Source organism: Acomys russatus, chromosome 7, assembly GCF_903995435.1.
Source record: "Acomys russatus chromosome 7, mAcoRus1.1, whole genome shotgun sequence".
Classification (NCBI taxonomy): domain Eukaryota; kingdom Metazoa; phylum Chordata; class Mammalia; order Rodentia; family Muridae; genus Acomys; species Acomys russatus.
This window is the reverse complement of record NC_067143.1, coordinates 57,760,149-58,048,506: the sequence shown is the minus strand read 5'-3', so window position 1 is coordinate 58,048,506 and position 288,358 is coordinate 57,760,149. Positions and strand designations below refer to the sequence as shown.

At 44.3% G+C, this 288,358-nt stretch overlaps 10 protein-coding genes across 12 annotated transcripts in view; 5 read left to right on the top strand and 5 right to left on the bottom strand.

The window, feature by feature from the left end:
* The first annotated feature begins 3,475 nt into the window (after window positions 1-3,475).
* LOC127192291 (olfactory receptor 478) lies at window positions 3,476-4,421 on the top strand. The gene has a single exon (XM_051149615.1). It carries the CDS (start codon window positions 3,477-3,479, stop codon window positions 4,419-4,421), a length of 945 nt encoding a protein of 314 aa, XP_051005572.1. The 5' UTR covers window position 3,476.
* Window positions 4,422-16,765: 12,344 nt separating this feature from the next.
* On the bottom strand, window positions 16,766-17,707 carry LOC127192289 (olfactory receptor 476). Its single transcript, XM_051149614.1, has one exon. The coding sequence runs from the start codon at window positions 17,705-17,707 to the stop codon at window positions 16,766-16,768; it is 942 nt and encodes a 313-aa protein (XP_051005571.1).
* A 6,894-nt stretch (window positions 17,708-24,601) lies between these two features.
* On the bottom strand, window positions 24,602-25,534 carry LOC127192288 (olfactory receptor 473). Its single transcript, XM_051149613.1, has one exon. It carries the CDS (start codon window positions 25,532-25,534, stop codon window positions 24,602-24,604), a length of 933 nt encoding a protein of 310 aa, XP_051005570.1.
* Window positions 25,535-42,583: 17,049 nt separating this feature from the next.
* On the top strand, window positions 42,584-43,522 carry LOC127192021 (olfactory receptor 481-like). The gene has a single exon (XM_051149366.1). It carries the CDS (start codon window positions 42,584-42,586, stop codon window positions 43,520-43,522), a length of 939 nt encoding a protein of 312 aa, XP_051005323.1.
* A 14,060-nt stretch (window positions 43,523-57,582) lies between these two features.
* On the top strand, window positions 57,583-58,527 carry LOC127192287 (olfactory receptor 469). Its single transcript, XM_051149612.1, has one exon. It carries the CDS (start codon window positions 57,583-57,585, stop codon window positions 58,525-58,527), a length of 945 nt encoding a protein of 314 aa, XP_051005569.1.
* An 8,957-nt stretch (window positions 58,528-67,484) lies between these two features.
* Window positions 67,485-68,423, bottom strand: LOC127192286 (olfactory receptor 481-like). Its single transcript, XM_051149611.1, has one exon. It carries the CDS (start codon window positions 68,421-68,423, stop codon window positions 67,485-67,487), a length of 939 nt encoding a protein of 312 aa, XP_051005568.1.
* Window positions 68,424-76,849: 8,426 nt separating this feature from the next.
* On the top strand, window positions 76,850-96,709 carry Ovch2 (ovochymase 2). The gene is given in 18 exon segments (XM_051149610.1): window positions 76,850-76,937; window positions 79,535-79,644; window positions 81,066-81,157; window positions 83,134-83,306; window positions 83,646-83,741; window positions 84,166-84,317; window positions 84,806-84,995; window positions 86,189-86,212; window positions 87,693-87,783; window positions 87,892-88,016; window positions 88,902-89,042; window positions 89,372-89,502; window positions 92,733-92,826; window positions 93,588-93,719; window positions 96,284-96,339; window positions 96,341-96,365; window positions 96,593-96,642; window positions 96,644-96,709. Coding segments are annotated over 18 exon segments (1,836 nt in total).
* Window positions 96,710-110,030: 13,321 nt separating this feature from the next.
* LOC127191846 (NADH-cytochrome b5 reductase 2) lies at window positions 110,031-117,733 on the top strand. 2 transcript variants are annotated; one of them, XM_051149176.1, is made up of 9 exons: window positions 110,031-110,124; window positions 110,319-110,588; window positions 110,790-110,862; window positions 113,054-113,160; window positions 113,846-113,975; window positions 114,548-114,631; window positions 115,344-115,429; window positions 116,530-116,629; window positions 117,452-117,733. In XM_051149176.1, exons 2-9 carry the CDS (start codon window positions 110,508-110,510, stop codon window positions 117,622-117,624), a joined length of 834 nt encoding a protein of 277 aa, XP_051005133.1. In that variant the 5' UTR covers window positions 110,031-110,124; window positions 110,319-110,507; the 3' UTR covers window positions 117,625-117,733. The 2 variants fall into 2 exon arrangements, with proteins under 2 accessions (XP_051005133.1, XP_051005132.1); XM_051149175.1 differs by lacking the exons at window positions 110,790-110,862; window positions 113,054-113,160.
* Window positions 117,734-120,131: 2,398 nt separating this feature from the next.
* Window positions 120,132-267,347, bottom strand: Ppfibp2 (PPFIA binding protein 2). 2 transcript variants are annotated; one of them, XM_051149173.1, is made up of 26 exons: window positions 267,038-267,347; window positions 224,671-224,770; window positions 211,500-211,714; window positions 184,625-184,717; window positions 179,961-180,074; window positions 167,907-168,038; window positions 154,968-155,060; window positions 149,757-149,868; window positions 147,125-147,186; window positions 146,064-146,139; window positions 144,586-144,689; window positions 142,731-142,798; window positions 142,164-142,221; window positions 141,443-141,484; window positions 137,258-137,399; window positions 135,827-135,968; window positions 135,097-135,225; window positions 128,464-128,614; window positions 128,081-128,192; window positions 127,779-127,867; window positions 127,344-127,466; window positions 125,897-126,022; window positions 124,583-124,771; window positions 123,354-123,530; window positions 121,333-121,398; window positions 120,132-120,235 (listed from the first exon to the last, which is right to left on the bottom strand). In XM_051149173.1, the coding sequence occupies exons 2-26, from the start codon at window positions 224,732-224,734 to the stop codon at window positions 120,185-120,187; spliced, it is 2,730 nt and encodes a 909-aa protein (XP_051005130.1). In that variant the 5' UTR covers window positions 224,735-224,770; window positions 267,038-267,347; the 3' UTR covers window positions 120,132-120,184. The 2 variants fall into 2 exon arrangements, with proteins under 2 accessions (XP_051005130.1, XP_051005131.1); XM_051149174.1 differs by lacking the exons at window positions 120,132-120,235; window positions 121,333-121,398; window positions 179,961-180,074; ... (2 more) ...; window positions 224,671-224,770; window positions 267,038-267,347 and adding an exon at window positions 172,434-173,017 and having other exon boundaries at window positions 122,877-123,530.
* A 4,093-nt stretch (window positions 267,348-271,440) lies between these two features.
* The window catches only part of Olfml1 (olfactomedin like 1), a 21,659-nt gene continuing 4,741 nt past the window's right edge, over window positions 271,441-288,358 (bottom strand). Inside the window, exons 2-3 of the mRNA XM_051149172.1 lie at window positions 288,202-288,358; window positions 271,441-272,267 (exon numbers count right to left, since the gene is read on the bottom strand). The exon at window positions 288,202-288,358 is cut by the window's right edge and continues 132 nt beyond it. Coding sequence (XP_051005129.1) covers window positions 271,477-272,267; window positions 288,202-288,358 — 948 coding nt within the window. The 3' untranslated portion in view covers window positions 271,441-271,476. The remainder of the gene's footprint in view (window positions 272,268-288,201) is intronic.

The following is a 288,358-nucleotide window of genomic DNA, read 5'->3' as shown; positions in this document are numbered from 1 at the left end:
TCAGCGTCTTCTAACAAAAACAATAATAAAAGAGAGCTTGGAGCTGTATAATCTCAATAACCTGGATTTCTGTCTGCAGTCTGGACTGATTCTGATTTTATGAGGTAAGATTTAGGCTTCTGAGAATTAATCTAGTTTATTGATTTCTCTTTACTGTTTGTAAATATGTAAATGTACTCTTCAAAAATGTGCCCACAAGCTCTCACTTAGAAATAGAGTGGATACAATCAAGTATTCACTTAGCATCTTTGACTGAATTAAATTAAATTTTTATTTAAATTAAATGGAATTAAACTAAATTATTGTGGCTAGATAGGCATAATTCAGTTTATCAATAGTCTTCATCTATACAAGTATAATACTAGAATTCTACACAGATTTGACAGCATATAAACTTTATCACTCAAATATAATGTTTTAAAAAGTACTGCCTTTGAAATTATTTGACAATTTTATATCAAATATCTTTTGGAAACCCTACTTTGTGTATTATTGAATACCCCCACCAGCATTGCAGACACTACACACTTTGGATAATGGCCAGGATATAAAGGCCAGAATCTCGGGAGGTGAGTCAGCCTGACCCCTAGCTCTGTGAACCTAAGTTGACTGTTTTAACTGTCTAGTATCCAAGTATATTCACTAGTAAACTATTCTGAAAGTCACATTATTTTATTCTACTATGCAGCAGTTAGATACCATTACTGTGCTAACAAAAATTTTTCTGCAGATAAACAGTATGACAATACTTTTTGAATGCTCATGTAATATTTTGCATAATGATAAGATTGATATTTCAAGTGGATGAACAAAGTAATGATTTCATTGGTATTATTTAGATTGGTAGCTTTATACAAAGATTTAGTTTCCATTTTCTTCTTATTTCTTCCTTGTCCTTTCAATAACATTGTATAACATTGTTGATTTTTTAAAATGTCTTGCTTAATGAAAAGACACTGTAAACTGTGTAAATAACTAGAGATCCTTTTATACATTGTCCATCAAAACTGAATTTCTAAGCTATTTTCTTTCCATTTACAAGATATTTAACTCCTATGTAACTACTAAGTAATTTCACTTGAGGAATAGCTACAAGAAGGATAACTTAAATCCAACCTGGAAATTCACATTCTTATTTTATTAACATAGACAATCTTAGGTAAATTACTGGACGTTTTTCAACTTAGTGTCCTCAACAATAAGTTGGGAATAATAAAAATACGTAATAATTTCATGAATGTTTGTGTAGCATTATATGTAAAGTGGTAATTCTGTGTCCATCATTTAATAAGCATGACATCAGTGCTAGCTCCTACTCGGGGCCCAGTGTCCCATTCTAGACACACATAGTTTGGGTTTTCTGGTTTTGTTTGTTTATTTGTCCATATACATACATGTATATATGTACACCAAGACAATTTTAAATATTCTCAATGGTTTTCCTTTTTAATTCTTGCATTTAAAGAGTATTGTGAAAACACATATTGTTTGAAACATGTTTCCTGTAGTTCCATCTGAAAAATTAAACTATATCCATTGCACATAAACCTATAAACACTGGAAAACAATTCGTAGTATAAAATAAAACAAATTTAAGTTCAATTTTTCCACTTGCCCATTTTTATATTGGTTAAATTGTTTACTTGCCTTACATCTAGATCATAGCTTCCCATCCCCTCTCCTCCCAGTACCTCCCTCTCATGTCCCCTCTCCCCACCACATACTCCTCCTCTCCTTCTCCTCAGAAAAGGGGAGGTCTCCCATGGATACCAAAGAACCCTGGCATATCAAGTTGCCACGAGACTAGCAACATTTCTTCTATTGAGGCTAGACAAGGCAACCCAGTTAGGGGAAAAGGGATCCAAGGGCAGACAGTGTAGTCAGAGACAGTCCTTGCCCCTGCTTTAGGAGCCCAACATGAAGACGTATGTACAGAGTGCCTAGGTCTGTCCCATGCATGCTGTCTGGATGGCAGTTCAGTATCTGTCAGTCTCTATGGGCCCAGGTTAGTTGATATCATAGGTTTTCTTGTGGAGTCCCTGACCCCTCTGGCTCCTTCAATCCTCTCTCCTCCTCTTCCACAGGATTCCCCAAACTCCACTTAACCTTTGGCTGTAGGTCGCTGCACCAGTTTCCAACCATTGCTGGTGAAGCCTCTCTATGCCTCTCTGTAAGTAGAGCAGAACATCATTGATAGTGTCAGGGGTGGGCTCCCTATCACAGCATGGATCTCAAGCTAGGCCACTCATTTACTGGCCATTCCCTTAATTACACTCAGCCTTTTACCCCTGCACATCCAGTAGGCAGGGAAAATTGTGGGGCAAAGGTTTTGTGGCTGGGTTGGTGTCCCAATCCCTCCATCTTGCCTGGTTACATGAGATAGCCAGATCAGGCTTCATATCCCCCACTGCTCGGAGTCTTGGCTAAGACTACACTCATAGATTCCTTGGAGTTTCCATTGTTCTAGGTTTCTAGCTCATCCCAGAGATGCCTCCTCAATCCCCAGAAATCCAGTTGTTTTTCCCAGTACTTTCTCCGTCTTTCCTCCCCAACTTCATCCCTCGTGTTGTCATGTCTACCCTCTTGCCTAGCCAGTCCCTTCCTTCCATCCATCCCCAAATCTGAATCCATTTCCTCTTCTCCGTGAAATCCCAGCATCTCCCCTTGAGCCCTCCTTGTTGTCTACCTTCTGTGGGTCTGTGGATTGTGGCATGGATTTCCTGTACTCTACGACTAACATCCAGTGATGAGTGAGTACATACCTTGTTTGTCTTTCTGGGCCTGGGTTGCCTCACTCAGAATAATATCTTCTAGTTTCATCCACTGGCCTCAAATTTTCATGATTTCATTGTTTTTAACGGCTGAGTAATACTCCATTGTGTAACTATACCATGTTTTCTTTATCCATTCTTCATTGAGGGACACTTAGGGTTTTTTTTTTTCCAGTTTCTGACTATTATGAACAAAGCTGCTATAAACATAGTTGTTGTATCATGGAGTTTCTTTGGAGTATATGGCCAGAAGTGGTAGCACTGGTTCTTAAGGTAGAACTATTCCCAATTTTCTGAGAAACCACTAAATTGACTGGCAAAGTGGCCGTACAAATTTGAACTCCTTCCAAAAATGGAGGAATGATCTCCATGCAATACATCCTAGCCAGTATGAGTTATCCCTCGAGTTTTTTTTTATTTTATTCATTCTGATGGATATAATATAAAATCTCCTAGTCATTTTAATTTGCATTTCCCTGATCACTAAGGATGTTGAACACTTCTTTAAGTGCTCCTCAGTCATTAGAGATTCCTCTGTCAAGAATTCTCTGTTTAGATCTGTACCTTATTATTAATTGAGTTATTTACAAATTCAATTTTTAACAATGTATTTGCTTACGTTAACCTCCATCTACAAACTAGTGAGAATGGTATATTTATAATGTAACCATTACAGCCTTGATCTGGCAGCAACCACACTGTCCCATGGCTTTCCTGGAGAATGGGAACCACACTGCAGTGACAGAGTTCATTTTATTGGGCTTAACAGATGACCCACTCCTTAGAGCTGTCCTCTTCATCATCATCCTGTGCATCTACCTGGTGACTGTGTCTGGGAACCTCAGCACCATCCTTCTCATCAGAGTCTCTTCCCAACTCCATCACCCTATGTACTTTTTTCTCAGCCACTTGGCTTTTGCAGACATAGGCTACTCATCTTCTGTCACACCAAATATGCTTGTCAACTTCCTGGTAGAGAGAAACACAATCTCCTACATTGGTTGTGCCATCCAGCTTGGTTCAGTTGTCTTCTTTGGATCAACTGAGTGCTTCCTTCTGGCAGCCATGGCTTATGATCGCTTCGTGGCAATCTGCAACCCACTGCTTTATTCCACCAAAATGTCCACACAAGTCTGTGTCCAATTGCTCCTAATTGCTTACATAGGTGGTTTTCTTAACACATGGTCTTTTACTGTGTGTTTCTATTCATTAGTCTTCTGTGGACCCAATGAAGTCAATCACTTTTTCTGTGATTTTGCTCCATTAATAGAGCTGTCCTGTTCTGATGTCAGTGTCTCTGCAATTGTTCCCTCGTTCACAGCTGGAGCCATCATTGTGGTGACAGTGTTTGTCATAGCTGTTTCCTACATCTACATCCTCGTCACCATCCTGAAGATGCGCTCCACCGAGGGTCGACAGAAGGCCTTCTCCACCTGCACCTCCCACCTCACTGCAGTCACTCTATTCTATGGAACCATCACATTTATCTATGTGATGCCCAAGTCCAGCTACTCCACGGACCAGAACAAGGTGGTGTCTGTGTTCTACATGGTGGTGATCCCCATGTTGAACCCCCTCATCTACAGCCTCAGGAATAATGAGATTAAAGGTGCTCTGAAGAGACAGATAGGCAGGAAAATATTTTCTTAGAGATATCTGTCAGTCATTCTGTTGGATGTGTTATTGTATAATACACTAAACTCCAAGATTAAATGTTTTTTCCTTTGAACCCTTTAATACACCAACATTCTTCATGGCTTCAAGACTGCTTTCATGAGGTAGCTTTGCTGCAGTGTGCTTTTCTCTGCACTTGAGAAATATCAAGTCGTAGAAATTAACACATCTATTAAATAAATTAAAAACACCTTTTGTGTTAGAGATATTCACAATATTCTCCTCAAGCAAATTTGTAGCATATAATAAAATATGATTAACTATCTCTTGCTGTTCAGTAGACATTCACGAGACATTCGTTCTATATAATTATAGTTTTGTCCTCTTTGGTTTGTGTATCCATTGTCTGCACCTCCTGACTGATAACAGTGCACCCTCTCTGTGAGTTTAAACTTTAAATAATTCCACATTTAACTGTGATTCTGAAATGTTTATCTTTCTGCACTTAGATGATTCTCAATAGTACAATGAACTCAAATTCCATCCATATTTCTATAGGAGAAAGAAACTCTATTGAGGCTGAATAAGCCTGTGTGTGGGTGTGTGTGTGTGTGTGTGTGTGTGTGTGTGTGTGTGTGTGTGTGTGTGTGTGTGTGTTCTAAAATCTTTGCACATTCATTACTGACCAACACTTAAGTTGCTTCTATATCTTAAGTATCCTAAACTAAACTGATTTTATGAATGAGAGATCCTCAGAAATTGCTGACTTAGTTTCATTTAGGTGTGTACCCATAAGAGGAATTGCTATGTGACATTGTTAGGTCACATGAAGTTTCTACTTTTTGCTTCTTCAAAACTGCTATACTTTTCACATAATGGTAATGCCAATTATGTCCATAGCAACACTGTACAAGGGCTTTGTTTTCCCTACCTACTCTCATCAACATTTGTCATTTGTCCTTTTTTGTTGTTGGTGGTGGTGGTGTGTCAAAAAACAATTTCTACTTTTACACATATAAAGAGCTACACAATAGCATCATTAACCTAAATCCAGCTCCTATTTGCAAAGGGTGTTTGAACAGGAGAAGAAAGTATGAGAAAGTGAAAAACAAGAGAATGATCTTGCTGACTGCTGCAGTCTGGGGCAGCTCCTGGGAGTGAGGAAATTCTCAGGCAGGGGGGCACTGTAGGCTGGTGATAATGAGTCCCAGAGAGCCTCAGATGTTCCTCTTGCCTTCAGGAATATCACGGCAGGCTTTGATAAGAGCTTTTGGTTGGCTACACTGTTTCTGAGGGCTACGGGCATTAACAGTTAATTCTCGTTGCCATTTGTATGTCTGCTATAGAGAAATGTCTATCCAGCTCTCTTCCAACTGTAAAAGCAAATTTTTCTTGTTATTTATTTAATTATGTTATTTCCTTATCTAGTCAGATGTTAAGTTTAATCACTAATTGTGTTACAAAATGTTTTCTCCAAATCTGTTCACTGCCTTTCCTTTTTCTGTGTTGTTCTCTTTGATATATAAAAGACTTTTATTGAATGAAGTATCACTTTTTTGTATTTGATTTTGTTATTTGAGCTTTTGGTATCAAATGGAAAAGCAATATTATTTCTATAGACAATATCAAAGTTATATTCCATAGGTTTTATTCTGTTTTAACTAACTCGGTTTTTTTTCTTCAAATTCACTTATTTTCCTGCAAATGTTTTACTTTTTAATTTTTTAACCTAAATTATGGTTAATGTAATGTATTCTGATCATATTTTCCCATATATATAATTTTCATTATCCATTTATCTATTGATGGATATTTAAGTCTATTCTATTTCCTATGTGTAGTGAATAAAACAGGAATGAACAAAGATGTGTATGTATTTCTGTCATAGATCACAGAGTTTTTGAAGTATATTCCAGGAGTTGGTACAGTTTTGTGACTCTAGTTTTAGGTTTTTGAGAAGTTTTTGTGCTGATTTCTGTAGTGGCTACACCAGTTACACTCCCATCGATGGTAAATAAATGTTCACCTTTCTTCATAATTGAGCTAATATTTGTTTTCATTTGTCTTCTAGATAGCACCCCAGTGTACTGGGGTTAGATGAACTCTCAAAGTAGATGTAATCTGCATTCTCCTGGCTAATGTTGTTGAATTGTTTTTAAATATTTATTAACCACTTATAGAGCTAGGGGATGTCACTGTGTATCTGAGAAAGTCATAGTGCATTACTGTGATATCATAATTGAGATTTATCATATAATAATAGAGTATTTTCATATCACATTGATAACTGTGATGTCTCATGCAGCCTTATGGTGACATGGCATAATGTTACAATGACACAGTGGGGAAGTAAATATGAAGTGTATCTTTACAATGGTACAAGAGAGGACTTTGGTATGAAAACAGCATTGTCATAGCACAGTAAAGGATTGTGATGCCTCATGAAGAATTACAATAGCAACATTGTGATGCCAGAATGGAGCATTTTATTCCACAAGGGACTTGTGAAACCACAATATACCACCATTGATCACTCCCATGTAAAATCAAGCATTTTTTTTTTCACTTTTGGTCACTTTTTATTTTTCTAAAAAAGAAGCTAATCAGCATCACAACCCAAGACTAACCTAAATGTGCACCTGGCAGTGAGGCACACCTGTGTGGAGTGGAAAAGATAAAAACAAAACAAAACAAAACCCAGCCCATCACATGTGTCTGGAGATATCCAAATAAACAGCCACTCTTCGTAAGCTTTTTGTTAAGTGACTCACAGGGATCTGAGAAGCTATTGCTGTGAAAACAAATCTGTAGCACAGTAGCATGAATCTTGGTATTAAGCATAATCAGTTCAATTGAGTTAAGTTGAAAACATGGTAAGAAACTGTGTGGAGGTGGGAGGGCAGGGTGAGACAGTCTGTAAGCCAGCTGACCCAATGATAACTGAAATAACTTTTCAAACAGACCAAGCATACTAAACCTCCATGTTTTTTAAAAAGAAGGCAATTAAAACTTACAATTCCAACAGCCCATTAACCAAATAAAAATATTGTAAAAAGGAATTCGAACTATGTCCAGAGAGCTCCACACCACCTTCCATCTCATTTTTCATCACCCCAAGGAAAATAGAAGCATCCATGACTATCACAGATGAAAATAAAACAAATGTCACTGGAATCAATTTTTCCCCACTGAGGTATAAATTCTATATAGAAATCTGATATTATACTATTACAAATTGTACTTCTCATAATTCTGTTTTAATTTCCTTTAAACCTTGTTTGACATGATTTTTATTGTTGTAAAAATGTTTTCATGATTCTGAACCTGGGTTTCAGTTCTTTTCCACTTACTTTTCTATCAATATTTAATATTCTGGCTGCTGATTGCAATTAGAGATCTCTTCTTCACGAGGCACAGTCAGCAGAACGGCTGATGTGCGCTCAGCGGTGGAAGGTCATCCATCCAGAGCACTCCTGTGCCTGCTTGGGATCTGAAGGCTACTCGCCACTGTTCTTGATGAAGGCTCTTCCAGCCTTGTAAACATCAGTGTGCAGTCTCGCTACTTTGCAGTCTCATGTCCTAGGACAGGAAGGCTGGTTCACAGCAAGTGAAAAGCTAGAGGAGTCTGAGTTTTAGTGGCTGATAAACCTTACATCTCACAGAAGAGGAAAACACTTTTCCTTTTTTGCTACTTAAGAATGTGGCAGACATGTATGCTGAGGTAGCAAGTCAAATCTTTCTTTCTTTCTTTCTTTTGGTTTGTTTGTTTGTTTTTGTTTTTCGAGACAGGGTTTCTCCGGGTAGCCTTGGCTGTCCTGGACTTGCTTTGTAGACCAGACTGGGCTCAAACTCACAGCAATCCACCTGCCTCCACTTCCTGAGTGCTGGGACTAAAGGCATGTACCACCATACCCAGCTTAATTTTATGACTTTTAAGGATATATATATATATATATATATATATATATATATATATATATATATATATATGCCTTTTACCAATCTCACATCTAAGATGATGGATATCTTCTTTTTTCACCTATCTGTTTTCAGCCAGTAACTAGAGTCTCATACATTCTATTATAAAGGTATCTCAGAAACAGAGAGATGGGTAACAACAACAACAAAAAAAAAAAAAAAAAAAAAAAAAAAACAGAGTCCATGGTCATCCGTTTGAGGTGCTGAAATGCTGCCCATTGATCTTAATTCCAATCTCCACCACAGGCTTTTCTTCTCTACAGTTATAAATGGAAGAATTAAGGTTGCCAAACACAAATACCAAAACACTATGAATGTAACATTAATATAATTCCAGATTCTTTCATGGTTCTTCTTGCTCTATGTAGTGTATTTTATATATGTATACTATCTTGATCTAAAAACATCTTAACTCCTAACCTACTAAACTTAACTGAAAGACTAAACTATCTGATCTTCAAACCCATTAGACTTGAGAAGGGATAAAAATTAAATACCTGAGTGAATCCGGAGTGTAGGTTAGCAGCTTCCAAAAAAAAAAAAAAAATGACTGAGAAAGTTTACTGCCTGAACCATCACCCAGCACTCTCTATAATGTTGGAGCATTATCTTCCCCTTCTGGCCCAATATATCTGACAGACATATTTATGAGGCAGGAACTATTGAGGACTTGCTTACCCTGTCTTGGCAGAGTTTGGCTGTTGACTCTGCCTGCATCCAAACTTGCCTATTTCTCTCTGTGGCAGAAACAAGGATGTAGGCTCATCTTTTTAACCAATATATTTTATTAACAACTTAGTGACTGAGCGTTTGTCACTTATAACCCAACTAACCAAAACAATAGGAAATGAGGATTAATGGACACAATAACAAAACCGTAAGGATATCAGTTCTGAGGAACGATTCTCCTGGCACAATCAGCAAGATTTCTTCTGCTGGAACCTAGAGTAACCAGAACCCAGAACCTCAGCAGGAACTGGAACCCCGATGCCTTCCCCCAAGCGGTTCTCTCTAGGAGTGTCTAGAAGTGCAGCAATGAACAGCCAAAACTATCCCAAGTCTCCAAAAAGTCCCGCCTCCAGTTCTGGGCTCATTTATATATCTCCTCCCAGAGTCTGTTCACAGGATCTTTTCAGCTGGCAACAATTAAGCTCCTACATGAGGTTGTTGCTCTTCTAGTGGATTAACCTCACTTGTTCTCTCACGAGACCATTCCAATCCTGCACTTGGGATCCTAAAAAACAAGTTTACCTCTCCTTCACAAGGACATTTAAAATTTTTATTATACTTTATTAACAGTACATCCTGATCATAATCCCCTGGATCTTATTTTCCTATTCCCTCCCTTCCTCTTCCACCCTATTCCCCTTCCCTAGACCTCTGACAGGTGGGGCCTTCCTCCCCACCTTCTCACCACAGCCTATCAGGTCTCATCTGAATAGCTTGCTTCCCCTTCCTCTGTGTTCCCACAGGGCTCCTCTGCCAAGAGGAAGTGATCAAATCGCAGGCATCAGAGTTCCTATCAGAGGCAGTAGAGTTAGTATACTAGCATAGTACTTCCTGATAAACTTTCAATCAAGATGAAAAGGAACACTGGACTTGATGGACAGAATAGAAAGTAATGAAATGATTAGTTTCATTTGTTCTTCATTTTAGTGAAGAGGAATAAAATGATTCTGGAATTCAATATACATACGAGATGAACTGAGAAATCTTTAAGCGTCTTAGGCCTCTTTCTTCCCACACCATAGTAGAGCAACTTAAGAATCTACGCCGACAGTAACAGCTCTAAAGCTGCACACTCTGGTTGATTGATCTAAGAACAAGGAGGAAGGGTGCGCCCTTGAGAGTGTCTGGACCAGTTCCTTCCAGTAATAGTCAGGAGCTTGGTCTCTGAGACTGAACTATGGGCAGTGTAACTCCAGTCTGGAGCTGCTGGCCCAGAAAAAAACACAGGAAAATGGGTGGTTCTGACCTCAGACCAACCCACAAGTCCTGAGAAAACCCCAGTGGCAAGTGACCACACGGGCACAAAACCAAAGCCCAGCACCGAGCATGCTTGTTTGCCTCCCCTGCTCCCACTGTCTCCCATTCTGACATATCTGTGGGCCCACTGACCCAAGGGTGATGGAGAGCATGGGTCAGGGCCTGCCAGTCCACAAAAAGACCACGGGCCCACACAGGGGCCCAGGCAGCTATGGACACACCCTTCAGCCACAGCACTAAAGCTGCACACTCCAATTGACTGATCTAAGAACATGGAGGAAGGGTACACACTTACTAGTGTCTGGACCAGATCCCACCAGTGATAATTGAGAACTTGGTCTCTGAGAGTGAACTGTGGGTGGTATAACTCCAGTCTAGAGCTGCTGGCCCAGCATAAAAGCAGAAAAATGGGTAGTTGTGACCTCAGACCAACCAATAAGTCCTGAGAAAGCCCCAGTAGTGGGCGACCACACAGGCACAAAACCAAAGCCCAGCACCAAGCGAGCTTGCCTCACTTGTGACCTCTGTATCTCTCTATGACAGATCTGTGGGCCCACTGGCCCAGGGGAAATGGAGACCATGGATCGGGGTCTCAACATCAGAGAAAGCAAGATGATTAGAGGTCAGCATAAAAAAACATCAACAACAAGAACCAAAACAATATGGCATCTCCAGATCCCAAATATCCCAAAGAAATCAACCCTGAGTGCTCAATACAATTGAAACACAAGAAAATGACCTCAAATCCATAGAAATGAAGATGATAATGGAGGAAATTAATAAAATCTGTAAACAAATGCAGGAAGATGCAGCCGAACAGATTGAAGACATTAAAGAGGCCTACACAGAGGCACTGGAAGAAATTCAGGAAAAGACAAACAATCAGATGAAGGAAATCAATAAAACAGTTCAAGATCTGAAGATGAAAATGGAAACAATGATAAAAACATAGACAGAAGGAAGCTGGAAACAAGAGCACTCAGAGAAGCAAGCAAGCAATGCAGAATTCTCTAACAGAATTCAAGATATAGCGGAACAAATCTCAGCAGTAGAAGATACTATTGTAGAACTGGAACAACCATCAGAAACAACCATCAAAGAAAATGCTAAATCTGAAATTTCCCTGACACAAAACATCCAAGAAATCAAGGACATCATGAAAATAAGAAATCTGAGGATAATAGGAATTGAGGAAAGAGAAGATGCCCAACTCCAAGGCCCAGAAAATATCTTCAACAAAATCATAGAAGAAAATTTCCCCAACTTAAAGAAAGAGATGCATATAAACATACAAGAGGCCTACAGAACACCAAATAGAATACAGCAGAAAATAAAACCATTCCACCACATAATAATCAAAACACCAAATATACATAATAAAGAAAAAATATTAAAAGTGGCAAGGAAAAAGGGCCAAATAATATATAATAGAAAACTTATCAGAATTATGGTCTCAGCAAAGACCATAAAAGTCAAGAGGGCCAAGACAGAGGTCCTGCAAATCCTAAGGGACCACAGATGCCAGGCAAGACTACTATATCCAGTGAAACTCTCAATAACAATTGATGGAGAAAACAAGGTATTCCATGATAAAAAAAAAAAAACAGTACCTAAGCACAAATCCAGCCTTAAAGAAGTTACTTGAAGGAAAGACTCAACCCAAAGTGACGAATTACAACCAAAAATACACAGGAAACAGATAACTACACCATCACAAAAACATAACCACACAAACACTCTACTGCAACCAACATCAAAATCAAGGGACTTAACAGTCACTGATCATTAATATCTCTCAACATCAATGGTCTCAATTCTCCAATAAAAAGACACAGAATAACTGAATGAATGCATAAACAAGACCCAACATTCGTCTGCATCCAAGAAACACATCTCAGTCACAATGATAAACATTACCTCAGAGTAAAAGGCTGGAAAAAGGTATTCCAAGAAAATGGACACAGGAAGCAAGCTGTTGTAGCCATTTTAATATCTAATAAAATAGACTTTAAACTCAAATTAATCAAAAGAGATGAGGAAAGACACTTCATACTCATCAAAGGTAAAGTCAACCAAGATGACATCATAAATCTGAACATTTAGAGTCCTGGAGGGGGAGACCTGGTGGCACTCAGAGGAAGGACAGCAAGTAGCCAAGAAGAGACTTGATACCCTATGAGAATATATAGGGGGACATAATCCCCCTCAGGAACAGTCATAGGGGAGGGGAACAATGGGAAAATGGGGGGGGGGAATGGGAGGATACAAGGGATGGGATAAACATTGAGATGTAACAAGAATAAATTAATTAAAAAAATCTGAACATTTACACTCTCAATACAAGGGCACCAACATTTGTAAAAGAAATATTAACAAAGCTTACTTCACACATCGACCCAAACACATTGATAGTGGGAGAATTCAACACCCCACTTTCATCAAATGATAGGTCAGTGAAACAGAAACTAAATTGAGAAACAATGACATTAACTTACATCATGAATCAAATGGATCTAACAGGTATCTACAGAACTTTCACCCAAACACAAAAGATTGTACAAACTTCTCAGCACCCCATGGAACATTATCCAAAAATGATCATATAATAGGTCACAAAGCAAGCCTCAAGAGATACAAAAAGATTGAAATAATACCTTGTATCCTATCAGATCACCATGGACTAAAGCTGTACTTCAACAACAACAGAAATAACAAAAGGCCTAGGCACGTGGAAAGGCAAAATTAAATAGAGAATTCTCAACAGAGGAATATCAAATGGTAGAGAAATACTTAAAGAAATGCTCAACATGCTTAGTCATCAGAGAAATGCAAATCAAAATGACTCTGAGAGTCCATCAACACCCATAGGAATGGCTAAGATCAAAAACTCAAATGACAGCACATGCTGGAGAGGATGTAGAGAAAGAGGAATAGTCCTTCATTGCAGGTGGGAGTGCAAACTTGTACAACCACTTTGGAAATCAATCTGGTGCTTTCGCAGAAAACTGGGAATAGGGCTTCCTCAAGACCCAGCTATTCCACTCCTTGGGGTATACCCAGAAGATGCTCCACCACACAACAAGGACATATGCTCAACCATGTTCATAGCATCCTTATTCTTAATAGCCAGAACCTAGAAACAACCTAAATGTCCCTCAGCTGAACAATGGATAAAGAAACTGTGGTACATCTACACTATGAAATATTACTCAGCTATTAAAAACAAGTAAATCCTGAAATTTATGGGCAAATGGATGGAACTAGAAATGATCTTTTTGAGTGAGTTAACCTAGACCCAGAAAGAATCAAATGGTATATACTCACTTACAATTGGACACTAGCCTAAAAGGGATGCCTCCTGAAAGTCTTCACTTACAAGATCAAAATAGATGTGGGGACTTCCTATTGTGAGTTTAGGTGAGGGAAATATGGAGAATAGAGAAATAGAAGGATCTAGAGGGTCCTAGAAACCAACAAGAAGAACATCATGACAGGTGGATCTGAGAATGGGGAAATAGAAGGATCCAGAGGGTCCTAGAAACCTACAAGAAGAACATCATGATGGGTGGATCTAGACCCAGGGGGAGTCTGCTCAACCTACTGCACCAACCAAGGACAATACATGCAGTAATATTGAACCCCTATTTAGATCTAGCCAATGAACAGGACATTTCCAAAGTTGAATAGAGAGTGGGGACTGACTCTGACATGAACTCTGGTGCTCCATATTGGAACACTTCCCCTTGGTGGGGAGGCCTGGTGGCACTCAGAGGAAGGGTAAGCAAGCTACCAGGATGAGACCTGATAGGCTGTGACCGTATCGTGGGAGAGGAGATCCCTTCCTGTCACAGACCTAGAGGAGGGGAATAGGGTGAAAGAGGGAGGGAGGGAGGAACAGGAGAATACAAGTGAGGGGATAACAATTGAGATGTAATTTAAATTTTAAAAGGAAAGAATCTATGCTGAGGCATCTAAGCACCAGCATTCCATTGAGACAGTAAGTGGGAACCAAGTACATGAGGTACTTGAATCATGTGCTCTAGATGCCACCTGCCTGAAATGCCTTGAGGGTTCACATTATTAATCATCCTTTCTACTGATTTTGGAATAGTTCCAAAGGGCCAATCATCTGAAGATGCTTTATTTTGTTGCACACAATAATTTTCTCGCCACACAATTGATTATGTTCTTTAATATAATTTCATCAGCATGCTTTTCTTCACTTACAGGCTGGTGCACTGAATTAGACTTTGCTGTGGATCTTGATGTGGTTCTTTAAATCAGATCATGCCTACCTCAGCTGTATTAAAAACAATATTTAGGGATACACATATTTTGACCATAGAGACCTTGGCATTATTTCTTCAATATTTTGAGTCTTATTTCTACATTCTGATTAAGAAAGGTGTCCCAGCCAGGCCGTGGTAGCACACACCTTTAATCTCCAACTCAGGAGGCAGAATCAGGTGGATATCCATGAGTCTGAATCTATCCTGGACTACAGACCAAGTTCCAGGACATCAAGAATTACATGGAGAAACCCTGTATTGAAAAGCTGAAGAAAGAAAGATGAGAGGAAGGAAGGAAGAAGGAAGGAAAGTGTCCTCTATTCTGATCTGTTCTTATTTGTATTGTATGTGTAAATGACTAAGCAAATCTGGAAAAATAATCACATGACTTCTACATAGTATATTAATTATTGTAGGTGAGACAATGGGTTAATTGCCACACCAGCATGATCCCTGGCATTTAATAAATGTGGAGATTGTGATGATCAGTTGTATCACCAAGAACACTGGCAAAATAGCCCTTGGGGGTCTGCATCCCTCTTCTGTGCAAGATTAGCTTCAAAACTTGACTTGCTCACAGAGATTTTCTTAGTGACTGGAGCTTTGCTCTCCATAATGGGAGAAAGAATGCCCTCTTGATATCAGAGAATAGCTACATTTTTAGATTCACTGTGTGACAAGTCCTTCCCATAAATCATTTAACTGTCTTAAGTTTTACTATCCACTTAAATTCAATAAATATTAAGATATGGTACTGAAATAACATTAGCATATTTTTTGTATTTATATGTTAGTTTTCATTTGTTCTGTATTCTCTTCTGACAAATACTGTACTCTACAGTTTTACTTAGTAAATCACATGTTTTCCTTTCTGTTAGTTTTCAAAATAGCGTCTCCAAACCCTGACGTCTCTAGCCCTACTGTTCTGAGGAATCAGATTCTAAATCTTGCTTTAAAAGGTAATAAACACAACCTGTCTGTGCTCTGGGGTTCCCATGTGAACCTCTACCAGACTCCCAGTGATGTGATAACTGTGTCAGTCAAAATAGGTGCTTTCTGCAAGGAAACTCTGCAGTGCAACCTGTCATGTCATCTTTGGGTTTTCTGGGTGTTAGGGGTGGTTAAATCCTAATCTCTTCATAGACCCAAACCATGATTGTTTTGGAAACATTAATCAAACTACTTCGATTGTAAAATGGTCTTCTGCATTCTTACATATAGCATTATGTTAGAGGTCTGAAGTGTGTATTTAAACATAGCTAGAATGCTAGCCAAACTTATATATGTGTGATAGTAAGACTCTCTTCCCCCAATGTAAGTATCAAGCCAGTTTTCCCAGGTCTAACCTGCTTATGATGTGCACAAACTAGACATTCTTTACAAAACCAGTTGTCCCCAAAGACTGATGTGAAGTGCTAAGTAAGACGTGATTACCTTGCACAAATCTTGTGTATCATAGCAGTAATCACAACATTAGATTTATCATGGCATAATATAGGTCACATGTGTGGAAAACAGACCAGCCAAATTGATCCAACACCTCTGTGGAATGAGTATAGAGTAGGAGGGAATGTCTCTACACCTCTCTGGAGAAACTGATTTCTCTAAGGTTTGATCTCATCTGCAAATAGAGTGCAATTTGAAATGCCAGTCTAATACATTTGTTATACAAAGTAAATGGAAAGTCAAAGACTATTGGTTTCAAAGTCTCTCAATTTTACTATTAATCTCACACCTCTGTTTCTTCATGATTTCATTATTATGTGGTTGTTCAAAGTTTATTTCTTGGTATCCAGACAGTCTTTTGGGGAAATAAATGACACCACTTCATTTGGTTCTGTAAGATTAAAGGGTTCCATATATAAATGATTTATAACATATGCTTAAAATGGTAAGCATAAATTATCGTTTGCTGTATAAGCTGAATAAATAAAAACATCCTGACACATACAGGAGCTCCATAATATTAATAACTATTGCTGTGTTGTTAAATTTGACAGATTTCAAGGTGTATTCTTACTATAAAGTTGACAGTTGGTGCAAAGGAATAGGAATTTAACTTACACAGTCAGCTGAGTAGCACTCATTAGGTACTAATAGTAGCATGCATGTAGAAATCCTCACAGTCTATGGAAATATTCTGCTGGTGAATTTCCTCAGAGCCTCTTTTACGTCTCTGTTCCTCAGACTATAGATGAGTGGGTTAAGCATGGGGATAATCACTGTGTAGAACACAGACACTATCTTGTTCTGTTCAGTGGAGTAGCTGGACTTGGGCATCACATAGATGAATGTGATGGTTCCATAGTAGAGAGTGACCGCAGTGAGGTGGGAGGTGCAGGTGGAGAAGGCCTTGCGGCGGCCCTCAGTGGAGCGCATCTTCAGGATGGTGACGAGGATGTAGATGTAGGAGACGGCTATGACAAACACTGTCACCACAATGATGGATCCTGCAGAGAAAGAAGGAATAATTCCAAGAATGGAGGTATCTGAGCAGGAAAGTTTCAACACAGCAGGGAAGTCACAAAAAAAGTGATCTATCTGATTTGATCCACAGAAGGACACACTCAACAGACAACTAGTAAATGTCCATGAATTCACACAGCCACCCATATAGGAAGTTCCAAGTAATAAGAAGCAGATCTTGGGGGATATCTGTGTGGAGTACAGCAGGGGTGAGCAGATGGCCACATAGCGGTCATAGGCCATGGCAGCCAGCAGGAAGCACTCAACTGTCCCAAACGTCACTGCGATGCAGAATTGGGCTTCACAGGCAGCCACAGAAAGCACCATTCTGTCTCCAATGAATCCAGTAAGCATTATAGGTGTGATAGTTGTGGAAAACCCAATGTCCACAAAAGCCAGATGGCTAAGGAACAGGTACATGGGAGTGTGGAGCTGGGGGCAGCTTCTTATTAAAGTGATGATGCTGATATTTCCCACTAAGGTAACAACATATATTCCTAGAAATATCATAAAAAGGATGACACTCAGCGACGGACTTTCTGTTAAACCCAAAAGAATGAACTCTGTCACGGTGGTGTGGTTTTCAGCCTCCATCTCAGGCATGGAATGTCCCTGTTAGGGAAAAGAGGAATTCTTTTGTTTAGAATTTTTTTCAATGCCTCCTACATTTGTCTTTTTTTTTCCACAGATTATATAGTAATCCCTTACTTTGACTAAATTTACAAACTCCTGTCTTTTGAAAATCTGGGGATTTTGTTCATTCCTCTTTGAATACACTGAAATCATTGTCTCACTCTTCTGTTTCCATTGCTGTCTTCTCTTTATGTAATACTTACACAAAGCACCCTCAAACCTTGACTTCAAAGATCTCTCCTTCAAGGCCAAGGTCCATAATTTTAATGCTCTCTTGAGATTTTCCTCATGCTCAAATCCTTTAGAAATCTCATAAATACCTCAAACTCTGTCATTCCATAGTTCTTCAATCCCTCCAACAATATTTTAAATGTCCTATGTATTTTTATGTGTAACGTTGTTTTTCTTACATGCATGTCTACACACCAGATGCATGCCATGGGGATGAGAGGAGAGCATTGGATGTCCTAGAAATGGAGTTATCAGTGTTCCTAACTACTGAGCCATCTCTCCAAGCCCCCCTCTCCAGTCAGCTCATTCATTCACAATCTCGTGTGGCAGAGGTTGCAACTTGGCAGCCTTTCTAGACATCTTCCTCACATTGTATTCCATCTAATAAATTGCTGCTGCTTTTGTCTAATTTATTTCCAGCTTTTCTTTTTCTCACCTTCTTTTTCTATTCTCTGTGTTCCCACTTGGCTTAAGTCCTTGGTCATCTTCATTCCATATTCTGTCTGATTATTTACCTTCTAGCTCACACTTAGTGTCTTCTTATAGTTTATAGTACTGTCACATAATGACTTGTTTTTAATAAAAGTCAGGTGCTTCCACAATCTAATTCTTTTGTTATTGTTCATGTATTCACGATGAACTATAACTTCATTGACACAACATTCTGTATCCTTTCTGATTTCTTCTAATACAGAATATATAGACTATTTTTTCATTTTTTTTATTCTCCACTGAACACTTAATATCTAGAAGTCTGCACTGGCTTTCATACTTATCAGCCTAGGTAAGAGATGCTGACCACTCAAATATCCTTTTCAAATATCCTTTTCAAACATTCTTTTCAGTGATTGTGGTGGGAAATAGAGGAGGTGGGACAGTGACCCTTACCTAGTTGAAACCAGGCTGCTTCTTCTGATTTCCTCCCATCTTGGCTTCTGAAGTGCAGCAACAGTACCAGTTACCACGGGCCATCCACACAGTACCCATATGTCTTCTGTATACTGGTCTACATGTCCTTGGAAATCACTGCACAGTGCTTCTTGCTGAAGGCATGGTTTCCACGGAGGTCAAAAGCTCAAACTGTTCAGAGTACTTTTCTAGTTTCCAATTTCTACCTGATTTATTTAAAAAACCATCCTAATAAGGTCCATAAATCTTTCATGTACCATTTAGAGTCAACACTGACACTGAAATCCAAAAGCAACTTAATGAAGTGGATGCACTTTATTTACATAGAGTCGGGGTCTGGAAGCCTTCAATGTGAATCATTAGCGCACTCGTTGGTCAAGGAGCTCAGCCACACACGTGCAGAAAAATGAGAGGTTGGGTGTCTTTATGTGCATGTTAAGAGAGAGGGAGAAAGACTTAATCACACAAGGCAAGCCTTCAGGGATTGCTGTTACTTGCCTCTTAAAAGAAAGGTCCATGGGTTTCTTGTACTGAAATGGCTTATGGGACCAGGTGATTCATTAAGTCCTGGCTTGCCCTCCCCAGGTGACACCCACATGCCATAGCACACAGTGCAATTCTTTTGTACTTGTTTACTGAAAGTGAAGGAGACAACAAAAATATATTTAACACTGAAAATACAATTTATCTTAGTATTTTGAGTAATGGGATGATACTACTTTTCAATAAAAATAACCTTTGGATCAAATTTAAGCAGAGGCTTAAGATAGAATGCTGGAATACCAGTAAATGAACTTGGTGCTTGGACTCATTGCCCATTTTGCTAAGTATAGAAAAAAAAATGATGCTAGAGTTTTGTAGATGTAGGGCTGGCTTTTTAAAAGGGTTTTTTGACCTTTTTCCTCCCTTCTGCTCAGTAGAACGACTTGAAAATCTCCTCTGAGACATCTGAGCCTGCACCATTCATGGATCAATGTGGCCAAAAGCCAGAAAGGATGGGGCCTGCAGTTTTGTCTCTCAGGATTTTTCACCTTCCTGGTGTCTTTCCTGATTCTGTAAGAGTCTTGGGATTCTTTTCACTGTTTCTGTAGATAAACATTTGCATTTTGATAGGGGTTATGCTGAATCTGAAGGCAGGTTTTCAGAGTGCAGCTATTTTAACAGTTTGAATTCTTCCAGCTCAAGTACAGCCATGTCTACCTCAGGATCAGTTTTTACCTCACTTTCTTTCATTAATGTCTGACACTTTTTCAGTATGGAGGTTGTTGTCATCTGGCTCTAGGTTTCTGATTATCTTTAGGTAAAGAAATGTGGATTCACACAAGTAAATCTCCATGACACCAAGGAGTCAAAATGCACCTTTAATGTTCCCACAGGAGGCATTTATTTAAAAATAAGTGACATTGGGCAGGAATTTGGCTCTGCAGCTTAAACCATTTGTTTCCCTTCCAGAGAACCAAGTTTGGATCCTGGCACTCATTTCTGGCACATCACAACCATGAATAACTCCAGATCCAGAAAATCTAATATCCTCTTCTGTCCTCTACTGGCAACTTCACACATGTAGCATACAGACTCTCAGGCAGATGCATATGCATAGATAAAAATAAAAATAAATGTTTTAAAACTGTGTAAGACTCAGAGCCACACTTGGTGGCTCACAGCTCTTGTCCTAGAACTTGAAAGACCAACAGAAGAGAATTTTTGTGAATTCACGACCATCTTGAGCTACATAGTGAATCTGAGACCAACATCAAAAACCAACAGAAAATTATGTCTAAAAAACAAAACAGAAACTTTTGGAGTGTAGAAATAGTCTCCTCCAGGGAAAAGCATTCCTACTGGTTATCCAGTACCAAATTGTCAGGCCTGAAAAAAAACATACCAATAAGACTCTATATACTTAACAGGTTATACTTAGAAAGATATGTGTGTATTCATATAAATAAAATAAAGAGAAGAGGCTATAATTTTTTAAATTTTTTTACATGTACATTTATATTATTGCACATATATAAAACTAAATACAGCAAGAAGAACCACAAAACAATTAGGAATTATGTAAATGTTTCACTCATAGTGTGTTGGCTATTTGTATTTGGCAATCTTGAAGAAAACATCTTTCCTATCTTGGTGAGTCTAAAATTCTGAATGTAATAATAAAGGCTATATACAGCAAGCCAATAGCCAAAATCAAAGTAAATGGTGAGATACTCAAAGAAATTCCTCTAAAATCGGGAACAAGGCAAGGCTGCCGACTCTCTTTATACCTCTTCATACTCACCAAAGGAAAATTCAACCAAGATGACATCATAATTCTCAATATCTCTTCAACCGTGTTCATGGCAGCCTTATTCATAATAGCCAGAACATGGAAACAGCCTAAGTGTCCAGCAGTAGAAGAATGGATAAAGAAACTGTGGTACATATACACTATGGAATACTACTCAGCTATTAAAAACAAGGAATTCCCGAAATTTGTGGGTAAATGGATTGAGCTAGAAATGATCATAATGAGTGAGTTAACCCAGAAGCAGAAAGAATCAAATGGTATATACTCACTTATATCTGCATACTAGACCAAGGGGCATGTCCCACGAAAGCCTTCACTTACCAGGAAGCTGGGACAGAGGGGAGGACATCCTATTGGGACTCTAAATGAGAGAAGCATGGGAGAATAGCAAAGTAGAAGGATCCAGAGGGTCCTAGAAACCTACAAGTAGAACATTATGATAGGCAGATTTGGGCCCAGGGGTCCCGCTCAAACTAAGGCACCAGCCAAGGACAATACAGGCGGTAAACTTTAAACCCCTACCCAGATCTAGCCAATGGTCAGAACATTCTCCACAGTTGAGTGGAGAGTGTGATATAACTTTCTCACGTACTCTGGTGCCTCACATTTGACCATGTCCCCTGGAGGGGGAGACCTGGTGGCACTCAGAGGAAGGACAGCAGGTTACCAAGAAGAGACTTGATACCCTATGAGCATATACAGGGGGAGGTAATCCCCCTCAGGAACAGTCATAGGGGAGGGGAATAAGGGGAAAAGGGGAGGGAGGGAAGAATGGGAGGATACAAGGGATGGGATAAACATTGAGATGTAACAAGAATAAATTAATTTTTAAAAATTAAAAAGAAAAAGAAAACAACAACAACAACAAAAAATGTAGAAATTTGTTTCCCAGAAAAGAAAGGTAAAGAGTTCCTATGTTATGGGCTACCACAGTGAAAAAGCACGGTGGGTACATGACAGAGGCGAGGTTAAGTAGGGTGGGTAAAGAGAAAAGGGAGAAAGTGCATGTGTACAATGAGGATGAGGTTTCTAGGCACTTTACTTGAGCCTTGAACTTCATACTCTACGACACCCTCCCAAAGAAAAGTGTATAGTCAAAGTACTCAACAATTTTGTCAATATGTTGTCTGGCTTTTTTTTAAATCAGCTATACAAAGGTCCATCCACAGGAGACTAGGGTCAGTAGCGCATCCACTCACAGAAGCCAAGCTATGGATGACTTCCTTACTCTTCATTCTCTCTCCTTGTGGCCCATCCGCTAAGCAACATCTACTCCTTTTTATCTATATTTTTTGTAAAGTTGTTCAAATATGTATTCAATTTTATTAGTGGTATTTCTTCATAGTAAATAAAGTATTAATATAAAGTTTAAAATGCTAAATAATAAAATCTCATTTCCATTTAGCTTATCCTTCTTAGCTTTCATTTTTTAACGTTAATATATTATAATTTCTTCATATTACATCCCAATTGTTGTCCCCTCACTTGTATCTCCCTGTCTCCACCCTCCCTCCCTCTTCTGCCCTATTTCCCTCCCCTAGATGTCTGACAGAAGAGGCCTTCCTCCCCCACCATATGACCACAGACTATCTCATCGAAATAGCCTGTGTCCCCTTCCTCTGTGTGTCTTCCAGGCTTCCCCTCCAAAAGGAAGTGATCAATTTGGGAGCATCAGAGTTCATTACAGAGGCAGTCCCTCTTCTCTTGGCAGCTGTGGAGAAGGGGCTGTCCGTTGGCTGTATCTGAACAGGGTGTCTAGGCATATCATATACATTGTCCTTGGTTGGTGCAAAAGTTTGTGCAGACCCCCCTGGATCCAGATCCACCAGCCTTGATGGTCTCCCTTTGGGGCTCCTGAACCCTCTAGACCCTTCCTTCCTCCCATTCTTCCATACCACTCTCAGCGTTCCTCCCAGAACTTAGCAGCTAGTCCTAGCACCTGTACTGATCCCCCATAGGGTGGAGTCTTTCAGAAGGCATCTGTGTTGGACTTATATCCACTTATAAATGAGCATGTACCATGAGTGTCTTTCTGAGTCTAGGTTACCTCACTCAGGATTATCTTTTGTAGTTCCATCCATTTACCTGAAAATTTCAAGATTTCCTTATTTTTAATAGCTAAGTGGTATTCCATTGTATAAATGCACCATAGTTTCTTTATCCATTCTTCAGTGGAGGGACATCTAGGTTGTTTCCATATTCTGGTTGTAAGAATAAAGGTGCTATGAACATAACTGAACAAATGTCCTTGTTGTATGGTAGAGCATCTCTAGGGTAAATGCCCAGGAGTCATAGGTACAGCTGGGCCTTGAGGTAGCACTATTCACAAATTTCTGAGAAGGCACCAGATTGATTTCTAAACTGTTTGTACAAGTTTTCACTCCCATCAGCATGTACACTTGATTTTTGACAAAGAAGCCAAATCCATACAATGGAAAAAAGATAGCATCTTCAACAAATGGTGCTGGTCTAACTGGAAATCCACATGTAGAAAAATGCAAATAGATCAATATTTTTCATCCTGCACAAGCTAAAGTTTAAGTGGATTTTTAATATCCCCAATAACTACTAACATTTACATCATGGCAACTATTCTGTTTTTAAATGTGTGTGTAAATGTGGCTATAACTCAAGCCAGATCTTGTAACTATGTTATCAAAATCCAATTTCCTAAAACTGAAGATTTATCTGGCTTTTGAGATTTATACTTACTCTTAGGTATGTACAACCTAGGTAATATTTGCATGACATTTGTTGAAAATGGTGACTCAATATACAAATTTAATGTTGGTGACTCTGAAAAGATCTTCTAGTTGATAACAGTGCTGACATCATTAGTCAGGGTGTGCTGGAGTGTACACTAAGTGCATGGTGCAAAGAAACAGTACTGAACACACACTCTCTGTAAAGACAACTATATTTCTCCAGGGATCTTTCCTTGTCTGTAAACAGTTATTCCGCAATGGCTAACATCATATGTTTGCTGTAAAATTGAAATTAAAAGCCTCAAGATTTTGGAGACAAACTCTTTACATACAAAATACCTACTTTCTGTCTTTGCCAGGGCCATTTATTGACAAAATAAAACAATGGTGCTACTTACTTAGGTTGTTTTGAGAAATAAATGAATTCATATATAATGGGACTAACACTTAGCGTGACTCATAAAAGGCACAAATCATTGTTTTCTATATACATTCAATAAAGACAAAGATATTGACAGCTGTAAGAAGTTCTATAGTAATGATGATTATTTTGATCACTTAACAAACTTCAAGTGGTACCACAAGTGATATACAAGTGTATAAAAGTAAGAGCTAGTGGAAAGAAACAGGATTTAGTATCAAGAAATCAGTTAAGCATCCTGTGATAGATACTAAGTGTGCCATGGGTAAAGGAAATCACCACAATTTTCTGAATTCAAAAAGGGTCTATGAATATACTCTGACAGTTGCCCTCCTCAGAGCATCCTTTACATCTCTGTTCCTCAGACTATAGATGAGAGGGTTCAGCATAGGGATAACCACAGTGTAGAATACAGACAGCACCTTGTTCTGGTCAGTGGAGTAGTTGGACTTGGGCATCACATAAATGAAGGTGATGGTCCCATAGTAGAGAGTGACCGCAGTGAGGTGGGAGGTGCAGGTGGAGAAGGCCTTGTGGCGACCCTCGGTGGAGCGCATCTTCAGGATGGTGACGAGGATGTAGGTGTAGGAGACGGCTATGACAAGCACTGTCACCAAAATAATGGAGCCAGAAGAGAAAGAGGGGATGATTCCAATAATGGAGACGTCTGAGCAAGACAGTTTCAGCAAAGGGGAGAAGTCACAGAAAAAGTGATCTATCTGATTTGGTCCACAGAAGGACAAATTTAACAAACAACCAGTAAATGTCCAACCATTCATGCAGCCACCAACATAGGAAGCTCCCAACAACAGGAAACAGACTCTAGGGGACATGAGTGTTGAGTAGAGGAGAGGAGAACAGATTGCTACATAGCGATCATAGGCCATGGCAGCCAGTAGAAAGCATTCAGTTGACCCAAAGGACACTGTAATACAGAGCTGGGCCTCACAGGCAGCCACAGGTAGGGCCAGCCCATGTCCAAGGAGTTCCATAAGCATTATAATAGAGACTGAGGTTGAATATAAAATGTCTACAAAGGCCAGGTGGCTGAGGAATAGGTACATGGGTGTGTGCAGCTGGGAAGAGATTCTTATCAATGTGATGATGCTGATATTGCCTACTAAAGTGGCAATGTATATGGCTAGAAATATCACAAAAAAGACTATACACAGTGTGGGGTCCTCTGTTAGTCCCAAAATGATTAGCTCTGTCACAGTGGTGTGGTTATCAGCCGCCATCTCTGGTGTGAGTTGTCCCTGTTGAAGAAGATGAAAATATTCGTTTTTATGCTGTTCTCATTTTGCCCATTGCTGGTTTCACTGATTGTCCTCACATTTATTCATGGTTTTCTCCTCTGCCCAACACATAAATACTGTGTTCTTGGAATGATAGCTTTTGTCTTTTTATCCTTGAACAAAATAAGAAGATAAGCTTCACTCTCTGGCATTTATTTTTGTATGTACTATTTCTTAAATGTGATTTCTCAATACTTTACCATCAATACCTCTCTACAGTGGTCCAAGTTTATATTTCAGTGATCTATTTATTCTCACATATTCATTGTTTATTGAAAATCCCACAAATATTTCTCACACTGTCTTTTCCTACAAAGCTAACTCTTCTTTAACCATTCCACCTATATTTTGTATCTGAGTGATACTATCCAGCTTATTCTGTATTTAACTGGGAGCCTTGCCAAGCACTTTTTAATTGTACTGCATATAATAAAATACACTTACATACCATTTATTTCCCAATTTCACAGCTTTTTAATACAAAAACATAGCTATCATCCCAAAACTCATGGAATTAGTTTATTCTAGAGTCAAATTATGAGTGACAATGGCCCAGATGGAGTCAGGTTGCCCCAACTACCATTATCCTATGTGACAACAGTTTTATAAGGAGTTTTGTAGATACAGAACAAATGAAAGCCGTAACTCATCACTTTACAAATATATTTGTGGAAACATCAAGTAGATATGGTTTAGAAATAGTGAGGAAATATCTGTTACAGGTCTCAGATGTTGTCTGATTACAACCTCAACTTATGGCTTGTAGTGGTTAATAGTCTAAGAAGACATTCTGAAAGATTTTTATGCTAGCACAAGGATGGTAAAAAAATAAAATTAAGCTAAATTTTTTATTTTTTATTTTTTGTTTGTTTGTTTTGTTTTTTTATATTTTTATTCTTTTTTTATTAATTTATTCTTGTTACATCTCATTGTTTATCCCATCCCTTGTATCCTCCCATTCCCCCCCCCCCCCATTTTCCCATTATTCCCCTCCCCTATGACTGTTCCTGAGGGGGATTACCTCCCCCTGTATATGTTCATAGGGTATCAAGTCTCTTCTTGGCAACCTGCTGTCCTTCCTCTGAGTGCCACCAAGTCTCCTCAGCTCAGCGGCAGCTCCCCTGCGGTGACACAGTCTGGGCAGAGCACTTGGTTCCACCACTGGCGCTAACTCAGAGCAGCCGCAGTTCTCCTGCTGTGGCGCAGGCTGGACAGAGCGCTCGGTTCCACCAGCTCTAAGACTCTGGTTGGACACAGTGTGCAGTTTGAATCCAGAATTCCTGGCTGAGATTGGTGGTCAGTTCGGGCCCTGAGTCAGTAACTGACCACAGCACGCACTTTGGGCCAAAAGGCCCTAGCGGAGCTTGGTGCGTAGTCCCAGCCCAAAAATTCTGGCTGGACCTTGTGTGCATTTTGGGCCCAGAATCCCTAGCTGAGCTCGGCAGACGGTTCAGGCCCTGAGAATCTAGCTGAGTTCAGCCCTTGGTTCGGGCCCAGTGTTCCTGGCTGGACTTGGCAGGGAGCACAGAAGGCTGTGGATACCTTGGCCTGACCCAACGCTCATTCAGAGACCCAGAACAATTGCAGGATCCACAGCACAGGGGGGCTGAAGATCACTGACTGTGAGAGACCAGAACAACAAGCTAATTTTTTTTTAATGGATGTTATAAAAGTCACAGAAATGGGCTGTTTGGACAGTGGGTAACTATTGAAGAGTATATGATAGCCCAAGAATATTTAATGTAACTTTGGCTGGTTTTGGTCAAGACTCTAGTCATTCTACTTTTGTATTTTGTTTACATTGTTTTTCTTTTATATTTTACAATAATATAAAATGGTGACCTCTTTGTTTATTAAATGCTTTCAGTACTTTCTGAAATCTTTATGATGTAACATAACTTCATTAAAGCAATGTACGTCATGCATATCTGTGAGTATGATCTTGTCTCTTGGGGTGGTTTTGCCCACTACTCACACCAAACAAGCTGTTCTCCATTCTGGGGTAACTAACTCATCCTCATCTTTCAACATTATTTTCTCTATAAAACCTTCTCTGACTCTTAAGGTTAGATCAGATTATCTTTCTTTGTGTTATAGACGTCTCAAATTCCATTTAGAACACTAGACTTTTCTTAATGGCGTTTTGATCAGTCATTCTTCTCAAACAGCAATATAGTCCTATCAATATGGATTTTATCCTTGTCTTTAAAATATCCAGTACGTGGGCATAAAATTGAATTTAAAAGTGGTGAACATATGAAATTAATTGGCTCTGAGGATCAAGATTTGATTATAATTTGTATCTCTTGCCAAGAAAACCAGGCTTCAGAGAGCTAAAGAGCCAAAGAACTTTTACTTCAGGGAAAGTGCTACCAAAGCACTGCACATGATGATTCCTTATTCTGATTTTTAAATTATTTATAACAACATTGGGGGGGACTTGAAAATTGCAAATAAACATTAAATGTATCAACAATAAGAAATTAGTATTTATTAATTAGCCTTTAAATACATATTATATATGTAAATGCCTATATATGTATACACATGCATGTACACACATATACACACAGCACAATATCCTACTGTGACTCCCAGGCTAGCTTCAAACCTCAATCCTCCTGCTTCAGTCTAGTGAAAGATATGTTTACAATTATAGGAATGTGCCACTCTGCCCAATTTAAATATAATTTAGAAGTGCTTACTTAGTTAAAGCTGAAATAAAAGAATTTAGTTTACATTATGAATCTTTACCTACATAATTTTTGAGATATGCATGATATGCCATGAGTGAGTAGAACATAACTTAAATAATCACCATCCTTTTCAGATATTCATCTTTTACAACTGTTAATTGTCACATTCATGAATCCCAGAAATATCCCAACCACCGTGATACCAATATGAAAATATAATAAATAATTATACTATTGCAATTCTTACTTTTTTAGGGCATTTATTCAAAACACTTATCTTTTGGGTTTATCTACATAATTCTCAGTAATGAAAACCATTAAGACAAAAAAAGAAAAGAAAAGAAAAAGAAAGAAAAGAAAAACACTAAGACAAATTGCTCCCTAAAGCTCATTGATTTCTGACATTCTTCTGGAAAGCTGTGGTGAGAAGGCAATGGGGCTTCCCAGAATATCATCCCTGCATCCACTGGTGCTGCCAAAACAGTGGGCAAGGTCAGCCAAGAGCTGAACAGGAAGCTCACTGACATGGCTTTCTGTGTTCCTACCCCCAATGTGTCCATCATGGATATTGCATGCTGACTGGAGAAAACCACAATGTATGATGATATCAAAAAGGTAGTAAAGCAGGCATCTGAAATCCCACTAAAGGGCATCCTGGGCTACACTGAGGAGCAGGCTGTCTCCTGCGACTCTAACAGTGACTCCCACTCTTCTACTTTTGATGCTTGGGCTGGCATTGCTCTCAATGACAACTTTGTAAAGCTCATTTCCTAGTATGACAAAAGAATATGAATACAGCAATAGGGTGGTGGACCTCATTGCTTACATGGACTCCAAGGAATAGAAGCCCTGGATCACCAACCCCATCAAGGACACAAGAGCAAGAGAGAGACCCTCAGCTGCAGAGGAGTCCCTGTTCCAACTCAACCACTCACAGTGAGCATCCCACTCACAGTTTCCATCCTAGACTCCCAGAATAACGGGAAGTGCCCAGGAAGCCCTGCTCATTTGAATATCATCAATAAAATTCACTGCACCTAAAAAAACAAAAACAAAAACAAAGTCTGTGGCATTGCAATGGAAGCCCCATTGCCCTAAATTTCCTGAGATATGAAATTCTTCACGGCACCTTTATCATTCTCCTGGCTTGATGTCCAAAAGATTGTAATCCACAGTCAATCATTTCTCTAAAGGAATCTCCCTATAACATATAATCCCTTCCATTACAGACTTTTCAAGAGTCAAGATAGAGGATGCCATGTGTGTCTCCTCATGCTTATTATATTTAATATGCATATAATACAATGTTCTGCTGACAATGTGTTTCTGCTGACAATGGCTCCTAAGAATATTTAAACTTTACTGCAACCAATAATATCAGTATTAAATATCTTTCAAATATATCAACTCCTCAAATGTTTCAATTGTTTCTGTTTTAGTAAAAATAAGCATTTAGTTCTTCCAATAAATTAACTGTGAAGAACAAGTAATCAATAATTAAATATATGTAGCCCGTTCAAGGGTGTCATCTATCTTATCTCCTATGGATCCTGATTGTGTTCAAATAACACTAGCAACAGGTACCTTACTGCCTCCATGTTAACTTTATCATTAAAGCTGCTTTTCCTTGTGTTAATTGTCAGCATGCAATGGCACAAACTATCTTATGCATACAATCATTGAAACACTTGAATAAAGCTATCATCCCTTCACTGCTTTCTCTATTCTAAAATGAAATAGTCACAATTTCTTAGAAAAATACATCTAACTATCAAGCTTGCTGGGTCCACTGAACTCTTCTCCCTTCGGACTGTGAAATCACTTTGGTCTGAAGAACAAGTGTATGCACAACATACCATCTGTGCTCTTGGTGTCCAGCTTTGGTGTTCAATGCTGGCAACCCCACTTTCATTACACCAGCATTAGGAGTCATTCTGGGCTGACTGCAAAGTCCTAGGGAACGGAGTCAGACAAGGCAGCTCATTGGCTGAGTTAACTCGCACACGGCAAGCTCTTTGCCTCCCAAATTTGTGTTTATTCAAGGTTGTTATTTATCCATATACTGCAGCTTTGTTTTAAGATTAAAATAAATGGTGTCTACAAACCAACAGAGGCATTTTGTCATAGAGATGTGCTAAATAACTTTTTTCCTTTTATTGAAAATTATTTTTTTTCTCATATAATATGTCCTGATCATTGGTTCCCCTTCCTCCCAGTTCTTCCCCATCTCTCCTTCCATCTGGATCTACACTGTGTCTGACTTTCATTCGAAAACAACCATTTCAGGAAATAATAATATAATATAATATAATATTAGCATAGAATAGTAGGTAAGATATAGCAAAAACTAACATGTTGGAATTGAATAAAAACAAAACAGAAGGAAAGAGACCAAGAGAAGAACCAGAGTCCAACTCATTCAAACACTCAGGAATCCCATAAAAACACTAAACTGGAGCCAGAGTGTGTATGCAGAGGACCTGGTGCAGACCCATGCCACCTATGCAGGTCCTGTGCATGCTGCCTTGGTCTCTGAGTTTATAGAAACCTTGATCATGTTCACTTAGAGGGCCTCGTTTTCTTGGTGTCCTCCATCCACTCTGGCTCTTACATCTTTCTGCCTCCTCTTCAACAGAATTCTCTGGGACCTAAAGGGAGGGATTTGTTCAAATTAAATAAACAAATAATAATGTTGGCGGTTTCAACTGTTCGATGTTTTTAAAAGAATAATTTTCCTTTCTACATGTCAGGGCTTCCTACCGCACATCTCCACGTAAGCACAGTCTCTGCTGCTGCCCAGGCCTGGACTGAGACATTCTTATGTGTGCTTGCTGACTCCTGTTTGCCCTTATCTTTCTCCCTACTACACACTTAAGTTCCTGATCTGTAGACTGGCGTGTATGCTCGTCACCAAGGGTCGGGAACAGTGACCATTCTAATATCCTCCCTCCTTACTGCATCAGTCACTTATGATGGTAAAAGAGGACAGACCACTAGACACCTAATCCAATCTAAGTATCAGGATTTTTCTCCAGATTTCTTTTTTTCATACTCTCAGCTCTCAGACTTAGCAGTGGTTTTGGCTGACATGGACCCATAGACTCATATTTTCTTGGGTTCCAAGGTCCAGCTAGTTCAGGTGTCTGAAGAAACCAAAAGGCTATCTTGCTCACCTTCTTCAAACAATAAAAATCCATCTCAGGGAGCTGAAGAGAATGGCTCAGTGGTTAAAAGCACTGACTGCTCTTCCAGAGGTCCTGAGTTCAATTCCCAGCAACCACATGGTGGCTCACAACCATCTATAATGTGATCTGATGCACACTGTATACATAATAAATAAATCTTTTTTTAAATCCATCTCAATAAAACCCACTGCTCTGGCACTTACCTTTTAGAAGCAGAGTTGTGACACTGAATTCCACAAGAGGTTTTATGAAGGTCCTTTCCATTTGCTTTTATGAAAAAGTCAAAGGCTGAATATACTTTGAACTACTGGATACTTTTGCTGGCCAAGGATGCACATGCACTGGGAATGGTGGTGGATGTCTTTGAGCATGAAAGGAGAGAAAAGAATCTCTCAGCAAACATGGGAAACCCTTGGGGCTATGGCTGCCTGCCCCTTTGAGAAATGGGTCTTTCCTTGGATTTTTTTTTTTTTTTTGTACAGAAATAATATCTGGAACAAGGTGACTCATTAAGGACTGGCTGACCCTCCCTAAAGGGCATCTACAAGCTAAAGTGTACTTTGGAATTCTTTTTCATTGTTTACCAAAGGCAAGTTAAATGGCTTTTGGTTTCCCAGAAGAATATAGGACACTCATAAAAAAAAAATAAATTATTTTAACAATTGATGCTAGGTAGTGTGGGGATGTAAGAGGACTTTCAAATTAAATTTTAAATCAAATTGAAAAGCCATGTCAAAATGAAAAATAAATTAGAAAAATAATAAAAATACTAACTCCAACTACTGTTCAATTTCCTGAAGAAACATTAAGATGATGCTAGAATTCTGTATATGAGATTCACTCTTTTTAATTAATTTTTTATTTATTCACTTTGCATCCCAATCATAGGCCCCCTCCTCTCCCTCTTGTCCTACCCTCCCTCGTCTTTGTGTCCCTCTTTCCCTACCCCTCAGAAAAGGAGAGCTCCCCCTACCTGCCCATCCCAGCATGTCAACTCACATCAGGACTGAGCTTCTCCTCTACCACCTTGACCTGGCAAGCAAGCTCTGCCAGAAGGAAGTGATCAAAGAGCATTCAAGAAAGTCCATGTCAGTCCATGTCAAGATAGCCCCCATTCTCCTTACTAGGGTACCCACATGAACACCAAGATGCTCACCTTGTACATATGTATAGGGGGCCTAGGTCCAGTCTATACGTAGAGATTCATTCTTTTTCAGGTATCTTGAACCTATTTCTTCATACGCCTCAACACAGGAATTTTGCAGACACTAAGCCAACTGCTTTAAACACTTGACTCAAAACACCAAAATACTCCACCTTTCTCTCTATGTCTTAAAGGTTTGATGCAGGCATCCATCATTTCTACAAGTCTTTGATGAATACCAGAATGCAGAGCATCTGGAAGTGATTTATTATGCTATACATAACTGTCATAACTGCCCTCTTAAAACTACACCATATATTTATTTTCATGCCCCCTCTACAATCATTTGCCCACTTGTACATTCTTCAACACAAAGCCATCAGAGTAATTTTCTTCTGCTGCAGGTGGAAGTAAGGCCTTACTGTGGATCCTGAAATGGCCCTGTAAGGCAGCTCCAACTCCTGTCACGTACATTCTAAGACCCACAACTTGTATGAGTAAAGGTACCCCTGACCATAGATGCAGATATAAAGAACTTAGCTTCATTCCAATCATTAACAAAAGTTATTCTATATTTTCAGCACCTCCCAAACACATACTGACAATTCTGACTGCACAGACACTTCACAGTCTTCCTTTTAGATAGACTCCCATGGACCCTAAGGAAATATAAGGAATTCATGACATCTGCAGACTCTCTCTCCCCCCAAGTCTCTGTCTCTGCCTCTGCCTCTCTCTGTGTGTGTCTCTGTGTGTGTGTGTGTGTGTGTTACATTTTTTTGTTCCTTCTTATGTTGATCAACACCTAGATTGATATAATAGCATAGCTATGTGAATTGTGATATGGGAAAGATGGATGTGTAAGTATCTTCTTGGCATATTGACTTATATTGCTCTGATATATACACGGTCCTGTATAGATGGGTCATATTATATCTCAACTCTTAAGTTTATAAGAAACCTCAACATTGACTCCATAGGTATTAACCCAGTCTACTTCCTTCCAGGGATAAGAGTTCCTCAGTCTCCATACCCCATTAGCTTTCATTGTCATTCGCTTTCTTTATGACAGCCATTCAAACCAGCTTGAGATGGATGTTCAAAGCAGTTGTAGTTTGCATTTCCCATATACTTGTTGGCCATGTGTATTTATTCTTTTATGAACTCTAACTTGAGTTCATTGGATTTTCTATTGGTTGGATGGCTTGGGTTGTTTTTCCAGTGGTTAATTTTTTACAAGTCCTTACAAAGTCTGAATATCAATCCTCTATCCTATGTGTATTTGGCAAATGTTTCCCATTCTGCATCGTGTCTCTTCACTCTGATAATCATTTCCTATGCTGTACAGCAGTTTTAGTTCATGCAATCCCTTTGGTACTTCTGGTGACTAACTACTGTGATACCACTGTATTTTTTATAGATTCCTTCATATGTCTGTATCTTGAAGTGTTTTACTAATTTATCCAGAAGTTGCAGGTTCCAGTCATATGTTTGTGTCCTTGATCCATTTTGAATCAATTTTAGTGCAGAGTAGAAGTATGGTTTCATTCTTCCTCATGTGGAAATCCAATTGCTCCATCATGATTTGTTAAAGAAACGTGCTTTTGTAAGTCTATTTTTTTGAGGCTTTTGTCAAAATTAGATGGCAGTAGCTGTGTTTGTTTCTGTATTTTCCATTTCATCATACTGGTGTATATGTCTGTGTCTGTTCAGTACAATACTGCTACTATGATTCTGTCATATGATTTGAAGTCATTACAATGATATCTCCCAGACTGCCCTTTCTGCCAAGGATTATGTTGGCTTTCGTGCTTCCTCTTAATCTTTAGAATTGTTTTTTCTACATATGTGAAAATTATCTTTGGGAATTATATTGCTCATTTTTAGCAACATGAGCCAATTTTACAATATTAATTCTGTGGCTCTTCAAGCATCTCCTTTAATTTCTTCAATGTTTTAAAGTTTCATTGTGCAGGTCTTTCAATCTTCTAATTAGGTTTGTTTGGGGTGATTTTTCCTCCATAAGCTCATGACTGGTATATAGAAAAGCCATTGGAGTTCTGTGTTGATTTTGCATCTTGCTACATTTATAAGGCTATTTATTTAAAGTGTACATATATTTATAAGGCTATTTATTTAAAGTGTATATATATATATTGTAGTAGATGTATACAGTTTCTAATGTTTGAATCAAGTTAATTATATATCTTTTTAACTATTTTCTCATTTCTTAATGGTGAACATATTTAAATCCTTTCCTTTAGTGGGTTTTCTTTTCCTAAACTGAAGGATTAACATGTAGTTATTGGTAGAGTTGCAAGAATAATTACTATAAGACCCATAACTTCTAAAAGTATATCATTTGTTTGGATAATATATCCTTAATACCCTCACTAGTTAATAGATATAGTTCAGCAGATTATTCAAGAAATTTCCCCCAAAGTGCAAGATAATAGATATCAATCCTGGGAGGTAGCTCAGTTGGTAAAGTCCTTGTGGTGGAAATATTTGGACCTGAAATTTGAAGTCCCAGAACTTATGTAAGGTCAGGATCAGCTGTGCACTGGGCAGCAGGTTCGTGAAGCTGAGATAAGAGGATCCCAGGATCGCACTGATCAGACAGCTCAGCTAAAGCAATGAGCTCCAGGTGCCACCCTACCACCAGCAGGATCCAGTATATCTTATGATCTCACTGGGCTGTCAGCCTATTCAAAACTGCAAGCTTTTCATTCAACTAGCAACTGTCTCAGGAAAATAAAGTTATAGAGAAAGACACCTGTTGGTATAATGTTCTCATGGACTGTGTACAGCTTACCCTTGTTCATTCAAATGCTGGTTTCTCCACCCCACTATCTGGTTTCAATCAGACATTACATTGTGATCTTTATTCTAAGTATCTCCTGCCTCAAGTTGTGTAAACATGTCACCATTTGTTGTTTGTATTGCCAATAAAATCCAACTAGCCAATGCTGAACAATAACAGAGAATAGGGTGGGACACCCTGGTCTAGTGAGGGGAGGAGAAAGAACAGGAAGGAAAAGGAGGGATTCACATGGAAAGGACTGGGAAACATCAGGAGAAATAAACCAGACCTAGGAGATGAGTAAAAAGCAAGTATAATGTGGGAAGTCTGAATGGGAGGAAACTATACTAGTTTGGAGGTCTAGCATACAGTAATTATTGCACAGCATTGTGTGTGAGGCTAGTTAAATGGATCCTAGTCTCTCTGTGTGGTTATTCGGGTATAAATCCTGTTAAAGAGTAACACTGATTTATTAAAAATTATAACTCAATATTAAATATTAATAACCTTTTCAACAGACACCCAATATCCTGCTCTGGCATCTGCATACACATATACAAGCATAGGTACCCACACACTCATGAGTGTGCAATACGTTCAGATACACGGACAGTACAAACCACCAGTACACATGAGCATGTGTGCATGCTTTTGTGTGCGCACACACACACACACACACACACACTCACATACACATGATTAATATGTTGTACCCATTTCACGAGACCCTCAAAAGACCAACAGGAGATTAAACCAATGCAAGCACAAGAGGATCGTTATTTTCTGCTCAAGGAGGGCTCTGACTACCCCCCAAGGCAGTGGTATATGGAGAAGAGCTTGGAACCCTGAGCTGAGGGTAATTTATAGGTTTCTTTCCCTCTCAGCCTCCCAAAGCAGAGGAGTTCCAGCCTGGCAAGAACCTATTGGTTGAGATCCGAAAGGGGATATTGTGCTTTAAAATGACTGGTTGTGAGAGGGCACCAAAATCACAAAAGGTTCTGGTTTCTTCTCTCTCTCTCTCTCTCTCTCTCTCTCTCTCTCTCTCTCTCTCTCTCTCTCTCTCTCTCTCTCTCTCTCTGGGCCAGTGTCCTAGCAACCTTATCTCCTTTGGGAAGAAAGGAATGTAACAAGACTGGTTGCTGCTTCTTCCCTGCAGCTGGCCAGAAATGCCTTTTCATGCTTGGTCTCTCCTGTAGGCCTATTTCTTAACCTTTTCCCAGGTGACGCTGAACTCCAACTTTAGTCTTCTGTTCTTTCAAATAAGTAAATAAAAACCAGAATGAAACAGGTACAAAAACAGACATGCAGAACCATGGATTAGAAGAGGGGGCTTATATATATAAACAATCTATACAGCTACAACCTAACTTTTGATAAAGATATCAAAATCATACATTAGAGAAAAGATAGGCTCTTGAACGAATGATTCTGGCTTAATTGAACTTCCACATACTGAAGAATGAAACTAGATCCATATCTTTCACTCCCACAAAAATCAATTCAAAATAGATCAAAACTTAATATAACAACTGAAACTTTAAAAAAAAAAAAAAAAAAAACAACAACTGAAACTTTGAATGGGAAAGACCAAACATAAAGAAAATATTTCAAGATATAGACATAGCTGCAAGGACAATTTGGTCTGTAGCATCTGTCACCAAGGATGATTCCACTGATCTCTCTGGCTAACAGGTGTTGCCTTTCTCCATCACTGATTCATGCTCATTTGTCCAAAGCTGTGCATTCATTCAAAGAGGAAGGCCATCACCTATAGATCGATTCTCCAGCCAAGAACGCATGTGGGGCTGCACTCCTCTGATAGAACCTTCAAAAGCAAGTCCTGAAGATAAAGTCATAAGAATCTCAATAATTAACCAGTATAATTATATGAAATCTAAAGCTTCTGCATAGCAGAGAAGTTGACATCAGAGCAAAGAGATAGCACACATAATGCAAAAAATTCAATAGTGTACCCAACTGCACATTAGAAAGTGGATTACTGTCCAGAATATATAAAAACTGTAAAATTTAAATACTAAAAATAATGATTAGGTCAACAAAGGGACCAGTGAGATAAATAAACTGATATCAAAAGAATTGTAAATAGCCAGTAAGCATTTGAAATTTTAAATTTCCTTAGTTTTTAAGGAAATGCAAATCAAAACTGCTCTGAAACTCAATCTCACCCAAGTCAGATAGCCATTACTAAAGAAAGCAAAGACAGCAAATGCTGGTTAGGATGTGGAAAAAGATGAACTCTTGACCTGTTGGTGGGGGTTTTATTTTGTGCTATCACCATGTAAATGAATAAAGACTTTACTAACAACTACTACTATCATATGGCCTACCCATACCACCCTTGGGTATACAGTGAAAGCCTTTATATCAACATACTGGAAAGACACTGGCACCTCCATGTTAACGCTACATTAATCTCAATAAAGAGGAAACAGAGCTAACCTAGATGTCCATCAGCAGTTGAACACAACACAGAAAAATGGTGTATAAACAATGGAACTTTATTCAGCCATTAAGAAATCTTGGCGTACACAGGAAGGAGATGGAACTGGAATTCATTAAGGATAGCAAAAGTATATTCATACAGACAAATATTCCATATTTTCTCTCATGTATAAGACCTACATTTAAAATTTCTTCCCTCCCTTTCATTCTCCCTCCTTCCCTCTCTCCTTCTTCTCCTTTGCATGTGTGTCCTAGTTGGGGTTTTCATTGCTGTGAAGAGACACCATGACCAAGGCAGCTCTTATAAAGGACAACACTTATTTCAGAGGTTTAGTCCATTATCATCATGCTGGGAAGCATGGCAACATGCAGGCAGACTGGTGCTGGAGAAGGAGCTGAGAGTTCTACATCTTGATCCACAGGCAGCCAGGAGGAGACTGGATCCCACATTTGGAGGATCTTGAATATAGAATACTTTAAAGCTTGCTCCCACAGTGACATCCTTCCTCCAACAAGGTTGCACCTACTCCAACAAGGCCACACCTACTAATAGTACCACTCTCCACAGGTCAAGCACTCAAACACATGAGTCTTCTGTGGGCGCCATACCTATTCAAACCGCCTCTCTCTCTCTCTCTCTCTCTCTCTCTCTCTCTCTCTCTCTCTCTCTCTCTCTCTCTCTCTCTCTCTCTCTCTCTCTCTCTCTCTCTCTCTGTGTGTGTGTGTGTGTGTGTGTGTGTGTGTGTGGTGGGGGAGGGAGTGATAAATATAGAAAGAGGATAATGGAAGAAGAAAATATCTTAAGATGTCTTAAGATGAAAAGGTTAAGGTAATGGAATACATATGACATAAAAGCAGAAGAAGGAGTTATTTCCAGGAGGGAGGGAAGGAGAAACCACCAAAGAAGGAGGTGAAAGGATGTTGGAAAGGATAGCAGAAGTGGAGGATAAATTTGAGCAAAATATAATGATACATATGTACAAAATGCATAATGGAACCCTTTACTCTGTATGTTAAAGATAAAGGGTAAAGTGGGGGAGGGATAAAACAAGAAGTTGTATCTAATGACTTAATATGCATTCTCTATCAAATAATGTTGGCTTTGTTTTAAGAGATATTCATTTAGAATTTATGCTGGGCAAACATTTTTTACCATATTTCTATTTTTTTTTCTACATTTAAAAGAAACAGTGACCCAATGAAGCATTGGGAGTAATATAGTTGAACAAATAGGTATAAAAAAAAAACTTCATATGAGTCACCTCAAAGCATGAAGAAGATTAAAACATTCATGGTATTACCTCAAAAACATTTATATTTAAAAGTGTTCAGAACAATGCAAAAATAACATATTGGATATCACATGAAAATTAGGAACAAGAAGAGATTTTTGGCTCATCCTAAAAGGGAGCGTTAGTTTAGACATAATATTGGCTTTGGAAGGAAATGTCTTTAATAACTGCAGTGCTGCATAAGTTAGGAGTCCAGCATTTAGAGTGAAAACACATATATGTGAAAACGTCAATACTGAGCTAAAATGTAGATCACTTTCACATAGAAACAAATGTCACATCTCTTCCTGTAGCATCTTAAGGTGTAACTACAAAACACACAGTGATGCTCAGAACAGTAGTAGTTCCAAGCACCTGCTTCTTGGAGATGCCACAGATGAGCATGGCCTAGCCCACGCTAATTACAATTATCCAAATTAAGTTACAAAACCAACTAGATCTTTGCAGTTGTAATACTGTCTGTTAATAATGAAGAGAATCCCTTGGGATTTTAAGGAATATCTCAGCTAGCAAAGTGTATATGAAAACAGATACACGCAATTTTCTTGTCTCATTGGATTTTCTCCCACTGGAGTTTGAATAGTACGCTAATAAAGATGAGTGTGTCTAGTGGTGTGGTATTTATGACCTAACATCACAAACGGTCCCAAGTCTTGCATAAGAAAGCCTGCTATAAGAATATGATTCCTGAAGCCTGTTCTTGCTGTGATATTTGACCAGCAGGTAACATTCACTCTTTCTATATATATTAATACGTAAATGTCCAAAGTGGAGCATGAAGGCTCCCTCTGAACTAGTCCATCTCAGGTCAGAACATCACCTCCACTTCTTTTACTAAATAATGCCATGTTTATTCCTTGATAATTTCAGAAAATGTATTTTATCATGCTCATTCCCCTCCACCTTTTCCCATATCCTCCCATGCCTCTCTACTCATCCACTCAACCAACCAATTCATAGTCAGTCTCTCCGCCCCCTCTCTCTGTCTCTCTCTCTCTCTCTCTCTCTCTCTCTCTCTCTCTCTCTCTCTCTCTCTCTCTCTCTCTCTCCTCTGTCTCTCTCTCTCTCTCTCTGTCTCTATCTCTCTGTCTCTGTCTCTCTGTCTCTGTCTCTCTGTCTCTGTCTCTCTCTGTCTCTCTGTCTCTCTGTCTCTGTGTCTCTCTCTGTCTCTGTGTCTCTCTCTGTGTCTCTCTCTGTCTCTGTCTCTCTGTCTCTCTCTCCTCTTGTCTCTTACTCTCTTCTCTCTCTTCCTTCTCTCTCTCTCTCTCTCCCTCCCTCCCTCCCTCCCTCTGTGTGTGTGTATGCATGTGCATGAGGGCATGCACACATGTGTCCATCCGTCTGTTTGTCTGTCTGTTTCTTTCTCTATGTGTCTGTCCCTCTGTCTATGCCTCCTGTCTCTTCTTTTTCCTAAGCCTACCCTCTCCATTTAGTGTTGGCATCTACTCCTGGGTGTGGTGTCTGTTCTGAAGTGTGGTCAATATACTAGGTATCACTCCATTGAAGAAAACTGACTTCTGCTCTCACAAAAGTAATCAAATGCCAATAGCTGCTCAGACAGGAGTGGTACTTTGTCCCCACCTGCCCTCCTCCATGCTGGGTTCTTTGCCAGTCTTGAGCTCATGACAGGTCTTGTGCATGCTGTCACAATCACTGTAAGTTCATATGTGCATCTATTGTGTCTGAAAAACACTGCATCCTTGAAGGCATCCACTGCTTCTAGCTCATAATCTTTCTGTCACCTCTGCATAGAGCCCTGAGCCTTGAGGTAAGGGGTGTGATGTAGATGTCCCATTTATAGATGAGAACTCTGAAGTCTCTTATTCTCTGCACATTGTCCAGTTGGGAGTGGTCTAATTACCATCTACTGCAAGAAGCTTCTCTGATAAGGGTGAGTGATGTGCTGGCCTATGTAGAGCAATGTCACTAGGTGTCATTTTATTTTTTTCTCCTTTTAGCTAACTCACTAAGACCTGCTTAAGTCTAATTGGTAGTGACTCAAACTCCTAAACATGCATGCATCCACGAATGGACTCTTAAATTACTTTCATATCTTGCCTACAGTTGGTAATGTTAAGAGAAACACAGATATAGCTCCAAATGTAACAATTTCTGTGAACATATACACATAAGTATAGTTGCTGCATCTTATGGAAATTCCACATTTAGTGCATTGGAAATCTCATTTTTCAAAATGACTATGCTAATTTAAAATTCAAAGTGAACTGTGCACAAATATCATCCTGGTGATTTAATTTACAGTTACCTAATGATTACTGAATGTATCTATTTTTTTATTACCTAAGTTGGTAATCCAAATTTTCATAGGAAATATATTAGGATATTTCTTGTTAACACTATTTCCTTAATAATAGTCTACCTTCATTTTATTGTTCTGTTCATTCTCCTGATTAAACTACTCATTTAGTTTTTATTAACTGATTTCTTGATGTTCCTTTCATATGAAACAATCTGATGCCCTCATGTGGCTAACATAAGCATCTGATATTTTCCTAATATATTTCATAAAATACCATAATATTATAGAATACATTACTTTACTCATTCTTCACAGTTCTTGAAGTTCAAATAATGACCTCATATAGAATTATCTGTCATACTTTTCTCAGGATTAATCTCCATGTAAAACTTCTATTTATACTAATTTGTAAGTATATTAACAAGCTGGTATTAAGCTTCCCCAATAAATTAACATTGGAAAGTTAGTGTGAGCTAACACAACAGCCCTATGTCTTACTTCCAGTGCATGTACAGTATATTCCCTGTCCTCACACTTGAAGCTCAGACTGATGGGAGGTACAGCTGGGTTGTAGCTGTGTCATGGCAAAGGTTTCACTGTGGGAAGGAAGTGAGTTGCCCACTGGTACTGCCATGTGATTCTGAGAAAACACCATTCCCTTTCACAACAGATTGGCATGCACTGCCCTCAGTGGCACACAGCTACAAGAGGATTAGGAAGGGTGGGCTCCCACGGGACTAAGAAGTACAGGGGAATTAGATACTGTAAACACTAGCATGCATGTGTCACATCAGCCACTGGGCTCCCAGAACATCAGGACTCTATGCATTCATTACAGCTCCTGACTTGATCAAATGTCACACCTGTAGTGAGTCCTGTGTTCTGGTCTGAGTCACTGTTCAGCTTGTACCCATGGCTTAAGATAAAGGATGCTTAATATTCTGAAATCATGCATGATGCATTTTTGGTTTGGAAACACTTCAAGGATAATAAACACATGACCAAAGTGAGATCTACGTTTGTTTTTAATGGGATAAATATGGACTGGCGTGTAACAGCCATGAGATCATTTAATGTATTCTGATAGCCACTGTTTTTATTTCAGTAGGAACTGTCTCAAAAAAAAAAAAAAAAAAAAAAAAAAAAAAGATGGAGCCTGGAAACCATACAATGGTAACAGAGTTCATTATTTTGGGCCTAACTGAGGACCCCACTCTTCGTCGTATCTTCTTTGTCTTGTTCTTGGGCGTCTACCTCACCACTGTATTGGGCAATGCCAGCATCATCATGTTGATCCGAAGAAGCCCTCAACTTCACACCCCAATGTACCTCTTCCTCAGCCATCTGGCCTTTGTGGACATTGGGTACTCCAGCTCAGTCACACCTGTCATGATCGTGAGTTTCCTGAGAGAGAGAACTGCCATCCCTGTGGCCGGCTGCATAGTCCAGCTTGGCTCTGATGTGGTCTTTGGGACCGCTGAGTGCTTCCTGCTGGCTGCCATGGCCTATGACCGCTATGTGGCCATCTGCTCACCGCTGCTCTACTCCACTCTCATGTCTCCCAGGGTCTGCCTCATCTTACTAGTTATTTCCTATGTGGGTGGCTGTGTGAATGCTTCATCATGTACCAGCTGTTTGCTGAGCCTGACTTTTTGTGGATCCAATAAAGTCAACCATTTCTTCTGTGACCTCCCACCGCTGGTGGAGCTTTCTTGTACCCATGTTTACGTTGCTGAGATGTCGCCTGCCCTCTCGGCAGGTTCCATTATTGTTATCACCCTGTTCACCATCATTGTTTCCTACCTCTATATCCTTCACTCCATCCTCAGGATGCGCTCTCCTGAGGGCAGGCGCAAGGCCTTCTCCACCTGCACCTCCCACCTCACTGCAGTCACCTTGTTTTATGGGACAGTTACGTTTGTTTATGTCATACCAAAGTCAAACCACTCACCCAACCAGATGAAAGTGGTGTCTGTGTTCTACACAGTGGTGATTCCCATGCTGAATCCCTTGATCTACAGTTTGAGGAACAAGGAGGTGAAAGAGGCCATGAGGAAATTGATGGCCAGAACACACTCCTCGTTTTGAATGAAATTCAGTATGAATCCACAAATCACTAAGCAATCATTTTGGGGAACATATGTGATCAATAAATTAAATTATATTATTTATTATATAATGGCTACTAACTCGATTTGTGTGTTGTGTTTATGTATACAAAGGCATATGTATGTGCAGATGTACATACATATGTGTGCACATATATCTAGAGGTCAGAGAACAATCTCAACTGTCATTTCTCAGAACATCATCCATCTTGATTTTTTTTTTTGAAGCATTGTTTCTTAGTGGCCTAAAATTTGCCAAGTAGACTGGGCAGGTTGACCACTGATTCTGTCTCTATCTCCCACTGTAATTACAAACATTCACTATCCTGTCTAACCTTTATATGGGCCCTGGTGAGCAAACTCATATGCTTGTAAGGCAAGCACAGTACTGACTGAGATATCAGGTTGGTTTTATATCCATATACATTCTATTTGTTATTAATATTATGTAACTTATCACTGTCTAAAGTCATACAATAAAATATTTAATTTTTTCACCTGTCTGCTGGGGTTCAAATTAAATGTATACATTTGGAGATTAGGGTATTTTTCTTCCTTCCACAAATAATTATGAGAATCTATGGCTTTAGGATTTTTTTCTGTCAATTAATAAATATATCTAGATGTTATCTTATAACTTACCATCTTAGAAGTACCACATGCTCCATGGCCAGGCAACTGATGGCAGTGTTTCCCATGCTCCTTTATCTGAGAATTCTGCTATCTCTTCTTTAGCAATAGCATAATAGTTCAAAATAATGAAGGTTTGCAGTACATACATATCAAGGGGAATGAAGTAAACTGATTTTTAAATTTTCTATATCTTTTCTTATATTTTTTTCCTTTCTTGATAAGTTACTGAGATGTGTTTTAAAATACTTTTCATGGAACCTTAATGCAGTTCTGTATTTTGAAGCCTCATTACTTTTGTGAGATTGAGCTGTTAACTGAAGCAATGTTTGCACTGTCTTCTGGCTGCCATAACCTCTCGTCATTGTGTGGATTCTGTTTGTACCTGATCTTCTCAACCCACATGTGTCCTAAAGTCTTCATCATCTCATTTAAGCTTCCTTATCTCTCTGTGTGGTGAATATTTGAGCGTTTGAAAAAAAAAATATTTTTGAGACAGGGTTTCTCTGTGTAGCCTCAGCTGTCCTGGCCTCAAATTCGCAGAGATGTGTCTGCCTCTGCCTCCCCAAGTGCTGGGATTACAAGCATGTGCCACCGTGCCCGGGGAGAATTTGAAATTTTACCAGTTGAATTTTGTGTCTGCCCTCTACAAACCAAAGGAGGTAGATCACTTCTTCTGTGATGTTTCCCCTTTGCTGAAACATCCCTGGTCAGATGATTTTCATTGGGATTATCCCCTGTATGTCTTCTGGCTCCATCGTGTTTGCCATGGCTCTCTCCTCATCGATATCCTCATCATCATCCTGAATATGTGACCCATCAAAGGCTTTCTCCATCTGCACCTTCCATCTCACTATGTTCACTCTGCTCTGTAGCACATCACATTCATTTAGTTGAAGTTGTTCATCTATAGTCTGAAGAAGGCAACTGTCAGAATATATCCTTAGAATCCACCCTTCATTTCAAGATAAACTATAAAGTTTCCATTTCACAGTATCACATTTCAATCCCATCATATGTTTGGCTGATTGTTTAAGCTTTAAAAAAAATCCTGTACATTGTATTTTGCAACCTGGGGCTTCATAAATGCTAAACAAGCACTCTACCACTGAGCTACATCCCCAGTCTTTCATGTCATTGTTCTAATTTTCTCTTTTTTAAAAGATGTATTTACTATGTATACAATGTTTTGCCTGCATGTGTGCCTGCCTACCAGAAGAGGGCACCAGATCTCATTATACACGGTTGTGAGCCACCACGTGGTTGTTGGGATTGAACTCAGGACCTTTGGAAGAATAGCCAGTGCTCTTAACCTCTGAGCCATCTCTCCAGGCCCTAATTCTCACTTTTAAGCACTTCTACACCAATTAGGTAGAAACGTGAGAACCATTATAGCAATGGCCAAGTTCCTTTCTTACCAACTGTGACATTTATTTGTCTGTTTATTTACTTATACTCCTAAAGATTCTATTCTTTACAAATTCAGACTGTGACTATTGTTAACAAATTAATTACAGTGACATAAAATGGAACGAAATGACACCATGCTGGACTCCTACTGTATTGGTTATTTTCCCCCTTTTGGACACAGATTATTTATTCACTTGAAAGTTAAAAATATTAGGAATAAAATACTTTGTAGTATTGTAACAAGGAGATGAGTTCATAAAAGTAACCTGCTCAGAATAAAACCTGACACACTGTAATTGTAAATTATTATTTGATGAATAAACAAAGTGATTGACACCTACAGTTAAATAATAGTGATCATTTCTGCTACCATTCCTTACGGTATCTCAAAGAAAGCGCAGATAATCCAGACCTCAAGACAAAGTCACTACCTTTACCACCCTCAGATCCAAATAGGAGACTTGTTAAGACAGTGATTCCTCCATTAGAAAGGTTAACAAATAGAGAAATCCCATCTTATCACCCTATGTGACTCAGCAGTTAGACAAAGTACCATCTTGAGGGTGGGCCAGTTGTTGAAACTATGCTGCCCTAAGGGCCTGATAACAGGGAATGGCCACAGATCTGAGAGTCTCGATTTAGAATTCCATAGCCCCAAGGTGAGGGAAGGCCAGGGAGGTAGCTGTGAGAAAGCAGAAGAGGCTAGGTGTCAACAAGCCCAAAAGTACAGGAGGCTCAGACCAGAGACCATGCATAGAGACACCATGACCCTCAAAAGCCCACAGCAAACCTCAACTGGGGATCACCTTAGAGCTCAGTAACTCTGAGCCTGCACCCAGAAGGCAGATAAACATCTGCTCCTCAGCTTCATAAAAGCTTTGGGACTCCGATGTTTCAGCAGTGTGTTGGAACACCCTGTTGCTGCATCAGGGTAATTAATGCATAGGAGGTCTTGAAAGCATAAAAAAATGGCCTCCGTGTATTCAGATCACAGTGCTGTGATGGTTTATAAATCCCCAAAACATATTGGGAGACACTCCTAGCTGTGATATTAGCCAACTCAGGGCTTACGACCTGGGACCTGGGAGTGTAGGAGAACCTGTCCAATTCATACACTTCAAACCTCAGACATCTGTTCAAGGCAGCCTCAGGAGCTCATAAACAGAAGAAAGGACAAGAGCCCAGATCCAGGCACCGGGCATTGCGTGAGCACTCTCCAACATTTGAGAACCCAGAAAGAAATTGCAGCAACACTTCGTATTTTTACAACATTTCCCTCTCTTAAGGTGTGTGTGTGTGTGTGTGTGTGTGTGTGTGTGTGTGTGTGTCCACGCACCCATGCATGCACATACGCCCATACATATGAGAGTGGCTGTGGAGGCCTGAAATTGACATATGGATCCTATGGAGCCAAAGCTCCTGGCAACTGTAGTGTGCCCTCTGGATGCAGGAAACCAAACTTAGGTTATTTGCAAGAGCAGTGTGAGCATTTTACATTTATGACTTCCTTTTGTTTTTTACCAGACTTTTAGCAGCACTTTTATTTTTGAAATTTATATTTTTTGCTATTTCCCTTCATAGTCATTTCAATGCAGTTTTTAACGTTATTGGGCAATATATTTTATTTTTCTTAGTTTTAAGCTTTGTTTTCTGTTTTAGCTACTGTTTCCTCTCTTTCCCCCACCACAGCGTTTAGTAGTATTTTGACATTTTTCTCTTAAATGCATCTTTTTGTTTCTTACATTTCTCTACTCCAAATTCTGCTTATTTTTTCATTATTGGGATTTTTTTCCTTTTCTTTTCACTAATATCTTGCTCTTTTCCACTCTGTCAACATCTCCATTCTTCTTTTTCTTTGCTTAAATCTGTTTCCCCATTCTTCCTTCTCCCTTCACTTACCTCTATCATTTATGATTTCCCCACTTACCATAAGTAAGTTTTAACTCCATAGCATACTCTACAGTGAGTTTTAGTTTTACGCCATTGGTGCTGACTTACCAGGCTTAACTCCATTTTAGGTGTATGTCTGTGTCTTGAAAGGTGCGGTGCTACTGTTGCAATGGTTTATTTTCTTCTAAGTGCTAGTGAGCGTCAAAACTTAAGCAGCAAACCGCTCAGTGAGATCCTCTCAGAAATGTCCACACCAGGAGATGGACAGGTTGTAACACGAGAGGCATGGACCAGCAAGGCGCAGTGACCCTGTCAGGAGCCGTAGGACCTTGCCTGACCTGCCCCAGTGGCTGAGAGGCCCTGCTGGCTGAAAGCCACAGCTGTCTGCATACTTGAGATAAGTATTCTGCCTGGCTACCACAAAGATCCAGCCTGACCTTGAGAAAGAGAACATTCGGTGTATTGAGACTTCTGTATAGTTGCCCCACTCCACACCTGCTGTCCTTGGGCCTGGCCCAGAAGATTTTGTAACTTTCCACTGCATTCCTTCCCACCCCCCGCCCTTTCAGAAGCTTATTATAAATTTGGATACCCCCTTACAATAAACGGCCCTCGATAAGCAAAGTTTTTCCTGGGCTCGTGTCTCTCTTTCGCCTAATTCTTTATTTACAGGTCGCGACCCTCCTCGCCACTCCACGAATAACTGAGCCCGCGGGTCGAGAACAGTGACTCCTCTAGACGATTCCATCTCCTCAACCACTAAACTCAAAGATACTTAAGTACATGAACTGTCAACCATGGTTGCTATATCCAGGAAAACTTTATTATAATGTCTGTGGAAGAGTACAAACATTCAAGACAAGCATAAACTAAGGGAGTTTGTATTTACACATAATAGCATACATTTCTAAATTATACCATCTTGCACTAATGGAAAACATTTTCTAGGTTTTCCACTCCCTTTAAATAATGAAATGCAAATATTTTTCCATGCTCTGTGTCTCTGCATAGCTTACCTTGGCCTCATTTTTTTTTTATTTGTTGAAGTTCCTGAGAGCTTTGCATTTTCTGCTTATGTGTGACCATCTTTTCTTCCCTGCTTGTGTCAATGGGCCCCTTGCTATTTTTACTCAGATACCATCTACTGTGTTTGCATTTTTTCCTTCTAGGCAACATGTAAATCCATTGGTTTGTTTCTGCCACACTGTGTCTGCCATGCACTGAGTTTATTGGTAGGTAAAAGAATTTTAATACAGCAACCCAGCTGCTCTGGCAAGGGATCTCATCCAAAGACCTGTGATCCGCTGACATACAGACATACACTTAGTACACATCTTTAATTTTTATGGCTGGCATCCACATCCCTAATCCCTCTGACTAGAATACCAATGTGACAAACCTTTAATCCCTCTGATTAGAATTTAGTACACACCTTTAACTCCACACAATGAAGTCTAATTGAAGGGCAAAGAAAGTGATGAATTAGAAAAGGATTTGACAGAATAAGTTAGAGATAGGATACATCCAACTCTCACTAGAACAGACAAGAAAGATAAACAAAGAGCAAAGCAGAAAAGAATAGAAGAGTTTTCAAAGACAGTACAGTATAGTTTTGGTAGTAGAGCATAGTTCAATGCAATTTAGTTGAGTACAGTCCAGTTCATGGAGTTCAGAGGCAGTTTTTCCAAGCAGAACAATTCAAGGAGAAGTGGAGGGTAGTCAGTTTGAATCAATCAGCTTAGAGAGGGTTTTTTGAGCCAGAACAGCTGAGTTGAACCAGCTATCCAGAGTTCAGAAAGAACTAGAAAGGGTCAGCTTCTTCAGCAGTTAAGTGTCAGAAGCTAAAAATATTCTAGGCCTAGGTTAGCAGACAGAGACTGGAAGCTGAAGCCTCAAAGTCCAGGCTTGCAGATTAGATTGTACAGAAGCTAGAAGCTTCCAGGCCTATGCCTAAGCATAGTTAGAAAAGAAACACTCTGGCTCAGCCCAAGCCATGTGTTCATAAAGCTTGGGTACAGCTCTCATCTTGTCCCCTCATCTGAGGCAATAAAAACTGCATTTACATTTATTATTTATTTTTAATATTTCTTTTATGTTTATATATTTATATGCCTCTATGTATATACCCATATCTGCTGGCTAGATTCATGTCAACTTGACACAAAATATAGTCATTCGAAAGGAGAGAGCCTCAATTAAGAAACTGCTTCTAGGGGATCCAAGATGGCAGCAATCAGACACTGTCTCTGATCAGTAGTAGGACTGAGCCAAGGGACAGGGCTGGGAGCTACAGAACACAAGAGCTGGAGTGCCCTGGGTGGGAGGGGCTCACATTATGTGGAGCACAGGTTGGGCTGGCCTCAGGCCATCTAGATGCTCCACAGAGGAGTCCTTTGGTCCCTGAATGTGGGTGCTCAGGCCCCAGAGTCTGGACGCATACCTGCATGCAAGCTGCATCTGTGCTCTACATCTCAGACTCTGTGTCTAAGACTGAACCGTGGCCTGCAGAGCACCAGCATTTGTGTCCCCCAGGGTGTGGAGCATGAGTAGATCTGACCTCAGATCACCCAGCCAATACACGGCAGGCTCCAGGGTCCAGGCAGGCACAGACATTGTTGCTAAAACCTAGCCACATGCCAGCCAGTGCACTGCACCGGCAGTCTGTCTCAGACTGAACTGTGCACTACAGCGCACCAAGGTCTGGAGCTGCTGTCCCAGGGGAGACTCCAAGGTGGAGAGTACAGGTGGATCTGACCTCAGGTCACCTGGCTAATCTACTGAGAGTTCCCAGGTCAAAGCAGGTGCAGGCACAGGCTCCAAAGCCTCACTAGCCACATGCCAGCCCATGAGCAACACCCGTGCTCTGTGTTTCAGATGGAACTGTGGGCCACAAGGCAACAGTGTCTGGGTGTTAGAGCCCAGAGGAAACCCCACAAGGTGGATCTGACCTCAGGCCACCCAGCCAACCCACAAAAAGTTCCCAGATCTGAACTCAGGTCACCTGCCTGAACCACAGAAGGGTTCGTTAATCCCCACAGGTGAGGGGTCTCAATCTAAAGCCACTACCTATGAGCTGCTCTCAACAGCCAGTGAAGGACACCAGAAAATATCACCCAATGTAAGAAACAGCAAGATGATTAAAAACCAGCGTGAAAACATAAACAACAAAAGTCAAAATAATATGGCATCTCTAGAACCAAGTTATCTCAAAGCAATCAGCCCTGGAAACCCAAACACAACTGAAACACAAGAAAATGACCTCAAATCCTTCATAATGAAGATGATAATGAAGGAAATGAATAAAATCCAGAAATAAAATACAGAAAGATACAGCCAAACAGATTGAGGGCCTTAGAAAGGTCATGACACAGGACTATAGAGAGGAAATGAAGAAATCACTGAAGAAATTCAGGAAAATACAAAAAATCAGGTGAAGGAAATCAACAAAAGGGTTCAAGATCTGAAGATGAAAATAGAAACAATGATAAAAGCCCAAACTGAAGAAAGCCCAGAAAGAGAGAATTTAGAGAGGAAAACCGAAACTGCAGAGATAAGCATCACCAACAGTATAGAAGAGATAAAGGAAAGAATCTCAGGTGTGGAAGATACAATGGAAGAATTTGATACAACCATCAAAGAAAATGTTAAACCTAAAAAATTACTGGTACAAAACATCCAAGAAATCAAGGACACCATGAAAAGATGAAACCTAAGGATAAGAATTAAGAAAGGACAAGATGCTCTGCTCCAAGGCACAGAAAATATTTCCAACAAAACCATAAAAGAAAAAAAATCCCAATTTAAAGAAAGAAATGTATATAAAAACATAAAGAGGCCTATAGAACACCAAATATAGTATGCCAGAAAAGAAAATCCTTCTGCCACATAATAATGAAAACACTAAATGTGTAGAAAAAAGAAAAACTATTAAAATCAGCAAGGGAAAAAAGCCAAGAACATAACATATCAGAATCACACCCAACTTTTCAGTAGAGACAAAAAAAAAAAAAAACCAGAAGGGCCTGGGCAGAAGTCTTGCAAACCCTAAGAAACTATATATGCCAGTCCAGACTACTATACCAAACAAAAATTTCAATAACCACAAATGGAAAAAACAAGATATCCCATGACAAAAACAAATTCAAACAGTACCTATCCACAAATCTAGCCCTAGAGAAGATAATAGAAAACTCCAACCCAAGGAGGCTAACTACACCAAAAATAATACAGGAAATAGATAACTTGACTTTAGACAAACAAAAACCAGACACACTACCACAATCAATATCAAACTCATAGGACCTAACAGTCAGTAGTCAATAATTTGTCTCTACATTCATCAATGGTCTCAACTTTGCAACAAAAAGAAACAGACTAACAGAATGGATGTATAAACAATACCCAACATCTGCTGCATTCAAGAAACATATCTCAGCCACAAAGATAGGCATTACCTCAGGGGAAAGGGCTTTAAAAAGTCAAGCAAAGAGGCACAAGAAGCAAGTTGAAGTAGCCATTCTAATATCTAATAAAATAGACTTTGAACCAAAATTAATCAAAAGAGATGAGGAATGACACTTCATACTCATCAAAGGAAAATTCAACCAAGATGACATCATAATTCTCAATATTTATGCCCCAAATATAAGGACACCCACATTTGTAAAGGAAGCATTAATGAAGCTTAAACAACACATCAATCCCCACACATTAATAATGGAAGGCTTCAGCACTCCCATTTCACCAAAGGATAGGTCAATGAAACAGAAGATAAACTGAGAAATAATGACATTAACCAATGTCATGAATCGAAAGGACCTAACAGATATCTACAGAACTTTTCGCCCAAACACAAAAGATTGTACCTTCTCCTCAGCTCCTCACAGAGCCTTCTCCAAAACTGACCATACAGTATGGCACAAATCAAGCTTCTACAAATACAAAATGATTAAAATAATACCTTGTATGCTGTCAGACCACCATAGACAAAAGCTGAGCCTCAATAACAACAGAAATAATAAAAAGCCTACACAAACATGGAAACTCAACAACTCTCTACTTAATGACAACTGAATCAGGGAATAAAGAAAGAAAGAAATTAGGAACTTCCGAAAATTTAATGAAAATGAAGGTACAACATACTCAAATTTATGGCAAACATTGAAAGCAGTGCTAAGAGGAAAGTTCAAAGCACTAAGCACCTTCATAAAGAAATTGGAAACATCTTATACAGGCAACTAATGACAAATGTGGAAGCCCTAGAAGAAAAGAAGCAGAAACACCCAATAGCAGTAGACAGCAGGAAATATTCAAACTCAGGGATGAAATCAATAAATTAGAAACAAAGAGAACAATTCAAAGAATCAACAAGAGCTGGTTCTTTAAAAAAATCAACAACATAGACAAACCATTAGCCAAACTAACTAAAAGGCAGAAAGACACTATCCAAATCAAAAATCAGAAAAGAAAAGGAAGACACAACAACAGACACTGAAGAAATCCAAAGAATCTTTAAGTCTTGTTTCAAAAACCTATTTAACCACAAAATTTGAAAATCTAAAGGAAATGGGCAGTTTTCTTGATAGATTCCCCTTGCCAAAGGTGAATCAAGATCATGAGAGCATATTAAAAAGTCCTAGTCATCAAAAGTCTCCAAACCAAAATAGCCCAGGGCCAGATAGTTTCAGCACAGAATTCTATCAGACCTTCAAAGAAGAGCTAATGTCAATATTCTTTAAACTACTCCACAAAATAGAAATGGAAGGAACATTACTAAACTCATTCTATGAAGCCACAGTCACCTTGATACCTAAACCTTACAAAGACCCAACAAAGAAAGACAATTTCAAATCAATTTCTTTTATGAACATTGATGCAAAAGTACTCAATAAAATACTCACAAACCAAATCCAAGAGCACATTAAAGATATCATTCACCATGACCAAGTAGGCTTCATCCCAGGCATGCAGGGATGGTTCAATATACGGAAATCCATCAGTGTAACCCACCATATAAACAAACTAAAAGAAAAAAACACATGATCATCTCCTTAGATGCCAAAATTTTTTTTTACAAAATCCAACACCCATTCATGTTTAAAGTCTTGGAGAGATCAGGGGTACAAGGCACATACATAAACACAATGAAGGCTATATACAGCAAGCCAATACCAACATCAAATTAAGTGGATAGAAACTCAAAACGCTTCCATTGAAATCAGGGACAGGACAAGGTAGTCCACTCTCTCCATATCTCTTCGATATAGTACTTGAAGTTCCAGGTAGAGCAATAAGACAACAAACGGAGATCAAGGGGAGCCACATTGGAAAGGAGGTCAAAGTATTGCTATTCACAGATGATATTATAGTATACAAACGTGACCCCCAAAATTCCACCAGAGAACTCCTACAGCTGATAAACACCTTCAGCAAAGTGGGTGGATACAAAATCAACTAGAAAAGGTCAGTAGCCCTCTTGTATACAAATGACAAATGGGCCGAGAAAGAAATTGGGGAAACTACATACTTCACAATAGCCACAAATAATATAGAGTATCTTGGTATAACTCTAAGCAAGCAAGTGAAAGACTTATATGAAAACAATTTCAAGTCTCTGAAGAAGAAAATTGAAGAAGATAACATAAGATGGAAAGATCTCCCATGCTCATGAATCAGGAAAATCAACATAGTAAAAATGGCCATCTTACCAAAAGCAACTTACATATTCAATGCAATCCATTTCAAAATACCTACACAATTTTTTAAAGACCTTGAAAGATCAATTCTCAACTTCATATGAAAAAACAAAAAAAAATCAGAATAGCTAAAACAATCCTGTACAATAAAAGATCTTCCAGAGGAATCTCCATCCCTAATCTCAAGCTGTATTATAGAACAACAGTACTGACATAGAAATAGGCTAGTTGATCAATGAAATCAAATCAAAGACCCAGAAGTAAACCTACACACATATGGACACTTGATTTTTGACAAAGAAGCCAAATCTATACAATGGAAAAAAGATAGCATCTTCAACAAATGGTTCTGACCTAACTTGGTGTCTTTGTGTAGAAAAATGCAAGTAGATCCATATTTATCACCCTGCACAAAACTCACGTCCAAGTGGATTAAAGACTTCAACATAAAAGCAGACACACTAAATCTTAGAAGAAAAAGCAGAGAAATCCTTGAACTCATTGGCACAGGAGACAACTTCTTAAACAGAACACCAACAGAAGGGGAGGAGGCCCCCTTCTGTCAGAGGTCCAGGGGAGAGGAATAGGGTGGAAGAGGGAGGGGGAGTGGGAACAGGAAGATACAAGCGAGGGGATTAACAATCGGGATGTAATCTGAATAAATTATAAGAAAAAGAAAGTGCCTCTATAAGACTTGGTTGTGAACCAGCCTGTAGACCATTTTCTTGACTAGGAATTGATGGGAGAGGACGCAACCCATTATGGATGGTGGTTCTAAGCTCTATAAGAAAGCCGCTGAGCAAGACGGTAAGCAGCACCCATCTATAAGCAGCACCTCTGCGTCAGCTCTTGCCTCCAGGTTCCTACCCTCTTTGATGTCCTGTCCTGACTTCCTTTAGTGATGGACTACAGTGTGAAAGTGTAAGGCCAATAAACACTTCCCAACTTGCTTTTTTGGTCATGGTGTTTCATCGCAACAATAGAACCCCTAACTAGGTCCCCACAGAGGTCAGAAGATGACATGGGATCCTGGATCTGGAGTTAGAGGCAGCTGTGAGCTGCCTGACGTGGATGCCGCAACCGAATTTCAACCTTTGCACGAGGAGCAAGTGTCTAAACCACTGAACCATCTCTTCACTCTCGCACATTCTGTGTTCATAAAGTTGGTTTATTCTCTGCTCCTTTTTTCATTGAAATCTAAAGTGCATGAAAAATATTCTATTCATTAGTTTATCTTCAGTGTTTAATGTAAATTGAAAGAACTTATTTTCCACCTGTGGCTACAAAATTATGTGCATATTTTAAATAGTCATGTTATTTCCACCCCTATATTTCTAAAAAGAAAAAAGAAAGAAATAGCCAGGTGTTGGTAGTGCACGTCTTTAATCCAAGCACTCAGGGGGCAGAAGCAAGAAAATCTCTGTGAGTTCCAGGATAGCCAGGGCTGTTACACCAAGAAACCCTGTCTCAAAAAAAAAAACTAGAAGAAAAAATGGAATGCCCTTTATTTACCATAAAACACTTATTTATAAAATGAAGAGACATTAGCTATAATGTGACATATTTATATTTTCAATTTTGTATTCTTTTATTAATAAATTTTATTATTTGACAATTTCAAACATTTATATAATGAATTATGGTTACTCTTCCCTTGCCAAAATTTATTTTCTTCCCACGCTGGCCAGCCTTCATTCCTTATAAATCACTTTCTCATATGTACAGCCTTCTGTTTTGTTTATGTACCATAGGCTAACCTGGCAGGCTAATCTGAAATAGCAAAGTAAACCTAATATTAATATCTAGGTAGGGGACAACATGTTATATTTCATTTTCTGTAATCACTAAATAAAAGTGTATCATTGCTTACTTTAAATAGACATTTAAGGATGGATAAAATCCTTGAAAATTGGATATGTTGGTATGAAATTGAACTATTCAATATTCACTTGAGACTAGGATCATGCTCCCTGTTGGATTTGAATTCACTTTTGAATTTCTGGCATCTTCAGAGACGTATCCTCAGCCAAACTTTATAAAAGATGGCATAACTCCTGTGAAATACTAATAACTGTAAGATAAGTTCTTTTTTCAAGAGGTAAGATTTGAGCTTTGTGAATGAATCTTGTTTCTTTCCATTTGCCACTGACAAGAACTATTCCTTCAAATAGTATCTGTATCTTAAAGCCATCCTTAAGCAATAGTGCAGATATAACAAGCAGTTTGCTAGACAATAACTTCAGCTGTGGTGAATTAAATCCCATTGTAGAGTTCACATGGACAAAGTAGCATGACCAATTTACTACCCCTAAGACCAGAAAGGACATGGTCTCTAACTATATGAACTTAGCGCTCCGCCATGAGGCTAAAATAATGAATAATTTTTTAACACTGGGAATTTATCTTTAGGAATTTTCCTTTAGAGAAGCCTGCTTCATTTATTGATATATAGATGACTTCTGAAAGCTATGGCTAAACTGAAAATATTTAAAATATTGTTTAAAATTTAAATAGTGGCTTCATTTGTAACTTTAAGTTCCTCCCTAGGTCTTCCATGTTCTGTGAACGATATCTGGCTTTTTAGTTTAAATTTTGTTCTACAACATAGTCTTGCCTAGCCAGTAAGCATTGTGAACTAGACAGCAAAGGAGGTGCCTTGTTGGAGCATCAGAAAGCTAAAAAGTTAGGCAGCTGCTCCTGTTTCCTGTGATGGTCACTTACTTGACTGGGTTGATGACTTCATTTACAATACAGTTCCAGAAAAAGAATAAAATGAGTTCAGGAGGCCTGAGTCTGATATTCTGATCCACTTCCTGACATAAATAGCTTAACGTTTCCTTGCCTATAAGATAGAAATCATAAAAAGTATTTAATATTCTCTCCTGGAAACTAAATTATACCTACATATGAACTTCTGAGCTGGTAATTTAGTAAGCATTCAGGAAGTGTGACCACATAGTCCAATATTTAGATGCTGTAATCATTTTTTATATTTATGATTCGTTTAAAAAAACCCTGATCATTAAACCGGTTGAGCACATTTAATAACATCTAATTCTATACAAAGTTACATACTATATCTAACTTACAAAAATGTTTTCCTACAAAGCTCTATCTGCAGAACACTCCTGAAACAAATTATCTGGTGTTGCCATTAAAAACAATTTTTGATATATAAGAAGTTTCATTGTAACTAAATATATAAACTCTAAGACTCTGGAGCAAAATAACAGTTAAATAAAGAAAAACTAGTTTAAATTTTTCTTCAATGAATTTTCCTGAAATTTTTTTAAATTACATATTTGTTCATAATAGCATCCATATGTGAGTTAACAAAAATGATGTTGCATATTTATTAACCCCTTCCTGTAATGTCTCCACCACAGCCTTGATCTGGCAGCAGCTACACTGTCCCATGGCTTTCTTGAAGGATGGGAACCACACTGTAGTGACAGAGTTCATTTTATTGGGCTTAACAAACGACCCCGTCCTTAGAGTCATCCTCTTCACCATCATCCTGTGCATCTACCTGGTGACTCTGTCTGGGAACCTCAGCACCATCCTTCTCATCAGAGTCTCTTCTCAGCTCCATCACCCCATGTACTTTTTTCTCAGCCACTTGGCTTCTACTGACATAGGCTACTCATCTTCTGTCACACCCAATATGCTTGTCAACTTCCTGGTGGAGAGAAGCACCATCTCCTACATTGGGTGTACCATCCAGCTTGGCTCAGGTGCATTTTTTGGGACAGTTGAATGTTTCCTTCTGGCTACAATGGCTTATGATCGCTTTATAGCAATCTGTAGCCCACTCCTGTATTCAACCAAAATGTCCACACAAGTCTGTATCCAATTGCTTATAGGATCTTACATAGGGGGCTTTCTTAATGCTTCCTCCTTTCTTCTTTCATTCTTTTCTCTTCTCTTCTGTGGACCAAATAGAGTCAATCACTTTTTCTGTGACTTGGCTCCCTTGGTAGAGCTTTCTTGTTATGGTGGCAATGTTCCCATAGTTCCTGCCTCATTTTGTTCTGCCTTTGTCATTATAGTCACCGTGTTTGTCATAGCCGTCTCCTACACCTACATCCTCGTCACCATCCTGAAGATGCGCTCCACCGAGGGCCGCCACAAGGCCTTCTCCACCTGCACCTCCCACCTCACTGCGGTCACTCTGTTCTATGGAACCATCACATTCATCTATGCGATGCCCAAGTCCAGCTACTCCACTGACCAGAACAAGGTGGTGTCTGTGTTCTACATGGTGGTGATCCCCATATTGAACCCCCTCATCTACAGCCTCAGGAATAATGAGATTAAAGGTGCTCTGAAGAGACAAGTTGGTAGAAAAATATTCTCTTAAGTGGTGTCTGTTGTATTGTAAGATTTGACATAGTAACAACATCTTACAGATACAATAATGAAAAGAAACTAAATGCCTGTCACTGAAATATGTGTTCAGATGTATAATTAGCCACTTGGAAGGTTTTAGTACCTGTAGAGGGTTGATGTTTAGATATTAAGTAATAAATCATATTTTCATACTAATTTACATTTAATAAATTTAAACAAACTTATAATTAATAAAATAATTATTTCTATAAAAAGTAATTTCCTGAAAATTATTTTCATTTGCAGGCGTTTGCTTTCAAAAGTAGTTATCTGCTATAAATCACCATTATAAAACATGCAAATTAAAGGTATCAAATTTTGAACAGTAGCTCATTCTGCAAAATGCATAATAAGAATAGTAATTTCTGAGGATATATTTTGAGAGAAAATGACAAACAAAATTCCTGGAGTTGTTCTCAGATTTATTTTATGAGTGTTTTGCCTGCACCCTGAGGTCTGTTTTGGTTTGGTTTTTTTTGTTTGTTTGTTTTTGTTTTTCTCTCTCATTTTTTTTTCCTTTTGTTTTTTGTAAAGCACTGTTGACTACTAGAGATATGTTTTGTGGACTTATTACATTCTGGTCTGGGTCCCTGGTCTGTGAATCGGGGAAAGCGAGCTTCTTGTGAAAGAAAAGGATGAGAGCTCCTGATTAACCTGCTCTCCTGAAAATCTTTCGCTTCCCTTTGTGGTGCTGGGCATGAAGCCCCGGTGCCTGGTACTTGGTAACTGGGGTTTGTATCACTGACCCACATGCGAGCTCCTCCTGAGAGTCTAACCTGGGTTCACTGATGGCCACCACCTTATTTATTGTTCCTTCCTCTCTTTCACATCCAGCTTGATCTTCTCTAATAAGGGACTCTGATTCAGTCCCTCTGTGGATTCAGAAGCATGAGAATATATCTCCCTTCTCTGCACTCCTTCATTTGGTTATAAAATTTTATATGTTTGGAGCCAGAATTTATTTACTTCTCTCTGCCTTCATTGTCAGTGCATCTGCTTCAGACTGACCTCTTTCATAGTCAGCTTATTAACCAGTGAGGTGGTTAACTTTAGCTGTGACCTTGAAAGCGTGTGCCACCCAGGCGCTTGGTTGGACACTGGTTCAAATAGACCTTTGATTATATTTTTAAGACATTCTTGACATTTAGAGTGCCAGTCATCAAACACAAATTCCTAATATGGATGGTCCTTGTCTAAACATTTAAAGAGAAAAGTCCCAAAGTCCTCTGGAAAAGAAAAGTCTTGGAATTCTAGACCTTTAGACTGCAATATCAACTCTTACCAGTATTTTCAAGCTGTTGGCCTACTTTCCAGACTTTGTACTTGCATGAGACAAGACCTTAATCTCTCCTCTCTTTTATACACAGACATACGTAAATACATTTATAATTTTGGAGATATAAATCACTTTTATGTGTGTAACTAAGATGAAATCATGCATATGAAATTTGTAATAAATATTGCAATATTGACATAAGTATATGAGCACATAGTAAATATGCATATAAGTGTATAAATGTAGATATCAATGTATTTTGTGGGTATATACATAACTTGTTGTTCTAGGGAAATTTTAATGAATATAATACTTAATGAATTTTATCATCTTCCAAGTCATGCTACATATAATCACCATAGCCATATATCTAAATAAATTATTTTCTTCAGTATAACTTCAAAAGATTCTACCCTCTAACTAGGAAAGAGCCCATAAGAGTTGAAGAAAATGAAGCTTTAAGGAAGTAGAATGGAAAAGAACAAACTAGAAGGAAGAATATTGGTGCCAAATGATACAATAGGGAGGGGGAAGCAAGGAGACACAGGAGGACAAAGACACAGCCAGTATGAAATATGTATATGTTACTTTATGGATAAGATTTTAAAATAAAAATATTTTTTAAAGATTTGTTTATTTATTATGAATCCAGTGTTCTGTGTGTACATCTGCACACTAGAAGAGGGCACCAGATCTTATTATAGGTGGTTGTGAGTCATCATGTGGTTACTGAGAATTGAACTCAGGACCTTTGAAAGAGTAGCCAGTGCTCTTAACCTCTGAGCCATCTCTCTAGCACATAAGGGTTGGTGAGTTTTTTGCTTGTTTGTTTGTTTGTTTGATTGATTGATTGATTGATTGATTGGCTGATAGTTTGCTTTGTTTGTTTTTTGGTTTTGTTGTTGTTGTTTGTTTTGTTTTGTTTTTTGAGAAAGGGTTTCTTTGTATAGCTTTGGCTATCAAGTACTCAATTTGTAGACCAGGCTGGCCTCAAACTCACAGAGATCTACCTGTCTCTGCCTCTGCCTCTGCCTCTGCCTCTGCCTCTGCCTCTGCCTTTGCCTCTGCCTCTGCCTCTGCCTCTGCCTCTGCCTCTGCCTCTGCCTCTGCCTCTTGAGTGCTGGGATTAAAGGTGTGTGCCACCATGCCTGGCTTAAAAATAAAAAAAGTTTTAAAAGACCTTAGATATGGCCTTTGTTATCTCTGTCTCTCTGTGTGTGTCTCTCTGTGTGTGTCTCTGTGTCTCTGTGTCTGTCTCTCTGTCTCCCTCTGTCTTTGTCTGTCTGTCTGTCTGTCTGTCTCTCTCTCTCTCTCTCTCTCTCTCTCTCTCTCTCTCTCTCTTCCTTTTCTTTCAAATTTTTGCACACACTCTGCTGCCTCAAGACTCCCACACACCCTCTACTTGCAATATTCTCATCCCTTCACTGGTATAGCACCTACTTTATGTTGCAGATACCAACCCATACTTTATTGAGACATTTATAAAGAGCCTTACTGAATCTCAAAAGCTAAAATCACCATTGTACCCCACAGGACACTGTGTATCTGTTTTAGTATACTACATTTTATGTAGGTAGGCCTTGGTTTTCACCAATGAGATACCAGAAGCATCTTGTAGCTAGATACAGAGATGTCCTTTTCTCCCAGTGTCTAATTCATACAACACAATAAGCTTAAATAAAAGTTTGATATGAATGAAATAAAATAACTGATAAACCAATGGGTAGAATGATGAACACTTCATCTTGTTCGAACTTTTGGTACCACTGGGTTCTAAACCTTATTTGACAGAAGCTGTAATTGAGGCATGCACAGAAAATATCAGGCTTACAAACACCACTGTGAAACTTTGACTCCTAGTTTTGAACTCATAGAAAATGTTTAATATATCATATTAAGAGAGTTAATTTTTTAAGTTTTTTAAATTGTAATATAAAGTACTAGATACCATTGTGACATTTTTTAACAAAGTGTTGTTTTGAGACCTTTTTTCTCCTCTATCTTCCACTTCCTGCTACTCCTCTTCCTCCTTATAACCCTGGTCACTGATTTTCTTCATCTTTTATGCCCCATCTATATTTTTCCCATGTCTCTTTCCTCAATGCCTTTTTTTCTCTGTGAGCCCCGATGGGCCCAGGTTAGTTACTCTGTAAGTCTTCTTGTGATGTCCTTGACCCCTTCAGCTACCTCTATCCTTCCTCCCACTCTTCCATAAACCTCCCCAAGCTCGTCCTATCGTTAGGCTATGGCTCTCTACATCTGTTTCCATCAGCTGCTGGATGAAACCTCTTAGAAGACAGTTATGCTAGTCTCCTGTTTGCAAGCATGGCAGAGTATCATTACTAGTGACAGAGCTTGGCTCTTTCTCATGGGGTGGGTGTCAAGTTGAGCTACTCATCTGTTTGCCATTCCCTCAGTTTCTGCTCCATCTTTGTCACTACACTTCTTTTAGGCAAGACAAATTTTAAGTCTAAGAGTTTATGGGTAGATTAGTGTTCCCCTTCCTTCACTGAAAGTCCCAACTGGCTATAGGAGGTAGCAACTTCAGGATCCATAAGCCTGATGCTAGGAGTAATAGCTAGGGTCACCCCCATAAACTCCCAGGAACCTTCCCTATCCCAGGTCATCCCTTCCACAACTACTCCAGCTCTCCCCATACCTGATCCCCACCCCTGTTACCCTCCTCACCCCCTCTCCCACCCAGATCCCCCCCCCTCGATCTACTTCAGATATCTATTTTATTTCCTCTTCTGAATGAGATTCAAGCATCCTCCCTTGAGCCCTCCTTGGCTTTTGGGGGGGGGGGTCTGTGGATTGTAGCCTGATTATCCTACACTTTATTGCTAATATCCACTTATGAGTAAGTACATAACATGTGTGTCTTTCTGGATCTGGGTTATCTCACTCAGAATGGTTTTTTTCTAGTTCTATCCATTTGCTTGCAAATTGTGTGATCCTTGGTTTTAATAGCTGAGTAGTATTCCATTGTGTAAAAGTACCACATTTTCTTTATCCATTCTTCTGTAGAGGGACATCTAGGTTGTTTCCATTTTCTGGCTACTGTGAATACAGCTACTATGAACATAGTTGAGAAAGTGTCCTTGTTTTTTGGTGGGGCGTATTTTGGATATATGTCCAAGTATGGTATAAATAGGTCTTGAGGTAGATCTATTCCCGATTTTCTGAGAAAACTCCAGATAGACGTCCATAGTAGTTGTACAAATTTGCACTTCCACAAGCAATAGAGGAGTGTTCCCTTTGCTCCATATCCTCACCAGCATATGCTGTCATTTGAGTTTTTTTTGTTTGTTTGTTTTTTTGTTTTTTTTTGTTTTTTTTTTTTTTGTCATTTGAGTTTTTGATCTTAGACATTCTGATTGTGGTAAGATAGAATCTCAAAGTCACTTTGATTTTCATTTCCCTGATGACTAAGGACATTGAACCTTTCGTTAAGTGTTTCTCAGCCATTAGAGATTCCTCTGTTGAAATTTCTCAGTTTATTTCTGTACCACATTTTTTATTTTGTTATTTTGGGTTTTTGTGTTTAATTTCTTGAGTACTTTACATATTTTGGATATTAGCCCTCTGTTGGATGTAAGATTGGTGAAGATCTTTTCCATTGTGTAGGTTGCCATTTTGTCCTGTTGACAGTGTCCTTTGCCTTACAGAAACTTTTCAATTTCATGAGGCCCCAGCCATTAATTGTTGATCTTAGTACCTGAGCTGTTGGTGTATTGTTCAGAAAATTGTCTCCTGTACCAATGAGTTCAAGGCTATTTCCCACTTTCTCTTCTATTAGATTCAGTGCATCTGGTTTTTTGTTGAGGTCTTTGGTCCACTTGGACTTGAGTTTTGTGCAGGGTGAAAAGTGTGGATCTTTTTGCATTCTTCTACATATTAACATTCAGTTAGATCAGCACCATTTGTTGAAGATCCTTACTTCTTTCCATTGTATGGTTTGGCTGTTTGTCAAAAATCAGATGTTTGTAGGTGTGTGGGTTTATTTCTGGGTCTTCGATTAGATCTATTGATCAACATGTCAGTTTTTATGCCAATAACATGAGGGTTTTATTACTATTGCTCTGTAGTACAGCTTGAAATCAGGGATGGTGATATTTCCAGAAGTTCTTTTATTGTTTTAGTTATCCTAGAGGTTTGGTTTTTTTTTTTTTTTTTTTTTTTTTTTTTTTTTTTTTTTTTTTTTTTTCATATGAAGTTGAGAATTCCTCTTTCAAGGTCTGTAAAGAACTGTGTTGTAATTTTGATAGGATTGCATTGAATATGTAGATTGTTTTTGGTAAGATGGCATTTTTTACTATGTTAATCCTACTGATCCGTGAGCTTGGGAGAGTTTTCCATCTTCTGATATCTTCTTCAATTTATTTCAAGGACTTGGAGTTCTTGTCATACAAGTATTTCACTTGCTTCGTTAGACTTACACCAATATATTTTATATTAGTGGCTATTAAGAAGGGTGTTATTTCCCTAGTTTCTTTAAAGGAGGACTATGCCTTTTTAAAAATGTCTCCATGAGGAAAAATGGCTGATGGGCTGAGCAGCTGAAAAACAACTCACCACTAGAGGGCGCTGTGTTAAAAATATGTTAGGGGAGGAAGGCTCTCCTTTCTGAGGACTAGGAGAGGGAGGAAGAGGGTATGCGGGAGAGAAGGTGGGATCAGGAGGCAACTAGGGAGGGGACTAATTAAAAATATTTTTTAATGTTTAAGTTCTTTCTTGTAATCCTTTTCATTCCCAAGGAAGCATAGAGTTGTTCATGTGTCAATGTGTGCTATGGTATAGACTAAGTGCATGGAGACTAAAACAAACTTGAAATCACATCTATATCAAATAATCCACTGTAACTTCCCAATAGTTAGAGAATTCATAATTTCCAGCATCATACAACTCCTGTGAAAATTGAAGTGAAAAAAAAAAAAAAAAACAAGGTATTTTGGGAAACCAAATACTCTGGATTCAAATAACAAGTACTTATCTTCTAAGCTAAATCACTATGGGTTACCTACTTACATATGAGAGCCTTCATGTTATTTATTTTTAAATGAAAACTAATAGGGCCTCTTCATTGTGTTGTTATAAGGAATGAATGATCTAATGAGCGTAACATTCGTAGAATGAGATTTGACATTGTAACAATAAATCATTTTTTCTAAAAAAAAAAAAAACTAAATAAGGAAGACTGGATGGCATTTTCAGAAGTTTAATAACAGTAATTACTGCTATCTCTCTCAAATACATAGATAGATAATTAGATAGATAGATAGATAGACAGACAGATGATAGGTAGGTAGGTAGATAGATACATAGATAGATAGGTAGATAGACTGATAGATAATAGATAGGTGATTGATAGATAGATGATAAATACATAATTTATAGATAGATGATAGAAACATAGATATATATACATAGATGATGATATAAAATAGATAGATAGATAGATACATAGATAGATAGATAGATGATAGGTAGAAACAAAGATACGTAGATAGATAGGATAGACAATATATAATACAACAGATCTCATTGCCTTCCAATTAGATTACTTGTGCTTAAACCTGAGAATTATTGATGGGCAGTCATGATGCACACCTTTAATTCTAGCACTCAGGAGGCAAAGGCAGGTGGATCTCTGTGATTTTGAGGCTAGCCTAGTCTACAGAGTGAGTTCCAGTACAGACAGTTACACAAAGAAACCTTGTCATGAATTTGTTTTAAGTGAGAACTACAACAAAGTATGTTCTTAATTTAAAGAATCACATACATATCAATTGGCAGATCCCAAGGATGATATTAGTATATGAAAATTTTTAAAGGTTATCTTTAATTCAAAGAACATATCCTATGAATATATTCTAACAGTTGCCTTCCTTAAAACCTCCTTGTGTCTTTGCTCCTCAGGCTGTAAATGGGATGATTTAACATGGGAATCATCACTATGTACAACTTTGTTCTCATCCATTCAGTAACTGGGTTAAACAGCATAAATGCAAGAATCCATTCATAGTAGAGAATGAGTGCAGTGAGGGGAGAACCCCATCTGGAGAATTCCTTGTGAAACTTTCCAGTGGAAAGAAGAAGTAGCAAAGAAAATGAGCTATCTGATTCCGTCCACAGAATGGACTCAATATGCCATTAGCAACTTTCCAAGCAGTCACACAACCACCTACATAGGAAACCACCTTACGACATAGACCCTATGTAGAAGACAACCAAACAACCAATATAAAATATGTTTGAAAACCTGTTACCTGATTAATAATATTTTTTAAATAAAATTAAAATATTGGGTCTAAATTTCTAAATGGAGGTTAATATCTATCATATCTCATCTCTATTAACTTAAAACATCTATCTTGATCTAAAAACATCTTAACTTCTAACCTACTAAGCTTAATTGAAAGACTAAACTATCTGGTCTTGAACCCCATCAGAGACTTGAAGGGATAAAACTTAAATACCTGAGTGAACCTGGAGTGCAGGTTAGCAGCTTCCAAAATGAAAAATTGACTGATACGGATAAAATAGGAAAGATATTTACTTCAAATTTGCCAAGTACAAGTGGCCAACTCACTATGAATGTAACATTTATATAATTCCTGATTGTCTCGTGGTTCTTCCTGTTGTGTGTAGTTTATTTTCCTCATGTGTAATAATGTAAATGTATACGTTAAAAAAGAAACATAAATTTTTTTTAATTTTTAAAATGTTATTTAGAGACCTTATATGTGGCCTTCGTCTCTCCCCTCTCTCTCTCTCTCTCTCTCTCTCTCTCTCTCTCTCTCTCTCTCTCTTTCTCTTGCTCTCTCTCTCTCAATATTTCCTTACCTTTCAAACTTCTGAGCATGCCCACACTCTGCTGAGCAGACAGCCACTTGAGCCACAGCAGGGAACAGGAAGCACTCAGCTAACAACCCAAACATCACCAAGGAACAGAGTTGGGCTTCTTAAAAACAATGAGCTTCAAAATATCAAAACTGTTAAAACTGATAGAATTAAAGTACTTTTATTAAAACTAATGGAGTTAAGCCTTTCAAAAACTTTGATAATTTTTAATACAAAAAAACATTAGTGAAGATGTAAACATTTCAAAGATTAGTCTGATTAATCCTGCTGAAATGTGTATAATGTAGAGTTTCAGAATTTCCAGATTCATGGTGATCCTATGCAAGAGTTGCCAAGTATTCCAGATGCATGGTGGTTCTGTGCAAGAGTTACCAAGAGCTCCAGATACATGGTGATCCTGTAAAAGAGTTGCCAAAAGTTCCTAAGATAAGGATGAGAGCCATCAACATTCCATCAATTGGATTGAAAAGGAACACATGACATATTCCAGATGATAGTTAACATTTTAAAAAATACAATACTAAATACATGAGAAAGTAACTGTAATCATAGACCACCTAAATAATACAGAAGTAAAGAAAATAATTTTACATCATCTTGGCAGTACAACCATAAAATATACACATTTAATTTTAGTCAAGATTTTAGTGCAAATGATCAATTTTCTTAAACTCTTGAAAAGTATTAAATAAGTTTTCATTTATAAACATACCACTGTACATTTAAGAAATTTTGTGTGTAAAACAAGGCAAACAACATATAACTACTGCATTGTTTCCAAAAAATGTTCAAAACGAGGAGTGTGTTCTGGCCATCAATTTCCTCATGGCCTCTTTCACCTCCTTGTTCCTCAAACTGTAGATCAAGGGATTCAGCATGGGAATCACCACTGTGTAGAACACAGACACCACTTTCATCTGGTTGGGTGAGTGGTTTGACTTTGGTATGACATAAACAAACGTAACTGTCCCATAAAACAAGGTGACTGCAGTGAGGTGGGAGGTGCAGGTGGAGAAGGCCTTGCGCCTGCCCTCAGGAGAGCGCATCCTGAGGATGGAGTGAAGGATATAGAGGTAGGAAACAATGATAGTGAACAGGGTGATAACAATAATGGAACCTGCCGAGAGGGCAGGAGACATCTCAGCAACGTAAACATGGGTACAAGAAAGCTCCACCAGCGGTGGGAGGTCACAGAAGAAATGGTTGACTTTATTGGATCCACAAAAAGTCAGGCTCAGCAAACAGCTGGTGAATGATGAAGCATTCACACAGCCACCCACATAGGAAATAACTAGTAAGATGAGGCAGACCCTGGGAGACATGAGAGTGGAGTAGAGCAACGGTGAGCAGATGGCCACATAGCGGTCATAGGCCATGGCAGCCAGCAGGAAGCACTCAGCGGTCCCAAAGACCACATCAGAGCCAAGCTGGACTATGCAGCCGGCCACAGGGATGGCAGTTCTCTCTCTCAGGAAACTCACAATCATGACAGGTGTGACTGAGCTGGAGTACCCAATGTCCACAAAGGCCAGATGGCTGAGGAAGAGGTACATTGGGGTGTGAAGTTGAGGGCTTCTTCGGATCAACATGATGATGCTGGCATTGCCCAATACAGTGCTGAGGTAGACGCCCAAGAACAAGACAAAGAAGATACGACGAAGAGTGGGGTCCTCAGTTAGGCCCAAAATAATGAACTCTGTTACCATTGTATGGTTTCCAGGCTCCATCTTTTTTTTTTTTTTTTTTTTTTTTTTTTTTTTTTTTTTGAGACAGTTCCTACTGAAATAAAAACAGTGGCTATCAGAATACATTAAATGATCTCATGGCTGTTACACTCCAGTCCATATTTATCCCATTAAAAACAAACGTAGATCTCACTTTGGTCATGTGTTTATTATCCTTGAAGTGTTTCCAAACCAAAAATGCATCATGCATGATTTCAGAATATTAAGCATCCTTTATCTTAAGCCATGGGTACAAGCTGAACAGTGACTCAGACCAGAACACAGGACTCACTACAGGTGTGACATTTGATCAAGTCAGGAGCTGTAATGAATGCATAGAGTCCTGATGTTCTGGGAGCCCAGTGGCTGATGTGACACATGCATGCTAGTGTTTACAGTATCTAATTCCCCTGTACTTCTTAGTCCCGTGGGAGCCCACCCTTCCTAATCCTCTTGTAGCTGTGTGCCACTGAGGGCAGTGCATGCCAATCTGTTGTGAAAGGGAATGGTGTTTTCTCAGAATCACATGGCAGTACCAGTGGGCAACTCACTTCCTTCCCACAGTGAAACCTTTGCCATGACACAGCTACAACACAGTTGTACCTCCTATCAGTCTGAGCTTCAAGTGTGAGGACAGGGAATATACTGTACATGCACTGGAAGTAAGACATAGGGCTGTTGTGTTAGCTCACACTAACTTTCCAACGTTAATGTATCAGGTCAGTTTAACACCACTTAACCTGGTTAATATAATTATAGATTATTGTAAATTGAAGTTTCACACGGAGACCAACCCTGAGAAGAGCATGGAAAATAACTTTATTTGTGGTCATTATTTGTATCTTAAGAACTATATGGGATAAACAATAGAATACATTTCCTAATCTTATTTAGATAAGGCAGTAAATTATGTTAAGAAAATACCAAATGTTTGCACTATGCCAGCCATGTTAGAACAAGCATGGTAGTATACAAGTAGAAGGAATAACAAAAGGAAAATAACTGATCAAAAAGTAATCAGGAGAATGCAAAAGATAAAAAAATATGAAAGTAATATTTCTTCTAAACGACTCTGTCAAGATGAGATATCCAAAAATATTTTCAATACTTATACTGTTATCTTAGGTGATAAAAGTATGAAAATGTTCAACATCTATAACCACTATATAGACGCAAATTAATTCACAGTGGGATTGTACCTCCCTCATCTTAGAATGCTTATTTCTAAAAAGATATCTGCACAGAGCACATTGTGCTGTCTTTAAAGGGAAGGAAACCTCATAATTGCACTAATATAGAAAGTTCTGGAAGACAGTGTATTAGGAAACTTAGGGAGAGAAAAACAAATACTGAATAATCCCATTCATATTTTGAAGCCAAAAATTCATTACATAGAACAAAGAGTAGAATGGTGGTAGAGAGTTGAGGCAGTAAAATACAAGAGTGGAGAATAAGGAAAGGAACAAACTGGTACAGCATTAAAATTAAATAGTATATCTTAGAAATTAGTTGCACTGTCATAATCATAATTAATAAGGTAGTATGTTTCAAATTTGTGAATAGATAGATTTGAAGATGGCAGAAATGTGATTTGATGGATATGATGAGCAACTTGATTTGACATTTCTACAATGGAAATACATACACATCAAACTACCATGTTATGCACAATAAAATATATAACTACTATTTGATCATTTATTGATTTAGTATTTTTAAGTAAGAATTCAGAAATTGAATTCTGTGAAATAAGATAACTTATTGGGAGTTGATCACCAGCATTAAACTAGCAACTATACAACCATACTATACAGAGATGCGAGCCCCACTCCAAAGCTGAGGCTATGCAGGCATTGAAGACAAAGACATGAGACAGTGGGGGGTGGAGAGTTGAGATTCCCAGGCCTTCCCCCAACTTCATATCTACTCAAAAACTGCAAGAATCCCTCTTTTGGACCTTAATGAAATGGAGGCTGAAAATATCTCCCTACTAGCCAAGGGGGATGAGAAGGAAAGTTTCCTATCTCTACCTGATCCCTGGGTCAAAAATAAATGCCAAACAGAAAGTAACAAAACCCTACGTATGCTCCCCTCTCCTAAGAAGTCTTATAATTGTTCTTCCTGATGCAGACCTAAAATTTGAATTTACATTTCTTTTTTGGCCTAAGTAACCAAGCTTTGAAGTATCATAAGTAATAACACTTCGGTAATAATGTGGAATTGATTACTGTGATACTCTATAGACATTGTAAATTATAGATTTCTTTGTGAAAGATTAAAGGTGACTGCAAATTTTGTTCCCAGGAAATGCACACATCACTAGCAAAGAATGAATGTTACCTGATTGCTACACATTAAAAGGAAACATTTCAGGAATCATCCTCACATTGTAGGGCTTTCTTCTGCAGGACTCAGGACCATTTGCAGTGTAAGACATAAGTACATCATAACCAGACATGCTCCTATCTGCTAGTGTCTTACTGAAAATCCAGGGGGAGATAATCTAATGAGATGGAGAAATTGAGTGTATTTGTATTTTCATTTATTATTGTGCTGAAAAAGTCCCAAGGGCGTCACTTATTATCTTCATTATTAGTAGACAGTACTACAACTGCAATGATCTCATTAAATCTGAGACTTGATTTGTATAAACGCAATTAGCATGGGCTGGGCTGTGATATTTTGTGACCTATTTGAGAAACAGCCATCACCATGTACCTGAGTTACAAAAGGACCAAGGGATGGATTAACATTAAAAAGGGAATAGACCAGGAATATAGATCAGGAAGGTCAGCATATAAGAGTCTCTTGAGAGTAAGAGTAAGAATGGTAAAATCACACTAGGTAAGATACTTGTAGGGAAAAGGGGCCATCAGAGGTAAAATTCCCCTAGGTACCACCTGAGCAAGCTCATCAGATCTCGAGAAACTAACTCAATATATTTCAGAGTGCTTAGTAAATTAAAAATATCATAAATAAATATTATATGGACTTTCTTGAAGTGATAAAAGGAAATTTTAGTATAACGATGATGTCTTCTGTTGCCATGTTTTTCATGGCCCCTCATCTTGAAGAGACTCATTCTGAATTATAAATGAAGTAATATAATATCCAGGGTTTATTTCTAAAACAAACTTAAGGAGTGGAGTGCTGAGAGTATCATACAGAAATGAGAAGAGATGAATGTGAGCAACTGTTGAGGCCACAAGATGTGTGCATAAGGGTCCCATATTCTCCTCTCTCTACTTTTGTATTTTAAGTTGGTCATCATAGTTCATAATATTTTATGTCCTGTAGCATGTGTATAATTGACTGTTGTCATTCCTGTTAGGCGTTTATTGGACTTTCTAATTCTTCTCTGAGCATGTAGGATATATATATATATAATTTACTTTCTGCCCACCTCTATCCTCACTCTCATCAGAGTAATTTCTTAAGATCCACTTTCCAACTCACTAGCTCCCTCTTCAGTTATGTCGAATCTACTTTTTTTTTTTTTTTTTGTATTCAGAATCTTTATTGTTTGCCACCCCCTGTTACAACAGTAAAAATACCAAGTAAAAACTGAAAAACAAAGGGAGGCACTAAGTCAACACTTTCAGACTCAAATGGGACAGAATTTCCTTCAAATAGACTTCCTGGGGCTAAAGACGTCGCTCCATTGGTAAAATTCTGGCCACGCCTGCCTGAAGCAGTGGATGTGATGTCTAGCACCAGACACAATGCAGAGTGGTGGTACACACCTATAACCCTGTTAGCTCAGCCACTCATCTTTGGCAGATAGTCGAACCTACTATTTATCACATCTTTCCAGAGTATATCGTTCGTAATTAGACTATCTCTGTTGTTTTGTTTCGTTTTATTTTAAACATGTACGGAGTGTTTTGTTGTAGCTGTGGATGTGGTGGTTTGTTTTGTTTCTGTGCCTTTCTTGGAGTATTTGTCCTTTTATTCCCTCAAAAATATTAACAAAATATAACAGCATGTCTATTATATATCCTATTAGTTGGCCTCCTTAAATTTCTAAGTCTTATTTCTGGCACATTGACTAAATTTTCCTAAGTTTAGCTTTTACAACACCTGCTTTCTATCATTGGTTCAAGATTGTGATGGTAATTCCTGTAGACGACTCACAGATGTGGTTCTGGCTTTGGAGTCAATGATACAGAAAATGAGTTTTGAAATCTTCCTCCATGGCTAAGGAAAGCTTCTGAGGTCAGGTACGTGACTGGGGTGTTCCTGCAAGGGGGATCGGATAGGCCATTGCATTAAAGCTATGAAGCCTGGATTTTGTTGGAGGCCCAAAGATGTTGGAGTTGCCAGCACAGTAGGATAACTGCCAAGGAGAGCAGCAGACCAGGCGTGGAACAAAGCCAAAGAGAGAGCAATGTGCTCCAGTCAAGAAAAGGAGTTGAAGATTGGAGAAACATCATGAGTATCAGGTGTGAAGATGTAGAATTTAGGGTTAGTCCTGATGGTTTTTAGTCTTGCTTTGGTTCATTATTTGGTCCCCCTTTCCTCCCTTTTGGTGTGGTAATGTATATTCTGTGTAAAAGTATGTAATTGGGTTTTTTTTTATTTTGATTTTACAGAGTGTTACAGTTAGATATTACCATGAGTCTCGGAGACTTTGAACTTTGGACTTTTAAACAGTGTTGGGACTGAGATAGACTGTGAAGACTTTTGAAGTTAAACTGAATGAAATTTGCATTATGATATGTCTACAATCCAATGGGGGCTAGGAAGTGGAGTATGGTAGTGGGAGTATAAACGGCCCCCATAGGCTCATGCATCCAAATGTGTAGTCACCAGGGACTGGAACTCATTGAAAGAATTAGAAAGATTAGAAGGTGTGGCCTTGTTGAAGGAAATATGTCAGTAGGGGTGGGTTTTGAGGTTTCAAAAGCAGATGCCAGGCATAGTCTCTCTCTGCCTCCCTATCTGCGGATTAGTATGTAGCTCTCAGCTACTTTGTAAATACCATTCCTGCCTGCCACCACGCTCACTGTCAAGATGATAAGGGACTAAGTCTCTGAAACTCTAAGCGAGCTCTAACTAAATGCCTTCTTTTATAATAGCTTGCTTGTTCATAGTGTCTCATCAAGAATAGAACACTAATGCAAAATTTATCCCAAAAGATGAGTGTAGCAAATTCTTAATTCCCAGCTTCCTGTTGTGCATTGGTTTTGATATGCACTCACAAATCACTGAATATAGATGTGCATTCAGTGCATTGACAAATGAAGGAATAAGTAGAAGCTTGTTATATTGTGTGTGCACATGTGTACACATAAGTGCATGTGTGCATTCTTAAATAAAGAGAGATAATGCTTCACTTTTTGGTCTAGCATTCAGTTTGTTATCCTATGGTGCTATAAATGAGCAGTACGTAATATCTCAACGATCTACTTTGGGTTCCTCAACCCTGAGAATCCCATGTCTAATTCATACTTTTGGCTATTAGTAGCACACAAAATTTAGGGAGAATGTGATAGTTTTGGGAGTCAGGTGAGCTATGAGCCAAGTTAATCTGGAAAAGGATTGGAGAAGCACAGAAGACCTTATACAAATCACACAAGAGCACATGCTATCAAAGAAAGATTGAGCTTTGAATTCTAGCTTAACCACGGATTGACTGCCTATATTGTGTAGTGTATATCACGCCCAAATTAACAGCTTCAAATTTTAGCATCAGAATTAAAGCATATGTAGACAAAGTTTCAACCATGAGTTTTATTTTCCATCTTTACATAAACATTTCCTAAGTGTGTAGCAATCACAAATTTGAAGGGTTTAAAAATTATCTTGTTCAGCCCTAAGTGGAAAATGTATACAGCACCCTTACTCTAAAGGTTCAAGCCCACTGTGGAAGAAAGGGTAGAAAGAATACAAGATTTAGAGGTGGTGGGTGACTATAAGTAGACTGTCTTCTGGACACAACAAAACACCTGCACATATGAACTCACTTCTGCACATATGCTCCTGACAGCATACACAAGATGTGCAAGCTCAAGCCAGACCAAACCCCATCATGTAGATGGGTGCTGGACATGAAGTTCAAGCTCCAGCAAGGGAGCCATTGGCAACTGATAGATGTTAGGAGAGAGGGAGTCTATTTTCTCTGATAATGTAGCCCCTGGTAAGTCAGCCATGGCCCAAAAGGAAGACATGCATGCAACATTTGGGGAGCACAAATTGTTGTTGATACGTTTAGAAGAAAAAAGAAAGATACAAGTTGGGTGGGAAGTGGAGGTGGATCTGGGAAGAATTTCAGGAGAGGGATGATGAATATAGTCAAATTCCCAAATAACTAGTGAAATATTAAAAATGTACTGTCATTTAGAGAGAAAACTCTGAACAAGAAAATTGAATTGCTTTGAAAACAGAAATAATTATTATGCACTTACAAGTGTGTGTGTGTGTGTGTGTGTGTTGGTTCACAGATTTAGTTTGTACAGCTCAAAGTTTTGTCATAAAAGAGTTAGGAGACTTTGAGTTTGTCATTTTCTATTTTTGAATATGTAATTTCTAGAACGCTCACAGAAACATTTCATGTTCTCACATGCTTATTGCACTGTCCATATGCATTTCTTGCACACTGTGTGTCTTAGTTGGGGTTTCTATTGCTATGATAAAACACCATAACCAAAAGCAACTTAGGAAGAAAAGGCTTTATTTCATCATATAGCTTGTAGTCAGTCCACCATGCAGGGAAATGAGGGCAGGAACTCAATCAGGAACCTGGAGGCAGGAACTGATGCAGAGGCCATGGAGAGGTGCTGGGTACTCTCTTGTTCCTCCTTGCTTGTCCAGTCTTTTTATACCATCCTGGATCACCTGCCCATGTGTAGCATTGCCACAGTGAGCTGAGTCCTCCCACATCAACTGTTACTTAAGAAAACACACCGCCGACCCTCCCCTAATCAAACCTTATGAGGCATTTTCTCAATTGGGAGTCCCTCTTTCTAAATGGTTACAGCTTGTGTCAAGTTGATATAAAACCGGCTAAGAAAAAAAAAGTGCTGGATGTCTGACAAATGTCTAGAGCTTTTTTAAAAAATTTAAAGATAAGATCAAAAGCAATCCTTTGTCGGCTAATGATTAAAAAGTATACCCCAGAAAAAAAACTGCCCAACACAATGTGCCAACAAATTCATCCAGGAAAGAGGAAAATAAGGAAACAATCATAGCCACTTTTCTGGGTCTAGACATCTACCAGGTGTAGAAGTGAAGATTGCTTGCGTTCTAGAATATTTTTCTTTAAATGGTGGGAAATGAAACTTCACAAACACCCTAACAAACAGGATCCTAAAATCCTAAGAGTGTCTGGCAGCATGCCTTACAGAGTATGCTACCGAGTTACATTTTTCTCTTCTTCCTCACACCCTATGGTAATACTAACCATGCACTTACACTTGGAAGAGAAGAGGAATAAGATGTTTAGTACATACTGGTAGGCTATTTGCAGACAGCTAAGAGTGTCTACCCTTACAAAGGGACAATGTTGATATTTGTCGTGTGGAAGATTCTTCAGAGATAAAACATTTTATCACAGAGGGAACCCTTGAAGACTTAGGAAATTGTAAAGGAAGGCTAGTTAGTGCTCAAGAAGTAAGCAAACCAAAGGCTTTATGAAGTCCCTGAAACCAACCAGATTCACTAGGCCCCGCCCTTCCAAGCATCTGTAAGCCGTAAAAACTGTGGAAAGACACTCCTGGATCCACTGAACCACCTAGAAGAGGATCGAACCAATAGAGCTGCCTACAAAAGACTCTCTACCTGTCCAGCTGTCTGCAGGCTGTGCATTGTGCTCTAGGTTTCCAGTTTTTATGAGCTTTTTTATAGAGATTTCCAGTTTTATGTTATCCATGCTGGGGTGGGCTTTTGTTGATGTGCTATCTTTGAGTCATTTCAGCTCCTGTGAGTAATCCCTGCCCCCCTATTCCTATAAGTAACACCAATAAAACTCATTGGTCCACCAAGATGGCTGTGTGTGGTATCCTTACTTTAGTCTGTTATCAATTACCTATGAATGGTGACTAGAGAGCTGTTTTCATCTTCCCAGGACTAGTGTCGCACATTAGTGTACATTTACAAAAAAAGGAGAAAACAATCACAACAAAACCTCAGACTCTTTGCTAAACCAGAAACACTAGGGGAAGCAACTTATTACTGTAGGTGGAATAGAATATGTTAGGCTGCTCAGCCAAGACTTTGCTTCCGTAGTTGATTCCCCCACATCTTACAAAAGACATTTCCAAGAAACCACATTCAGAAAACATCTTATGGACAAGGTTGAATGCCTCAAGTTTCAGTTAATAAGTAAGCATATTTTAAGTTAGACAGTTGCTATCCTTCCAACACTTGCCACTTGCCACCTTCGTTTTCTTTAACCTTTAACATTGCAGGGGGAAGCTTTGACTCTCAACATGCCTATAAGCAAGAACAGGTTGATTTTAATATTAGGGATGGTCTGTTTGGAAGAAGGTAATTCTGCAACTGTTTCTTCCGTCAGAGGTAAGTTTCAAGTTAACCCCAGAACTACCCTCTTTCTTTGTCTGGTGGGATCACTCTTCTGAGGCTCAGAGTAACAGTTCCACTTCTCACTCATTTGGGAATACAAGAGAAACAATTCTTTCAGAAATGTAATTGGTTCTCAGAAGCATTTATTTAGCTTTTTCTTCTGTGATCAGCATATGAAATTGAAGCAATATGAAATAAATATAAACATGTATAGAGAAGCTAAGTATTTTCTTCTGGTTTTATCAACTGGCCTGGGATTGTCCACTTTCTTGGATGTATAACACAATCTTATATTCTTTCATGGAGCAAATTCTAGAGATCAGCACAGACTTGGACGCATTTAGAATCCTCAGGGAAATTATCCTGCTAGGCATATGAGGCACGCTCACTGACATATAGTATAAATGACTTCTCTACCTTGGTTTAATAAGCTGAAAACAGTTCTTGGCAGGCTTCTCTATGGTCAGACTTGTGCCAGCCTGGAGAATCAGCATGTTTTCTGTCTCTGTTTCGGGGACTTCAGGGAATACTAAATTTCATGTCTAGCAGATTTATGTTTCATTCATCTGAAGCATTTGGGAAAGCTTCTGATCATACCTTCCCTGTGTTCAGAATGAAAGCACAATTGGTTGCTTCATGCTCTGCTGCTATTAGCTATGTGTCTCTTTGATTTTTAGTTTTCACATCTGCCGCATGAAGATGTAAGTGCTTTTTTTTGCAGGCAAGGTGTGGGGATTAAGCAATAAGTTATACGGGGGAGCTGTATATGCTTTAAAGTTGATCTAAATAGCTGTCCTCTTAAGGATCTATTTCCAAGAAAAGTCATTTGCTCATTTAGTCATACTGTTCAAGTGTAACTTGTAAGCCAGGAACTGGGATAGACCTTAGAAGTGCAGAAAAATAGGAGCCTCGTGCCTACGTTTCTCGCTCAAGATATCTACAGACAAGTGAGACAAGTAAACAATTTACTCTCACAATGTAGATTTGAAAGAACTGTTAAAGGGTGATAGAGAGTAGGGAGAAAGAGCTATACTGTGGGAAATATCCAGAACCCAGTCTGAGGAAATCAAGGAAGACTTCTCACATGAGGTGGTCAGGAAACATTCAAAGAGTCATTCAGGTGAGGAAGCTGAAGATGATGAGGCAGAGCTTTATATGAACTCCCTGAAAACCTCATAGGAAAAAGTGACCTCAGAGGAACAAATTCACCACTGAATTACCCAGTGCAAGCAAACAAATTTAAACTCGCCCCTTATCCATGAAGTCAAAAGCCCACATAAATACACACGTACTGAAGTGTTCTCAGGGATTAAGTCTTTTTGTGACGTTTTTTGTCCCTTTACCTGACAGGCACCTGTTTTAACACTGGAATGTGAAGCGAGTCCATCATTATACTCCTGTCCTTGACCAACCTGTTTTCTGCCCTGCATTAAATCTAACTGCGTTAGTTCAGATCTTACTGTGTGGCAGGCACCATTGGCCATGGTTTCAGACGCAGTCTCATGGGCAGAACAGAGGGAGAGAAGTGGAGACAATTGTAACTAAGACAGACTAGAGGATCATCTACAAGCTAACTAAGCAACCTTGTACACCAGGACTTGTAATATCTGTTGCACATGTGGCAGATGTGGTATTTCACTCCTGTAATCCCAGAATTCCAAAGGCAGAGGCAGGAGAATCATGAACTCAGGTCATCCTGAGTCCAAAGTGAAATGAAATTATCTCACAAATGAAAAGAAAAGAAGGAAGAAAGGAAGGAAAGAAGGAAGAAAGGAAGGAAGGAAGAAAGGAAGGAAGGAAGGAAGCAAGGAAAGGACTAAATCCCCATCTCTGTGTAGTCCACAGTCTAATTGGGTTGAAAGCCAGAAAGGATCATCCTAGTACCCAGTAAGTGCCATGGGATACCACAGAGTGCTGTGAGGAACCTCTTTTTTCCAGAGAGCTCAAAAAGAAAAGAGGCTGTATTCCTGGCAACCCAGCACCAGTCTCTCCCTGAAGCCTTTAACCTTTTTCATCCATTGGTCTGGGGAAATGATTCAGTCAACAAAGTGTTTGTTGTACAAACATAAAGAACTGGTTTAACACCCAGAAACCATTTTTTAAAGGCTGATGTAGTAATGCACATTCCTGAATGCAATTCCTTGGGAGGCAGTGACAGGCAGATTCTTGGGGTTAACTGACTACCAGACTTGCCTATTTGGAGAGTTCCAGGCCAATGAAAGATCTTGTCTCTAAAAACAAGTGGAAAGGGGCAGAGGAAGATAGTCACAGTTGATCTCTGACCACATGCACATGTGGACACACTCAAATGAATACAGAGAGAGAGAGAGAGAGAGAGAGAGGAGAGGAGAGAGAGGAGAGGGAGGAGAGAGAGAGAGAGAGAGAGAGAGAAGTAGCACACATCATATGTGTGACTAAACCTGTAATCTCTTCTTTTGCCAGACACAGCTAATCCCAACCATCAACTTAAAGCCATGTTGTAATTTTTCTGCATATCCCACAGACTGCATTTTGTTCTTGCTCAGGAGATTTCTCTACATATCTCAGTCCTAGAAACTAATGACTCAGTGTCTGCTTTGCCTTTTCCCAAGTTCCCAACTGTGGGCAGAGTCTGGTTAAGCCCCAGCCTCAGAATTACTTCAGCCTTTTCAGTCGCATTGTTGGAGGAAGCCAAGTGGAAAAAGGTTCCTATCCTTGGCAGGTGAGTCTCACAAACCCTTCTCTGGTAGGTGAACTAAGATGTGTCCATCTTGTATCCCCCAGGATCACATGCAACCTCCCTTAGGTCACCCTTTCTTAGGGGAAAAAATTCACAACACACCCAGAAGTATGCTTTCCTAAACTTGAAAGAAGTGTAATATTCACAGTTGATTTTGTGCTTACTGGGATGTCTCCGTGCCACTGATAAACTTAACAAATACTTGTTTGAGTAGATGACTTGATCAATTGGTCATCTGTTTACTTCAAAAGTTTATATTCACATCATAAGAATGGTAACCCATTGTTTTTTCTTTCATTTTTTTTAATTCGATGTCTTCTATCCTTAGCCTCCTCTCTGTAGTCCTCCTTTTTGATTGTTCATTGTTTGGTTGGTTTGGTTCAAATGATTTAATCTAGAGCCTAAAAATCTCTAAGCATTCACTGCACTACTGAGCTGGATAGCCTTGGATTCACTGTACACTGAGCTGGGTAGCCTTGGATTCATGGTACACTGAGCTTGATAGCCTTGGATTCACTGTACACTGAGCTGGGTAGTCTTGGATTCACTGTACACTGAGCTGCGTAACCTTGGAGTCACTGTACACTGAGCTGGATAGCCTTGGAGTCACTGTACACTGAGCTGGATAGCCTTGGATTCACTGTACACTGAGCTGGGTAGCCTTGGATTCACTGTACACTGAGCTGGGTAGCCTTGGAAGCTTTTTCTGTGTCTCTTTGTGTTTTATTTTTTCATAAGTAATTTGTGCTTAAGGGTGAATTTTTTTAATAAACTGTCATTTTCTCATCCTAAAATATGTGAAGCTATTCATTGAAAGTATTTACTTGTCAATTATAAGCCACCACAAAAATCAAGTTGAATGTCATGGATAGATTGAGTTGAAGACAGAATGTTAATAAAGACCAGAGACAGTTCAATGAGCAAACATGCTTTCTACCAAGCCTGAAATCTGATTTTGATCTCAGAGATCACATGGTAGAAGGAAAAAACTGATGCCTAAGATTTGCCCTCTGATTGCCACATGCCCACCATGCATGTTTGCAAATGTGTGCATGCACACAAGGGTTTATGTGTGCGTGCATGCATGTACACACACACACACACACACACACACACACACACACACTTCAATAGAATGGAGGAATAAATAAATAAATATATATCATTTTAAATATGTTGAAGAGGCAAACTAAAGAACAGTCTTGAAGTTCTAGGGGTCAAATAGTTCATTAAGAATATGTGAAAGTAGTAGGCCCAAACTACTGTCAGATACACCGTCCTGGTGCCTGAGTCATGAGCACTATGGTTAAGCTATCTGTATCTGTCTTTCAGAATAAGTTCAGTCATAGTTTTGGTAGTACCCCACAGCATAACTTTCACCAGCTTAAATCTCCATCCTCTAGGTGTCTCTAAAACAAAAACAGAGGCATGTCTGTGGAGGAACGATCATCTCTTCACAATGGGTCATCACAGCTGCTCACTGCATGGCTAACAGGTAGGAACACTTAGCTTATGGAGGAAGACCAGGTTACCCCAGTATTTCCTTTAGAGTCAGAATTAATTACTCTTGTAAAACACAAGGAACTTCCCAATTGGGTTTCTCAAATGAGGCTTGGTGACCTTGTAGGCTGAGCCTCGTGTTAGTAGGAAAATGATTCTTGCAGAGGCACAATACTCTATTTACATAAACCCACTGGCGTCAACAAAGAGTAATATCAAAAGGCTGACTAGTGGAAGTTTCCTACTAGTTTTGATAAAATATTGCAGAAAAAAAAAACACTACCTGTTTCATTATACATCTTAAGTAGGTTAGAGAAAGCAAAAACAGACCAGTAAAATATAGATTTCCCAAAGACCAACAGAGCCAACAAATCTGGGACCAGAGGGGAGAGCAGCAGAGATGCACCAAACAAGGACCATGTATGGTGAGGACCTAGGCACCCCCACTCAGATGTAGCTGAGAGGCAGCTCAGTCTCCATATGGGTCCTGTATTAAGGAGAGCAGGAGCTGTCACTGCCATGGGCTCTGTTGCCTGCACTTTGATCACTTCCCCCTGGTGTAGTGCCTTACCATGCCACAGAGGAAGAGGATGCAGGCAGTCCTGATGAGACTTGATAGGCTGGCCTCAATTGGTAGGGGAGAAGGGCTCCCCCTCTCTCAGGACTAGGTGAAAGGAGTAGGGGAGGAGAAGGAGAGAAGATAAGACTGGAAGAAGATGAAGGAGGGAGCTATGACTGGGATGTAAAGTGAATAAATGTTTAAAAGTAAATTTAAATTTAAAAAGACAGATAGACAGACAGATGATAGATAGATCCCCATGTCTTCCCTCCCTCCTGTTGGTCTTGTTTCTCTGAACTTCAGCCTGTGAACTTTTATTTTGTATCATATTTCAAGTACTATCCAAATGCTGCACTCTCCGTGTTCTGTGCATTCAGCGGGCTGTAACCAAGATGGTGTTCCTTTCATCTCAAGTCTGTGAACAGTTTTTGGGATGCTCACTAACTGCATCGTGCCCTCTAGAGGACCCATAGTTTAAAAGAGAACTTGGCCTTAAATGGTGGTGCACATTTGTAGGCACAGCTGCTTGAACAGCTTGAACAGCTGAAGCAAGAAGATTTCTTGAGTCCAGGAATATGGGAGCAGCCTGAGAAACATATAAAGACCCTATATGTTGAGGCAAAGTAAAAATAAACAAGCAAACAAACAAATAAATAATGCCCTTAGAGTACAGGCAGCGGTAAGCTAGAGAGATGCTGTGTACTAGAGTAAGGACATGATATATCCAAGATTCAGAAAACATTCCAAGAGAAATGATGATGCCCTTTCCAATACTGTGTAAAATATCACCATTGGAAATCAAGGGTCCCCCAAAGTGAAAAGTTCAAAGTGCTTACTCCATCCCATCCATCTCATCCTATCAAATTCCTCCTAGATAACACTGATTTGAGGAAATGGCATTTTCTCATTTCATGGGACGACTATAAATTACAAATATAAAGAAGGTAAAGAGACAATTCCCACTTTCCATCATTATAATTGGTCCAAAGTCTTTCAGTATGCATACTCCCTGGAACATCAGAATTGGGTTGCTGCCCTTCATAATACACACACAGCATGAGATTTTTAACACTGAAGTAACACCCTTACTGGGAATCACAAATAATTCACAAAATAACTCACTGATACTACGACTGGGACAGCCTTAGTTGAATAGTGTCATATATTTTTTAGCTCCCTTAATTACAAATGCATGTGTATTTCTCTAGCTGATTCTCTAGCTGACAAATATTAAATATATCATGTCACTATCTCAATACTGTATTTCCTTTTCCTAATAGCAATGAGCTCATTCTCATTTGCTTTGCTCGGCACTCCACCCATGTCACTTTGAAGAGGCCACTTTCCCAGCATTTACAGCCACCATCAGAGGATCATTAAAACCCCACCCTTGTTCTTCTCCCTTTCTATAGAAACATTGCATTAACTTTGAATGTCACTGCTGGGGAACACGACTTGAGCCAAGCTGAGCCAGGAGAGCAAACGCTTGCCATTGAAACCATCATCATCCACCCACAGTTCTCCACCAGAAAACCTATGAACTATGATATTGCTCTTCTGAAGATGGTTGGAACCTTCCAATTTGGTAAACGCTTACAGTGCACCCTGAATTATTAACCCAATAACCTTTAATTCACACTATGCCCTTACAGATAATGTTATGTAGCATGAGAGCAGCTCTTCTAGATCATACACTGGAAGCAGAGATTTGTCTAGAGGGTCCCCCTTCTTAAAATGTCCTTTCCCTATGGCTCTGGATGTAGTATTGGGTGGCATTAGGAGATGGGAGTTGACACTGAGCCCTGACGATTCCAGGCTGACCTATCACGATCTTTAAGGGCTCTTTGGGGACCACCCAGTTGCTGACAGGTGTAACTATGATAGATTCTTCATATGCCAAGCCCTGCCTTGATCTTTTCTTCAGGCCAATTTGTGAGGCCTGTGTGTCTTCCAGAGCCAGGAGAACACTTTAAAGCTGGACTTATTTGTACAACTGCAGGCTGGGGTCGCTTGACTGAAGGTAAGAGCCCCGGCGCCACTCCTTTTAATCCAAAGTCAAAACTTTCTGGTAGATAACCAGAAATTTGTTTTTTTGTTTTGTTTTGTTTTTTGAGACAGGGTTTCTCTTGTAGTCCTGGCTGTCCTAGACTCACTTTGTAAACCAGGCTGGCCTCGAACTCACAGCGATCCGCCTGCCTCTGCCTCCAAAGTGCTGGGATTAAAGGTGTGCGCCACAACCACCTGGCCAGAAATTTTTTTTTTAATTTTTTTTCTAATTATTTTTTCTAAACAACCAGACAAACATTTCAAATTCAGGAAGAGGATTTCACAACATGGTTAAGGAATTGAGACTCTTCCAAAAAGACACAAACCTGCATCCAGCTGCTCGTCATGGAAGGATGGGGATGAAGGCTTACCTGGATGTGCCCATCTCTTCCCTCCAGGTGGCAGCCTCCCACAAGTCTTGCAGCAGGTGAACCTGCCAATTTTAACTCAGGAGGAATGTGAGGCAGTTCTGTTGACCTTAAGGAACCCCGTTACTGGGAAGACATTTCTCTGCACAGGATCCCCTGATGGAGGGAAAGACGCTTGTCAGGTAAGTGGGCACAGCTATGCTCCAGGACCAGCTGGCAAGGAGCCTAAAAAGGCTGAACCCAGATAAAACTAGAATCCACAATTATAGAGATGCTACCAAGAACTCAGGGTTCTCCCATCCACTAAGGATGTCTCTTCTTATTTTGAGAGGTGTTGGGAATGTCAGTTCTCAATGTTTATGAAGACAAAAATCAGTTGTATCCTTAGGCAAGACGTCTCTGGTTGTGTAGTAGGAACAGGAATGAAAAGAAATGCTGCTGCTTTTAGGAGAGCCAAGGGAGGGGAGAAGGAGTAGCAATTGACAGATTCTGATATTTGGGGATCAAATGAAAATTGTACCCAGATATCCTCCCAGGGTCCTGAGTCTAAATTATCAGAAGTGATGACATGTTAGTGTTTGTTATTATCATCCGTGTGGGGGGAGAGAGAGTACTTTGAGGCACCGCCACCACAATCATGCTAACAGAGGCTTCCTTCTCCCTTCCTCAGGGAGATTCAGGAGGGTCACTCGTGTGTAAGAATAAGAAAGGGACCTGGACTCTGGCTGGTGTGACCTCTTGGGGCTTGGGCTGTGGTCGAGGCTGGAGAAACAACGCAAGGAAAAACGAGCAAGGATCTCCCGGGATCTTCACAGATCTTAGGAGAGTGCTTCCCTGGCTCCACAAACACATCCAGCCTGGTAATGAAGCCATCCTGCCAGCTTAGGAAGCTACAGATCTATGTGGGTACCCAGCATCAGCAGGCTAGACAAGTTGGCACTGGGAGGGCCACTTCTGTAACACATAATGATTTTTAAATGTACGATCTAATATAAGAGCAAATGATTATAGATATCTAAGTATTAAAATATTCACTGAAGAATGAATGCATTCCTCATAAATTGCTTAAACTTTGCCTATGATTGAAACTATGTTACCTGGTGATACATACACACACACATACAGACATACAGACATACACACACACATACATACATACATACATACATACTACATACTACATACATACATACTACATACTACATACATACAGACATGCATACAGACATACTACATACATAGCCATCTACTTGGTAACTGCTCTAGCACGATTCAGCAAGCTAAACCATAGCTCAGTAATGATCAACCACTGATAATCAGACCACCAGAAAATGATATTGGGAAATATTTTTATATGTTATAAATAAAGAAGGGACACCAGCGCCTAGTGAATAGAGGTCACGGGAACTGCTAAGTCATGCACAGTACAGCAAGTAGCATGCACCATAATAAATAATCTCACCTCAAATTAGTAAGACAAAGATTGAGAAACTCAGGCACAGAAGCAAAGTGGTAAATCTGAGGGGCAGGCTCCACACTCTCCCTCCTAGCAGACCAGCCAGGAGAAAACTGCAGCTTCGTTTCTACTTCCAAACTCAACTGTTTTCTTAACTGGTGTCTTCCAGTCTCAAAGTGGCTTCCCTTATTTCCCAAAAGGATTAACTAAAGTTAACTCACAACTGGTTTTTTCCCCCAATAGTATGGCCCAACAGCAGATATCTGAACCTCAGTGTGTGACTATTCAAAATGCTCATTCTTAGAGGAAGATTATTTCTCTCTCTGGCCTCCACTCCCATGCATCCTTGCCTCTTTTTGTTCTGTGTAATCTCCAAGTTAATCACTGTTTCTTCATTAGTAAGAATAAACTAAGTGAGATCAACTCAAAATGCCAGGACCTCTGTCCATCTTTGTCATTTTGTCCATCCTGCTCTTTTCACAGATTAAATTTTCAGTATTTGCATATTGACTTTAAGTGATCTGTTTATTAATTTTTTAATCAGTTTCTTGTCCAAGGTACCACAAGCTTTGAAATGCATCTTTCTTTTCTTTTCAGGCCATCGGAGAAAGAGCAGAAGAGGTGGGTGCTTGCTGCAGCCTGCACTCACAGAAGCATGAATTAACATCCTAACATTTCTGAGTCAGTTCCTGTCATCATCATCAAAAATCTTCCTCTGGTGGTGTTTCTGTGAGCTCTTGGCATAAAACTCTGATGAGCATCCACAGCTATCCCTGCTGGCCGACCAATTCCATGACCATAGAGACCCACTCCCTTCCCTGTGTCTCCTTGGCAAGCCATAGCTTTGACTAACTCAGCAAACACTAGTTGGTAAACAACATCAGTAAGATAATAGGAGAAGAGGGGATATGGTGCAGTTAACAATGGTTCTCCCTTGAAAGATTCCCTGCTAACACAAAGGGCGTGTCCCTGTTTGCTGTGACTCTTCAATGAATTCATTGAGATTTGGGGCAAGCTCTTTTCTCAGTTACATCATCCATAAAGAAATGAGATTGGATCTTGGCTTAACTATTCACTGGACCTTTGAGCTGGTAGGATTTTTTTTTTTTTCAAAAAACAATATGGAAAAGTAGACTCCCCAGAGTTAAGCTTCTCCCAGATATAAATGACCAGTGTAGGCTTTGCAACAGAGACATCCTTATCCAGGATAAAGCACAAAAGGTAAAGAAGGAAAAATATGGGGTGAAACAACAAGTCAACCAAAGCAGCCTTAGTGTAAGATGTGTAGTGAAGTCACATAAGAAAAGAAAAATAGAAAGATAATTTGAGATCAAATTCTGGAAACTGCACATTTCAGTCAGAAACCAAACTTCATTTTACAATGAAAAGTTGATTTAGGTAAATACATCACATCTACAGTATAATATAATAACAACAGAAAGAAGAATAAGGGAAGAGAAAGTCAAGTGAAATTCATGAGAGATTTTTTTAAATGACAGACTAAAACAAGGTAAAGGCCAGAAAGTGAAAAGACAGAAATAGGAAGAAAAAAAACAAAACAAAACAAAACAAAACACTTAGAGCCAGTTTTGAAGAGAGAGAGAAATCCAACTTGATTCTTGATACTATCACAGCTTTTTAGCACGAGGGACTGAAAGCTCATACCAATCAGATCAGAAGCAGCCACAGTTTTACTGACGAGGCAGATTCCACTTATACCGTGTTGAGTTTGGGGAAGATAACTGGACATTAGTCTAAATCTGACCTAAAGGCCAGAAGAGCAGTGGTAAGAGTTGAAACTGTGGTGTGATTAAGCCTATGTTGGTGCTCCTGATAGAAAAGAAAAAAGAAGGTGAGGGCAGAACCTGGGAAGTGCCAGCACTCTCAGAATGAAGTCTCAGGGTCAGGGGAAAAGAGAACAAAAGGTCACAGCATCTCAAGAGTAAGAAGGGCCTAAAGGGGACAAAATTCTAAACAAAGAGACAGCATAGAAGCCAAGACAGGAAAAGAATAGTGCAACAAAAGTACAGAAAGGAGAACCAGTGCCTCCCATGTCTTCAGCATTGGCTGTCAGCCCTTATGCTGTGACTTTCCCTCTCAGCCTCATGCAGTGAGCCTGATGGGCTAATCAGTGGGTCTGAGGGAGAGCTGCACTTCCCAGAAAGCCTCCACCTATACTACGAGAGCAAGCAGTGAGTACTCCCTCTGTTGTCCTCCCGGAGACTCCACCTCCAGCCTGACTGTGCCATGGCTGTCACATTCTGTCTAGAGGTTACAGCTTCTTGTGTATCTGCCTGCAGACTGTGTGTCTGGACCCTGCTGGTTCCAGAGGACATGCATATGTTGTTCAATTTCTCCCACTTGGATGTAGAGTCTTGTCAGCACAATTACCTGGCAATGTATTCCTTAGACGAGAGGCTTGTTGGTGAGTGGACCATCACAATCTCATATGGAAAGCTGGGCTAAGCGGACTTAACAAGGTCTGGTACAATATGGCTGTCATGGAGCCATCTATAAATGCTACATTTTTTCTCTTCCAATTTTTAGAGTCTGCGCTAAAATGGGGGGAACTGAGCCTGAGGCGGGGGGGGGGGGACTTCAGCGGCTCCACCTGATACTTGTAAAGCCAGAATGCCTGGATCTTGACCCCATTAGGAGTAAACTTTACATGCATTGCTGTGGCCACCCTCACCCCCACCTCCCAGTCACCTCAGGTGGTACATTGCTTAACTGTGGATACAAGTGACTTTTATAGGCCTCAGTAGGCTATGAAGGATGATACCAGGATACAACCATGGGGGGAAGCAAAGCTTAGTTATATAAGAAAGATAAATGAAGCCAGGCACAGTGGCATACATATGTAATCCCAGAATTTTGGAGCTTAAAATAGGAGGAGTGCAAATCCATGGCCAGCTCGGCATGTAGAGTGATATTCTGCCTCATTCAATCAAATTACAGAAATGGAGTGGTGTTTCTGTGATTCCCACCCTGAAGTAACTTCACTCACTCCATTGGAAGATACTGGGCAAAATTTTAGAAGTATTCTTTGCTGTTAAACTGAAGAGAGTGTAGGAGATGACAGAGAATATGGGAGAGACTGTATTAAAGGACAGAAAATTGAGAAATACATCCGGCAAAAGCCAAAGAGCAACATAAACACAGAACATTCTGGATCAAAACCCTACTAGTACAGAAGCTGAGAAGCCTAATTCAGAAAATCCTGAACTTCCAGGACAAGCTCACATCTCCTTAGGTCACGTGTGTGGCTCCATTTTTCAGACACTGATCCAAGCCTCTCCTCACACTGCAGGGAAATTCTGTGGGGAAAGCCTCCCTTCGTCCATTTTCATTGGCTCCAGTTCTATCCGGCTGAGATTCATCTCCGATGCCACAGACTATGCCACTGGGTTTAATCTCACCTATAAAGCTCTTAAGCCAAGCTATCTTCCTGGTAAAACTATTTACTTTCATTTCTTACTATCTAGGCCCTTTGCAGAAGTTTGACAGCACAGGAGTGGGGGGAGGGTCATCAGACCCACCTGAGCTCCGCTGACTCCATAGTGGAAAGATGTAGTCTCTCCTCCCCTGTCCCTGAAAGTTCCTGGTGATCACTGGCCCGTGAGCTGAGAAGACCTTAAGAGATATGTAAGCTAGTGCACATAACTCTGCCTTTGTGTTGGTTCTGCTAAAAGATGTAGTTTATCACTTGGTAGAGATAGGAGGGAGACACAGATAGCCATTCTTGGGTGCCTCCATTTGTTCCTCCCTCCCTTGTTGTAGATTCTGGCTGCAGGTCTCTAACTATCCTCTTTGAAGAAGGCACCATACAGAGTCTTCACTACCCTGAAGACTACAGTGACATGGCTAGCTGTACCTGGATTTTCCAAGCCCCCAGCCATTGCCTAATTAAGGTATGGATTGTGTTAGTCCTAAATCAGACAAGATATAATCACAAGAAATCTGACGGAGGTGTTGTGCGGGCAGAGCTTTTATCTGATTTTTTTACAGCCATATTTTACCTGGCACACTACACACTGAATAGTCGCATGAAGGGCCAGGCTTGTTTCCCCTGCAGTCACCACTAGATGGCACTTGCACTCTTTAGGTCTTTTTCAAAACAAACAAAAAATAAGTTCCCAGGGTTGCTCTAATCTTTAGACACGGTGACTTTCACGAGTTCCATACCTTTTAGAAACATTCTTTCTTATAAGTTCAAATTCTGGACAAAGACATTATGACTAATTAAGAAGTTGATAACAATCACGCCGATGTCATGAACAGTTCCAAGCAGAGAAGACATAGTAAAAAGGAGCCAGCACAGGCCAGGGCCAGGGAGTCTCCAACTTCTCAGAGTTAGAAAGCGTACTTAGAAAAAATATGAGAAAAAATATATGAGAAAGTGAAGCTGAGGCCAAAATATAGGCCGTTACTGTCATGATAAGTGCAGTGCTCATTCGACCTCCGTAGTGTGACAGCCACGTGTTTGCTTCCAACTAAACAGCAGTGGCCCCTCTGTGAAGATACGTCACTACATAGGTGAAGGCAGGTCAACAGTCAGGATAGGGATGGAGACCGGTATTTGTTTGTTAAATTTTTCTCTAAAATAATAAATGAGCAGAGGCATAAGAGGAAAAGAAAGGAAAGGAAGGTAAAGGGGAAGGAATAAACCCTAACGCTCCTGCCCAGTCAACTCCACTGGTGTAAACATCTCTATTAGTTATTTTCTTTATTGTCCAAGTAAGTCCAAGTAAGAAACAGCTGAAGAGAGGATGGGTATATTCAACTTCTCAGCTTGAGATGATACAGACCATCATGGCATCATTGCACGTTGGCAGTAAATACGGGGGACAGTCATATGATATCACCTCTCAGGAAGCAGAGGGTGGACAGAAAGTGGTCACAAATCCCCCAAGGCCTGCCCCACAGTGACCCACTTCCTCCAGCGAGGCTCCACCTCCTCACGGTCTCACAACCTTTCAACCCATCCCCATCATCTGAGGATCAAGCATTCAAACACGTGAGCCTAATGGGGACATTTCATATTCAAACTATGATATTATAAAGTCTACCTCCCTAAACCAAGACAAGTACATCACTAGGCGGCACAATCAAGGAGTTCGTCATCTTACATACCGCAACATGGTTACTGATGTCTAAGTGTGTCCGGGGAGGAAAGGAGTCTGAGATACTGGCAGAAAACCAAACTGATGAGTCTTTATGACCAATCAGAAAATGAAGCCTTTAAAACACAAAGCAAACCAAGTGAACAGATGTGACCAACACTTTGGATTTACCTCAAGAGTTAAAATTTAGAGAGAATGAGAATGAAGAATTAATTATCCAGTCCCCAGTCCACTCCTCAAAAACAAGGCCGACTAATAGGACTGAACTGTGAACATTTGAGAGAAGCTGGGATTCATAGTATGTGAAATGTCAAATACTGCCAGAGGTTAGAGGCCTAAATGAGATCATAATTGGTTTTAAGAATGACTGCAGATGGAGATTGCAGGACAGAGAGAACATCTTCAATGATTTCCAGAAGTGGTCCAGTGTTTTAACTTTATAAAAATACAAAATGGTAAAAATATGCCTAGGTCCCTTTCAGAAATTGTTGGAAACATTGTCTTAATCCCAAGCCAAAATTCTTTTCTTTTTTTTTTTTTTTTTTTTTTTTTTTTTTTTCCCCTAACTTCAAGTAGGCAACTCAAACAGAAGTTCTTAAAACCAAATGTTCTAACACAATCCAATCCAAGATCTGACAATCTGACTCATCCTGGGCAATGGTGGTAGGGAAATACTTGGATCTCTGGTTTCTAGAATGAAGCTGCTGTGTCTCTATAAGAGGAGTGGAAAACTGCATGTGCAGCAAGAGCGCCCGAGTTCATAACAGGCGCTGGGATTGCTTCTGAACCATGGTGTTTCGTGCAGCATCCGTTTGTGTTGCATTATGCAACGACATGCTTAGTCCAAGGGATGCTTGATACATGTTCCAGAACCAAGGCTGTAGTAAAGTCATATGATGCAACACAGGCAAGGACACAAGAAACACTGTGGATTCGTACCGTGTTGATTTTGAGTTAAACTCTGGCCATTGCTCCTTAAGAAAATGTTTAGTGATGCCAAATTGTTCACGATTCCTTCATCCCCTCCATATGAAATCACAACCCACAGTCTGCCTGCTCCCCCTTCAAGTGCTTCCCTTTGTCTGTGTACTTCCCCTCCCCTTGCCAAATGCAAAGTAAGTACACCTGGTAGAGACCAGTGCAGAGGAAGAAAGGTAATGGCTTAAACATAGCTTCTGTCACATTTTTTGAGATAACACAGTGGTACCATGCACAAGAGAGAGAAACAAGCCAGGCTTCCATTTAACATTGGGATCACAGAAACTGCACAGGACTAGAACTGTCATGATTGGTTCTTAGTAAACTGCTCGGGTTTGCGGTCAGCTGGGCACCAAAAGCAGCTCTCTCTCTCTCTCTACCCTACACCAAGATTTCTGCTTACAGCTGTGATTTCTCCAAGCTCACCGCTCTGACCCCGAGTTCCTTCTGCAGGTGCTTCCAGTAGCTTCCAGGCAACACGTGTTTGGTAGCAGCTCTTGCATCCATTTGTGACTTGGTGAGGCAGTGGTACACAATAGTAGCAACAGGGAGCAAGTGTGACGATGGGTCAGACTCATCCTTCTGGGCACATCCTCCCAGGTAGAAAGACATGCCTTGTGAGAGGTACAGTTACCTTCAGCTTTGAGTCAGTCAAACTGAAAGTCCACGTTTAAATACCAAGAACAAGGTGTATGGTGTGAGATCCCTAGAAAGACCGCATGTATCCAGACCAGCACTTACACATCTAAATAGCACAACCCAAAGTTGCCTCCAGAGAAGACAGTCTCCACAAGGTGGTTCTTCCATGCTCCTGCGGCTACTAGGGAGCTCAGACATTTGCACAGATTCCCTCCCTTACATGCGGGTTGCATGGGATAGCTTCTATGTGTCAGGATTTTGAGAGTCTACTGTCTTTTCCTAAGTAGCTTTCCCACTCACGAATATCTCTAGAACTTTCTCAGCCAAGATCGTACTCTAGAGCAAGGCGAGTGACCAGGAGTTCTCTGCTCACTCCTGGGTGTAACCAAGTGTCTTCTCAGCTGTCATTTCAGAGCCTAGAAATAGAAGAAAATGGAGACTGCACTTCCGACTATGTGACTGTACATAGTGATGTCGAGAGGGAGAAAGAAATAGGTTTGTATTCCCCTGGAGCCCTGGCTTGCCCTTGGGCCTGATCTTGAGATAAGAAATAAAAGGATATATCTTAATTTTCCTTTGTTCCCAGCACCTTCCTTCCACTCCCTCCCCCCCCCCTCTCGTCTCACTGCCACTCCTTCTGCTTTTATGTGGAGGAGTGAAAAGCAAGAACCAAAGAATGATTTAAACAAAAATGTGAAATGCCAACAAAGAGGAATCAGATAGACAATCCTCACCGGCTAGGGAGGCAGCTCGGTGGTCGATTGCTTTCTGAGCATGCGCAAGGCCCTTGGTTTCACTCAATACCCTGCTACCTCAAAAAAAACTGCCTAAGTCTTGCAGCTAGAGGCAATTCTTTAGCACAGTGGTTCCCAACCTTCCTAATGTTGTGACCCGTTACTACAATACCTCATGTTGTGGTGACCCCCAACCATGGTTACTTGATGGCTGTAATTTTGCTACTGTTATGAACCGTAATGTAAATATCTGACATGCCACCCCCAAAGGAATCACGACAGGCAGGTTGAGAGCCACTGCTTTAGCAGCACTTCAGGAGTATTTGGCAGTTGAGACAGGGCTCAAATACACATTTTGAAGAGGCATATCCCTTTGTTTTGAAGACGAGTTTGTGGTATTTGTTATAAAAGGCTGTCAACAACTGTCTAAAGCACACTCGTTTTTTGTTTGTTTGTTTGTTTGTTTGTTTGTTTTTCTTTATCCATTCACTTGGCATCACTCCCCTGCGTGGGGCCTCACAGCTCGGCTCTGTGGCTATGTGGTACCCGGCCCTGTGCTGAGCTCCTCCAGTGTGATGCTCATCAGCTTCCAATCAGATGAAAACGGCACCTCCAGGGGCTTCCAGGCTGAAGTTTCCTTCGTTTCTAGGGCAGGTAAGACGTGAGAGGCATCAGCTCTCCGGTTCCCTGTCCTAATCCTCATGTCTTGGTAGAAAAGGACAACAAGCATGCATACCACCGATGCTCCTTACTGCAAGGGCATCCTATGAAGTCACCAAGAACACTGAATAGGGGACACTAAAGCATTTGATGTTCCTAGAAATAAATGTGGTTAGGTTTTAGAAACCGCTGGTGTATGTCTATCAACCAGTCAGTATATAAGTTTCATTAAACTTATCTTATTTAACGTATATATTTACTCGTTAACATTAAATTCATGGGGCACAGCACTATAATGCATATCTAAAAGAAGCTTATCTGACATATGTATTTTGTTTTGTTTTTGCTTTGAGACTGGCCTAGAATGTGATGTAACCTCAGACTGTCTTCCTGCCTCCTCCTCTGAAATGATGGGATTACTGCCATACCTATGTCATGCATTTTCTTTCTTTCTTTCTTTGAGAGAGAGGGGGGGGGGGGGGGAGGGAGAGGGAGAGGGAGAGAGACTACACATGCACAAGCCACAACAGGCATTTTGAGATCAGAGGACAGTTTGCAGGAGTCTGTTCTCTCCTTCTACCATATTGGTGCCAGGAATTGGACTCCGGCCATCAGGTTTGGTAGCCAACACCTTTATCAGCTGAGCCATATTGCCAGCCTCAAGTTGGTGTGTTTTTCATGTAAGATATAGCATGCTCTTCTTGGCACTTCATCACTATGCTTAGGAGGCATATTAAACAGCTAAATCACCAATAAAAACATAAAAGCACGCGCGCGCGCGCACACACACACACACACACACACAAGCAAAATGACAGAGCACTAAATAGACTGTGAAAAGGACTTTTATTTGTAGAATAAAGGTTGGAACAAGAAGGTAGAATGTGAGACTGAAGAGCTGGAGGTTAAGAACACTTTCTGCTCTTACAAAGGACCCAGGTTCAATTCTTAGTATTTAGGGCAGCTTATAAGCATTTGTAACTCTGGTTTCAGGGAATCTAGCACCCTCTTCTGGCCTCCACAGGCTCTCTCTCTCTCTCTCTCTCTCTCTCTCTCTCTCTCTCTCTCTCTCTCTCTCTCTCTCTCTCTCTCTCTCTCTCTCTCTCTCTCTCTCTCTCTCTCCCTCCCTCCCCCACCTATCACACACACACACACACACTGCATATACATACATGCACACACATGTAAAACATTTATACACATAGAATAAAAAGAAATCTGAAAAAAGAGAAGATCACAGTGGCTGAATGCTGCCCTGTTCCACCTTTGCTGGTAGCATGAGCATCAAATGTTTCACAAAAGCACCATGACTGTTGCTTACTGGGTTATATCTTAGTTACTATTCCATTGCTGTAAAGAAACACTGTGACAAGGCAATTCTTATAAAAAAAAATCATTTAACTAGGAGCTTAAGGCTCCTGATGTTCAGTCCATTACTATCACGGTGGGAAGCAGACAGACGTGGAGCTGGAGCAGCAGCTGAGAGCTTTTCATCCTTATTCAAAGGCAGAGAGAGAGAGAGAGAGAGAGAGAGAGAGAGAGAGAGAGAGAGAGACTGGACTAGGCTTGGGCTTTTGAAACCTCAAAGCCCACTCGCAATGATACACCTCCTCCAACAAGGCCACACCTCCTAATCTTCCCCAACAGTTCCACTCTCTGGTGGCCAAGAATTTTAATATATGAGCCTAGGGGAGGGGCATTCTCATTCAAATCACCACAACTGGGCTTTTGAAGCTTTTAAGTCCACCCTTAGTGACACACCTCCTCCAACAGGGTCCTACCCCCTAATCGTTTCCAAACAGCCCACAAGCAGGGAACTGAACATTCAAATATATGACCCATTCTCAATCAAACCATCGCAGGTTACAAATAAACTTTAGTGACTAGGCAGGCTCACATATGGAATCACAAAGAATGAGGAGAGACTGTCCGTCTGAGTCTTGGCTAGTCCTTTCTAGATGTGGGGTCTTAGGAGTGTCATCTAAGACACATTACCTCCAACCTTATGATGGGAGAATAATTCACACATCTGAGTGGCTGGGGACATGCTATCTGAGGTAGAGTACCTTCTTAGCATGCATAAGGCCCTGAATCCAACTCCTAGGGCAGCTAAGAATAAATAAATAAATAAAAAGAAACAGAGTGAGATAAGGGTTACACCAGAGAAGATTCGATTGGCTATGAGCAAATGTGTAATGCACATCCAGGGAACAAGTCATGAAGTACCTTCATCCATCCCCAGGCCCCAGCCATTTGCGCTACTCAACCTCTACATCTTCACATTTGTAAGTTCTCATGATACTTACTTCTTCTGTGTGGGAAATCCAAGGAGCCAGCTATCTACTTCCCAAGCTTTCCATTTCACTTAGAGCTTAAACAGCTGCTGAAGGGGAGCCAGGTGGAAGTTAAAATACCATCCCACCCCTCTGTTAAGAGACCCTTGCAGCCTTTTTGACTGAGCTGTCTCCACAGTTCTGACAGTGCTACCATAAGTCATGTTCTGATTCCCCAGTCTTGACAGTCTGTGATCCAGGCAATTGCATTATGTTTATACTCAGATTTCAGTGTCTCCATATCAGAGGATGAGCCAGTGCCTCTTGAGACATGGGATGTGTTCACCTGGAGTAATGGAAGTTTCTGGTAAGCTTCTTTGAGGAATGTGACTAAGCAATCAACTCAGGGCCCAGTAACAGCTGGGATAAATTAATGTCTTCGAAAGTGTGCTGGAATCCTAAACTGCAGGACCCCAAAAGGTGACCCTTACATTTGGAGATGCAGGCCCCTATAGAACTAACTGGTTTAAAAGTGGGTCATTAGAACATGCCAATTCTATATATCTTATGTCTTTATAAAATGGGGATATTTAGATGCAGAGAGAGACACCCATAGACGAGCACTATATGAAGATGAAGACAAACATTGCGGAGATGCCAGCAACTGACAGCGATCTACGGAAGCTAGGGAAGAGGTATGGAAGGCACTGAGAAGCATTGCAACCCTCAGGAAGAATCAACCTGCTGACACACTCACCTTGGGCCTCTGTCCTGCAGAAATGTGAGACAATAAATCTTTGCTATTCTAGCCACTGGTACACTTTGTGGTGTGTGGTTTGTGTTTTTTGTTTTTTTGTTTTTTTCCTTTACCAGAAACTTTAGCAAATTAATTCATCGGAAGTGGCTAGTAAATTTGTCAGGGCTGACTAAACCATCCACAGCACTGGCAATAAGAAAGAAAAACTAAGGGATCATCAGAGTCTAGGGCTGAAGTTGTTCCTCACCAGAAGCCTCTCTCTGTCTCTGTCTCTGTCTCTGTCTCTGTCTCTGTCTCTCTCTGTCTCTGTCTCTCTCTCTCTCTCTCTCTCTCTCTCTCTCTCTCTCTCTCTCTCTCTCTCTCTCTCTCTCTGTTGTGTCTCTCTGTATCTTTCTTTCTCTCTCCCTCCCTTTGAGCCAAGGTCGGATATAACTCAGGCTGACCTCAAGGATGACCATGAGTACCTGATCCTCCTGCCTCCTGCTTCAGTGTGATGGGATTACAAATGGGCACCACCATGCCTGGTTTATACAGTGTTGGGTATCAGACTCAGAGCTTCAAGCACGCTGGGCAAACACCCTATTGATATAGCTTCACACCTATCTGTCTCCTCTTGGGGAGGCGGAGGGGAGGCAGGAACCACAGCCCTTCCTTGGAGGGCTTTTAACTAATCAAGCCAGGCCAACCGAGATAGTCCAGGATGGTCTCTACCTGCAGGTAATAGGTTATAGATTTTAGTTACACTTTAAGATCCATTCTCAGCAAATCTTAGGTGGGTGTCTGGTTGAAAATCTGCAGGTGGTAGCCTGGCCAAGTCGATATCATCAAAAAAGCTAATACAGAGTGGTATGAGAAATAATCATTGTCCTTTCTTCTCAGAGCAGCACAAAAGTTTCCAGACACAAGGAGAAAAATATCCCTTTCCAAGCCTAGTGAGGAGGCTCCACTGTGTGTCAAGTCATGGTCTTGCTCATCAGACCCCTACACTGAGCACTATCAGCTGGTCTGCTATGTTCTTGTGCCAGTGAGCACTGAGAAGGGCTGGCCCTTTCTTTTGGGTGGTTTCTTCATGACACCCATGACCACACTGTCGCATTTCATATGGAAAATACAGTAGTGAGGGGACCAAGCAAAAGATGGAAGTGGGGAAGCTTTTATAATGTGCCATTCTGATAATCTTGTAAAAGAAATAAAGAAAAGCAAGATGGGAGGAAGGAAGAAAATGAAGGAGAGAGAGGGGGAGAAAGGGGGGAAACATGGAGTTTTTATTTTATTTTTTTGTTGTTGTTATTTCTCCTCATTCTTTGACATTTAGAGCCACCAGGTAATGTAATGAGGAGAGTAAGGTTGCCTTTAATGAGAAGGGATTTGAGTGACCTTTTTTCTTCTGGCTTCTTTGACATTGGCATTCTCGGTAGGGAGACATCCAAGGTGAAGCATGCCGCAGTGTTTTCTTCTCTTGGCCACCAGGGGCCACATTTAGCAAACGGATTTTGGCATCCTAAACCAAGACCAGTATTTTCTAAGGAAGAATTACGACAATGAACAAAACATTGTTGTTTTATTCCCACAGACTACTGGGGTGCCCAGAGCAAATAAAAATTTGGTAAATAAAATATAATCCATAAATGGCCCCAAAAGTCAAACTTCAAGGAGGGGCAAACCTTCACAAATTTCTTGCTTTACACAAGGATCAAAGAACCTTTAAAAATAAATAAATAAATAAATAAATAAATAAATAAATAAATAAAATTTTCTTCTTCTTCTTCTTCTTCTTCTTCTTCTTCTTCTTCTTCTTTTTCTTCTTCTTCTTCTTTTTCTTCTTCTTCTTCTTCTTCTTCTTCTTCTTCTTCTTCTTCTTCTTCTTCTTCTTCATATATATATGAAGTTCTCCAATTCTAATTTCAGAACTTTGGTTTCCTTCTTGCTTTTGGATTGATATTGGCCATGTAAAAAGCAAGGAATAAGCCAGGCAACTTAACAGCTTCTGAGGATCTCATCCTACTTGGGAAAGTGTGGTCTAATCAGTACATTTCACTTTATTTATTCCTGCCCACTCCTTACCACAGTGATTCTTAACATGCAGATTAAGGGGTTAAGTTAGCAGATACAATACATAACAATCTGCAGTTGAAAACTCACAGATATCTAATGAAACCCAAACTCATTAGAAAATCTTACCTGTTCCTGTTTGCATTCAGGAAACTCTGAGCATAATTATTTCTGTCAAGTATCCAACCCCCTCAGTCTTGTAGATATATATTACTATATCATCTTCAGCTTTGATTTTTTTGTTTGTTTTAAAATTTTTTTATTACATTTGTTTACCTAGTTTGTGTGAGAGAATGAGAGAGAGAGAGAGAGAGAGAGAGAGAGAGAGAGAGAGAGAGAGAGAGAGAATAATAGAGACAGAAATATGTATGTCAGGGCACAAATCACAGTCAGAGAAACACTTGTAATTTTGTCTTCTACCATGTGGATCCTGGGGACCACTCTCAGGCTTGGTAGAAAATGCCTTTAGCCACTGAGACATCTCACCCACCCTTGTTTTGGTTTTCCTGAAGCAGGGTCTCATTAGATAGCCTAGGCTAGCCTAAAACCCACCATGTGCTCCAACCTGGCCTTATTTTAAAATCCTCCCACCTCCACCCAGCGAGCGCTGGCGTTACAGGCATGCACTGCCATGGCTGGCTTACTGCACCTCTTACAGGTGCAGTCAGCTTGAGCCCGGGCTGAGGACAGATTCACACCGAGATGCTTCCATGTACATCAACACCCTTGTTGATGATTTCGGCCTGCATCTTCATGGTAACAAGACTTTAAAAGAATATGTTCGCTGAGTTGTGGCACTTCCTTCTCATAATGTCCACCCTAATCCTTCTCCCCACAGTTTTCAACAGGAGTCATGGAGCCTAAGTACATGTGATACCCTAAGACTCATGTTCAGAGGAGATGAGCTCATTAGTGGTGGTTAAAGTGAGGCCTTTTTTCTGTTGCATTAATAACCTAAAAATGTTTCAAGTAAGTATTTGTCTAGAAAGGAGCAGAGCAGTAGATCCAATAACAGGAAGAAAAGCACAGGAAAGGGGATATATTTTCTATTGTTTCTGACTTCTCTTCCACCATGCCAGAAATCCAACTTGTTCACAATAAAGTCTAGACTGGAAGACCCTGCAATCTCAACTCATATGACCCAATTATAGTCCTTCTTCCCAAAAGCATCATTTAGCATCTGTCTCTGGGCCCCATCATGTAACCATCCTTTCAGGAACAAAGGTTGGGAAAGAGACACCATTCTGACAGTCCTGACAACTTGTCAGACCACCTTGCAGGACAGACTGGAGCTGAGAAAATGACATGCCTGTGCCACATCTTAACCAGGACTACTTTAATTACACAGACCACTTGTCTTCTTTTCAAATGTTATTCTTGTGTGAGGAGCCCAAACCCAATGATGGGCCTCACTGTTTGTCTTCCTGGTGTGGCCACATTCATTACTACTGATTGCCTTAATTGCTCTGTTGAGGATGTGTGTGTGTGGCAGGGAGCGGGGAGGGGCGGTCGGCACTGCCAGGATCCAGGCTCTAACACTAACAACTCTGATAACAAGCTGTCAGATGAAAAATGAGGAAGTCAACTCCAGCCAGGGAAACAGGCTGACTGCAAATCCTCCATCTCTCTCCATTTCTCCAAGTTCAATACACCAATCTCATGCCCATCTCTGTAGCAGAACTCCTGTGGCTGCCTCATCTCTGATAGATTCCCACTGATCTTCCTCTCCTAACCCCCCTCCCCCAACTCTTTGCTTTGTCTCACCCCCATTCCAGCAGATCCTCCCTGAAAACACACTGTCCATTCCTGCCACGGAACCAGATAGGTAACTACAGATATTCTCTCTCTCTCTCTCTCTCTCTCTCTCTCTCTCTCTCTCTCTCTCTCTCTCTCTCTGCTTTTCCAAATCAATTCCCCCTATCTCATCCTCAGATCTGCAACAAAACACCTGTTGCAGCCTCCCCCATCTCCTGGAGAACCCACAGGCAGATCCTCCCCCACCCCCCAACCTCCCCTCCCAGTCTTCCCTGCCCTCAAATCCAACACGTGCTTCCTGGGAACCCTCAGGCCATCCCTGCCAGGAAAGCAAGTGGGCTGACTGCAGATCCTCACCTCCTCCTCCACTCCTCCAAGTCCAGGTCCCCACTGTCATTCCCAGATCTTTAGTAGACTTTCTGCTCTGCCCTTTTGGCACTCTCTGCTCAGGTTCACAGAGGACTAATTAAGCAGACCCTGGCAGAACACCCATCTTTTCTCACTTTTGTGAAGCCCCCTGACAATCCCCATTCCTAAGTCTCAGGTCCTAACACCCATAAGCAAATTTTACCTGGAGCCCTCAGTGGCCACAACTATCAAGATTCCCAGAAGAGTTTCCTAGAGGAACACACAGCCATTGCTCTCTCCAAAAATCCAGTAAGGAAAAAGAAACCAAGAAATAAAATACCCACCCAACAAATACAAAAGCACTATCAGTCCCTAGAAGTACAATCTTTGCAATCTCAGGTGCCTAGATGCCTGCATACAAACACAGTTAGTCTAGCCAGGACAATGTGTCTTAACTAGAGTCCAGAAACTAGAGTCCACAGCAGACCCTAAACATTCCAACATATGTGAGCCACAAATAAAAGACCTGAAACAGCCTTTATGAATGTGATAGAGGTCTATAAAAAGGAAACAGATAAATTCCTTAAAGAAAATTATAAAAACATAGTGGGAGGAAATGAATAAAACAGTTCAAGACCTAAGAGTGAGAACAGAATCAATAAAGAAGCCAAAATGAGGGAAAACTAGGAAATAAAAAGCTTAGGAATTTGAACAAGAAACACAGAGGCCAGCTTCACCAACAGAATACAAGAGATGAGAGAGACAGACTCAGACACAGAAGACACAATAGAAGAAATATATGTGTGTGTGTGTGTGTGTGTGTGTGTGTGTGTGTCAAAGAAAATGTCAAATCTAAAAACCTCCTGGCCAAAAGAAGGGAAACACACACACTACCAACAACAACATGAAATAACAGGAATTGACAATTATTGGTGATTAATATCTCTCAACATCAATAGACTCAATTCCCCAATAAAAAGACTTAGCCTAACAGAATGGATGTGAAAACAGGCTCCGTCACTCTGCTGCATACAAGAAACCTCAGCAACAAAGATAGGCATTACTTCAGAGTAATGAGCTGGAAAAAACCTTTTCCAGGGAAACTTGACACAAGAAGCAAGCTCACGTGGCCATTCTAATATCTAATAAAGTAGACTTTCAACCAAAATTAATCCAAAAAGATAGGGAAGGACACTTCATACTCATCAAAGAAAATCCAACAAAACTACATCTTAATTCTGAATATCTATGCCCCAAATGCCAGGGCACCCACATTTATTTAAAAAAAAAAGCTAAAGTTTAAATTACACATTGAACCACACATGGTAATACTGGGAGACTTCAACACCCCACTCTCTCCCATGGACAGGCCCTCCTAATAGAAACTAAACACAGAGATAATGAAATTAACAAATGTTATGAATTAAATGGACCTAACAGATATTTACAGAGCATTTTACCTAAACACAAATGAATACACCTTCTTCTCAGCATCTCACAGAACCTTCTTCAAAACTGACCACATACTTGGCCACAAACCAAGTCTCAACAGATACAAGAAAATTAAAATAACCCCTTGTGTTTTATTAGATCACCATGGACTACAGCTGGATTTCAACAACAACAGAAACAAAAGAAAGCCTACCAATTCATGGAAACTGAATAACTCTCTACTCAATGACCACTGGGTCAAGTAGGAAATAAAGAAAGAACTCAAAGACTTTCTAGAATTCAATGAAAATGAAGACACAACGTACTCAAACATATGGGACACAATGAAAGCAGTGCTAAGAGGAAAGTTCATAGCATTAAGTGCCTTCATAAAGTAATTGGAGAGACATTGCATACAAGAATTTAAAAGCACACCTGAAAGCTCTAGAAAAAAAAAAAAAAAGATGCAAACACACCCAAGAGCAAATGGCAGGAAATAATCAAACTCGGGCCTGAAATCAATAAATTAGAAACAAAGAGAATGGTTCAAAGAATCAACCAAATCAACAGTTGGTTCTTTGAGAAAATCAACAAGTAGTCAAACCCTTAGCCAAACTAATTAAAAGGCAGAGAGACCGTATCCAAATTAACAAAAATCTCTCTCTCTCTCTCTCTCTCTGGTTCTCTTGGACTCTTTTCCTTCTGTTGATCTGACTTGTTAGTCTTCAGTGTGATAGTTTTTGTTTTATCTTATGTTTTATTTTGTTATACTTGTTAAAAACGAATGAATGAATGAATGAATGAATGAATGCTGAATGAAGACCTAACCATTAGGGTAAAGGTTAACAATGGAACTGACATTAGATCTACTGGGAGATGGAAAATGGGTTTTCTCCAGTGGGATAACACTGGGTACATCATCCGCCCCAGGGCAGATCTCAGAGTCAGGAAGAATTGACCACAAATAGTGGACTCCACAGTTTTTTGGGTGGTGCTTTTATTAGGTTACAGTTCAGTGGCTGGTTGGTTGGTCTGTTGGTTGTTTTTAGTTTTTGTTTTGTTTTTCATTTTTGGATGATGTTGTATTTTGTTTTTTAGGTTTTGGGTGCTTTGTAGTGGGTTTGTTTTTGAGAGATAATGTAAAGTTGGTTACTTAGGGAGGAGAAAAGGATCCAGACAAACTTGGAGGAAAGGAAGAATATGGTCAAAATATATTAAAATTTAAAAATTGTTAGAAATAATAAAAAAAAAATCTTTTAAAAAATAAAACTTAAAAAGAAAAGTGAGGAAGTATTTTAAAATTAGAAATCTAGAATCTAGATTCTATATCAGGCATGGTGGCGCACACCTTTAACCCCAGTGCTCAGGAGACAAAAGCAGGTGGATCTCTATGAGTTTGAGGCCATCCTGGTCTCCAAAGAGATTCTAGGACAGCCATGTCTACACAGAGAGACTCTTTCCGGGGGGGGGGCGGGGGGGGGGGGAGGATCTAGCTTCTAATTGCACCAGAAACAGTTTTCTTTGTATATTTGCTGCCTGACAGGATGATGTGGGGGGGGGGATGCTATGATACAGCAGTGATATGACAGAGGGATGTTGTCATATAGGGATGTGATGGTAAGGTTGTCATACAGAATGTTGTTGTAGCCGGGCGGTGATGGCGCACGCCTTTAATCCCAGCACTTGGGAGGCAGAGGCAGGTGGATCGCTGTGAGTTCGAGGCCAGCCTGGTCTACAAAGTGAGTCCAGGACAGCCAAGGCTACACAGAGAAACCTTGTCTCAAAAAACCAAAAAAAAAAAAAAAAAGAATGTTGTTGTATAGGAGTGCTACAGTCTAAGAGTGCCATAGTATAGGGATGGTGTAATGCAGGGATTCTCTGGTACAGGGGTGCAGGAAGGCTACAGTTTCTAAGTGAGACGTCACTGTGAAGCCTGTGACTCTGCGTTAATAAAGCCAGTGGAGACTTGATACTGCATCTTAGATAGTCAGTAGTCCAATTTGTTCTGTCTTCACTTCATTTTTAAACTCATTTCTGAGACAGATATTGTCCTTACAATAAAACTCTTTTCTGAAAACCCCCTGCTTCTGTGCTTTTAAGAGATGAACTAAACACTGGACCAAAGCTGTGAACATCTCAAGTGTGAGAAGGTAAAATATGCTGCTCTAAACATGCTTCCTTGGTATATGGGAATAGCTCAAAAATATGTCCTTCTATGAAAACAATTTACATCTATCCACAATAGTAAAGTAGTGGAGAATGAAGGCAAAGATGTGTCCTCTGAGATGCAGGCACCTGTTTATCTTGGAAAGATCTTTTCACAGGAAGAACAGGTAGGAGAGGGTTCTCACACCTGCCCAGCCAAGAGCACAGCAGGTTTTCCTTTGAGAGTTGCTATGTAGGTAACCGGCCTTTATAAGGCAACACTTGGTACCCCCTGTTAGTGGACATTTAAGGTGGAGACCTAACAAACCTTGCAAGCTAGACTCGGATACCCATCCTCAACATGCCAATCAAAAGACACATGATATGGAAAAGCAGAAAGAAATGATTCAGGCAGCCACACAAGAAAGAGCTACAAATCCATCTTCAGGGCTCTGACATAAGGGTTAGGTGTAAATTGAGTACACAAGATACACAGACCCATAGTCCTGGTCAAAGTGTAGCCCCATCATGACCCATCTTTGTCTCCTGGCTCCCAGGCCCATCAGTCATCACAACTGAGTGAAATCTCTTCAAGATAAGCCTCCTCTCTGGCTTTTCCTTCCCCAGCATGATACTCCTGAAGAAATTCCATTTCCTTGAGTTCCACTGTGAGAACATAGGCACAGGTGTCCCTTTCCAGCATGTTTCCCTGCTGCCAGGACAGTTACACACTTCTAAATATATATATATATATATTAGCTGTTTTAATTTTTACTGTATGTATACAGGTGTTCTTTGCCCGCATGGATGTCTGTGCACCATGTACATGCCTTGGTGCCCAAAGAGGCCAAAAGAGGACTCAGATCCCCTGGGGCTGGAGTTATAGACGGGTGCAAGGAATTCAACTGGGTCCTACGGAAGTACAAACAGTGTTCTTAACCACTGAACCATCCCTCCAGCCCCACCCTTCCTTCCTTGACCATCCCATCGCTTGTATTGTCGTTACCACCCCTAATAGCCTCAACCCCCTCTTCCTTTGTGTAGCGTACAAGGGACAAGCATCTGTCCCTTCCCACAAGACTCAGAGTTTGCTGTTAGCTTCTGTCTGTATGCTTTCTGTTAACCTGTGGGGTGTCTGTTCATTTCACAGAGTAAAATACCAAAATTTTAGAAGGAGAAGAGGAGAATGTTAAGCTTTCCTACCAGTCCCAGCTAAATTCAAGTGGGAGTTGGGGAGGTTTCCCTTCATTTCTCTTCATGCACCACTCCCCCTCCCCACTTCTGCAGCCCACCTCTCTCTGACTGAAGGCCTGGGAATCTCATCCTCAGATGGTATGACCCTGTGCAGGTGGCAGGTCCCCTCAGGAACAGCATTTGCTTCTCCCATTGACTCCCTGTTGCTCCCGGCTGCCAGCTCACAGGCACTCCCTTCTGGAGCTCAGCCTCTGCCACAACAGACGCTGTTTGGGAAGAGTTGGAGCAACTGCTGTAAATAAATGTGAGGAGCTTGTCTAGCATGGCTGGCGTAGCTCAGCAGACATAGCTGTTAAGGAAGAGGAGATCCCTGGGAGTGGGAAGGACCACAGGAACAGGATTCTGCAAGCTGTTCTTTTTCACTCTTCCCAATCTCAGTCTCCAGCCAACTCTGGTCAGTCAGAAGTCTCAATCCTCTTTGCCTTTCTACAGTCTTGTCTGAGAAGATCCCTGAGGTCCCTCAGAGATGTGCAAAGTTTTCCATAGCCTCCTTTTTGTTTTGAGATAAGGTCTCTTGTAGCCCAGACTGGCCTAAAAATCATTATAGAACCTAAGATGACCTTGAAATTCTGATTCCTACGCCTCCACTTGCTGGCATTACAGGTATGCCAGCATCTCTACCTGTGGTTTATGCAGTGCTGGGGATTGAACCCAGGGCTTCATGCACACTGGGCCATCACTCTACCAACTGAGCTACATGCCCAGCCTAATATCAGCATAGTCACATTTCTGTTATGAGTGTCTATGTTGAAGATATTTCAAAGCTTCAAGTGCAGCCACAGTTCTTTCCCATCTGCAGTGCTCAATGGGGGGATCTCTGGCCAGGTAGCAGCAATATGCTTTATTCTCAAATCCTTAAAGAGAGAACAAGGGGAAAATCCAATTCTGCCTTAGTCAGTGTTGGTGCCTAGAGTATTCTAGGCTCTCCATGTGCCTCGTAAAGCTCACTCCAGGCAAAGAAAAGTGGCTGCCATGATGCTTTGTCCTGGGTGACATTTTTAGCAAAATACACAAAGGATGGGCCAGCACCAGAGAGAAGAGGAAAGCTGCTCATGTGTCCTGGCAGAGACAGTGAGCTGGAGTTGTGACCGGACAAGAGGCGGTTTATGAGAAAAGAGGTTGGCAATGAAAGTGATTAGAGCATTAGAAAGGGGGAAAGACATTTCTGAGCCAGGCATACACACAATTTAAAATTGAAAACAATTAGCCATTTCTTTTTTTTTTTTTTTTTTTTTTTTTTTTTTTTTTTGGTTTTTCGAGACAGGGTTTCTCTGTGTAGCCTTGGCCATCCTGGACTCACTTTGTAGACCAGGCTGGCCTCGAACTCACAGCGATCCGCCTGCCTCTGCCTCCCGAGTGCTGGGACTAAAGGCCAATTAGCCATTTCTTAATGATTATTTGTAAACGTTTGTTGTGGTTACATATTTTATGTATCTATCTACTTAGGGTTACAAAAACATTTTCTACCCTAATTCACCTTGATTCTGTGTAAGAGTGAAAGATACAAACACTACAACCACTTGCTATACACTACTAGATTAGAACTGTGTATTACCACAGGGTTGGGCAGCCAGGCTGTTAGAGAGAACAGTGAAGAGACAAGGCTAACCCGTGTCTGAGATTGATACGTGACAGGATGTATTGCAGGTCTGGCATGCACAATTTTATAAATGTTTCTGAGAACACATTAGACATACAAGAAAAACAAAGCTGGGTCCATGTCTCACATCATGCAAAATTCTTTATCACGTGTTTGGGAAACTTTAAAGCAAAAGTATTCACACCCGAAGCCAAGGCTGGTGACTCAAGACACTGACTACATTACAATGAGAAATGTCTGCTCATCAGACACACACAGTGGGGGGCGGGGCACAGATTTAAGAAGAAAGTTGCATGTTGGGAGAAAGCCTTTATAACTCATCTGTCTGATACACGTGCAAGCCTCTTCAAAATCACTGTGAGACAGTCAGCTCCGTGGGAAACGGACAAGAGTCCTAAGATGTCAAAGCTTTATATAAAAGTAAGAGCACCGGATATCAGAACTGGGATGATCCCCTTATTGTAGCTTCTTCTTCTTCTTTTTTTTTTTTTTTTTTTTTTTGATTTACTTATTATTTACACAGTATTCTGCCCACATGTGTGCCTCCCCACCACAAGAGGGCACCAGATCTCATTACAGGTAGTTGTAAGCCATCATGTGGTTGCTGGGAATTGAACTCGGGACCTTCAGAAGAACAGACCTTCGGAAGAGCAGATGGTGCTCTTAACCTCTAAGCCATCTCTCCAGCCCTTATTGTAGCTTCTTATGTGATGTAAATGCCTTCCTGAGATGCCATTTTACACTTTCGGCTTACTTTCCCTCCATACTAGAGACTCAACTCACACATGCTAAGCTAATGGTATCCTATATCCACAGCCCTTTCCTCCTGTCGTTGTTGTTGTTTGGCTGGGTTTTGTTTGTTTGTTTTTAAATTTTGAGACAGAGTCTTACTAAACTGCCAAGGTTGACCTTAAACTCATTCTGTAGCCCAGACAGGTCTTGAACTTTTTGATCCTTCTGCTTCAGTGTCCCACAAAGCTAGGATCTCAGGCAGGCGCCGCCAGCCCTGACTTTATATTTTAAACACTTAAGCTGTCAAAAAAAAAAAAAAAAAATCAGGTTATCTGGCAATGGCACGTGGGCCCACGCAGGTAACATGGGAGGTGTCCTTGCGTGTGCTTGCGCGTGTCTGCTGAAGCTAGTTACTTAGCAGAGCGGAGTATGACACGTGCGCTGTTTTCTCTCACTTCCCTGTCTTACACCCGAGACTCCAAATGCCAACAAATGTGTCCTCAGTGGAGATAACTGAGGTAATAGCTAATCCAATGTGCCTGAGGTCTTCATTTACAATGGGAAACTTGAACTCAGGGACATGCATAGAGAGGGTAGATGATGTAAGAGAAAAGCAAAGGAGAAGGGCACAGGCTCTTCACTCCCCAACAGTCCTCAGAAGGACCACCCTGGCTCATTGCTTGATTTTCGGATTATTAGCCTCCTTTGCCTAGTCAGTCTGTGGTCCTCCATTATCGTGGTCCTAGCCCAGTGGTTCTCAACTTCCCTAATGCTGCAACCCTTAAATACATTTCCTCATGTTATGGTGACCCTCCGCGAGAGAATTATCTGGTTGCTACTTCATAACTGTAATTTTGCTAGTTATAAACAGTAATGTAAGTATCTGACTGATATGAAGGATATCTAATAAAATCATGACCCGCAGGTTCAGAGCCGCTGTACCTAGCTGATAGGGACCTGCTTTTTGTTTTGGTTTGGTTTGGTTTGGGTTTTGTTTGTTTGTTTTGTTTTGTTGTTTTTGTTTGGTTGTTTGCATCTCTGGCTCTCTCGGAATGAAATGAAGTTACTTTTGTCACTACCAAGCTTGGAAAAGGAAACCAAGATTCTGAAATGCATTGTGAGGAACCCTCAGAAGCTGCACTTCTCATCCTGTCTCCCAGAGTCTTGTCCTGTCTCCCACTGGTGAGGGCATGGAATGCTGCATCAGCCCCATCCTACAAATACTTAGTCCTGGGAGACTCAGAGTAGCAGCTCAGGAGGCATGTTAAATAACACACCACGTAATCTTCCTCTAGGCTATAGCTCCCATTTCTTCAGTTTGCACTATAACCAGTTTACAGCAGCTCCTTCCTCTGTCTTGACCGGGTGTTAACAAGCTGGGGAGGCTGAATTTTCCTCAAGGCTGTTCGAATGCGCAGGGAAAGTCAAGATGCAGAGAGACCTCTGTCATGAGTAGGAGATCTAGAGATGTGCCCCATCCCCACAGGGCCACTGAGGAGGCTCAGGGCTGGACCAATGCCAGAGTCACGTGACATAGCAGCCTGACTTTGTCGCTACAGCACAGGAATCAGCTCGTCCCTGGCCACCGCTGGGTGTCCGACTTTCAGACAATCAAGAGGCCCTGCCCATCTCGAGGACACGTTGGATCTCGCTCCAAGTGGGTTCCGCGTGAAAGGCACAAGGCGCGTGGGGCAGGAAGGAACCCCAGGGGGCTGCAGACAGCCCCAGGCGATGGCCTGGTCAGGACTCACAGGCGGTTCCCCAACTGGTGGGGACACTGGGCCTCTGAGCTAGAGGACTGGGCAGCAGCAGCGGGCGGGCGGACTTCTCTGGAACAGGTTGGGGTGTGAACAAACTGGCCTGGTAAGGAGGGTGGGGTGGGGGTGGGGTGAGGGCGGAGTTGAGGGCGGGTGTGGGGAAGCGGGCCACACCTTTGGCAAGTGAATGTTTACTTCTGTTACCAAGTCTGGAAGTTGCTAGGGAGTCATCTAGCCACTCACTGCACCACTGCTCCCGCGGGATTCGACGTGAGTGTGGGAAATCTCTGGAGAGGTGAGCCCTGCACCACCCGGCAAACATACCACAGTCATGTCCTAGGTAGCCTGTTAAAACTAATGCCATCACTTCTTCGCAGCCATTGCTAGGGAAGGAGTCCTGGAGACACTGGCACTCTGGGGCAGATGTCAGGCCTGGTCCAGGGGGCCTGTTGGACTACAGCTAACCTCTTTCCCCTCTGGTCTCCACAGGCAGCCTTCTGTGTTAGCACGTTTCTCTCTGAGCCCTTTGAGACATAAGATCCGCCATGCTTGGAGCTGCCTAGCCCAGGATGGGTGAGATCTGAGATTTGTGTTCACACTGTGTCTGCTAGGACCAGGCCCCTGCTGTTGGCCCTTGGTGCCCTCAGGGCTGCTGTGGTTCTCGTGGCCCTGAAGAAAATGAGCGTCAAAAAGAAACATCATTGTATCACCTTACAGGACCCTGAAGCCAAGTACTCCCTGCCCTTGATTGAGAAGGAGGTAGTGTAGGTCACCCAAACCTTCCCCTGGTTAAGTTAAAGAGGACAGGGGTTTGAGAATGCTGGCTGGGAAGGTGGGGTGAGCGGTCACCTCAGGACCAAATGGAGCACTTTTCTAATGATCTGGGTTGCACAGCAAAACTCTTAGAAAGCTAACAGAACCTACCGGATTTTTTTTTTTTTTTTTTTTTTTTTAAATCAGCAAATCAACCACAACACCCGAAGGTTCCGCTTCGGACTGCCCTCACCGGACCATGTCTTAGGACTTCCTGTAGGTGAGCAGCACTTGGTGGCATTTCCAAGTCTGGGCTTTTGGGGTCACTCTGCTCCTATTAGCAATGGATTCCCATTCTCATGGGCTGTGGAGGATACACAGAGATAATCCTGGAGCACATGAATGGAGGGAGAAAGGCAGGTGGACTTGAGGACAGTGTCTGTGTTGTTCCACTTGGACTGTCACAATGGCAGTACCATGAGGATCACTGAAAAGAAGTAAGCCCAGAGCCAGAAGGTCTAAGATCTCATTAAAGCTTCCTGCCCATGCAATTTAAGTCCCTCAACCTCTCTGACCTTCTGTCTACAAAACAGTATTTCCCAGGGCTGTCTGCCTACTTCAGGTATAGTGAAGGCAAAATGATTAATAAGTGTGAAAATTCAGAAACTTCATAGTGGCATGCAGGGATGAGAGGAGCAGATGTTCCCTCGGAGTCGACGCCCAAAATGTGAGGGAAGTCAGTAGCGATGCAGATGCCCTACATGGATGGATTGTCTGAGAGGCCCTGAGACTCACAGAAGGAGGGACCCATTGTGGAAACCAGCCCTAGGTGTCCTCCTCAGATTCTGAGTTGCCCCATTTCCAGTGAGTCCACTCTCCTGAGGTGGAAAACCTAAGGGACGGGCATGGGGCAGAGAAGACTTGTCGCTTGCCTGCCTCCTAGCGGACAGTCTGACTGGTGTCCCACTTTCAAAGAAAACCCTGACTCCTACTCTGTCAAGTGATGGAATTATAATACAAGGAATCCTGCTGCCTGCCACTGCCCCCACCCACCCCCTACCCCGAGTCTGCTTGCTGTCCCTCACTCCTCTGTACATAAGAGTGCTATGTCACTAGGCCTTTCTCTGCTTAGCCTGTCACCATCCTGTTGGGCGGGGGGGGGGTAGCATAAAAGCATAAGCCACTTGAGAAATAGGTTTCGTGGAGACTTTTCTGACCTGCTCTTCCTGAGGCCCCAGTGGAAGCAGTGTGTTCAGTGGGACAAGACAATGTGGTGGCCTCTGAGAGTCTTGATAGCAAAACTGTGGCTGCCTCACAGTTCAGCTGACGTGAAGATGGTTAGAGGTAGGGCCTTGGGATCCAGGACCCAGCTTCATTCTGTGGGGGCGTGAAGGAACTGACCTTCTAGGTCCCCAGATTCAGGTGAGCTCTCAGAAGGAAGCTGCTGCTTCAGGCCTGTATTCTCCAGTGGCCCTGGTGCCCAACCCAACCCATACTCAGGCTCTGGCTAGAAGTTTGCACCTCAGCCTCAAGGGACTCCTTCAAGGTCCAGATTTACACTGCTTAACATTATGAACTAGCCCCTCTGTCCTCAAGCACCCCACTCCGCCTCCTTCCTTTATGCCTCCTCTTTATCTCTGCCTCTCTCTGTGTTTCAATTTCTATCTGCATTTATAATTTCCAAGGCACATTTAATTTCTACTCCATATGAAGTTGGCCTGGAGCCTTCTTTTTGCCTCTAGCTTTTAGCATCCCTTGATGCAGTTCCTCCCCTCAGTACTAATTGCCTTGGTCTCTGAAGTCTGCTTCTATCTGGCCCATTATCTGCCATTGGGCTACAGTCCAAACTCAAACGTCTTTGGCTCTCCAAGCCTATAGAGTCAGACTCTGGACAGGTAAAGACACAGTGTAAATGTCCCTGCTGCCTCTCAGCAGAGCCAATGGCCTGATTGCACCCACTGTTGCTTTGTGTGAAACAGGGCTGTCCAGGACCTAGGACCCTGTAGCACCCACGAGGCTACGCTGCTCTGTGCTGGAACTCAGATGGGTGCTGGTGACTCCCTCTCAGTATCCAGGTTAGGAAGAAAACACTTCACACAGAGACAATAGCTTTCTTTACATGGAAAAATTTCTGATTTCTTTCTTGAGACAAGGTCTCACTCTCGGCCCAGACTGGTCTACAACCTATAGCCCATTCTAGCTTTGAACTCGCATCTTGTCTCTGATACCCAAGCACTGGGATTACAGGTATGAGTCACCATACCTGGCTCCTTCTGATATTTTTAGTATCCATTCCCACCTTTAGTTAAGTCTTACTCCAAGAGTTACAGTGTGATTGTGGCCGGACAGGTGTTATCAAAGTGAATCCTTGGGGGATTCCTGAGTCCTATTTACTGTTCTCAAACTTAACATTTGATATATATATATATAATATATTTTTTTTTTTTTTTTTTTTTTTTTTTTTTTTGTAGGTAACTATGTCCATCTCTTGGCCCAAATTAACAATGAATTGGTGATCAGGGCTTACACGCCTGTCTCTAGTGATGATGATCAAGGCTTTGTGGACTTAATTATAAAGGTAATAATGCCTGGTTTATCCAGCTGTCTGGAGCCCCCAGGTATCCTAACAGAGAGCAGTACTTTCTCTCTGAGGGGATTCATGGCCTGGACAGCGCTTTCCAATAGTCTCATTTATCAGCAATGCTACACTTTGCCCTGTAGTGCCTCAAAGGATTGCTGTGGTTAGTTCAACTGTCAACTTGCCACAATCTAGAAATCACCAAGAGAAGAGTCTCAATGAGGGGCTGTCTATACCAGGTTGTTCTGAGGAAGTGTCTGTGGTGAGTCATCTTGACCATATTAGTGTGATGTAGAAACATCCAGCACACTGCGGGTGATGCCATTCCCTAGGCAGAGGACACTGAACTGCATAAGTACAGAGAAGGAGCTGAGCGGTACTAGGAGCACATGCATTCACTTCCCTCTGCTGGATGCGATGCAGTGAGTTGCTTCAGGGGCCTGCCTTGACCTCCCTGCAGTGGTGGATGTTAACCTGGAATTGTAAGCTAAAATAACCCCTTTCTCCCCAAAGTTGTTTCGCCAGGATATTTTATTGTGAACACACAAACAAACAAAATGTTAAATTGTTCACAGTGAGCGTGACAGTATTCGCTTGCATGACTTCTCCTGGCACATGCCCTTTCCAGCTGTGTGCTGCTGTAGCCAAAGGCTTGCAAGTGTAAAGACCTGGACTTGCTTTTCAGATCTACTTCAAGAATGTGCACCCAAAATATCCTGAAGGAGGAAAGATGACTCAGCACTTGGAGAACATGAAAATTGGGGACACCATTCTTTTTCGGGGGCCAACAGGGCGCCTGTTCTACAATGAGCCAGGTACCAGGTGCTGTTGAGCGGGGTCTCACAATCGGGGGAGTCCTGCCGTGATCTCACTGTGCTCTTCCTTAGCCCTGGAGCACATGGGCTTGCATTTCAAGTCTTCACACATGCATTCGTGTGAATGCATGTATAGCAGCTTCTGTCACTGCTCAAACTTGTTTCAGCAGTTTGTCTGCTTCATCTGGAATGTCATAACTGTCCCTGCACAGATACCTAAAAGGTGCCTGCTGATGTGTGCATGGTGGAGGGAGCCCACATTAATTGGTTCACCCAGATTCTCCATTTACTCACTCATTTCACCATTATCATAGAGGAGGCTCTAAGAGGCTCCAGGTTAATTGCAGCTTGGCTAAGGAAAGGCCCAGCTATGCCCTGGGATGCCCAGCCTCAATTTCCATTCTGTACACTGGCGTACAAGAGGTGACCAGCGAAGCTACTGTGTCTCACGTCCCTGGCTTGGAATGCCACAACCTGTCCCTTAGCTGGACTTGCTTCCTAAGAGTCAGGCATTTTTTTGTAGGCTGCCAGACAAAGGCTGCAGAAGTCAGAAACATCCTTTATGTTTCTAGGGACCCTTACAGTCAAAACAGGCAAAACAAGTGAGCCCGAAAAGAAGCTGGTTCATCACCTGGGCATGATTGCAGGTGGCACAGGTAAGAGGTTGCTGGGGTTCCTTCAACCCTGTGAGAGGTGATGTGAGCAATTCATCCCTAGCTGTGGTAGTGGGAATGTGGACTCAATACAAAGAATCTGACTTTGTTCCTCTGCTCCCTAGAAGCTATGGGACCCTTTCAAGTCTGGGCTGTGGGGCCAGGCTGGGCAGGCTTTGCTCACTGGTTCCTAAATAATGGAAGATCCAGGTCCAGCCTGACTTTCCAAGTCCTTTGAGAATGAACCCTCAGGGAGACACACAGGTTTGGCTAGTATGGCACCATCACAGGCAGTTTTAATACTATCTTATTTACTGGCCATTCGTTCTATTATGCAAATGAGGACATGAATTAGTTCTTTCCCTCTTGCCATAGGAAAATAAAGCAAGTGGGCTGATGATGTGGGAGAGTGTTTGCCTAGCACACGTGAGGCCCTGGGTTCAGTCCTCACTACCACATAAAACCAGGCATGGTGACACATGCCTGTAATTCCAGCACTTGAGATGACCAGAAGTTCAAGGGCATATCCCTGGCTGCATAGTGAGGTGAGGGCCTGAGATATATGAAACCCTGTTTCCAAAAGAAAAAGTGGCCTTTGTCCTTCTATTGTATTAGAAAGGAACGCCAAAATGAAGAGTTCTTCCCCAATTTGGGTTTGGGGGCGTGGGGACAGAAGGGAAAGTGGGAGCAAGCTGGCCTGCCTACTGTTCCACAGGCATTACCCCCATGCTGCAGCTCCTTCGTCACATCACCAAGAACACCAGCGACAGAACCAGGCTCTCTCTCCTCTTTGCCAACCAGGTCAGTTCTGCAGAGTCAGCCCAGAGCTTGCATGCCACAGTGGCATGGAATGTTCCCTGCGTGGGGCTCTCTACCGATTCATTCCTCTCCCGTTGCCTGGGAATGCGATGCTTTGCTGCTCGCAGCTGTGGGTGGCTTAGTGGGCTCGGCAAGTCTGCTGGCAGTAGAAAAAGCTGGGTCCAGACTTATTCTGTTTGTTTCTGCTTAACTCTATATTTCCTATAGACTCACTCCATGCACTGAGCTTTCTCCTTAATGCCTAGTTCTCTGTTTTTCTGACTATAAAATAGTGGATGTTCCCACTAGTAATTCAGAAGAATATAAATACTTTGTCTTTTCCCCTATACATACTATGTATTTATATGTGGAATACACACACACACACACACACACACACACACACACACACACACATACTATTTTTTCACTTAGTAGTGTCACATTAGCATTTTCCTTTCACTAACTTTAAATATTCACACCAGAGTCAAAGTAATGTTTTACTAAAAACTTCATTCAGGTTCTTTCCAGATACTGGTCATAAACAATAAATAATTATGAGTAACTGTGAATGACCTGGTAACTTTCATTTTCTGAAGCAATGCCAGAAGTAGAATTACTGGGAAAAGAGCCATGGAGGGTTTGATGACCCAGGCCTGGCCACTCTCTAGGAGCCTTGGACTGCTTTTCCCGGCTAGGAAGGTAGACCGCCTTCTTCTTCTCCACATCACCAGCACTGCCCTCCCCTGACTCCTCACAGAAGGCCAGCCAGCACTAACCTGTGTCTGTTGGGCTTGCTGGGCTGGATCCCTGGATGTAGGGAAGTAAATGAGGACCTTTTCATGCAGACAGTGGTCTGTGCAGCCAATCCTTCCAGCCAGAGGAAAGCCTCAGTGTTGGTACCCCGACCCCACCCCTCGGCGCCCCCTCCCCAGCTCCTTATATGAGAGACAGGGAGTAGCAGCACCTTGTCTACCCTGGAGTCTGGCAAGCTCTCCAAGGACAGTGGCGGTTCAGGTGTTCATGTGCAGCCCCATGTATCCAGGCTCAGGAGCATACTGGCAGTTCCTAGGAGAGCCTTTGTAATGTTGCTTCTTTTCCAGACAGAAGAGGATATCCTGCTGAGAATGGAGCTAGAAAAGATCGCCACAACTCACCCTGACCAGTTCAACCTGTGGTACACCCTGGACAGACCTCCCGATGGTATGACCCATGTTGCTCTCCCTTATTCTGAGCCAGCTTGTACCCTCTGACACACCTATGGACTGGTCTCTATGTTCTGTTTGTCTTCCTGTTTTGCCTTTAAGGTTTACCGCAAAGGAGACTAAGCCCAGGGGCTCTTGTTCTGTTATAGGGCATGCAAGAATCTGAGTGGGAGGAGATTGGGAGCAGCGGTTTGCAAGTGGGTGTCAAGGGCAGGCTCTGAATACCTCTACACTCCACACACTGCACTGAGTACAGACTGAGCCAGCAGGCTACTTAAACACCTGCCTTCCACAGTTGGCACATTGCACCCAATATGACCACTGCTCCCTTAACCTCTTGTATCTGTTCATGGTTACTCCTCCTCTCATTACCAACCTCTTCTGTACAACTGTCTTGATATGCTGAGCCTCAGCCAGCTCCTGCAGCCTCAGCTAGCACCCCTGGAACCAACCACCATGCACCTTGTACCATGCACGGCATACGTCCTGCTTCCCTGATCTATACCTGTCTTGGCATATACCAAGCTGTCCAGCAGGGGGCGCTGTCCAATTCCACAAACACCAGAGTGACCTTACCCACCCCTACCTAACAGCTCCACTCTTCTCAATGCTTAGAGCAGAGAGGCATCATTCTGAGTCTGAGTCCAAGGCTTGAACCTGTAATCTGGAGAAAAGGTTGCAGATGGCTGGGAACCCCTGTCTGCTTCTTGAGTCTATGGGAACCAGCAGCGCAGACATCTAAGCGTTTGTAGGGTAGCCTGGTCTCCAGCATCAGGGGGAAATGCAGACCCATGCTTTTCCCTGCTCTGGTTCACTTCAGGCTGGAAGTACAGCTCGGGCTTTGTTACTGCTGACATGATCAAGGAGCATCTTCCTCCCCCTGGGGAGGCCACACTCATCCTGGTCTGTGGCCCACCACCTCTGATCCAGGAGGCAGCTCACCCCAGCCTGGAGCGGCTCGGCTATACCAAGGACATGATCTTTACCTATTAACACCCTCCCACACTCTTTAGCGGGTCCCTCTGTTTCAGAGTGAGTTTGGCTTCACCCTGTATTTCCAAAGCGTCTCTCCATGCGCCCTCAGGCATGGTGTTCTCTTGGTTGTGGGCCTAAGAAGAGTTCAGGGGGCTGAAGACAAAATGGTTGCAAGCCTCCAGGTGCAGAGGCTGGGAAGGAAGCCACCGTCTCCGTGGCTTAGCGAAATAAACTGGACTGTTCTCTATTTTGCTCACAAGTGTGCAAATAGGTAGGGAACACACTGGGCAGCCAAGACCTGCCAATGTGGCGTGGGGTAGGGGTGAAAGGGAGTAGGGGTGTTACCAGAACTGACAATATAGCAATGGTTATGGGATAGAATTCCAACAGGATCCAAGCAGGGTCCCATCGACTCCTACTAACCACTCACAAACCTTCTTTACCTTTCTCTGCTTTGAAGACCAGACTCACAAGAGGGGGAAAGGCCTTGTGTGTTTTTCCTTCCCAAGTGGGGCACTTTGAGACAGGAATCCGATTAAAAAGCTATATGTCAGGGCAGTAAATCTGCAGTAGGTGGGCTCAGGAACTTTTTCCTTACTCCCTGTGTTTTGTACAGCACGTGGAGACATGGGGGTGGGTATTTGTATTTTAGCATCCTCCATCTTGGCAAAGGGGCAAGGTAAGCATGGTTAGAAGTTTCTCAATTTACCAGTTGCGGTTGTGTTTCAAATCCCATTATTCAACCCAGATAACACAGGGACCGTTAGTGCCACCTGCTGTTCAGAGGGAGAATAACACACTGCTGTTCTACTTCATGTAACTCCACTTCATATAACCTTTATAGCAGACAAATAAAAAACTGCTGGGTTTGTTACTCAATGTGCACATGTGGATTTGGGGGATGGGGTGGAGGGTACAGAAAAAGATGGAAAAGAGAGGAATGTGGCCCTAGGGGGCTTTGCTATACCCTTGAATCTCACACACAAGGAGCCAAACACAGTCTCAAAATTGACGTGGGAGGGACACACCTACTGTGATCCCACTTGTGCTCAGTGTTTCCTTGGGGAATTCCCTACTCACGGAAAGACACGTGGGCCCACTTCAGCTATACTGCCCAGCTTGGCCTTGAACTCACTCTGTAGCCCAAGTCATCTGTGAATCCATAATCTTCCTGCCTCAGCTCCCCAACTATCAGCTGCTAGGATTACAGGCATGTGCCACCAGATTCAGCTGCAAAGCCTTTTCCCGTTGGACTTATAGCAACATCATTGGATTTTTTTTTCCTTCTCTAGGCCTTCCACTCTGACCTCATTTTCCAGCCTAATGGTTTTAATTGGGTGGTGGGGGTGGGGTTGTTGGATGGTTTCATCCTTCAGGGTGCATCTGACAAAGCCTGTAGACACCTTTTGGCTTTCCTAACTGGGGGTAGGGATGTGTGAAAATGACATAGCAGGGAAGACTAAGGAACCTTATCAGAAAGCAATACAACCAGGACTCCGCCCACAGAGACAACAGCACTTTACCAGGTTTATGCAGCAGGTCCGAGTGCATGGTAGGATGGCACATAACCTCAAAGACGACCGTGAACATCTCAGAGGCAAAGGCAGACAGCGCTAAAGGGCAGAGGTGATTTGGAACCAGAAGAAAAAATAAAGGGAGCGAAGCAAAGAGAAACCAGTGGCCTCACAAAGGCTGGTGAGACAGATGATGGATGGAGAGGGGCTGGCACGCCCACCCGTGGGCATTCTGTGACTATGCAATTCAAAGCAGAAAGGTTGACAACGTGACAGAGGTGGAGAATGTTTGGCAGGGACCAACTAGGAAGGTGAGGAGCTAAGTAGAAAATCAGGGGCAGCGATTAGATAACAAGGCTGGAACTAGAATTGTCATGGCCTGGGTAACAAGGTCAGGGTAACAGAACCGGCTTGAGTTTGCCTTTGAGTTTGCAAACTATCCACTAGGGGGAGGTGTCTGATCAGACACCATACCTGAGGCAGGTGAGGGGAAGTGTGTCAAGTCACCTTGGGTGTCCTGGGATGCCCCTGAACGGAGGCTACAAAAGGATTGAGGGAGGACAGGATCCTGGAAACGGCAATGTGCACTTCTATGAAGCAGCCCCAAAGGATGCCCGGCCCCTCTCATCCCTTGCCCCCAGACTCACTTCACCCAGCCACTGCAGAACACTCAGCAGTTTGTACAACCCCCCCCCCTTTTTTTTCTCCAACCAGAGGCTTTTATAAAAAAAAAAAAACAGTTCATGGCCTTTACTCTGCATTTAAAACCACACTTCGCTCTCCACAGAGTGATCTGCAGTTTGCATATAAAAGTAGAAAAGGTAGAAAGGCTGTAGTGAAAAGCAAGCATTGACAATACAGAGGGACGCGGGACACTTCCGGACACCCGTCCCATCCCCTCTGCTTTTGCTCCTGTCAGCACCTACATCCAAGGCGGCCCATCAGCCCCGTCTGGGATTCTGTAGATGGCTCTGGGCCAATGCCCCATTGAGGCAAACACTCAGGTTCCACATGTGCCTCTCTGGGCTCTTAGCCATGAAGAACGTCATCCACAGTCATCAGCGTCAGGGACAGCCAGACGAGTCATTCAGTAGTTGGTCCTGGCTCAGTAGAGTCTGGAAGAATATAGCCAAAGGGGCAATTTAACAGTCCATAGGCCAAGGCTACCCTGCAGCACTGTCATGAAAAACAGAGAGGGACATTGGGAGTGGCCCATCTCCAACACCACTGACCTGCAAAGTTGTGGTGTCCCAGGGAGCCTGAGCACTGAGTGTGGAAAAGTGGGCTGAGGGCAAAGCTTGGCATACACAAGCACTTGCCTTTCTTGCACAATGTGCTAGGTTCAATCCCCTATACACCTATACATACATAACACATAAAACTAAGCCTTTCCTCTTAGAGGTAAACTTAGCTCTAAGGTTTCACCAAAGGTTTGGTAGAGATCACGGGCCAGGATTGAACAGAGACATTTCCCCCGACACGAGCCAAGAGAAAAGGCCTGTTGCATTGACATAAGGAACTCTTCTATTTTGCCTTTAGATGGTTCTTTTAATTGTGGGTAGCCATTTCTTGCTACCTCTGGTCTCCCTTGGGATTCTAAGAGGGCTACCATTAGCCTGCTTTACAGGTAGTTAAAGCTAGCCTCCGAGGAACAGCGGCACACCTAAGCCCCTAGGGCTAGTAAAATGGCAAAAAGGACGCGATCACTCCTACCTTCCCCCAAACTGTCCTTCCCTTGGGACCCAGCTGCCTCCCCCATGGACTGATTTGTATTCTTAGTCATGGCAGGCTCTCTTAGCTTGTAGGGTATATCCATATTGTCAGAGAAGTGGAGTGTATGTTTCTCCTGTGCCAAGAAGAAAGCAGGACAGTTTTCACTGGGCCAAAAGTGAATCTGGGCTTTGGTCTGGCTGGGTGGGCGACCTAGAACTGCTTGGGGACTGTCCTATCGTTTACCAACTGTGAGACCAGAAAAGGGATCCAGCACCTTGCATGTTTCGGCTGATTCTGCAAAAGGCCTGTGAGCCGCCAATGCCCTGCCAGCAACAGGCCAATGGAGGAGGTCTTTGGGCTGCTGTGTGCCTCAGAGCTGGCTCAGGCTGTCACCCGTGATCAGACATCATCCTATCTTCTCCTGTGGCCACAAACGCCACCACACCAAGCTCACTGGGCTTCCCTGACCATGTCACAAGGAGAGGAGTCGGAACCCTACCGTGAGGCGGTGGATGTCTTGGGAGAGGAGCCCTATCTGTGTCACGGTACCTTCCGAAGATGCCATCTGTAAAACGGGCAGCAGCCTGGTCAGCAACCAAGGGTTAAAGCCTATGCTTTGCAGACACAGTGGCATGCAGGGCCCCTTCTGCTCAGCTGTCCCCTCCAGGACATTCTTCCCTGGGGGGTAGACACAGTGCATTCTAGGCCCTAAGGCCCTAAGGAGTGACTGCTGGTGAGACCCATGCAGTTGTAGCTCCTGCACGCATGCATGTGCTCCACCCAAGCCACACTCAGCATCAGCACTCAGTGGAGAGAAGCAGGCCACGGGCAGAGGCTGCCAATCAGCTTCATGCACATGTCCAGTGGTCCAGCTATTTCCAAAAGCAAAGAGCAACAGGGGTGAAAGCCTCCAGGTTACTGGACAGAAGGATGACTTCCAGGCACAGGACCCCAGATACCAATGCTGTGGCATTAAGAGAGCATCTTCAGGAGGCTGTGGCCTCTTCAGGGCACAGAAACCTTCTTCTCCTGCCTTCCTCCTCCTCGGGTACAGCTGGCCCACTCCTGTCTTCCTTACCTGGAAGCTGCAGACTTAGAGGCACCAAGGGCAACCCCTGGTACGAGGGAAAACTCAGGTCCACTAAGGGAACAGGAGTCACATGAGGCCACACAATCCCATGCAAGGGTGCAGACAGGTGCATGCGGCCCCTCACTGGAGCATAACTAACAAGACACAGAGCCTGGCCTGGCTCTACAATAGCACTGGTCATTGGGTACCAGGACCAAATACTAGTATTGCACCTGGCAAGCTTGGGCCCCTTTCTCTCACTAGGCAGACTTCAGGGGAGATGGCGGCCTTAGGTGACAGACCGTGGCTGAGTCTTCTGTGTGTACTAAGAGCCAACTGTTAAGCATCCCCTGCACCTGAGGCAGAATCAGAATGCCATAATGGGCCATCGGTCCTGTCCTCACTGCCAGATGGACATAACACTGCTGTCATTCTCCTGTAGACGGAAACCGCTGGACCCAGAAGGAGTCAGATGCTGGCCGGTCCCAAACTGGAATTCCCTGAGCATGAGCTCAGACTGGCTGGCAGAGTATACATGTCTCCCCGGTCAGTCTCCGGCCAGACACAGGCCATCTGGTGAGCCCATTACCAGCTAGTCAGGGTCTAAAGCAAGAGACTAGCTCTGTTTCTGCTCTTCCTGGGGACAGCAGTGGGCAGAAGATGAAAAGCAGAGGCTTGCCAGAAAAGCTGCCTGCTCAAGCCACCCAGGGTCTGTGTGACAGATGTGACCTCCAGCCAGGGTATGTGTGACACCCAAGCTGCCTCCTGGCTTCACGAAGGAAGATGATGCCCAAGGCGACAGGGCCACAGACACCCTGTAACACATGCTCCAGCCCCTTGGTTGAATCCTAAGCTATAGGCCCTAAAGTGGTATAGTCAGTATCGCCCTACCCGCAACAAAATTAAACATGTTTTGTACTTTCTACATAAATACTGTTTTTATTATCAGAAAGAAGTGGTCACCCCACGGTAAGGTACAATCAAATTATGTTGTTACCATGGCCTAAATACCCGCTGTCACCCCTTTGATCTCAGCCAAGACTCTGTGGCCCACAGGCCTAAGGCACTTGAATTCTTCCCTCAGCTGGAGCAAAGGGGCAGTGTCTGAGAGCTGAGCCTCTTGGGGTTGCCCAGGGCTGCCTCTGCTCATGTGTTTCCAGCTGAAATATGGATACAGAGAATGACTAAAACATGTACAAATGTCTTCAGGTGACTTCCCCCGAGTCCACATTTGGCTATGGTCCCCAGAGTGTCCCCTTTGCAGCTGTGTAACTGCACGTCCTGCCCATCCCTGGGGTGTGCAGGGAGACCAGCCCAAAGGTACACAGCTGCTGTTTCCCACAGGTCATGCACAAGAACGCAGTGCAGTTACATGGTGACACTCGGTGTTACTGTAAGCTCTCCATGCACAGAGAAGGCAGGTGACAGGGGTGTCAACTGATCTGTCCCACCTGGTCCAGCCCGTCTAGTTCATGGTTATCGAGGGGACTGAGGCCCCGGTAGGCACCATAGACCCTGTGGCTGTCACTGACAGCATCACTGGGCTCCATGGGGCAAATGTAATCCGTGGATTCATCAAACTTCTTTTTCCTCATGTTCCCAAAATGTGAAAATCCGAGTTTCCTAGGCTGAAACAAGCAAATGCAAGATGATGAGAAGGAGCTCCAGGGTCGTTGTGCAGACGCGACTGACAATATATTTGGGAGCTAGCTCAGGAGGAAAGAAATGAAAAGGCTGTGGGAAGCAGGGCTCCTGAGGGCATATTGGATGCTGAAGCAAGGCCGACAGATGGACGTCCTTGAACACAGAGAGTTGCTCCTCTGGGGCTGTGCCCCAAGATGAGGCTCCCTCCCCCCAGTGACTTCCTGTTTCCCAAGATGCACTGAGGGGTGCCCTGGAATGCTCCTGTCTGCACTTGAGATCAAGCCCAAGAGACCTGTCCCACTATAGCTGCTGGCATGTAAGTGAGGAGCACCCAGAGTTATGAGGACCCTGGAGGGCCCTGGGCTGGCCTTCTTCCTTGCCTCAGTTTCCCTATGCTTCTTCTGCTGGACTCCCCAGACATCCTACCTGTCCTGTATCCTTAGGGAAGGGAGGAGGTATAGCTGGACCTTAGACACCAGCAATTGCTTGGGAAGAGCTCAGCTCAGCCACTGGAGGTCATGTGTGGCCTGCAGATAGCTTCAGACTGAGGATTGTACGACTCAGGCTAGTCTTAGAGATGCTTCGATGATACCCGGGTCAGCTGTGTCCTGGCTACATCATAGAACACGAAATCCAGGGCGAGCTGCTATAGGAGCACTCCTAGTGCTAGCAGATGGCTGTGTCCAAGACCCCAGGGCACTGTGGCGCACACATGGGCCTGACTAACGGGAACCCAGAGCTCATCTGCTTGGCAGAACTGGAGTGGAGAACAGCTTCACCAGGAAGAGCTACTTCCTGTACATGTTTCCAGTGTACAGAAATCTGTGCTGTTTTCCTGGGACTTAGGCCAAATGAGGAATGGATCTAATAAAGATGAACAGACCTCAGGAGCAGGCTCCTGCGGCAGAAGACACATATGCCCCTCATCTAGAGCTGTACTCATTGGTTTGGCCCAGGCATCCAACTAACATATGTTTAGCATAAGGTTCAGAAGGCAGGCCACAGGGACCCATCCACAAAGGCTTGGACAGCTCACCCGAACTTTGGCTGTGGTGGTCAGAGGTGTATAAGCCGGTGAGGCCATTTTATCTCGCTTTTCCTGTTCAGCCTCAGGCCCAATCAGGGCACTGAACTTGGTAGTCAGATGGCGCCTGAGAAGCGTCTTCTGTGGGGGGATATTAAGAAGCATAGCCAGAGTGTCTCCAGTGAAGCGTGGCTCCAGGATCTAAGAAGAAAACACAGACAAACCTAGCCAGTGGTCACTGGAGAGTGATTGCACATCGGGGGAACAGGAAGAACTTGTCCCTCTGAGTCTTGAGTGTCTCAGGAACAGAGGCTGTGTTCTGTATCCCTCCCACGCCATCTCCCCAGCACAAGGCCTGGCTTTTAACAGACCAGCATGTTTGTTGACTGACTACCTCATCTTCACATGCCAGCAGAGAACCAGGACCTCTCTGATGACGCTGTTTCCCAGTCCTCTCTGATGGCATCTAGGCCACCACCTCCACACTTCCCTTCTGGCTTTGACACTTGACAGAGCTAAGTGGCGATAAAGATCATATCACGACAATCAGGAAGTTGCAAATGGTGACCTCCTCCTCACGTCCCCAGCCCCCGTGTTCCTCTGGGAACAGGTGGAGCCGCCATGCTGATCTCATGCAATGACCTGACTAACTGGAATCTTCTGGTGTGAGGCTGAGGGAGTCCTTGCAGAAGCCATCTTAGCTCTTTTTATATGGCACAATAATGCTCGACCAGAAACTACAGAAATACGTTGAGGTTTCAGATTCTGTAAACTGGTTCAGTAGAAGAACCTCATTGTTTTTCCACCAGAATGTCTGGCCCTGACAAAGTATGAGGCTCAGCTTTATTCATCAACTTGACACAGCAGAATGACCTGAGAAGAGTCCTAAGGAGGAGTTGCCTGGATCAGGGTGGCCTGCAGGCATGAGTGTGAGGGATTTCTCTTAATTGATCAGGTTAGCTGAGGGGGGAAGACCAGCCCTGACTGTGGGTGGTACCACGTCATGGGCCGCCTTCTGGATGGTGTAAGAGTCAAGAAAGGGACTGAGCAGAAGTATGCCTGTGTTCATCCTCTCCTCACAACTGCCGATGTCACGTGACCAGCGGTCTCAGGCTCCTGCTATTCTGACTGCCCTGAAGTGATGGATTGAAGCCTGTAATTGAGCTAAAATAAACACCCTTCTTCCCTATGTTGCTTTCAGTGGAGGTTTTTTGTTTTTTGGTTTTTTTTAATCCCAGCAGCATGAACAAAAACTGGACAGAAAGGTGGGTTGGGAATACCCCAGTTTGCACCAAGGCATGTAGGCTAGTCCAGAGAGCTACTCACAATGAGGCCACCATGGACGCCGCTCCCTCGAAGATTGGGTGCATATTCTGCCAGGTCCACAGATCGCAGCCACTCCATTACCCTGTGGTTGGACCACTGCACAACTTCTGAAGGAGAAAGGTTACTCTGTGATGGAGGAGAGTAAAGAAGTTAGGCTCCACGTAGTCCTCTGTGGGGAAGCGTCACTGGAACAGCAGATTCTCAGGCCTTGCAACCCAGGCCATCCTGGCCACTTGCCTGAAAGCCCACCTAAGAAATCAGTATCTTACTAAATTTTTGCTGCATCGTCTATACTTAAATATCTGAATCTACCACCCTTCTATGCCCTACTTTTCTGGCTTATTTTGGCACAAATAAATAAAGGCACAGGTTTTTATTCAGTGATTCAATAGAACTTTAAAGATTCAATTATGAGCCAAGTGTTTTCTAGGGAAAAGTACTCCCTGGCATGGGCAAATATTTTAAGATCTTGCAGCTGGGCTTTAAGAGATAGCTCAGAAAGAGAGGGGGGTGGGAGAAGGGAGGGAGGGAGGGAAGGAGGGAGGGAGGGAGGGTGTGAGCACTCAGCAGTGTCTATTCTAGAGGCCCCAGGTTCAATTCCCAGGACCCATGCCAGCTGGCTCACAACCATCTCTAATCCCAGCCCCCAAGAGATCTGCTGAAGTCCTCTGGCCTCTGTGGGCACCCACGTTATGTGTGACACATACACATATAGAATAAAAAGTAAATATTTTTATAAAATACAGAAATATCTACATACTTTCACATAGCTTTGTGGGCTTCAAAAGGCTCAGCACTCACACAGAAGGTATGCAAGATCTATTTGTTGAATAGCAGGGAAATAGAGGATGTAAGGTAAAGGCAGGCATTTTAAATCCTGAAAGAACCATAGTTAGACCAGTTCTCCACAAGAGAGGAGGTGGCATATGATCCATAGGCCTTCAGTTTGGGGCCCACTGGAGAGTCCTGACGCTTACAGAACATGATTATGTATAGCACCCATTTGGGGTCCTTTGTTTGTCCTCACTAGCTCCCCTCTACTAAGGTCCTGTGCATCTAGGCTGAAGGCTAGTTAATCTTGTACCAGGAAGGACAGTAACCCACTCTGAACTGTCTGGTCCTCTTGGAAGCCTTCTGTCCCCCTGGACTTTGCCTCCTCTGCCTCCTTTGACACCCATGCTCCACGCTGTCTTTCTGTTCTCTTTTATGCCATATCAAATCCTTAGATCATTATGAGGACTTAGAAGAGCTACGCTGAGTGAGGATCGGGGATCAGAAGCTTAGTGATGACCAACAGACACAAAATATAAGCAACAGGGATGTTTTAGGTACCAGAATCATAAGCACCATGGTCTGTTTTGTGCTGGTAATCATCCTTATTTTCTCACACATGCTATTTTAGGTGTCCTGACTCAGGACCACCTGGACAGCTAGCAGGCTCCCTCACCTCATCAGCAGGCCTCCTGTGTAGGCAGTGGGGGTTGAACTTGTTGACATGTAGCACGTGAATAGCACATTTGATGCTAAGATGATGTAGTTGGCTGGTGACTTTTAAGAAGAGTAGATCATTCTGAGGGAGAAAAAAAAAAAGTTATGGTTGATGAGCCAGTTTCTGAGGTAACAAAAGACCCCAACAGTTCTTTCTTGACTAAACAGACACACCTTCCACATCTCAGAAAGGTGCTCACAGACATTTCGGCAGCTTCACTTAGCACCATGGTTTGCTCTGGCACTTGACATGCCTTATGTAATAACGGCACCATTTCAGGGCCTTAGGAATATGCGGCCAGAAGGAGAATCAAGTTCAAAGTAACAAGAATGGGGACACCGGGTCGAGTAGTGCTCGCTGGAGCAACAGAAGTACTTAAGGGAAAGTTCTCACCACGGTTAGGTACTGCAGCATTCGCCCATCAACTCTGGATTCATGAAACTGGTCTTTGTATTGGGGTAAACCAATGTCATCAAGCCACCCTACAAAAAGAGATGCGTTGGGATTCATGAGACTATCTGGTGTGAATGTCAAGGGGGAAAGGCGACAAATGTTTTATTTCCCCCCAGAACATCAGCAATCCATCCGTCTGTCACACGCAAGCTGCCGTCTTTGAGGCACATGTTCAATGGGAAAGTCCTTTGCCCTTCAGAACCCACCAGAAACATTCTTCATAAATATATGCCTATCCTTACGTGTCACCCAAATGTGGTCGAGCAGTGCAGACTTCTCCTCTTGCTTGGCGTTGATAGCTTTCACTGCTAACACCAGCTTCTTCCGATGGAGGGGGTGTTTAATCCCCAGCTCCTGAAGGCAAAAGATGAAGAAGACCACATGTGAGGTTTTGGCAGACAACTTGGTCCTCAGAGGATGTCATGTCAGGATGGAGATGGCTCTCAATGGTGGTGGTAGTGCCTGGGGGTAGGTGCACAGTGCCCTGGGATGTTTACCTATACAGCCTTCCCCACGCACCATCTGTGTATACGGGGTAGAGGGAGGCCATCACCTACCCATAACACTAATCCCCATGCACTGCTCTGGGGGAAAACAGGAACTTCTCCTCACACTCAGCCCTTACCTTTTCCATGTCCTGAGGGGTGGCTGTTAGTAGTGTGTGGCCAGATGTCACCCACTGTCTGGCAAAGATCACGTACTGAGCCAGGCCGAAATCCTCCAGCCATGCACACACACGCTCTGTGCTCCACTGGGCAAAGGGGGCATTGGCATCACTGGGAAGCAAAGAAGAGCATACTTCTGTTATAAGGTACCTGGGGCTTTGCATAGCATAAAACCTCAGGGGAAAAGGAAAAGCTTTTAAAAGAACCAACAATGTGAACGGCATTCAAGTACAACCTACCCATGTGTGTGAGGCTCCAGAGCCACCTGATACCAGGGTTAGCATTCCACCTTAACACCAGGGTTAGCATTCCACCTCAACACCAGGTGTTAGCATTCAACTGCAGCTTCTCTGAGCATGCAGCAGCCTGGTGATGCTCTCAGGGACTGTTCAATGCACACAGGTCCAGAAGAGAAGTATGAAAACCTATTATCAAATTATTTTGTCTGTAGGACTCGGCAGTCTTTCAGAAATGCTTGGTAAGCTTGGAAGAGACAGTCCATCCTCTAAGAGGGAAAGGTGAGAAAGCCAAGCCAAAGCTCATTCTAACAATGAACGCCTTATTAATTAAATATGAGGGGCATTTCCATTATTATCAGCAGAAATGGGTGTGTGTGTATATGTATGTGTGTGTGTGTGACTATTAATACTTATTAATAAAACTGGTAGAGAGATCTATCTAGGTAAGGACAGATAAAAGAAGTAGTACAGCTTCAGAAAAGTAGAAATAAAGCAGGGCGTGGTGGCGCACGCCTTTAATCCCAGCACTTGGGAGGCAGAGGCAGGCAGATCACTGTGAGTTCGAGGCCAGCCAGGTCTACAAAGTGAGTCTAGGACAGCCAAGGCTACACAAAGAAACCGTGTCTCAAACAAACAAAACAAAACAAAACAAAAATAAAGCAAAAAAAGACAAAAAAAAAAAAAAAAAAAAAAAAAGGAAAGAAAAAGAAAGAAAAAAGAAAAGCATGTGCTTATATGTATGGAAATGAGCACTACATGCAAATGTCAACCTTCTACGTATTACTCATGCAAATACTATGGCATACTATGGCTTTTATTAAAACAATGAAAGCCATCCCCACCAAACCAACTGGAATTATAATCTTTCTAGGAGCTGCCATAACAAGGAGTGTGGACGTTCCCTGGCTGTGTATGAGGCCAGGATGGAACACAGTGAGTTGACGTAGCTGCAACACTCAAGTGAACACATAAAAAAAAGAGACATGAATAAATGAAGAGCTGGGTCATGTTCCTGACAGGACGCCTTGGTATTAAAAACCATCCGTTCTTAAGGACATAAATTTTTCATTTGAAGCATGAATGTAATGGCCCATTCGAAATCCCAACCGAGTCGTGGGGGGAGGGCAGACAAAACAACTTCATATTCAGTTGTAAATATAAATGGGGATGGATGGATCTAGAAGATAACTAGTCAGAGGGACTCCCTTTTAGCAAAGTACAGTTCTCCCCTGGTACCCATGGAGGATGGATTCCAGGAGGATGCTCCAGCCCCAGATATAAAATCTAGTGTTTACGTAGAAACTACACACTCCTCCCAAATACTTTACATAATGGCCGGATTACTTGCCACACCTAATGCAACACAAACTGCACGTGCAAGTGTCACATTTTATTGTCAGGGAGTAACAACCAAACATTCCGCGCAGATTCAGTACTGCCTACGTAACCACTGTGGATGGCCTGCACCGTCCCGCCTCATTTGGTTAAATCTGTGGACACAGAAGTCTCGGATACCTAGGGCCAGCTGCAGCCCTAATATGCAGGTATGATATTAAGAGCTTTTTGAATACTTAGCTAAATAGGGGATTCCTTAAAGGGCCAGAAAGAAGCCAGCATTCTAGAATAAATACCAACAGAGGTTCTAAACACTCTTGCCTAGAGCTTGGGTTTCAGCAGGTCTCCAACAGGTGCAAATTATAAGCCTAGAATTCATACAAATTGGAGTGCCCTCTGCATAGAAAAATATAAATTTTACATATAAAATTGAGGAATATTTGGAAGGAGAAAACATTGTAAAAAGCTAGAAATTGAGCGTGAACCCACAGATACATACAAAATTCAAAAATTTTAAATCAGTTCTTAGCCACAGCTCTGGAGTACTTTTCCACATTCACATTTTAGGTGTGTACTCTGAGCAAAACTCTGTAATACCTTCTGTGAGAACAGAACTTCACTCAGACTGTTTTCTAGCTTGACTGCTAATACATACGTATTTTTTGTTTTTATTTTTGAGACAGGGCCTAATACAGCCTAGACTGACCTCAGACTCAATTTGTAGTTAAGAGTGACTTTGAACTTCTGAACCTTCTGCCTCCTCCAACTCAGGCATGCTGAGGTTACAGGTGTGCACCAGCATGCCCACTTTGTGCAGTGCTGGGTATGGCATACAGGGCAGCATGCATGTCAGGCAAGTGCTCTCCCACAGAGCTCCATCAGCAGCCCTCAGCATTAGCTCCATGCTGACACGTGAGTGGCAGCACTATACAGTTCAGAGTTTCCAGTGTGATAGCCAATTAACCCCTTAAACGGTGTGGTATCTGTGTCCTGCCATTAGGAGCTGCTGGAAGATTTACTGAGATTTATGCTGCTTTTGTTGATGTCAGTACATTATATAAAAATAGGAAAAAATGATAGCCTTTTTACAGTGAGCTCATGTGACTCAGTTTATATAAATATCAACTTTCTCTCCACCACTTCTATACAATGTTCATCTCCTGCCTGTACTGCTTTTGGTGTGATCTGGCATTCTGGCTTATAATTTGTTTTATTTTGGTGCTTTGTGCTTTGAGATAAGGCCACATCCTTCAAATGCTGGCCTTATAAATATGAGCCAACATAGCTTTTTAGTGTGTTTCTTTTGCATGTGCATGTGTGCACACATGTGTGTGTGGGCATGTGCATGTGTACACACTGTGTGTTTGGATCCCAAAAGCCAACACCAGGTGTCTTTCATCACTCCCCACCTTATATGTTGAGTCAGGGCCTCTCGCTGAATCCTGAGCTCAGCAATTGGCCGCCAAGCCCCAAGGAACTGCACATCTCCAGTCACCTCCCTGGGCACTAGGGTTGCAGCCACCATACTTGGCTTTTCCCAGGCTGCCTGGGACCTCAACCCAGGCTGTCAGGCTTGCGCAGCAGGCACTTTTACTAGTTGAGCCGCATGCTCAGCCTGACACTTTGCTTCGTAACAAGAGAATTTCTCTCTATATCAATGTTCACTTTGTCTCTTTTGTTTCACATGCGTATAGGTTTTCATTTCATTCATATCCTCTCCCCCGCCTCCCTCCCCCCCCTTTGTCCCTCCCCCCCCCCATCTCCATCCCTCCCCCTCTCTCCATCCCCTTTCTCCCTTTCTCTCTCTCTCCTCCCTTTCTATTTCTGGAAACTGGGGAAAACATTCTATGTATTTCCTTCTGAAGGAGGGAAGTAATTGTTTCTGAGATTACAATTTGAAAACTCTGGTCCTGTGTACCTTTCAAGGCAATCAGATACAGCTGTGTCTCTATTTTTAGGCTCCTCCCGCCATTCCTTTGTAAACTGCCTCCACATCTGAATTCTGTTCCCCTCAACAAAAACAAAGAAGTCAATGGACCTCATTATGTATAAATATAAACATTTCATTGATCAAAGTATCACTATCAAAAGTAAAATTCTGGTATAAGCTCCAAAGCATCTTACCATATTTGTCAGACATGGCTTAACCTTAATATGCAGAGATTGAACAGAAATCTATAACAAATATTAAAACTGGCCCATAATACAGAAAATTCACAAACTAAATTGACAAATGTGAAAAGTAAACTGACAAAAACTGTAAGCTTATGGAATTCTGTAAGAGTAAAGAAAATTAAACAGTAAAAACTTGAATATATAATTGTAGTAAGGCTGTGGTGGCAACAGCCTCTCTGTGTACAGTGTGCTATGGGGTATAAGTCAGTAAGGCCTTACCTAGAGGGACAAAAACAATGAAATTTGTTTTTCCATGATCTGAATTTTTCTATAAAACTTACCAAAATACAAAAAACACAATTTCCATTGGGAAAAGAACTGGGGCTGGGAGCTCTCAGGAACCAAGCACTTCCCTCACAAGAATATTAGTGGCAAGTTTTTATAAAACATTATGCATTAAATATCTATGAACTGCATGCCAGAGGCATGGGCATATAATTATATTCTCCTGAATGGTACTAACAGTCTTTTTTCCCCAGGAAAGCTGCTACCACAGACATTAGTAAGCTAAGCAAAGCAAGCTCATCGGGGGTCCCCTCACTCTTCTTCCCCTCACCACCCACTGCCATGGCCGAGAAAGTACAAAGACACCAGCAAAGCTGCCTCTGGCACTGAAGCTCCTTCCTCAGGCAGACGGGGTTCCTGACATCGTCACTCCTCGCTTGGAGTGACAGGAGCACCGAGAACTGGCTAAGAAAATGCCTGCTGGCCTTTCAAACGTTCTTCCAGCCTGACACGAGGATTCCTCCTCTACGCTCTCTCCCTTAAGACACAGCCAGAATTAGACCAAAGACCACTCACTGAAGTTTACTGTACCTTTACAGTCTCATGTCTAAAAACCCAGAAACAAAGTGTCTAAATTAAAAAATATTGCTCAGCAACGACAACATCTAATTATGGAATAGACAGGTAAGCTTTCTTTGGCTCCAAGTTGATTGACACCCTTTGAGGTTGTGCCTTTAGATTCCCTAGCCCCGCCCCTCCCAAAGGCTGGTCTTTACTGAGGATATACATCCAAGATTAGAAGGATCAGTACCACCCTCGTCCTTTGATCATGGATTACAAAACAGAGGTGAGGATGCCCATCAGTGTGGAAGCCAATGGGGGAAGGTCCTCTGTCTCAAAACACTGTGAGGATCTGGCAACATCTTGAAATTTGAGGGTGGTAATAAATTAAAGATCTCTTCCTGGGAGGGGTGGGGGTGAAAAAAGGGCACAGCAGGTCTTCAAACAACAGAATATGTTTCCGGAAATGATCCTTTCTCTTAGTTGGAAAGCTGTTATTTCAGAGAACTATTATTTGCATTGCGAGTATTTCCCAGGCCTCTCTCCCTAGTGTGTGTCAACCCTGAGGGCAAACAGAGTTCATTTATTTTGGTTAGGTTGTAAGTAGCACATTCCAACCAAAGCTGGCTCTGCAAAGCAGGCTTCCAGAGGCTCTGATGGAGGTGCCCATGTAAGGGGGTGCTGCTGATATAAAGGGGGTTACACCACAAACAAGCAAGGATCCACAAGTGCAGGTGTGTGCAGGGAAAGTGAAAGAAGGGGATTAAGAAGAATAATGAGCTGGGCGTGGCAGAGGCAGGTAGGATTGCTATGAGTTCCAGGCCAGCCTGGTCTACAAGGCTAGTCTAGGACAGCTAAGGCTACACAGAGAAACCCTGTCGGGGGGGGGGGGGGGGAATGGGAGCATGTCCATTAGGGACACCTCCAAACAGAGTTGTTGTTTTTGTGTCTTTTTATCAGGGCATGATGGGACAGTGATGTGAAACCCAGCATTTTGATGTCTATGCCACTCATACTTTATGAGTTGCCACCTTTCAGTGCAACTTGCTACAGTGCAGACATGAGGGATACTGGAAGATGCTGGCTGCCCCAAGACCTTCCACAGAGCCTGGAGAAGGAGGACACTGGCCCAGAGGCAGGGAAGAAAACATGCTCTCTCCCCCAAAAGACAAGAGGATGTTGACCCTTGAGTGGCAGGTGGCTAATGCCTGGGTTGAATGTGCAGCAGCTCACGTAATTCTAATTAAACTTTAACAAATGCTTACTTTCAATCCCCACTTCACACATGGGGAGTGGAGGGGCAAAGGCTGTGTAACAGCAATGCAGCTTCCAGCTAGGATGTGGTTGGACAGAGGTACCAAGCCAGTTTTGGGAGGATGTGCTTGGACAGAGGTACCAAGCCAGCTTTGGGATTCTAGCATCTGCTCTGGCTTTACCATCCAGTGTCAAAGGCATCTGTGAGAATGAGTGACAGGAGCAGAGCCACCACCAGCCATTCTGACGCTTAATCCTGTCAACTTGGCAGGACCTATCATTGTTTCTGTGAGAGAGTGTCTAGGTTGGGTTCATCAGGGTAGGGAGAGCCACCCTCACTTTAGACAGCGTCATCAGCTGGGGTTGCAGACTGGGTGACAAGGCTGGAGTGAGCTGAGCACCAGCTCTCATCTCATCTCTTCCTGCTTCCTGTCTGAAGATCGGGCTGCCACCTCACGCTCCTGCCACCGTGCCTGCCTTCCCCTTCACAATGAGCTGTGAGCCAGAATAATCTCTCCCTTTCTCATGTTGCTTTGTCAGGTTTGGTGTTTTCCTGTTTGTTTGTGAAAAGTAACTAACACAGCCTTCCTACCCCAACTGTGCCCCGCTGCAGGGAGTCTCACACGCTGCCTCAGCCCCTGTGAGTGTGAGTATATCCACTCACACCAAGCAGACAAGTTCTGTATGAAAAACTCCTGCCTTTAGCCTCTCAGGCTGTGGGGCACCCAGCCCAGCTCCAGGATGCACTGCGTCCTGGCCAGGATTTCACAAAGCTCTTTGCAGATGAGCTAGATGGAACCTTACCATTTCTGTCCCTTGGTGTCCCTGGTCCTAGAAAGCCTTGGCCCTGCAGTCGCCCGGAGCCCACCTCGTCGAAACTCTGCCATCCCTGGTGCATCCGTGTTGAAGTTTCCTGACTGAGTTCTTCGGATTCTGCAGGGAGAGGAATCCACAGGGACTGTGAGGGGCTAGACAGGCCAGATCAGGGCTCTGAGCAATGCCGTCCCTGGCCCCTAGCCTGCAGCCAGGGAAGATGACCTATGACACTGCTTCCGCTGGACTCTAGATCCAGTCCTGAGCCTGACTCTGGGATCTGAGCTACTCCCTGTAGGATCAAAGCGAAGGCTAGTGCCTTTGAGGGGACTCCAGTTGCCCCGCTGCTCAGAACCAATCAGCTGAACTAGCACAGACTTGGCTTTTGGGCTTTAAATATTCTATGAGACACAGACTGGTTCCTAAGAAAGAAGAACGTGCTCAGGTCTGCTTCTTCAGAAGTCCAGGTAGTGTAATGTGCTGAGAACGGACCAGGGATGTAGGGCAGAGGGGCGCCTAGGAGGAAAGCCGCAAGGCAACTAGCTCTACTTGAGGAGTATCTGTCACACTTCTTCTCTGAGTGCTGAAAAACAGCTCATATTCTTCTCTCTCTGAACGTGACTCTTCTGCGTTTGCAGAGCTGCAAACGTGTGACAGAGCAGAGACTCTAAAGGCATCTGCCTGTCTAAACACACGATCCCCACCAGTCCCACCAACTCACTTTCCCCAGAATTTCTTGATGCCTTTGGGGCTCCGTTTGCCATCTGGTGTTAGGGGAGACTGGGGGCTGGACTCGGTGCCAGATGAAGTGGATGAGAATTCATTGACCACGACTGCGTCTTCCCAAGCACCTTCTGTGTCTCCTAAAGAGGACAGGATGAGAAGACATGTGGATGAGAGGGAGAAGGTGCCGTGGGAACCCCTCCCCTACACCTGGGCTATCCTTTGGGAACCCAGAGCACTCTTCCCAGTGCTACCTTGAGAACTGAGCTTCATACCAAGATACCAGGAGCCAAAACAGCTTAAGAACACCTACAGGGACTCTCAACTAAGAACTGCTGAGGAGGCCAGTGTGTGCAACCTGGGTGATTTAGTGTCTTCAGATTCTGAGGCTTTGGGGTCCAATAATTGTAGACTATTCCAACAAGGAGCTGGCTATTCAATTTGAGGGAGATTTTGGGATGTGGGCAGGGCATCAGAAGTGGGGAAACAAAGGTATTCTCACAGTGCACCTCACCTGGAACAGGTACCGTACCCAATACAGGAGCACTGACACTCCAGCCGCGATCTCCAGCAACCCAGAAGCAGAGAAGCCACATGAAGAAGCAAGAGAGGCCAAAGTCCAGCCCAACAGTAACGGAGGGGGGAGCAAAGAAATAAAAAGAGTATCATCGAGCAAAAGAGAAAAACTCAAACAGAAAGGAAAACAATCCCACAAAGGACAAGGGAAAGGGTGACCAAGCCTGGCCCGCAGGGTCGGCATGCCGAGGGGAGGCATCAGGCCGAAAGATCCCAGTGCCCTTTCCTCACAAGCTGAGGTGCCCTTGGGCAGGGGAGGAGGGTCAGCAATGGCAGTGAGGGGCATTCTGAGCCATAGGCAGATCCTGCACAGGTCTCAGGCACTCATAGTACCTGAGACACAAAGCAGTCTGCATAGAACTGAACAGAGTTAGTTAAGGGCTTGTCTTGAGCTCTGGAAACCCATGGCAGAATTGAGTTTCAAGAAATAAAGCACGAGGTGGCCCAGGCACAGCCAGGTGGAGCTGCTGACCACATTTGCCTAAGGAAATACTAATGTGGACTGTGTGCCCTGTCCACGTCATGGTAACAGGGGCTGCTTCCAAGGCAGACATACAGGAGAGAGAAAACCAGGGTGACAGAGGAAAGAAGCAGGCCATGAAGAGTATATGGACATGTTGGGAGGGGACGACAGGCAAGGACTCTAGGTGGAACGGACACAAGGGAGAATGGAGGCACAATAACTTGGGAAGCAGCTTATCCAGACAGGAGGATCTTTAGAAGTGGGACCACTTTGGGATACATCCTGCCCAGGAACAATACCCGCCCCCAGCCCCCGATTCTTAATCGTGGACTGCAGTTCTAGCTACAGAAGACAGTTAGTGAGGCCATCAACTCGGGGCTGGACACTCACTCAGCCTTGGCAGGCTGCCCCCTGAAGAGTCAGGCTGGGGGGAGACAGTGGACGGAGACTTGGCAGCTTCTCCATTGGGCGTGGCTCCTGAGAGCTTCCCAGGTAATGTCGGGTATTTCTGCTCCACCAGGAAAGAGCTGTCCTATTGGAGGGAGAGAGAGGGAGAGGTGGCAAATTAACCCTCAGAGTTCAGCTCACACCAGCTAAGAAATCTGTGTGCACACAAACCCTTTCTGCAAGAGCCACTTTTCACTTAGTTTGACTCAAAGATCTTGTCAAGATCACTTCTGCTAGTCCGGGAGAAAGGTGAAGATTTACCCACACAGCGAGACAGAGATGGCATCGAGCCCAAGTCCAGAGGCGACTGTAACTGCTCTCAACAGGGAGCTCTGTGCCTTTTGTCCCGTGTTAGAGGCTCAGTGAACTCAGAGTCATGAATTCTCCCTGGGTTCTTCAAAACCATGTGCCACGGTTTGCTGGCTAGTATTTCTGTTGATCCCGGGGGAGAGGAGAGCAAGGGGAGTCTGGTCCAGGTTTCCCTGCTCTCTCCATACGTGGGAAAGGGAAGCTTTTGCTAACTAAGATCCTTATTCAGACCAAAGCTGCGGTCTTAGGCATGAGCACAGATGACACCGGCCACGGCTGATGGGAGGCCATGCTACAGCAGTGACATGAGAATGTACAGGGACTTAGACTCGTCCTGTTTGAGGTACTTCTTCAATGCAACAAGCCCGGTGGTTGGATCCTGGCTGAAAAGAAATCCCAATGAAGCAAGCTGATTTAAAGAGAAAAACTAGCACTTATTTTGCCAAGAAGTATATAAAGATCACTAATGCTACAAACAGGAGAAAAACAGAAGACATTGCAAGTGTGAGGATAAAGACAAAATAAGATGACATCACTGAGAGACTCGACCATGGACCGTTTGATTGGACCCAGAAAAAAGTAATATGAGAGGCAGAACCAATTTAAAAACCGGCAAGTCAGAATGGGGCTAGATGATTGCCAAGACCAAGACGACACCTTTGAAGCTTCATTCACTGAAAGTCAAGGGTGCGGTACATTTCTGAATTCAGTTTGCTTCCATGTCCTAGGAGCTGTTTGAAATTCAGTTCATTCACTGCACGTTGACAAGAGCCTCCACAGATGAGCTCAGAAATGAGAATTATGGAGGGGAGATGAGATTGTTAAAGCAATCTGGTCCATGAGTAGGCATGTGAGAGCCTCCAGACATGAAGATCAACACATCGTCCCGCTTGTGATGACTTGCAGGGCAGAGAGGTCAGACATGACCAGACATGTGGAACAGTCCAGAAGCTTCCCAGTGGTAGCTCATCCACTGGTAGATGCCTCACTTACCTGAGGCACTGTGAAAAACACTAACTTGCAAGCTCCTCCCTGGCTCTAAAAGTGAACTCATTTCAGAAGCCTGTATGTTTAACAAGCGTCTTGGATTATTTTGATGCTCAGTCAGACTCAGACCATGGGAAAAAAGTAGTTAACACAGTTAGCGACTTGTGGGTTGAAAAGATGGCTCTGTAGTTAAAGGAGCTAGCTACACAAGGCCATTTACCCAAGTTCAATTCCTGGAACTCACATAAAAAGCCAGATGTAGTGGCATACATCTATAATCCCAGCAATTCTATGATGAGATGACAGGAGAATCACCCAGAAACTTGAAGGTCAGCCAGCCTGCAGTGAGGTCAGCCAGCCTGCAGAGAGGTCAGCCATCTGCAGTGAGGTCAGCAGCCTGCAGAGAGGTCAACCATCTGCAGTGAGGTCAGCCAGCCTGCAGTGAGGTCAGCCAGCCTGTAGTGAGGTCAGCCAGCCTGCCGTGAGGTCAGCCAGCCTGTAGTGAGGTCAGCCAGCCTGCAGTGAGATCAGTCAGCCTGCAGTGAGGTCAGCTAGACTGCAGTGAGGTCAGCCAGCCTGCAGTGAGGTCAGCCAGCCTGCAGTGAGGTCAGCCAGCCTGTAGTGAGGAGGGCAGCAACAGAAGCAACAAGAGAGGTCCTGCTTCACTGAAGAGTAAGGTGAAAAGAAAAAACAGCACCCTAAATTGACCTCTGATGCATGTGCTCGCATAGACACAATAAAACAGTCATTTTTGTTTTGTTTTAAGGCTAGAGAATCAAAGAGCCTGACATCAAGTTCCATCTTCCATAAGAAATACCAAACAAGGAAGGACTCTCAATATGGGTTTTTGTTGAGTCATAACGTAAGATTCCCTCAGGACACTACATAAGATCTGCCGAGACCGCAGAAGACACTGATCATGACTGTGCAGAGTTCTCTGAAGAGCTTAGGTTCAAAGAGAATACGCCCTAACCTAAGGATGAGTGAGGCCTCAGACCAATAAGGAGCAGAAGGCAATGGAGTAGGCTCTCTGCACTCTGCCTCAGCCAAGAGGCGAAGCTGAGGGAATGAGTCACTGGGGAGTAAGAAGAGCCATGTTAAGGCAGGACAGGAAGGAGACAGAAATTCCTGACCCCAGTCCTGTCTTCTGTCCTCAAGTATAACCCCAGCGACAGGGAGCCAAAGAGCACCGAGCGGCTTTAAATCAGAACTTTAAAAGGATGGCCTATCAGCTAGGTCAGAATGACTCACGGGAAGCCCTTTGCAGTTAACCTCTCAAATCCTCTGTTTGGTCATTTCTAACAGACTAACAACTGCCTGGGACTAGTTGAAAAATAATATCCACAGAGCAAACAAACAGAAGCGTAGCAAACATAACGGGCCAGGTCCCAGGAGGATAGCAGACAAGAACAGATCGTTGGCTCAGAAAAGCGCAGCACTGGCTGCATCTAGACTACCACGCCCATCTGTCCCAGGGCACACTGAGAAATGAGTGCTTTGACAGCTGCCAGCCCACATACAGGAGAAGCCAATGAATGTACAGCTCTGAGCCGAAAGTACCTGCAGAGGGCTGGAGGGAGTGGGAAGAGACCGATGAGTTCCGCAGGAGACCAAGTCAGCGTGTATAGTCTGGGGAACTCCAGAGACATGGCTAGCAGTCAGAACGGAAGGGTGACTGTGACATAAGGAAGGAACACTAAGGCATGTGGAAAAGCTTGGGTCTAAGCCCAGGCAGCACAGGGAGAAGATGCTGTGAAAAAAACTATTATACCTGTGGGGTACTGCTGGGATGAGGTGGCGTGTGTGTGGAGGGAAGAGGTGGTCATATTGAGCTAAGGGAAGTTTCGTAAGATTGTAATTATGATCAAAGGTGTAGGAGAACTAGTTTCAACCTGGAAGATGCACTCTTTGTAAGTAGCCCTATACCAACCATCTTCCACGGTAAGCAACTCTGTGTCTTAAAGCATGAGTGACGAGCCAGCTGCGTCCACAGAGGAGGAGGTGGCCACTTACAGGTATTATTTAGAGACAAGTGTGAATAGCTTCTCGGAAGCTGAGGCTGGAAGAGTGATAGCTGGCTGGGCACCAGAGCTTTGCCAAGGGGCCACAAAACACAAGGCACCGGCGGAAGAGCAGGCAGAAGTCAATTTTTAACAATCCCCATGGCCTGAGGAATGGCTGGCTAGCCACAGCACTGACTGCCATAAATACAGAAGTGAAGAGAAACTCTTTCCTGATATGAATGTCCTGACGATGTCTTTCTTCCACAAAGAGTTAGAAGAGAAGGAACGCCCCATTCTGCCATGATGGACTAAAGATACAAACACCTTCTCAGGCCACATGGAGTGAGGCTTGGTGTCTCCTTTGGAAAGCAGAGGGGACAGAAGGGCCAGACCCAGTACATTTCCCTTACAATGGTGGGTGGGTGGGACTGGCACTAATTATAGAAAGCTTCATTTTACCATGAGCTCAATATTGGTCTACCAGCCTAGGGCTGTAATCACTGGTCATTGAAGAATTCTAGGAGAAAAAGAGATCTAATGGAGTTTTGATAACATGACTTGTTCCCTCAACATAAATTGAGTGCATACCTGTGTATTTAACCGTGGCATCTCAGCACAGAAGAGGAGGGTTGCCAACATTCTTCTGTGTAGAGGTTACAGCACCGTGTGGACCACTCAGTTGTGGTATTTCCCTTTCCCTCATCCCTTCTTAACTCTTACTTAACTCCCACAGTTAACACATTTTCAGATTATAAGAGCTAGACCTTGCTAATATACTCTAGCCACCATTAGAACCAAGGACAAGTGATAAAGACATAAATAAACGTACCTTGGGCTCTCCCACCAGGGACAGCTGGTTCCCATCAACACACTATGGAGTGACAAGAAGAAGTCAAACATGAGGAGAGAAAGAGAACTGCGTTAGTCACAATCAGCCCCTCAGAACCACCTTGCTGCTTAATCTGATGCACCTTGTAAATACTCTGCCTCACTCCTTCCCGCCAAATGATCACCAGCAAGAAACAAGCCCCTGTCGAGCCAGAGAACAGGGAACAGAGCAAGAGGCACATGGCCAGGGGCTGCCTCCTGTGAGCTCTAACTTCTGTGGATCTCCACCATGTCACTCTCACAGAGATCAGGAGGCAGGATGAAGCATGGCTCTCCAGTGGCCCCATCAGGGCAAGGCTGTCCCTTCCACTGTCCCTGCCAACACTAGGCCCAGTCACATGGTCAAGGCCACCCTCACACAGGGGCCACTTTTTATTTTAATCTCCCTCTTTAATCTTCTAGGTTATCCCAGCCTGTCCTCCTGACATCACCCCCTTTACCTAAATTACTCCTTCATTCAGAATCCGTGCAGAGATCCCAGATACACTGGGGAGACGAGGCCAGAAGCCATGATCTTCTGTGGCTTGATGTGACATATGGCTCTGACCTGGCTGGTCCTTCTATGATTTCCCAAAACCTGCTTGTGCCCACCCACGCACCCCAGCACTTGGCAGACCTACAGGAGTAACTCAGTAATTGCCACAGCTGATTAGTGAGCTGACCTTATCCCCAGATTCACGTCTCAAGTCTTCCAGACTACAGGAGAGTTTCTTCTGGGCCCTGGATAAACACAGAAAGGGATCACGGTGCCCATGAAAAAAGAGTCACTTGGTGTCATTTATGCACAGTGCATGTTAGATGCTTAACCAGCAGCTTGCCTTAGGCTTGGAGTAAAGGTCAGAGAGAAATCACCTTTATAGTAGATAACCCATATATAAGGTAAGACCGTGGAGGAAGCCTGCCCCAACAGTGTGTGGTACTGATGAGAGATGACTGCTGGGTCTCCCTAAGGGAAGGGGCTATTCTACTGAGGACAACAAATGCACAGAGAGGGGGCAGTGTTACCAGTCGCTATACAGGAAATAGTGGGACTATAGCCAAGGAATCCCCTGGCTAGCTCTTTCCTCAATGTTAGTGACTTCAGCCTATGGGAGAGGAACCCCCGCTCCCAGGAGAGATTGGCTTGACACTGTACCCAGAACCTTGTGGCTATGCTCAACACACCTGCACAGTCACCATCTACCTTGTGGGCCTCCAAGAAGAGAGCGACAGATGTCCAATTCTCCTACCTGGTCTCCAGTGATTTCTGTGGCAAAGGAGGTGGCCCTGGGCTGGGAGAGCTGCATTGTGGTGATATCTGTTTCACAAACAAAAGAGCAACAATGGAAGGCAGTTACCATGATGTACCCAACCTTTCTCCTTTATGACTTCCCTGAGAACAGTCTATCTGCTCCTGGCTACAACAATGGTGGGTGTACCCATATGAGTGCATTGCTATTTCAAGAAACTCTCCTTCGGGATAAAGTAAAACACCAAGCTCGTTCTGAGAGACAATAGACATACCAAGTCACTAGGGTCAAACCACTCTCTGTCCCTAAGCCCTGGATCTTAGACATTAGTCCAGATCCCAGCAACAGACTCCCAAGCCTCAGGGGCCATCACTGCTTCTGTCCTTTTATGGCTTGTCTCTTACCTTCTCCACTCAGTGGATCATAACCCCACACTACCCAAAATACTCCCATTGGCTTAAGCGAGCCAGAAGTCAAATTGTGTGACTCTCAATGAGAGGACCCTAAGTCACTGAGCAAGCATCCAGACCATCTATTACCTGCCGATCCTCTCTGAGGAACGAAGCATAGCCCACATCAGGAGGCAGATTAGTAAGCAAGGATAAAGAACCACGCCACCTGTCTGTGGCACTGGCACGAAAAACATGACATGGGAGGGGGGAGGGACTTCCGTCTCCACAGGTAGATTGTAACGTGACTTCAGAAAGAGAACACTAAGGCTGCACCTTGAGTGAGAAGCGGTTCATTAGGAAGGAGAGAAAGGAAACACTTCAGGGTGAGCTGGAGACAATGAGAAGGACAGTTCTGTCTTCATGGCTGCACTGACCACAGAGCCCTGTCTTTTCCCTCAAGCCTCAGGCCTTTCTGGTTTGCGCTAGAAAACTCTCTAACATCATAGCACGGGTATTAAGAGCTTGAGCTTGTTAGTCAGACAGACCTGGGTTCAAGTCTCATTCTGCCAGCTACCTGCAGTGTAGGAATAGAGACTATTACTCACCCTTTCTGAACCTCAGCCTTACTGCAGTAAAAGAACAGCCCGTACAGGGGGTCATGATACCTGAGCCATGCACACTGCTCATGTCAACGACCACCAGACACGCTGAGTGAGTCCTGATCATTGCTCAGATAGATTTACCAGTAACATAACGTACCTTCATTGAGACAATAATGGGGGATGACATTTGGTCCCCCCGTAAAGAAGTGATTAAGCTGGCCTGTTAACAATCGCTTTCAGTTTGAACTTTCTAGATCTCGTGAATTTGCAGATCCTGGTGCAGGCCCACCCCCTCAAGTCCTCTGTCTATGAACCTGTTTATTCATCTGTGTTTAACCACAGCCCAGAGAGTAATACCATACAGCCAGATTTTAAAGCGAAGAGAAGAAAAATCCATGTACTCTTAGACGGGCTGAGGGAGGCATGTGTGAGGCACGAATGACTGCTGTGAAAGACGCTGTGTCTCTATACATGGTCAAGATGGACTCATTCATTCATCAAATATGTTGAGGCCCACTAGTATAAGCCATGACTGCAGACCCTGGAAAAGCCCTGGTAAATAAAACAAACACCACCCTTGTGCTGTCTTCATGCCAGAGAGGAAAAATGAACAGGAAGCCAGTTAAAGAGGAAAATTCCTGCCCTTCAGAGTGCCAGTGGCCACCATGCTGTCCTTAGGCAGAGCTCAGGCCTGAGGTCCTTGCTCCCCCAACCTTCTTTCCAAAGCTTGAGGACCATGCCCTTGACTGAACTATTCATTAGTTAAGTTGTACAATGGACGTGTGTCTGTCGGTTCCCTCTCTAGGGCAAGGCAAGCACCAACGGCAACTGAGCCCTACGCTGTAGGAGGAAGTGCAGTACCTCTTGCTTCAATACTTCCTCTGGGCTTTTATTTGTGGCGTTCCATTTCCTGAAGCTTCCTTCTAGTTCATCCTCACTGATTGAGAGGGTTCTCTCTGAAGACCCTGGGAATAGTAAAACAGTGGTGGTAAATCACTATTGAGACTTGCTCTGAAACTCATACCATGAAACCCTAATGGTGTTTGACCTTCATTAACAAATACTGAGAAGGATTGCTTTGGCTTAGGGGTTTGAGTCCACTCTGTCTCAAAAACAAGAAAGGCTAAGACACAGGTAAAGTGGTATGGTTTGAGTGCGTCACAAGCTCATGTGTTTGGGTCTTGGCTGGTACTGCTGTAGGGAGCCTGTGTGGCCTTGCAGAGCTGGAGCCTCATGGGAGGAAGTGGGCTGCTGAGCTGAGTGATGCTCAGCCCATTGGGACCCATCTTTCCACTTCCTGTCCAACCAGAATACAGGAGCCCCTGTCACACTCCTACTGCCGTGGCACACTGTGCCTTCAAACTGTGAGCCAAAATAAAAATGTCCTCTCTGATCTTGCTTATCAAGTATTTGACCAGAGCAACAAGAAAATTACTAATAAAGAGACATTTATAGTGAGATTGGGAAAAATTCTTCAGGGCATCCAAGCAAGGATTGCCATGAAAGTCACTTTAAGGTCAGAGTTTATCTCTGAACCAGAGGTAAGCTGCTTCTTGCTTCCAACTTCTTATTTATTGGCCAAGGGCGATCAGGTCCCATGAGGGATTTGGCCCAAGATCACAAAGAATTAGAGAAAAGAGGCTGCAACATTTGTGTGGGGCCTGGCAGATGCCTTGGGCAGGAACCAGTCAGTTCCCCTGTCAGCAGAGAAAAGTTTGCTTCCAAACAGAGTCAGTAGCTCAGCCAGAATCAGATATCCTTCAGCCAGCCCTCCTGTGAGAGAAATAACTGCTCCTGCAGGACCAGCAACAGGAACGAGGTCCAGTGCATGCCCACAGAGCACCACTGTGCTCATTCCAACATATAAGGTGCCTGTAATGCTCCACTGGTCTGGGTGGTAAACATGAAACACATGACTTTCTGTGGCAACCTGGGCACCTGGCAGCTCACAGAAGTCCCTACATGCCTTCTGAATCTGCAGGAAACTCCAGATTCTGTGAGAAGCTGGTGAGCCCTTAGGCCCACAAGGGCTCTGACTGACCCAGTTTGACTCCTATCACACCTCGAAGGGGGATACTAAGAAGGCTGATTGGAGACCATCTAATGACAAGGATTCCCAAGAGCTAAAACTGAGTGGGCAGTCCCTAGAAGTTCTGATCTGACTGCCATTTTGGTGAAATTCCCAGAAATCACCATCTGTACCACTGAAGTGTCTACACACAGATCCATCCCCATCCATCTCCATCCAGTGGCAAAGGACCTGACAGCAGAACTGCTCTTGCCTGTGACATAGTAGACAGAGTATCTTTCAGGGAAAATGGGAGTTGCTCTTCTCTTACCCTGAGTTGCCATCACAATGTCCTTCATCCTTAGGTACTGGTTCAACAGCCCTGTCAGCTCCTCTATCCGACGGTCCTGCCGTGGTATGAGAGCAGATCAAGATTAACACCACCGCTGGTCCCTAGCCAGCTTTATTTGGAGCACAGTGAAGAAAATCCCAAAGACTCCAAAGAGAGAAAATCAGGGTCCACTGGGCCCTGGTGGTCTGCCTCACAGGCAGCTATAGACACTCACGGCCCTATCTGAAAGTGTGGGTCAACAGTCATGGCATACCCTTGAAGAGGCCTATGTGCTGGTAGAACTGTAACCTTTCCAGAAACAGCTTTGATGAAGTATGCATCTCATTCCTGTGTCACTCTCTGGAGCTACACACTTAAGATATGTCCCAATCTCCTCACTTGTCCATTGGAAGTCTGAAGTACTTTATGTAACAGAAGATATTCCTAGAAAGGATCATTTCCAGGCTACAGTCTGGGCACTTAGGTCACACAGATCTTGACATTCATAGGTTGAAATCTTAGCTCTAGTATCTGCTGGCCACCTGACCCTATGCAAAATTATCCAAGCCCTTTGAATCTCTTTCTTCAGCTCAGAGTGTGGGGCTGTGATTCTCAGAGACATTGTTTACACCAGCTAGATATTTTTCTGTGTATGGATGTGGTTATTTTATGATTATGCAGGAATCGGATATGATAAGGTAGCAGGGTAAACTGAGGCACTACATGCTGCTAAGTGTCTCTTTGATAGTTCTGGCACGAGAGGTAAATTGCATACATGGGAACTGTTGCTGAGTTCACTAAGAGTTGTGACACGAGTGGGCCCAGAAGTTTTGTCACCATACCCCTGTGAACAGGCAGGGATCCCAGCTGCTTTTGGGAGATTCAGCTTAGGTGACATTCTCAGGCGTCATACACAAGTACTGAGGCAGTCTCTAGTGACAAGAGCTATCGTCATCTTGCCAGTGACAGCACAGCACTGCCCAGTAGAACAGAGACCAGAGGGACCAAAGAGTTACAAGCACCTGCAAGGAAAGGACAGGGCGCCATAGCAACCGTCTTACCTTATCCTCATTGGCAACCAGCAGCGTTTCCATCCCCATCTTCAGATGGTGGATTTCTTGGTCTAAAAGAATTGAGGTGCAGAAGGGATTACTTGTACAAATGCAAACAGCTATTCACCTATGCTGATGACCTTCACATTCAAACTTAAAGACTTGGCATGTGAATGTGGCTCCTTTTTATTTGTCCAGAGAGCCCAGGACGGTGTCTAGCATAGTGTGCCTCATTAGACATTTGTTGCACACATTTATGAATAACCTAGTGCTTTGTCTTCTCTTTCTTTCTTTCTTTTTTTTTTTTTTCCCTGTCTTCTCTTTCTAGATAGGTATCTATGGGCAAAAATAAAAATATCATTTACTCAAAACTGACAGAGAGAAATTTTAAAAATTCATAAATAGCATCACCTAAGAACATAAATATTCATACTCTAGGTAGGCATATGTCTAGGCTCCTGAATAGTCTGGGGAAAGACCATGCAGTCAGACAAACTAGAAGCAGAGGGAAAATGTAGAAAAGAAAACCCAAAATAATGTATAGTTGATAAATGGAGACTGAGCAGTACATAAACACTTGGTAGCTGGTTTATTTTAAAACTGAATGATCTGATTAAAGAAATGCTCACATGTGAGCATGGTAAGCCGGTCACAGCAGCTATTCCGGGGCTGAGGTGGGAGCTACAAGGCCCAAGCCTGGCCTGGCCAACTTAGTAAGACTCTATCTCAAAATTAAAAGTTTTTTCTTTCTTTAAAAATAGGCAAGAGATATAGTTTAGTGGCAGAATAGTATGTCTTCTATGCACAAGACCTTGGGCTCAATATAAACCAAAAGAAAAGAAAATTAAGGGGGAAAAGGGGGCACAAGATGACTCGGTGTATAAAGGCAGCTTCTATCAAGCCTGACAACTTGAGTTTGAGCCTTGAGATCTATCTGAGAGAACTGATTCTCACAGGTAGGTTATCCTCTGATATCCACACATACCGTGGCATGTATGCACCTGCTTGCATGTATACACACACACACACACACAGACACACATTCTCTCTCTTTCTCCAAATAAATAAATAAATAATGTATGTAATAAAAACACCAAAAACAAAAGAAATGAATGTATAGATGCACTAATGAATACAGGAGAGCAAATGTTGTGGCTAAAGGACAGAAAAATGTGCAGGTTTGTGCAGGTCCATGGCAGAAAATAATGGCTTTCTCCAAATTTAGACTTAGTGGGGACACGCCTGGCTGTGAGGGCAAAGGTCAATGCCTGAAGCAGGAAGAGGCCATTTGTGAGATTCTTAGAGGTTTGGGAATGGGAACGGACTAAGATATTCTAGAAAAAAAAAAATCATGCTTAATCCCAGAATGAGATAAGCAAGCAGGAGACGTTGTAGAAGAACAGCACAGGAGGACAAGGGATCGATCCCAAGTAAGGGCAGTCCTTTCATGACCGTTCATGAGAAACAGCTTCAGGGTGTGTGTGGACTTTGTGTGAGCAGCTATGGGACTCGTTCTCAGGGTGGAGTCTTAGGCTCCTGGTACTAACATCAGCTCTGCCACTCAGTTTGCCTGGGGCAGGGCAAGTTGCTAAGGGTGGGAAGGTAATTTCAGATAAAGACTGGTCAGAACCCAAGCTGAATGCGCACAAGCACAGGAAGGTTACCTGTGAAAGGGTGGGGAGGGGTGAGCCTGATGGTCACGGGTTTCTTTTTCTTTTTCAAGCTTAGATCCTGACACAAGACTAGAGAATCTTCTCATTCCAGCTGGAGATCCAAGCTAGGCAGTGCCGAGACATACAATATAAGGCTAGGCAGTGGCAGCAACCTATAGGACTGACGTTGCTCAGTATCCAGGAGGCAAGATCCAGGTGTGCGATCTTTCTGTTTCCTTGGAGAATTGCCACAAGCATACCATGTATGTTACGAATATTTGAGGGTTTCTTCTGTTTCTGATTGGTAAGACTTGAACTCCCCAGGGAACATCCAGTATCATTTCTCTTATTTGATGACTCAATTTTAGGCTGGGCCAAATATTGTGCTAGACTCTGTGGTGCTTTTAAATGAAGATAAAATCCTTGACTCAGGGTAGGGTGACCTCAAGACTTCTGTTGGGAACAAGAGGCTGCTGAATTTGAGAATAAGAGGACCAAAGTCACCTACTTGAGGTTAAGTGACCAGGAAGAGCTTGCCAAGAAATGACATTTAAGTGGAGCTCAAGGATGACAAGGAATTGGCTTGCTCCTGTAACCTTTGGGCCTTGTACGAATGTCAGACGGGATGAACTGCTAAGCCTCCTCTTTGGTGGTAACACCGAAGCAAGGCCTTTCAATCCAATGAAGTCAGGTCGGTTTTAGGAAGAAAGCTCCAGAGGGGGCTGCACTGAGCTTCAATCAATGTTGTGAGAAAAGCCTTCAGTGCTGAGTGTTCTGGATAAGGGAGGGGGTGTGACAATGATCCCACACTAGAACTCAGCCTCACAGCCAAGGATGCAAGTGCACGCTCACACAGACAGATGCATGTGTGCACGTTATTCACACCCACGTATGCAAGCACACACACACTCATTCACAGATACATGCCCACTTGTAAGAGTGGGCCCAGAGGCTAAGACAATACGTTCTGTCACAGTCAATCTAGTTACCTCGCTCTGCATGGTCACTGTGAAGAGCTGCACTCCGGGAGAGTTGGCTGTGAAGACGCTCAATTTCTGCATCTTTTAGGGCCACCTGTTCTTGCAGCTGGGCCACCTCAGCCTGAAAAAGCAACAGAGAATCCCCTTCCAGGTCAGAGGGACTTCCAGCTCATAGCAAGGCACCTCACGTCATAGCCCAGGGACTGGAGGAGTGAAGGACACAGGTAAGGACTGAGCGTGGCCAACTGCCCTCCCCACCGGGTCAAACTCCACAGAACAAACACACTCACCTGCCCTCACCTTGCTCCTGCATCCCCTTAGCAGACCAAGCTCTTTCTCTTCCCTGCTCTGTAAGGCCTGGGTAAAACTGAGCCCAGAGGAGCTGCGATCATATCCCATGGGAAGGGTCTGTCCCTGCTGCCCAAGCTGGAATGCTGATTTTGCATGTGGTGTTTCCTCTCCTACCATACACACCCTCGCTTAGGTACGCCATTGTAACAACTATATGTAACTGGACCTTCCCACCACACTTGGAAATAGAGTGGACATCAAATCACTATCGCTGACACTGAGGCCAGCCACGGGTTCCCTCCGTAGCTACCCTGCTTCTGTGCAGCCAATGCTTTTGCCTAACCTGCAGGCACGGCTGCATGCTTGCACACATGTACACGTTCAAGCTTTGGAGTATGTTTAGTATGCATACATCTTTATATGTGAAGGGAGAGCACATAAGCACATCGCACACGCGTTTGCACATGCACACACACCGGTCTGGCACTGGGTAGTTTCCATGTCTCCACTCTGCATAACACGTTCACACACAGCGCTATGGGTGATCATCCAGGCTTTCCAGACCTATTAGAAAATCGGAGCTCTTTCTGTCTTACTCCAATAGGCCCTTTGTAGCCAAACAGATCGAGGCTCTCTCGTGTCCCAGTTGGATGACCTTGAACAGATAATTGCAACTTTCTGAGTCTTGGCTCAATAGCTCCTACTTCATGGCCTGTGGGAAGACTACATAATATAGCCATTATGAGCAACTAGGTCTAATGCTTATCACATATAAGAGGCCTAGTAAATCCTGCAGAGAAAGCATTCTTTCCTTCCTATTCCTTCCCTTAGGAAAAAAAGCTCTATTCTGAACATCAAACCAAGAAAGGGGTTAGAACTGAGCTTGGAGCAAGAGGACACACAGCAAAGGCATCTGTGCTGCCCTCTGCTTCCCAGGCAGGAACCTAATCATATTCCAAGCCTGGTCATCAGAGTATAATGTGGGGCCCAAGTGAACCGTGAAACAGCAGCAAGGAAGCAGATGAGCACTGGTCCCACTGGTGACTCCTCTCCCTGCCAGGGCTTTCCTACAGCCACTGTTCTCACTACTTTCAAATTCCATGCAGTTTCATAAAAACCCCTGGGGGAAACAATATTCCTGGGAGAAAGCAGGAGCAGTACATGTATCCACGTGAAATCAGATAGCTAGTGAATGACCAGGCAAGGACGCTGTCTTAGTTACTGTTCTATTGCTGTGAAGAGACACCATGACTAAGGCAACTCTTATAACAGAAAACATTTAATTAGGGGCTGGCTTACAGTTTTAGAGGATTAACCCATTATCGTCATGGCAGGGAGCAGACAGGCATGGTGCGGGAGCAGCAGCTGAGAGCTTTACATCCTGATCCGCAGGCAGCAGGCCAAGCAAGAGCAAGATTGGGCCTGGCATGGGCTTTTGAAAAACTTCAAGCCCATCCCCAGAGACACATTTCCTCCAACAAGCCCTAATCCGTTTCTAAATAGTCCACTAACTAGGGGCTGGACATTCAAATATATGAGCCTATGGGGCCATTCTCATTCAAAACAGAACAGATGCCAACCTGAGACTATGCGCTCTAATGCACAATGCTACCCACCCAGCCTGCCTGCTCCAATGGGGAGTCTCACTATCTCAGGCTCCCTGCTTCATCATGGGATATCGCCAGGCAGCCTGCTGCTCCGACGCAGAGCTTCACCCACCCACTCAGTCTGCTCTCCACCCTCCTGCCCTGCTGCTCCAAAGGAAAGCTCCAGGGACTCCAGGCACTCCAGGCTGCATGCCATCAGAAGTGTGGTAGTAAGGCAGAGATGGGTGCTCTGAGTCCCTGCAGGGCAGAAATGGCTATTCTGTGTCCATACATGGCTATGTATTACTAAGCTCAGGGGACAAACTCTACCGCTGCCTGCATGGAAGATGAGCCACCTTTAGGGACTGAGGAAGCTTACACAGAAAGCGGAACAGCTCACAAACACAGGAAGGATTTCAGGTGGAGAAGCTGCCACTTCAGGAAGAAGCAGGAAGGCGCAGAAAGGGGAGACCAGGGCCTGAACCTCACCTTGGCCACTTGAAGTCTCGTGTTCCTTACCAGCAAAAATCAGCATCAAACATACCCACTGCACTATTTTCTGACTTAAAAAGGGAAATTGTGCAAAGGGATGGGTGGGTTCTGGCAGGAGGTGTTTCACACCTGGTAATCATTAAAGATGCCTCTCACGGGTCCACATGCCAAGGCAGAGAGCTTGGGTGAATTAAAAGGAAACGAGTTCCTTGGTTTTATAACAAAGGGTGGTGTGTGTGCCTTCAAAGGCTTCAACCGAGGCTGGGCTTGCAGGACTGAGTGCCGTAGTGGAAAGTTTTGAGCTACTGGAAAAACAAGGTTCTTAGAATTGGTGACAACAAAGTCCAGCACACACACAGAGCTGGATGTGCTCACACAATAGCCTGTTGACAGGCTAGCCTAACTGGCTGTGAGAATGTGGCAGAGTTACTCAATCTCTCCAGGCTTCGATTTTGTCATCTGTAAAACAGCTAAGCATATATTTTATCTTTATACATGGGAATATGATTATATAAATGCTAACGTTATGTTCAGCGTTTCTGTTTTTTTAATTTAAGAAGTCATAAATTTTTAAATGGAAAAAAAGCACAATATATGTTTTTTAAAAGACATATTATACGTATAGTATTCTGCTTGTGTGTGTGCCTGCGGGCCAGAAGGGGACACCAGATCTCATTATAGATGATTATGAGCCACCATGTGGTTGCTGGGAATTGATGGACCTCTGGAAAAGCAGCCAATGTTTGTAATCTCTGAGCCTTATATAAATCACCAACACCAGAAACTGAGGAAGAAATGGGGAGCAGGAGGGAGAGAAATGCAAAGTACTGTTTTAAAAACTTGAACACAAACTGAACACTAAAATGGCCACCTGCATCACCAGGTGTCACCTGTGGACAGTTCTCCACAACTGGAAAGGCAGGAAGGGCAGGAGTGTTTTCTCTTAAGAGCAGCGGCCCAGACTTCCTCCAGCAGAAACCTGATCTAGGGTTGCTAAAGAGTTTCCTTCCTCACTCTAATGCCCAGATGAAATCCTTTTGACTGAATCATACTACTTGTCCCTCCCCAGAGGGCACAGTGTGATACAGCAAATCAGGGTGATCAGATCTTTCATCTGCTCCAACAGCCACTTCTGTGTGTTAGGGTTTCTGTTCTTCTATTCATTTTAAAATGTATTTTTTTTTTCCAGACAACAAATTTCTAGGCTGGCAAATGGCTCAGCAGATAAAAACTCTTGACACCCAAACTTGGCAACCCAAGAGAACCCCACTCCCCAAGTCATCCTGACTTCCACAGGTAGCCAGGGCACATGAATACTCAAACCCCCTCACTCTCTTTCATTCATTCATTCATTCATTCATTCATTCATCCATTCATTCCCTTCTTCTTCTTTTGTCTCTGTCTCTGTCTCTGTCTCTGTCTCTCTCTCTCTCTCTCTGTCACACACACACACACACACACACACACACACAGACAATTATGTTTTAATGTGATGTTTCCTGATGCTCACTTGACAACTAATTTGACATTTTAAAAAATATAATATGCACTGGGCAAAGCACAGGCCTGTAATCCCAGCACTTGGGGAGGCAGAGGCAGGAATAAAGTGAGTCTAAGACAGCCAAGGCTACACAGAGAAATCCTGCCTCAAAAAATTAAAAATAAATAAATAAACATATTATACAAAACAAAAGTAATTACATCAATTTTGATTGTTTTTGTTTGTTTTGCTGTTACTGTTGTTTCCTGAGACAAAAGCATGCTATGTAGCACAGGTTGGCCTGGTACCAACTATGTAGTCTAAGATGGCCTCAAACTCCAAGTGATCCTCCTAATTTGATATCCTGAGTGTTGAGATGACAAGTACCCCACCATACCCAGTTAACTCAGGACTTTTAACCCCGGAATACAACAAGGAAGAAAAATTGTCTCACTAAAGAATTTATTTTCAGTGTCCTTTATAGAGCAAACTCTTTAATACAGTGAGAATGCTTTGTTTGGGCTGGAGAGATGGCTCAGCGGTTAAGAGCACTGACTGCTCTTCCAGAGGTCATGAGTTCAATCCCCAGCAACCACGGGGAGGCTCACAACCATCTGTAATGTGATCTGATGCCCTCTTCTGTACATGCAAGCAGAGCGCTGTATACATTAAAAAAAAAAAAAAAACTTTAAAAAAATGCTTTGTTTGGAAAAAAAAATGACATACTTTATCATTTTAGGAATGCATTCATTTCTAAAACTAAAGCATGATTATTATCATTCTTTAGAAAACTGAAAACAAAGGCTAGAAAGATGGCTCATTGGTTAAGAACACTGGCTGTTCTTCCTGAGTTCAATTCCCAGCACACACATGGTAGCTCACAACCATCTATAACGTGACCTGCTGCCTTCTTCTGGCATGCAGGTGTACATCCAAACTAGAGAACTCATATAATATATATATATATATATATATATATATATATTCTTTAAAAAAGAAAAGAAAAATCACATTAATAGGGACTATTGCATTTAAAATGATGTCCTCGACAAAACACTGATGTTCACCCTCCCTTATTCTGTTTAGGATTTGTCACCTACTGCTGTCACTTATTTGTCAGCCCACTCACCCATTCAACTAAGAACCTCCTTGGGTACGTCCACAAGGGACAATAGGATGGCTGGGGCATCTCAGCAGCTCTCACTTCAGTGTCCCAGGCTCTTATGAGGAGCCTTCTTCCTGCATCAGATCTGCCTGCTAGGCTAGTCTGGGTACCACTGTGTGGGGCTGGTTTGCATTTTCACAAGGGCGAATCCCTCCCAGCAGAGCCCTCAGCCTCCCCCTCCACGGGTGCCTCATACCACCTTTTACCTTAGTGGCCTTCAACTCCCACTCGTACCGGTTTCGCTCATTCTCCAGCTCTTCCACTTTGATTCTGAGGTGCTTGAGTTCTTGCAATAACTCCTGGAGAGGAGAGGGACAGTGACAGGGCTGTGACAGACACAGAGCACAGTGTACACTAAGTCTCTGGATAAGACTCATGCAGAGGGAGCCAGCCAGGGCCAGCAGCAAGTGCACCAGGCTCCGTGACTGCAGCTCTGAACTTTAACCATGGTCTGTGATCCAGAAAAGGCTGCGCAGCCATTTGAAAACAAAGGCCAAGGAGCTCCAAACAGAAGAGAGAAAAAACACGTGCATTTGCATGTATATATGCAGGCTGGAAGACAACCTTGGGTATGTTCCTCAGCCACTGTCTTTTTAGAACAGATCTCTTGCTGGCTGGCCAGCAAGCCCCAGGGGTCTCCCTGTCTCTGCCCTGCAGTGCTAGGATTGCATGTGGACTGCACGTGGTTGTTTTAAACCTGGGTCGTGGGAATGAAACTCAGATCTCATGCTCATCACTTTACTAACCAAGCTACCCTCCCAGACTAAAACTCAAAATGATCCACTTATCCTTATAGTCTGTCACCCCCTTTATCTGACATCTGAACCCCTAAGAGACACGCCCAGTCATGCACAGGGCATCAAAGCAGACAAGTCACGTTTGTGAGTGCGAGAAGCAGAGATGTTGAATGCTGGTGCAGAGTGGGGAGCAGGAAACAAGGAGCACCTCTCTGTGCTGAAGGTGGGGAGCCCAGAGGAGGAAGTGGCGATCCTCGATCCTCGGAGGCTCCACAGCCAGGAAGATTAGGAGAACAAACACTAAGTGCCAAAGCCAGATGCCAGTGTGAGCGTCCCGCTTGGGGGAGGAGGTTAAGCAAGAAGTCACAGTGCAGGCATGCAGACAGCAATCACAATGGAAGGCAGAAGGTGAGACACAGCCCATTGTGGTGGCACAGAGATTAGATGTCCGCTTGTTCTGGAGATGAGACTGCGGAGCTGGGGGCGGGGGCTCTACAGATGAGAGTATTCAGCGTGACACCGTGTGGACGGGGAGCCAGTGAAGCTTCCTGAGTGGGAAAGGGATGTACAGACAACCTTCATATCCACATTTGTACAGGCAGTGAGAGGGGCCAGAACTCAATCAAGCTCATATCTTCCAAATCCAGGACCCGTGGCTCATAACCTCCTCGATAAAGGGGGCAACACTCAGCAGTGTTGTCTTTGTTGGTTTCGTCTGTTCTGTAGAGAGAGAATCTCATAGCCCAGGCTGGCCTGTAACTCACTACATAGCACAAACTGGCCTCAAATTTGCAGTCCTGCTTTTACCTTCCAAACACTGAGGATACCACCGTGCTCTGCCAGCATTGTTGTCGTGAACCAAAGTTTACTTAATGGACAATCGGTTCAGGTAACAACTACTTTTGATCATAAGAACTGGCATAAAGGTCATTAATGCTATTTGTAGCCAAGCTTTATCTATGTCCCGCCCAAGAACACTGTTACAATATCTCATTTCCTTCCCACCATACACTATGACTCTGATCTTGCAATGAGATCTGGTAACCTGAGTGTCTTCAAATGCTTTGTCCTTTGTGACCTTGGCCCTATGGAAAACCCGACTGCTAAACAACAAGAGGAACAATGGTGTTAGCACACCCATCTGATCACGGCATTCCCCTGCTTCTAGAAGCTTCTATTTGTTTGTTTGTTTTCGAGACAAGGTTTCTCTGTGTAGCCTTGGCTGTCCTGGACTCGCTTTGTAGACCAGGTTGGCATCGAACTCACAGTGATCCGCCTGCCTCTACCTCCCGAGTGATGGGATTAAAGGCGTGCGCCACCACGCCCGGCTTTTTCTAGAAGCTTCTAAACCTGAACTCACGAACAGCCTGCCCTGCCCCAGCTAAGCTCTGAACGTCACACTGGAGAATTTTAACTCCTCTTACCAGCTTACATCTCTGTACATGCACCATTCTCCTTCTAACCGCCCACTATGTTAGCTCTTGTCTTTCCTTCAGCCTCCCCAAGCAAAGCTCCCCAGACCTCCAAGCACATTAGCCCCCTCTGCAGGACTCTTGGGTGTTTTCCACAGATCCCCTATAAGGCTTAGCTGTAGGGTTGCTAATGGATAGCTCTGTTCTCTTTTGTGAGGTCTGGGAAGTCTTTATGAACCTCTTACCCAGCTGGTCCTGGCACGCAGCTGTTGATGACTGAATACCTGATACTCAAGTCATTATTTGACTGGCTTAGGCGTCTTTGCATTCCGAAATAATCTACCATGAAGTAACACTGCTTCCACACGAATCTTAGAATTTATTAAAAATGACTTAGGGCTGAGGTATTTCTTAGTACCTGCTGAAGAGAAGGCCTGCTGGGCTTTAAGACTTCTTGCTGTGTATCTGGACTTGCCAGAGATTCAGAATCATTTTCTAGTAATATTGTTGGCCCTGCCTAAGCTGTTCCAGCACACAGCAGGAAGGAAGAGTATGTCTGTCCATCCTGCTCCTGTCTTAGTAGGGTTGCTCAGGTTGCTCTGAGAGGGCACCATGCCCGATGGAAGCAAATCAAGAAAGCACAGGCTACTGCTCTCTGGGTTCTTGTGACTTCTTTGGCATATGGCCCCAGATGTCATGAACTCTCTATACTGTGACTATGCTGTGGGCAATATTTTTCCTGGAAATTCAGGTGATGACTTAATTGTTCGTAACAAATGAAACACACACCCACCCCCATGTTGTGTTTACTCCCTGGGGTAGGGGTGGGACTAACTATCTCTGAACATGAATTTGAAAGGGTTTTTAATTTTTTCCCCATGATTCTGTTTTGTTTTTTGTTGTTTGTTGTTGTTTGGTTTAGTTTTTTCTTAAAGAGAAGCATACAACGAGGCTTCAATAAACCCCAGGCCAGGGCCAGGGATGAGTGTCTGGATTATACACTGGGAAAAGAGAACCCTGAATCTTCCTTTGGCCCAAATTCCCCACCACTCAGAGCCTGCACACACCTTGATCTATTCCTAAAGATGAGGAATCTGGCCTTCGGAGGGCTACTGTCACCTGCTCAAGCCCTGCTTGACGAGGGTCCCAGCGCCCATCTAACATCAAGAGAGGCCTGTGTGAAGGCAAGTTCTACCCTGAGGTAACAGCAGATCCATGCAAAGCCACTGCACACAGTTCTGGTTAGGAGAAACCCCAGTCTTCCGCCACTGAGGCATCACACACACACATGCTCTGATATACTTAAGTGTGGTGCCTACAGGTGACCCCTCCCAAGGGGCATAGTCCTGGCTGCAGGTCTGGGGCTTGGCCTCATGGTCACCGGCCACCACCTCCTCAGGGTGCTCCCTATTGAGTAATAGGCGCTCTTGAATCTGCCTGTGGATGTCCAGCTGCAGCCTACACATCTGTTCCTGCAGCTCACTGATCACATTCAGAACTGACTGTGGGGAGGAAGAGAAGGAGAGAAAAGCACTCAACATCAGTCACCAGGAGATGCAGACCACCTCGGGAGAGCAGCTGAGAAGAAAAGGAAGTATGCAGAGGGTGATCATGATGGGGGGGGGGGGTGGCATGGCCCCCAGTCCCTGGCCAGGTCCCTCTTTGATAGAACAAAAATACTTCCCCTTTCCCCTCCCCCTGCCACTTGCTCCATCTTTGGACCTGTCTTGAAGTTTGACATCTACCTTGTGCCAAACTGGATGGATGGCCATTCATCTAAGTGAGGTACAGAGTCTGGCAGATCCCTTCATCCAAGCAGACGCAGCAGCAGCAGAAGCAGATGACACACAACACAGGTGCGTGTGCGCTCGCTCTCTCTCTCTCTCTCTCTCCCTCCCTCCCTCCACACCTCCATCCATGCCACACTTGCCAACACCCACCCTCACATTCAAACATGTCAACTCCTGATTACAGGTGAGCTCTCTACAACAGATACCATGCTTATGCAATGGTAACGCATCCCCAACTCTAATCCCATTCAGATACTAATAGGCTTAGTTTAACATGCAGCCTATATTCCTTGTCAACATATGTCCCGAGCAATGCTTTTGTAGCGCTGCACTGAAGTATGGGGGTTCCTGATCTATCAGAACAGACCCATTTCCAGTCACGCCAATGAGCAAAGTCTAATGAAACTAATACCTTAATCTGTGTGCACGCCTGTCTGACTGACAGACAGACAATGACTAGACCAAAGGACAACCTTGGCTGTCATGACCCGCCATTTTTTGAGGCTTGGTTTCCCACTGGTCTGGACCTCACTGATTTGGCAAGGCTGGCTGACCAGTGAGCTCTAGATAGCCTCCTGTCTCTCTCCCCTTGGGATGACAACTATACGCCACTAGACCCAGGTTGGTTGGTTGTAACTTCTAAGAATCAAACCCCGGATGTGACTCAGTCTTTTTTAAACCTTAAATTACGATTAGCTTTTTTGTGTTTGTGTATGTACAGAAGTGCACCAAAATGTTCCTATCCAAGCCAGAAATCAACTCAGAGTGAATCAATTCGCTTCTTCCACCTTGACGCTGGGTTCCAGGCTTGCAGCGAGCACCTGCATCCACTGGCGCACCTCACTGGCCTGTGACACCCTACTTTAAGCTTCTCAGATCCCTCAGAGGCTTGACTCTCACTTCAGAGAACCCATATAATCTTTTTTTTTTCTTCCAGTTTTAAGATTAAGAAGAGACTGGTTCATTTCCCTGATGCCTTAAAGCTCACACACAGTGGCAGGGCTGACACTCCATGGTACAGTTCTTACCTCGCACACACAAGGTCTGGGCTTAACTCTCTAGCACTGAAGACAGAAGAAATAAAATAAGAAATAAAACCTCACTTGCAGCGGGCAGTGGGGGGACTGCTGTCCAAATTCTTCACACCCGTGGGAGGCGCAGCAAGAATCAAGTCCACTCTTTCTTTCTTCTAAATAAAAGCATACCTTTCTTTTAAAAGGCCCTTGTTCTCAGCATTGTCCTTTGTTTGGGGTCTGACCCACCTCATAAGGTTCATACAGGTGCACTTCCGTCCTTAGTAAAAGCCCTTCCCATCTTCGTGCTGGTCCCTGTGAAATCCAGTTTCCCTCAGGGCTAGCTACGCTAAGCCCTTCCTTCTCATGGGAAATGGTGCAGTCAGAACTACCTTAATTCTCAGTTGTGCAGGATAAGCGAGTCGTCTTCTCTGTGGAGTTGCCAGCCTTTTCATCACTCGACCTATGCCTATGCCTAGCTCTGTCCTTGATCAGCTTCATGAATCTCTGGGTAACAGTGGCCACTTCCTCTCACCCACACCACTCTGTACTGTCTCCCCTTAGCCTCGAAACTGAAACCAAGTTGCACTTCCCCCAGTGTTGGTTCCCTGGCGTCTGGGTGAGAAAAGTAAGAAAAACAATCAAACATATTTGAATCATGTCAGCTTCAGCTGAGGACTTTTAAGATCCAGACAGCTGTGCTCCCTTTCCTCCACTTCCGTCTTTGTCTGTATCAGGCAGGTTGGAAATGTAGGTCAGAGGTTGGGCACACACCTGTTTTCCTCCCTCTGCCTCAGCAGGAGCACGTGGTACACTCCACTTCCCTAACGGCATGCTGTTGTTCTGTGTGGCTCAGTCCTCAGAGCTGCCACTGAGACTGAACACTCCAACTCCAGGGCTGGTCACCTTCTCTAGTCCCAGGTCATTTTATGTCCTATGGGGCAGAGCCTTTGGCAGCACTAGTGCATCCTTGGGTTGCCAATCACGAAGTGCAGGTGATAGTTATGAATTTGTAATTGCTGCCCTGTATTGTAATCTCAGCTGACTTTGTATCTTCGCTCTGCTTTGCCCAATATCCACTCCCTTTTCCAGGGTTCTGTCTCTGTGCAGTTATTGAGCACCTCCCCTAATCATCATCTGTTCTTACCTGTTAAACCTGTTCACAATTACCCTTAGTTCTTTCTCCCGCTCTTCCCTTCATTCTCAGCTTACCAGTGGCCTGGCCCTCTCCTAGCACACGTTGCTGATGAGTGTATAACCTCTGTATTCTATAGAGGGAGATTTGGAAATACCTCCATCAACATTTCAAGTGCAGATGCTCCTGACTCATCTGTTCCATTATGAGAGCCTCACTCATGTGTAAGATTACTTACTACAGCATTGCAGAGAACAGCAAAAACTTAGAAACAAATTAAATGTTCATCGAAACATTGTCCATCAGCTAACTCTGTTAGCTACATGAGGGCGTAGAGAGATGCTAGAAACACACAGACATAAATATAAATGAAGAAGGGTTTACTGTTTACCATTGTTTTTTTTAATATATTTTATTAATTTATTCATATTACACTGTTTACCATTCTTGCTATGGAAAGAAGTGTAAGATTATTCCTCGCACTTAAATGAATAAATAAATAAGTATGCCGGGCATGGTGGCACACATCTTTAATCCCAACACTTGGGAGGTAGAGGCAGGTGGATCTCTAAAATTCAATGCCAGCCTGGTCTACAAGGCAAATTCTAGAACAGCCAAGGCTCTTACACAGAGAAGCCCTGTCTTAAAATACCAAAAAAAAAAAAAAAAAAACAAAGAAAAACAGTATGAAAATAAAGGAAATAAGTGTGCCTGTGTTCTGTGTTCATGTATGTGGAGTGTGTGCACATGGTGTGTGTCTGTGCGTGTGTGCGCATGTAGTATGTCTGTGTGCAGTGTGCATGTGTGTGTGTGTGTGTGTGTGTGTGTGTGTGTGCATGCATGTGTGCCTGGGATATGGTGTGTCGTAGTGTGTCCATCTGTCCATGTGCATTCACTTTTCCTTGCGTAAGATAACTCTGGAAGAATAAAAACAAACTGACAACACTGGTTCCTGCCTGCCAGCTGCAGAAGAAGTGTATAAAATCTTTTGTTAAACATCCTTATGAACTTTCAATATTTTTCACATTTTCTTTCAAATACATGAAAAAGTAAATGAATAAAACAAAAACGAAAAATATTAAAATTCTTCTCAGTAGGCCAGTTCAGCTGAGCAAATACATCCTTCCCCAAACTTGCTCTGTGGTCCACAGCAATCATTCTGGCTGCTCTAGTCCAGAAATCAAAGTTTCCCCCTTCTCAGGTACAGAGCACACGGATTAAAAAAAAAAAAAAAAACCCCAGTGTGTTGTAAGCAACTGTGTGTTCTACAAGAAAACCCTAAAAATTATCTTTAGATCTCGATTAACTAAGATGATGCCACTTCCTGGAACCCACAGTATGTCCTCTGCTCTCCTCACCTGACTCGGACAACTGCTTGAACCCCAGGTGGATCTTTAAAATTCAATGCCAGCCTGGTCTACAAAGCAAATTCTAGAACAGCCAAGGACCCCACTGGGGTCCACCCAGTGGGACCCCAGCTGAGGGATTCCTCCCCACCTCATCCCCGTGCCCCACCAATAATCCCAGTGCAGAAGGAATCCTTCTAGCTTCTGACCAATGTGCTCTGGGTACCACAAAGATGTTTTCTTTTGCCCCAGAAACTATCTTTTGTGTTCCATCGTCTCAGTTCTGGTATTTACTTCTCATGTTAGTCTCACTCTACTACAATCCTGCCTTTCAGAAGTAAATCTAATATCCAGTCTTGGGTAGCTTGACATGACTCAGGAATACTGGAGAAGGCTAATGAGGAAAACCAAAGCAAACATCTGTATTCACTCACATCTCATGTGTGCAACTACCAATCTAGTACTCGGAAAACCTGGTCATCAGGAAGCCTGTACCTCTAAGCCCCCAGGCCTCACAGACAGGTCGCCAGGAATCAGCTGTACAACTCAAGGACTAGCAGCAGGGCACTGACTGAAGCCACAGTGACTTAGGGTATGATCAGAATAGTGTGTGGCAATCCTGTTAAACACTGACCCTATTTTCAGTGAAACAAAAATTGAATCTGAGGACAATGGCCAAGCTGCATGGAAGAAGAGTTATGGCTTCAGTCTGAAATGCCTCACCCAGGAAGGCTCATGTGTTAAAGGCTTTGGTGACAGGGTTTTGGGGGAAGGGACTTGATCATGAGGGCCATGACATCATTGATTATCCTACTGATGGGTTATAATTTCATGGTAAAAAAGAGAAGTCATAGGAGGTGGAGCCAGGTTAGATAAAGTGTGCCAATGAAGGCATAACTTGAGAGGTGTTATCTTGCTCCAACCCTTTCCTGTTTCTCTCTACTTCTTCCCTACCGGGGCTTGAACAGCCTGCTCTGTCACAGTGTTCTGCCTCATCACAGTGAAGGGAGCCTGGAATGCCTGAAACGCTGAGCCAATAAATCTGTCATCTTCAAATTTATTTGCATGCTTATATTTTGCCATGGTGATTGCTAGAGTTTGCAATGTCAAAGGCTCCGCATAGACTCGTGTGTTTAAATACCTGGTCTCTATCTGGTGGCACTGGAATATTTAAGAGGTGAAGTCTGGCTGGAGGAAACAGGTCACTTGGTACTGAACCCAGCACTTATCCTTATTCTAATCACACCCCCCCCTCTGTCTCTCTGTCTCCGTGTGTGTGTGTGTGTGTGTGTGTGTGTGTGTGTGTGTTGATTTAATGATATATAACAAGCCATGCCTTGAGCTCCTACTACCATGGATGGAGACCCTGTCACCATGCTTTCCATACTATGACACACTGTATTGCTTAAATGTGAGTCAAAAATAAATGTCAGGTATAGTAGTATACACCTTTAATACCAGCCCTGGGGAGGTAGAAGCATACAGATTTCTGAGTTCTACGTCAGCCTAGTGTATAGAGTGAGTTCAAGAACAGGCAGGGCTATACAGAGGAAATCATCATCATCATCATCATCATCATCATCATCATCATCATCATCATCATGATATAATTATAATAAACAACATTTTCCCCTTCTTGCTTCCATTGGGGAATTTGTCACATCAACAAGGAAAAAAGGTGTCTAAAACAGTGACACAATGCTAACTAGCAGAAATGTTTCCATCTGGGAATCTCAAAAAGAAAAACAGTGTTGCCTTTCCTAAACCACACTCAGCCTTAGGCATATGTATCCACTGGTAAAAGCAGCACAGCTTAGGGACGGAAGAAACATTCATTCCCTTTATTCATGCAATTCCAACCACGAGTGACCTAGCTAGCAAAATGCTCTCACTCAAACATCACCATCACGTGACACAGTAAGGCTTAAGCGGTGCTCACAGCATTCAGCCGTTAGCGCTCCAGATAACTACACCAACAAGAGGCTACGATCCTGGCCAACCAGCAGAGAATGCTCAATTACAAGGAGGAGGAATGTGTTTCGGGTCATGTGGCTGCCCACTGCCTCTCACAGGTTTGAACAGCCTACAAAATTCCTCCACATGGAAACCTAATATTTGTACTGGCAACTGGGAAGGGCAGTGATCTGGCAGATTGGAGCCCAGGAGCTTGGGAGCGATGCTGCCTCATGCATAAACAGCCTGATGGAAGACAACCCCAAACTCGGATTTGAAAAACAATCCTACAGATAAGAAACCAAGCTATCTCAGACTTGTTTTGATTTGCATTTCTCTGATGACTAGAGATGTTGAGCATTTCTTTAAGTGTGTCTCAGCCATTTGATATTCCTCTGTTGAGAATTCTCTGTTTAATTCTGAGCCCCATTTCTCAATTGGGTTATTTGGTTTGGTGGCGTTTAATTTCTTCAGTTCTTTATAAAGTTTGGATATTAGACCTTTGTCAGATGCAGGGTTGGTGAAGATCTTTTCCCAGTCTGTAGGCTGTCGCTTTGTTCTTTTGACAGTGTCTCCTGCCTTACAGAAGCTTCTCAGCCACATGAGGTCCCATTTATTAATTGTTGACCTTAAGGCCTGGGCTGTTGGTGTTCTGTTCAGGAAGTTGTCTCCTGTGCCAATGTGTTCCAGGCTCTTCCCCACTTTTTCTTCTAACTGATTTAGTGTCTCTGGTTTTATATTGAGATCTTTAATCCATTTGGACTTGAGTTTTGTGCATGGTGACAAGTATAGGTCAAAACAACTCTGAGATTCCATCTTACACCCATCAGAATGGCTAAGATCAAACATTCAAGTGACAACACATGCTGGCGAGGATGTGGAAAGAGAGGAACACTCCTTCATTGCTGGTGGGAATGCAAACTAGTACAGCCACTTTGGAAATCTATCTGGTGCTATCTCAGAAAACTGGGAATAGGGCTTCCTCAAGACCTAGCTATTCCACTCCTTGGAATATACCCAGAAGATGCTCCAGCACACAACAAGAACATTTGCTCAACCATGTTCATAGCAGCCTTATTCATAATAGCCAGAACATGAAAACAGCCTAAGTGTCCATCAGTAGAAGAATGGATAAAGAAACTGTGGTATTAAAAACAAGGAATTCCTGAAATTTGTGGACAAATGGATTGAACTAGAAATGATCATAACAAGTGAGCTAACCCAGAAGCAGAGAGACTCAAATGGTATATACTCACTTATAACTGGACACTAGCCCAAAGGGCAGGTCCCATGAAAGTCCTCACCTACCAGGAAAGTGGAATAGAGGTGAGGACATCCTATTGAGACTCTAGGTGAGAAAAATATAGGGGATAGGGAAGTAGGTGGATCCAGAGGGTCCTAGACACCTACAAGAGGAACATTATGATGGATGGATCTGAGCCCAGGGGTTCTGCTTGATCTAAGGCACCAACCAAGGACAATACATGCAGTCATCATCAAACCCCTACCCAGATCTAGCCAAGGGACAGATCATTCTCCACAGTTAAGTGGAGACTGGGGACTGACTTTCACACAATCTCTGGTCCCCATATTTGTCCATGTCCCTTTGTTGGGGAGGCCCAATGGCACTCGGAGGAAGGATAGCAGACTACCAAGAAAAGACTTGATACCCTAGCACCATATTCAGGGGGAGGAGGTCCCTCTCAGTCACAGTCATAGGGAAGGGCGATTGGGGTAAAAGTGGGAGGGAGGGAGGAATGGGAGGATGCATGGGATGGGATAGAAAATGAGATGTAATATGAATTATTTTATTTTTCAATAAAAATGTGCTTAAAAAAAATAAAAATTTAAAAAAAGAAAGAAAGAAACCAAACTATCAGGGAAGCAACTGCTTTAGTATCTGTCACAGAAAAGGGAATTCACCTCCTTCCAGAATCCCCTACCCCTTCCCCAAAATTGGGATACCCGCTTCCACACTAAACTAATTCTGCATTTTCTTCATAGACAGACTGCCTCACATTCATACACTCCAAGTGTTGTCATCCCTAGAGAGCCAGGCGCAGGCAGGCAGGAGACCTACAATGACCCTACAGCTTTTGCTGGAACCTTCTAAGAAAGACTCTCTATAGATCAATCTAGAGCTATGTCTGGCTCTCTTTGTCATGAAGGGGTCAGCCTTCCTAAGAACAAGGTGAGCATGGAATCAAGGACTGCCCTCAACTGGGCTTTTGAAGGCATGGTGAGGTTGTCTGGCTCTAATCATACTGTACTCTAACCCTAGACTTCTCATGTTGTATCTTCTATCAACTCCCCTCTCCCCCAGCTGCCCCCTTTCCCTTAATGGCTTTGAGTCTCTGCCCATCTGCACTTTGCAGCATGTGAATGATCGATCTGCCATAGTCTGCCTTTCCAGTAACACTGTCAGTAAATAATCAGGAAAAGTTAGCAACTACTACATGACCCACGCTAAGCTAAGTCCTCCTCCAGTCCTCAGAATGGCCAGGGAAACAGCAAGCATTACTACCATCTTCTAGAAACAAATAAGCAAAAAAGAATCACTAAAGCTTTGGGAGTTCAATTAATGGCCAGGAGGTCAAAGCTAGGGACTATCCAAGCATCACAGTCACAGATGAGATCCAATACCCTTCACTCTTAATGAGAGATCCTGTTCACAGCTCACTACACATCTCTTCCCTTGAACACTACACATGTTACTGAGAAACATCTTCTGAAAATTAACTTAAGGAATGTTCCATACTATGTGAGCATACTATTAAGAGTTCCGAGCTCTATAATCACCTCAGGAAAACAGGGCAGATGTCAATGCAAATAATGTTAACACTTCAAAGGACCACTTTTGACTTTTGAGAGGGATAGAGGGAACGAAATATAAACCAAGTGCTTATGAAAATGCCAACGACTATCATAGCATGCAACATCTGTGATTAGTTGGTCTTTAATACATTAACTTTTTTATAAGGAAACTGATGTTCATACAAATTATATAATTGGTTTGAAGTCCAGAGAGCTATTGAATGGATCAGTCGGTAAACACGCACAGTTCTCCTAATGCAGCACTGCCGTCTTCCCCGTGTCACAGTGCCAGGTGTGCACACAGAGCACGAGGGCGATTATCTAAGCTAAAGCATGCTGCTCCTTGGGAAGAAGGTGTTCTGGGCCTAAAACTCTCTGACTGCTATCCAAGGCAAGACTCCAGCATGTTCTAGCCAAAGATATACAGAGTCTGAAAAACAAAACAAAGCAAGCCAGCAAACATTTCTTTCAGAGATGGCCTGAATGTGGGCTCACCCACACAGCCCATCAAGAGGGAGAAAAAAAAAAAAAACAGGACACACATTTGGGAGGTGTGGGCAATGAAATATGTATCCAAAACTATCCCGAGCCTGCTGGGAGGCTGGCTTCCTTCCTGCTGTTGTCATTACCTTCGTTTTCACAAAAGGCATCTTGTGCCCCTCCACATGTGTCTGATTCTTCCCTCTCAACTGCTTCCCGTTCCATCCCAGTCAGCAGTTTGAGGATAGGGCCCTAAAGCCAAAACTGAGTGGTTTGGGCATTGCTGAAATGTGCAGCGGCAGCAAAACCTGATAACTTGGTATTAAACAGATCATTGTGACTCTAGTGCATGAATATTCCTGGTACCCAGTGACTGCTGGGACTGCAGTTGGCCAGATGGCCTAGGAGCCTAGTGCAACTCAGGTTCCACTGCCACCCAACCCCAATCTGGTGCATCACACTCACCTCTGCTTTTCTCTGTTTTTCCTCTTGTTCTTTCTGCTCTTTCTCCATTCCGACCAGCTTGAGCTTTAGCTCAGACACCTCAGTCATCAGATCCAACTTTTGTGTCTCTAGAGATGTGCGACTTAGCAGCTCCTGTAAGCAAAAATGGATCTCAGCATCATAAGCCGCCATGGCAACAAGACCAGCAGCAGTCCCATCCATAGCACATGAGGTAACATCTACACTGTGTTTGCCACAGCCTAGGGTGGGACTACTGCATAGTAGTCTGTTGGGGAGAAGTTTGGCTGACTCTAGGTTATTTGGGGACAGCACAACCCCTGACATCACCCAGCATGCTTTGGAAGACATTTCTCAAAAAACATATTTCTCCATAGTAACCATTATTAATTATTTTCAGAGAAAATGAATGGGCACTTTCAAAAGATGAACATTTCCCATTTATTTCTGTTTTCAAGGCAAAGAAGCAAGCCCTCTGATTCAGAACAAATGAATATGAATTCGTGTTGACAACACAGTTTTGAAAAAAGGAATTTCTAGACCAGCTCCTGAGTACAATCAAGGACCAGTCTAGTCTCCTACAAATCCCAATGTTAGACATCATTACAGTAAATGCAGAGAGAAGTCGGCGTATAAAGTGGACTCCTGATGAGTGGTCCAGTGAGATGGCACTTTCCTAAACTATAGAAAACTTACAACTAGGCACCATGGAATATAGGTAAGGTTATTCCTTACTTATTGTAGAATGACCAAGTTCATTATTGCTATTTCTGCTGTCACCAGGACAGCACGGACAACCATATATCCCAGCTCCTGGATACCAAGGCTCCCATTAACACATACACACACACACCTATTAAACACAAACAAGAGAAAACAAGAAAAGATACAGGCAGGACAACTATAGAGGCATCATACAAACCAGAAGCATTTCCCGAGCTACAGGCCAACTTCTCTCTGCATTTACTGTAATGATGTCTAACACTGGGATTTGTAGAAGACTAGACTGATCCCTAATTGTACTCAGGAGCTAGTCTAGAAATTCCTTTTTTTTTTTTTTTTCCCATCAAAAAATGATGGTGTCTTGATGGCTAAGATCCTGGTGCACGGTAAGCCTTTGCCCACGCAGGTCCTAGCACTGAAGATATGCATGGTAACCAGAGGAACAACTAGAAAACAAACAACCGCTTGTGCAGTCTGAACATCATGTATCATCTCAGGCAACCCAACCCTCGCACAAAGGATGATGGTCTCTGAGCTCAGAGATACCAAGCTATCCTGCCATCATGAGTCAAACCACAGAGGAAAAGGCGTTTGAGTAGGAATAGATGCTTCACTGACCTAACCCTGAAGGCCACCTGGCCCCAATGAATCTCAACTACAAACTAACTGAATCTAACTAACTGGGCATCTAGACGTTCTCTTGAGCCCTAGGCCAGGGAAACAGGCTTTTCCTGGTCAGCCAGACTTGAGGCTGGATGACAGGGCAGAGGCAGGAGCACTACAGCATTAGTGGGATGCTTGGCCCCAAGGCATCAATCTATGAGATGTCCTCAATAATGACAAACTTGGGTTTGCTGCGTGCCTTCTGCTGCCTTCGCACATGTTCTCTTAACACACCTCCCAGGATTTGGCAGCAAACATTGGCTTCTGAAACTGAGAAAACAGGTCCAGGGAGAGTAAGCAAGTCTCCTGCGCAAGAACATAATACTCATCATAAGTGGAGTCAGTTTGCATATCACCCCCCATTTGACTTCAAAATTCGTTTCTGTTGGACATATCATCCTGTCTTCCAAACTGTGGAGAGAGAAGTATGTTGTGAATCAAAGACTCTAAAGTGAAAGACCAAACTGGGCAGTCAAAAAAAAAAAGTCACTGCACCCAGAAAACGTCCGCATAGACTGCCAGGGTGTCACTGAACATATACCATCTACAGAACTCTGTGGCTGAGCCAGACCAGGCTGGAAATAAGTTCTTCCCCAGGTAGGTGGGTACACCAAAATGAGGGGTTCTATTCTCTTGGACCAGAGTATGTGAAGTTCATAAGATGTTCAGAATCCTCCTTGCTTAACACTGGTTCTCTTCCACACCCCTTTTCCTCTTCTCAAATCTCTTTTCTCCTCATACCTGTTTCTCTGAGTCCCTCCATCCTTGCAGCTACATGCTTTGTTCTAAAACTAGTTTAAGGCACTTTGCAAAATAGCTATTCCTAGTTCAAAATGTATCAAAGGCTAGGGAGATGGCTCAGTGGATAAAGAGCTTGCCAGGCAAGTGCGGGGACCTGAGTTCAGATCCCTAGAACTTATGTAGTAGGTAGCTGGCCACGGTAGCACATGTCTATAATCCTGATGCTGCTGTGGCAAAACGGGCTGCAGACACACAAGAGTCCACAAATGCTGGCATACTACCTGGTCAGATGTACTCAAGGCCATGAGACCTGTCTCAAACAAGGTGGAAGGCAAGAAATAATAATACCTGAAGCTTTTCTATAATCACCACATATATGTTATACACACACACACACACACACACACACACACACACACACACACACACACGCCATATCCACAAAAGAAATCATAAAAGTTAAAGCAGGTAGGAGGAGACATAGTTCATAAGAAACTAATAAGCTACTACAAAGGAATGGGGATGAAACACAACATGAAGACATACAAGCTTCCAAGCTTCTATGCACAGGGACTAAAGGACAATTCCACAAGGTAAAATCCTTTTACCAACTGGAAAAGACACAACCTCCTGCACGGCCTGAACCTCGTGCATCGTCTCAGGCAACCCAACCCTCACACAAACAATGATGATCTCTGAGCTCAGAGATACCAAACTATCCTGCCATCATGAATCACTTTGGGGTGCTGAGATCTAAGAAAAAAAGGGGTCTTCTGTAAGACTTCATCCGTTTTTAAACACCTACCAGTGGCCAACGTTTAGGAGCATGACAATTGAAAGCACAAGCCCTGTGGGCTGCACGGTGATCCTAGGATGATACACACACACTTCTCTCCAGGGATCAGCATTCCAGACGCTGCTTCGATGAACTTTAAAAAGCCTTCCAAAGTGTCTAAGTTTCCCTCTGGTCTCACCACTGTCAAAGCCCCCCTAGCTGTTTAAACTCCCAGGTTGCAATTAGTCACACCAATGTTGCAGCTGATGAGGACAGTGCTGTAATTAGTTCCAATAGCCATCCTAATTAGTCACACCAGTGTTTGAATTGGTCATGCTAACACTCCAAGTGGACGTTCGGGTTGGACATGATCAAGGTTTAATTGGAAACCTGAGGTTGTTTAATTGATTACAGTTCACTGATAATAAACCTTTTACGGGCTCCCTGGTGTTTCCACCTCTTTCAAGCCTTTTGTTGATATCCCTGCTTTATCCTTGTCATGAAAATGACTATTCCAGACAATGAAATAAAAAAAAACAGGCTTTGTGTCCACACATCACAGAGATCCTTGCATATCCATATTCACTGCAGCACTGTTCCCAACAGCTATGTCGCAGAACCAACACAGGTATCCACTGACTGACAGATAGATTAAAAAAAAATGTGTACATATACACAATGAAAAAATTTCAACCATAAAGAACAAAGCTATGTCACTTGTAAGAACTGGAAATAATCATATTAAACAATTACGTTAGTCTCAGACACATGCATTTTATTTCTCAGTTTGGGACCCAGATTTTATGTAACTACATAGAGTCATATGTCTACAAGGTATAAAACACAACTGAAACTGTGGCGAGAAAAGGGGAATTTACAGAAGGGGCAGGGATAGGGAAGGGGAGGACACCAGCTATGGGGGAGGCCTACTGGACTACAGTATGAAAAGTTTGTTTGTTTTTTTTTTAACTCCTTGGAATTTAAAAGGGGATACATCAAAGTGCACATTGGTAAGAAAGGGATCAGAAGTGGGACAAGAGAAGGTAATAGGGGAAATATGATCAAATTAGATTATATACACATGTGAGGATGTCATAATTGATACAGACTAATAAGAAGACCAAAAATATATATATATAGAATTCTAATGCTGATTGTTGTTGGAGGAAAAAAAAAAAAATCAGCCTTCAACAAGTTTAAGCCAAGCCCAGTTCAGTCCTCTATTTCAAGACCCAGCAAGGCCCCTCGCCACTGTTAGGAACCAGACTCTCTCCAGTGCACAACTTAACAGACATTAGCTATCCTGCGGCCTCCATGGTCCCCTCTACCTCAATATGAACAGCAGTTGGATCTGACATGCTGTGTTTCCCCCTCCCCAGTCATTTCAGATGAGAAACACTCTGCCCACACCAATCCAACTTCGAGAGCTCCCTTCTCCCCGTCTTTGGACTGCCTCCAACCCAATTCACAGAGAATGCCTGTCTTCCATCTCGGGCTGCCTCCAGACCACTGTCTGTTCCATCAATTGTCCTAGGACAGGGCTGTTCAGGTCTAGTACATTTTCTCAAAGGCAGTAGTTTCCACTCCCCCGAGGCATTTGTCTTTTTACCAATGGCTTTTCTACCTACATTAGGCGATCTGCGTCCCCTCAGGAGCCTCAACATCCTTGCGGATGACCGTCCCGTCCTGGGTCCTGTATCTTCTTGCAGACCTTCTGTTCAGCGTCACACCAACCTCGGCTTCTTAGGGCGTTACTTCTCGGCGGCAGGGTCACAAGTAGGCCCTCATCTGCACCCAGAATGTGTTTGCTTTGTCTCCAAAGTCTTCAGCTCTTAAGTTCTCTAGGCTGACCTTTTCAACTATCCCTCTTGCTCCCTCAACCTAGAATTTCTTCTTCTGTGTCCACTGGTTACTTAGTAACTCCCTGTTTTCCTGGTCTATCAACTTTCTTTAGCAATATTTGTCTCCCTGGCCACTCTGCACTTTAAGGTTTGTCATTTTATTTGTACTCATATCTACAGCAGAAAAGTCTGTCTCCCTTCCCCCTGCCCCCAGACTGGTGGCCTTTGTTTACCAGGGCCCAGGTGGAGCCAAATCTCAGTTGTTATTTGTTTTCACTCCTCATGACCTGAGCATTGCTACTGAAAGTAATTTAATCACGCCCATCAGTTTCAATACAAACTCACCATATCTGATTACAGCTTATCTGCCAATACTGTCTGGTAAATCTTATACTTATCCGTTGTTCCTCTCAGTACTGTTCTAAATTTTCCTATCCCTCCAAGTTTTAGACCCCACAATGTCCTCTTGTCAAATAATCTCTCCTCCTATCTACCAAAAACAAAACAAAACCTGCCACCCTTCGCAGAACTTCCATTCTTTTTATTTCAGAGTTTTCCACATCATCTCATTTGTCTTTCTTCAATCCCTGTCTTAGTCCTGTCTCAGTGGGAACAAATGTGCACACACACTTTGTTCTAAAGGTAGTCTGACAAGACTGCACACTGTCATCTTCTGTCAGGTTCGCTCATTTTTATGATCTATTTTCTATCCGCCCCCCCAAAGCTGGGTGTGTTGACACTCATCTGTAACTCTATCACTCAGAGGCTGTGGGGGGGCATAGAGATTAGGCTACACTGACCCTGCAGCCCCCCTCTACCCGAAGGGAAGGAGAGAGGGAGGGAGGAAGGGAGGGAGGAAGGGAGGGAGAGATAGACAGAGACAGAGAGAGACAGATACAGAGACAGAGAGAGAGAGAAAGGGGAAGAAAGAGAGAGACAGACAGACAGACACAGACAGGGAGGGAGGGAGGGAGGGAGGGGGGAGGGGGAAGAGTACACAATGCTTCCAGAATGTTGTTTCTGAAATGCACCATTTTGACTGACCTTCCCACCTCTGCCCTTCAAGGTCTCCTCACACAACTTGGTGAATATCAGTTACGTTACCGTGGCAGGTAACCAGTAGTCTTTGGTGGTGTCCCCTGATCTTCCTCTAGCTAGTAACTCAGACAGACTCCCACTCACTGGGACCTAGCCACTCCCTTACCTTTGTGCTGCCTTGGAAGGAGTTCCCACCAAGCTAGTCCGGAATAGGACCATCAATCATGCACTCTGACCGGCATTTAATCTTGTCCTCACCATCAGCTCTCGCTCCTTGGGCTATAAACATGGTCAAATTTCTGACATTCTAAAGAAGCCTCTGAACTCCCTGGCCCTTCAAGTTACCGCCACCAACTCTCCTGCCTCTGCATAAGTAAATGCATGCTGTGTGTGTGTGCCTGTGCGTCTGAGAGAGAACCCTCTCTCCTATGCCCCTCCGCCATGCCTCTTCTTCCTTTCACTCCTCGACAAGATGTCTGTCTGGCTGTCTCCTGCCTCCTGCCTCCACCTAAGTAGGGGCACAAACAGTTTTACTTCTGGGATCCAATGTCTAAGCTTCAGCCGCGCCTTATTCTGGGCTTTTACATCCGCCACAATATCAAGTCAACATAAGTGCCTGTCAGCCACCTTGTCTTCTTTGTGCCAGGTGTCCCTGACCTTTCATTTTGCTCTCCCATCCCCTCTGCTGCCCTTATTCTGTCTACTTTAAGGGAAATGTCCTTGTGTCCCTGCTAGCTGTCATTCCAGGTCTTGGTCAGTTCTGGATGTACCCCTGCCTAACTGGAGTTGCAACAAACCTGCCCAGGCTTCCTGACACAGAGGGTGGGACCCCCACCCCACAGGCACTGCTTAGGGTCCTGAAGCTACCATGGTGGCTGGGGGAGAGACAGCAGCAGGAAAGCAGTGGGCTGAGGGGAAGGGAAGAAATTTTCCCAAGCAGCACTGCGCTTCCTGCTCCTAACTGTTTCAAGGTTGCCTGCAGTTTAAAGGGAAGAGGGTGAGGATGAGGAGGAGGAGAGAGGGGCAGGGAAGGCTTGCTTCACTTACTGTGAAGGACTGTGAAACTGGGTAAGAGCGCTTTAGGGGAAAAAAGAATGAACAAAATTATCACTTGCTCCTCTCTTGGAGCACAAGAACATATTGTCTCTCAGAGATGAAAGAGAGTTTACATCTCGGAGCAACAGACCATTTCCTTTTTCCCAAGGCTCAGGTTCTGAGGAGCTGATAAAATAAAATAAAACAAAATAAAAAAATCTTCTGGCTTTCAACTCATTCTCTCCTTAAGGGGCCACATCTTGAAGCAATTACCTCCATCTTTAAAAGTGGAACATGACCCAGGGAATTACTGACCAATGACAGGGGACTGCAGCCTGCTTGGCAACCTAAAACCAGAATGAAAGAATGGGCTGTGGGGAGACAAGAAAGCAAAATCATGTCCCTTTGCCCTTTGAAGCCAAAGGCTCCAGCCTTGCCAGGAAGCCAGGCGCTTGAGGAACACTGTAGAAAAGGGGCTTTCCTACCCCTCCTCTGTCTACTCAAGGCTCATTTCCCACTGCCTGGGTCCCTTTGAACCCACAGCCTCACCTGCAACAGGGGTTGATGTAGCAGCCTGCACCAATTTCGAGACATACAACGTCAAATAAGATGAAGAAACTGGGTAATTGTGCCTTAAAATCTCTCAAAAGGGTTTCAGAGAATATGAGACGCCCGTTTTTCTCATTCATGGCTTGCTGCCTTGTCTCCCCTCCTCAGACAGACCTGTGTGCTTGCCAGATCATGTGTGGGGTTCTATTTCATACTGTTTTTATTTTTTATTTTTTTTAATGTTCATTTCTTAGCATGTTGCAGGGCCTGTGTCCTGGCCTTACAATCCTTGCACAGTGTCTTCAGGTACACTAGCCATTGGTACGGTAATGTGTTTTTAACAAAAACTGAATAATTGCACACAACTTTGTGACTGCTTGGCACCTCCATGGGTAGCCCCTGGCTTTGTCATGATGTCTGGGCACTTCCTGCTTCTCCCTGGTGCTTTCTAACTTGTCAGAACTTCCTTTCACTGGCACAGCCCTCTCCTTCACCTCCGTGCTGCCTTGAAAGAAGTTTCCACAAAGCTCTGAGCTCATCGAGGGCAGGACCAGCAATCATGTGTTCTAATTGGCATTTACCCTACCCCTCACCATCACGCTACTCTCCTATGAGCAAAGAGCAGAGATGCACAATTTACAATCCAGACCATCATCTGTACTCTCTGCAACAAAGAAAAGCAGAGAGCCAGGACTCAGCGGCAGTAGTGCTTGCCTAGCATGCATGAGGCCCAGCATTGCAAATAATAACAACAACAACAACAACAAAAAAAACAGATTTACTGGCCTTCCCATATCAACATACAGGTCCACTGACTCCCAGTCACTCCACACACCTCAGCTGGTATCACATAAATGCTGGGGCTCTAGTTCAGGCAGAAGGCTTGAATGAAGCACACTAATGTTGTCCCCTACTTCTCAGAGCGGGATGGTGGCTACCGAAACTCAGGACAATTTGCATCCTTCTTTCCTTTCCAGGGAATCTTCAAGTGTATCTGTGGTGTAGGAGGACCTGCCCCTGAGTCCGTTCTGTCTACTTCTGGTTTATCTAATACCAAGAGAGGGTTTCGTGTTTTCCTGAAGACTGCATGAGTTCACAGTCAGTCACACCAGCCGGCAGGTGGGAGGATCTGCGGTGAACAGGGGCTGTGCTGGGCAGGTCTGGGGAAGTCTGAGGAGGCTAGCCTCTTCCTCTTGGCTTCACTGGAGTCTGACCCTGGTACACCGGGCTGTGTGAAAAGATGGCTCAGCAGGATTGCTGTAGCTGAACAAACCACAGGGTTTGGACTATACATATTGCATCTGGGTTTTCTTAAGTCCATGTGGTGATTTAAAAGTATGGCCACCCCCTACCAGGCCACGCTATGTTTGAATGCTTGGTTCCAGTCGCTTGAATTTGTGATTCTTGTTGGAGGAGGTGTGCCACTCGGGGGAGTGGGATTTGAAGTTTCAAAAACCCACACCGTTCCTAGCTAGCGCTGTCTGCCTCAAGCCTGTGGATCAGAGGTGAGTTCTCAGCTACTGTTCCAGCCCTAGGCCCGCCTACCTGCTGCCATACCCCAAGCCATGATGATCATAGACTCTGGAAACAGATTTCTGGAAATACAAACTCCAATAAACTCTTTCTTTACTAAATTGCCTTGGTCAGGTTATCTTATCACAGCAAAAGAAAAGTAACTCAGACAGTAGCGATACATAGCTGGTGGGGGGGAGGGGAAGGTCAGTCAGAGCACACCTTGTAGGCTAGAGGGCCCCAGGCCAGGCACAACCTATAGTTACTTCCTCTGCAATTGACACGGGATATTTCAATATTGAAATGGGTTGTCAAATTTTAAAGATATCCTTAAATCTTTAATTTTTACCTCTGAGTAAAATAACAAACTAGACTGTCTTGTATTAACTGGGTCTATAAAAGCAGTACACTAGCCCTGAATAACAGTTGTTACCTTTAGATAGGATTCATTAGTGTGCAGTGCTTTCTGGACCAGCGCATCCAGGAGAAATGCTGGGTTCCAGACAAACAGAAGGCCCTGCTGGAGACAGGGAAAGACCTCCTTCAGAGCCACGGACCAGGTCTGGCAGAAAGGAGCGAGTCATGAGTCACTCTTGTTCCAATCTCAGAAGCCAAGAGCCCTGCAGCCAAGGATATCTCAGCCAAACAGGGCAAGTCTCTAGCTGCCCCCCAGTTCATAGGACAGACACATAACATGCATCAGCACTGTGTGCAAGAACCAAGGGTCTTCACCACAGCGTCAAGCAGATTCCAGGCTAGCAGCAGCCCTGAACATGAAATCCAGAGCTGGAACCACCAAGTCCGCCAAACACCTCGTAGAAGCTGAGGCGCGAATGTGATCCCCAGTCTGAAGATGTAATCTTTATGAAATGCTACTCTTAGAAGACTGAGAAGCTGTACCAAAAGCTACAGACACAGAACTTGGTCAAGTTCTAAATATCTCACAAGTGATATCTCACCTACAGCTCATGGGAACAATCTATAGTAAGTAGGATACAAAAGCTAATTGACCTAAGACTTAAAATGTCCAAAATGTGCTGGGAGGTGGTAGCGCACGCCTTTAATCCCAGCACTCGGGAGGCAGAGGCAGGCATATCGCTGTGAGTTCGAGGCCAGCCTGGTCTACAGAGTGAGTCCAGGACAGCCAAGGCTACACAGAGAAACCCTGTCTTGAAAAACAAAACAGAAAGACAAACAAATAAAATGTCCAAAATGCTTTCTGTGTGCTAATGCTGACAGATAAGCTGGCCTCTGCCCAGGCAGTGCTGGCCTCCTCCAGCAGGCTCCTTGACGGACAGGGGCACTGCCACAAGAGGAAAGTGAACAATCCAGAAGAGAGGCTGTAGTCAGGCCCACAACAGCACTACAATGCAGGCATTCTCTGACCTCCGAAGACGTGGCTTCTAGCCAGGCACCGCCTTCCTGAAAGTCAGCCCTCTGACATGGTTCTCATGTATTTACTTTCATGGTCATGTTTTCATGGTCTCTTTTTGAACTGTTCACAACAGTCTGTCATCTTCCTTTCTTAGCCCCACCCCCCTCGAAACCACACCTCAGGCAGACCTGAAAACTGGATCCATCTGTGTCCCGTGCAAGATTTTTTTTTTTTCCCCCTCATTGGACTATTTTCTTCTCCAGGTATTCAAGTGACAAATTCCTTTTTTTTTTTTTTCCCCTATTAAAAAATCTTCTGGGGCTGGAAAGATGGATCAGTGGTTAAGAGCACAGTCTGCTCTTCCAAAGGACCTGGGTTCAATTCCCAGCCACCACATGGTAGCTCACAACTGTCTGTAATTCCAGTTCCAATGACTCTGACACTCTCACGCTAAAATAAAATTAAATAAATTATAAAAAAAAACTTCTGTTACTGATTATAACTTCTCAGGAAAAAAATAATAAAAAAAATGGTATATAGTCTAAACAAAGTCAAACTGAGCCAGGAATAGTGAACTTTATCAGGAGTGGAAAGACAGCAGATTAGTAACAACTCCAGGCAGCAACACTAGATTCTACAAAGGCATGTCCATTGAGATACTCATTTCTCTTTTCTCCCCCTAATTTCTTCAAATGCATCCAAACAAAACTAACACACCCCGAAACTATGACATTTATGCTAAGACCAACAGCAGAAGGCAAAGCCTGTGCTCATAGGCTGATCTTGACAGTTTGCGGAAAGGATTAGAATCTAAGGAAATCCAATCATTTTAAAAGAATGGCTTTTGTTCTTTGAATAGAGGGTGAGCCTCTTCCCTATGTCAGGTATCACATCAGTGGCCTCAAAGCACGCGCGCGCGCGCGCGCGCACACACACACACACACACACACACGCTTCCAGTGTGCTGTAATTTCCAAAATAGCCCTGTCCCCCCAAAAGCAAAGGAAATCTATGAATAGACCAAATCAAAGGTGTAAGGATGTGCCCAGCAGGCCTTAAAGGCTCCTTCTGACAACTCGGCACCCCTCCGTGAGCCCCCCACAACCACTTTTTACAATAGACAACTATTTGGGGGTCAGGTTAACTCTGATACTTCCACTTAAAATAACTGTAAAAGGTAGGAGAGATGGCTACATGGCTACAGTTTTCAAGTGGAAAAGAGTCACCACATTTAAGCATACAAGCCCGAAGCACTAGTTGTCCCTCTGCGGGACTACAGCTTGGCAAATCATGTGGACACGAACTAGAAACAGCAGAAGAACTTAAGGAGAGAACTCTATTTACAAAGTAAGGAAGCAGCTACCTGTTGCTCTCCTTTTTGATGTCTACTGAATTACAGTAAGGTGGTGTTTATGTGATAGTGTTTAATCAGAAGAAACTACAGAGGGAGGGAGTGGAGTCAGGGTGGGGGAAAATAAGCTGAGAAATTGACTTTCTACAACCCCAGATGCCGCCCCTGGCAGAAGGCAGCTTCTGTGATAAGATGAGGTGACATGGCCAGCAGAAAGAAAGTGCTCCTGCAACTCGGTCTAACCAGCTCAACAAGTTGTTCTCCACTGGGCAGCCCCGCCCCGCCCCACCCCACCCTCAACGTTCAGGTTGGTTTCACCTGCTGTCTAAACACTGCACAGTGCGGAGCCAACCCCACCTCCAGGCATCACGGGAGAGTAAGTGTGAGCCCATAAAGGGGCATTTAACACCAGAGCTGCTGCAAGCCCGAAGCCCTCCACCCCACCTGCCCGTACCTGCTGAAGCATCTCCTCAGCAGCATTGAGTTTCACCTGGTGTCCTTCCAGACACACTTCAAGGTCCCGAATCTTCTCTCCTTGGGCTTCCACTTGGTCTGTGAGGACGCTCACCTGTTACAGAACATAAGCCACAGTGAGGGATCTAGACTGCATGTGAGGCAGGGAAGTCCCCACTGTGGGGTGGGTGGGGACTCTCCTGACAGGAGGTCTGTCTTTTAGGTGAGTGAGGTTGAGGAAGTGTCCCAGAGGAAAACAACTCCAGTTAGAATCTCACCTTACCAGGGAATACTAGCCACTGCCACAATGACTGTTGGTGACATTTCCTGCTCTTGACAGAGGAAAGCACGTACCCGAAGAGTCATGAGAGCTGCCTCTGGGCTGGACTCCTGCTTCTTCCTCCTCTAATAGGGCAGCCTGGCTTCAAGGCATATCTCAGCTCTTGCCAGGGCTCTGCCACCTCATGGGGGAAGAGCGATCCAAAGCTTTATGGAAAGCAACCAATGACCTTGCCTCTCTCACACGGGTGTGGGGACTGCTCACCTATCAAGCCAGTGTTTGGAAGTAATTAAGGAATGTGGGACGTAAAGGGCATGTATTAGCACTGACAAAACTTGGCTCCCGAAAGGTTTCTGTGCTGTACAGGTCAAAACATGACTCTAAGTCATACAAACACCGGAGCCACACTGCACACACATGGCAGAAACAAGTCATTTTTTCCTGAGGAACCCTAAGATTGTCTAGGAAAATACTAAGGAAAATACATTTACACAAAGTCATCTTAATTATGCCCTATATACAAACTATAACTGTTTTGGGAGCTTCTTTATTAGCCAACTGACCCGTAGAACCTTTCCTGTTTTATTTATTATGAGACAGTTCTATACAGGAAGATGAAAGATCATGGGTGACCTTTCAAAAATGAAGAAATCAATGAATAGTAAATCAAGATCTTCTTCATTGAAGATATGTCCTTTCTATATAGGTTATCCTAGTTAATTCCTCATTCTGTAATGATTAATGAAGCATGAAGAAGTTAATGTGACTTCATTTATGAATGTTTAAATAAATTTTATGAATTAGAAAGTCCCCATTCTCAAAGGCACACATTTAAATGACCCTGACGACTTTACACGTTGTTCTTCTAGACCCAAATGATGCGTGGATAACTGAACCATTCTTTTTTTTTTTTTTTTTTTTTTTTTTTGGTTTTTCGAGACAGGGTTTCTCTGTGTAGCCTTGGCCATCATGGACTCGCTTTGTAGACCAGGCTGGCCTCGAACTCACAGCGATCCACCTGCCTCTGCCTCCCGAGTGCTGGGATTAAAGGCGTGCGCCACCACGCCCCAACTGAACCATTCTTGAAGCTGACAGAGCGTGTGTGCATTGGGTGTGCCAACATTCCAATAATCAAAGATGGGCTTCTTCCATTTAAACAACATTTGTGCACCTGTTTGTTTTACTGTTAATATTTCTTTTATGTCCATGGCTGTTTTGTCTGCACGCATGCCAGTGTATATGCATGTGCAGTTGGTGCAAGAGACAGAAGATATCCTGGAACTGGTGGTGTTGTGGGCGCTAGGAACGGAACTCAGATCTTCCGGAAGCACTGTCAGTGCTCTTCTAAGTGATGAGCCGCATCTCTAGTCCTGTTGTTTCGTTTGGTTTGGACCCCTGTTGCTGAGCATCATTGGTCTTTCCTACTAGTCAGTCCACTTTCAAAAGAGTGGGGTTCTGGGGACTGATTTGCTTCCTGGGATTCTAAGCTTCTGTTTGGGAAGGTGTTTTCTCGTTGGTCCTACTCACAAGGATTAAAATTCATAAAGCTGCACCCACTGTACTTAGGGACCAGCTGGTGGGGGGTGGGTTGTGGAACAGTACAGGCCACAGGTCAGCTGTGCAGAAGACCAGAGACACAGGGCTGCAGGGGATATTCTGAGCCTTCAGTCAATTCTGCTGTGAGTCAGGATGTATAGAAACTGGCACTAAAGATGTTAGGATTCTCCAGCCGCATTTTATAAAAACAAATACTTTTGAGGCCTGTATTAAACATAATTTTAGGTACAGGGAGGGGACAGAAGTGAATCCTGTTCTTCTTCAAATAGGGCTGCGACTCATTCAGTCTGTCTCAACTGTAACGTGAGTTACACAAGAGGCTGTGCCCTGCCGAGAGTTTCCAGAGCAGCTCAACAGGCCACTACTGAGCAGGGCAGAGGCAAGAATGGAAGAGTTGCTGACTGCCTGCCCACAGCTCCTGGCTGAACAGGAACCATGAGCATCAACTTTCACCTTCATTAGTCGGCAGCTCCCCAATTGTGTTTGGGTTACTTATATAGGGATTAGTGGAGAATTTGGTAAGAACAGAAATGGCCATGAAAGGGAGCATTACTATGCGGGACATCTTTATTAATTATAAATCCCAGTAAAAGCTGTGTGTTGTTTCAGCCAAAGAGGGTCCTAGTTCTAAAGTTTGCAATTTCACACTGCTTGCTACACAACTGTAAATTGGATTTTCTTTCATGAATCATGTCTTGGGGATGAAGTTTCAAATTGCACATCTTTCAAGGGACCTGAGCTGGAAAAGCAGGCCCTTGCTACCACCCACCCAAGAGAGTCCCCACCCTTTCTTTTCGGGGGAACTCCAGCCACAACAGCCCCTTGCTGTTCTGTCTACACACCAAGGACACTCCACCTCAGTGAGCGGGCTGGACTGACCAGCTCCTTTGCCTGGAATGCACTCCTCCAGCTATCTGTGTTTTTCTCCCCCTAGCTTCCTCCTGCCAGGGAGGTTTTTGAGTTCACAGGCCTTATCATGATTTATTTTTTTCCATGGTACTTATCACTACTTGAAATATTTAGGTATTGGTTCAGGTTTGTTCTCTCTCTCTCTCTCTCTCTCTCTCTCTCTCTCTCTCTCTCTCTCTCTCTCTCTCTCTCTCTCTCACACACACACACACACACACACACACACACACACACACACACACACACACACAATTTTATTCACCAATACGATACACCCACAGTATCTAAGACCAATATCTGACTAATCAGATATTCAATGACTTTACAATGATTTCATTATTTTAAAAGTCGCCGGGCGGTGGTGACGCATGCCTTTAATCCCAGCACTCGGGAGGTAGAGCCAGGCGGATCTCATGTGAGTTCAAGGCCAGCCTGGTCTACAGAGTGATTCCAGGACAGTCAGGGGTACACACAGAGAAACCCTGTCTCAAAAAAACTAAAAAAAAAAAAAATCAAAATAAATAAATTATTTTAAAAGTCAATGAGGGAAATAAAGGACTAAAACTAGTCTACAAAATTACGTGTGGTACAGGCTCAATCACTGAAAGGGGGTAAGGGGGTACAACCAAAGGACAGATGTTAACTTAATCTGCTTCTTGAAATTTTCTAAAAGAATTGATTAATCTTATGTCTATAAAATAAAATAAAAACATAAAATAAAATTAAAAAAAAGAAATAAGCATACTGCCATCTCACTCCCAATCCCTAGTCCTTCAAACTAAGGGCCACACTGTGGAGCCAACACCAGACCCCAACTGTCCCCTCATACTCTTCCTTTATTTCACCACAAGCCACTTGTGTTGGGTGTGCGTGTATGGGGGAGGATGGGGGACAGGGGACAGGGGACAACTATGTAACTTAGGATGACCCTGAATTTCTGGACCTCCTATTTCCGTGTCCCAAATGGTGGGATTACAAGTGTGCATCGTCTCTGTGTACTAGACACGGAATCCGGGGGCTTCACCCACATTAGGCAAGCGCTTTACCAACTGCACCCCACATCTGTCACCCCACATCTGTCACCAGACCCATTCATCAGCCTTCAAGCTTTTTTTGTTTGTTTGTTTTTGTTTTTGTTTTTCGAGACAGGATCTCTCTGTGTGGCCTTGACTTTCCTGAACTCACTTTGTAGACCAGGCTGGCCTTGAACTCACAGCAATCCGCCTGCCTCTGCCTCCCAAGTGCTGGGATTAAAGGCGTGCGCCACTACGCCGGACTAGCCTTCAAGCTTTTTAAGAAGCTGAAATTAGGACATTTATCTCTACATTCCCCAAACTGTCCATTCATATGTGATGCAGAGCAGACCCTGATACCCACTTGCTAAATGTATCTGCATTTGAGGGACAGCACAGCAAAGAGCTCCTGCTGCAGTGTAGGCTCTCTGGAAGAACAACCAGCATCACACCCTACCAGGGAAGATGGGCTTTTGAAAGCCAGAGGCTGTTTTGGTGCCCTTTCTCTGCAAGAAGTTTCCAAAAGTTCCGCTCCTCTCAGAGCAAGGGAGCCAGCAAAGGCCTAGCCCGTGCTGCCAGAGCAGGGATCTGGTTCAGTTTCAGACTCATGGCCCTGACTCCATTAGCATGCTCCCTGAGGCCTGTGTCACTCAAGGCTCAGTTTTATTAGTGACACAGGATGCACTCATCTCCCTTAGCAGCCTTACAGGCTCCTGGATGACTGGGCCCATTTTGCTTGTTGCTAGCATCCAGTTTGAGCCTGCCCACAGGGCTTGTAATGTGCAGACATAGGTGCTCGGCAGCACAGGATAAACAAATGGATTCGCAGCCCAACAGCACCTTCCAACAGGGGACTCCCCCTGTGCCTCCCTTTGCTGGGGAAGCTATGGAGTAGGAGGTACTCACCTGTAGTATGAGGGACTCTTTGTCTCCTTCTAGCCGTGCCAGGCGTTCCTGGTAGGTTTCATTACTAGCAGGAGTGTGGTGGTTTACCTGGGACTGAAGAGGGGGGAAAGAACACGCTTAAAGGGCTAGGAAAACACTACCCACTTCCAAATGCAGCACTTGGTGTGTGTGATTTATAAGGCCAGTTTCTGTGATGCTGTGTGCAAAACCAATCCCAGAACAGGAGACCTGATTTCAAGACAGCTCGGAGGACCAGACCACATGCCACTAAAAGGTGTGTCCTAGAAGATGGTGAAACCACCCCCACATGACCTCACCCTTGACTGAAAGGGCCTCGGTAGAGATTCCAAAAAAACCAGCAGGGCTTGACCTGATGTGCTGGGGCATGCTGGGTCTGGTTGAGCCAGAGGCACACCTATGAAGGGTCTGCTCTGGGTGGAGACTAGAGTCAGCACCACTGACCGAGGATATATGTAGGGCAAGAACCTTGGGATCTCAACTTTTCCTCCTTAGGGTTCTGCAGATTCACCCTACCCTAAACATCTCAGTCATAGAGAGAACTGAGCAAGCCGATGGTAAGGTCCACTCCAAACCCAGCCATAATGAGTGCATTGCCGGATAGCACGTCTCAGCAGTGCTCAAGCTGAGAGTAGAAAGCGCCACAACACAATTCTGAGAGGGATCTAAATGAATAACACCCAGAGCAGCTCAAAGAGTGAAAGTGAAACAGAGGGAAAATAGTAAGTGTAAAAGTACCTAGGAACTAGGAAGAAAAGGAAAGAGACGGGGTATAAAGCGGTAGAGGATGACAGACTCCTACAAACTGTCCTGAGCCACAGGCAGGGGCTGTCACTTTATAGGGCTTAGCAAGGGGCTGGGGGGGGGGGGAGCTCCTAATGGCACTGGGGGGGATGGGGGAGGACACCCCACCCGTGCTTACTTCATCCATGCTTAGTAAAAGGCTGAAAGCAGGGCTCCACAACCAGCCGTGCAGAGGGTGGGCTGTCTGAAACAGATCTTGCTGCTCAGTGGGAAAGCGTTATCCTGACAATCTGGGCTGGCCTAGTGTCAGCAATCAATTCCTGAGGAAGGTGTTTATCACCAGGAGAAAAAACCAATGTGCAATTGGGCAGGTCAGAGAGGGCCAGGGTTGGCCTCAGCTGAACATGAGGCTTATCTCCCCGCATTTCAACTTGAAGAATAGGCTCCTCAGCCTCTCTGTGTGAGGAAGAGCACCTCCTCCTCTGCCCTTCATTCAGGTGATGAACAAGTGACAGCCACTCCCAACCTCAGGCAGCATGGGGACGAAGCACTCTGCAAAACGGAGCCTCAGTAAAGAGAGAAGCACTGGGCTTCTGCTGAAGGACAGGAATGGGCTGAGCTTGGGCACTTCCCAGATAGCTGTGCCAAGCACAGTTGAGATGGTGCATGGCACCTGGTGACACCACTGTCATTCTTTCCAGCTCAAGCCCAAACCATCTCATCAACGGTTATAGAATCTCTTTTATGCCACAGACAAAGGGCCTTCATAATCACAATGGCTCCTTTGTGGATGGCAGTTTACTGTTGCATGAGGAGCTAACACTCTCGGTACTCCCACACGGCAGACGGTCCCCCTAGCATCCAGAGGTGGGTCACAATCAGTACTTTTTTTTTTCCTGAAGTGGATAAGACTCTCTTAGTAGCAGCACATATTCTCTAGCTAAAGAACTCATAATAGAATTTTCAGAAGACACAGAGGAAAGTTGCTAGTCACCCAAATGACGATGCATGTTTGAGACCAAGGTCAAAACCAGCATACCTGTAAGTGATACTTGTCCAACTGTAGAGTCACAACTTTGTCCAAAAGAAAGTGGATAAGAGAAGGCCAAGGGCTAAAGGGTCAATCTGTCCACAAGACTCTAGCAAGTCCCCATGGGTGCTGTGCTATATTCAGTTATTTATAGTCTACACCTACAGTAACTGCTACAATTTTATGTTCCCTTGAAACATCGTTTCTGTTCTGTTTTGTGTGAGACAGGGTTTCACTCTGTATCTCAGTCTGGTCTTTACCTCACCATGTAGCTCAAGCTGGTTTTGAACTCACTGCAATCCTTCCTGAGCCTGCCAAGTACTGGGGTCATAGGCATGTACCACCATGCCCAGCTGTAAACATCTATTTTTAAATGCAAGCCTAACTTTCCCATGCCAGAAATAAGGTCCAGTCACTCCTGACAGTTTGCAATACTCTACAAAACCAAAATGGCTCTGCCTCAGAGACCAGTGATAACTCAGAAGCCTCTCTCTTTTCCCACCGCTCCTGCAGAGGCGCTTTAGACACATGCCAACAAGCTTAAGGTGGCTGCTATCTCCCTGGTTTGATCTAACATCTGCTCTCTTTAAACACGCCAATTAAGGTTCCCATGGGAAACCAGTCTGCATGATGCTCAGATGCTGCCTCATTCTCTCTGCCTTTGTTCCTGAATCTTCATGTGATCCCCCTATGTGTACCACATAGCTCCATGTCCATACACAGTAAAGGCTCTTACTCTCCTACACTGTCTCCCACTGACGCTCTGCCTGAACTCTGACCCCCGGCAGGGAGAGACCTAGGAAAGCCAGGCAGGTGGCACTCATACAGGTGAGTTTTGCATAGATACTCTCCTGTCTGGGCCTCTGGTGGTTTCTGGGAACAGTACCTACCAGCTAAGTTGATAACAAAAGTCATTCAAACCAGCCCCTCATTATAACACAAGGTCTACCTGTACAGGTGCCCACTGCAGCAACCATCTGTGCTAAATGACCCAGAAGTTATGTTAAGAAAATAAGTTCAAGCTGGGCGTGGTGGCGCACGCCTTTAATCCCAGCACTCGGGAGGCAGAGGCAGGCGGATCGCTGTGAGTTTGAGGCTAGCCTGGTCTACAAAGTGAGTCCAGGATGGCCAAGGCTACACAGAGAAACCTGTCTCGAAAAACCAAAAAAAAAAAAAGAAAGAAAAGAAAAGAAAAGAAGTTCAGTTAGTACAGAAAATGCCTGCCAAAGTTCACAGCACACAGTAGGAATCGCTGAAGGCGCAGGCTCCATTCTAGCAGCCTGTAAACAGTAGTACAGTGTGTTAAAAGCTGCACACACAGGAAGCTGAGAGGCTGAGTAAAGAAAATCATATGACGACGGCCTGGGCTACTTAGGGAGATCCTGGCAGATGGGTCAGTTCTAGAAAAATGAAACTGACTACCTAAGAGAGGTCTACACCTATTCCTGGGGAAGAAAGAAATTATTCTTGTTTTCCCAGAGAGATTTTGTGTAATGGGATAAACCACATCTGTGATGATACTGTAAACAAAGCTCAGTAAAAGCCTTTGCTTTCCTGAGATGCTTACAGACAGACGGAAGGCTAACACACACAGCAAGGTCGTAGCAGCTCTGGGATCAGGACAGTATTGTCTGAGCACAGCACCCTGAGTACAGAGCATTCAACCGAAGCCAGGCTCTGCTCAGAGCACTTTACACACAACCACTCATCTATTTCTTCCTATGAACTCATGAAGCGAACACTATTTTATTCCCATTTTACAGATTAAGAACTATGGAGCAAGTAACTCACATGCTCGAATTACTAGGTAGTGTAGCAGTATGCTTTCTGTTGCTTGGGCTTACTTTGGGGATAGCTCAACTCTAAAAATTTGGGTTTTGTATTGTTTTATTGAGTGTATGACTATCCTCATAGTTGGAAAATATCTCTAGGGGAGTAAACAAAAGATGGCTTTTCTCTAATATGGACCACTTACTTGTAGCATTGAAAACATTAAGGCTCGTATTTGTACCTAGCATAGAAATACAAGATGGGTAATGTACAAAGCAAAATACAAAAGAGGCCCATGGCATGATGATGAAGTGCAACACAACTCCACAGCTAGTTCCATACGTGTGGAAAATAGAAAAGCTCCCAACAGGTTCCCTCACAGCTTTTTGGCAGTATTTTCCTCTGGGGATGAGGTAAATCTGTAGAAGGGCAGGAATGAGATAAAGGCCAATGGGACTTTGGCTATAATGTTTGAGTTTCCTTTTCTTTCCTTTCTTTCTTTCTTTCTTTCTTTCTTTCTTTTTTGGTTTTTTGAGGCAAGGTTTCTCTGTGTAGCCTTAGCTGTCCTAGACTTGCTTTGTAGACCAGGCTGGCCTCAAACTCACAGTGATCCCCCTGCCTCTGCCTCCCAAGTGCAGGGATTAAAGGTGTGCACCACAACTAAGGGTTAGGGTTAGGGGCTAACATTTGAGTTTCTTAAAAGTATTTCTTAGACTGACAAGGTTGCCCAGGGGGTAAAAGCACCAAATACAATAAAATAAGTAAATAAAAGGAGGGGAGGGAGGAAGCAAGGAGAAAGGAAAAGAAAAAAGAAACAATGGTGAGAGAGAAGAGAAAGAAAGCAAAGAGACATAGAAAGTGGGGGGGGGGGGGGGCGGCGGGGGGGGGTGGGGGGCAGAGGAAGGGGGAGAGAGAGAAAATGAACCCAGATGTTGTTCTCTGGTCTATGTTGTCTATAAGCAGAGCCTTCCTGTCCGTCCTCTCTGGGCCTGGCCTAGTTCACACTGAGTTTCAGGAACCTGTGACCAGAGAAGCCTTGCTAACGCATCCCTGTCAGCATGATCACCGATGTTTACTCCTGTGGAAACAGATTTCTAGGGAAGAATTCCTGCAATTTGCATATAGCGCTGAATTACAAAGGAATTCTGCCATCCCTTGCTTGGTTTGCTTGGGCTGGCAATTTTTAAAACCAGGCAGCTAGTTCTAAACCCACTATAGTTAAAACTGGGATTATCATATCAAAGGCTAATGTGTGGCTCAGGGCATGTCTGTGAAGGATGTACTGGGATTAAAGTGGCAGTGCAACTCCTTTGTGTGTGGAATGGGTGGCTTTCTATCCACCATCTGTCTGCCTCCAGGAAGGTGAAGACAGAGATGAATACAAGAATAAACTGACCCAGAGGCATGTTATTAGGGTGGGGTGGGCTAAGAAAAAAGAATGTAGATGAAGACAAGAAATAAACAGGAAGTGAAGCCCAAAAGATAATGGCGAAATGGGAGGTGTACCATGATAGGTAAATAAGGATATAAGCCTACCTATTTAAAAAGCTATGTTGAAAGAACTTCTATGTCCTACTCAGCTGTACACATGGGCAGGGCTGGGAACTAGGAGCCTCAAAGCTGGGTCCCATCTATTCTCCAACTGAACTTCAAGGCAGAGGAACCCTAATATGTTGCTAGAGGCTTCCACATTCATTTACAGTTTTTATTGCCCCTTCCTCAGCTGTCATAGGACAGACCAAGAAGTTGTAGGAGCCAGGCTGCCATCTCAGGCAGGTCACCTTGTCTCAGACATCCACTTCATCCACTAAAAAAAATTGTCCATAGAGTGGCAGTGAGGGCCAGCCAGGTGGTCCATACATAAAAACATCAGGGAATAAAAGTACAGAATGCTTTTTAAAGCAGGGTGCTTTCATAATCCCTCAGCACTATAAACAGCCTTTGAATGCTCAAAAGAATATGGAAACCATTTAAAAGGCTTTGTCTAAGCCCAGAGACCGACCAAAGTTCAATTAGAAGCAGTCATTTCCCACTCCCCCATTTTGCTCAAGAGAACAAGAGGCAGTGTTTCTGATCAGGACATCTAAGAAAAATCTACAAGCAACCCACAGGAACAATAACCAAAAATGTTTTCAGGCTGGAAAGGAAAATAAGAAAAGCCTGCCTGACCTCACAGAACAGGACTGGAGTCACGCCTTTGGCACACACAGATGAAGACGTATTCACTTTTCCATTGCCACGAAAAAGGTGCCTGTGGCTTGAGTCAGGTCTTCGTGGCCACAGTTTTTCCTCTCTGCAAACATTCTGCTGTGCTGCATACATGTTTATAATAAATGAAGTAAAACTATCCAATAGTCATGAAAGCTGACATTTGAGGGGCTAGGAGATGGCTGCTCGGTGGGTAAGTTGGGTTTTCCCTGAAACTGGGATAACCTAGGTTCAGATCTCCAGGACTCCTATAAAAAGCCAGGCAAGGCTGAGCACATGCCCCCAGGTCTGGGTGGCAGGCGTGAAGTGGAGACAGGAGGACTGCTGAAGCGTGCTGGCTACCAGCCCAGACAAAACCCCGTGAGTTCCAGGTCCCGTGAGGGATGCCACCCCGAGGGAATAAGGTGGAGAATTAAGAGATAGAATGACATCTAACAATATCACCTTCCAGAGTCTAGGTGCACAGACAGACATACACATTAAAAAAAAATAAAATAACATTGAGAGTTTTACTTCTGTTCCGCTCTAGACATTAGGCCAGTTAAATCACCCCCAAGCAGCCTCTTCAAAGCCAGCACTAACTACAGTGGCTCATGAGAGTCCACCACATTTGCTTGCTCCTAGCCTGTCCTCTCTACTGGATCCTGACCAAGGGATAGCTAGCTATGCACAGCTCTTCATGGAGTGCTGGATGCCCTTTGAGTACCTGATGCCATGGCTGGGGTAAACAGAATCCCAAAGACAAGACTGTGGTAACATGCCCAGTGTCTATGGGAGAACACAGCCTTCACTTAATTCATACACTGGCACATTCTCAGGGATGCTGGGTGGGAGTAATTTTGCATCATTCCTGGATTGACATGTCCTAGAGACTACTATCAGTGCTGTACTTGACTGAACTTAGGGACATAATTGGTTCCAGATCAAATGGATCAAGGAAGATTCATAATGAGGTATCATTAGTTTGCAGGAAAATGCTAGGGAGTGTGGGAAAACCCTAAGACAGACCCTTTACAATAGCTCTGGCCATCGCGTCACTTTCAGAGCTTTAAGGTTGTCAAGAGTACATCCGTGCTTGGTATCAAGCACCAAGGTCTTGATATCTTGATCTTGGTATCAAGTACCAAGGTCTTTAGGCTTGGCGAGATGGAGCCCCGTTTTCCTGCAGCACTTCCTATAATGCCCTGGACTCCACTTCCAAGACCCTTGTTATAGCGCATATACTGTTCCAACTGGTCAGACTATGTTTACTTACATCCAAGCACTGTATCTGTAAATATGCTGAGATTTTGAGTACATCACACTGGGCAGTTTCTTGAACTTTTTTTTCCTTTATTGTGTCAAAGTCTTGCTGACCTTGAACTTATGATCTTCCTGCCTCATCTTCCTGAGTGCTAGAAGTAGCATGTACTACCATGCCCGGCTCTTTCTTCATTAGCCACTTAGATAGCATGTACTTTATGTAAATGAGAAAGTAAAAGAAAAAAAGTTAGTATTTCCAGGCTGCCTAGACATGAGAGCACATCAAATCCCGAAGTGGGAGCGTCACTGAGCAACGATGCTAGGCACAGGGTTTCGGGATGTCAGAGCCACTAAAACTATAGCTGAAGCTCAAAAGTACTACTGTAATGGCTAATGCTATCAACCTGGCAGGGTCTAGAATCGCTGTGCAGAGAAAGCTCTATTTTCCAGACTGGGTAACTTAGGCAGGAAGACCCACCCTAAATGTGGCCAGCACCATGCTTTGGGCTGGAGTCCAGGGATGAATAATAATGAGAAAGTGGCTTTTTAAGTTCTTGGAACTCAAACTCAGGTCCTCAAACTTTCACTGAAAGCCTGATTACCCACTGAGCCATCTCCCTAGGCCCCCAAATTCAGGCTTTTAGGACGAGTCCTTGACAGATATTGAAATTCTTTTTGTAACCATTATAAACTGTACTCATCTCTGCTTCCTGACTTTGGATACAATGTGACCGGCTAGCTTACTCTCCTGCTACCATGGCTTCCCCGCCACAAGGGACTGCATCCTCAAACTGTGAGCCAAGGGAACGCCTTCCATCCTTAAATTGCTTATGACAGGCATTTTATTACAGAGAAAGTAAAGAAAAGTCCCAAGGACATTCCATGGAAGCCTTTAAAAACAGCAAATACAGACCTTAGGGAATTCCTGCGTGGTACAGTAAACCTGGCCAACTCCCTGTGGCTGGTGAGATCGCGGAACCTAGAAGAAAACCTACTACTGCTAATTCCCCAAACCAATATAATTCCCAATTATACATTTCATTTAATATTTTTTAAAAACACCCTAAATACCTATCGTTTTATCCATAGATAAGAGTAGCTCTCAGACTTTATCAAAGAAAACTTCTTTGTGCAGCAACCAGAACTGTTCAAAATGCAAAAAACAACTGACTGTGAGGTGGCCACCCCCAACTGATAGATCTACGACCCAACTCCTACACCAGCACGGGAGCCAAACGTATGAGCATAGGCAGAGCCTGCACATGGGGAAACACCCCCTACATTCTTTGGCTTCCTGGTAGTCATAAACTCACTTACTCCCAAGACAAGTTCTACTTTCTCTACTACCCGCTGTCTTGTCTTTGGCACAAAGTCAAACTGCAATGTGAACAGAGAATAAAAGCAGACTCCAGCTGCCATGAGTCCAGCAAGCGACCCTATGCTAAACTTGACCCTTTCCCCTCCTCTAGTTGGTTTCAATTACACACACTGGGAGGTCAAGTGTTGCTACTAGGATTCTGGTCATCCAGTGGTCTAAACCCCACCTTTCGGAAATTCAGCTGAGTCCACAAGTAACGGATTAAATAGCTCCTTGGTTAACCAACATTTGTGTCATTGTATTTCATTCATGCAGTTATTCAGTGACTAAGGTATTGCTGGGCATCTTAACAGGTATAATAAATACATTCAGAGAAAGTTGGCATGTGTGTGTGTGTGTGTGTGTGTGTGTGTGTGTGTGGTGTGTGTGTTGTGGTGTGTGTGTCAGTCAATAGCAAGGACATGGGAAAGAGATTAATGGATTTTTACCTTCAAAAGACAGAATCGACTTTGTAGAGGAGGCCCCACTTACAGGATTAAGTCTGAGGCTATAAAAGACTTCTGGGAGGACAACAGCACCCTTGCACACAGCCTTCCCAGGACAGCGAGGCTTTCCTTGAGGCCAACATAATCACTAGCTTTCAGACATTATGAATCCACAAGCTTCCCAAGCGAAGGGTGGAGGAAGGTTCCCAGCTCGCCTTCCTTACAACTTGCATTTGGACAGAAACACACATGACTTACCAAGCTCTCTTCCCAAAGTCAGAAACAGGGTTCAGGTCTGGCTACTGCTAAACATCCTTTATGGGTGGTTGGATGTATAAGGAGTTTAAAGCACTGAGCTACAGCAGTGGTATTTGTACATTTGTGCCAACACCCTGTGAAAGAGTGATGCTAAAATCAGGAGGAGAGAAAGAAGACTCTTTGAAGGATTTCCTCATCCTGCCAGTTCCAATAGACGCTGTGACTCATTATTGAAAATACCATCAGAGACACAGGGCCGCGTCACTAAGTGTTGGAGTCGGGGTGGATGAGCCCTGTGTTTTAGCTATCTGGAGGCACTATACCTAATTGTCTGGTGCCTCTTAGACAGTTAAACAATTATTGAAATGCCAGAAGCCCTACAAGATCCTCAAGTGGGTGAAGGTAGGGGGCTAGAGTTGGAGGTCAGGCTAGTGTGCTTACCCAGCATGTACAAGGACCTGGGCTCGACCCCCAGCACTGCAACACACAGGGTGTAATGGCACATACCTGTCCTCTCAGCACTTGGGAAGTAGAGGCAGGATGAACAAAAGTTCAAAGTCACCTTCAGTCATTAGTTTAGGACCAAATTGGGCTACACCAGACTTTAAAGGGTGGGAATAAATTCGGGAGGAAATGGATAGAAGAGAGTTCTAAAGGTGACTGTAGGGACAAAGGCATTGTGCTCAGGGATGGACGGAAAGAGGAGTAGACACAGCACGTCTCTAAGCCCTTCAAGAGCACTGGTAGAGGAAGGTGAGGTTTAAGGCAACAAAAAAGATCCAAGAACAGAGACAAAGATCATTTTGATGTTTTTTCCCCTGAGAACTAAAAAGAAAGCTTTTCCTCTAAGATCAACAGAGCAGACAGGGAGCCAAGAGGAGAAACAGAAGACTAGGAAGAGCAGTGTGAGGTCAAAACAGACATGGGGATAGCCTTGGCTAAGAAAGAAGAACCCACTCCCTAGGGAGTTCAGAAGTAGTAGCAGTGAGCATGGTTGGACCTGTCCTCATAAAGTCAGAAATGACATCAGTTGACAATAGCATACATGGAGAACTACAGCACTAAGGTTAACTGCATAGCATGCTCAGGTGGTTCCGTTTTGTGACTGACTGTAGGGTGGGAATTTTCTTACACACTGCAAGTGCTGAAGCCAGGCAGCAGTGTGAAGGTGCCCACACGCCATGGTTTGAGTTCTCTTCCTGGGAAAATGAACTCCCGCTCAGAGGGCAGTGGGTTGGTCCCATAGAAACTGCTGGGAGCAATCTTCAGAGACTCCTTCGTGGTTATGTGGGCTGGATCTACCGATCTCAATGCAGGACTGTGGGTGAGTCAGGAGGCAGAAAGCTGAGGAGGGTGAGGGCCTCTGGGTGCTTGTAGCAGGAATTACCTAGTGCTTAGGCTTAGTGTCTGTTCAAAGAATGAAGTGGAGGGTGAGCTCCAAGGAGTTTCTACTTAGCAACGAGAGATAAGCTGAGCAGAGCCAGCAGTCAATGGGCCTCAGGTTACACATGCTGGGCCAGGCTGCAGACACCTCTTCTCTCTTCAGTCTTGGTTTGAGACCTAGTTCTGGAACATGAGGAATCCAGAACTGAGTGAACGGCCTAGCATACATGTCTAGAAGCCCAGTGCATTCTCGCCTTCTCCTTCCTGCCAACAGCGTGAGCAGTTGACTGTAAGCATGAGGCTGAACAGTTCCTATACACAAGCAGCACTATGCTAAGCATTAGCCTTACTTGATCCTCAAAAAGACTGATGTGTAGAAAATACTATTATAAGCTTCCTTTTCTTATAGGTAAAAACAGGTCCAGGCTTTTGAGTAAACAGACCTAAGATCACATACCTGGTAAACATGGCAAAGCCAGGATTCAAATCCAGACCTTACTGCAACTGTATGCCTACAGCTATAACAGTACACACCGGCTCATCACCCTCAAATGCCCCAAAGTGCTGTTTAGTTCCCACGCAGATACTTCTCTTCCAGCTTGGCCCTCCCTCAACATAGTGTGTTTTGACTTAGTTCTGACGTCTTGTGGGCTTGGTAAATGAGACGCAGGTACTAGTTGAGCCCTATAAGCCATTACCCTCTTGTCTTAGGCAAAAAGGGCAAGGCTCCTTCTAGGCACACTAGCTCACAATTCATATAGGTATCTCTTCTCTAGAGCCTACCTCTTATACATGGAAGAATCAAAGAGCCTGTGCTTCTACCTTCAAAGCCGTAAGTTCAGAGAAAGCTGTTTTCTGCATAAGCACATGAAAAGGTAGATGGGGCATGCTGGACACCTGGACGGAGGGCTCCGAGAGGGACTAGGTCAGGGGAGGAATGGGTGCAAACAAGAAGCCTGATGGAATCCGATAAAGAAGGTGGGGGTTAGAGAGGAGGGCAGCTGAGATAAAACTTAAATGTAACAACAACAACAACAAAAAAGCAAATATACATTGAAGATTACTAAAGCATGAAACGAAAAAGGTAGGTTGAAATGGGTTGGAACCAAAGCCTGCAGAAGCTCAAGAGGCCATACTTTTTCTTCCAGACTGAAAGTGAGTCCCAAAGGCTCGTGGCCGGGGTCACACACAGTAGGAGCACCTTCTGCCTTGGAGAGATTTAAAAGCCCAGCACAAGGGGTAAAGAAGGGAACCCATTCATGACACAATATATTTTGACTGACACATCCAATACTCAATGTTTGATTTACTGTTGTTAATGACTCTGAAAATCCTAAAAGCAAAGGAAATGTATTTGCTATGGGTCCTGTAGGGGTTCTGAAGTTGTCACCTGGCTCAGAGGCCATCAGCTAACTTTATGGGAACCAGAACGTCCATTCTGTGTCTTGGAGCAGACAGAACTGTCTCATTCTGCCTTGTGAGAAGAATTGGCTCCTAAAGACAGACCCTCTGTCCAATGGCTAGTCACAGCATCCATGCAGAGCTATGGATATGGCTCCTAGTATTCCAGGCACCCGGTGGCTTGCAGGCCCTCACTGTTAAAAGCGTTATTCTGGAAATGAGGAAACAAGGACTAAATGGTATGCTTCCTAGCTCCCTCCAGAGTCTCCCTCGTGCGGCTTTTTAAAAGCTAAGGATGGTGCCAACCTCTGTGGAAAGGTCTGGTAGACTCAGCATGCTCTCTGGGCTAGGATATCCTACTCCCTGCAAAGCAGAGGTTTAGCACAGACAGAATTTCTGTCACATTATGAACCAATCATTTCTGCATATTTGGCAGAAATGATGAAGGAACAGGACCAAGAGACAGAGAAAAATGGTTCCAGACCAGGCTGCCTGGCCACTGACTAAGATAGCAGCAATCGCAGTGTCTTTGGCCTCTCTTGGGCTTAGTGTAAGGCAAGGCTGGCCCTGGATGACTCCTATTGGGCATCCAACTCTCGAATCATTCTCAGCAGCCTCACATTCCCACCACCGCATCCCGCCACATCACAGCTACAAGTTAGACTAGACCCCACGACGGATCCCATGCTGCTCCCTCACTACAAAGCCTGTCATTACAAACCACTGTCACCCACTGCCCCGACACGGCCTGTGTGCTCTGGCATCTGCCTGCCTCTACACACCCTGGCTGGGTCCAGCAACAATGGCTGTCTCTGTCTTGAAACCCTCCAGCCTCCCTTGCCTTAGGACCTTTGCACACGCCTCATCTACTTTTGCTTTGGCCTGAAATGTTTCTCCTCCCAGTTTCCCACCTGACTTGCTACTACTAAGCCTTTGGGTTTCTGTGAAGGGCTATTTCCCCAAACAGGGCTCCTGAGCCTCCTCTTCAGTCACCAACAGCCCTTCCTTACTGCATGCTTGTAATCTGACACTGATCTCCCGGCACTTTGTGACCTCCACTTCCCGCTAAGGTGGAGGAGGTTAGTTTAACTTTGCTCACTGCTGTACACACAGTACCAGGAGATCAGTATTTGCTAAGGACGCACTGCAGCTGCAGAGGCACACACAAAGAGCCAGCCAGCCCAGTGCCTAGGAGCTGGACAGTGAAGATATGAGTGTCCCTTCGAAGGAGGACTCTTCCTGTCCTTCTGCAGTTACAATGTCAACCCTCTTATCTGCCGGGTGCTCTTGCCCTTCTCCCTCTCAAAAAGCCTAAAGTTCCTGAGTGTGAAATGAATGTGAACCCATCTTACAATAAAAAGAACACTAGAGTTCTGAGTACAATGCCATCTGGCCCCCAAGGTTCATTCTTTCCTCACTCATACTCTACACAAATACCTATGCCCTGAAGAAATGGCACGAAGGGCTTGCAAACAGAATCCTGGGCTTCAGGACACTGCAGAGCGAACTATCCTGGAGCCTTCCTCCGGAAACACAGACGCACGCTGGGCTGGCAATACATATATGCTCTGCTCCGGATAACATCGGGGCTGAGAACAAGCTAAACGACTTCCGAAGTCAGGCATTTAAGACAGCAGCAGCTTCCTCTCTCTGCCCTGGAACCCAAAAGGACTGGACAGAATTTTCTGGTCACAGTGTATGGAGCTCCTGAATGCTTAAGAGCCAAAGTTAAAATAACTGAACTTTCTTCACGCTGTTCTTGCCTTTCAATACAAAGGCTCATTCACTAGGGCTGTCAGAGCAGAAACAAAGGCAGCTGCCTGTTTTCTCCTTTGGTGTCTATAATTAGATTCTCATGAAGAACTTGGCCACAACAGGGTTCGCTGGACAAATACCTCCCCCTATGACACATACACACACACAGCCAAAACACCCCAAAGTGTCTCTCCCCATACTCATCTCCAGAGAGAGCCAGACAAAGTGGCCAGTCACTTACCCTCTTCAGCCACGAGAAATGCTTGTAAACATCAATGTCCCCATCCATGCTGGGTACCCATGTCAGCTGTTAGAGTCCTTGGTTGAGAAAAAGCCCTTCTTGCTGGCCGGAGCTCAAGCCCTTTCCTCCTCCCAGCCTCTTGCCCCCTCCCCCGCAGGAACAGCAAGCTGTGTTCTAGTTTCCCCACTTCTCTGGCCTGTGTCCTGTAGCCTTTCTTTCCCTAAACAGGGTCAGCTACGCAAGACTCAGACTTGATGGTGTTGCTCCAGGGTCCTCCCCCACCGCCCCCACAGGCAGGCAGGCAGGCAGGCAGGCAGCAGGCAGGCACATGGACACACACAGAGATCCAGGACTGACTACAGAGTCCTTCAGAGCAATGAAACCTCATCAAAAGGGGAGGCAAGAAGTTGTAAACACGCGTACACTTGAACACATACACTCACTCACACATGGGCAATGGGAACCCTTCTCAGGGAGAATACCAGTGCCTGCCAGAGGGAAACAGTCCGGAAGAAAATGCCTTGTCTGGCTTCCCCTTTCTGCAGTGGCTGGAACTCATTACTGAGAGCCCCCGATTTCCTGTCTCTGCTTCACTCTGCATTTACCCACAGGCTTCCAGCTGCTCTCAGTTTATTTGGGACTAGGGAGACAACTAAAAATAAGCCCAACTCCCAGAGGAGCTTGCTGGTTCCCACACACAGACACACATACACAGACACACACAGACACACACACACCCCAAAACACAGACACACCCTCCCAGAAACTCACACCTACCCTTCTCACAGGTGGACCACAGGCTCTGTCCCCAATGAAAGCCTTTGGAAAGGGTTTCCAAAAAGGACAGATTTAGAACCAGCTCCTGTTCCAGTTCTGGACTCAGATGTATGCCAGGCCTAGGTAGGGTGACTGCTGTTGTTGGCACGGCTGGCACTACCCACTAGAGACCAACTGCTACAACCTTAAGACCTTCACTACTGGCTCCTTCAGGGAGTGCTGCTCTGGGCTGTGAGCCACCACCCTCAGAGTCCCCCAGGCCACATATGACACTAGGAGATATTGCTTCTGTCAAGTCCCAGCACTGCCTCACGCTGCCCTCACTTCTGTAGGACCTGCTTTACAAAGCAGGCTATAGAAGGCTGAGTTTCCGTGAGACTTGGGGAGGGGCTCCCCAAGATAAGTAGCAGCCCAGGAAAGCTTGGAGGGGAAGGAGAGCTGTGTCTTTCCCACTGGTGAGTCACGTGCCATGCTGGCTTTCCAGGGTACCCCTCTCACACTCCTCAGATGCCACCGTATCTTCTCGCCTCATACTTTGACATCTCCTCTGAGATACTTTGCGAGCTCACCCTAAAACAGCTTTCTTCCCTTGCCCAACCCTTAATGTATGGCCTTTGGCTATGACTGATTATGAAAGTGATCTTTGATGTGGGTGCAGTGGGTATGGTGGTTACATGCAAAGGCTCTGCGCTCAGCTGTCTGTCGTGAATGACTTGCAGACGCATATCATGTGACTGCGAGGCCTTCCTGTGTCTTTCCTGGAAATCCCAGCATAAAGACAAGACACCAGTGGGTGTCAACAGCCCCTTCAACATGGCATCAACACTCACCACAGCCCACAAGCGAAGCCAGAAAAAACGGCATAAATCAGGCTAGCAGCAAAATCACAGATTGGCCAGAGGAGGAGGACTCGAGCAGGCAGCTGGCATGAAGGGAGGAGTAAATTCCTGCAGACACACCCAGATCAGAGGGCAGAAGGAAAAAGCAGGCTCACTGCCCTGTCATGAGCTCTGGAGCCCTCCCTCACCCTGGCCAAGTTCTAGTATGGTCTAAGACCTTCACCCCCTACCCAATGTTACACACACACACACACACACACACACACACACCCCTGACCCAGGCCTCAGTACAGTGTGTGAAGAGTACAGGGGTAGAGAATTTTTTGTTTTTTGTTTTTGGTTTTTTTTGTTTGTTTGTTTTGTTTTTTCAGTCTAGGAACCTAGGAAAGTCAAATGAAGCAACTCATTAGGTAAGAAGAGAAAACACTTGTTCTTCCTCACCAAGACCTGAGTAGATAGAGGCATGTAGATACCTGAGTATCTCGCCCTGAGTAGATACACTCACGGCCTGTAATAAAGGTGTGCAGAGGCTGGGGAGCTGGTCAGAAGGCAGAATCGCACTCCCTGCGGATAAGTGCTTTCCACAGAGGGGCTTAGTGCCTGCCTTTACTTCTGCTAAGAGAAGAGGGGTCAGGAAGGAAGGAGTGTAAGGAACCACATCTCACCAACCACTAACTTACCCATGCAAGGCAGTGGCTCGGATGCCTCGGGCAGAAAGCATCCCTACCCTTGCACTCTTCATCCTAATCCTCCCATTGCTGGCTAGAGCTTTCCACCCGAGACCCTAGGGATTTCCAGCCCATGGCAAACCACAGCCGCTGGTGGACACGGCTTGAATGCACTAGACTGTGGGGAGTGCATCTTATTTCTGACTCACTTCTTTTAACTTTTGAGCCCCGTACAATTCTTGTTCCACGGAAGAGATTTGGGCATTTTCAGAATGAAAGAACAAGGCTCAAAACAGTGAGACTGACAAAGAAGCCTATCCTCCCTAGACAAGGTGAGTGTCTGATGGCCTGTCCGCCTGAGAGGGATGAAACTAGGAACAGCGTCTATTAATTCAACGTGTGTGTGATGGAGGAGGGATGGGGTGGAGAGGAAAGGAGAGAGAAGCGGAGGAACTCAGATGAATTCTTAGCACTTTTATGTCCAAAAACAGGAGTTCTTGCCTGAGTCTTTGACTGTTTCATTAAAAACACTAAAGCATGTTTTATTTGTTGCATTTCAACCCCAAACCGACAAAACAAACAGACAAACAAAAAAACCACTCCAAAGAATCTGGAGCAGAGCATGAACTTGTGGCTGGCAGGACAGGTGGGTGGAAAGGGATGAGATACGTGAACAGGAAACTTTAGGCACCTCCAGCTTCAGCAAGCCCCAGGAGCTCAGCCAGAGCTCCCTCCAAGCACTGCAGATGAATCTAGTTGCACCACACCCACCCCAAAGGCCATCCTGACCAGGAGTGCCTTCAGATAAGACCATAAATACGTTCATAAAATATATACACGAAGCATCTCTCTATGGCTCTATGGGTCTAAAGCTGGTTTCATCATATTATCAAGATGGTCTAACAGGGCACACACACACACTCATAAGGGGAGTAGACTGGCCTCATCTGACAAGAGCTTTGGCTTAGGTTGCCCTTGATATTTTAATGAGGGGAGGGGTTGCACTTCCTGTTTCCATTATATTGCTCCTTTAGGCTAGGGCTGGGAGGAGTCCTAAGACTCAAAAAAGGGAACACAAACTGGGTCACCACACTTACCTTGATAACCATCAGAGCCTCCTGACAAACATTTCATCTGTACCCAGGCTCAACCCACACTCCTGGATCCTGAGGCAACCAGCTGGGTGCTGAGATCGAGTGGCCAGGGAGGGGAAACACGGGTCCACCTGGGCTAGGCGAATTGTGTCTCACTTCCACCACTCACCCAGGTGAGTTCTAGAGTTGTCACCCACCTGGCCAGCATTCTGAGAATGAGTTAGTGGCCCCTGAGGTCTCAGTCCTGCCAACTACCAGAAGTCAGTAGCATGCTGCAGGGCAAAACTATGCACTGGCCAACCATTTGCATCCCAGACAAGGCTCAGCCCTGAGCCTTGGCCTCTGGGCCCTGTTAACAGCTGTAAGGACTCCCCCCACCCATCTCATCAGTCAGTCAAGCAAACAGGGACCCCATGCTGCAAATAAGAGATGAAGGAGAGATGTGAGCTCAGAGGAGAAAGTCCTGACTATATGCTTGCATCCTGGCCACCATCACCCTCCAGCCATGTCCCCAGACTGCACAGGCTTGGAGAACCCAGCTGCACAACGGGTCAGGACAAGAGACAAATGCTATCATACTTGATTGCCATTTGTAGCATGAAAGTGGTCACAGCTAATGCTAAGCCAACAAGCGTGCCTGAGCTTTGGCAAAACCTTCTCTATGGATGACGAAATATTACTTTTTTTTTTTATCATTTCCACATCATAAAATATTGTGACTTTTCTCCCGTTATTAAAATGTGAAAATCATTCTTAGCTGATCGGCCAAACATAGGTCAGAGTTCACAAACCTCTGGGTTAGGACTAAGCTTCCCTTTCTATAATGAGTTGCCTGGGTAGGCGGGGCTTGTAGTGAAAATGCCAAGTCTGATCAGCAGGGTAGGCCTGGAGCCTTGATTTAACTGCACATTGCTAACAAGCTTCCAGGGGGAGATGCTGACATTGCTGGTCCCAGGACCACACCTGGGGTAATACATAATAAGAAACCCACTTCCAGAAGTTTCCCAAAGAACTTGGGACTGAGAGAATGAATTCCTGTGGCTGCCTACCAGCCGCAGCACTGCCAAAGGGGCACAAGGCTCTAGGCGGTGTATCCCACAGGCCCTCTCTGAGGGTTGAGGGTAAGTGGATGTCCACATGCTTAGACCTCAAGTCAACGCTAACCTGGCAACACCCCCTGCCACGTCCCCTGGGCCTGAAGCAGGAAGCTCAGAGGGAAAGATTTATCTGCCATTTCACCAGTGTTTGTACATTCTTGGCCATTTATAAACACTGGTTCCTGGGGGCTGGAATAGTCTCTTTTGGTCAGGTCCTGAAAGGATCCAGATTGCTAGGATATACTTGCTTAGAGAGGAGGAGGAGGGGAGCAATAAAAACCCAGGGAGAAAAAAAAAGGAAAACTGTTAAACCCACAGTACTGAGAGTCCCTCAAATGTCGGTTGCTGTGCCAGGAAAATTGTGTTCATAATCCCCCAAGGCACAAGGAGTGTGTCTAGGGCTGGGCTGACAGACACCACGTGGCCCAGGAAATGCCTCCTGGAATTGGAAAGCCATCCTCCTGTGTCACGGCCAAAGGAAGAAGGGTCACAGAGCCTGGGGAGGGTTTCTTGCCACTAACAAGGGAAAGGTCAAATCTATGCTCCTGTAGGCCCAGGCCCCAACAGCCTTTCTCTCTTTCCACAGCCCCACAAAGAATCCTTCCCTACCAGCTGTTTGTCTACTGGTTTCTAAAGAAAATGAGACTGTGCTCACATGCACTGCTCAGCAGCCTCACAGGAAGAAGAAAAAACAAAAATTCAAACTATTTTCTCTTATAAAACTACCTGATTCCTGGTCCTTGGCCTTTAAGACATTCTAGCTTTTGTCCCTGACTGCCACCTACTGGCTATCTGCAGTACTGCACATGGATAAAGCCCCACCACTGCACCCTGCCCACTAGGGACTGGCGGTTGGGAGAGACTAATCCCTACCTAGTCTGAGCTCTCAACTGCACACTTTCTCTGCCATTGGAATTAGCTCACATATGCTGCACTTTTTTTGTTCTACAAAACTAAGCATCCTCCAACCCCTCTGTGTGTGTGTGTGTGTGTGTGTGTGTGTGTGTGTGTGTGTGTGTGTGTGTGTGTATACACACACAATCAAGCCCCAGGCCTCCTGCATTCTAAACATGCACACTACTATTATGTTATAAGCCACTAAATGGCATCGCCATCTTCTCTTTTTTAAGACCCAGAGGAAAAGGTTTCCCTATAAAGCCCCAGCCTGTAGCTTTGTACAATCAAACTATTCAATACAAACATATGCAGAGCTGTGTTTTTCTCCTGCAGGAGGAGAACAGTGACAGAGAAATGAAAAGCTCATGCTTCTTATAACCCATGAGGCAGCTTTCCCTCCTACCTGTCCTGAATCACGCTTCCTTGCCAATGTGGAAAACAGATTTGCTTCTTTGTCCGAGTGAAGAGTTACAAACCGAATGTGGCAGGGAGGACAACTCAACCTTGTGTGGAGAGCTGCAATGCAAAGAGCCACCGTCTGCGACAAGGTGGCTGGAAACTGATGCGGGCAGGGGCTAGGTCTTTCCAAGGCTCTTTCTTTGTTGAAAGGCTAGTCCAAAAACTGTGTGAGGGGGCCTACATTGACTGGTTAAGATTTCAGAGAGGCACACATACCCTCCATGGGGCCTCCCAGTGTGCACAGCAGAGGCTGCCCATGCAAGACAGATCTCTGCACACGAGATGCAGGCCTAAGAAATGTGGACTAAGACCAAGGCTAGTGTTTCAAAGGAGGTTTGTTGCTCCAGTTCCCAGAATAAAACACTGGATAAAATGCCTATCCATAGGGGCTAGAGATACAGGTCAGCTGGTCGAGTTTTGCCTGGCATACACAGAACCGTGGCATCCCCACCACCACAGAACCCTGGAACAGTGACATGGCCTACAGCCTGAGCACTAGAAAGGTAGAAGCGCAAAGATCAAAGAGAATTCACAGCTGTGCGGTGAGCTGAAGGTCTAGGCTGGGGTGAGGAAACACGGGAAGGAAGGAAGGAAGGAAGGAAAGAAGATAGACAGACAGACAGACTGACCGACCAGATCTTACAGATACTGAAACTAAGCTGTTATTTCCAGTAGGAAACTGAGTGTCAGAGTACAGGAGAAGATGAAGCACTGGCCTTGCCTTGGTTCACCTCGCTTTCACAGGCCTAGGCTCATTGACCTGGACACCTGCTGTATTACAAAGGAAACCTGGCCTCCTGGGATGGGGCTTGGGGATGTGCATGCGCCCCAGTCCCAGCCTCTTGGAGTAAGCATCTTTGCCAACCGCTGGCCCACATCCTGCAATCCTGCCTTGACTTGCCGTTGGCTGGGCTCCCCTGCCCCTTTTCTGACTTCATCTTGAACTTTGACCAGGATCTCCTCAGCCCACACCCACAGTATCAAACAGCAGGATAAACCAGATGCTGGCAGATGAGGGCTGCATGTACCAGAATGCTGGAGAAACACCCACAGCTGCTCCACCTGGAGACTCACGTCAGCTCTGCACTAGCAAATGTGTCTAGCTGAATGCTTGCTTCTGGATGGCCAACCGCTTTAGAAGGCTCCACCCACAGCCAAGCTGACCACAGCAACAAAACTACCCAGCCAACCAAACAGGTATGGAAAAGCAGACACACCCCTTGCAAACCACATGAAAGCCCTTTTGAGGCACAGCCAAAAGGAGCAGAAGCAGGCCTAGTGGAACGTTTTTTTGACTTTCTTGTCAGGCCTCTAAGAAACATCACTCTCTCTTCTTAGCTTGAGGACTGTCTGCTGAGGTTCAGAAGCTCTTCTATCCCCACCTGCCTGAGGGGGCATCAACTTGACCTCAGCACAGGACAGAGAAAAGGAAGCTGCCCTGTCTGGAAATGAGCTCTATTTCCATCACAGGACAGATGGAGCAGACTTCCGGGGTGTGGAGGGGAGGGGGTGCTGGCTGCACCTCTGTGAGCACCAACCCCAGCCTCACACTGCCCACCAGACACAAAGGACGAGAGCTCTATTGTAACACTCCCCACTGCCTGCAGGACAGGAGGAGGAGGAGGACTTCGCTGCATCCTCTTGGCCAGTAGCCTCAGCATGCCCTGGACACCAAGAAATTCTTGGTACAAAGGCCTTGTCAATCAGCTTTCCAGGAGTATGTCCAGAATTCCAGACAGACTCTGAGGAAATTTATTTCACTGAGACCCCAGAGAGAAATCCTGGGTCAGAGAGCCCTGCATTTGCCTTTCCAGGCCTGGCGCCCACTTCTCATCCCGCATACTGTCGAGGGACAGGGTGGGGGTCTAGGCCACGGAGCTCTAGAAACTCTCATCTTAGCACTGACTAATCTTAAGCAGGTCTGCTGCTCTTTGCGGTAACCCGGGCAGAATTTGACCAACAAGGCTCTTGCGGGCCATGTTGCCGCAGCCTTGCCTCGGGCCTGCCGAAACCCAAAGGAAGAAGCCTTATGCTCAAACACACCCAGCCTTCCAAATCCGAGGCAGTAGGACCATCTAAGACGTAAGGGGAAGGCGGGCCCAGTACTAGTCAATTTATCCTATTCCAATCAGCAGTCATTCCCCCTGCACCTGATGCTACATCTCTCGCAAGCCTTCATCCTAGGACCTTATGTTATCTGCAGAACCCTGAAGAACAGCAGTAGCAGGAAACCACACTTCCCACGACACAGCCCCTCCTCTCTGGCCAGAGTTCAGTGCTTCTTAGCAAGGGTCATCTGACACAACGGTAGCTAATCCTCAGCTCTGTGGAAGTTTACATCTGGACCAAGGAGACAGCTCAGCGAGTGAAAGCACTTTCTGGGTGTACAAGCCTGATCACCTGAGTTCAGGTCCCCAGAACCCACGTAAAATCCACATGTGGGGTATATCTGTAATCACCACATGCCAATGGTCACATGAGAGGCAAGAGAACAGGAGAATGTCCTGTTAGCTCAGGGGCCCTAAAGCCTAGGGTATCCAGCCAGTGACAGATAAGAAAGACCCTGTCCTAGAAATAAGGCAGAAGGTGGAAACCAATACCCAAGGCTGTCCCCTGACGTCCACATACATGCTGTGGCATGCACACACTCTTACACATAAGCAGGAACATACGCAAAGAAATAGAACTTTTTTTTAAGTTTTACATTTCTATCTCACTGGCAACCTCATATTCTTATGTACCTGGAGGATTTAGCTATGAAGTTATTTAGCAGGTCAATGAGATTCTCTGCTTTGTGGATTTGAGCTTTTGTTTGGTTGTTTTAATGGAGGAGAGTGCTGGGGATGCAGCTCAGTTGGTAAAATGCTTGCTAATATGTACAAGGTCCCAAGTTCAATACCCAATGTCACCTAAAACTAGTTGGATCCTATCATAAGAGCTTGTATCCAAAATATAACGTAAAGAGGAAACTTAGAAATGACTTGCTGTTTAACTATATGAATAACCCCCTCCTTTCTCACTCTTTCATATACATATTTGCTTGGACATTTTGGGACATCTTCATAGGGGTCACTCTTTCCCTCTCCTCTTCTCCTTTCTGAAAGCAGCTGCCTTCTGTAAGCCAGGCCTCAGCTCACCTTGGACTACTTATTATGACAAACTGAAGTCGATGTAGGGTGAATTTCTCTTGTCTGAAATGCTTGGGACTGGCAGTATTTCAGGTGTTTTCACTTTTGCTTTTTTAAAAAAAGAGGATGATGATGATGAGATGATTACTTACACAGAATCTACTGGCTAAGCATACCTAATCAAAAGATGTAAAATAAAATTTCAAAATATCTGAAATCCAAAGTGTTCCAAATCTAAAACTTTTAGATGTCTTGATGAAGGATGCCCAACTTGTTTTGGGACTAATGCCCTATTATTCTTTCCCAGCCTCCTCTAATGTTCCAGTAGCATCCTGGGCACTGAACCAATGGGAAGTGTGCTGGAGGGTTTCAGAAAAAAAAAAAAATCTCCCCCTTAATTAAAAATAAATAAAAATGGATATACTGATCAAAAGAAACTGATCCACTCTGGACAGAGCTGTACAGCCTTGGTTCCTCAGCTTCATCAACCATAAAGGATACACCTGAGGAAAATTCAGCCTGAGGAGATTGTGGGAAAGAAAAATGGGAGGAGCCAGAGCCAGAGCCATTGTAATCATCTATGGGAGGAGCCAGAGCCCATGGTTTCACATGGCGTGCGCAGCCTCCTCACACTTTCCTAGTGATCTAAACCCTACTGTGACATTGCTTTTTTAGAGAAAGTACCCCAAGAGATAATGAGGTTAAGCAGCAGAGCTGGGACCAACAAAACAGGAACACGCCCCCAATGTAAAGTCTGTGTTGAGCAGGAGGCACAGATCTGTCCTGCCTTGTCCCTCAAACTGCTTCTCTCATTCCAACTCCAATCTTAATCCACATAAAAGACTTCAAACAAACAAACAAACAAACAAACCTGGGTGTGATGGCACAAGCCTTTAGTCCTAGTTTTCAGGAGGCAGAAGCGGAAAGATTTTTACAAGTTCAAGACCAGCCTGATCTACAAAGCACGTTCCAGACAAATCAGGGCTACATAGACCCTGTCTAAACAAGAGGGCATCTTAAAACAAAATCAAGTGGAGCCTCAGTGATTAAAGCAATGCTTTTTAAAATTTAATGAATCAGCTCAAGCTAGTTTAATGCCTCATCTGAAGTCGACATCTTTTCACAAGCTCCTAACTAAATAGAGCAAAGTTTGTGTGACGAGTCTTTCACCGCAAGGAGCAATCTAAGGCGCCTAGTGACCCGGCCACGGCTCTGAATTAGTGGTTGCACCGAGAAGACCTGGTGTGGAATGTGTGCAGAGTCGAGTGCAAACTGACCTTAGCTCAGCCAGACCTGAAACGCAGACAGGCCATTTCTGCTCAGAATCCAACCCTTAACATGCAGCTCTGGTTTCCTGGAATGTTTATGTGAACTTCTGACCCGAGGAAAGCACACCATTCATAGGTGGCTGAGAGGCATTACTCTAAAAGATTTATGAACGCAACAGCCTGTAGGGGAGTCAGTCGGTCTTAAGCAGTGGATTATTGCAACCATTGTAAATAATCAGCCCCTAAAAACTATGCAAACCTGCACACAAAGCGTTTCCCCGAGCATGAGCATGTCATCTGCATTTGGAACAATTATTTTTAATATACATTCCCAAAATATTTTAAAAGTTGGATCAATTTTTTTCTTGCTACATATTAAAAATACTGATGAGTTGTGTGAATTGTGACATAGAAGTCAACCCATGAACCTACTAGAGGGAGGAATGGGTACCTAGGTATTTGATGTGTGGCTCTTCCAGAACTATGAGGAAGAGAAAAGACCCAAACAGTTAAGAGTGATGGAGAGCTACAAGCTCCTAAAACCCTACGGCCTGAGAAGCATAGCGCTTAGGAAAACATACACCCAAACAAAATAAAGGGTCGTTTCAATATGCTAATACCAAAACACCAACAGAAAAATGAGCACAGATATGAACAGAGGGCAAAACAGGCTTGCCCAAGGGGTTGAGGGGGTATCCAGGTTGTGTGGGAAGAAAATGTAGAACTATTTTTGGATTTATCCTTTCAGATCTTCCATCTGAACATTTTACTTTGATAATTTAGCTGTATTAGTAAAGCAATCCGTATGTGACCATGTATATATATATGGAATTTTTCATGCAGGGTATTAGATTAAAAGCTTAGAAACTATAGAGAATATTAATAAGTTAATAAAAGAACATTTGTCTTTTCACTGGAGGAAAAAATGTACAAAAACAGCAGTAAACCTTTTCCCTTATGAAACTTCTAAGGCCATTTTTTAATCTTGGTGATTACTTCTGACCTCAGGACAACATGGGAGCAGACTTTGCTTCAAACTTGGCCATTGGAAATAAAAACAATGAAATTCTTCTGAAAAGAGATTTGGAAAACTGTGTCAAAGGCTTAAAGATATTAACATTTTTGGATTACAGTTGGCAGGCTTAGCCAACTGCTCAGAGAATACCTAATCACTGTTATTCGTTGCTTATCTAAAATTCAAGTTTAACTGAACATTCTAGATTTTAAATGGTGACTTTATTGATCCCTGCAATGATACTTCTAGAAAATTCTAGAGGCAAAATAGGATAGTCATTGCAGCAATGCTTAAAATAATCTAAATGTCAGTATTAGAAAGACTGTCACATAAATGGAGGTACACCCATGTAAGATGACCAAGGGACATATGTTTACTATAAACTGTACCATGGAGAAGAAAGACAAGAAACGGATGAGCTACAGGCAGACAGGACTTCTGTTCAGAAAGAAGTGTCAATGATTGTGACAGAAAGGTTCTGGACAGAACTGAAAGGGAGCCAGCAAAAGTAAGACCTTGGAGGGTCATGTAGGAAGTCAGAGATCAGAAGATGTGTTTGTTAGGACTCTTGTGATTAGATAGGGCTATCTCGACAGTCCAAGCTATGTGCCCTATTTTAAGAGCAGTTTGTTTGACACTGTATTCTGTCTTCTTTCCTCCTCTTCATGTTTAAGGTCATAAACATATTCACAGGCCTGGCCATTGCCACAAGGCATCTTTGAGAGACCATTATACTGCCTACTGCCCTGGTACAGGTGCATGGCACAGGCACCAGGCAGGCAGCCTATATAATGAGAATATTGAATAACACATGTAATGAAGGTAATGAGGAACTGGTCAGTGTTGAGGAAGGCATGGGATGAGACGTGCTGACAGATCCCTCTAGAACCGAAAGGAGACTGGGACATCTGGGATGGAGGCTGTTTAATCATAAATGACATGATTTATGGATAAGGATGTCTCAGCTTCCAAGATCAACCTCTCCCTCCAAGTTTAATGTTCCTATTTCTGCCTCCCACCTCGGTACAAGGTCTGCCGGGCTCTAGCATTAGAAACCTGTACCCCAGCCTTCATCCTCAAATTGAGCTTAGGTGGCCAGGCTAGTGCACACTCCTTCACTCCCTCATCCTTTCCCTGGCTTCCCAGCACCCTTCCTCTAGCCCTCCAATGGCCACATCCCAATTGACCTCAATGAGCCAGCTCCTCACCTTCCCCACTCCAGATAATATGAGTTCTCCCAGACTGATCTGCCCATGTTTATGGGAAAACATGGAAGCTAAAGCCATAGCAAGTCTGCAGAGTGATCATTCAGTCCCTCCCTCTACAGACCAGCAAGTCCCCAGGCCTGTACAGGAGAAAGCAGAAGTCCAAAAAAAAAATCTCTATTGCACTTTGGAGCAAAAGGTAGTTCTAGGGCAAGGATCATACGCAGAAACAAAGAAATGAATGAAGCAAGCAGGGTTTAGGTTATGGGTTAAAATGCCACTAAGGGACTCTAGCAAATCACACATTTAAGAGTGTCTGTCTGACCCTGGATTTCCTCCCTTCAGAAGAGAGTGACTGTAGACCTCAAGAAGCCATAAGGAATGGCTTACATAACTTGACTAGGATTTTTATTCCTGCTGAAGACCACCTGATGGAGATGTGCCCAAAGCTATATAGAAGTGGGGCAGGGCTGGGAGATGCAGAGAGATAGCTTCAGCTCTGGCCACTGGTAATACCCCATTGCTCCATAATTATGTGTCCCACAATTCCCTTATCAGGCCATAAACCAACTCACCAAGCTGTCCTCAAACCATTCCTTTATGTAAGCAGCGGTTGGGCCAGGGATCTGGCTCAGGAGGGCTTCTCTATCCTCAGGAAGTACCAGCATCTCCAGGGACAGTCTCAGGTCCTCGATGAGATGGAGCACGGGTACAGAGCTCATGCAGGAGGGTGGAGGAGACAGTCCAGGCTCACAGGTACCATCACCAATATCTGCACCTGCTTTAGTGCCTGGAACAAAAGAGGCAGAGACCTTGGTGAGAAGAGTGGATGTCAGAGTCAGTGACCTTCTCAAGACACTGACAATGAGAGGTACAGGGGAAGGGCTGGAGGCTCGCTCCTGCCTCACATGGAAATACTTCACATGGAAATGTGGCAGCATCGTTATACTGAGCTGCAATGACAGGAAGAGAGGCCCATCAGAGCTGGGTATAGCCCATGGAGTCTGATATACAAAGCTAGGCATGAAGACAACTGATAAAACACAGCCAGCCCTCACCAGCAACTACCACCAGTGAGACCCAATTCTTCACCTTTTACAACTGTATTTGTTTTCTCTTAAGTCAGTGTAAGACTGCACAGATGGCCACTCCAAACTCCTCCCATCTGCTTATGGGCATTCCATTCCTCTCCCTGGGCTGGCCTAGTTGCTGCTACCACTGGAATACCACAGAAATAACTGTGCCAATCACAGTCCGGGGCTTAAGAGGACTGATACCCCCTGCTCTTCATGTCCAGTGCTAATACCTTATAAAAAGGCCAGCTACCCTACAGGAAAGACAGCCCCAACTGCCATGGACCATCTCACTGCTGTTACAGACTTTCAATGAAGCCATCCTTGGTCCTCCAAATCCAGATGAGCCACCCCAGAGAGCAAAACATGAGCCATCCCTACGGAACACTACCACAATCACGGAATGATAAAGGAACAAATGGCAAGGGCTGACTTGAGTTAGCTGGGTTAGTTGATCGTACTAATGGACAAGGATTACTACACTCATTCTGGTGATGGATTATAGTGAAGTAGACTTGTTCTGGATGCTCCAGATGGGAGACTGCTGTATTCAAACTGTATTAGTTCTATGCATATCCACAGCCCATCTACCCATGGTGGACTGCACGGACTCTCTGAGCAGAGTCTACGCCAAGCATAGCTGAGTCCCCAGTGTCCAGTAGATGCTGACACACAATTAGTTCAAATGACTGCACATATACTCAAGTGGATGGCTAAAGAGAGAGAAATGACTGCCAAGATTTCCTCAGAGCTCTGGGATGTGGGGTCAGTTCCTTCTAATTTAGTACGTCTAAAATAGGACTGGTTTTGTCCTTCTAAACCCTATCATTCAACTACAGAAAAGCCCAAACTGACCTCACAGAGTGCAGCACATGCTCTCAGTAATATGAAATATTTTATAAAAATGTAGTTTAAAGGATCACTTTTTTTTTTTTTTTTTAAGGGCACTTGGATTGTAAAGCCAATAGGGTCCGATGCTTAAAGTTAGGACTATTCTAGAGAATGGGAGCTGGCGGACCACTATGCCCATGGGTCTGGCATCTAATTTCTGGTCCCTTTATACTTTTAGAACCCAGCATCACCCTTGCCAGGCAGTTTGGGAAGGAAAACTCCACACAGACGGAAACAATTACCACAGGATTTGATTGCCAGTTTTTGCCTTCTGAAAAATGTATGGCAGAGGGGATCATGGGTCACAGTCCACAAACAAGTCAGGCTCCGGGGAGCTAGGACACGGCACAAGTGACCGTGCTCTGGTGTGTGTGTGTGTGTGTGTGTGTGTGTGTGTGTGTGTGTGTGTGTGTGTGTGTGTGTGTGTGTGTTTTCAGTGCCTTCTGGGTCCTATGGATCCAATTTAGAGCTGAGTGGGAACTGCACAAGCCAAATCTCGGGGAAGAAAATGACAGAAACTCAGCAAGCCCTCCAACCCCCACACAACTGCTCAGCAGTCACTCTTCTGCTTTCTGAACACATATTCATTCTGTTTTTAATGTAAGGGGTGTGTGTGTGTGTGTACATGTCATGGTAAAAGTGCAGCAATCAGGACAATTTAGGGGAGGCAGTTTTTTTCCTTCCACTGTGGGTCCCAGGAATTGAGCTCAGGACATTGGGCTTGCATAGCAAGTGTTTTAGCTCACTGAGCCATCTTTCAGGCCAACACTCTAATTACAGAGAGTTTCATATAGGTGAAGCGTACAGTGAGTTGGGCTGCAAGAGAGTGAAAATAAAGGGTGTTTTAAAATCAACTTTTTGTGATAGTGTGGCCTTGGGTATTTTATATCAGATACAAATATAAAATTTTGAGGCATGAGGATTGTGTATAAATACTAAAGTATAAAGTAGATAAAAATTGGATTAAGATTTGATAAGCACAAAAGTAACAGAGCAAAATATAACAAAACACTGCACACCTACTATATATAGCTAATTTCTGCTACATAAAAAAGTATGCCTGAAAGCACTACTTATAACATTTATAATAAAACATTAATAGATCCTTCATAAGGAGACACCTTATGAATCAGTTAAAAAAAAAAAAAAGGCCCAATTCACTTTTCTTTTCACACACAAAACAGGCATAGGGCTTAACATAACTTACTCTGGGGCATCTACAAGAACACAAATAGAAAATTAAAATATAGAGATAAGATGTTTTCTAGGTAGTTCATGGAACATTTTAAATGTTCAGTTTTTCATGAATAAAATTATCAAAGTTGAAAATGCAATGATCAATGTTGACAAACATCCAGTGAGAACACTCAAGGCCTGTTAAGAGACACAAAAATTGGCCCAATTTGGGAAGATACTGTAAAAATATTCATACCTCTTTAATTAGCAATTCCAATTTTACAAACCTAACCTAAGAAAATAAAAGCAAATGTGAGTCAAAGATTAACACACAATAATCATCTCAGTGGTGTACTAATTCTGAAAAAAGTAGGGTAAAACCCACCAACTAGGTGAGTATTTAAATTCCTTCTAGAATATTCAAAGCTATAATTCATATGTTTCTATATATGTGTGTGTGTGTGTGTGTGTGTGTATGTGTGTGTGAAATAACAGTCCGAGGAAACTGAAGCATGAGGTCCTGTACTAATTTGTAAACTACATAATTAAGGGAGTAAGGAGATGGCACTGGCTGACCTCCCAGTGGACCTGGTTCAATTCCCAACACTCATATGACCCCTCACAGTTACCCAACTCCAGCCCCAGGGGATCTGATTTCCTATTCTGCCCTCCATGGGCACAGCATGCAGGTGGTACACAGACATACTTGCAGGCAAAACACCCGTAACACATAAGATAAATAACCAAAAAATACTTTAAGAAAGAAAGCATAATTAAAGCATATGAATGTTTAAACATCTACATAGAATAATTTTTAAATGTTGGCCATGACTTTCAGAAGTGAGAGATTGCAACCTGGCATTTAGTTTGCACAGGTACTCCAGGTTTAAACATGTTTTATAAATCCTTACTGGATATTAGACAATGCCAGCACAAGAGATTTCGGGAGTGAGTGTGTGTGTGTGTGTGTGTGTGTGTGTGTGTGTGTGTGTGGTATTTGTGTACTATAAATGTATGCAAGTCTGTTCACGTCATTTCTTTGAGCTCATGGCTTCAGTTTGACTGCCCAGCCAATGAGTTCTGGCATCTGATTGTTCCCCCTACTCACCCTCCCACCCTCCCCAGCACTGCAGTTTCATGTGCACGCACCAGGCCTGGCTTTCACATGGGTGCTGGAGTTCTGCACTCAAGTCTTCACATTTACCCAGCATGCACTTACTCACAGAGCCAGCCATCTCATCACACCTCTGGCCCTTCTTTAAATATTAAAGGGTGAGTGAATACAAACACATGTTCTCCCTGTGCCCTGATGAGCTTTATTTCATACAGTAATTGTCAAGTGAAGAACTGGTATATTTTCAAGCAATCTCTGAAATCTACTGCTGAGTCACATGCTCTGTTGGAAAGCATGCAAGGTCACGGGGGTGGTGGCAGGGAGGTGGTGTCAACTACAGAAGCATAGGTCCCACTTCAGAGAATCAAATTTATTTAATTGGTCTCAGATGTGATCTAAGGCATGAAAGGGTTTCCAGGTATTCTAAGATGAAGCCAAAGCGGAGATGATTGCATTAGAAGGTCACTCAACCAATGCTGGTTTCTGACGCCTACACAGGATATCTGGAAATGTTCATTTTAAAAAGTAAACTCCAAGCTTACTCTAGATATAGCAATTTTATTTAATTTGCTTAATTTAATGATCAAATGATTGTCGAGGATAAGACAAAAGGAGAAGCACAAATTTTTGTTAGTAGTGGTTAATAACAGCTTACTTGCTAGGAGCCTACCTTCTATGGAGTGAAGTCTGCAGCCAGAGGCCAAGTTCACTTTGCTGTGTGTTTGGGGTGGAATGCATGACGGACACTGCTTATGATCCTAATCACAGCTTCAGGTTAAGCCAATGTCTCAGGTCAGTCATACAGCAGAGCAAATGTTTTCATCTGTGTTTGTATGGAGTATTCACACCACCTGATCCCGTCTCTATATTCTAGTTCCTGATGCCTGTCAATGTGTCTGTCACCTCACACGGATCAAGGCCTTTATGGGCGTAACTGAGGTAACCCAGGCGGTGCTTAGAGTTATGATTAGCCATTCCTTGGTCTGCAGAAGGAGAAATAGGCCACGCGTTTTGGAATGCCACGGAACTCTGACAATCATTTTGCAGGAATACTCAGCAAATTATATAGAGAAAAACTTCTAAGATACCTATAAGTACAAAAGTGCATGTACACATACACACCACTTCCACAGCCATGGACCTGAAGGGGACCTTTGGAGCTCAGAACCTCTGTGGTAAAAGCAACTGAGTAGTGTTTGGCCTATAAGTCACTGCCAAATCCTCCATGGGCTATGGTCTGCGCTTTTTGGTTTTACAATTTTTATTTGTAACTTTAATTATATGTATGTAGGTACAACTGTGTGAGTTTGTGCATGTGAGTGCAGTGCCTGCAGAGGCCAGAAGAGGGCAGTAGATCGCTAGAAAGCTGCTAGTTTACCCTGGTTCTGGGAACTGAAGTCAAGTCCACTGTGAGAGCAGGGCACTCTCAACTGCTGAGCCATCACTTTACCCTCCTAAGGCCTGAGCTTCAATGGGCCATTTGAGGGAAGGGGAGATGCCTTTAGGCCTGAGCAAAAGGTGAGAATGAATGGAAGGTCTCTGTATAAAGCCAGGATACAGAAGTAAATAACCTCAGCCAATCAATTTTAAAACCACAGTTTTAACACTTGGGTTTGGAAGTAGAATAAGAACACACAAACAAGTGAGCATTTATGTAAAATACCCATAATTTGAGGGGCCAAAGTCCAGCACTTAAGGGCTGAGGCAGTACCCCAGTTGTAGAGTGCCTGCCCAGCATGCAGGAGGCCCTGGCTTTAATCCCTAGCACCATACACAAATACATGAATAAAAAGTCCACCATCTTCTATGAGTCCTTGAGGATTGCTGAAATCCACCTGACAAAAATAATCACCAGCGACAGAGAAAATGCAAATTAACTACACTCACAAGTTGGTGTAACGAAAAATAGGGGTCGCTGCATGTAACAAGCAGAAAAACATGCACGCCTATGAGTGCACATGGAATATTAGTGAATGGTAGTGATGGTTTATCTAGGCGATCCATCATGCAAGCATTGGTAAACTTCACTCCACGAGTAAATGCAACGAACGCAAGGTAAAAATCAATTTAAAATATATAATGTTTCTTTCTTTCTTTCCTCCTTTTTTTTTTTTTTTTGGTTTTTCGAGACAGAGTTTCTCTGTGTAGCCTGGACTGTCCTGGACCCATTTTGTAGACCAGGCTGGCCTTGAACTCATAGCGATCCACCTGCCTCTGCCTCCTGAGTGCTGGGATTAAAAGGCGTGCACCACCACACCCGGCTATGATGTTTCTTTTTTAAAGTGAAATTCTGAAGAATGCATTTATAAAAGTAGGAAAATAAACAGATATCAAAAAAATTAAATACAGATCAAAAAGGATAGGTGTGCAGTGCAGAGATTATCAGTATGTACATATGTAACTATTCACAGAATAACATATACAACTAAGCACACACATGCATGGCAACTGATTGATAAACCCAAAAGTAGCTAATTCAAAGTAGTAACAAAAAGACTATCTCTAGTGAGCCTGATCCTAATACAAAGGCGGCGCAGGTAGTATTAAGAATAAACACAGCGGGCTGGGCATGGTGGTGCTCACCTTTAATCCCAGCACTCGGAAGGCAGAGGCGGATCACTGTGAGTTCGAGGCCAGCTTAGCCTACAAAGTGAGTCTGTGGGAAGGATTGTAAACTTTGTAAAAGCAGTCTTGGCGGGCTTTGCCCTTGGACACACCGCGGATACTCCCTGAGATTAACCTTGAGATAGACTGGGTGGAGCCATCCTGGGCCTAGAATTCAAGAAGCGGACCTGGGGACTCCACCTGGACTATTGTGTTTCTAATCGACCCTCAATGGGAGAGGGAGACCGCCCCTTGCACAGGACAGGCAGGCGGAGGGGGGAGAGCAGCTGCACGGTCAGACCAGGCTTGAGCGCGCATGGGTCGGAAAAAGGATCAGCGAACAGGCCGTACCAGCACGCAGACCAGAGACATCTAGGGACCCATCCCGTGGAACGGATACCGAAAGGTTCACTCTTGTTTCCCTTTAACCTTTTTTCCCTCTTGTGTAAGCTAGTTGAGTTGTATAATAAAGTTTGATTGTTAAGAAACAGAGCCAACAGTGAGTCCAACAGCATGGCTACACAGAGAGACCCTGTCTCAGGAAAAAAAAAAAAAGAAAGAATAAACCCGGGGCCTGGGGAGACTGCACTAGCCTGAGGACCTGAATCCCAGCCTCAGCACACACACACAAGCCACGTGTGGGATCGGGCATCAGTGTTTACAGCACAGGAAGTCAGAGACAGGAGGCGCCCTGGGGCTGCCTGGCCAGCCAGCCTTGCCAAATCAGCACACTCAAAGCCTCGGGAAAGGACTGCATCCCATAAAACAAGGTGGCCTAAGGACATGGCTCAATTGCTGAAGACCTGGTCATGCAAGGATGGGGACCAGAGTTTAGATCCCCAGTACCAGAAAGAACCAGAACGTGGCGGTCACACCTGCCGTCCCAGGATTTGGAGGAGACGATAAGGACCAAGAGGCTTGTCCCTGCTACTGCAGTCAATTGGTGAGCCAGGCTTAGTGAGAGACCCTGTCTCAAAAATTAAGTTCGAGAGCAATAGAAGACACTGATGTCTAGTCTGTTCTCTATATAAATGTGAATCTGCACATATCCAGATACACACACGCTGAAAAGGACCCAAGACTAACTTCTGACCTACACTTACAGGGACACATGTATATGCACTTGTACCTGAGTGCATGAACACACACACACACACACACAAATGATTTTTAAAATTTTGGAGCAGTATGCATACATGTATGTATGTATTTTACTTAGAGACAATATCCTCCTATGTCTGGCCTCAAAGTCATCACAATCCTCTTGCCTCAGCCTCTTGCATGCTAAGGTGATGCATGTACCCAGCTTGCAAATTTCTTCTGAACAGAAGAGCTGTTACAGGGCTCTCAACCTAAACTCTGAAGGGGAATCAGGCAGCAGAGGGGGTGTGCTGTTACTGCTGACTGGCTTCGCTGATGTTCCTCAGAGGAACGGATAAGACCAGCTAACAAGTACTGGATGACAGCCATATCCTCAGCCATGAACTCCATGGCTGATTTTCAAGGGCCAAAGGAACCATCTCAGTCTCGACCAGAACTTTCCCACTCCCATGAAATCTTTGTTTCTTCCTTCACCCATAGCCAGACACTAATCAGGGCTGGCGGGAGGCCCAGAAGATGGGTAACCACTTCCTTAGCTGTCCCAAAACAGTCTTGGCCCCCTCTATCAGTAAGTACAGCTTAGAGATAACTGCTTGCGTGACCTTCTGCCAAAGCAGAGAGGAATAAGTGGCCCTCTGTGTCCTGACCATGGGGCTCTGGTCCTATGCCAGGAGGGGCTTGACAGAGGAGCACTAAACCTGTGTGTCCACACAGTAAAGGCCTATGTAAGCTCAGCATCCATGTCGGTGCTCCTCCATCCACCGGGGATGTAATCAGGCAACACATGGCTGCATTTCCACTGCCAACAACACAATTCGATTACAGTATTATCTGCAGATGAAGTCATGGAGACTATCAAAAAGGAAGACTGAACAGAAGGTTAACATCCTCCTGCAAGCTCCAACAATGGTCTCTGTATTAGAAACAAGTCATCACTGACACTGGCCCAAGGGTCTTTAACCGTTGCCTCCTCTCGGCTTTCTCCCACAGATATCTGGGATTTTAATCTATAGGGATTTCATACCTGTACCCATTCAGATTTCAAGAAATTGTGTTTATAAGATTAACAGTTCTGCATTTCTTTTTGCACTTACAAAAACCAATTTCTATCTTGCAAGCCCCCCACTCCCACCCCAGCCACTGATCTCCTTGCGAGGAATATCATCACACTGAGGCTCTGCACGGGGTGGGGCATACTTGACAGCAGGACAGACTTGTCCAGTAGGACAGTCCTATTGTCCTCACCACGTGTAACAACAACAACGATCAGTATTACTTCCATTAATTGAAAAGTATTTTTGCCTTTTAATAGTGAAAGTAACATTAATAATTAATATCAATAAAGCAGAGCTGTTGTAGACCAACTGAGTACTTACCCAGTACCAGGCCACTAAAGTACCTAATCATCAGTAATTTGGTCCTCACAATAATGAGATAGACAACAGTGATGCCGCTACTTCATTTCCATGGAAACTTGAGCTGTGGAAGGATTGTGCAGCTGTCAAAGACACCATGGAGGAAGCAACTGGCTCAAATGGAAGGCTTAACTCCACAGACCACAGTCACAATTACACAAGTTCTAAGCTCACAGTCCCAGCCTTCTTGAAAGTGAGGCTGGTATTAGAAGTCTTGAGGCAAAGTGTTCTGAAGATAGGCATTCGGTGATTGTCATTCTCTCCACTAAGCATGCCAAGAGGCACACGCCCTCCAGACAGTAAGAAACTCATGCTGAATTGTGTCAAATGCTGCTGTGGGCTAACTGCAGCTAAGAGACTATTCATAGGGTTTAGCAACTACTGAGTCTTCAAAACTAATGATGTGACAGTCTTAAAATATAAACTCATCCAAGCTGGAAGATGGTAGCTCACGCCTTTAATCCCAGCACTAGGGAAGCAGAGGTAGGCCGACCTCTGAGTTCAAGGCCAGCCTGGTTCCGGGACAGCCAAGGTCCCTTGTAAGAAACTCTGTCTTGGAAAAACAAACAAACAAACATACTCATCCAAAGGCCCAAGTAGAGAAACTAAGACGAGAGTCAGTATGATGGCGAAGAGAAGACACATACAGTATCTGCCCCCTAACCAGTGAAAGGATTACTCAGTCACGAAAGCAAATAAAATACGGACATGACAGGCGTTTGTTTACTAAACAGCTATTGTGTGCTGCAGACTGGTGGAGAGATGCGGTGGTACAGCCTCTGTCTTCTCGGAATTCACACTCTGGTGCAATAAAAAGGGCGATATGAATGTTAACAGGTAACAAATGTGCTATAAAGACATACGGATAAGGCAGGAGAGATGGCTCAGTCCACACGCAGTGTGCTTGCTCCCCCTACCTCCTGATTTCCCATATAGGCACCCCTACAGCAACAGAGCCTCTGATGCAGTCCTCTCTGTTGCTGACATTACTTACCTGCCCTCTGGAGGCCTTGCCTGGGCTCAGGATCTCCAGGTGAGAATCTGGGACAGGTGTGGAGGGAAGGGGCTTAGGTACAGCCTGTATAGAACCTAGGAGACTCATTTCCTCACTTTCCAGGACATAGCGCCCCCCTCCTTTATCCTGTTCCATAATCCTCCATCCTGGAAGGGCATCTGGACAGGCTCGCTGGGTTTCTGTCTGGAAGCGCTGTGAGAGTTTTGCAGGTGTGCAGACGACTAGGTTCTGATCCCAGCTCTACCAGTTGTGTTTGTTATCTGAGCATCAGTTTCCTTGTGTTTAAGTGGGACTAAGAACAGCTTCCACCTGAGGTGGGGGCTGCGTTAAGCACATAAAGTGTTTACACCAGTTCTTGGCATAGAGTAGATCCTATAAGATAAACACTAACACTCTGTCAAGACAAGGGCTTACTATGTAACTCAGGCTGACCTGAAACTTGTAATGATCCTCCTGCCTCAGCTTCCAAAGTGGTGAGATTACAGGTTATCTGGCTAAAATCTAAGCTCTTGGTAAATTAAGAGGTACAGAGAACCTATACCATGCTGAGTCTGACTGTGGAAGGCTACAGTCAGCTTCTCACTCCGGACGCTCCATCCCACCCACCTGGGTTTTACGGTGTCTTATGTAAGGCGTGCACATTCTTCCCCGGACTCACGCAGGCTCTGTAAGACTGACATATAGTCCTCATTGGTCTCTGCTTTCCTGGTTGCCCCCTTACAGACTGTCTCCCCCACAGAGCATCAGAGCACACCAGAGAACATAACTGACATCACATCCCTCCTCCCACGCCATCAGGATAACGGCTGAAGCTCTCCCCATACAGCCGGGCCATAATATGATTTGTCTCTTCTTCGTCTGGGGCTGTGTCCCTTTTCCTTCCCCTGGCTTAATCAACTTTTAGCTATGTACACGGACTCTCTCCAGCCCTTGGAGCTTTCTGTCACCTCTCCTGGGAAGCTTTTCTCCAGATCCCCTCACATTTCCAATAAAATGTCACCAGATCAAAAGGCCTCCCCTGGCTTTATTTCATGCAGGATTCCCTATCACTCAGTCCTCTTGACTTGTTTATATTTTTTTGAGCGTGTGTGTGTGTGTGTGTGTGTGTGTGTGTCTGTGTGTCTCTGTGTTGTATATATATGTATGTGTGTGTGCTGTGTGTATGTATACATGTGTGTTGTGTGTGTTATGTATGCATGTGTTGTGTGTGTATGCATGTGTATGTATGTATGTGTCTGTGTATGTATTTTTATGTATACATGTATATATGTATGCATGTGTTATGTATGTGTATATATATGTGTGTGTGTGCATCTTTGCACGTATGTGTTTATGTACACATATGTATGTATGTATATGTGTGTGTGCGCGCTCACGCACATGTGCGTCTGTGTCCAAAGGACAATCCTTTTATCATTCCTTTGATGCTGTACATCTGATGTTTGAGACAGGTCTCTACTTGGCCTGGAACTCACTGATTAAGAGAGAATGACTATTAATGAAGCCAGGGATCCTCCTACCTCTGCTTCCCCGATGCTGGAGTTAATAAGCAAGGATCACCTCACCTGGCTATTTTACATGGTTCTGGGACTGAACTTCAGTCTGCACTTTACCCTACACAAGGCTTTAGGAGGCAGCTGATTCATCCTTCAAAAAGTCGACACTGTCAAGACATCAGCTGTTGTGCTTTTGAGCAGAGATGGGGACTGAATGTAGGACCTTGTACAAGCCAGACAAGTGCTCTGCTACTCCGCTGCATCCCTAGCTCCTACGCAATGATTCGACAGAATTCCAGCCATAATCCCAGTAAGTTGTCCTCTGTGTTTAGACAAACTGATTCTGAAGGGGAGAGAGAGATGTGAGGTGGGAAGGGAGCAAGAGCTCAAGGCCCAGGGTAGCCAACATTATGTAATGAACAAAGAGCTAGCTTTAAGGCTTACCATAGAGCCTCAGTAATAAGCATGACGCTGGCAAAAGAACCAAACAGAGACCTCAAAAATAGTCCTATGTAATTCCTGGTAATAATCTTTGACGAAGAAACAAAAGGAATACAGTGAGAAACAGTCATCATCTCATTCCTCCCTCACAACCGTCTGTGAGTCCTGGCAGGGGCTCAGTCCTCAGGCCAGGGCTCAGATGTACTGACCTGTCAGCCACAGCCTGACCCTGTGGCTTTTATCTCAGTACACGTGAGGACAGCTAGATCAAGCGTTGGAAGTGCACTGCTAGGAAATCCGCCCTCCTGATGGTGTCTTCTCACTAAATTATCACAAAACCGAACTGAGAACAGGACATCCCCAACCATGGAGACTTAGAAAAGCAGACAGTGGTCACAGCCTTTCAAGGACACCCCCTGCTCGTGGAGAGACTGAGAGCCTGCCAGATGACAGCTCGGCTGAGTTACAGCGGAACCTGTAACATGAGGAAGCTGTGGGAGACACAGAGCCTCCCTCACCCGAGGCTCCGACTCCCAGAACCCTCCATGACTCAGATGTGTTTCTGCAATGGGAAGAAGCAAACAACAGGAAGGGAGACGTATCACATGTACTGAGCACGTCCTACCGTCGAGCCCCACTCAGCCTTCCTCCTGTGAGGAGCAAAGCCATGAAGCGCCACACTCAGTCTGTAAAAAAGGGGCACTGAAGTGGGTCTGCTAAGGACAGAAGAAAGAAGACCCAGGACCCTCTGGTAAGGTTTGCAGTAACAGCTTTGTTACACCGAGTATGGCTTCCCGATTGCTCCCATCAAGGAACCCATCACCCAGAATGGCACACTGGTCATCTTCCCCAAGCATCCACAATTAGACCGTAACCTTCCCAAAGTCCCTCCTGACTAATGCAAATATTAAAACCAAACACTCACGGTGAACTTAAAAAAAAAAAAAAACAAAACAAAACAAAAAACCGATAGGAGAAAAAGAATGCTGTAATCATGGTGTGAATCAGAGTTGCCTGCCCGCTCCTGAGCACACTGGATGACAGCTAGGGAAACCCTGAGCAGGCACTGATTAGGGAACAAAGTCGGCTCAATTTCAAGCGTCAGTTCCACAGTAATAAGGCATGATGCGCTCTGAAAATTTTACAACAGAATCGATCTCATTGCACCCAAACTGCCTCACGGCCAGCATCCAAACTGTGGTAGCGCTGTGCCAGAGGCACTGGTACACCCACCCAGCTCAACAGAGATGCCGAGGTTATTACACCAGTACAGCAGAGTTCCATAAAGGGGGTGGGGGGGGCGCGGAGATGTACATTAAACTACTACATAAATGATAGTTTCACAGAGGGCTTTTCCTTATGCCAACAAAAGGTCTCGAGATGGGGTTACGGGCCACTGGTCCTAAGAACCCAAGTTCACCTGCAATGATGCCATCCATCTGCTCCAGCGCAGCTTCCAGCATGTGACTAGCATCAGAAGTCATGGCTCCTTTTATCTGCTTAGTCTCCTCCTGCTGTTACTGAAAATGCAAACACAGAACAAAGGAGAAATTACAGAAGTTAAGCACTATAATACATGCAAGACCATAAAAGTGTTTTAGATCCACCAGCATATATTTTCCAATGTTTAAAAAAGTAGCTTTGCTGAAGTATAATTGGCATACAATTGCATACATTTAATGTGTCCTGTCTGTTGAGTTTGGACATATCCAAAAACCTCTTGACACCACAACCAAAATAATGGTAGTAAGTATAGCAACTTTATAAGTTTGGTTCATTTATTTTGGGGCCAAGTGCAGTTACCATGAGTGAGATAGCTACTTTTCCACAAATGCTTAACTCGAACCTCTGACATATTCTCTGGTGCCTATGATTTGATCACTGCCCCTTGGCAGGATGGCCTTGTGGGCACACAGAGGAAGGGATGCAGGCTATCTGATGAGACTTGATAGGCTGTGGCCAGACGGTGGGGTAGTAGCCCACCCCGCAACCCCCAACAGAGGTCTAGGGGAGGGGAATAGGGCAGAAGAGGGAGGGAGGGTAGGAACGGGACCGTAAGAGTGAGGGGATAACAACTGGGATGTAATGTGGATAAGTTACAATAAATAGATTTTTTTTTTTTTTTTGGTTTTTCGAGACCGGGTTTCTCTGTGTAGCCTTGGCCATCCTAGACTCACTTTGTAGACTAGGCTGGCCTCGAACTCACAGCAATCTGCCTGCCTCTGCCTCCTGAGTGCTGGGATTAAAGGCGTGCGCCACCACGCCCGGCAAATAAAATATTTTTAAAGGAATTCAGGCCAGGAGCTTGGCAGTGGTGGCACATGCCTTTAAGCAGCACTCAGGAGGGAGAGGCAGGCGGATCTCTGAGTTAGAGGCCAGCCTGGTCTATGTAGTAAGTTCCAGGACAGGCAGGGCTATACAGAGAATCCCTGTATCAAAAAACCAAAGGAGAGGGGGCAAAGAATCCAGGCCAGGGGCCAATGAGATGGCTCAGCAGTTAAGAGCATCTGTTGCTCTTCCACAGGTCCTGTGTTGGTTCCAGCACCCCCACAGCAGCTCACCACTCTCTGTAACTCTAGTTCCAGAATATCCGATGCCCCCTTTTTGGCCTCTGCAAGCACAGACATACGTGCAGATAAAATATGCATGCACATAAAATAAAAATAAAATCTTTTTAAATTCCAGGCCAGGGCTAGCAAGGTAGCTTAGCAGGGAAAGTGACTGCTGTGCAGTCCCAATAACCTTAGTTCAATCCTCACAACCGTGTAGAGGTGGAAGGAGAAAACAGAGGCAAAAGTTGGCCTCTGACCTCCACACACGTGCTGTGGCACACACACAAAGAGAATAGCAACAGTGGTGAACATGATGATGGGGCAGAGGGATCCCAGTAGTGGGTATTTAGTTCCCAGCATCTCCACACCCTCGCCCTCCTCGTAAGAATATTTTACCATAAATATTCTTGTGCATTCAAGTTTTATAACAAGGAGCCACCAGTTCAAAACAAATAGCCAAAACACTAAGAACGTAACATTTATATAACTCCTGATTGTGTCATGGTTCTTCTAAGGTAATCTATGTTTAATAATATAAATGTATATGTAAAAATTTTTAATTAAAAATTTTTTATTTAATTTAAAAAGGGGGGGCTACCTGTTGACACAGAATCTCCAATGGCAGCAAAACAGTTGTTAGACCTCTCAGTGCTGACAGTCAAGGCTCCAGAAGCTCTAACAACCACTGAGGAAGGCCCTACCGCCTCGTTGTCACATGTGCCCCTTACACACAGTCCTTCCCTTGGACGTATGTGATCCTGGATAAAATGCTGCAGCTGTCACTTTCCTTTCTCCAAATGACCAGTGAGCCCCACCTAGGAGGGTCACATTTACAAAGACGGGGACAGCTATCCCAAGGACACTGTCTCTGACCATCTTACCTGTTTACCCAATGGCAATCCAGGGTAAGTCCCAGCCTCTGCAGGCTCAAGATCACCTCCCAGGATGCACAGCCCAGCCCTTCCTAATGCTCAATCTCTACTCAGGGCCCATCGCTAGGGATGGCAGACGTCCTCCCCTTACTCCCATCCTCCAAACCCAGGGCAACTACTTCCATCTCTGGACAATTTTGCCTCTGAGGAAGGCACTGAGGCTAAGCTGCCCTTCTTGCTGCCTCCTCTCATGGCTCCTGCTTCTCACCTCCCTGGATGACAGAGAAGGTCTTACAACAGCATTTGTCAGCCTAAAAAGATACTGAGCTCATGTCTGTAAACCGGGAGCAGGAGTCATTGTTTATTTGCTCATTCAGCAAAGCCTACGCGTGTGCCTAATGTGCATCAGTACTTTGAATGACCCAGGCATGGTTCCCACGCCCGGGCATGAAATAGATGGTTATGAGGGGGCTCCACTTGCTTCCCCTGTGACGCGGAATCCCTGGAGGAAATTAGGCACCACAAGGAGTCACTCAGGAGACGGAATAGTTAAGGAATATAAGGCCACAAAGAACTAGGCTGAGTCCGGGCCCAGATCTACCATTTACTCTTTACTGTGTGTTACCTGAGCCTTGGTTTCCTCAACTGCAAAGTGAGGACAACAGCATCTAACTCACAAGATTGGTGTCCGGACCAGAGGGTCAGGAAAATCATACTGAGCGCTCCTTGCATACAATAAGGTCTGGATTTGCTGTTCTGCTTTTAGAGTGGGGGGAAACCTCTAGACATACATTTGCCAGACCAGTTCACAAGGTGAGATTTGAAGTGAAAATGCAGCGGGGCAGGGAGAAAGAACCCAGCTACACTCAGAGGCTGGCTCCTCTGCAGGGGCGCATGACAAAGTAAGAAGGTCACTTTGTACACGGACGGGAAAGCAGTACTCCACAGTGGTAAGTGCCAAGGAAGGTTCAGAAGCCAAGGGCACTGGGCTAGGGATAGGAGAGGGATAGGAGCGTGGGGCAGTCAGGGGTGGGTGGGTGGGGTCTGTCGAGAGTCAAGAATCACTGCACAGCTACCTTAAGGGAATAAGAATAGTCACTCACAGAGGGGACCAAGGGACCTTATCAGTACTTCAAGGCCCTCATAGGGGCTATACACTTTGAAACAAGGGCCAGAGCTCCCAAGAGGCAGCAAAGTGGTCTAGGCTGGCCCCAGAGTGTGGCATTATTGGAATCTGAAAGGGAAGCAAGCTTGGGTGAAGGGAGGCAGTAGAAGCACAGCTTGTCCAGCCGTGGGGACCCTGAAATCTTACACACTTTCCTCAAAACCATTGCACTGTTCCCCGAAAAAAAAAAGGGTTGCAGTCCTTCCCATGACCTGTGACAACAGTGCCACCAGGCCAGCCTGGCACTGCTCTTCCCATAGCACTGGCCTCCCATCTGCTCCCCAAACTCTCTAAGACCATGTCCTCCCCAGCCAGTGGCCACCTGCCATCTTCTCTGCTCCTGAGTTCGCTCCTGGGCTTCCCGCAAAACTAGTTTACTCGCCTCCTTAGGTCTCAGAGAGGCCTTCTCTGGACATCACTTCTGAGGTACGTGGGTCCTAAGCATCTTATCCATCTATGCGTCCACTCCCTGCTACCTTCCCAGTGAAACGAGGGACTCCGTCAACCCTTCCTACCCTTGTCGTCTCAGGGCCTTGCAGGGTGCCTGACGTAAGCAGTTTCTAAGTAAATTCTTGTGAGAAAATAATGACTCCAGGTAGCCTTCATCCCCTGAACTCTGCTGTGCTTGGCACTGGGGACGTATTTTGATAGCTGCTCCCATGGGCCAGATAGTCTGCTGGAAAAGACAGAAACGCCAGCAAATGCTTATGGCATACTATGAGGCATACCGATAGAGGCAGCCTCATTCAGTCTTGACAGAAGAGTAGAGAACGGTCTTGCAGGCAGAGGGGGCGTGCATGAGGCAGGAAGGCAGGTAAGGGCAGGACATAGTTGGCTAGAGTCAAAATGATTGAGCGTATGTAGGAGCAGCCAGCCATTGTCAATGAATCAGAGCCTTTTATTGACTCCGTAAGCAGGATCTGTGCAGTTTAATAAGAGGAGCCTAAGAACCTTTACTTCACGGCTCTGAACACCAACATGGAACATACAAATGGTCTCAGATGGAAATAGAGTGCAGGTTTTTAAGGGAAAAAATCTCGTATTTTAGCAGGCAGGCAGGTTCCCCTGATGAGTTGCAGTTGGCCTACACTGAGGCCTGGGACCAGGGTGAAAATTGATGGGGTCAGCTCCAAGGGTTTATGATATGTACCCCTGCAACAGAGAGGCCTTAAAAGAACAACCTGGACTGTCTGCCCAGTGATGAGTTCGAACTTGGCAAAGGGCATGATGGGTGGACCCTGGGAGCCCGCAGAAAGAGGAGGATGAGTCAAAGGTGTATCCTTGCCACAACCCAGGAACTGCAGCAGGGACACTGGGGAAGCTGCTCCAGGCAGAGCTGATGAGCTCACTTCTAGGAGGTTAACAGCAGGACACGTGGGTAATGCTAGGCTGCTGCCAGCTCTGTCACAGTGCTACTGTGAGACATCACGGTGTCAGGTGTACAAGGGACAACATGCCACAGGAGCCTCCTCCCAACTGTGTGAACACAGACAATGATACTCAATCAAGGAAGGCAGGAGGTCTCCAGCCCCTCCCCTGCTGAGTGCTAACAGCCACTCTCCCACTTCCTAAGATAGACTTTGCGTTAGCCAAAATACACAATGGAGCAGCCTTTGCTTTAAGAATCTTAGGTTTAAAAAAAAAAAAAAAAAAAAAAAAAAGAAAAGCTTTACTTTTCACACTTAGGACATTAAATGTATATGGTTTTCCCACACCCAATGTTTAATTTTCTGTGAACTGCAAAGGGTACTCTAATTCAATTCAATTTTAACACTATATAGCAGAGCTTGTCTCAGAACCCACACGCTGAAGGCTCAGTCCCACAGGCTGGCCCCACACCAGATGCCACTGAAAAGTTCAGGCCTCTGCACTGACTGGCTACAAAACAAGGGATCTGTAACCCCTTCCTCAGATTTGATCATCTCCTAGACTGCTCATAAAACTTAGACTCATATTTTGCAAAGGGTTAAGTGTAGGGTTAAGAGTTGGAACCCATGGGGCTGGAGAGATGGCTCAGCAGTTAAGAGTGCTTACTGCTCTCACAGAGGATCTGGGTTCAGTACCTCCAGTTCCAGGAGACCCAATCAGTGCCTTATCTAACTTGCACGCACATGGTAAGTACACATACATACACTCAGGTGTGTGTATACACACACACACACACACACACACACACCACACACATGTGCGCGCACACACACCACACATATACACGAACCACACGCGCGCGCGCACACACACGTGCACGCACACACACATTTAAAGTTAGTTCTAACCCTCCAGTCTCCTAGTTGGTTCCTTTGATCACCAGCCTTCCTTCTCTGGGAGTCACATTATCAGCACGAACCCAGATAGATTGCTGGAGGTTTATTGTAAACAACAAAAGCTATTCTGTATATTCCTCTTGTTGTTTTAAAAGAAAATCCCAACTGTTCCATTTTACCAATGAAGACTCAGGAGCCAGATGCTGGGGTGAAAACCTGCAAGCTCAGAAAGGCAGAGAAAGCACCCAGCTGACTTTCCTACTCAGCTCACATCCTGATGGAAAAGGGCCAAAAGGCTCACTAGCCACATGACAGCCCAGGAGGAAAGGCCTAAAAAACCCAAGGCATCCCTGCTTGGATCTATGACATCCTAGCCACAGGTTTTGTTTTAGTGTACAGCACCAGGCTTGAACTCCCTCTTGTGGAGCAGGCTTTAACTCCAATTGGAAGGCTGGTGGTCGTACCCGTAACAGCTGAGCCACTGTCACACAAACAGGCACATCCTACCTGGCATGTTGGTGTTTTCACATGCAGGGTCCACAGGCCAGCAGGAATGTTGCTGACAGTGCCTCGAACAATACAGAAGCTAGCTGCAAGAGTGGATATTTCTATTTCTAGTTCACTCCCAGCTTAATGTCTCCATGTCCTGTTGGCAAAGCATGCATACGCAGTGTCTTCAGCAATAGAGACTTACCGTCTAGTTCTGACACACCACCAGCAGCAGCAGCAGGATTAGCTTTTATGATTTGTGGGGCCTCGGGGGGGCTTTCCTGATCTACAACCCACAGTAAAGTAGCCCACTCATAGCATTGCGTTTTTTATTCGGTATCCTTATAGCCTCTGGGGGTGTCCTTTCCCACCCTAGTAAGGTGCCTTTTGGCTTTTAACTCTTTAGCTGCTGGTTTTGTTGTTCTTGTTTTGAGACAGGGTTTCTCTGTGTAGCCTTGGCCATCCTGGACTCACTTTGTAGACCAGGCTGGCCTCGAACTCACAGTGATCCGCCTGCCTCTGCCTCCCGAGTGCTGAGATTAAAGGCGTGCGCCACCACGCCCGGCTTTAGCTGCTGTTTTAACAACCTGTTTTTTCCTTTTAATTAACCCAGCCCTGGTAGGATTATAAAATAGGTAGAAGTACCATTGTACCTGTCTCTTCAATGGCTTTCCAAATCTGCAAGGTGAGCACCATGTCTATATAACAAAACCTTCTCTAAAGCATGGGTAGGACAAGGCAACATCTGAACCACCACATAACAAAGATGACCTTGCCGAAGCACTCTGAAAGTCTGTTCTCCTCTGTTCTGAGCAAGTGTTAGCTGATCCCAGAAGTTCACAACTAAGAAGATACGCAGGTCAAACATAAGGTCTAAGACAGCATGGAAAGGTACTGCCCATTGCTTCCTCTACAGATCAAGGTTGGGTACATAGCATGGATAGGAGGCGCTAGCTTAATTAGCTCCTGTAATCCTCAGCCATCCTCTCTGGGCCATTACGGTTCCATATCCAGGAGCTCTTCCACGGAGCCTCCCTACATACACAATAAACTCAATGGGCCTGATTTACTATGCTCCAATCTATGACCCAGAGTCAAAGAGAACCATGGTCTTGTCTCCTGGCAGTGCCTGCTTGTTTTTTGGGTCAGGCAGGCCTGCCTGCATTTGCACTAACAGCTGGTTCCTCCCCAATTACCATACCTAGCTGCTGGAGGAATTCCCAGCTGGTAAAACCATCTCCACCTCTAGCATAACCTTTCCTGGAGGGAAACGTGCCCTCCTTAGTCTAGGGGGACAATCACCCAGCCCTGGGAAAGGTTAGTTGGCTTACCCTGAACTGTTCATGCAAGTATATCTTCTGGTAACTGCTCCCCAGGCTTTAAAGCCTTCCAGAAGCTCCTTAGCCAAAGCACACAGTTTGGCTTTCTATCAATTTTGGTCTTAGGAATCTGACTAGATCCTGCCACATCTGTCTTTGAGGAACCAAAACAGACCTCTTCCTCGGCTTTACCTTTTGATTTTGTTTAAATTTTTTTAATTCACTTTACATCCCAATCATAGCCTCCTCCCTCCTTTCCTCCCTGTCCTATCCTCCCTCTCTTCCCTCATACCCCCTTCCCCTACTCTTCAGAAAAGGAGAGCCCCCTTCAACCCACCCCAACGCCTTTGTTTATCTCCTCGAGCTTACTCTTTTCTATCATGGACCCTCTTCACATGCCGGTCTAAGTTACTGAGATCTACCAAAGCCTTTCCTACTTCAAAAAGATCCTGCCCCACCAAAGAGCTCAGCGAAGCCACCAGAGCACCACACCAGCCTCACGGTCCCTGCTGGACCCATCTGTTAACTCCTCTGTAAACACAATTCTACTTGACTGAGTGAACCGGGCTTCAAACACTCGAGACACTGATAACCAAGTGCTCCTAATGACTCTTGACAAGCCCCTCCCTTGGGAACCAGTTTCCCTCCGACTTTCTCAGGTCACACAGCCTCTGCCTCAAGGAGGGAAGGGTAATTGTGTTACTCAGTTTTTCTGCCTCCACACCAGTTAGACTGTTCCCATCCACTCCCATGTCCCACAGTCTCAATGACAGGCTCTTTCATTGCTTGTTTAAAAGTCTCCTCAGATTCCAGCAGTTCCAGTGTTGAGTGTTCCTGGTCACCCTAGTTTCCTGACTACTGTTAAGGCCTCCATCCTTATGTTGGATCTCATATTTTCCCTCTTGTCCTGTAAAAAGTCAGACCCTCGGCGTATTTCCTGTTGCTTTTACCATGTTCTCCTCTTCCTCACTCTCTGAATCTTCCTTTGCGTTCCAAATTCTTGGACCCCAGGAAGGGCTTTTGAGCATGGACCTAACATCTACTCTCTTTTCCTTCCAGTGCCCCAAGCCTTAAGAAGTGACAAGCCAACACCTCCATCTCATCTTGAAGTTGATCTAATTTACTTGGCAAATCATAGGCTAACACAGAGGATGCTGGCTCATCTCCCTTTCTCATTGCAATTCCTCCTTTATACAAACAACTTCCCGACTAAATATCTGCCTCAGATGCATTTCTAACTACATATAATAGAGGCCAAGTTACCTCTACCTCTGCTTGCCATCACTCTTGACTCTTGTGCTCTAACCTCAATGGCTGAAGGAGTTCCTCTGACCCTCAGCTGTTCTCAGGGCACCTCCATAGTCATGGAGAGGATCACACTCATCAGGTAGGCATGCCACCTCATATTACCTAGATGAAGACTGACACCCAGGGTTCACCCCACAGACACTCCCAATCCGGATGATTCAGCCTTAGTTGCATGTCTCACTACCATAGCAAGGACCCCGGCACTACTATCGTGGCACACAGGCACGCTGACACGTAACATACAGAAAAGAACAACTCTACTGGAATTTCCTCCACAGATGCTCCCCCATCAGGCTTCTCAGCCTCAGATGCAAGCTTTGTTACCCATAGCTGGGATGATGCACTCACTCCTCCCCAACTCATCTTTGGTTCTGTTGGGTCTCTGTTCAGGCACCAATTATACTGTGTGACAAAACTTTTCCTGGGGAGATGTAACACACACATCTACTGACTCCTGATTGTGAACCCACAACAGACCGAAGAACAGATACTACCATTGTCCAACTTAATGAAGCAATGACTTTTATTGGGGTTACTTACTCAAAGACGGCTGTATCACCAAGGCCCACCACAGCATGGGTGACAACTCACAAAAGCTGGGAGCCTGGAGCACACTGCTGAGCCTGCTGCAGGCAGATCAACAGGTCCTTTCCAAAGGATTCTGGTATAAGCCTCTTCCAGGCAGCTCAAGTGGTTTCTGCTGCTTCTAGGCAGCTGGTTTCTTCTTAGCAACTTTTCTCCTTTCAGTCTTCTTGGCAACTCAGCCTGAAAGCCTTACTGGCAGTTGGGCCCCCTGAGGGTCTTCTTTGCATCTGGGCTCTACTTACTCTGGCAGGAAGGGGCCTAGAGAATCTGGTCAGTTTCAGGGACCTCCTGGGGTTATTTTGAGCTTTTTTATTTTCCTGCTTAAGGAGCTTCCTGCAGGATAGAATGTTTATGTCTAGGAAGAAAACTGTTAAGACAGCAGGAGGCAACTTTTCCCTCAGCAGTGAGGTTCATTGGAGATGTATGGCTAATGTACAGAAAGCTCCAGAAGCAATGTGCTGAGGGGTATCCAGAGAGAATTAAAGTGAGCGGTGCATCTCAACGAGACACCAACTGATAGAGGCCAGGAACAACTGACAGAGACTAGGAAAGAGACGGTCAGAATGCAAGTCCAAAGAGGAAGTTGGGTGGCCTGTAAGCAGAGGGTGAGAAGGGGAACAGGCCACTTTCCCTACCGATGGGCAAAGGCTTGTTTGTTGTTATCATTTGCAAGAACGGCTTAACCACTCTCTAACAGCAACGTGCTGGCTACGACACAGACAACAGGGATCAACAACGTCGAGTGAAAGGAGTACAGAAGCACACTGCTCTCAATATGCCCAACGCAGTGACCTTAGCTATAATGGACACAGTTAGATCATACCATCAACACTTAGCACAGCCCTGCACTTGGCACAGATGAGCAGACATGCTTCTGACACCAAGAAATAGGTCCATCCTTGACCATAAAGATAAGGCAAGGTGCTCTGTTCAAGAAAGGGTGTGGTCCATTTATCATCTGCCTTTCCTTGTGCTCATAGGTCTCCGTGGATGACAGCTCTCTTTCTCGGTGAATATGACTAAGCGTGCAGCTCCTGCTAAGGCAAGACCTTATTTTCTCTTTCCTACTAGATGAGAAGAAATCGACCCTTGTACCTATGAAAGAGGCCAATGAGGAAAGAAGGATTATGTTCTAGAATAGCAACCTGTGATGATGACACCAGGATCTCATGAGCTGCACAACACGAGACAACTGGACACCTTGAAGGTGAACAGGGTGTAGAGCAAATTGTGAACAGGGCTGGAGCTCCCTGGAACCCCTGCTCCTCAAGCCTGGGAAGCAGTTGAACTCAGCAACCATTCATGGTAGGCAAGATCTGCACCTGCCCTTACCCCAGGGCCATACAACTTCCATGATGTTTTGCCTCATCCCATACCCAGTCTCTCTCCAAATAGCCCAGAAATGATAAAGGAGTTCCACCATATCACAAGAATTTGAAATCATCTTCCTGTAACACACAGACCTCCCATAAACCACAGCTTCTCGTAAATGGTTACTATAAGAAATGGATTCTGCTCTCTCTGAGCTTGAGAGTCTACTTCTATAAAGGCCAAACAAACCATCTCTTTGGGAAAGGAAGAATAAGGAGCTGTTTAAGTGTGGAGGAGGAAAAGAAGAGGACAGAAGGAAATTCCTGGCAGTGCCTAAAACCTCAACCGCATCTGTGAAGCCCCTCAGATAGGCTGTGCAGCAGGACAGACTTCCGTTGACACCTAAGGCCCGGGACAGGCAAGGTAGCTCAGTAGGTAAAGAGCTTGCTGCACAAGGATGAGGAGCTGAGCTCCCATCCCCAGTGCCTTCCAGAAAAGAAAACCTGGGCACAGTGGTGCAGACTTGTAATTTCAGAGACATATAAGGGGAGACAAGAGGATCTAGAGAGCTCACTGGTCAGCCAGTCCAACAACCAGTGAACTCCCAAGTTCAGTGAGAGACCCTCTCGAAAAATAGCAAAGGCAGAGCGTAGTGGTACACACTTTTAATCTCAGCACTCAAGAGGCAGAGGTCAAGTGCATCTCTGTGAGTTCAAGGCCAGCCTGGTCTACATAGTGAGTTCCACTTCAGCCAGGGCTACATAGTGAGAGACTCTATTTAAAATTTAAAAAGAAACACTGGGCATGGTGGCACACGCCTTTAATCCCAGCACTCAGGAGGCAGAGGCAGACGGATCGATGTGAGTTCAAGTCCAGCCTGGTCTACAAAGCGAGTCTAGGACAGCCAAGGCTACATAGAGAGAAACCCTGTCTCGAAGAGAAAAAAAAAGTTTAAAAAGAAAAAAACCAATAAATAATTAAAGTGGAAATTGACAGAGGAAGATATCTTACATATACCTGTAGTCTTCAGGTGGACTCACAGGTGTATAGAGCTACACACACACACACACACACACACACACACACACACACACACACACAGAGGCGGAGAGACAGAAAGATAGAGACAGACATAGAAACAGACCTGAGCTCTTTCACATTTTGGCTGCGGGTTTTTATACAACTTATTCAGCTTCTCCGAGGCCCCGCTGTGTCATCTTCAAATCCATATAAAATGAATCTTACTGTTAGGGGCAAAGTAAACAAGGCCAACCTCAAGTAAACGTAGGCATCTGAACCTAAACATCTAATCTAGCTGCCCACAAAAACAACACAAGAATTTACTCCGGGAAACATAAGCCACGAGGACACAGAGCATGTGACAGGGATCACAGAGGGGATACCAGGGTTCCAGCTGTGCACCAAGCATGAGAAGCAGGCAGGCCCTCAGCTCTGGGAGAGATTTCTGCAGTAGTGAAGCTGAGAACACCAGAGGCATCTGAACACTGTAAGACGTTTATATAATTGGAGAAGAATTTGCTTAATTCAATGATAAGAAAAATAACAAAGAAATGCCACGGGGGGGGGGGCAGGGGGGGAGGGGAGGAAATCAGAGAACTCAGAGTCATCACAGTGAAATCCCACATTCCAATCCCACTGAAACTACACCGGGGACATGGGTGGATGGAAGTGCCAGTGGGGGTTATAGGGTAGAGCTGGAAGCACAGCAGAACCCTCATCCTTGGGGTTTCCACAGAACCCACAAATCACGAGGCTGATGACAAACAAGTAAAGGAGAGAAGTAGCAGAACATGCGACATTTTAGACATGAAAATGAAAACTATTAAAACACTTTCCGTGCCTGCATCTAAGGAAGAACAGTAGGAGTGCGCAGATCTGAGAGTGTCTGCTTTAACAAGCTATATGCTATTATTTGACTCTTTAGCTTGTGTGACTATATCATAATAATACAAATTTAAACAATCGGGGGGGGGGTGGGGAGATGGATGTCAGAAAGTGCATGCCATACAAGTATGGGGGGACCTGAATTCCGACTCCTCAAACCCACATAAAGAGAAAAGCCAAGAGTGGTGGTGCATGAAGTGTATGGGGACAGGGCGCTAGCTCCCTGGACTCGCTGGCTGGCCAGCTTAGACCAATGACTGAGCTGCAGGCCAATGAGAGGTCCTGTCTCAAATTTAAATGGATGGAACCTGAGGAACAACACCCTACACTGTCCTCTGGCCTCCACATATACACACATGTACATCCATGCACACACACACACACACACACACACACACACGGCTGGGGTACGACACTTGCCTAGCATGCTCATGGCCCTGGGTTTGAGCTTCAGGACTGAAAGTAAATATTTGCCTAGGCACAGCAGTGAACATCTTTCATCCTAGCACTTGGGAAGCAGAGGCAGGTGGATCTCTGAGTTGGAGACCAGTCTGATTTACACTGAGTTCCAGGGCAGTAAAAACCATATAGTGACACCGGTTTCAAGAAAATAAAAATAAATAAATAAATAATAAAAATTAAAAAAAAAAAAAAAAAAAAAAAAAAAACACCGAGAAAGACATGTGGTATGGCTGTCACAGGACCAACATTTAAGTGATGTGAGCCCCAGTTCTGCTTTATACTCTCTTCCTTTGTTGGGTAGGAACTTGTTAGTACTGGGATCAGAATTTATCCCACTTTATTGCATTTCATCCTCACACACCAGTTAGGACTTATTCTCCCTCTGTTAGATGAGAAAACAAACAAGATAACTGACCTAAGAATGAACGTTCTTCCTTCCTCCCCATTCCAGAGACAGGACCCACACAGGGGTTTTGAGCACACAGGGACAAGATAGGACTTAGTTAAAGGATTTACTGGGGCTGCTGCTCAGAAAATACACAGCCAGCGGGAAACAGCTGTGACCACAGGAAATCTGAACAAGAAGAGAAGGTAGCGTGGGCAGTGATGGCTGTAGGAGATGCCTGAAGTCCCAACCAAAGTCAGAGGTGAAGCCAGTTAAATTTCCTGACAGACTATACTCAAGCCTGAGAGAAAAGCTGAGTTTGCCTATGAGGTTCCAACCCAGAGTCTCTGGGAGAACAAAACTAGCAAAGTGCCACCCAACCAGGACACCTGGACTTCTAGGAAGGTGTGCTAAGAGGCCACCTGGAACTCTGAGTCATGTGTTCAGGGAAGTCTTGACAGCAGTTTGAGAGTCATCAACACAAAGTCGGTATTTAAAGCTATCAAACGAAATGGCTCATGAACTGGTACAGAGGAGAGGAAGGGAGTGCCTGGGATACCCCAGAGCATTCCAACACAGAGAGAAGAAAACGCAGCCAGGGAGATTCCAGACAAGATGCAGGAGGAGAGTGTTATCAGAGGGGCACATAAGAGACGGAACAGAATAACCAGGTGCACCCATGCTACTGTGGAAAGCTAGGCAGCATCTTTTCTCCAGGCTCCGGCCAGCGGTGAGCTCGTCTGCTCCCACAGCCTCAGCGGGCCCTCTATTACCTCACCCAGAGGATTACAAAATCTGCTCAACTGGTGGCTTCCCTCCCGGCAGCCCTTACACTGAAGACGCACCCACCTCAGGCATCCTCAGACTTTGATGTTTATCGGAATTGCTTGGATAGCTCACTGAGCTAGCTGAGCCCCAGCTTCCCTGGCATAGATGAGGACCCAGATTCTGCTGGGAACTTCTTAGGAGCTCAGCAGCACACACAGGACAGAATCTGTGGCTTTTTACCACGTGGACTCAAGCCTTGGCAGCCTCCTGCCCCATCCTAACTGAGTGCCTTGTTACTACTGGTGCAGTCCTGAATGTCTGACAATCTCACTGGCCTGTCTTTCTTTCCTGCTTTTATGCCACGGCAACATCTTCCCTGTTGAGCTCCAATCTTCCTCTCAAGCCAATAGTTCCAAGAAACTGAGCTCTATCTTGTCCACCGAAATGTGATTTATCTCTCCTAATCTCCTTAATCCTGAAGAAAAGATATGATAGTGACTATATGCCTTGCCTCTTCCCCTCCATCCTGATCATGTATCTGGACCTGGAACGCTGACTCGGTAATCCATGGAGAAGTGTTTATAGATTTACTCATTAAAACAAACCAACTCACTCATCGTCAGTATGACAGGTACAGGAGCTAGTGCCCACCTGCTCACCCCTAACATCCACCTCCCTCCCTCTATCTTCACACTGGGTGGCCCCAACAAATCACACTCTTAATGTTCCTCACCCCATCTCAGAGATGCCTGTGCTGTTACCCAGTCAGACACCTGGAGCCTTCCCTGAGTTTTCCCTTCTCTCTAGATCGGGTGGGTCACCAGGTCTGGAAAAGTCTTTTTCCTTGCCCATCCCCAAGCCTTGCCCTCACTGTCATGCCAGTGCCTCCAGTAATGGCACTGCCATGTAACTCGCCTATTTTAAAATGTTTTTGCTGTGTGTGAAACAAAAAGACAAAGGCGTGACATCGGGAATTGTCACCTAAAAGGTAAGGGGCACGCTCACACCCGTAGCTTGTTTCTCCACTCTGGAGAAAGTGGGCAGACAGCACTATACTAGTTATAGTGACCAGAGCAACGCTGGCAGGTGAGGCTACAAAACAGCTGGTATATTCAAGGTGACTACAAAAATCCTATTGCTCCAAGTCACTGGTGCCTTTCAGAAAAGGACATAGAGTCCACAGGCCAAGAAGTCAGGAGTGCCCACCTCCTCTGGCTCTATAGGAATCAGGAGATAAGACTAACCCACTGCCTTCTCAGTCAGGGCCAAAGGAGAGAGACATTTTCAGCAGAAGACTGGCAACTGAATTTTGTAATGTATATGCTGTGATGTGTGCTGACATCTTCTCAGATAGAGCATAAAAACAAACAAACAAGCAAATAAACAAAAAGCCAAAACCATCTCAAGAAGTTCTTCTCTAAAATCAAACCTACCCCTTCCACGTCTCACAGACTTGAGAGCGTCCTGAAGACAAGATCTCTCCTACTTGCCACCTGCCAACTAGGCTTACAAATTCTAAGTGATAAGCCTTTTAAAAAACTTATGCATAATTCTGGTCTAATTTTGTGTTTTAATTTGCTATCTCTTGTGTTTCCTTTAGTGTAAACCTTCCTAACACTGAGAAGCTTTAATACACTTCTTTCATGTTACAGTGCCCCCAACCAAAAAAATCATTTCGTTGCTACTTCATAACTGTAATTTTGCTACTGTTATGAATCATAGTGTAAATAAGTGATATGCAGGTATCTGACATGTGACCCCTGTAAAAGGGCCATTCCATCCCCAAATGTGTCATGGCCCACAGGTTGAGAACTGCTGCTTTAGACACAATGTAGTCACATAGTCTCAGTGACATGTTACAATTTTATACTATTTTCCTTCTAATCTATACCACAACTAAATCCCTTTTTCCTCTCTCTATGTCTGTCTGTCTGTGTGTAGGGAGGTGATGTGCGGTTTGGTGGGGGGATGTGGGTGTGTATGCTTGGTGTATGCACATGTATATGCAAGTAGGGCCATCAACACACAAGCCCATCCAAAGGACCAAGGATGTAGGATGCCTTCCAATTTCACTTCCCACCTTAGTTTTTTGAGACAGGATCTCTCCCTGAACCTGAAATTTGTCGTTTTGGGGACTATTCCATCTGGCCACTGAGCTCCTAGGATCCCTGCCCACCAGTTCTATGGGCAGTTATATACGGAGTGGCCATGCCCAGCTTCAACAGAACTGGTGCAGTGGACCTGCTCTCGGGTCCTCTTGCTTTCACAGAGAGCATTCTTACCCACTAAGCCTTTCCCTGCCCCCATATTCCTTTTTTAAATTGTTCTTGTATGTTTTGACACAGTCTAAGAATACAATCATCAATATGTTGGGTTTTCTTTTCTTTCTTTTTTTTTTCTTTTCCTTCATGGCTCTCAGACACTTTGTTAAAGAAATGTTATTCTATTTTTAGTGATAATACTAAAATTAGGCATAACACTCTATTAAATGCTTTATGGTTTTGCAGTTTGATGCATCAGATAACAGCATCTTTTCGTCTACATTTACAACAAATAATGCTTCTTAGATCCACAAGCTCCAACCCTTTCTATGTCCCTGTCTCAACCAGAGAACACTGCAGAAAGTAAGGCTTCCACCATCAGATTAAGGGAACAAAGCCTTAGGAAGGAGATTGAGGCAGGACAGAAAGGCAGGAAAATTTAATAGAACACGAAAGGGTTAAAAAGGGCTGGAATTGGTTTGGTCAGAGAGCTCAACAAGCTGATAAAAGCCAAAACTGCCCGCAGAGACAGTGTAATCTTCCTAAAGACATCCCAAACAAAGCCATTAAAAGCTGCAGACCGTGCTTACACAGGGCCTCATGTTTAACTGAGCTGGCATTCCTCTCTCCTCCCTGACTAAACAATGCACCCAGTAGAAACCACCTCAAATTCTTATCCACCAAAGAAAATCTTTCAGAAAAATAAGTAAATCAGATTCTATATTTGTTTACTTGGTTTTTAAACTTTGCTTAATCTATAAGCCTTGTTGTATAGCACATACTTTAAACCAGATAACTCAGAAGGCCACAGAATCATAGAGAAAACCAGTTTAAAGACACTTTAAACTAAGTCAGGACCCACGACTTAGGGGTACACACTAGCCTCTTCTTACGCATTTCTCCTGCTCTCTAAATTGTTATGTGTGAGTCTAAAGCATGTGCTATCTCTCACCTCTGTGGCAGAAACTCAGTAATTCTGCTTCATCCTGGCTCATCCTGTGGCCTAATTAAGGGTCTGCTTTTATATAGGTAGGAGACCCTAACGGGCAGGGCAGCTCTCCCCAGGCCACTGGCAGCAGCGCTGGGCCGCGCCTCCCCACTGAGGGTGACTGTCCCTGGGTCTTCCCTTCTTTCACTCTCAGCTGGCAGGTCACAAGCTCTGGGAACATTTCTTTCCTTCTCCCATCCCCCACCCTCCTGAGCTGTGTGTCTCCCCACCCCCCCCCACCCCCCCACACCCCCCCCATCAGAGCACTGCCTTCAAAATGACTGCAGTCTTCCTAACTGCTCTTTCAGTCTCCAGCTGCATCTACCACGACCACCACCCCAACCCTTCCCCGACAGCTGCGAGGAAGATGTGTCCCAGGAGTTTTCATAATGTTTCACAGCTTCCTGTCACCCAGGACATGAATGGCGGCCAGAGAAATGCAAGTACCCGTGGAGCATGTATCTTTGGTGAGACCACCTTAAAAGCCAGTTCTTTCTTTACCAGCTGTGTCCTTGGAAAACCTTTAACATCATGAGCCTCACCTTTGCTATTTAGAGGATGTAGGAGACACTGTGGGGTCACAGGGATTCGAACCTGTGCTCGGGAGCTCACAGACTCAGCAGCTACAGTATTCTCCTGGCCACACCTGGCTCTGGCCCTGAGCAATAGCCAAGCCACTGTCACCAGCTTGTTCCTGCTCTCAGAGGCAAGTCTCTCTCAGTATGGGACATTTTGTTAAGACCATCATTTCTCTCCTCTTCCAATATCTAATTTTAGCATCTTCCTCTCCAGGGGACCTCTCATAACCCCCACTCCATCCCACCACACACCTCTCCAGGGCACTTGCCACATTCTATGCAGACTTCTTGGGGTCTGTCTCTTGCCCTCAAGGGCAAGGCCATGTATCTGACCTTGGATCTCAGCTCATGGAACTGAGGAAATGAACAGACCACATGGATGCCTGCAGAAGGTAGCCTGAGGCTAACAGGAGGGGAAAAAAAATCCATTTATGAGCCTGCGAAACAAGTTACCAAGATGATGAGACAGGCATAGGACACGGATTCCCGTGCCTAAAGGGAGAAATGGAACAAAGAAAAGGGGCCACAGAACTGCCACAGAGAGGCTCCCAAGAGTGGCAGGCCAAGATACCCCTGCCTTCTGCCTGAGTCTGGGGCCTTGAGGCCATGTCAGGTCCTGACAAGCCCAGAGGTCACATGTTCTATAGGGTAAAAGCCTGATGAAGAGAGCAGCATAGTCTACCTGGCCTGAGACAGTCCCCCAGAGCTACAACCTCTGTGTCATAAACCTAGGACAAGGCCACAGGCACCAGGACCCCTGAAGAGAACACAACAAAGCATTCTCTGTGACAAAGGAGTCAACGCAGCACAGAAGCAGGAAGTCTGGAGAGTTGTCCCCAGAGATGCCGGCGCCCTTCGGTGGACATCTGGATCTAGTAAGAGTGAAGAGGGGGCTCTGTTTTTATCAGTGACAACACCACCTCATGTAGTCTAAGAAAAACTGACTAGGAGAAAATAAAAGAATGGCACTCAAAGTAAATGAAAAAGCTTGCTTCACTTGGTGCTCCAAATCTCATCTTCAGTAACTTCTAGCAAACACTAGGGCTTTACAGCATCAGAAACGCTTTTTTCTCACACATGGCTTGGAGCTCTGATGCAGCATAGTTCCCTTAGCATCTTCTCCTGTTGTGCCAGGCTGGCGGGCGGCACACAGTGGGCATTCCCAGCCACTCCTTAAAGGGTGAGTGAGTTCCAAGAGATTGCTATGGACTTTAGTACTGCATGCAAGCCAGCTCTACAGAGCACACTGGGAGGACTACTTTGGCTTTCTGGAAGTTCCATTTAAGACGTAGTCCCACTCCCATCACACGGCCTTGCCACCCCACCACCAACCTTGTTTGGCATAGCCTAACCCAGATGCTTCCACTTAGCACATACCCAAATACTTCAGCCTTGCTCACCAAACCACAGCCCTCTAAACAAAAACCATAATCCAACACCATGTAACAGCAGCAGCTCAGTCACACAGGGCAACATCCTCCTCTACAGGGCACAAAGAGCATCCCAGGGCACCAAGACTTTACCTCCAAGTGCCACAAAGCCAGACTTCTGGCATTGCTTTCCCTAGGTATTGGGAACAGGACTGACATCTCCTCCTCATTAAAATGTGAGCTATTTAGGACAGACACCACCACCAGCCCTGTAGGGCTGAACCAACTCCACTGAGTACAGTCCAGCCAGGAAACCAGCGTCTGGAATGGCTCATACCCAGGCAGCACATCTGACCCTAGAGGGAGGAGCGCTGAGAAGGGGGTGACGTTTCCCTTCATTTGGTTATTTAATATCTCCAATTGGCATTTTCACCTTCCTCTGACCACTCCTTCCTCCAAGTCTGCTCCTGGCATTCTGCTCAGCACCAAGCTGGCCATGTCTCATCCAAAGATAATTAATTGATTCAGAGTAGGAGTGGGCAGTGAGGTTGGAGTGCAGACCTCTGGAAAAAGTAAGACGGGGAGCCAAGCATCACGTGGATAGCAGAACATCACAGCCTCCCATCAATCTGCCCCTTAGTCATATCAAAGGATGAGCTGATCTGTCTCCACACTGAGGGAAGAGCCCTAGTAGCCACTGCGAGAACTTGACAACCACTGAGAGAACTTTGTAAAAGGCAAAAGGTTTATTCAATCTGAAGAGAATGGAGGGTTCCTTGCTTGCTGCTCAGAGCCTCAGAAAATGAAAAGTAAAAATGTCCATGTAGCCGGGCATGGTAGCACACTCCTTTAATCCCAGCACTCGGGAGGCAGAGGCAGGCGGATCGCTGTGAGTTCGAGGCCAGCCTGGTCTACAAAGTGAGTCCAGGATGGCCAAGGCTACACAGAGAAACCCTGTCTCAAAAAACCAAAAAAAAAAAAAAAGTCCATGTGGTGGCTGAGTGGAAAAGGACCAGGAACAACTCAGAACAGCGCCCTGATCAGCCAGGTCCCAGGGCATCCCGTGGCTGTTCCCAATGCATCACAATGAGGGCAAATGACTTCCTGAGCAATTTCCACCTGCCTGTAAAGACCGCCTTCTGGGAGCTCACAGCAGGCTTCCTGCCTCCCAGGAGTGAATACACTTTGTCTGCATTCTCTCATTAGTGAGGAGTACATTACAATTATCAGCTCTGTTTTGCAAAGTCTGCAACAGGAGACCAGACAAGGTAACAGCAGGTGAAGCTGAGGCCAGCCTGGGCCAGCCAGAGAACAACCTCACCTCCACTCACCTCCTCAACTTGTCTTTCAGGCAAGCGCAGCCATGATGGGAGCACTTGGAAACCACCTACTCTTCCCAGGAGTAGTGTAGGAGGGTGCAAAGAGGAAGAGGAAGCGCAGTCCGTGGTGGTGGTGGTAAAGCCTTAGCTGGAGTTAGCCTGCCCAGGTGAAAACTCCACCTCAGCCACTCAAGCTCCGTGACAGCATCCTCATGCCCCATCCCCACCTCGTGTCTTTTGCATGCTGTCTCCTCAACCTAACGGTCCCTTTCTCCAGTCTCTATAAAATATCATTGAAAATTATCCTTTCAATGTTCACACTATTCTATACTCTGCATGACACCATCCAAACCATCTCTGCTGAACCTGCAACAGGCACTCACTGCTGCATTTAATGTTTCACGTTGCCGAGGAAACGGCCAATGGAAGAAGACTGGCATCCTCTCTTGCGTGGCTATGTATGTGACTGGTGAGCATGAGAGAAGGAACAGAGCATGGACAGATCTGTCCTGCCCTTCCTCTCTCCTTAGGGATATATTAATGAGGGAAGTGGCCTGTCTCTGGAAGAGACTACATTTATATACACCTGCACTAGAGGTGGGCGTGTTAATTCTGCTAAAGGATGCATAGGAATCCTATGGCCACGTTCTCTATAAATAACTCCATCAGGTATAAAGCAGATAGCTTAGTCTTGCCTCTAACTCCTGGTCTTACTTTTCAACTGTTGCCAATTTAAATTGCATTAACAATTCACATATCTCAAGTGAAGCCCACCCATCCAGTGAAGGACAAAGCAACAGTATTCATAGAATTATTTGTCCCCAGTATGGCACTTGGTGACTGATACACCATCTTCAAGGGTAGAAAGGAGCACTCTCAGTAGCTACCAATGGTGACATACTCACCTTCCCCACGTACTCTATCTGGGAGCTCCACTCCTCAGAATCCTGAAGTTGATGCTGTAATTCATTTTCCCAAGTAGGGCAATACAAAATAAGGTGGTCTGGGAGGAAAGGCATCTGGGTTGTGGCCGCTGGACAATGCCTGCCAGAGTGGATTATCTCTCAGTGTCTGGAGTTTTAATAAGCCTTGTCAGGTCTGTCAGTGTGAATCAGGTCCTCACCAACATGAACATTCCATGGCACATTCGGGGTGTCGTACCCAACAGACTGCCCTCCCAGAAGTGCTTATCTCCATTTTCTCCCCAACTCCACACACCTGCCACCATGGTACGCAAACCCTTACACTCCACTGTGAGGTATGTGTCTCCTCGGGCCTAGAAGCCACCTTTCAAAAGAAGAATGCTCACTTTTCTTCTCACTGCAGCAAACACACACATGCACAAATACACATTTACACACTCAAGTCACCTTCGGGGAGGAACACGTGGATATGATGCCATTATATTGACCAAGAAGCTTGATTCAGAGAAAAGCTTCTAATTGAATACTTTCCCCAAGTCCATCTCAAAAACCATTCTGGAAAAAATAATACCAGCAAGAGGTAGTGAAGCCAGGTGATAGGTAGGCAGATCTAGTAGGGCCATTCCTTCAAGTCTGTGGACATCAGAATTTTATTTTAAATAATAAACTGTTAAAGAGTCCACCGTCTAAGGCTCTGGGATTTTTTTTGGGGGGGGGCGGTGGGGGGAAGTGTGAGGTTAGTACGTAGGATTCTACCTTCTCTTCCAGAAGAAAGGAGATCTGATGGCTCTCTTGGCTCTAGCAGTGCCATTCAGAGAGCCCTGAGTAAGTTCTACATCCAACCCTCCCTCCCCTCATCCTGTCTCAGACAGACTGCCAAAGCTGCCTCCTCTGGGCTTCTGAATGCATCCTTTCCAGGGCAGTAGGACATGGCTCATGGAGCTGCTCCCCAACCTTCCACTGCTGGCCCCCATCTACTTGCCATGAAAAGAAAAGGCCTCGTTTTGTAGCCTAGCAAAGGTCCTCCACCATCAGGTGTACTATCACCAAACAGTGAGTCCCAAACACAACAGAATTCTCCTTACTTCTGAAAGACATAAAGGTTTTCTTGTCAAAGAGCATGGAGCTCCGTTGGTGGAGTGCTTGCCTAGCATGCACTCGACTTTGTGGTTCTGTCCCCAGCACCATTTAAACAAGGCGTAGTGGTATAAGACTGCAATCCCAGCATTCAGGTGGATGCAGGAGGATCAGAAGTTTAAGGTCACCCACTGCTAATGCAGTGAGTTTAACGCCAGTATAGGATTCAGGAGATATCGCATTGTTTGCTTGTTTGCTTGTTTATTTTAATAGGAAAAAAATATGACCATCTACAGAAAGCCTTTCCTATCTTCCCATTTACTACTCTAAGCACTTTCTCCATCCCTATTTCAAACTCTCCCCTAAGGCCTTATACAAATGCACCAGGGGCCTTCCTAACACTTACACCTGGTCCCAGTCCCCAGGGATGCTGGATGCCTCCAGTCTTTGTCCCTGCCCCACCCAGAACCCATGTTCATCATCAGAGCTATTTACACTGCTCTTAAGAATGGCAGTAACTGACCCGGGCATGGTTGCGCACACGTTTAATCCCAGCACTCGGGAGGCAGAGGCAGGCGGATCACTGTGCGTTCGAGGGCAATCTGGTCTACAAAGTGAGTCTGGGATGGCCAAGGCTAACACAGAGAGACCTTGTCTCGAAAAAACAAAACAAAAAAAGAATGGCAGTAGTTTATGTTTTGATGTATTTGTCCCCACTTCTGAACTGAGTGACTTAAGAGTGGGGATTATATTCCATTCATCTTTCTTTCTAAGAGCCCAGGGAAGAGCATGGCACAAATGGCCACTCAGTAAATGTCTACGCATCTTGGAGATACAGAGCAGTATTTTGTTCGGCATTCTGAAATAAGGGCTGGGCGTCAGACAATAATGGCCTCTCCCTCCCAGCTTTCTCCCTTCTCCCTGACTTCCAAAGGCGATGGCTGTACTACCATTGAGCAGAGCCCAGTAGTGCTTGCGTCTGGCCCGGACAAACAACAGGCAAATGATAGATGCAGCTGTGTTCCCGAAGGACCAACCAGAGCAGAGGATATGGCTTACCCTGGCAGATAATAATGCCAGGCCTTTTTCCTCGTCTCATTAGCTTAGAATGCTAAACAGCGAGAAAAAACCAGGTCTGAAAAAATTGGCATGCTCTCTTTATTATCTAGCGTATTCGGGGCCTGTGTATAACTAGAAGCTACAGCAGCTACCTCCTACAAGCCTCTCTAGCTGTCGATGGGGGCTGGAAACCCCAGAATTTGGCATTCACAAAATGCATACTAATTGAATCACTCAAAATTTATTTATTTGAACCTTTATCTTAGCATTTGTTGAACAACTTAATTCTGACTTAAAGCAATGGCTTTCCTTTTGCATTCAAGAAAGAAAAGGAGTGCTGTGTGGTGAGTGCTGTGCTGTGATACTGTGCGGTGATGCTGTGCGGAGATGCTGTGCGGTGATGCTGTGGGGTGATGGTGTGGGGTGATGCTGTGCGGTGATGGTGTGCGGTGATGGTGTGAGGTGATGCTGTGAGGTGATGCTGTGGGGTGATGGTGTGAGGTGATGCTGTGGGGTGATGCTGTGCGGTGATGCTGTGAGGTGATGCTGTGCGGTGATGCTGTGCGGAGATGCTGTGAGGTGATGCTGTGCGGTGATGCTGTGGGGTGATGCTGTGCGGTGAGGCTGTGGGGTGATGCTGTGCGGTGATGCTGTGCGGTGATGCTGTGGGGTGATGGTGTGGGGTGATGCTGTGCGGTGATGCTGTGGGGTGATGCTGTGCGGTGATGCTGTGCGGTGATGCTGTGGGGTGATGCTGTGCGGTGATGCTGTGGGGTGATGCTGTGCGGTGATGCTGTGGGGTGATGCTGTGCGGTGATGCTGTGCGGTGATGCTGTGCGGTGATGGTGTGAGGTGATGCTGTGAGGTGATGCTGTGCGGTGATGCTGTGGGGTGATGGTGTGCGGTGATGCTGTGCGGTGATGCTGTGCGGTGATGCTGTGCGGTGATGCTGTGCGGAGATGCTGTGCGGTGATGGTGTGGGGTGATGCTGTGAGGTGATGCTGTGAGGTGATGCTGTGAGGTGATGCTGTGCGGAGATGCTGTGCGGAGATGCTGTGAGGTGATGCTGTGCGGTGATGCTGTGGGGTGATGGTGTGCGGTGATGCTGTGCGGTGATGCTGTGCGGTGATGGTGTGGGGTGATGCTGTGAGGTGATGCTGTGGGGTGATGCTGTGAGGTGATGCTGTGGGGTGATGCTGTGCGGTGATGCTGTGCGGAGATGCTGTGCGGTGATGGTGTGGGGTGATGCTGTGAGGTGATGCTGTGAGGTGATGCTGTGAGGTGATGCTGTGCGGTGATGCTGTGCGGAGATGCTGTGAGGTGATGCTGTGCGGTGATGCTGTGGGGTGATGGTGTGCGGTGATGCTGTGCGGTGATGCTGTGGGGTGATGCTGTGCGGTGATGGTGTGCGGTGATGGTGTGGGGTGATGCTGTGAGGTGATGCTGTGGGGTGATGCTGTGCGGTGATGCTGTGAGGTGATGCTGTGCGGTGAGGCTGTGCGGTGAGGCTGTGGGGTGATGCTGTGGGGTGATGCTGTGCGGTGATGGTGTGAGGTGATGGTGTGGGGTGATGCTGTGCGGTGATGCTGTGCGGTGATGCTGTGCGGAGATGCTGTGCGGTGAGGCTGTGGGGTGATGCTGTGCGGTGATGCTGTGCGGTGAGGCTGTGGGGTGATGCTGTGCGGTGATGCTGTGCGGTGAGGCTGTGGGGTGAGGCTGTGCGGTGAGGCTGTGGGGTGATGCTGTGGGGTGATGCTGTGGGGTGATGCTGTGCGGTGAGGCTGTGCGGAGATGCTGTGCGGTGAGGCTGTGCGGTGAGGCTGTGGGGTGAGGCTGTGGGGTGATGCTGTGCGGTGAGGCTGTGGGGTGATGGTGTGAGGTGATGCTGTGGGGTGATGCTGTGCGGTGATGCTGTGCGGAGATGCTGTGCGGTGAGGCTGTGCGGTGATGCTGTGCGGTGATGCTGTGCGGTGATGCTGTGCGGTGATGCTGTGCGGAGATGCTGTGTGGTGATGCTGTGCGGAGATGCTGTGCGGTGAGGCTGTGGGGTGATGCTGTGCGGTGAGGCTGTGCGGTGAGGCTGTGCAGCATTTGTTTACAGCTCTAGAAACTGCAAAGACTGAGACATAACGATGGATTAAGGAGACACAGAGGAACTGTGTCTGGGATGTAAGCGGAGGAAGGAATGGGATATCTAGAATGCTATCTTCCAGGCATTACATGGCCTTTGCATTCTTGGGCCCATAGCAGTGGTGACCACCTGCACAAGCTTGGCCCAAGCACCACCTTATCATAAAGGGGGAAGAGAGATTTATGATACGCCACCCCCACACCTCTCCTTGAGGATATGCCAGCAGTTAATGGGTACTAGGGTGGAGGGGCTCACATGGCATCAACCCTCCCTAGGTAGCTAATGATTGCTAGGAGAAGGCAGGGACCTTTTCTTCAGTGGTGTAGCCAATTGTAAGGTTTCCAGCTCCTGTAACCATGCTTCTGTAAGCGACCTCAATGAAATTCATGAAGTCACCAAAGAGGAAAAGATATCATAGAAGGGTATAGAGATACTTTTTCTGGAAATGTTCTTTGAAACACACCTTTACAAATTAAACTTTCTCCCAACGTGTAACCTAGTTAATAATGTACTTTGAGATTATTTATAACTATATTCTCATTTTGCTGACATACTGGGGACACCGCTTGTCCAGGACTCACTTTTAAGAAAAGCAACATAATCAGTCTTCCTAGGCTTTCAATTCCTAATGTAATCAACTCCTACAAGCTAAACTAAATGCATGGCTCTGTTCTAATGCTGTTCCCTATGTCTCCTTCATGACCCACTCATGCCCTTGACTCAGAACAGTGTGTGTGTGGTAACAAAACCTAAGAACACTCACTACAAGCAGTTAGGAATTGAAAGCAAGTCCCCCACAACTGTGGGCGTAGACTGATAACATCTGACTGGGACTGTGTCCCTTATGAGTCAATAGAGTCAGAAAAACAGTATTTTGCCTTATAAGAATCCTGCAAAATACTGATTAAGACAAAAGTTCATCATTCCTTCTAGAGACCATAGTTGCTGCGCAGTTCAGTACAGTAGACAGACTTTGTTTGGGGAATCAGAACTCATCAGAACAAATCAGGCTGAGGTTCAATCTTGGGTAAAAGACACCAAGGTTAGTTCCTTTTCCTTTATGCTGCTCTGCATGAGAGGGAGAGCATATAACAAGTGAGAAGCAGGTCAGTGGGAGTGGAAGAGGGGACAATATAGAATAAATAGGGGATGAATACAATCAAATACATTTTATATATTATATACATATAAAAATGTCATATTGAAATCCAATTATGTATAACTAATTTATTCTAATAAAAAAACAAGCATCAGAAGAAGACCAAAGGTTGGAGAGATGGATCAGAGGTTAAGAGCACTGGCTGCTCTTCCAAAGGTCCTGAGTTCAATTCCTTGAAACCACTTGGTGGCTCACAACCATCTATAATGAGATCTAGTGCTCTCTTCTGGTGTGCATGCAGGCAAAACACTGTGTATGCATGATAAATAAATAAACCTTAAAAAAAAAAGATCAAAGTCGATAGACTTCCAGATTCAGCCTGCGATACGACTCAGGCTCTTGCTTCTGTCAGAGGAAAAGATGGCTTCCTCACCACCAGCTTGGGCTTCCTGGGAGCCATGAAGACACTGCAGGACTCACCACTGTCGGACAGTCCCAGTGGGAAGGGGAAGCCTAGGCCCTGAATGTTCCCAGATGAGTCGCTGGACAAGGTCAGTCAAGCTTCTGCCACCGGTTGGTCTAAGCCTATCTTCTTTGTCAGAATCAGGTAAGCGCCTCTCTGTCCTTCATGGTGACACTGAGACTTGCTTGCTGTGGATTCTAAAAGCACCTTGTTAGGACCTCAACTGTGGTTCCAAATTTTTCAAGTTGAAATCCTGACTCCCATGTCTTGTATTTGGAATGTGACTGTATTTGGAAGTAAGATCATAAAAGAGATAATTACTTTATAGTGAGACCTAGTCAGATATAAGGGGAGTTCTTTGAAGAAGCTAAAACACTATGTAGAAGAGAAAGGCCATGTGAAGGCGCTGCTAGAAGACAGCTACCTATAATCCAAGGAGATTGGTGCCCAAGAACCAACCCTGATCTTGAGCTTTTAGCAACCTTAATTGTGGGAATCACTTGAGGCCCCTGATTTCTGATTTTCTTAGTTTGGCAACCCAGGCGAACTCAGGACCACTCTCCCCTTCAATTTTGCATACATACTCAGGAAAGCCCACGTGAAGAAGCCTACCCTGCAGCTGGTGGTGTTTCCATCTCTCTCAGTCCAAGGGAGACTTCTGCTTTACATTCCTACATTAAATATCCAAGTGTAAGTGTTTCTTAATATTCATCTGTATTCTTTGTGAGTCAGCTCTTGGGTGAATTGCACGTAGGGACTAAGACCATGTAATAAGAACAAGGAGGAGACCATTAGACCTGCAGAAACAGCAGCTATCAAGCTGCATTCACGAAACCAACAGCCCTGGGCCCAGACATCTTTGCTTCAGCCCAGTGCAACAGCTCCTGCATATGATTAGGGGGCAGTAGGGCCTGTCCCCTAACCTTTAGTTGGCCAATCACAAGACACCTGTCACTTAGATCACTTTCCAGCCTGTGAGCTCTTAGGCCAGAGGGTAATTTGGGGACTTTCCCAACAGTAGGGTGCCACAAATCCCCTCCTTGCTCATGTGCCACTGCAGACCAAAGAAAGGCCTGAGCTAGTCAGGTTTCTACCGCTGTGACAAACACTACACCCAAAGGCAACCTGAAGAGAAAAGGGTTGATCTCATCTTTCAGAAAAAGCAAGGCAGGAACCTGGAAGCAGGACTGAAAGCAGAGACCATGGTGGAATGCTGCTTACAGGCTTTCTCCCTGTGGCTTGCTCAGCTACCTTTCTTACATTAACCAGGCCCTCCTGCCTAGGGATGGCACTGCCCACGGTGGGCCAGGCCCTCTTACATTAGTTAACAATTAAGAAAATGACCCACAGATATGCCCACAGGTTGATCTTTGAGAGGCAATTCCTCCATCAACTCCTCTCATCCCAGATAGCCCTAGTTGATGTCGAATTGACAAAACCAACCAGCCCGTCTCTGTGGGCCCACACAGTCTCATTTTTCACAGGGAGATAAAAATGTTTTACAACCTCCATTTTTTTTCCCCTCTTCTCTCACACACCCGGGTCTTTAATCCCCAACAGAAGACACATCATCCCGTTCCTCAGAGTCAAAGGAAGAAGTGAAAGGTATGGGGGCCCCTGTAGTTTGACTCAAAGGGGTCATATCAGGACATACAAATCCCAGGTTCCCCTATACCACCCCAACTCACCCAGAGCCTCTGGAAATTCCTTTGTTATCAAGTAGAGATGGGCTTTCCCTCCTCCAGGATAAGAGGAGTGGGTACAGAAGATGAAGGCCAACTCTGCCTCTGCCCGAGTCACCATGGCAGTGTCACCTCTGCCTGAGTTGCCATGGCAGTGTCACCATAAGTTGGACAGGTAGCAGCTTATCAACAACACAGACCTATTTCTAGTAGTCTGAAGATGGGGAGTCCAAGCCAGGGGAGATACGGTGTCCAGTGAAGGACTACTGCAGTTTCTAGCTGTGCATGCACAGGGTGTGAAGGACTAGATTCCTTTCCCAGGTCCCCTTTAAAAGGGCCCCATTCATGAGGGCTCAACTCCCACATGTAATCATCTCTCAGAGCCCCACTTTATACCATTACATCGGGAGTTAGGGTTTCAGGAAATTAATATGGATGAGGGGAACATATTCAGGTCATAACAAAGTTGGACAAGTAACTAAATGCTGGCTCTGCTAAGTTTTGTTTGGCCTTTATCTCAGGAAATATCCATCAAGCTCTCAGGTTATTGTATCCTGGGGATGCTATCACACCTGCTTCACACAAGGCTGGACACTGTGATAAGAAGGAGGACAGAGGGCTGGAGAGATGGCTCACTGGCTGCTCTTCCAAAGGTCCTGAGTTCAATTCCCAGCAAACACATGGTGGCTCACAACCAACTATAATGAGATCTGGTGCCGTCTTCTGGCCTGCAGGCATAGATGTACATGTAAGCAAAACATTGTATACAAAATAAATAAATAAATCTTTAAGACACAAAAAAAAAAGAAAGAAAAAGAAAAGAAAAGAAAGAGGGTAGAATAAGCCAATCAGACTCAGTGCCTGGCCCAGTAAATCGGCAACACCTGCCTCACCTCACTCAGTGAACACATTCTTACTGCTTTATTCCAGAAGATGGATTTGGCCAAGACTCTATGTGACCTAAAGATGTGGAGTCAGAGTGCATCCTTGACTCCCTTTGAGAAGGGCCATATACCTCCAGGTCAGCCCCAACATAAGTGGACACTGAGGGCACCAGAGTTCAAATACTGTGCATGTGTCCTCAATTTTCTGTGTCTTTCTAACAGTATCAGACAGAAAAACAGCAAAGCCATGGCCTTCCTGAGCCTAAGTCTCTCACAGATCACATGTTTACACTCACAGATCACATGTCTGCCCTCACAGATCACGTCTGCTCTCACAGATCACATGTCTGCTCTCACAGATCACATGTCCGCCCTCACAGATCACATGTCTGCCCTCACAGATCACGTCTGATCTCACAGATCACATATTTACACTCACAGATCACATGTCTGCTCTCACATATCACATGTCCACTCTCACAGATCATGTGTTTACACTCACAGATCACATGTCCACTGTTACAACCTGGCCCTTTGCTCAGCAGAGACTAGGCAGCTAATTCTGCCCAGGGAACGTAGGAAGGGCAGGTTTATGATGCTCAGGGTCCACTTGGGGACTGACTTGACCGAGAAGTCACAGCCAGGGGAAAGGACTTGAAGGTAGCCCTTATGGAAGCTAAAGCAGAAGCGGGCTCTGTAGACTTAGGCCTTTCCCCAAAGGCCCTCATCACATTTCCAGCTAGCTTCAGTCTTGACACAGCGGGACCTCTGTCCTGTACCCTGGTATCAAGAGTGCTCAGATCAAGTCCAGTGATGACTTTGAGGAGAAGACAACCAAGTGGAAGCAGCTTCCTAGAAGCCCCATAAACGCAGTTGGTGGATGCCAGTACTCTGAGTGGACATCAGTACCACATACGGACTCGGTCCAGGGACTAGGCAGACACATGTCACTTAACAGAATTGATGGCATACTTTTCTCACATACCTTAAAGGACTCTCTTCATCGACCCCATTCCTCATTCATCTGCCGCTTTATCTAAAACTGTCTCCTAAACGTAGGCACCCTGACACTTGAGTGCTGGACTGTGACAGTGGGGCACCCCTCAACGCTTGTCAAGTGCTTCAGTTTGGTGGGTGGGACATGGAGGATGTGGAGATTCTCCCTCCCCAAGAAGTAGCCCCTTAACCAGAGACCTCAGGTCACTGAGGCCTAGGCACTACCAAGTCCTCTGGATACAAACCGTCACTGGTTTAACAGCCTCCGCCCCTGATCTCAGACATTCTGAGCTGATGGACACCTCATACTGGCTCACACAGAAGACAGAGCAAAGACTGGGGTCCTGAGCGGCAGGAGGCACACCATGCTGGAGAGACAATCAAGACCAGGGCAGACCTACTTAGTGATCAGCACCAGCTGGCTCTCCAGCAGACCGAATCAGAAAGATCCCTGACTTGACCCGACAGCTCCCACCAGCGCCCACCTGTGCAGAGCCCGAACATGCCACACGTGGGAACAATGCTGTCCTTCCATACAGGGATCCTGGCACCCACGCCAAACCTCTGCTTGGGCAAGCTCTGAGCAAACGCTTACCACATTGTATTAGCCACGCTCCTCCACCCCCGCAGCTTCTCCTGGGTCACTGCCCAGGTCGTCCTGACTCTCCCCCTCACTATGCCCATCCAGCCCACTCCAGAGCACCATTCTTGCTAAACATCCCAGGGTCCTAAGATGATGGAGCTGTTGCAAATGATGAAGTAGCTAAAGCTAAGATGCCTTTTATATACATTGAGTCTATCAGGGTCACCACGCCCTATTTTTAGCATATTTTCTTGGGTAAGGGAAAAATAGAACTAGGAATCCAGAAATTATCTATAGTAGGAAGGGATTAATAGTTTATCTAATACCTTTAAAAAAACAGCCATGTAGGCACTGGAGAGTTGCCTCGACAATTCAGAGAACCTGCTGCTCATACATAGACCTGAGTTTTGAGTTCTAGCAGTTCCATGGTGGCTCATAGTTCCTACCCCACCATAATCTCGTCTCACCCCCATTTACCTGTACCCAGTAACCCTAGGTCTGAGAGATCTGAAGTCCTCTTCTGGGCTCAGAAGGTACCAGACACACGTGTGGTGCACATACATACATGTAGGCCCTTACCCATACATGCACATTCAGACTCACGCACACATGCACATGCACCTTAAAAACAAAACAAAAACAAAAGAACAGCAATGTGTCCCTATTTTTGAGCTCTGTTAACTAGAACGGGAATATGCTTGTGACAATCTAGCCACAGCTATCAAGCGTCTCTGAAGATCAGCATGGTCAGGCACGTGCTGACTTCACCATCTTCCTGCCTTGTCATCATTAAGTAGGGGAAAAGTCTTCAGTACAATTGACTGCTTGACCTGAACCCTAAATGTGGTGGCAAGGGTAGAAACAAGATGCACTTAGGGTCAGAACGAGCAAGCCTAAATGTGAGCCAGTCACTCACCATGTAGAGCACCTTGGGAAAAATCACACGTCCTGTCAGTTTCCTGCAGAATTCAGGCTTCAGAGGCTGCCAGTGAAGTTTATTTAAATGTGCACAAACCCTTGGCTCAATGCTCAGGCGTGGAGGGTGCTGACTAAATGATGACAGTCTGTCTCTGGTGCTCTACCTAACTTGATGACTCCTGGGTCAACCTAGGCATTGGCCGTTTTCTACCCAGTTAAGTTCCAGCTCTTAAATTCTGAGCAGGGACATGACCTACTCAGCCAGAACTCCCACTAGGCCTGCAGAGAATGGTATGAAAATTATCTAGCGACTGAAATAGTATGGCTAGAGGACCTAGAAATTATCCTCTACCCCTGTTCCTTCAAGGGTGGGAGTTTCCCTAGACCCGGTAGATTGGTTCCTACTCAGCCATGCTCCCTCCCTGCCCTCCATCCAGCCCAGGCTATCATGCCCCTTGGCCATCCACAGGGCTTAACCACAGCACACCCCACCCAAAACCTCAGCTTACTTGTATAAGGCCCTGGTGACCACAGCCTTTCCCTGCCTGCTCTTGGCAACGGAACCTCACTGTGGCCCAGGCTGCATTAAGTCAGACTTTTCAGTGCTCCTGCCATTACCCAGGAATCCAGGGCCTTGGATCAAATTTTCCCCTTACCCATCTACACCTGTTATGTACTCTACTTTAGCAAGGGAAGGCTTCCTCCTTATTTCTTGAACTCAGTTTCCTCAATTATGCCTCTGGTTTGTTTGTTTGTTTGTTTGTTTTTGTTTTTGTTTTCAAGACAGAGTTTCTCTGCGTAGCCTCGCTTTGTAGACCAGGCTGGCACATAGCCTTGGCTGTCATGGGCTCACAGCGATCCACCAGCCTCTGCCTCTGGAATGCTAGGATTAAGGGCATGATACACCCTGCAATTTGCTTTGTTTTGTTTTGTTTTTTGAGACAGGGTTTCTCTGTAGCCCTGGTTATAGATTTCAGGTTGGCCTTGAAATCTCTGAGATCCGATGGCCTCTGCCTTCTGACTGCTAGGATTAAAGGCAGGAACTGCTTAATTCATAGCATTTGATTGGCCAAGGATCCCTGTATTCAGTCTTCTCTCATACCAAAGCTTCCAGCTGCCCAGTATATGCAAGTCTGGGCAAAACATGGTAGCTGCCTCATTCACCTGTGTTTCATCCCTATGTGCTGTTGTCTCTTCTGCATGACAAGAGCACTAATTTTGCAACATTTTAGGGGGTCCCCTCCAACTTGTCTCCATGTGACAAGTTGGGTAAATGCAAGGAAAGTTCCCCTCTGCTTCTATTAATGAAGCCAAGCTAATTTACATGGGCTTTTTCACACACAAACTGATTTTGGGAGCCTAGGGACAGGACTTTGTCCTGGCCCAGCCACGTCTTACTGAGCAGAGCTCTGTGTGTTTCCCTTGTCCAGTATGCTGATGACCAACCATCAGAGATTGGCCTCTACGGATTCCACTGTACACTGTCCTCCTGGACTTCCTGCTCCCCTGCACCATGGCTGTCCTTTCTATGTCACACCTGCTACTTCCCTCTTGAAAATTCAGGATAAGAAGGTAAACTGCAGCCTGGCTTGGTAGCGCAGGCCTGTAATCTCAGCACTCAGGGGTCTGAGGCAGGTGGACTGATGTGAGTTTGAGGCCAACCTGGTCTACAAACTGAGTCCAGGACAGCCAAGGCTACACAGAGAAACCCTGTCTCAAAAAAAAAAAACCAAAAACAAAACAAAACAAAACAAAAAAAAAAAAGGAGGAAGAGAAGGAGGAGGAGGAAAAGTGCAAGGCTACTTCATGATGTGAACCACATCTTGACAAAATGTTTTTCTCAGGCCTCTTGAGAAAGGAAAAAATAATGATAGTACCATTTGCTGACTGTCTACACCATGCCAAGCACTGTAGCCAACAGTGATTGCATCATCTCATTTACTCTTCACAACAACCAGATGAGGTGGGGCCTCTATTAACATTTCACCAATTGACACATGAGAAACTTAAAAAAAATCAGAAAGGTGAGCAGACGTCCTCAAAGTTGCAGCCTTGAACCTGCGCAGCACAGGGACTCAGATGGAGAACTGTTTGATTCATAGCACTGCCAAGGTCTTCAAAGAAAAGGCAGCCCAAGCCTCATGATGGAGAAAACAAACTGTCTGCCATAAAGGAATGACAGGGTGGGGAGAGCAGGAGGAGGTGCAGGTTTCCTCCTTTGCAGAAGCAGGACAATAATCTGTGTTGTTCCCTCCCCCTTAAGCCCCACCACCCCAGCACCTCACCCCACCCCACCACCCCCACCCCGGCCCCGCAGTGAGCTCGCATGGTGAAAACCTAGACAAGACACACAGGGATGTTGTTGCTGTTACCAGGTAAGCAGAGTCGCATTGAAGAACCAGATGTCTTAGTGGGGGTGTGGGAGGAGCTTATGTAATAAAACCTTTTCAGGACATCCAGTCAAGGTCAGGTGCCAAGAACTATTCCTTTGCTCTGGCAAAATGCTGAGTGAGCAAAACTTGTCATTTCTTACCGAGATCACAATTTAACTTCTCTCCTTCCTGCATGCCAATGCACTCTCCCCTAGCTCCCTTCCCCCTCGCTGCCCCTACCCGCTCACAGAAATTGGGGTTTGGGAAAAGTTTAATGCTACACACCCCAGCTTGCCTGAGGCAGTCCCACCATGCCTGCCTTCCTAATGCCAAATCTAGGAAGCAGAGAGGAGACCCCCAGGGCTTGCTAGCCAGCCAGCCTAGTCTACGCAGCGCAGGAGAACCAAGGAGAGGCCTTGTCTCAAAATGACAAAGTGCTAGCTAGCATCAAAGGTGTGTGCCACCATGCCTGGCTAGAAAAACAAAGTGGATGGCTCCTAAGGAAAGAAACCCAAGGCTGACCTCTGGCCCCTACATGCACCTGCACACACATGAACACATACAGAGACAAATTATTCATATTGCAATATTTAAAGGTAAATCTATTACTCTGGAGCCTTCAAAAATCTGTTTGCCAGAGATGGGGGCACTAGGTGGAAGTATACACAAACTCTTGAGTTGGAACCCCGGCATGGCGTTCTGCCTCATGCCATAAGACCTTTGTCACACATATCAAGCCAGCTGTCCCAGCCTCGCTCCTCTGGAGGAAGCTTTTTGGGAGGCCTCACTATCCCTCTGTTGCCTCCACTAAGCAGTCCCGTACTGAGATCAACTGAGGACTTGCTTTTACCAAGCATCTCTGCATCTTTCTACCAAATGCAAGCTGGAGACATTTGTTAAGAAGCCGTTTGGAACTCTGATCTACCCAATGAACAGGACATTCTCCACAGTTACGTGGAGAGCGGGGACTAAATCTGACATGAACTCTGGTGCCCCATATTTGACCACCTCCCCTTGGTGGGGAGGCCTGGTGGCACTCAAAGAAATGAATAAGCAGGCTGCCAAGATGAGACTTGATAGCCTATGACCATATAGTGGGGGAGGAGGTCCCCCTTGGTCTTAAACCTAGGGGAGGGGAATAGAGTGAAAGTGGGAGGGAGGAACGGGAGGATAACAATTGAGTTGTAATCTGAATAAATTAATTAAATTTTTTTTAAAAAGAAGAAGAAGTCATTTGGAGACAGAAGAGGTGGCTTATCAGTCAAGAGCACACACTGCTCTTGCAAAGGACCCGAGTTCAATTTCCAACACCCATGCCACTGCACTCACAGCTGTCACTCTAGCTCCCAGGGAACCTGACACCAGTAACCTCCAAACGGCACTTACACTCACATGCACATACCCACATGTAACACACAATTAAAAGACAAAAAAAAAAAAAAAAAAAAAAATTACGGGAAGGAGGGGAGCAAGGGCTCACTTCTTGGGACAGCTTGTGCGGTCACAGGAGCAGGCCTTCAGCTGAGAGAGATCCTGGTAAGCCCGGGACGCCAGGCTGCATGTGCACTGGGAAATTACATCTTCACCGTGGAGAGGGAGGGAGGCACTCTGACTAGTCTTGCTAAACACCCTCAGGCAGTCAACAGGGCTCTGAGCAATCCCCATGAAAGCAAAGAAATCCTAGGATTTCGATAACTGCCTCCCCTTTGAAATTGTTATCTCTGGGAAGAGGCAGTTAGACTTAAAGAGTAGCCCTTGGGAATTCTGCAACAGTGGCAAGGCCAAGCATTCCACAGTCGCCTGAACTAACTAATCTCTGTTAATGGCTTCTCCTCCTACCTTACATCTGCATAAGTCATTCCTAAGCCTGGGGCAACCCTAGTCTGCTGTCTGTGACTGTCCCTGCTACTTTAACATGGGTGAGCAGGCTCAAGCACATATTTAAGTCTCATTAGGATTGCATGACAAGGATACTAACTCAACCTCAGAACAAGGTGAGGCAGAAGAAACAGGCAAGAAAATGCCAGGACGGCTAGACAAGCTCACCTTCAAAGTCAGTTCCCAGCACAGCTGAATTACTGCTTGGGTTTGCCAAGTGATTAATTCCAGCTGTTTCATATACATTAGCCTATCCAGTTCTGTTTTAGGGGCTATCCAGAACCTCTCTCCTGAGGTCCACGACAAAGGCAAGACTGTCCTGGGAAGCCAGCAGCCGGGAAGCCTGGCTGGTCAGAGAAGTGCCAAAGGGATGGGTGAGGAGGAACTTCTGACCCCAGAGCCACCAACTCTCTCATAGGTAGCAGACAAGGTCCTCTTCGCATTTATCGCTCAGTCAGCACAATCTCCACCCTTCTGAGGACAGAAAGGCCTTAAAAGACTGGGTTGCTCCCCCCAGCTAGCTATCATTCCCAACACCTTCCCCTCTTTCCTCTCCCTACTCAATCACTACCGTGGCAGCATCTTATGGAATGTTCAATGTGTCCCCAACATTTGTCTGGGAGAGAAGAGAGCGTTGGGTCCTTAGAATAGACATTTCCAATGAATTGGTGAAGTGTTTAATGGTCACACTCCCAGAAAAACCTGACCGTGCACAAGGAGCACACTGAGAACAGAGCTCTGATACCACAGAAAGCACTGTTCTACCTGAGCAGCCCCACCTATGGAAAGGGCTTGGGGGGGGGGGGGCGGGAGGCGGACCTCCAGAGTCTTCAGGCCTTACTGGTGTTGGCTGCCAGTCAACATTTGCCCTGTATGGTTCCAGCTTCCCTGTTCTGTTCTACAGACTGAATCCCCCAGCCTGGTCCAATGCCTGTTTTCACTGGCCAATGGGATCTCCAACTGGACCTTCAGGCAGCTCTCCTGTGGCCAAACAGCATGGGTGCTACAGATGATATGAGACAGAAGCCAAGAGGCTAGGAAGCCTGGATCTGCACCTGAGAATGGGATGACTTTGGGCATACTACTTTGGGCTTTGCCATCCTCTTGGGAAAAATTATAAAGAGTAAGCAGGAAGCTACCCAAGGTTCTTCTGACTTTAAAATGTACCACCACCCTCTTTCCCATCTCTCTTCTAAGAAGTCCCTCAGTGGCCCCACACCTACTCACAATCACCTCATTCTGACAGTCAGCTTACAGGAAGACTCTTTTCTCTCCCTCAATTCCAGTCAGTTATTTTGTGACTAGTGTACTTCTCCGTTGCTATTGTCATTGCCTTGGTTAGGGACCTAAGAGTCTCCTATGGGTTACTCCAATAACATGTCTTTGTAAGTAGTCCCTCTAGTCTACACTTCGCAGCCCAGAAGCCTCCTGAAAACAAACTTGCACAGAGCCTTTCCATATTACTCATAGCTTTCAATTGTCATCAGTACCAAAAAAAAAAAAAAAAAAAAAAAAAAATCTAGATGTGTTTTACCATTCCACTAAGTAGCTAAGACTACAAGTGTGTGTGTCGTCACACAAGTCAAGATTTTGATGCTTTAGCTCCAACCTTCAGGGCCTTCCACCATCTTTTCTACCTTCCCAGACTCCTCCTGTCTTTCCTCTCCAAATGCCCTCATGATATATGGCCATTTCCACGGAATTGAAACACTTCCTCCCGAAGGGAACAGAGAGACTCATACAAACCAGGAAGCTGGTGAATCTTACCTAGCGGGTACTTGGAAGTCTCAGTAAGTTGGGATGTTACAGGACACACAAGAGCCCTCCCCGAGTTACAAAAGCAACAAACAATTGCTGGAGAAGAGAAACGACCCGGCCATGTTGCCTGCAAGTTGAGCAAGGAGCTTCAGGGGTGCAGCTTTCCTGCATTCTCACCCACTCGAAGAGACGTAGCTGTCGACAGTCACCCACGCTCCTGCCACTCATAAACCCATTGGTTTGCCAGGCTAGGCTTGGGTGTAATCATTTCTTGAGTGTGTCACCAGAGTCTTATCTGGGTTGAATAGACATTTGCTCATGTCTCCCCAGGAAAGTCATACAACCCCCCCCACACCCCATAATTCTACCCATTGAGCCATTCTTCCTTGAGCCTGCCCTTCCTGTTTTTAACTCTGTTCCCATTCCTTCCCTCACAAAACAACCTGTTCCCGTCCCTCTTTACAGAAGCAAAAGCTGCCAGCCAGCACAGGACCCACATGCATGCGAAACGCTGGCTGGTATCTGCTAAGTACTGGGCCTCACACAAAAGCCAATGTAGCTATAGCAGCTCAGAGTATGGACAGAGAGATGGACGGAATATGGCAGAGAACAGACTCTATTGTAGCTCATGTATGGTATTAGTGGAAAATGTGAAATGATTTGAGAGTGAGGGGGTGTCTAGGGTTTTCACCCATGTTACACAGCGGAGACAACTGTACCTTCAGGAAGAGGACAGTGTGACGGTTGTCACATCTTGGATAGAGATACACAATCTTAGTCAGTGTTTGAATATTGTATCTATTCTGTGTGTATTCACTCTTCTCTTAGATAGCATTGAGGGACTCACCAGGGGATTTTAAGCAGAAAAGGGCTGTGAATGAATGTGTACTGCCCATTCATGATGAAGCAAAAAGTAATGTCCAAACATTATAATCTAAGAGACATACATTCTTCAGACAGACAGGAGCAAAACTCCTCAGTTTGGACAACAGTGGCGATGGAGTTAGAAAAAGAATTAGTCTGAAAGTCACAAGGATGTTATAGTTCATCTTATCAGAAAGGCAGTTTTGGGTTTTTGTTGTTGTTGTTGTTGTTTGAGACAGGGTTTCTCTGTGTAGCCTTGGCTCCAGGCTGGCCTCGATCTCACAATGACCTGCCTGCCTCTGCCTCCCAAATGCTGGGATTAAAGGCTTGCGCCACCACACCTGGCTGGAAAGGTAGTCTTATCCTACCTGTGTCTACAGATGTGTTCCAGACATGTACAGATGTGTACAAGATAACTATACAACATGGGAGGTAACAAAAGGCATCATGTGCTTGGCTCTCACGTGCATAAATGTGCGTGGAGACACAGAGAGGAAATGAAAGCAAGAATTACCAAGGAGTACCAAAACAATGACAGTAAGGTCCAGAGAAATGCTCACTTTGCCTCAGACAAAGCTCAGAGTCTGAATGGCCCTGGAAGGCTGAGGCCTTCTGGAGAGCTCCACAGAAAGCTCACCAACGTTGCTTTAGGGTACCCATCTCCTACAAGGCTTTTTATCACAAATATTAAAGATAATAGCAGCCCCTAAGGAGAGCCATTAGGCCCAACAAACTGCCCTTTAAGACTTTATAGGGGACAGAGCTCACCTTCCCTAGACTCCAAAAGTAAACACATATAGGTGCTTTCAAGCACAAAGCAAGATACTAGGACAACAAAGGGCAAAGGAAGTAGAATTCCTCAGAGGAAGGAGGAAGCAAGAAGAATAGTGACTCAGGAAAACCCAAGCCCAGAGTTTTAGCTTTAGTTTTGGTGTAGTTGTGCACACTGAAGGGTGACTGTCATATCTTACATGGAGGCATACAGTCTGTGAGGCTTGATAAATGTTTAACGTGTGCCACCTGTTGTGCTTATTTCCATTCTTTCTCCTAATATTTTGTACTAAGAGCTTGGCCAGACGATTGGAAACAAGAACAAATCACAAACAGATTTGTATCTCAAGGGAATAAAAAAAAAAAAACCTTATGGACAAGTACAAATCACCTGCTGATGAGCCTTAGTGAAGTAGCGCGGCTATCCTTGCATCCAAAACGGAAGTAGAAATCTCCAGGAACTGTTCCTTTTCCCAGTGTCTTATTCTGCCCAATCAATATAAAGGCTGACACCTCCCATTTCCAGAGACTCAGTATTGCTAGAGTCACTCTCATTACAGTTACCCGAATTGGTCTGCCAGCTGTGGTCCTCCAAGCACTGCCAAGCCCAGGAGCCTATCCACCTGGCTGTCAGCAGAGACATCTGGAAAACTCTGTAAGAGTGCCTGGGACCTACTTTACCTGGAAGTTTCTGAAACTCCCCAGGCAATTCGAAGGTTTGTACATCACTGCTTTGTGTTCTTGACAGGAGAGAGATGGGTTAGAAAGGTAGAATGTAGGATTCCACCCATGAGGTACAGAGTCAAAATCCACATTGACGAGCGTCAGGTGATTGTCATGCGCCTGTCTGAAGAGGGCTGCTCTAAACTATCAGCTGACCACTCATGCCACAAATGTTTACTGGATTCCTCTGTCAGGCTGGGAGTTGGGAAGGTCAAAGTTTAAGGTCTCTCTACCTTTGCTAAGGTCAGCTGATCACAAGTCAGTCTCTGCTTAGCGTCCCCTGCATTGACACCCACAGCCTTGCCCTCACGTTAGGGGCCGGCTGGGACCATTGGTTTTGCTTTGTCTACCAATCAGGCCAGGAAACAAGGAGGGCCAGTAGCCATTTCTTGGAGCCAGACTGAGATTGCATTATTTAACCTTTTCTATGGCCCAGGTCACCCCTAAACATCTTCCGGAGAGGTCCTTCACACAGACTGCTCCTTAAAACTATCCCAGATTTTCCTTATTTTGATAGGGAAAAAAAAAAAAAAAAAAACAGAATTTCTGCAAGCTTGTACCAACCTTCTGCTATTTATCTCTTACTCTTATGCGTATCTTTTACATTAGCCACTTACTCTTAAAATCACAGCACATCTGCCTTAGTTACCAAAACACAGAAGGTAGCATTGAACCTGTCTCAACCAGAAACAATAAACTAAAACTGGCCATCATCAAATCTCAAAGGAATACGCTAATATGTGATATAAGGGATGGCGGTAGGGGGTGTTGCTCAGTGGTAGAGCACTTGCCTAGCTAGCATTCACAAAGTCCTAAATCAGATCACTGGTCCCCATCGCCACTACCCTTAAAATGCCAAATGAAAATAACAGCAAAAGACTTTAAAGTCACTTAAATGAGTATAAATAAGCTGGTTCTCTCAAGATGAAGAAAGGCCTAATTAATTAGGTCTGTGGTTGATGAGCATTTATCTACATGCATGGCAATCTTATAAACACTACAGTCTGCAGTATAACCGTGTAAAGACCATGAGAGATGAAGACAGAATAAGACCAAAGAATGGAGAGTAAGACAGCTCTATAATCAAATATCTCAATGGATATAGGAACTGGATGCCTATTTGAATCCTATCTGAACCTTGGAAGTTCTAGTCTTTAAACATATAACCTTATTTTCAGCGGAGGGAAAACTATGGGTCTGGCCTCAGGATGAAAGGAAGGAGGAGGATCCACTTTTTAAAATAGAAGCACCCCCACACCCTAATGCCGCTCTACAGCTAGCTACACCATGCCTTGAGCCTATGGAAAGTGTTGTATTTAGCAATTAGTGTACAGAACTGCTCCTCGCCTAGGCGCTCCAGACCAAGGCTTGACGGGACAGAGATTAACCTGAGCGAACGGTCCTCAACTTCCTCACCACCTTGACGCAGCTGCTGCTCTCATGGGGCACCAGGCTCGGATTAAATTGCCCGAACTCTGCGATATCAGAACATCACGGTATCTCGGGGACCACTTTACCACCTGTAGAAGCGCGGGGCTGGTGGCACATTTTCTCAATCTCCCAGCTAAATAAGGGAGTCACTAAGTCTTGAAAATATTCGGAGGTCTAAAGTCCCATAGACCGCCAACTACCCATGTGGTCCTTGAATCTGGGGGCACTCAGTTCCCCGGATAGCGGTGAGCCGGGTCTGGGAGAGCCCACTAACCTGGATGCTGGAACGCAGCTTCCCTCCTGGAGGCTCAGGTGTGCGGGTCGCTCCCGTGTCCCTCTCACTTTCCAACATAAGAGCCGAGAACCCAGCGACAGGCCACCGGCACACGGACCAACTGCCAGCCAAGTGGCCGACCCGCCAGCACCGACCCGGTTCGGCTCCCACGTGATGGGGGCGGGGACCCCAGAGAGGCTTGTCCTGGAGTGTGGCTCTCTGGCTGCTGGGGCCTTCCCCTAAGGACCGCCCTTCTGCCACCCCTCCTCCTTCTCGAGCACCGCTTTGGCCGGCGAGGACCCAAGAGCCACAGTTCCAGTTCCACAGGGACTGGCCTGGTCAGCCCCGCCCCCAGGCAGCGCTCGCGTGCGGGCTCAAACTCCGCCCCTCCCAGGAGACCACGCCCCTCCCTGGATCGAACCCGCTGTTTGTACCTCGGACTCTCTCACCCTTCCGGGCACAGGGTCCCCGAGGCACTTTCCTTGTGCCCAACTGTGCTCAGGTCTCCTGAGCTTCTGTAATCTGTCAGCATTGCTCCCAGGACGCGGAAAGAGACCGCATGGATGCAGGACACTTGTGCGGAGAATTGCAGAGAGGAGCACCGAAAACCACACACACACACGCGCGCGCGCGCACGCACACACACACACCACACCAAACCCCACCCCACACACACCATACACACACAAACACACACACGCCACACACACACACCACCACACACCGCACACACACACTGGGCCGTGTATGAGCCCATTAAGATTCAGGGTGGTCTAAAAACTCCACCATTCCCAGTCTCAGCCTAGGCCAACCCCACTTTGGCGGGCTCCATGTCATCCTTAGGTCTGTCTATGCTCAAACCCCCGCGACCTCTCCTGAAGGTCCCTCTAGTGGCTGACAACCAACGAACAGCTCTGGTGTCCTGTCTTGTGAATAGCTGAAGACAGAACACTTCCTGTGCCCAGCAAGATCAGGTACAAGTATGCCAAAGAAAATTGCGGTGGCGTCTGCCCATAAGGGCTGGATTCTCAAATCCCAAAGAACTGTGCCCTGGAGACCGAGTCCCGGCACCTCCCTCTAGTGCTCAGGCCTGCGGTCATATCACAGGTGCGTCCCTGCTGGGGCCTCCGGCGGGGGGGAGGGGGGGCGGCTGTTTAACTGCTTAAAATCCCCAGGGCCTCAGATGGCAGGGACTCTGGCAGAAGTCACTACTAAATTGGACTTCAGTCACTTAAAGCTGGTGTTGACAGACTCTTCAGGACACGTTTGGGGTTTTTGTTTGTCGGTTTGTTTGTTTTTGTTTTCAAAATTAGTCTAAAATTACTGGTGTGGCCAGAGGCTTTCACATGTGAACAGAGCATAAACACTCTTACAAACAGCTGCCTGAGCAATGCTCGATGTCGCCAGCAACAGGGCAGAGGCAAAGCCAGGAGAGGAAGGCTGGGGTCAGGGAGACTTGCGTCACAGCAGGCCACCCTTTGGTTTTTTCACTTCCTTAAAATAGCAGCAGAGAGGCCTTTGGAGACAGAGCCTGTGCACTTCACATGGGCTTACATGCATGTGTTCCTGGGCACTTCCAAATCTCACTGGGGGGGGGGGGGGGGGTTGGCGCAGTTTTTTACCCAGGGCCCCAGAAACCACTAGCATTTTCTGGGATCTAAACAATCGTTTTGTAAAATGCTGCATGAAATTGGTTTTCTCAAGCTTATGTGCAGTTTGGGAGGGACTTTAAAATTACAGATGTTTTCCTCCCATCTCCAGAGGCTCTGGCCTAATGGTTTGGAAGGTATAGCATGGATATTAGGATTCTTCAAGTTCCCCAGGTGATTCTTACGTACAATAGTGCGAGAGCCACTGGCATGGGTCATGGAGACGTCATCAATCCTCATTTAAATCCAGCCAGAGCTAAAAAGCACATGGGAAAGATACCAAAGCAGGTGCCCCGGGGCCTACACACTGTTAGGAAAAGTATCAGTGAACAGGCCCTCCCTGAAGAATATGTCACCACCTAACAGGGATATATATTCTACCCAAGGGGATTCTGTGTACCAGGGTGAGCAGTTTGAGACAGGTCTGTCTTGCAGAACCATCACTTCCCAGCATTTCCCAGAGAGACAGCAGACAGCATGCTACAAATTAACTACTCTCTTGATTTCAAGAGGGCCATGCATACAGGACCCACTCCTTTGGATAATGCCCCGGCGCCCTCCCTTTTCTTTGTCAGTAATCCCATTTTCTTCATCAGTAAGGTAGGTAACATGACTTCACTCATAGAGCAGGTATTGACCCTGGATTCCTGGAGCGGGTATATCATGTTTATTCATTTATATCTGCCTTTCTCTGCAGAAGATTTGAGCTCTCGGAGGCCGTTCCATCAGGACAGCGGGTCATTCCATTCTGCCAAAGAGCTACTCAGATGGTATGGGGGTGGATCTCTCTTGTGGTCCCAGCCTGGACTTGGCAAACACAGAGGAAACAGCTGCAAGCACACAAAGCAAGCCTTCTCATATGACCAACCTGGAGAAGCAGAGACCTCAGCACATGACACAGGCTGGCACTGCAGCCTCACTTGTGACCTAGACTCAGGCGAACGGGACACACATGTGCAGAACACACTTTGAAGAAGAGGCACTCTCAAGAGTCACACTGCCCTCTGTAACACCTGGCATGCCTGTTGTGGCAAAGCTGCTTGTCTGCTACCTGGCTTCCATCCAGACTAAACTATTTGCCAAGGGCCTTAGTGTGTTAGGGATTTTTCACAGTGAGCGCTACACAGATAGTCCTGGAATGCTTTTGTGGCGAGGGGATATAGGCAAACAGAACCTAATGAGATTATTTGCTTAATCTCACTTTTATTGTATTGGAAGCAAGAAGAAATAAGCAGGCAAAAGAAAGACAAGGTGAGGCTAGGGTTGTGTCCTTACTCTTGGACTGGTTTTTCTGGAGAAATCAGATTTTGAAAGATCTATAAGAAGACCTTGTGGAGACATGAAAACTGACCAATGGGCAGGCTTTTATGTTTAGGCTGAACTGGTGGACACATTGATTAAGGATAGGTGGGCAAAAGTACGTAACTGATAACTTCCTTCCTTGGGTGATGGAAATACAAGATTTTCAGTCTTTCCTAGATCTTTCATTTTGTAGCTTGCTACTTTGAGTAACTCACTTGCACTCCCATCTCTAGCTTAGGAACTGTAAAGATTTAGGCATGCCTCACAAAAGCAAAAAGAATTAAACAGTATGCAACAGCTTTGTAAATAGAAAGTAACATCCAGCTAATCATAGTTTGACTTTGTTACTATGACCACTTGGCTTGGCGGAAGGGCAAGGCTAGGGGAAGTAAAAATTAAACATCAACAAGAAATAGTGCTTCCCGGCTGCTGTGGTTGAAATGTGGCCCCGTAGGCTCATGTGTTTGAAAACTTGGTTCCCAGTTGGGTCCAGGCCTTCAAGTAAGTCCTAACTAGAGGTGGTAAGTTACTACTATGAGGACACGCCTTGAAGTTTCAAGGTGCAGCCTCACTTCTGGTCATGCTCCTGCTGCCACACTTCCACTACTACTGTGATAGACTATATCCTTGTTTTTTTAAAAATAATTTTATTTTATTTTCCATGCATTAATGTGAACGTATTGGATCCCTTGACACTGGAGTTACAGACAGTTGTGAGCTGCCATGTAGGTGCTGGGAATTGAACCCAGGTCCTTTGGAAGAGCAGACAATGCTCTTAACCACTGAGCCATCTCTCCAGCCCCTATCCTTGTTTTTTGTTTTGTTTGTTTGTTTGTTTTCTTAAGGCAGGGTCTCACTGTGTAGCCCTGGTTGGCCTGTAACTTACCATGTAGAGCAGGTTAGCCTCGAACTCACAGAGCTCCACCTTCCTCTGCTTCCCAAATGCTGGGAATTGAAGGTGTGCACCACTGTGCCTGGCTTCCCTTTAAAACTGTGAGCTGGCAAAAATCCCTTTTCTTTCTTAAGTTGTTTATTGTCAGGTATTTGGTCATAGCCACAAGAAACAGTTGGACAGAGATTCCTCATAAACATTTGCAAAAGGGGACAGAGCCGGAGTGAAGGTAGGAGAGGAAATCAATGAGTGGCGAGGTCCTAATTGCTGATGGGGAGTAGAGTCAGAGAGCATGCTGGAAGGCAAGAAAGAAAGAGTGGGAATAAAATAGATCACATGGAGGAGGCCTACAGCCCCATCAGATTTGGAGAACAACAGGGTAGTGGTGAAAACTTGTAAATGACAGCCTCGTCTATGCTCTCAAAGGATACCGAAAGCAGTGACATTTGAAAAAGAAAGACTACATATTTCAACCATCAGAACCTTTTCCTGTGTGCACATTGAAGGATAGACACCACACTGTAAAGGGGCCGTGACCTCCCTGTCCTGCAAAACCGCTCCCCAAGCCCCACCATGTTCCCTCCCAGCAGCCACCATTACTCCAGAGGCAGCTTTCTCTTTGTCTGGAGTTTGTAAATGATCTGATTGCCTTCATTCCAGGCATACAGCTGTTTCTCTCTGGGGTTGTAATGGATCATGGAGTGACTGCTGGGCCGCCTGGGGAAGAACAAGTTGGGCAGATGCTCCTCCCTGACAGTGCCCAGTGGATCGTAGACACAGGTGATATGATGGGGGCCTTGGCCACCAGAACTGTAGACCACGTAGAGAACCCCACACAGGACGAATGAGGCTTCAGCATCCTGGCTTCTACATGGCGTGTCCCATGAATGCTCTATTCCCAAAGTGCCAGGCTCAATTTTTGTGAGAACCAAGTGGCCTTGGATACCTGGTCCAGAGTGAATGGCCCAGAGCCCGTGTTCATCCACAGCTAGGTCAATGTAAGTGGATAGGGTGTGTTGATAGATGGGTGCTCGGCCTGCCCCTCCTGGGAGAAGCATCCGATCTTGCACCGTCTTCTTCTGCAGGTTATACTTAATTATCTCGTTAGGTGTTCCTTGACTGTGGAAAAATAGAAAGCCTTTGTAGATCACTTGCCCTGATCCTTGCCAAGAAAGGGGTAAGATTAGCTTCCGGGGGCCAGGCTTGGTGCTGTCTTCCATGAATGCCCGCAAATTTGCAAATTCCCAAACTGTGTTGCTTCTGGATCCGGTTAATAGATACACCTTTGCGGAGTTGCCGCCAGCATCTTTCATCCAAGAGCCGTCTGGGTCCATGGTCTTCTTCACTATTTTCAGAGACTTGATACCCATCAGCATGTTGTCACAGCCTAGCCAGACAGGAGGAAAAGGATGGGTTAGTCAGAATGCTCACAACACCTGAAGCATCCTGCTTACCTTTAGACCTAACACTAAGTCGGGCATATTCTCATGTCTCCTGGGATACCATGACCTCTGAGAGAAGAGTTTCCCTTGGAGAAGCCTAGACAAAAACGGAACACAAGCACAAGCTCCTCTGAAAAAGCAAACACCATTAGACATGAACGGCCTCTGTTTCCTGTCCCTTGCCTACAGCAGAATTAGAAGAAGCTGTGTTATGTCTTTTTTCCATGGATAATGCAATCACTGAATGCAGATCATACCATTCCTCGTCTCTAGATTCCTCAACCAATTGCCCTATAATCTTTCTTTTCTTTTTTTTTCTTCACAACTAGCTCCTAGGCTTAACTTATATGCATCTTGGTTGCTCTAGTTTTTTAAATCTCATGGTCGGGCATAGTGTGTATACCTGGAGGCAGAGGCAGGCCGCTCTCTGTGACTCTTGAGACCAGCTTGGTCTATACAGCAGTTCCAGGCCAGCCAGGAGCTGCATAGTTAGGTCCTGTCTTAATGATAAATGAATTATCTCCAGCTAGTTAACACTTTCTGGATTCTGTGTTATCCTTTGCACCATTTCATCCTTGGCTTCTCCTACAGAACAATCTATATTTTCCATATGTACTGTCTCACCCCCCACTATCACTTTATAACAGAGTCTGCTCTTGATCATGCAACCAGGGAGCCCCTAACTGAAGAGCCCTTCCCCTCCTTCATGCAGGCATGTTGTTCCATTGTCTGCAGTATGACAGCGCTCACCGGCTCCTTTCCCTTGTCCCTTCTCTCCCAACACTGTCTCTGTGTGTATCTCCTGTTTCTCCTCTGACAGAGGACAGTGTCGCAGAAATCATGACCTGTGCTCCTCCGTTTCAGTTCACTCTTTCTCATTGCACGTGCAACTACATTCCATAGTCTCCTTTGTGGTTAGGCTGCATGCACTGCATATGATGGGATATGGACAGGCATGGAATACGCTCCTCCCATATAACCCTTAAGTACTCCATCTTCTAGATAGCCTTAGCTTCTTGGAATCATCATGGTGGCCATGTCCAAGAGGCCAGTACTACTGGTCATTTCAGGAAAAGTAGGTCATCAGTTCCAATTTTGGACTTTTTGGTGGATCTCTTTAAATCTGGCTAAGAACCCACTGCTAAGGCTCTCACGAGTCACAGGGGTGGCCCAATTATTATTATTTCAATAAATGGATATAGATTCAAACTCCTCTCTAAATTAATCTTGCTATACACCTACCTATTAGTGCAGCTCTCAGTCATCATCAGAGTGGTTTCTCTGTGCTGTAGAAGGCAGTTACTGAATTTACAGCTGGTTGGTGTGGAAAGAATAAGTATCTGGGGACCGCTCAGCCACAAATGGGACATCTATATTATATTCCTTCCCTCAAGTCTCAGGGACCACCACAGAAGAGGATCCAGAAAGACTGTAAGAGGCAGGGCTCAGGGAGGACTGGAAAGAAACCTCATCATCAGGACCCAACAAGAGTGCCGCATTCATGCTACCTTAATGCGACCTGAATGAGATCAGCCCAATCGATACTCCAGTCAAGCAGGGGATGCTTCAGGTCATATCCCGAGCTAGAGAGCTGCTGATAATTGATGGTTTCTAGGGGCGGGAATGCAAGTTGTCTTTATGGGCGTGGCTCCTGCTAGCTTAGCCGTACTCCAGTGATAACCTCACACCCATGAGCACATGGGAAGTACAAATTGAACTTGGGGGATTATAATAATGTTTAAAGGGTGTAGAGAGGTGGGCCTTGGGTTGAGTTGAGAGGAGTTGGGAGAAGTAGGAATTAATACGATCAAAATACACTGTGCGCATGCATATAGGAAACTGCCAAAGAATTAAAATATGATATGAAAAAAAATTTTTTTAAAAACTCAATAAAAATACTCAACTACATATCTCACCTTCTACCACCTATTCTTCCCCTGCAAACATGAGTCATCATTTCTTGCCTAGATTACTGCAAATGTGTCTGATTTGTCTCCTTGAGTTTACTTTTGCTTGCTCATCTTCATGTCAAGTATACATTCCACGAAGCTGCAAGAGTGACCTGGTTGGTAAACTTTATCTCCTCCTCTGTCACACTTAGAATAGCATCCTAATCTCTCCTTCCACGACCTATATAAGACTGTGTGCCGTGGCCCTTATCATCAGGACCCTGCCCTTTGTGGCTCACTGTGTTGTAATTACATAGTTTTTTTTCTTTATGTCCTGTGAGCATGCCAAATTTCTTTTTGCCTTAGGACTTTTCCACTTAGAATTCTGGAACACTTTTCTTTTTCTTGAACTTAGGACAGTGAATTGGCTCCCATTCATTCTTCAGGTCACCCCCGCACCCACCCTCGACCCCCGCACCCCTTGGTCTCACTACATAGCACAGGCTAGACTCAAACTCACAAGCACTAGAATTGTATGCATGCACCACCATACCTGGACAAGTCTCATATTCAATATCTCCTGAACGGGCTTCTTCCTTTAGACCACTCATCACACTGTGAACTGTCTTGTCGGTGTCTTTACTAGCTTACTGTCCACCTCCCTCACAGGACTCACCAAAACCAGGGCCTGCAGCTTCATGGTTAGTATTGTACCCAGAGGCCTAAGTCAATGCTTTCAGGATTCAGTAAACTACAGCTAAATGAAGAAAACAAAAAAACTCAGATGCTTTTCTAGGGTCTAACCAGTCTAGCACCTTCTGCGTTCTGACCGCAGATCCATCTTAAGTAAATAGTCATTCATAAAGCACTGCAAAGCTTTTAAGATACTTTCAAACCCATTATTTCATTAAAAAAAAAAATGGATTCTAGGTTTTCTGAAGAGAACACATGGGATAGAGAGCAGGCTTGGCTGGACAGAGGCAAGTTCCAGAAAATCAGTTCTTCCAGTAGAAGCACAGAGAGGTCTCACCTGGCTCATACTGAGTCATGGGCCAGATTTGTAGGAGAGCTGCAAGAATCTCGGCTCCCAGGAGCTGCCATGCTCTCCTAACATGCTCCAAAAGCGTGATGGTTTGTTTTTGTGTGTCAACATGGTCATGACCTGGCTACAGAAAGCAAGACACTAGAAAAGGCATCCAGGGAGTGTAAGCATTGGAGATGCAGATGGCAGAAGGAGTCTCTGCTGTACAGAGCTACTGGGGGCTGAGAGATTGTGTAGAGGAAGAGGACAGCCACCCTGATTCCCAGATGCTGTCTCTACTCAAACACAGCTGCACCTGGCTGAGGTGAAGCCAGTGCTTGTCCCTGATCTGTCAACCACCAAGGAGAAGTGGGTGAGGCTTTAATCTCAAATAACCATAGAATGATTGTATAGGGGAAGAAGAGATGGGTCCATGGGTTCCTATAGATAACCATGTGATACTCCATGTAAAAGAACACGTCCCAGGGTTAAGAAAATCATTAAATTCTACAAATTACAAATAATTAGGATATGTTTGGTACTATATTGCATAACTTTATAGTAATTCATGTAATTCTTTTTAAAATTTATTTATTTATTTATTACACAGTATTCTACCTGCATGTGCATCCACATGCCAGAAGAGGGCACCAGATCTCATTACAGATGGTTGTGAGCCACCATGTGGTTACTGGGAATTGAACTCAGGACTTTATGAAGAATAGCCGGTTCTCTTACCCTCTGAGCCATCTCTCTAGTCCAAAATAGTTTTTACTGTTGGTTTTTTGTTTTTTGTTTTGTTTTTGTGACACGGTTTCTTTGTGTAGCCTTGACTGTCCTGGACTCACTTTGTAGACCAGGCTGGCCTTGAACTCACAGCGATCAGCCTGCCTCTGCCTCCCGAGTGCTGGCATTAAAGGAATGCACCACCGTGCCTTTATTGTTGGTTTTTCACAACAGGGTTTCTCTGTGTAATAGTCCTGGCTATCCTGGAACTCTCTTTATAGACCGGGCTGGCCTCAAACTCACAGAGATCTGCCTGCTTCTGCCTCCCGAGTGCTGGGATTAAAAGTGTGCACCATCATGCCTGGACATGTAATTCTTATAATAAGTTTCTATGACATATTTTTAATCACTAGTTTCCAAGTGAAAAAGTTATGGCTTGCATTAGTTTCTTGGAAAGGGCACACAGCTCGTCAGTGGTAAAAGAATTTTGGGAACTCAGAGTTGGGAGCCAGGCCATTCCCAGCTAGCCTCAGAGGCAGGTTAGTGTGGTAGGAAGGATTGGAGAGCCATGTGTGCCCAGAGTCGTACTAGTGAAGACAACGGGCTCTCAAGTGTGACAGGACATCCACCTTCAGTAGGTGGCCCCACAGTGCCTGTCATTCCTGCTAGGGAAGAACAGAACGGAAGCTGAGATATGTAAAGACCGTGTCTTCGAATGAGGACACAGAGAAACCCTGTCTCAAAAAAAAAAGAAAAAAAAAGTAACACTATAGAAGAAATGAACTTTCATTCCCCCACTTCTCTTTTTATTCCCCCTTCGTACTGCAGAACTCTTGGAGTGATAACAAAGCAAGAATGTGTTGACGTATATTTTTTATTAAGATGTTTTTTAAAAATCTCTTAAGAAAAAACAAAACAAAACAAATTTCCCCATGTCTTCCTGCTACTTCCCCTACTCTGTCAGATTTAGATGAAGCTCAGGACTTGTCATCTGAGACATGCGAGCTTTGGACTCGAGTCCTCCACCTTCCTTTGGTCAATCCAGCCTTCATTCTGGCAGCCAGGTGCTTTCTATTCTTTTATCAAATATAATCTAAAATTGTGAACGTTAGGGAACATACATTTCCAGTGTCCCAGTAAAAGGGAAAGTTAAAATTACCTGCTGTGTTTCTCTTGGGAACAGAAATAGTTGAGGAAATATTGGGGGGGGGGGGAAATGAGTCCAAGTATGATGCAAATTATTTAACAGAGACAATAGTATGTAAAGCTCCACTTGCAAACCAGAACACTGAAATGTATGACTCCTCCCACAGGCAAAATTTCAGACAAGCAATTGGGGTAGAATTTAGCCCAAGACCTCGCATTGAGTTCACACACAAATATCACTTATTTGAATCTTTTAAAATACTTTCCTCCTTATTAATAACACCTGCTGGACCTGTAAGACTTGCTCCTCCATTGTTACGCAATCTGATGTTAGAGACATTGGCTCATCTCTGGTAGAAAGCTAGCTGGAGGTGGGAACCAGGGTGGGGGGGCACCTGAAGATGGAGTGACAGACACAGGGAGGTTAGGCAGTGGGTTTATAAGTGTAGTCCAGATTCAAGATACTAAATAGTGTCAGGCATTGATTCTGAGACAGTCAGAAAGAGAGAGGTTGACTGCTTAGATTGAGGTAGCCAGATGATAATGATAAACCAGGACTCAAGAAGGGAGACTGTGGTGGTGGCGCACACCTTTAATCCCAGCACTCAGATGGCAGAGGCAGGTGGATCTCCGAGTTCAAGGCTAGCCTGGTCTACAAACTGAGTTCCGGGACAGCCAGGGCTACACAGAGAAAGAAACTCAGTCTCAAAAGACAAGAACAACAACAAAAAAGGAAGGGAGAGGGAGACATGACACTAGCAAAAAAAAGGAAGAGTAAGTTTGCTTGGTGAAAGTCCATTAAAAGGAGAATTATTCTCTAAGCATGAGCATTTTTCACCACTTTATGAAATTTTGTCATAATTCTTGACTTTTCCAAGCCTTACTCTCGCTCCAGTTAATAAATGGTTCCACTGGTTAGCCCTCTTTCAGGATGGATGACTAAATGAAAGTGGCCCCCATTAGGCTCCTGTATTTGAATATTTGGTCCCCAGTTGGTGGAAGTGTTTGGGAAATATTAAGAGATATGGTCTTGTTGGAGGAGGTGTGTCACTGGGCTTTGAGGTTGCAGAAGCCCATGCCATTCCCTGTCAGTTCTCTCTGTGCCTCCTGCTTGTGGGTCAGATACAGTCTCTCAGCTACTGCTCCAGCTGTCATGCCTGCCTGCCTGCCTGCTGCCATGCTTCCCACCATGGTGGTAATTGACTTACCTTCTAAAACGGTAAACTCCAATAAGTCTTTCCTTCTGTAAGTCGCTGTGATCTTGGTGTCTCTTGGCAGCAACAGAAAAGTAACTAAGACAGGCATTATACTGGACCAGGTGTTTCCTTACAAGGAGTCTTCTCTTCCTTCAGCCTTCCTCTCCTCCTCCTCTGTTGGCATAATGTTCTTGTGGACTGTGTCCTGATTTCTCCACCCACTATCTGGTTGCATTGTGATGTTTATTCTAAGTATCTCCTGTCTCAGGTTTGTGTAAACATGCCACTGCTTGTTCTCTGTATTCCCAATAAAAGCCAACTAGCCAATGCTGAATAATAACAGAGACAGGGTGGGACATCCTCTTCTGGTGAGAGAGACGAGGAGAAGGAAGGAGGCTGCCACTATGAATGAAGTGGAGTAAGAAGCACAAGGCCCAGATGAAGAACATGAGCAAGTATTTGGGATTATGGATGGGAGGTAGCTTGATAGAAAATATTAGAATCAGATGACATGGGATAGGGGCAGGGAGATATGTGAGCTAGTTTAAGGTAGTAATATCTGCCCTACCCCAGGTGAACCAAGGCGATTTAAAAATATAACAGGCATCCATATTTTTATTGATTGATAGCAGGTTAGAAAATACTGCCATATAATTATAGCCTAATAATAAACATTTTTCTTTTTTAATTATTATATTTCTTTTATAACATATACATTTACATTATTACACATATATAACTACATACAGCAGGAAGAAACATGAAACAATCAGGAATTATATGGACTGTTACATTCATAGGGATTTGGCTGTTCGTATTTGGCAAACTTGAAGTAAATATCTTTCCTATCTTGTTGAGTCTAAAATTCTGAATGAAAATCCATATCTATCATACTTCATCTCTATTAACTTAAAACATCTATCTAAATCTAAAAACATCTCTTTAAAAAAAATTTTTTTTTGAGACATGGTTTCTCTGTATAGCCCTGGCTGTCCTGGACTCACTTTGTAGACCAGGCTGGCCTCTAACTCACAGCGATCCCCCTGTCTCTGCCTCCCAAGTGTTGGGATTATAGGTGTGTGCCACCATGCCTGGCCTCTAAAAACATCTTAACCCCTAACCAACTAAGCTTAATTGTAAGACTAAACTATTTGGTCTTCAACCTCATCAGAGACTTGAGAAGGAATACAACTTAACTACCTGAGTGAACTGGAAGTGCAGGTTAGCAGCTTCCAAGTTAGGCATTACTTTTTAAAAAATATATTTTATTAATTTATTCATATTACATCTCAATTGTTATCCCATCTCTTGTGTCCTCCTATTCCTCCCTCCCTCCCATTTTCCCCTTACTACCCTCCCCTATGACTGTGACTGAGAGGGACCTCTTCCCCCTGTACATGCTCATAGGGTACCAAGTCTCTTCTTGGTAGCCTGCTATCCTTCCTCTGAGTGCCACCAGGCCTCCTCATCAAGGGGATGTCGTCAAAAGTAGGGCACTACAGTTAGTGTGAAAGTCAGTCCCCACTCTCCACTCGACTGTGGAGAATGTCTTGTCCATTGGCTAGATCTGGGTAGGGGTTTGAAGTTTACTGCATGTATTGTCCTTGGCTGGTACCATAGTTTGAGCAAGACCCCTGGGCCCAGATCTGCCTGTCATAATGTTATTCTTGTGGGTTTCTAGGACCCTCTGGATCCTTCTATTTCCCCATTCTCCCATGCTTCTCTCACCTAAAGTCCCAATAGGATGTCCTCCCCTTTGATCCACTTTCCTGGTAAGTGAAGACTTTCATGGGACATGTTCCATGGGCTACTGTGCAGATATAAGTGAGTATATACCATTTGACCTACTCATTATGATCATTTCTAGGCCTTACTTTTAAATTCACTGCAACAGCCCTCCTTGTCGCCTTTCTCTTTCTGTCTCACCTTCTTCTTCCTTATCCTCCTGCAGTGTCTAGGACACAATATATACCTGCCTCCCCACTCAAACTCTTTCTGCTTATGTTCCACACTCAGAAACAGTTCCTGATAGTACAGGTGTCTGACACTGTCCAAACTTGTGATCTCAATCACTACTGTGCCAACTTAGAAAACAAATAGATTATCAGGGGCTCTCTCACCATGTGGGTGCTTCAGCAGACAGATGGTAGGAAAACAGAACTGCTGCTTTGCATGGGATGTTTCTTAGTGACCCACACTGACTTGGTGTTGCTGGACGGCTAAGCTATGTGTCTCATATTAAGGCTTAGTTGGGGCCTGGCATACAATAAACATTGTAACGTGCTGCTCCTGTTCTCACGTACACGTTTGCATAACTAAAAGCTGATCTTGCTTGCTCCCTGCTTCCACGATATCAAGAACAAAAGCTCAAATATGGATGCAACTAGAGGTCATAGTGGAAGGATGGACCTTGGCGCCAGAGTTGGAATTTGCTTTGACTAAAAGAAAGTGGTAAAAATGACTAAATTAAATCCATAGAGGACTTCTGTCCTCTCTCTGAGACATCTGCATTCATCATAAGAATAAGCCCAGATAAGCCTGCAGGGGAGCCAGATGACATGTGGAGGACGACCAAGTCATCTCATAAGAGGCCCTCATCAACAACCACTCCTAGGCAATGTGCCAAGGATGGGAGATGTGCTGCCATCAAGCCAGTCCTGGCTCAGGTCAACAGAACTGTCCTTCCACCCTGCAAACTTCTGGGCAATAAGAATTGGATGTTGCTTTAACCTACCAAATTTTGGAGTCATTTGTTGAGTTACATTAATGTGGGATGAGGGCTTTCAGACACAGAGCAGAGATGGAACCTGCCATCTCCATGACAACTTTGACCTTATGACCTCACATGCTTCTGACACCTTATACATCCCTCTATGAGAGCAGTCCTCACTCTGGATTGTTATCCCCTGTGTTTAGATCGCTTCTCTGTTTTACTGTAAGTGGTTTTGAGAACAAAGATCATAGCTAGGGTCCCTTCTCTAATGTCCAGCACAAGTCGAAAATATATCTGGAATTTAGTTAGACGTTTGTTGAACTATAAACAAATGGGTGAGGAGCTGGAGAGATGGCTCAGAGGTTAAGAGAACTGACTGTTCTTCCATAGGTCATGAGTTCAATTCCCAGCAACGACATGGTGGCTCACAACCATCTATAATGAGATCTGGTGCCCTCTTCTGGTGGGCAGTCACACATGCAGGCATAATACTGTATATATAATAAAACAGTAAATCTTAAAACAAACAAACAAATGAGTGAGAGAGAATGAATAAATGTTCATACTAACTGGGATCAAAAGCTACAAGGCAACATGATGTGGGACATTTTGTTGATATTCATAGTACCTAGAAATAACCTCACAAACCCCAGAATTTTTAGATGAAGAAACCAAAGAAGTGCTATGCACACAGACCTTTCTGGACTTTTGGACATGCACTCTCTAGGGAATATATGTCCTGTGTTGCTGGCCTTGTGAATGCAACAACACTAGATTTGTGCACACATGCACACACAAGCACCCTTATGATCTACATTTCTGCCCTCAGTCATACCTCCAGCCTCTTCCTGTATAGTTAATACAGCTGTTACAAATTAGTTCTGGTTCTCTTAATGTTTTGCTCTACTCATCAAGAACCAACGGACCTTGAGATCTGCCTCGCAGACTTGCGTTCTTTAGCTTTCAGTGAGTGGAATATTTGTTTAGTTGTTTGTTTTGTTTGTTGTGGGTTTGAATACAGGCATGCAATTATCTACTTGGAACGTATTCCAGAGGCAGTCAGATATTCAGCAGACTTCTTGGAAATATGACCTAACAAAGATATGAGCTATTTAACGCAGCAGCAGGGTGAGGGCTACATGAGGTTACACCCATGCTTCCTTGCAATAAAAGGAGCCAGCCGGGCTACAGAAAGAAAATAAAATCTGTTATGATGGTTTGTTTTGACTGCCCTTGAAATTCTTCTTCAAAATCTTCTTACAAGTTAAAAGGAGGTCAATACTTTTATCCACTCAAGAATGCATCATGTGGATTCTCCCAAAGCCTTCAGCTGGATAACTCAGCCTTCAGTCTGGGTGCCCGAGGTTGTGGTGCTGTGTGATAAACTGGCAAGTACAAAAGGCAATTTTATTTCTAACACCAAACATTGAGAATGACTTTAAAGTTCAAGTCACTCATTTCTAATTTAAATCACATATGTGTGGGGAAGAAAGGGGGGTGGAGAGGAAAATTAAGGGTCTACGAATTTCACTTAATCTCAAAACATTCCTGGGATTAGGGGCCCACGTGGACTGTGTTTGGAAAAACACCTCAAAATAAAGGTTGAAGGCTTTAGAACAGCTAGGTGGGGATTGATTCGGTAAAAAGTAACCTAAGCTGTTTTTCAGGACTTGGCCTTAGTAGTCATCTGAGAGATATCTAAAAGATGAGGATCATTCTAACATGCATTGGAATTCACTTATATCTTAAGGTATAAGATTGAATTTCCCCCAGGTAGTTGTTGCCATCCATTCCTTAATGGTTTTCCAAAGGGATGTTCTGCACAGGAAGACCTGTGGCCTGAGCTCTTCCTGATCCAGTTTGTCTGTACCCAGGTGGTGACTTCATCATTTAGGGTTTTAGTAAAAGCTATGCACCTGGCATAGCCCTTGTAGGCCAAGAATATAGGACTAGCAGGATCTTCTAGAAAGACAAGTTCAGATAGCAAACTGAGGCGCACGGTGGTAGGTGGAATGCCAAAGTGGCCCCTGTGAGGGATAATCGTGACAGTCAACTTGCTGGGATTTATAATCAAAATGGAAAGCTAGAGAGATGCTCAGAGGTTAAGAGGCTGAGCTGGCAGAGGGTCTGAGGTCTAGTCCCTGCACCCACATGGCAGCTCCAGTTCCAGGGGATCTGGCTGATGTCTGACTTCCTTAGCATCCGGCATACCTGTGGCGCACATCCATTTGTTCTGGGAAAACACTTGCATACATAAAATAAATAGTAAAATAAAATAAATAGAATCAAGATGGAGATAAAATGTCTAGGTATGCTGGTGAGGACATCTCTAGATTGAGTTCACGGAAGTGGGAAGACACACTCTCAAAAGGGTAGCAGTATTCTGTGGGCTAGTGTGGGGAACTGCAGCTGTGCTGGTACTGACCATTACTTGTTTTTGTCTGCAGTTGAAACACTGTGCTCCACTGGTTGCCTTCATTTTCCTTGTTTTGAGTCTCATTTGGCCCTTGGTTTGCCTCCTCTTGGGGGCTTTCCATAGTGCTGTTTGATTGCTGGTTCCTCCCCTATATAAGCAGTTCCGTTACTCCCATTAAATGGCATTCTCTTAGTACAAATGACCCATTGTTGTGTCGTCTTTTTAATCCTCAGACCCTCACCTTAGCCTAGACAAGCCGCGCACACTGGGTGGGCGCTGCAGGCTGGGAGTCCTGGGCTGTATTAAAAGGAGAAAGCAACCACTGGGGAATAGTTTAGTGGCAGAGAGATGGAGGGAGGGGGGAGCAGGGGGAGAGGGAGATGGGGGAAGGAGGGGGAAGAGAGGGAGAGAGAGGGCAGAGGGAGGGAGGAAGAGAGAGAGAGAGAGAGAGAGAGAGAGAGAGAGAGAGAGAGAGAGAGAGGAAGAGAGAGAGAGAGAAGGAGGGAGGGAGGGAGACAGACTGATTGATTAGCTGCTCTCTCCTTTCTGACTGCGAACACAATGTAAGCATCTACCTGCTGCCCCTGTCCCTGCCGTGATCGATTATATCTCCTTGAACTGTAAAGGCAGAATAAACCCTTTCTTCCCAAAGCAGTGTTTGTCAGGTATTTTGTTGCAGCTGAGTCAAGTAACCAATGCAGCTCCCCAAGCTCCCTCACACCCCTGTCCTGGACAGGCTCCACAGGACTTTCTCCCCAGAGCACAGGCAGGGCCTGGGCATGTGAGAGGGTGCACGCTGTGATCACGTGACATTATAAGACAAGGTTGCAGGGATTCTGTGATTAATAAGGCTCCAAACAGTGGACCTTGAATTAATCAAAACAATAATCATGATAGACAGGCCTGATCAGATAAAAAAAAAATTCTTAAGAGAGGTGTTAGGCACCTTTTGAAGAACAGCACTGTCCTCACAGAGGCATACTGTGAGCTGCCTATGGAGTCAGAGCTGCAGGAAGCTCATGACATTCATCATGTAATTAGAGGCCATGTGTGGACTCTGCAATAATGAAGTTGTATTGTTTTAAGACGCTGAATTAGCCGGGCAGTGGTGGCGCACGCCTTTAATGCCAGCACTTGGGAGGTAGAGGTAGGCGGATCGTTGTGAGTTCGAGGCCAGCCTGGTCTACAAAGTGAGTCCAGGACAGTAAAGGCTACACAGTGAAACCCTGTCTCAAAAATCCAAAAATTAAAAAAAAAAAGATGCTGAATTTATGATGACCTGTTGGACAGAATTAGAGAACTGATACGACCTAGTTACTACCAGAACAGTCAAGCAACCCTAGCCACCTGCCCCTACCACCACTGTCATCACCATCACCACTGTTACCACTTCTACCATCAACACCAATAAAATAAGGGCAGTCACATCATAAAATACACATAGAGTAGGGGAGTAAGCTAGCTTAGAATTAGCAGTCTAAATCTAGCCTGTCTGAAAATAATAGGTCATCTTCTAATTAGTTTCTGTCAACTGGACACGGGCTAGAGTTACCAGCAAAGAGGGACCCTCTGCTGAGGAATCATGTTCTTTGGATTGGTCTGTTGGCAAGTTGATGGGGCATTTTCTTGATTGATAGTTGATGTGGGGGGGCAACATCAACAAGCCCACTGTGGGTGGTGAAAGCAAGGTGGTCTCGTGCTATATAAGAAAGTAGGCTGATCAAGCCATGAGGAGCAGACTCCATGATTCCTGCCTCTGCTCCTCCTTGAGTTCCTGGCCTGACTTTCCTTACTAGTCACTGTGATCACAGTGTGTGAGTCAAATAAACCCTTTCCTCCCCAACTTGCTATTGGTTAGTGTTTTATCACAGCAACAGAGAAGCAGACTAGAAGAGGTCAGGTCAGGGACCACCAATCACACAGCTGTCACATGTCCTTAATGTAAGTTCTGCAGGGCCTCTACCACCAAGCTCTCTTTCTTCTAGGAACAATTTCTTTGGCCTCTTCCCTCCATGCTATGTCCCGGTTCTACACTCCATGAATACAAGAAGATTATGTCAGGATCTTTCTTAATGGTCTTGTAGAAAAATAAGTTGTACATAAAATATGTGTGGTTGAATATATTAAATACTCACATGTGTGTCCCTATGCACATGTAAATATATATTTATTTAAGTTATAACTGTTTATGGATACTTTCGGAAGAGCAGAAGTTGAGTTTGGTTCAGGTCACTTTGCAGAAGGCCTTTTCTATGTAAAGGATTGAAAAGCAGAGTGGACATTTTTTGCTGTTGCTAACACACGGTGATCAGTAAAGAAAACTGCTATATGATGGAGTAACGTGATCTCTGTTGAGTTGTGTGAAGGCCTGTGTGACAGTAGTAGGGATCTAGAAAGCAAGAGAAGCCTAAGGAAACTAGCCCATCTAACAGCCCAGCTGACAGTGGAGCCAATGAGGGTTGGCTCAACCAGAGCCCCAGAGGTGACAGGCATGTGAGTGGCAACTCCACAGACATGGGCATCCAGGATCTGCAGAGTGGGGCAAAGAATGGGGGTTGAGAAAACACGAAATGCTGCACTCTAGCTAGAACGGGAAAGGTGTGACTTCAAGGTCTGCAGGTCTAAGAATACCCCAGAATAGGAAAAGGTTGGGGATCCATTGCTAGGATTTGGGCTTGGTGGCCTGCCTGTGACCCTGTGTGAAAGGTCAGGGAACATTCTAGCTCAGAAAATACTAGTGCCCACATTATGTTCCTAGACTTCCCAGCCTCTGGAGACCTACTAAATAAACTAAACTCCTATTCTTTATAAGTTACCTTGCACAGTTCAGTTATAACGCCAGAAAACAAGCAAAGATGTAAGATCTTGGAAAAAATGTCAAGTCATATGTGCTTCCAAACTAATCTTGGGTTTTCTTTCTTTCTTTCTTCCTTTTTTTTCTTTTCTTCTTTTGGTTCTTCAAGACAGGGTCTCTGGCTAATCTGGGGTTTTCTATCATTACAGATTTCATACCAATCGATTAATGACCTAAGCCCCCAAGCCTTTGAAGTATCCTAGGCTCATGTTCCTCATTTATCCTTTACTTTCAACTCTTAGTTAACAAACCGTGTGGATTTTAATTCTGAATAGCTTTCAATTGGCCAGCTCTTTTCTGTCCTGCAAGACTTCATGCAGTCATTATTTGCTTAAATTACTTAAGCATTCCTGAACTTGTCTCCCTTCTCTTGTCATAGTCTCTCTCTCTTTTTTTTTTTATATCATGTCCCTGTTTAGAATAATTAACGGTTTCTCTAGTCATGTTTAATCTCCTTAGCATGGACCACATGGCATTTCATCACCTGTGTCCAGTGCCTGGAATAACATCTTGGTTCCAATCAGTTTTTGTCAGTTAAGTAAGTAAACAAGTGAATGGATGGGTGACTATTGGCAGCAGCACATGGCTGGATTAAACCTCTTCGGCTTCATGACCCTGTATTCCTTTGCCCTGAACCGTTTCCTCTGCGCCAGATGTGCAGATGGACATGTCTTTATAGCTCATGTTGTCCCATGTTCACTTCACTTAGACCCTCTACATTTTAAAAAAAAATTTTATTGAGACAAGGTCTCATGTTAAATTAAAGTTGGCCTGCTCCCAACTGAGGAGGATAACAGAGGCTGTCCTTAAAAGCTCATCCTCCTGTTTCGCCTCATGCTGGGGCTGGAACCCAGGGCTTCCTGCATGCTAGGCAGTACTCTACCAACTGAGCTACAGTCTCTGCCCCAAGACCCTTCTTATAATGACCTGTAGGTTCATAGAAGGATTACGCGGAGAAGCCCTAAAGAGCAAAGGCGACCCCCAGATTATAGTTTGTTTTGTTTTGTTTTTTGCTATTTTGTTTTGTTTTGTTTTTCAAGACAGGGTTTCTCTGTGTAGCCTTGACTGTCCTGGACTCACTTTGTAGACCAGGCTGGCCTCGAACTCACAGCGATCCACCTGCCTCTGCCTCCCAAGTACTGGGATTAAAGGCGTTTGCCAGCAGCACCACCATCACCTGGCTCTAGATTACGTTTTTATTTCCCTGCTGGAGGTTCCCAAACATGCATAATTACTACATGAATAGTTTTCCTGTTTGCAGTGAAGTCTTTTCAGAGCACACAATACTGGGTGGTGGTGGTGGTGGTGGGGGAGCGGTTCTTGCTTTTCTTACTGTTTTAATGGATTCCTGCTCAGGAAAATCTTCCCAGCTGTGATGCTTATTTTACCATGAGCTACTAGATCCTATTACTGACTGCCTAGAACTGATACTGATGGGTCACAAGATGGGACAAATCTCTGAATTTCGCCACCCCAGACAGCACAATAGCAATTTGCTGCAGTGCCCAGTCCTGAGGTTTGGCTGTCACAGTTTTTAGTTTCAGACTGTTGCTTGTTACATTGGCCACAGATCTCTGTTCCCTGGGCCCTTGATGTAGCCCACACCAGCCTGTCGCTCTCCCTAGAAAGAGCTGGGCCTACATGGCTATCAAGTCTATCAGGAGAGGGCCTGAGCTGCCTCTCACACTGTAGATCTGGCCTTTCATGAGGTCTTTAGAAACTCCTTGAGAAAGAAAAGCCACTTGCTTTTGTGGAATTCTATTGGGACACCTGACCCCTGCCAAGTTGCTCCCAGCCCAGACACACAAGGGGTGCACCCAGTTCTCACTCATCACGTGACCACACTTTCAAACTGCAGGGAGTCGAATCTCTCTAAGTGGGACAGGCCCTAGAAGGGGTGCTGGAAGAATCCCCTTACTTGCATTCAGTAGACGTTGGATCTTCTTTTTTTCTTCTGCTTCTTGAAGTACCATTTCAGCCAGAGTCTTCTCCTCTGATTCAACGCAGATGTCAGCTTCTCGAAGGTACTCCAGGTAGTCAATCTCCTGCTGGGCACGCTCCACTCTCAGTGCAAG

Coding starts and splice junctions, on each gene's coding strand:
- LOC127192291 (XM_051149615.1), top strand. CDS start 3,477: ATGGCTTTCCTGGAGAATGGGAACCACACTGCAGTGACAGAGTTCATT.
- LOC127192289 (XM_051149614.1), bottom strand. CDS start 17,707: ATGCCTGAGATGGAGGCTGAAAACCACACCACCGTGACAGAGTTCATT.
- LOC127192288 (XM_051149613.1), bottom strand. CDS start 25,534: ATGGCGGCTGATAACCACACCACTGTGACAGAGCTAATCATTTTGGGA.
- LOC127192021 (XM_051149366.1), top strand. CDS start 42,584: ATGGAGCCTGGAAACCATACAATGGTAACAGAGTTCATTATTTTGGGC.
- LOC127192287 (XM_051149612.1), top strand. CDS start 57,583: ATGGCTTTCTTGAAGGATGGGAACCACACTGTAGTGACAGAGTTCATT.
- LOC127192286 (XM_051149611.1), bottom strand. CDS start 68,423: ATGGAGCCTGGAAACCATACAATGGTAACAGAGTTCATTATTTTGGGC.
- LOC127191846 (XM_051149176.1), top strand. CDS start 110,508: ATGAGCGTCAAAAAGAAACATCATTGTATCACCTTACAGGACCCTGAA. Junction 113,161..113,845: donor TTGTGGACTTAATTATAAAG/GTAATAATGCCT, acceptor CTTGCTTTTCAG/ATCTACTTCAAGAATGTGCA. Junction 115,430..116,529: donor CTCTCCTCTTTGCCAACCAG/GTCAGTTCTGCA, acceptor CTTCTTTTCCAG/ACAGAAGAGGATATCCTGCT.
- Ppfibp2 (XM_051149173.1), bottom strand. CDS start 224,734: ATGACTTCTGATGCTAGTCACATGCTGGAAGCTGCGCTGGAGCAGATG. Junction 180,075..184,624: donor AAGAGTCCCTCATACTACAG/GTGAGTACCTCC, acceptor GTTCTGTAACAG/GTGAGCGTCCTCACAGACCA. Junction 127,868..128,080: donor CGACCACATTTGGGTGACAC/GTAAGGATAGGC, acceptor CTCTTTTTGTAG/GGTGGCTTGATGACATTGGT.